This window comes from Dysidea avara, chromosome 6 (assembly GCF_963678975.1).
Source record: "Dysidea avara chromosome 6, odDysAvar1.4, whole genome shotgun sequence".
NCBI classification, from domain to species: domain Eukaryota; kingdom Metazoa; phylum Porifera; class Demospongiae; order Dictyoceratida; family Dysideidae; genus Dysidea; species Dysidea avara.
Genome location: NC_089277.1, coordinates 6257531 through 6506949, shown reverse-complemented (window position 1 = coordinate 6506949; position 249419 = coordinate 6257531). Strand labels below are relative to the sequence as shown.

General features: G+C 38.0%; 8 protein-coding genes across 12 annotated transcripts; 5 read left to right on the top strand and 3 right to left on the bottom strand.

Moving 5' to 3' along the window:
* Positions 1-12525: 12525 nt before the first annotated feature.
* LOC136258141 (TNF receptor-associated factor 5-like) lies at positions 12526-36699 on the bottom strand. Of its 3 annotated transcripts, XM_066051452.1 has the most exons (4): positions 36568-36699; positions 32937-33041; positions 22356-22470; positions 12526-14505 (listed from the first exon to the last, which is right to left on the bottom strand). In XM_066051452.1, the coding sequence occupies exon 4, from the start codon at positions 14492-14494 to the stop codon at positions 12674-12676; it is 1821 nt and encodes a 606-aa protein (XP_065907524.1). In that variant the 5' UTR covers positions 14495-14505; positions 22356-22470; positions 32937-33041; positions 36568-36699; the 3' UTR covers positions 12526-12673. The 3 variants fall into 3 exon arrangements, with proteins under 3 accessions (XP_065907524.1, XP_065907523.1, XP_065907521.1); XM_066051451.1 differs by lacking the exon at positions 22356-22470; XM_066051449.1 differs by lacking the exons at positions 22356-22470; positions 32937-33041; positions 36568-36699 and adding an exon at positions 17872-18015.
* Positions 36700-36978: 279 nt separating this feature from the next.
* Positions 36979-41261, bottom strand: LOC136257235 (actin-binding protein WASF2-like). Of its 2 annotated transcripts, XM_066050310.1 has the most exons (4): positions 39137-41261; positions 38701-38736; positions 38407-38645; positions 36979-37192 (listed from the first exon to the last, which is right to left on the bottom strand). In XM_066050310.1, exons 1-4 carry the CDS (start codon positions 39144-39146, stop codon positions 37148-37150), a joined length of 330 nt encoding a protein of 109 aa, XP_065906382.1. In that variant the 5' UTR covers positions 39147-41261; the 3' UTR covers positions 36979-37147. The 2 variants fall into 2 exon arrangements, with proteins under 2 accessions (XP_065906382.1, XP_065906383.1); XM_066050311.1 differs by lacking the exon at positions 38701-38736.
* Positions 41262-41375: 114 nt separating this feature from the next.
* Positions 41376-49449, bottom strand: LOC136257233 (abl interactor 2-like). The gene is made up of 8 exons (XM_066050308.1): positions 49110-49449; positions 48323-48559; positions 46198-46696; positions 45697-46143; positions 44147-44353; positions 43717-43761; positions 43422-43661; positions 41376-41630 (listed from the first exon to the last, which is right to left on the bottom strand). The coding sequence occupies exons 1-8, from the start codon at positions 49398-49400 to the stop codon at positions 41464-41466; spliced, it is 2133 nt and encodes a 710-aa protein (XP_065906380.1). The 5' UTR covers positions 49401-49449; the 3' UTR covers positions 41376-41463.
* A 7-nt stretch (positions 49450-49456) lies between these two features.
* On the top strand, positions 49457-67389 carry LOC136257234 (cytochrome b-245 heavy chain-like). The gene is made up of 17 exons (XM_066050309.1): positions 49457-49653; positions 49799-49894; positions 50812-50922; positions 54804-54888; positions 55491-55627; positions 56095-56122; positions 58737-58809; positions 58868-58948; positions 60427-60577; positions 62449-62676; positions 62880-62934; positions 62994-63094; positions 63977-64059; positions 64420-64540; positions 64827-64898; positions 65097-65221; positions 67093-67389. The coding sequence occupies exons 1-17, from the start codon at positions 49588-49590 to the stop codon at positions 67220-67222; spliced, it is 1743 nt and encodes a 580-aa protein (XP_065906381.1). The 5' UTR covers positions 49457-49587; the 3' UTR covers positions 67223-67389.
* A 4249-nt stretch (positions 67390-71638) lies between these two features.
* Positions 71639-77277, top strand: LOC136258619 (GPN-loop GTPase 2-like). Its single transcript, XM_066051959.1, has 5 exons — positions 71639-72091; positions 74480-74639; positions 74927-75087; positions 75840-75922; positions 77112-77277. Exons 1-5 carry the CDS (start codon positions 71684-71686, stop codon positions 77128-77130), a joined length of 831 nt encoding a protein of 276 aa, XP_065908031.1. The 5' UTR covers positions 71639-71683; the 3' UTR covers positions 77131-77277.
* Positions 77278-78618: 1341 nt separating this feature from the next.
* LOC136259047 (transient receptor potential cation channel subfamily A member 1 homolog) lies at positions 78619-115377 on the top strand. The gene is made up of 20 exons (XM_066052457.1): positions 78619-78768; positions 87901-88016; positions 89028-89223; positions 89482-90283; positions 93232-93415; positions 94451-94561; positions 95645-95742; positions 97930-98076; positions 101489-101600; positions 102891-103027; positions 104095-104201; positions 104673-105028; positions 109396-109570; positions 109626-109844; positions 110546-110569; positions 110760-111181; positions 112308-112484; positions 112647-112715; positions 112765-112950; positions 115143-115377. Exons 2-20 carry the CDS (start codon positions 87915-87917, stop codon positions 115275-115277), a joined length of 3759 nt encoding a protein of 1252 aa, XP_065908529.1. The 5' UTR covers positions 78619-78768; positions 87901-87914; the 3' UTR covers positions 115278-115377.
* A 6720-nt stretch (positions 115378-122097) lies between these two features.
* On the top strand, positions 122098-150487 carry LOC136259046 (transient receptor potential cation channel subfamily A member 1 homolog). The gene is made up of 20 exons (XM_066052456.1): positions 122098-122234; positions 125423-125540; positions 127387-127582; positions 128148-128949; positions 129421-129604; positions 131804-131914; positions 132655-132752; positions 133452-133598; positions 134633-134744; positions 135575-135711; positions 139140-139246; positions 139946-140316; positions 144435-144609; positions 144666-144875; positions 145922-145945; positions 147307-147728; positions 148137-148313; positions 148779-148847; positions 148901-149086; positions 150214-150487. The coding sequence occupies exons 2-20, from the start codon at positions 125433-125435 to the stop codon at positions 150355-150357; spliced, it is 3780 nt and encodes a 1259-aa protein (XP_065908528.1). The 5' UTR covers positions 122098-122234; positions 125423-125432; the 3' UTR covers positions 150358-150487.
* Positions 150488-155725: 5238 nt separating this feature from the next.
* On the top strand, positions 155726-206994 carry LOC136259045 (transient receptor potential cation channel subfamily A member 1 homolog). 2 transcript variants are annotated; one of them, XM_066052455.1, is made up of 20 exons: positions 155726-155935; positions 163485-163617; positions 167341-167536; positions 178602-179412; positions 179598-179781; positions 187490-187600; positions 190089-190186; positions 191405-191551; positions 192255-192366; positions 196791-196927; positions 198645-198751; positions 199849-200219; positions 200852-201026; positions 201078-201290; positions 202952-202975; positions 203265-203686; positions 204340-204516; positions 204754-204822; positions 204876-205061; positions 206709-206994. In XM_066052455.1, the coding sequence occupies exons 2-20, from the start codon at positions 163495-163497 to the stop codon at positions 206850-206852; spliced, it is 3807 nt and encodes a 1268-aa protein (XP_065908527.1). In that variant the 5' UTR covers positions 155726-155935; positions 163485-163494; the 3' UTR covers positions 206853-206994. The 2 variants fall into 2 exon arrangements, with proteins under 2 accessions (XP_065908527.1, XP_065908526.1); XM_066052454.1 differs by having other exon boundaries at positions 155726-155940.
* Positions 206995-249419: the final 42425 nt, after the last annotated feature.

Here is a 249419-nt window from a genome sequence, read left to right as displayed (position 1 = left end):
TAGCTGGTACCCTCCAGAGCTGTCCAGCACTTGACAGCCAGTGCTGGGGCAAGGGCAGTCCATCTAGCCCGGGGAAAAATAATAAAACAATAGAATGAAGTGATCGAGACCGGAAATGCTACAAGGACGGATATAGGGGGGTGCATGGGGACTTAACTGATGGGGAGCTGAAGCAACCCCCACTCCTCCAAAATTTTACTATATATGGGCTAGCAAGAAACTACAGTACAGCTACTAAAGCATGCATACATACATGGGCAATGAAAATTATAGAAAGAGTGAGAAGAGCCATCTGCACAAAAACAGCCAAACTGTGAAAAAGGTGTGGTCTTAAAAAGCCGGGGTGACATGCATTATAAATTCATTAGCATTGATTTCACAACTTTTAAAACAGATCATGGAACCCAGCTCCTCAGGCACTTGCCTAGACTGCAAGCTGTCTGTAGATCAAGTCACCACCTCGTCTGGGCTGGGATTTTTTTAGCATAGTTTTCAGTTCAGATTTCTGACTCCCTGTGCTACAGGCTAATTTGTTGCCTCCCTGCAGGTCCCTAGAGGGATAGTTGAACAACGATAAATGATGAATACATAATTCAAGTAATAGTCATAGGGAAACATAAACATTTGTATGTGTTTTAGCATCTATTTTCAAAAATTTTCAGGGGGAGGGGGCATGCCCCCCAGACTCCCCTTGTGAAGGTGTGCAACCTTCACATGAGAGATTAGTACCTTGAGTTAGCCCCCCCCCCCCCCCCCCCCCCCTCTATTTTTAAAATACTAATAATCCGCCCCTGTATAAAGGTTCAGTCATAGGGATGGATCCAGGAGAGGGGTACAAACAGGCTAAATTGTAGGTGAATTGACTGAGTTCCAGTGGGAAGCTATCATTCACTACTCAGATGAGATCATATACGTGATAAGTAGTAAAACAATAAAAGGCAAAGCAAAGCCAAGGGCAGCTGTATGAAACACAGCTATTGCCACCCAGCAAACCAGCACTGGGATGCCTGTGCACTATTCAGGCATTTGAGTTTTGTGCAGGCAAATCCTCCTGGGGCAGGGCTAGTGACCTGAAAAAGGACTGCCCAGGTCTTATGAAGAGAGGTTGTGGAACCTGAAATGAGACAAGGACAGTTGGGCATTTGCTTCCCTTGATGTTGCAGCTGGGTGGGCTGCTTCCCCACGTGACAGCAGGCCACCAGGTCCCCAATAATACAGCCGGGTTGCTAGACTGAGTAAAGTTTCTTGCTCAAGGAAACCAACAACAACACCACATTGGCTTAACCAATTAAGTATCAAACCTGGATCCTTTCAACAACTACCCAGTCCGATGCTCTAGCCACTTGGCTATGTTGCAGATACATAAAGCATTATACACTATACAGCTGATATGCTGGTATGTCCTATCATCACCCAAAATACACCCTATATGGGGATTTTTTGAAGGGGGGTTCTAAGAGCAGTATAGAGTCACCAGAAGCAGGGATCTGCACCCCCAGGCCCCTGAGAGACTTTCAATATTTTAATGAATCAAAACTCAGCAAATTGCTATATTTTATGCAGAAAAGTACATTAATTATAAAGCATATAAGTGCCCCTGGGATGAAGCTAGTACTATAGCTACCTAGTAGAAACAGACAATATAACACATAGAGACACATATAGTAATCTGTAAGTGATAGTTATCTCACTGGTATAGGAACCATGAATCCACTGATACAAATTTAATAACTTACAATCAAAACATCAAGACACACGGTAGTGTGTCGTGCGGCCCAAGAAGCCGGCGCGCAACCCCGTGAGTATATTGACAGGAAGAAAGAAAACGCAATTTTCGCACCTCCGTAGCTCTGTGCTGCCTTGATGAAACAAGACAAATTTGCTGTGTACATTCCCTCCAACTTCAGTACTCCACATGCCAAATTTGAGCGAAATCGCTTCAGGAATTCCTGAGATATGCGACTTCAAAAATTGGCTTAGTTTCTTCGTTTTTTTTCTTCTTATTTTTCTTCCTCTTTTCGCACACTTACAAAAACTGCTATAAAACACGAACGCGTTATCCGATTGCCTTGAAATTTGGCACACAGAAGGGGGGTATAAAGGCGCATCTCGGTACCAACTTTGGCTGGAATACCATAAACAGGAAAAGAGTTATGAGCGATTATGCACGAAAAATAACACCAATATGTTGTCACGCCTACAGGGTAAACCGCGTATGGGAAGAAGCTGAAAATCGGTGGGTGAATAGGTTAACTATTGAACCTCAAACCTTTTGTGGTTTGAAAGAAATCGAGCTAAAAACTAGGAAGATACAGCGAAAAAATCAACAGTGTGTAACAATTATGCAATCGAGATTAGCTATTTTTTTATATTTTATTATTATTATTATTATTATTATTATTATGCTTGCCACGCCTACCAGATAAACCACTTGGGGTAATGCTTTGAAAATCGCTGTACAGATGGAGTTATCATCTTAGAAAGGCTCTTCAATGGTGTAGAAGAATCAGACTTAAAGCCACGGAGTTATAACACGAAATCCAACTTGGTGTAGCAAGTGCGAGATCGAGATACTCTAATAGAGCAGTCATCCTAATAGAGCAGTCACCCTGAACAGAATTCAAGAGATCAGTTAGAAATAAGTAACCTGTATAGAGATCAGCTACAAACAAATCACCCTGTAGAGAGTTCAGCTACAAACAATTCACCCTGTTCAGACATCAGTTAGAAGAAGTTTTCTTGTAGAGAGTTCAGTTACAAACAAATCACCCTGTTGAAAGATCAGCTAGAAGATGTCACCTTGTAGATAGTTCAGTTACAAAGAAACCACCATGTAGAGAATTCAGCTACAAACTAGTGACCCTGTAGAGACATCAGCTAGAAGAAGTTACCTTGTAGAGAGTTCAGCTACAAAGAAACCATTCTGTAAAGAGCTCAGCTGCAAACAAATCACCTATACAGAATTCAGCTACAAACAAATCACCCTGTAGAGAGATCAGCTAGAAGAAGTTACCTTGTAGATAGTTCAGCTACAAACAATTCACCCTGTACAGAGCTCAGTTAAAAGAGGTTTCCTTGTAGAAAGTTCAGCTACAAACAAATCACCCTGTAGAGAGATAAGTAAGAAGAAGTTACCTTGTAGATCGTTCAGCTACAAACAATTCACCCTGTAAAGAGATCAGCTAGAAGAAGTTACCTTGTAGAGAATTCAGCTACAAAGAAACCATCATGTAGAGAATTCAGCCACAAACAAATCATGTATAGAGAGTTCAGCTACAAACAAATCTCCCTGTAGAGAGATCAGCTAGAAAAGGTTTCCTTGTAGAGAGTTCTGCTACAAACAAATCACCCTGTAGAAAGATCAGCTAGAAGAAATCACCTTGTAGAGAGTTCAGCTTCAAAGAAACAATCATGTGAGAGTTCAGGTACAAACAAATTGTCCTGTAGAGAGATCAGCTAGAAGAAGCTACCTTGTAGAGAGTTCAGCTACAAAGAAACCATCATGTAGATAGTTCAGGTACAAACAAATCACCCTGTAGAAAGATCAGCTATAGAAGAAATCACCTTGTAGAGAGTTCAGCTACAAAGAAACCATCATGTAGAGAGTTCAGCTACAAACAAATCGGCCTGTAGAGAGATCAGCTAGAAGAAATTACCTTGTAGAGAGTTCAGCTACAAAGAAACCATCATGTAGAGAGTTCAGCTGCAAACAAATCACCTGTAGAGAGTTAAGCTACAAATAAATCTCCCTGTAGAGAGATCAGCTAGAAGAAGTCACCTTGCAGGGAGTTCAGTTACAAAGAAATAAACCATGTAGAGAGTTCAGCTGCAAACAAATCACCTGTAGAGAGTTCAGCTAGAAACAAGTCACCCTGTAGAGAGATCAGCTAGAAACAAGTCACCTTGTAGAGAGTTCAGCTAGAAGAAGTCACATTGTAGAGCTACAAAGAAACTACCATGTAGAGTTCAGCTGCAAACCATGTAGAGTTAGCTGATCTCTCTACATGTAGAATCTCCCTGTAGAGAGATCAGCTAGAAGAAATTACCTTGTAGATAGTTCAGCTACAAACAAATCACCCTGTAGAAAGATCAGTTAGAAGAAGTTACCTTGTAGAAAGTTCAGCTACAAAGAAACTATTTTGTAAAGAGCTCAACTGCAAACAAATCACCTGTACAGAATTCAACTACGAACAAATCACCCTGTAGAGAGATCAGCTATAAGAAGTTACCTTGTAGATAGTTCAGCTACAAACAAATCTCCCTGTAGAGAGATCAGCTAGAAGAAATTACCTTGTAGAGAGTTCAGCTACAAAGAAACCACCATGTAGATAGTTCAGCTACAAACAAATCACCCTGTAGAGAGAGCAATTAGAAGAAGTTACCTTGTAGAGTGTTCAGTTACAAAGAAACCACCATGGAGATTTCTGTAATCAATATATGTGACCGGATTTGCGAAAAGGGATCTTCCACACACATCCAATTCCGTAAACGTTGGAGACCATAACTCAGTGTTCAAGTAACATATTAACCTGAAAATGTCACCATGTATTCAGCTATAGTGGTGCTCACCACTGCCCAAATATCAAGGCAATAGCTCTTTCCAATCTGAAGTTATCAATTGTCAAAATTGGAAAATTGGATGTGTGTGGAAGACCCCTTTTCGCAAATCCGGTCACATATGTATTATACAGTATATATAATTTGTACATTTACTGATAAAATATTTAAAGTACATCTACTTCATCTTTTCTTCTTCCTGTAGTAAAGAAAAAAAACATAGGTTAAAAAAGTCCCAAAGCTGGCCATAGACCGGCTTTGGGGTATACAAATACAAAAATAAATGAAATCTAATCCAAAACAGCCAAGCTGTAAAAAAAGTGTGCGGCCCTCAGAAAGGCTATGGTGAAAAAAGATGTGAAATCCAAGGTGGCAGCCAAGAAATGGCTGTGATGGTAGGTTAATGGTAAAAATTTTAATAACGACTATTCAGGTGAATTTTTGTGCCAAGACCAAGGTAAAAATTTTAATAACAACAATTCAGGTGAATTTTTGTGCCAAGACCAAGCGGCACCAAATTCACCTGAATTGTTGTTATTAAAATTTTTACCATTAACCTACCATCACAGCCATTTCTTGGCCGCCACCTTGGTTTTCACATCTTTTTTCACCATAGCCTTTCTGAGGGCCGCACACTTTTTTTACAGCTTGGCTGTTTTGGATTAGATTATAATTAACTACAAAATATGCATAGCATATATAGATTCATTTTGCACAATAAATTATTGGAGTTCTATATCTTTATACACTGTACACCAAAGCTATAGCAGTATAAGGTCATGCTCAGTGTTGCATTTAATGTTAGAATCAAGGGCGGATTTAGGGGGGTGCTTGGGGTGCTGAAACACCCCCCTCCACAATTTTACCAAGTGCAAGCTAGGAAGCTTCTAGAAGTTGCAATATAGCATCTTATGGGCAATGAAAAGATGGAAAGAGAAAGGAGAATAGCTAATCTTTACTTAGAATTACTAAGAGGGGTTCAAATTATACTTTTGGTGTGGGACTTAACCTGAAAGCTGCTAAAAATCGAAATACTCTAATAGAACAGTCAACTACTCTAATAGAACATCCATCACAATGTTTTTTTCAAGAAGTTGCCAGTGTGTTTTCTTGACCTGTGCACTGCTACATTGCTCCAAACTTCCTGTCATATGCACTTTCTGAGAACAACTTCTGTCAGATAGTTTAATATTATAGTGGGTATTTTCAGTTGTTGCTACATTGATGCTTGGGTTGACATGCTTAAGTAAAACAGTTAATTTCTTAGCATGTATACAGTTAACAAGGCTGTAGTATCTGAGAACTGTTTGTTTTTGCTTTATCAGTACCAAAGTTCCATGCTGCATTTATCTGAATTTAGCATCAATTAAAGCTAATAAAATTTAATGTCATACAGGGTTTGCACTCCCAAACCCCTTGAAGCTCAACTTTATTAGCTCAAGTGATACCACAGTATTTACGCTGTCACGTTATAAGGGGTTAGTTGTGGCCAAAAACTAGTTGTATATAGTAAGTGACTTTCGACTCTGGTTGTAAAAAATTAATATGGTGGGGCCATATAGTTGAAAAAGTCAGACTGAAATAGTATCAGAACAGTCTGTGGCTATATATACTATAAAGTTGAAGTTATTTTTGTGTGGATTTTAATTCTCTACAGTGACCTTAAGATCCAATCCTGTGTATGTCTTTGACAATCCACTATTATGTATTGCCTTATAATCCAATAGCATTTAAAAGTGTAGTTCTGTTTTCTAAAATTGCTTACAACTGAACTCATCCATCTTGTACCCCCACAATCTTTCAGTACAATAGGGTATTTGGTTAAAAATAGCTTCCAGATTCAATCTTGTGATAGCTATATTCCAAAACTTTCCAGAGGAAGCATCACCCCAGCTGGAAAATTCTACGTATGCGTACTCTACATACTGCATGGTGTGTGTATACTTGCCCTCTCTTCATTGTTACTGTTTGGACGTTATAGTTTGAGCCATGAGACTGTAAAGCACACTAGCTATACCTTAAGCCAAGTGATCATGATACACTAAATTTAGTGATCTTGTATATTGATGAATTTACCATATAAATTTTATTAATTTGTGAATTGATGTAATCAACTTAGCAAAAAACCAAACTCTAAAATTGCTAAATTTAATGTACCACTAAATTAAGGTATTTCAAACACAAAATTAATGGCAAGTATTGATCATGTATAGCTGCATCCTTCTCCTTCCTGTTCTTTATGTAAAGAATATATTTTTAGTTACTTACTGGCTGTGCCCTTATATGACAGCTAGTATTACAACTGTTCTGGAATAATGGTGTCATTTCATCATTCTTACACTAATGCTTTACAAGCATTGTGAATCGCTTAAACAAAGTGACATTATTTTTCAGTCAAAAATATTGCCAAATTTTAATACTGAAAATAGGCTTAATTTGCAAAATTTTTCTGTGGGGCATGAGCATGCTCCGCATGCTGAGTGTGCTTCGCACACTATAGCTAGTTGTATTTACCAGTTCTCACTTTTCTTAGGCAGCCAACCATTATGTTAGCACCCCCCCCACCCCCCTCCCCCCTTCTGAAATCCTAAATCGGCCCCTGAGAATGTCTGATAAACTTCACTAATTCCTTAATATATGGATATGGATGTTCACATACATAGAATATACGTGACTGTTCCATTGGAGTAGCTATATACCTGACTGCTCTATCAGAGTATATCGATCTTTTTAACAAGTTTTGAAGAGGGCTCATATTACCTCTGTAAATCCTTCCCTGAGCTAGAAATGAATGCAAGCTTTATCAAATGTTGTGCTGTGCCATGCATACACTATATTACTCACTCATTTTGTCCTGCCACACTAAATGATATGTTACTTGTTAGGGTCCTGCATGCTGTAAACTCAGAAGTCTAAATTTTAGAGGGGGGGTTCCGGAACCCCTCGGAACCCCCCTCCCTACGCCCCTGCTATACATGCCTATCATATGGTATGCACATACAACTATAAGGCCACTCCAAATAAATTTCCTGTTTCCCTCCTGACCGGGAATATTTGCATGCGGGCGGGCGGGCGGGCGGTCCATTTCCATTATTAATTTTCATTATGAGATTGGCAAGTTTTCAAGCCATTCTTTGCCTGGCACAGCTATAAAAAGCTGCACAAAACCATGTTCCTTCCTTTTCAGGCTGCAAAAAATAACACACGACGACTTGATAGCACTGCTGACCCATGAGCAGACACTGTTTCAAGATGGCTTTTACTAAGCCTGTCGGTATGCAAGAATAACCGGGAAATAATGGAAGAATACGGAATAATGAAATATTTAGAGCTGACAGTAACCAGATGCGGGCGGTGGACGGGAAACAGGAAATTTATTTGGAGTGGCCTAAGATGCAAGATGTATAATTAGCTATAGCTCTATTAGCTCTTCAAACTGTTCAAAATTCCTTTTTTGTCACTGCTAGCTGTCATGTATGTGAGTGTGTGGTGTTGTATTTTGTCTCTTTGTATGTTTATGTATCACTCTAAAAAGGAGAAAGGGCATTGTGGCTCTGACTGTTATGATATTCATAGAATACAATATGACTATATATATATATAAAATATAATATATATTCATACTATTCTTGATTATGCATGTTCTACTAGAGATTAGTAGAGAAGGTAACATCAAGACAATCTAATAGAGCAGTCACCTAGTCTAATACAACAGTCAAGGACTTCTTGACAATCTTGAGCATAATATTTTTCAGTAGAAACTGCACACTAGGTAAATGACTTATGCTAACATATCTTTTGCTGGCTCAACCTCCCAAAAGAGCACAGTTACATTTGTGCAAAGTAGGCACATTAAGATTTGCAGTTCAGCAATCACATGAAGAAACAGGACAACTCTCTGTAGTATTGTTGGAGATAGGACCAGTGTCCAGTGTCAAGTAAAGCTGAACTCAGCCATGTTATGATAGGTGATATTAATTTCTGGCAGACCTTGTGGTTTTGGGTTTGGATGAAGATATTTAGACCACCATGAATGTGATATGGAATTTACAGGATCATGTTGTTAATGGACACAGCTTAAAGTTAGGGACCCGCCGATTACGCTCATTATTTTACCTATTAGGCCAATGAAACTTGATTACCAGTTTCTCGCTCAGATTTTTGAAAATTTGATGCAGGCGGGCGGTTATTATTCATTATTCATTATTTTTCCAAAAGCACAACACACATCCAAACATGAAGATTTCTGTCAAAAAAACAGTGAGATCTACACTGATTATTCTTGCATTAAATAGCTAAAGTACGTTACTAATCTATAACAAGTGATTTTTCCATTAGAGTATAGCTGATTGCTCTATTAGAGTAAAAGTGACTGTTCTATTAGAGTATTTCGATCTGAAATACCAATAATGAAATTCCATGCGGGTGTATCAAAAGCATGCGGGCGATGACGCGAAACTGCTAATCAAGTTTCATTGGCCTTATGCTATGCTGCACTGCTCAAAATTTTGCCTATTATGCTTAAATTAATGCTCAATATTTACCTATTATGCTCAGATTATGCTCGATATTTTATATCTCAGTTCCCATGTTTTTCTAAATTTGCAATGTATGGGAAAACAGTAAGTTACTGAAGCACAGACTTATCCTTGTTTGTCAAAATGCATGTCACAGAAAAGATCGATATACTCTAATAGAACAGTCAGCTATCTGATTATTCTCTGACTGTTCTATTAGAGTATATCGATTTTTTTCGGTGATATGTGACGTATTTAGATAACCAAATATTCTACCTATTATGCTAGCATTATGCTCAATGCTTTCAAGCACCTATTATGCTCATTATTATGCCAGCATAATCGGCGAGTCCCTATACTTAAAGTTTAACTATACCATTATTAATTGATCAGATGAAAAGCTAGCTGTGATGTATTATTATATTAGTATTATGTGTATAAATTCAAAATCAAAGTAACTTATAGTAATTCTCTCAAGTCACTAGCTAAAATAAAAATAAATTTAGTTAAACATCAACAAAATTCAATTTCAAGGATGACTCCAGGAATTTTGGTGACAGCTAGGTTTCCAAATTTTCTTTTGCATGTACACTTAAAACTAGGGGGTCTGGGGGCATGCCCCCCCCCCCCCCTCCCCCCCAGAAAATATTTGAAATTATGTATTCTGAACTGAATCTGGTAACACTTATGTTAGGAATTGATTGACATAGGCTGGCACAGTATCAATATCAAGCTAAAGAGTTAAGAGGTGATGCTATGTGAAGTTTAAAGCATACAACAGACATGAATGTCATTCTGGGGGTCTATGGGCATGCCCCAAAATTTTTTTTCAGGTCTTTTATATTATGAGATGTGATTTTATACTGTTTTACTATGTTTGGTACAAGTGAAATAAGTACCTTTAATAATACAAAATTTAACTTCTCTATTGCGGTAGTTGACTGCTCTATTAGAGTATTTTGATCTGCCTTTGCTACCTTTGTAAATCAATTAATGCAAAAATATGCCTATACTTTATAAACCTAAAAAAAACCTGGATCTGCCTCTGAAACACCATACTGTGTTCCTATATGTTCTACCAAGATGCAACTCATTTATTCCCACACTTACTTTTACCTGAGTTGCATATAGCCATTCCCTTTACTAAGTGTGGTAAATGGCACAACAAAGCAACAGCTTCACAAGATTTTAAGAACATATTATTATTATTATTTACCTATACTGTACAACTTCAGAATGAAGAAAAATGTACAGACAAATCACAAAAAAAAAAAATTCAATACAATAAGTAAATTATAATTTAATTATAGATTTAAATACTTCAAGTGAATTAGAGTCTTTAGCTAGGTTAGGTAAATCATTCCAAAGTGAAATTGTTGCTGGAAAAAATGAGGACTGATATGAGGTCTTTGATGCTTGCAATGATAGTATGATAATTTATGGATGATTATGATAATTTAAGGATGATAATTTCTTGTACTGGAATATGTTGCAAAGTTAGTATACAAATCAAATGGGATATCAATTTCATTGTGGATAATTTGTACATCATGGATAATCTTAATTTTAATCGTCTGCTTTCAAGTGATTCCCAGTCCAGCTGGTTAGTTACGCTAACAGTAGGGTCACGTGTGTATGTATTGGTCACAAACCGGGCTGCTCTTCGTTGTATCTGCTCTAACCGGGATATTAAGGTAGACTACTAGGGTGCCCACACTGTTGCAGCATATTCGAGTTGGGAACGAATAAATACTGTGTATGCTAATTTCTTAGCATGGATTGAGGCACATGAGATATTACGTTTGAGAAATCCCAATGTTTTGTTGGCTTTAGCTGTTATGTAGTTGACATGCATGTTCCATTTTAGGTCTGATTGGATGATGACACCTAAGTACTTGCAACTGTCAACTTGGGACAAGGGAGAGTTATCCATGTAATAGGTTCTTGAGATAGTATAAAGCTTACTTAGGGTTACACTCATGCTGTGACATTTATCTACGTTGAGTTTCATTTGCCATATCGAGGCCCATTCCATAAAGGAGTTAATGTCGCTTTGGAGTAAAATAGCATCTTCTGTATATTTAATTTGTCTGTATAATATGCAGTCATCAGCAAATAGTCTTATTGTGGAGTGTTTGATGACTTCTGGTAGATCATTTATGTATATATTGAAAACAGTATGGGACCTAGGACTGTGCCTTGTGGAACTCCGGCACATATAGATACTGACTCTAGATTTTATCTAGTTAAAGTACATGTGGTTGAAAATTTTATTCCATTTGTAGCTAGCTACTGGTCAATTTGCAGCATAGCTACATACAGACAATTATACTTTATGTATATATATGCACTATACACATCAGTGGGTTAAGTGACTAGGTACTATACTGGCATCCTGTTAGGCCTGAGTCAAATATGCTCAATACTTTCAGGAATTTCCCAAACTTTTCACCAATTATGCTCTTCAGGTGTGTTCCCCTTATGCTCCTAAATATATAATCAGTGAATGCTCTGTTAGAGTATTTCATTACAAAGTGACTGTTCTATTAGAGAGTAATGGACTATATGTACAATACATTTGAGTGCTCTATTGTAGTTTTCAGTTTCCACTGACTGCTCTATCAGGGAGGATCAATCTATTTTCATGGAATTAAGCTCCATAGTTTGAAATATCCACCTAATATGCTAGCATTATGCTAGAATAGCACTTCAGTTTATTATGCTTTTTATTATGCTGTCATATTTGACACAGGCCTACATCCTGTACTGTTGTGTCTGTGTAGTTACTTGACAGATAGTCCATTGGAGATTTGATTGTTAATATAGTAAAATGCTAAATTGGTAAACATTTATTTGAAATGCACAGAATATCACATTTGGAAGGGAAAGCGCATTTGTCATTTGGAGCACCAAGCAGCAGTCCGGGTAAGTCATACTGTGCATGTGGAACACTATTATAAATCAATAGCTACATGGCATGCAGCCTCTATGATCAATTGCAGTAGTTGTAAATGCACTGTTTTTTGTTTTACATTCATACACTGAATCTATGTTGCAACTGCTTTTAAAGAGTTTTCAATATATTTTTACGAATCACTTCTGGTAAAATATCTTATTCAAACTGCAGTTACAGTAGAGCATCGCCTTTGGATTTAAAAGGAGCAAGAACTCTCCAATACATTCTGTATCTCCCATGATGAAAGAAGTGACCTATGCACTTTTGACTGTTAATCCCATGCAATAGTAAACTATGAATATTTATCGGCCGCCAACACAATTAGTTGATCACTCTTCACAAAGGGTCTGGAGTCCCACTAAAAACACTATTTGATAAGCTGGCTAATTACATCGATTACAAATGCAGTTTATACACATAAACTTTAGGTGATTTTCTGCTCCTCCTCCCCTGTTCTGAAGAATTGAAGAATATCGTTAAATATTGGCATATTGATTACAGAAATAGGCAAATAATCAGTATCGGTAAATGTGAAAAAATGCATATCGGTGCAACTCTAAATTTATGTATAGCCATACTATGTGAGTTAGCTATGTGTATGCAGAATTAATAAAGTTTCACATACAGCAGTCAAATATGTTTACTACTCTAGTTTGATACTTACTTTAAAAAAAATACTGTCATCTTTGATGTACTGACAAGTGCTGGTGATGTTGTGGAGGTCTTTGTGGGCAATAAATTGTTTATTATGCCATAATAATCTTCTTGTTGTATTTACATTGCTTGTTTTTACATAATGCTCACTGTTACTGATTTGATTCAACAACTTTATCTCACAATGTCCCTTCAGAGACTGATCATTGTGCAAGTTACCTTTATGGAACACAAAAACTGACAGATAAGTACCTTTCGTAGAACCATAACCAGCAGCAACTACATTCAATTGTATTTTGTATCCCTTGTGATGAGTGTAGAATGGGTCACTGAACCAGTCAACTTCATCTCTCTTCTTCTTGGTATACTCTGACATCTTCACAATCACTGGAACAACTTGATCACCAGATGATAACTTTGAGGCATTAGATATAATTTCTGCATTCCATGTAATCCGATTAATTATTTGCTGTGCCTTCTGTTCCAGTTTAGTTTCCAATTTAGCAATCTTTTTTTGGAATGTAGTTTCCAATTCAGCAATCTTTTTTTGGAATGTAGTATCCAGTTTAGTTTCCAATTCAGCAATCTTTTTTTGGAATGTAGTTTCCAATTCAGCAATCTTTTTTTGGAATGTAGTATCCAGTTTAGTTTCCAATTTAGCAATCTTTTTTTGGAATGTAGTTTCCAATTCAGCAATCTTTTTTTGGAATGTAGTATCCAGTTTAGTTTCCAATTTAGCAATCTTTTTTTGGAATGTAGTTTCCAATTCAGCAATCTTTTTTTGGAATGCAGTATCCAGTTTAGCTAGTGTCTCAGCGTTGACAGCAGACAGTGAGTGAATAAAGAAAGCTAACAATATCACTAAAATGGATAGAGCGCATAAACCATAAAACCAAGCTGCATTTAGTTCTTGTTTAATTTTCTGAAAAACTATTATTTTAGTTTCTTTCTGGGTATTTATTACTCTACTCAGGTCTTTAGTTAATTGTTGTTTGTTTACTGTAAGTTCGTCATTTGTCTGTGAAATTTTACTATTAAGGTCTTTCATTGCTTCAACGAGAATACTAGCCAAATCCTTGTGAGTACTAGGCAGCTGGCCTATTGTAAAAGACAAGTGTTGTTCTATCTTTTCCTTGTTATGTTTCTTCTGATCCTTACGAGGCATCCTCTCCTCACAACCCACCATGTGATACCTGCATTGGATTAGCTCCAGTGGGCACATCTTCATGTGTTCTTCTACATCATCTCTTGGGACACTACCAACCTCACACTTGTTGGGACAGGCTGTGGGGAACTTGGGACACTGTTCCTTGTGTTCACCCTTAACAAACTGACATTCTCCTGTTATGTGGCAATACTGACAGTCAACCTTACGACGTGGACACTTGGCCTCAACATGACTGGTCAGAAGTTGTCGTTGTAAAGTTTGTCCACAATTATTGGAGCATATAACCTCTTCAAGTTGACAACCGGTACTCTTTGTCAAGTGGTCAACGATGTTATTCACTTCACCCTGCCACTCACATCCTTTCTTCTTGTTAGCACAGAACACATGGAGACTTCTGATGGTTCGGTTAGCTTGTTTATTAGGCATTGTGACAAACTGTTTATTACGACAAATTGGACAAGCATCAGCAATGGTAGTAACTTTCTTGGCACCTTCAAGACAAGACTTACAAAATGTGTGACCACAACATCCACTAAGATGAGGTTCTCTACTGGGATATTGACAGATTTTACACACCAGTGTGTCTGATGGAGGATCAACAAAGTGATATTCATATCCACCTTTGTCATTGGGTATTGCCATTTTGTTGTGGACTACATGAGAGAAATATTGTAATTAGGCAGTAGGTATTATTATATAATAGAGATCATAAAGATTTAGACTTTTCTGGGTAAAAATTTACCCAAAAACCAGCCTCATTTCTCTTTCATAACAACTTGGTTAGGCACAGCCAAGCCCATAAATATCTTCAGAACAACCCCAAAACCTTTCCAACAAGTTTCCATTTAGTTTTATTTTCATAAGTCGACTTGGTTAATGTTACGCGTTTGATTTCTTCACTGTTCAACATCTCTTCGCATACATGCATGTCTTTTTGCCAACTGCAGCAACTGCAATGCATGCATCGTGGACTTCCTTTGTCCTTCTTTGTGTCCCATTTCTTCCTTCGTTACTGCGTAGGTGTTGATTTGCAGTAACATGGCTTCAGTGCAGCTGGCTGTCACGAAGTGTCCGTAATTTTCGTGGTGATTGCATAGGCCCTCTCATACTGTTCTGTGTTTTAACACCATATAACAGACAGAAAATAGCTTAATATGAAGACTATTGCATCGGAGTGATATGTGGGGCACATGTTTAATTGTGCAATTTCCATGGTGGCGATTGATTGCAGAGGCGTTTCTTACATCACAGCTGTACAATGGATTGAACAAGGCTGGAAACAAAGCAAAATGGCAACAACACTAACCAGTAATTGATAGTAGGGACATGCGTAATGTCTGATTTTTCTTTTGATACAGTATGCATTGGTTAACCATGCAGTCATAAATTATTTTACCAAAAAGTTAACAAACAAAAGTGCAAGGAATACATTTGAGTAGGAATTACAGAAACAAAAAGCAAGGAAACAAGAGAAACCATCTACACCTTTCAGTCATATATACCTATATACTCAAAAATCAAAATTAGAACCATATTGTATTTACAAATATTTTTGAATACAGAGAAATACTTAAATATTGGGACTCTCATACACCATGTTGGGTTTTTGTGCGGGTGTTGGCTACCCCTTGATCGTCACATGGAACAAAAATCTCCCTTACTCCATTCAACACCAAATAGCTACAGCATTAAAAACAAACAAAAAAACACTGGATATTGTCCAGTACATTTTTATGACTAACCACAGTATCCAATAGTTGCATAACAGTAATTATTGAAACACTCCACTTTAATATGCTAACTGGACTTATTGGACATGTGGTCACAAGCCCTCTTACGTCCCATTAGCTAGTTGGGCTTTTCCGTCTCGGTGCTTTTTGCTCTTAGGCCATTCATATTTTCTGGTTATTCTTGCATTCTGCACAAGCTCAGTAAAGGCATCTTGTAACAGTCAGTCAGTCATGCTATCAAGTCAGCCGGCACAAAATCACGTTTGTGCTATTTTGCAACTCAAAAAGGATGGTATACAGCCTTTTATTGAATTGCTTCCAATCTTATAGGAGTAATGACGGCTCGAGGACCACCAGCCTGCATCATGCAAATTTTCCTGAGTCCAAGACGAGCCTTTCATCAGTTTGGAGTGGCCAATGGCAGATCCAGGATGGGGCATTTGGGAAAAATGCCCCCCCAACCCCCTTCTCCTTGTGGAGGAGCCAGCCATACTTCTGATTAAAATACTAAACGTTATGTCAGGCCAAAATCAGCTTAGCTATAAAGCTCGTGAAAACATGCACATTTTACCAGCACTTATTCACCTGAAACCAAAGCAAACCAATGTTAAACTAGCTGTGAAATTGTTACCCAGCACTTTCGTGCATACTAAGCGCCTTTTAAAATAATTATTGTGTTCATGTTGTTTAAGACCTTTCAACAGCCTTTAAGACTTCACAACCATCTGAAAGGCCAAAATGGCAGAAATCGATAGTGAGACACTACTAAGAGGTGATTATTTGCTGCTTCAAATCTGCAGTAACTAACAAGATAATCTGGATCTCCCCATTGGTGTAGCTACCATTGAGGCAACCGAGGCAGCTGCCTCGGTAAAAAAAAAATGCTTAACTGAACAGGCTGAGCAGGGCCGAGTTTTGGCACCTTGAATTTTCTACTCAAACATTACTAGACAGCATTACTGTACCACACTCAACAGTATCTATGGCTGTAGTACTATGCAGGGCCAGAACCCATGGTGACAGTCCGGCATTGGATGTATCACTTTTCAGCTACTTGAATTTGTAAAAAGATTGAGATACTCCAATAGAGCAGTCACATAGTAATATACTCTAATAGAACATTCAGTACAGATTATAGCCACTGTTCTCATTACACTGCTTGGTCTAAATCATTTACAATTTTATGTTAATCAACTGATATCGATCATGCATATCATGTATTAGCAGTTACAATAAAAAAAACAACCTCCACATGCCATTTCAAAGCATATTATTTTCAAAATTTTCCTCAAGGGAGCATGCCCCTAGACTCCCTAGCTTGACATGCTTAGAACATGCAGTTGAACATTACATCAAAGAGATAATCTGTGACTTAAAACCTCACATCAAATCAATGCTGAAAAAAGTAGTGTGCATGACTATGACCTCCGTTGCAGTCCATGATGGCCTGATCACTCAAAATATCTCTGTGGTAGTCTAATTCAGTTTTTATGTTGAGTGCAATTACACTAGTCTAATAATTGAAGCATGGTATGCATATACTGTAGCATTAACTAAGCTGGAGCATTACTTATGACATGTAGAAAATGCTTAGTGTCTTCTGAAACAATTTCTTCCATCCAACCAGAGAGTCAACCTGCAAATGCTCTATCACCCATGCTTGAAAGTATGTGTGAATCAGTTGAGTCAGAAACTGACCCTCTCAATTATTTCAATGTATAGCTAAACTTTGTCTCGGAAAATTTTTTTTCCTGGCTACGCCACTGTCTCCCCAACTACCTACAACTTAGCCTGTTTGTGCCTCTCCCCTTGCCAGCTACTGGATCCGCCCCTGGTGGCCTTGTGAGTATTGTAAGCTCCATATATCCCGTTAAGCGGTGGACTTGACATTTAATAGGCACAATATACAGAGTTTGATTTACCTTCTACTGAGTGTTTCCTGATTTTCTTGGGTGTCTTTCTTAGATGCCATCACGCAAGGGGTATTCAACAACTAGTGAATGAGTTCAGTAGGAATAACGTGCCTATGCTGATTCAACAATATAAAAGGCGGGGGGAAGATCCTAGTCTCGTGCCCAGCCGGGCTCGCGCTAATGCGCAAACACCGTCTGGTGGTTGGGTTGCACCAGACGGTGTTTGCGCATTAGCGCGAGCCCGGCTGGGCACGAGACTAATTAGATCCTACGTACGCCCCTTACAATCACGTGATATATTCGTGACATTCAAGCAAGTGTTCAAGTACATGCATGAAGATCTGTGTAGCGTGGTTATGACAGTATTGGCACGTACCTGGTCACAGCATCAAAATGTAGTCGGCTCGTTGGTGGAACGACCAAGTTCTACTCGACGATGGCGGAGGAGCGATTGCTTCGAGCGTTCTCGATACACGTGTTATACCTACAATCACAAACTTCAACATACACGTGATACAATTGCCTAATGACTCCAACTATTTAGTACAACAGTATATGTGACCCAGTCTGACAAAACCGGGCTTATCGCCTATTTAAAAGTATCGAGAAATGCCGGTTTTAAGTATTTAGTATGTTGTAGCTCGCCAATGGTTGAAGCTATATGTAAGGTAAATGCGGGTATTTCCGGACAGCGCACAGTTCCGGACACTTCGTGTATAGTACCCAAGAATGAATCAACTAGAACATACTTTTCGATTTTTATAATCCCTATAAGAATAGCTATTCACAGCAGAAATTTCAAGGCAATCCGTTGTTTCGTTCCTCGGCTAGCTTGAAAAAGGTACCAAAGTGTCCGGAATTGTACGCTGTCCGGAAATACCCGCATTTACCTTACCAAATTTTCACATGTTTTACACCTTACCTTCCAGAGCATCCACTGTGCAAGTAACCAACAACTAGGTTTCCCGCCATTTTAGATAGTTTTTAAACCGAGGTAGGGATGAATTAGGCCAAGTATTGAGCCATCGAGGTCTCATAACTGGCTAAAATGAAAGGAAATTCACAGCAGTCAGAGACAGTTATTCAACACCACAGAGCTGTACAGCCACATACAGTCATTCCCAGGCTGACCAGAGCTCCATTAAGGCCCCACACTACACGTACGGATCACCACTGGGCTCGGGAAAAGCAGCCAGCAAAACCAGACCACTCAAGTCTAGCTGATTTTAAATGTGGAATTAGATAGTTTATTCATGTGGCTGTGTGTCCTGGGTGAAAAATCAAATCTGCTGACATGGGCGATAAGACCGGTTTTCTCAGACTGGGTCACATATTACCTAAACCTATAGTTCGTTCTCTGCGACAATCTGTTCGAAGTAATTTCTCTATAAGATCAATAAATGCTTGGAATAATCTACCTAATGAAGTAGTGTCAACTAACTCTGTAAAGAACTGCAACAGGACTCGCAGGACTCACAGGTTTATGCCTTTTACTAATGTTCTATACCATGGCCATATGCGTATTTTTATACGGGTTTTGTTACTTTCACATCGTTTGATGCCCTACGTAAAATTACGAATCAACACTGCGCTATAGGCGCTTTGATCAGAAAGACACGCCTTTTCAAACCTCGATACCTACTGATATAGAATCTACTGGGGAGAGGTGACTGACAGCAGCCAGTATCCTGTGATGGCGTGCTACTAAGGGGTTGCCAGAATAACAGCTAGATAAGTTATGTACGCATCACATCACCACCAACTGTTACCGTATCGCTTATGCCTGGTTGTAATGTTTTATGCTACAATGCTATGAACAGAACTCTTAACACAGACATGGTGATAATTTCCTTCACATTTCAACCTGCCTTGGTCACTTATAGTAGAGGGCAAAGGCTTAGATTGTCCCATGCAGTTGCAGTGGTGTTGATAGTTTTACAGTGGTGTTGGTAGTTGAACTAGAACTACAGAACCCCCCTACTTTCCCCTTAGAATTGCCTGTGAGCATAACTACGTAGCTAATGGATAATACTGTAGCCTCCTTCCCAAGGGTCTGAAACTCATGATCACAATCTCATACAACTTGCTATAAAATCTAGCAATTCGAAACAATATTAACTGTAAATTTACAACAGGAAAGTTTGACGAAAGTAAAATTTGATGAATTGGTTAAATTTTAATTAGTCCAATAAGCACCTCAAAAGTCAGTGTTTAGATCTACAATTTTTTTGCTTTTCGTCAAATTTTAATTCGTCAAAGCTGATTAATACAATGTAAATTCATCAAATTTTCCTTTTGTCAGTACTTCTTGTTGTATCATCTGTGCAGCACTGTCTGCCTTTCATTTGTGACAGTTAGCTATAGTATGTGGGTCATGCCATTCTATGTTATATATTATTACTGAAGCTCAAAGCAGCCAATGAAATCAATTTATTGTCATGCACATGCTGTATAGAGGTTTAGTAGCTGTATTGCATGATTAAACACCTTAAATTAATTTTTAATATTATTTTCATTGAATTAGTTAATACAGAAATATTGGCATTGAATGACATTTGCAATCTTTGTTGATTGTACAATCTCGTGCAAGATTTTGTACCCTGGCTCCTTCCCCATGTTGTGCATACAAATAACCTTTGTTATTCTATATAATTAGGCACGGTACTTCGTAACATAAACGCAATGGACTGCTTATGTTGAGACTGGTGGGATGCAGAGAATTGGGGGATTCACCCATTCACCATAGGGACCTGCAATATATTAGTACAGACTGTCCCAATACTCAGTGAGATCAAGGAAACCCAAGGGGTTATCATTTCTGCCATTTGATATCCAGCCTGTGCAAATTCAACTCTTGCTTGTAATTAGGTATAACTGAATCAGTCCAGTCTAACAATTAAATTTCAAGTGCATTCACTGCAAATGGTGTTACACTTCACACAATCAGTAGAGCCTGAGTTAAGACAAACCAAGTAAATCGCCTCAGTTGGTAGGCATCAAATCCATCCTCCATAAGCAGTAGCAAACAAATCAAGGTACAGCAACATGTGTGTGTCTTCAAAATACCAACTACTGTTACAGTATGTAATAAATTGAATTTTTTTACAAGAATTTTGTCCTGTACGTTGTCATTGTAAGGCACACCAACAGAATGTGGACCACATCAGCATGTCCAAGTGTGAAGTAATTTATTTAGCTGGTCTGTACTATATTGAACAGCAACAATTCAGCATATGCACTATTCTCCTTCCCCACATCAGGACCCTTTCCCCCTTCACTAAAGGCTTGAAACATGCTATTACTATGTGAAGTTGCTCCTGCACAGCTGTAACTACTGTATCTATTAGACTGAAATGTTGTTTTAAAATCCACTGCTTTCATATCATGCACAACACGTTTTGCACTGCTAGGGACATTAAGTATAGGCTTCAATTGAAGTGGTCCAATTCATGTGTGGTAACCCAGGGGTTTAAACCAAAGGTAAAGTACAGTTGTGATTCGGTGTACAGTGAATATGTATGGGGTTTGTTGGAGAGTCAACTATGGAAGATTGTGAATAATACTTAATGGTGAAATCGTACTTAGAACAAGTAATGTCCCCTCTGTTGCAGAAGTGACAAGTTCCTGGTGATAACAATCTGACTGAGTGTACAAATGATAATTCTGAAGTTGTAGATAATGACACTCTTGAACTGGACTAAACTTACATAAACATTATTGTTAGTGTCTCTGATGCATCAATAATAATTATTACTGGCTGTCCAGTATAATAAATAAATAAAGACATAATGGTTTGGCTCCAAATTCAGAAAAGGAGACCAGATGGTGTGTTTCCTAATACACATAAAACAGTGAAATTGTCGGACAACATAGGACATTTGAAATAAAAGCTTCAGGGTGTTTTAGCAGGTCAAGCATTACTACAAATAAGCCACATTCCATTCATAAATTGTGACCGGATTTGTGAAAAGGGGTCTTCCACACACACATCCAATTTACCAACTTTGGCAATCTGTAACTTCAGATTGGAAAATGCTAATGACTTGACATTTGGTCAGCAGTCAGTACCATCTTTAACTTAATGGATGGAGAAAATTTCAGGCTTATATATTACTTGAACACTAAGTTATGGTCTTCCAAGTTCATAGAATTGGATGTGTGTGGAAGACCCCTTTTCGCAAATTCGGTCACAATTATTAGGGCTATCATCTGAATGTAATAGAGGTAACATACGTACATGATATACTTTCAGTACTTGTTACACATTCATGTGGTCTTGTCCTACTCCCCTGGCTTTTATATAGGTAGCATGTATTAAGAAATTTCTACGGACTGCTGGAAGCACAGGACTGGTGTGTATTGGTAAATGGACATAATAAACTTGATTAGTTTCAACACTTACAGTAACAATGAAGGTGTACGGATTTATACCTAGCTGGCTCACATGGCCCAGACAGCAGCTTTCTTGGTTTACTACAGCTATTTATACTAACTTTTAAAATTGCTGAATGGCCACATTGGATGTGGCCACATTGGATGTGGCCAGGGATGAAAATCTAACAATAAACCTTAAACAGCAGACAAAATTTCAGGAAGATGCATTCAAGTCAGGTAAAATGCTGTAAGCTAAAGGCTAAGGTAAATTTTGTCTTTGACGCAGATCATCCAATAGTGAGTGCCTGTGTGACACCCCAGTGAAACATGGGTCCCTATTAAAAGATGGTCACCAGTAGGTTGAAATATCCCTGAAGCGAATTATCACCATGCTTGTGCTAAGAATTCTGTTCATAGCATTTTTAAAACAGTACACTCAGGGATAATGGAAGGTAACAGTGGTGATGATACATGATGCATACATACTTCTGTTATCCTGGTACACCAACTAGTCACACAACATCTTCAGTCATCACAAGACTGGCTGCTGTCACCTATCCCCAGTATTGAGTTTGATGTTTCTCAGTGCTTATCGAAGCGCCTATAATGTAGCATAATTGTATGTAGGGGGAATCAAGTGAAACAATGTGAAAGTAACAAAAACTGTTTCAGAAATTATAAGATTTTATGTGAATTTCATACCCTTGGGAAGGGGGCTATGGTATTATCCATTAGCTACGTAGTTATTTTATTCTTCTAGTTGAAAATACTTTCAACTACCAACACCACTGCAAAACTATCAACACCACTGCAACTGCATGGGACAATCAAAGCCTCTGCCCTCTACTATAAGTGACCAAGGCAGGCTGAAATATATCTGGACTGAAGGAAATTATCACCATGTCTGTGTTAAGAGTTCTGTTCATAGCATTGTAGCATAAAACATTTAATACAACCGTAGGCATAAGGTAACAGTGGTGATCTCAGTCTCAGTGTTGGGCAAGTTACTTTGTAAAAGTAACTAGTTACATATTACATATTACTTGCAACTGAACTATTTAGTTACAGTTACATATTACCCATAAAATAAAGTAACTGTAATAATATTACATATTATATTATTTTGTGTCCACAGCCTTAAGCTGTCACGTGTGAAACTATAACTTATCACGTGACATGATTGCGTTGTTGGACAATATGCAAATCTTGGTTATAAGTAAGAAGCTGGTGAATAAGCTTCATTCAGTAGGCCTCGTTACTTCGTTGTGGCTAGGCGTTACTCAGAGGATAACTAACGAGATTAGTAACTTCGTTACTTGTAGTAATAATATTACATAATATTAGACTCGCTACAGTAACTATATTACTTAGGTAACGCGTTACACTTGTAAGTAAAGTAACTTGCATTATATTACCTGTTTTTATAGCATATTTCGTTATATTACTTTGTTACCACAAAAGTAATAATATTACATAACGCGTTACTCCCAACACTGCTCAGTCTTGGTAGTGATGTGATACATACCTCGTACATACCTCTGTAGCATACATAACTTACCTCTGTTATTCTGGCAGACCCTTAGTCACAGAACACTGGTTGCTGTCACCTCTCCCCAGTAGATTCTATGTCGAGTTTGATTATGGTTTAATCATAGATAATAGACACCCCTACCATATTATCTATGGTTTAATAAAGCGTGTCTCAGTGCTTAATAATTATTTTATCAAAGCGCCTATAGCACAGTGTTGTTATGTAATTTTACGTAGAGGGTATCAAACGATGTGAAAGTAACGAAACTCATTTTTATACAGGTTTCGTTACTTTCACATCTTTTGATGCCCCCTACATAAAATTACGTAACAACACGGCACTATAGGCACTTTGATAAAATAATTATTAAGCACTGAGAAATGCTCGAGGGAAATGCTTTATCAAAACCATAAAATTAATAAACTCGATAGAATCATAGTCTCAGGGGAGAGGTGACAGCAGCCAGTGTCCTGTGATGACGTGCGACCAAGGGGTCTGCCAGGATAACTGAGGTAAGTTATGTATGCGTATGTATCAGTTTCACTCAGTATTTACAAATGAAAATCTCACTGACATCCCAACTACAGAATCTTCATATCCATCTATGCCTGAAATATCATTTTCTACTGAAGGCATTTTTAAATTACTTTGCAAACTAGACATAAATAAATCACCTGGCCCAGATGAAATTCCATCAGTGGTACTTAAACAGTGTTCTGCAGAAATCGCACCAATACTCCAAGTCATCTTTACCCAATCTATGTCAACCGGGACCGTTCCTGGTGATTGGCTTACTGCAAATGTTACACCAGTTTTTAAAAAGAATGACAGAAGCAATCCTTCTAATTACCGACCTATCTCCGTCACTTCAATTGTTTGTAAAGTTATGGAACATGTTATTTACCACTCAGTCATGGAACATCTTCAACAGCATCAAATATTAAATCAATATCAGTATGGTTTTAGGCAGGGTTACTCCTGTGAGGCCCAATTAGCATCAGTAGTAGAAGACATTTCACACAATTTAGACCAACAGAAACAGATAGATCTTATATTCCTTGACTTTTGTAAAGCATTCGATACAGTTCTCCATTGCCGTTTACTACTCAAACTGTCATCTTATGGCATTCAGAATAAGACACATTCTTGGATCAAGTTTTTGGTTAACACAGAGAATACAAAGAGTTGTTGTAAATAGATCATGTTCTACATGGTTATCAGTAAAATCAGGAGTACCTCAAGGGACAGTCTTGGGACCACTTTTATTTCTTGTATATATTAACAATATTGTAAAAGGTTTATCTTCAAGTTTAAGACTGTTTGCTGATGATTGTCTATTGTATCGTGTGATCTCATGTGAAGAGGACATTGCTGAACTCCAACGTGATCCTAATACCATGTTCAAATGGTCACAATTGTGGCAAATGAAATTTAATGTTTCAAAATGTGTTACCTTGAAGTGTTACAGGATACGGAATCCAACACTATCAGACTATTTTATCAACACCCAAAAACTACAAAGTGTCGAGCAGCATCCATATCTGGGTATAGTATTTGACCAAACAATGCCTTTTATTCCACATATTAACAGCATCACATCCAAAGCAACCAGAACTTTGAATTTTGTTAAACGGAACTTGTGTAATTGCTCCCAGCAAACTAAATCTAGAGCCTGCACTAGCCTCGTCAGACCAACACTTGAATATGCTAGTTCTGTGTGGGATCCCCACCATAACAATTATATTGCCTCTATAGAAAAAATTCAAAGGAGAGCTCTTAGATGGATATTTAATGACTATAATTTCAGTCACAATGTTACCACCATGCTACATAGTCTCAATTGGCCTACATTGCAACATCCGTCGTAAAAGGATGCGTCTTGCCTTGCTGTACAAATCTATTAATGGTCTTTTAGCTCTAAAAATTCCTAATTATTTTACTGCGATTTCCACAAACACAAGAATTCATCATCATCAATCCTACCATTTTACACATATCAGAACAGATGCCTACATGAACAGTTTCTTCCCTAGAACAATAAGAGAATGGAATGATCTCCCTCAACATGTTATTGATTCTCACTCACTAGATTTATTTCAGGAACAATTAGATGCTTATCTTAATACTGCTTTATTGTAATTGTTGATTTTTTGTAATTGTTTGGGACAGTCCTTGTCCCCTGGGCACAATCAGCTGGTGCTGTCTGCCCAGTATAATAATAATAATAGGATCACATCACCACTGTTAATACTGTACCTTATCCCTGGGTGTAATGTTTTATGCTATATGAACAGAATTCTTAGCACAGGAATGGTGATAATTTCCTTCAGTCCAGATATATTTTAACCTGCCTTGGTCACTGGGCCAACTTGTAGTAGAGGGCACAGGCTTAGATTGTCCCATGCAGTTGCAGTGGTGTTGATAGTTTTGTAGTGATGTAGTCTCATCCCCTAGACCCTTCCTCAAGCATGTTTATCAATTTTGGATTATAAGCACACATCGGAAAGGGTTTGGTGAACATCCCCATCCAATATTGTCCAGCCAATCCCCAGAATCTTGGAAAGTACGTAAATTGGTGCTGAATGGCTACACAAGAGGTGAAGATTACGCCATTGTGTCACAAAGCCACAAACCTCTGCAAAGACCTTGGAGTGAACTGAGAAACGGTACTCTCTGTCAAGCCACCACCTCTATGATGCTTACAAAGACTCCCTGTCACTTCCCAAGTAATGGTGAACTTTAGCAGTGAGGTTTGTTTCCCCGGAATTATCGTGACAACTTCCATACAAGCACTTCTTGATACAAAGCCGGTATGGTTTGTATTTAGAATGGCTATACTACATAGCTACAGCTCTACAAATACTGGCTCTAGTGTTGAGGAGTGCTAGTCGTATAGCTTGTCATGAATATGATAATTCACCGAATCAGCAAACCATTTTGCTATAGCTGGCCTATAGTAAACTTACAAGACAGAAAGTACCGTTTCTCAGTAAGGTCTTTGCAGATGCTTGTGGCTTCATGATACAATAGCATAATCTTCACCTCTTTCATGGTCATTCAGCACCAATTAACGCTCCCAAGATTCTGGGGATTGGCTGGACAAGACTGGATGGGGATGTTCACAAGACCCTTTCCGATGCACGCTTATAATCTAAATTCAATAAGCGTGCTTGAAGAAAGGTCAGGGGGACAAGACTAATGGTGTTGGTAGTTGGAAGTATTTTAAACTAGAACTACAAAATAGCATAACTACTGTATTTATAATACCGTACATCCCAAGGGTCTGAAACTCACAATCTTGTATGTACAGCGTGCTATAAAATCTTACAATTTCTGAAATGGGTTTTGTTACTTTCACATTGTTTGATGCCCCCTACGTAAAATTACATAACAATGCTATAATTATATAGGCGCTTTGATAAATTAATTATTGAGCACTGAGACACATCAAACTCAATACTAGGGAGAGATGACAGCAATCAGTCCTGTGATGACTGAAGATGATCTGTGCTCACCTCCCCCGACTAAGGGGTCTGCCAAGATAACGGAGGTATGTATGCATATGTATTACTGCTCTTACCTTCCTTTATGCTTGAGTCAGAGGAGGTTGGAAGCATGCACGTGAGCCCAATGGTTTGTATTGAAAAGCATACTGGGCCTCCTTGTGCTGAAATACCTCCCGATTGATGAAATATGACGAGTACATGGTATTAGCACAATAAAGTCTCGTTAAGTCCCACCAGAATAGGTTAGTTTTTAAAACTTGAGCTACGTATTAATCATGCGAGATCTCACGCCAGGCCGCGGATGCAGTGAATGTCTTTATTGATGAGCTAGAAAGATAGAGAGAGGAATCCCACTCAAGAAAACAGCATGAATAAACACTCAAGAAGTCATCCTATGCAGCATACTTCACTAAGACTGTAGTGGTGTATGCCCTACGAAACTAGAAAAATGAAGAAAGCTTCCTGACAAATAATATCCACAATGGGCCACCACCAAGAAGGTTAGAAATGAGTATCACTGCCTCCTTCAATGCTATACCCCACCTTACAATCTCAAGAATGTACTTAACAAGAGTGTCAAAGACAAAATTTACATTAGCCTTTCACTTATAGCATTTGACCTGTGACTTGAATGCATCTTCCTGAAATTTTCTCTGCTGTTTCAAGCTTAACTGTTAGTTTCTCATCCCCAGCCATGTCCAATGTGGCCATTCAGCAACTTTTAAAAAGTTAGTAAATAGCTTTAGTAAACCAAGAAAGGTGCTATCTGGGTCATGTGAGTGATCTATAGTAGCTGTTCAGCTAGCATAGTAAGAATATGCCCACCTTCACTGTTACTTTGAGTTAGTGCTGAAATGATTATTCGGTTATTTGGCTATTCAGTCAGCATGACACTATTCGATTCGTTAACACACCATTTGAATAATTGTTAGTACTTTGTACACTGTATTCAAATGGAAATGCCAGTCTTTAAACTTAAGATTATGAATGAATTGATGTATCGATTTTATAAAATTCTATTTGAAAACATGATAGAAATAGTTCTTAGGCTTTACTTTGCTTCCTAACATAAGGTTTCAGTACTTATTCTAAAGAAAAATTGATATTCCGTCATTTTGTTCAAAACTATTTGAATAGTAAAAATTACTATTCGTTTCAGTACTTTGTGGCTATTTACCAGTACATTCCAACAGTCTATAGAAATTTCTCAATGCATGCTACCTATACAGCCAGGGGGATAGGACAAGACCATGTGAATGTGTAATAATGTTGCACAAGTACTGAAAGTATTTCACATGAGCTGAAGATATATTACTCTGTACAAAAAGTAGAGGAAGGGGCTTGATACATATGTGACCCACTGAGTGAAAACCCGACTAGTTTGCATTTTATCAAGCTTCTTTTTACAACTTTTTTGTTATCTACAGGGAAAACCCAATGGGCTGTCAAAGTTTCAGCTTTATCTGGTGAATAGTTGTGGAGTTATAGCGATAGACAGGAGAAAGTGCAATACAATTGATTTGTACAGTGACTATACGGGAAAAAATTACAGGCGCTTGTTTAATCGATCATAACTCATGAAGAAAACAAGCTATAAGGATGGGACTTGGCTCATGTTTTCACAGTGGATCTTGGCATTTAGCAAGCTGCAGTTTTCATTAGCTTTACATACACCTGTGCATTTGAGACAATGTAAACAAATGCCCATAACTCATGCTTGCTTAATGACACTGAAATGAAACAAAGATATTCTTACTCACCATTAACAGACAAATATGTTAGTCACTTAGTTATCTTGATTCGAGCCTTGTTTCACTGTTTACTGAAGCAATTAAAACACGCATAATTTTTTTGTAGTACACGTTTTTTACTCAATATATTTCAATGGGTTTTTCCTCAAAAATTGAATTATGCAAACTAGTCAGGTTTTCCCTCAGTGGGTCACATATTTTATTTCTATTTAGTTTGTAGTTTGCAGTGGTATGATTCATAATTGGAAAAATGCTGCCGTTATGGTAAGGACTAAAAAGGGAGCTTTTGGCTAGTTGTAAATGACTTTTGGCTAGTTGTAAATGGTGATTGGGCTAGTTCTAAAATTTGCCATGTTCACCACATAAAGATATAAACTCAAAGTTCTATATACTTACGTGTTGTACCTCTTAATAACTCTTTAATTTATACTTTACTGCAGAGATTTGACTAAAAGTCCTAAAGATCCATCTTGAGATAGCCATTTTCAACCCTATTTCATGGTATTAAAAATTGCCTTGCAATCCAACTAGTTTTAATTTCTTTCTTATGGTCCACTACAGAAATAGAATTTTCTTAAAATCAATGCTTTCAGTGTGCACATAGTTCTTATTTTTAAATTTGTTGCTTCAGCTTGCTAATTTCTTCCAGATCCCAATCATTTCTAGATTCAATCTTAGTACACTTACACGACAAAATTTTCCCTGGGGAGTATGCCCCAGACTCCAGTATTTAGTCAGAAATCCCTCAGCCGCTGCGTTATGGAGTTATTAGACTTACAGTGGTGACAATGTGTGGCAGTCACAACTTTCAATGATTACAATACAATAGTTGTTATTACTGTCAATAGGTAGTATGACTACAGTTTAATAAAAATGTTGCTAGCATTTCGTAGTGCACATGATCTTGTCCTACCCCCCTGACCTACAGCTGTGAAAGGTACATCACTGAAAGTACAGTGAAATGGTTTATAGAGTTTTGAAGCATTTTATAAAGTTTTTCAATCTCATAAGTTTTAATAATATTTATTAAAAGGTAACTATGAGTTTTAACACTTCTTCCCTTCTTGACTTTTGATCCATTATAGTGATATTTTGTAGTCATGACTGTTGACTGTGAGTTTGACCAATCACAGATTGAGAGATTGACATACAGCGAGCTCGAGTGTAGTGTGATATCACTACCAAAGGTACAGCAAAACTTGTTAGAAGAGTTAGTAGTAAAGGCCACACTAACAGTACATTGGTTGCACTTAAACATTTGTTGGCTCCAAAGTATATACCAAACCTACCACAGCCTTGTACATATCACACACTGTATATACGCATGTTACACACATCAGTAATGTCATCAGCAATGACTATATCTAGTAATGACTAAGCTTTTCTGTAGCTGTACTCTTTCATTTTTTGTGATTGACTGTAGTGACTTTTCCATGTAGGATTCTGGTTATACAAATGTCATGTTGCGAAGTTTGTTTGACATACTCTGTAAATGAAATACATTAGACTAGTACGTAAGTATTTTGTTTGTTCTTACTAATGCAGATAGCGATGATGTAATCGTCTAATTGTGGGTCAGTCTGACCACTCACAGAGCAGGTGAAGTTGGCCAGTACCTCCTTATATAGCACATAGAACACTACCATCAAGGGAACTGCAGTGTACAATGTGGTGCTAGACTGTACTACTTCACTCAATAACTTTTTGTTCCAAGCATTTTGGTGTATATTATGTTGTATCTGATCATACTATTGTCTTTAAATATCACATCTTTTCATTTACAAATAACTACCCTTTGTTATCACATTTTTACAGTAGATACAATATTTTTGTAACTTCCGTCTGTAACAGAACATGTATGTTACCTCTATTACATTCAGATGAATGGAATGTGGCTTATTTGTAGTAATGCTTTCAAACGTCCAATGTACAGTTATTATTATGTTCCAACAATTTCACTGTTTTATGTGCTACTAGGAAACACACCATCTGGTCTCCTTTTCTGAATTTGGAGCCAAACCACATGTCATTTTTTTTAAATTCACTATACTGGACAGCCAGTAATTACTGATGCACCCAGTCGGGGAGGTGGGGTTAGACACTAACAAGAATGTTTATGTAAGTTTAATTTAGTCCAGTTCAAGAGTGTCATTATCTACAACTTCAGAATTATCATTTGTACGCACAGTCAGATTATAACCAAGAACTCGTTACTTCTCTGACACAGGCAGTATTATTTCTTCTAAAGTACAATTTCACCATTAAGTATTATTCACAATCTTTCCGTAGTTGACCCATACGTATTTACTGTACACAGAATCACAACTGTACTTTACCTTTGTATTAAACCCCTGGGTTATATTACCACACATGAATGTGGACCACTGCAGTGTGAAACATGCTAAACTGTCCATGATATGAACAAAGACCAAGCAGTGGATTTTTAAAACATTTCAGTCTAATAGATACAGTAGTTACAGCTGTATAGAAACAACTTTGTATAGTAATAGCATGTTACAAGCCTTTAGTGAAGGGGGAAAGGGTAGTAATGTGGAGAAGGAGATTAGTACATGTGCTGAATTGTCGCAGTTCAATATAGTACGCACTGGCTAAATAAATTACTCCACACTTGGACACTTTGACATAGTCCACATTCCATGGGTATGTCCTACGATGACAATGCACAAGGAAAGTTCTTGCTACAGATAAAAATTTTCAATCTACTACATACTGTAACAGTAGTTGGTATTTTGAAGGCACACACATGATGCTGTAACTTGTAAGCTTGAGATGTTCTGATAGAACAGTCAAATACTCTAATAGAGCAGTCACTGTAAAATTGGAAGCACAGTCAAAATAGAGCCATAATTGTCAGGATTTAATTAAATTCCATCAACTAATAACCCTGTGCCATACCAAACCAGATATCCTAGCTATACGTCACTGCCAGCTGGAAAGATCATGTATGACCACAACTAGTTCAGTGAGGAATGCATGTAGTGACAACATAGCCATGGGCCCGTGGAAAATTTAAGTGTATATAGCTACAAGCAGCAATGAACTCGAGCATCTCATCCAGACATGGAGACTGGCCACTGGGAGTATGGCATTATATGTGACCTGATCTTGGAAAACCTACCTTTTCGGCAAATTATACGGAATAATACAGGTTATCATGTATGCACAACATGGGGAAGGAGCCAGAGTACAAAATTCTGAAAAACCTTGCACAAGACCGTACAATCTGTGAAGATTGCAAAATTAATGTAATTCAATGCCAATAGTTCTGTATTAAATAATTCAATGAAATATTAAAATTTAAATTTAAGATGTTTAATCATGTAATATAGCTACTCAACCCATACAGCACTGTGCATGACAATAAATTGATTTCAGTCGCTGCTTTGAACTTCAGTAACAGTGGAGTCATAGAATGGCACGACCTACGCACTATAGCTGTCACAAATGAAAGGCAGACAGTACTGCACAGATGATTAGGTATGAGATATTTTACAAAAGTTTACGGATATTACTGTACAACAAAATTTGATCAATTCACAATTATCCTTTGGCGAATTAAAATTTGATGAACAGTAAGAAATCACAGATCAGGTGCTTATTGGATGAATTAAAATTTAACCATTCATCAAATCTTTCTTTCATCAAAATTTCCTGTCATACAGTGAACTACAGAATAGCATAACTACGTAGCTAATAGATAATACCGTAGCCTCCTATAAAATCTTAACTGTAAATAAGGCCAGGCAAACTTGATTAATTGTTTCTCATCCCTTCCCGCATCCCTTTTTACCCCACTGCCTCTAATCTCATTATTGCTGTTATCAATTATGTGCACACATATTTTGCTAAGAGGGCTAGCTATTATTTTACAGCACAGCAAATATCACTTGCACCTCAGAAACGGTGGTAAAATGTAAGTAGTAGTTCTTAAAAGGTTTTGAGCTAACCTTTATAGTAACAGACAGCTTGATTTGGAGTATGTTCTATAATGAATAATGAAAAATGACCTCCCACCTTCATAGAAATCCAAATTTTTGTGGATGAGAAACAAGTAATCAAGTTTGCATGGCCTAATTTGGTCCAGTGACCAAGGCAGGTTAAAATATATCTGGACTGAAGGAAATTATCATCATGCCTGTGTTAAGAATTCTGTTCATGTAGCATAAAACATTACACCCAGGGATAAGCATGGATAAGGTACACGGCCAATGTATTAACAGTGGTGATGTGATACATACTATACGCATACATAACTTACCTCAGTTATCTTGGCAGACCCCTTGGTCGCACGTCATCACAGGACACTAGCTGCTGTCACCTCTCCCCAGTAGACTAGGTGTCCTACAGACCTTCAGCACTTGTGCTGTAAAGCATTAATAAAAATAAATAAATAAAACTATGATTCTATCGAGTTAATATGGTTTTGATAAAGCGGTTCTCAGTACTCAATAATTATTTTATCAAAGCGCCAGTGTTGTTACGTAATTTTACGTAGGGGGAATCAAACAATGTGAAAGTAATGAAACCCATTTCAAATCAAGTACAGATTTGCGAAGGTGTCGCACCCCTCGATATTGATAGGTGCATAGAGTAAATTATCTATTCTCGGACACCATGTATACTCGGACACTCGTTCTCGTAAACTGCAGAACGGAATCCTACGAAAATTGGTGTGGGAATACCTTGCATGTAACCTAACTATACCTCCAAGTTTGAACCAAAATTCTTGTTTGATTGTTGTGCTAGACTACATCAAAGTCGTTGATCGAAATCATGTATTCTTGGACAAAATTCAAGTATTGTCGGACACCGGTCAGTAAGTCCTACATCAAATACTTTAAAGAGTTACCACCAACACCATCTGTTAGGGCTATTCATTAGCTATCAGCAGAGCCTTAGTTTGTTTCTTTCTATCTTATTTGCAGGAAGCTGTGTTCGGAAATGTGCGAGCATGTCACCACCTCTATTCTCGGACACGAGCTATCAGCTGGTTCTCGTACACGGTTATACCAAATCGTACAACAATTATTGTGGACATACTGTACACATAGCGTATCTGAACCTCCAAGTTTGAGCTGAAAAGCTTTTATGGTTAGCTAACTAGAGCGGATTAAAGTTTCCACGAGAAAATTAGTATTCTCATTTTTATCGGATAATAGCCAATGCTTTCTACACCAAATAATTTAGCCACTTCCTACCACCACCATCTGGTAGAGCTGTTCATTGGCTATCAGCAGAGCCATAGTTTATTTCTTTCCATCACCTTTATGGATAGTTACGATCGGAAATATGCGAGTATGTAATTACCTCTACTCTCGGACACATTGTTTCTGTGCTGACTGATTGAATCTTAGCTCCAGCTATTTCTGGTGAAAAATTTTTACTTTTCATTGACTTAAACTACTTTAAATAGCATATAATGCCAGTGAACTACCTTTTTGTACCACCAGAAATAGCTGGAGCCAAGATTCAATCATACAGCACAGAAGCAATGTGTCTGAGAATAGAGGTAATTACATACTCGCATATTTCTGATCATAACTATTCATAAAGGTGATGGAAAGAAATAAACTATGGCTCTGCTGATAGCCAATGAACAGCTCTATCAGATGGTGGTGGTAGGAAGTGGCTAAATTACTTGGTGTAGGAAGCATTGGCTATTATCCGAGAAAAATGAAAATACTAATTTTCTCATGGAAACTTCAATACGCTCTAGTTAGCTAACCATAAAAGCTTTTCAGCTCAAACTTGGAGGTTCAGATACGCTATGTGTAAAGTATGTCCACAATAATTTTTGTACGATTTGGTATAACCGTGTACGAGAACCAGCTGATAGCTCGTGTCCGAGAATAGAGGTGGTGACATGCTCGCACATTTCTGATCACAGCTTCCTGCAAATGAGATAGAAAGAAATAAACTATGGTTCTGCTGATAGCTAATGAACAGCCCTAACAGATGGTGTTGGTGGTAAGTCTTTAAAAGTATTTGACGTAGGATTACTGACCGGTGTCCGACAATACTTGAATTTTGTCCAAGGAAAAGAGACGTGAATACCAACAACGGGTTCATGAAGTAGAGAATGCCTCATTTACTCCCTTAATTTTTATTACTACTGGTGGAATGGGTGATGCTGCTACTCAGTTTTATAAGAGATTGGCCAACCTTTTGAGTGCAAAGCACAGTCTTTCTGATGGAACAGTGATGGGATGGCTGAGATGTAAATTAAGCTTCTCTTTGTTGAGGTCTGCCATTATGTGCATTCACGGTGCCGGGTCCAGTTTGCGCTGTCCCATTGCTGAGGCACTGATTGCTGTGCAGGTCACTATTTAAGATAACTTGTTTTTGTTTATTATGTACTGTTTTGTCTTATGTCATTAGGCCACACCAAGTCAAACCTTAGTTTCTGGTCACCCGCCCGCATGGTAAACCTGAAACCCTAGTTTATGAGGACTATTATTAATATTACAGGTGCGTAAGTGCACGTGACCCAGCAAGACACTTCAAAAGATCGATATACTCTAATAGAGCAGTCAGGGATTCCAATAGAGCAGTCACACTACTCTTAACTCTAATATTAGGTATATATGCCACACTAATAAAATGTTTCTAACTATATAGCTAGTTTTGTCCTTGATTATATAGCTGTTCAGATTATAACTGTTACTAATGCTTATGTAACCAAAGTAATTTCAGTAGCATTAACTACTAGTCCATGCAGATGGACCATAGCTTTAACTTTATAATCCAAATGTAGTCCTCTAATGATTATATAGTCTAATTCCTTATCACTGAACACTACAGGGGTATGGAAAGCCGGCAACATTCGGTGAGCTTAAACTTAAACTTTTCCATAACTAAAACTAGATTGGCAAGTAGAAACCCTTATAGTTTAAACGTTCCCAGATGATCACTAAAAAACACTCGTCTGGAGCACTCAATGACTCAAAACTTTGACAGTTACTTTTCTCAAGGTTACTGAATAGAAGGCTGGAAACACATAGCTAGTGGGCTAAGACTTCACATTTGAATGAAGAATTTCTGATGTGAAAATAGAAGTTAAATTTCATTTTGGATCATGATAATTTGAACAACTTAGCTATAAGTCATAGTAATACTTTCCTGACATAGCTAATGAGACATTTATTTCACTTGGAAAGCATAAGTAGCTACATGAGCAAAACATTTCCTATAGTATATTCTAAATAAATAAATAAATATACTTAAATGCTATACATCAGTGTATAGCTAGGCATGATCCATCAACAACTTTCCTAGTGCATTTTTTGCCGAAGCACTACTACTTGTGTTGTTGGTTAAGTTTGACTAAAAACAAAATCAACATGAATTTGCTAAATTGAGCAAATAATAATACCATACAGTATATTGTCACAGTAGAGTCTATAGTCCTGAAGTCCTGATCATCCGCCCGCCCGCATCCATTTGTAGGCTTGGGAGTGACCAGAAACTAAGGTATGACTTGGAGTGGCCTTAATTAGAGTTTAATTTTTTTTTTTATTGTCAGAGAATATAATTATGATTTCGAGCAACGACTTTGATGTGGTCTAGCGCAACAATAAAACAAGAGTTTTGGCTCAAACTTGGAGGTATATATAGTTAGGCTATACGCAAGGTATGCCCACACCAATTTAAGATTCCGTCCAGCAGTTAACGAGAACGAGTGTCCGAGTATGCATGGTGTCCGAGCCGGAATAGATAATTTACTCTAATCCGCGCTTAGACATTTTCATTTATAGCAAACGGGTCAAGTACTAGTTACTGATGGTTTATACCAGCTGTTATGTAACTACAATAATGGCTAGTTATTTATGTCAGTACTACTTTACCATTTATGGCAAGATTTATGGTTTTATAGCTCGATCAGGTCTAACCTTCAACCTCGTTTTAAACAAATCAATCCCGGCTTGGTCCTTTCTTCTCGCCTCACCCGCTTTTTGCCAAGACTAGAAATAAAGTAGTCTCGGAATCAAGTTAATTTGGGCACACGTGACCCGTGTCTCGTCTTGGTGCACGAGACCCCACTTAGCTGTTGCCTGTTAAGCTAATTAAGTAAACTTTCAAGTGTGAGTGTGTGGAGCCACTGCATCTCTGGAGACAAAGAAAGGGCCTGATCTGCCTAGATGCCTCAAATTCCACTGAGTAAGTCTATGACTGGCAACCATGGAATTCCAGCAAACCCCAGCATCTTACACAACACTGTAGAAAAAAGATTGAGTTGGCTTGTAACAAAACCTGTATACTCAACTCGACCTGCATTATTTATTTATTTTAATTAGAAAGGGTTGTTTAAGTTACAAGTTTTTATTACAACATACACAAACGATGTGTGTTACTGCTTTATAACGTCCACATAACTCTCAGGGAACAGTCCTCTTGTTCCATCCATTATCCCTTCATGCCATCCTTCTTCATTTTTCTTTATCACATATATGATATCCCCCTCCTTGAATGTTAGCTCATCTTCCTTATCCTTGGTATAGTCAAATGCAGCAATAACTAGAGAAATACGAATTACACACTCACTCAAATATTATTACATACATATGTGTTACCTAGATAATTCACAAGGAACAACGGGTTGAGAAAGACAATAAACCAACTTAGAAACTGGGTCTATACCCAGAGTAGGTTTAATGCACTCTAAGTGCACCTTATTTCACAGGACTGCAACACAGTACTAACTTTAGAGCTACGGCAAAGTTAATTAAATAAGTGGAGTCAATGATCACCTGCGTTGTGGATGAAATACACTGGACGTGTGAAGCATATGCCAAACTAACAGATCAGGGGCATGTACGATTCTGACATGCAGGTTGCAGTATGGCAACAATGAAATCCTTCGCTGACTGCTATAAAGTATCTTGATATTGTGCAATAACTCAAGTACGTAGCCACATTATACTGTAACTTGTCTTCAATAAACTGTAGTTCATGCTAGCAGTACTCAAGTAGTGTCAAACTTCTTTCATTTGGTGACATTGAGTTTCATAGGCCAGGAAGTGTTAGTCCAATCAGAATTTGCATGATCATTTAAATACAGTAAAAAGCTATTCAATTCAATAATACCTACAAAGTAAGACTTGTCATATGCACTGTAGCAGAAATAATCTTTCCTTATCAAATAATCAACTTCATGTCTCAGCCAACCGTATGCCAGGGATGGCTCAGAATGATACAGCTCTTGGGGTATCCAAACCATAGGCGTAGCAAGATATTTTTTAGATAGGGGGGCTCTAGTTTGGTATTGAAGAGCAAAAAAAAGATCAACATCTGCTAAGAATGGCTGCCATCCACTGATTTTATCACTGCTAAAGCACTTAAAATCCTTATTCACAACTTCATAGTTTGCTATACTGCTTCTCTAAGTACTGTGACTGCTCTATTAGAGTATTGTGATTTTTTTACATTTACAATCAGAAAATTGCAAGGGGGCTCCAGCCCCCCTTGCCTCCCCCCCAGGTTGCCATGCCAATGCAAACATACAAGCTGCCTGACATGCAACATTTGGCATACTTTCAAGAGGAATTTTGTAAGTTGATGTTTCATTAGCCTCTACCTGTAATTGATTATTTAGTAGAAATCAATTAATTAATTGATATATCCCTCTTGCTATACAGTATGACACAGGAGAACAACTTTCAAGTCTTTTTTATAGTTTCATAAATATTACCACATGCACATACATATGATTGTTCCCAAATAATGCTCACCCTTTCCAAGTATTCTTTTGGTGCCCAGTCGGGTTCAGTGGGTTGGGGTGGTGGGGGAGGGGGTGGTGGGAGTGAGTCTGATGGAGAACGACCAGTAGAAACTTTAGTCTTCTTCAGTTGTGTTTGTTTGAGAATATCATTAGGATTGAATGCCGACATGGCAGGCTGCTTTGGTGAAGCAACTTTGTTCGCTTTAGGTGTCGGTGAAGTGAGTGGTGCTGGGGGCCCCTTGTTGGGGTCTAAATGAAGTAGTAACACATGAGCAGTGACAATAAAGTATGTTGCCATGCCTACCGGTCCATCCCATTGGTGGTGGGGAATGGTGGTGGACTGGTTGTTATAGAAACAAAACAGAATAAGCAATGGAATTAACCAAGATATATACTGTGTGAACTACTCTAATAGAGCATACAGATGGTGAACACTCCATACATCGCATTGTCATAGCTAGCTTTTAAAATCGTTTTTATTTACCTAGTATTTGTCCAATTTTCTTACTACAGTTGAAAATACAACACCCAAAGTTTCGTCAAGTGTCTAAAGTGTTGTGATTTCAGAGGTCTAACAGTGTGTATACAAATATAAACGGGACACATCTCTAATACAACATTTCAACATGGGTGGGTCCTAGGGTGTCCATAATAGAAAGGGTTACCTACGGACTTAAACAGTTCAGCATAGATTTATTCACAAACTATAGAGTAGCTATTATCACAATGACAAAACTTACACTCTCCCATAGCAGATTATGGTGGTGGTGGAGGCGGTACCCCAGGTGGTCTGACGGGTGGTTGGGTATCTACCATACCAGGAGGGAGTGCAGGGGGAGCCATAGGTGGGGACACCTTTGGTTTAGCCATTGTGGGAGGAGGAGGAGGTCTTTAACTGTTTAACTGGCGGTGAGGCCACTTTGTCGAGCTTGCAGAACCTGAAGGAATAGGATGTGGCACAAGGTGTCATTACTACTACAATGTCATTGCATGCATTTATGTCAGTACTACTTTACCATTTATGGCAAGATTTATGGTTTATGTCTATTTACCTTTCAATCAAATCAATCCGGCAGGCTTGGTCCTTTCTTTTTGCCTCATCCGCTTTTTTGCGGATAGCCTAACTTCACTTCTGATTTATACCAATAGTGACAAGAAAGTAGTTGCGAGATCAAGCTAGTTCTGGGTAGCACTAATTTCACAATGCTTGATGCCTTCTGTGACTTTGCCTTGGACTTTGCGGGACTACTGATTGTGAGAAATCATTCCTAGATAGTAATGCGCCCTCTACTATCTATGAAACCTATCAGTTGTGGTACAGTGAAACCTCAGTAATAGGGCCACCTTGGGACCAAAAAAATTGGCCTTAATAACGAGGTGGCCTTATGGCCACTATATGGAGGTGGCTGCTAAGTGAGGTAATATGTGACTGGGGCACAAACTACACCCCATCACTCTACAGGTCATATCTCAGTACTGGAATAGTATATTTGCATTCTGTAACTTGTACCATGATGCCAATTAAATGCTTACTAAGAGCTGAAAATTGTAATGCCATAACATAATGGTACAAAAAGTTATGAGTGATGAAAGTGTGAAAAAGTAGGAAAAAATCATGTGCCCACATGTCCTATTATCGCAGGCCCGGTCACACATATATATACATGCAGGGGCGCACGCGGGAATCTGAAGTAGCAGTGACTGCTGTATTAAAGTGTTTTGCAACTCAATGGTTAAAAAAATTACAAGCATTTAACTGAACTAACAAATGTACAATTATATAATGGGTCAAATTTCTGATGGCGGATTATGCAGATCATCGTGGAGGTATCAGTGGCTTAAGCTGAAGTGACTGCTCTATTAGACTATAATTATAGTCACAATCAGCTAGCAAATGAATGACATCAAGACTTATATTCAGACTGACATGTATACCACTGTATTAAAATTATAATGATGTTAAACTTGTAATAATACTCCGATCATACTGTGATAGAGCAGTCACTTCAACTTAAGCCACTATACCACAGAACCACCTAGGATGATATGCATTATCTGCCATCAGAAATTTGAGTTTACAAACACAGATGATCATACAAGGGTTGCAAAGAATATAACTATAATTCAAGTTCTTGTATAAAATCATCGACATCATCAGTGATTGAGGTAGATCATTCCATAACTTTACTGCTAAAGGTAAGACATAATGTAAATATGTTTTAGTTCAAATTGGTGGATTGATAGCATGATGACGAGAGTGACTGCAAGTACATGAGGTTAAGGGAGCTAGAGTATTGATGAGACTTCAACAAGACCGTGAATCAATTTAAAGAGCATAAGTATTTCTTCTTTTGTTTTAAAGTTGACCAGGTTAGATGATCCAGCATGCTGGTTACACTAACACATAGAGACTAGTAATTCGTCAAGAATGAAATTGGCTGGTCTTTATATAATGTTTGATGTTGTACCAAGACATTATACAATTGCCATTCTAATTAGTACAGTTTTGCTTATTTTATGATTTTTTAGCAATCAAGTTGCAAAACACTCTAATACAGCAGTCACTGAGAAAATCTGTGCTTTGCTATGCCTTCAATTACAAATGAAGTGTTCTGCAGCAAAGGAATTCCATTTCCACCCATTTCTCAGTTCCTGGTTTTAGCACTACCCAGTGTAAACCGCTAGCTCTGGGCACACGCGACCCAGGCGCTTTGGTTCTTATTGTACGAGACCATGCTTGACTACTGTACCAGTTCCTTTCCACTTAGCTGTTGGGCTAAGTAAACATCCTTCAAGTGTGAGCATGTAGAGCCACTGCATCTTTGGAGACAAAGAAAGGTCCTGATCTGCCTAGACACCTAAAATTCCACTAAACCAAGTCTATAACTGGCAACCAGCAAACCCATCTACACAACACTAGAAAACTAGACTAAAGAAATAATGAGCAACTACTATGAACCGAGTTGACTTGTGACAAAGTTTGTTATTTTAATTAGAAAGGGTTGTTTAAAACACTGTAATTTACAGTTACACAATTATCTTTATTACAACAGACACAAATGGTAAGTTACTGCTTTATAGCTTCCACATAATTCCCAGGGAACAATCCTCTTGTTCCATCCATTATTCCTTCATACCATCCATCATCATTTTTCTTTATCACATAAATGATAGCTCCCTCCTTGAATGTTAGCTCATCGTGCTTATCCTTGGTATAGTCAAATGCAGCAATAACTAGAAAAATACAAATTAAACACTCAAATATTATTACGTACACATGTGTTACCTAGGTAATTCACCAGGGACATTGGGGTTGAAAAAAAAGACACTCGTGTTTTTCTAAGCTAGATCTACACCCAGAGTGAGTTTAATGAACTTTTAAGTGCACCTAACTACATTTATTTCACAGGACTACAACATAATGCCAACTTTACAGCCACAGCAAGGTTTAATAAGTGGAGCCAATTATCACCTGTGCTATGGATGAAATACACTGGATGTGTGAAGCATATGCCAAACTAACAGGGTTTTGGGGCATGCATCATCCCAATTAAACAGCCCCCCCCCCCCCCCCCCCCAAGGGAAATTTTTTGCCATCGAAATTCATATTTGAAAGCAATTCTGACTAACATTAGCAATGCAAGTGGCTAGCTGAAATCTTCGGCTGACTGCTCTATTAGAGTAACTCAACACTGCAAAAATTCAAGTACATAACTGAAAGCGATGTGGCCAATATCAGACCAGGCAGACTACTTGCTTTGGATATAAATGATGGGTTCAATGAGGTGCAAGTACAGTCAGATATTTAAATACAGTAAAAAGTGATTCAATGGTGCCTCTAAAAAGTAAAACTTGTTAGATGCATTGTTACAGACACAAATCTTTGCTTATCAAGCTCTAGCAAACAGTGAAACTTCACATCTTAACCAATCATATCCCAGGGATGAAAACTACCAAAACAAAAAAGCTGTCTGACTCTGACCATGTAACATTTGGTATACTTTCAAAAGGAAATTTTGTAAGTTGATGTTTCGTTAGTATAATTTATTATTCAGAAATATTCGAACATTTGAAGTAGGGTTGAGCGATACTGCCATTTTAGTATCACGATCGATACTAAAGCCACTATTCACGATACTGAATAGTTCACGATACTTACAAATAAGTCAATCATAGCTGGTGCTACATAGCATATTGCTCAGCATTCCTGCAGGAAGTCCTTATAGGTGATAGCAAACTAGCCACTATCATCCTTGTTTACAGTAACAGTTATTGTAACACATGCTTTGAGGTTGTTATGGTGTTCATACCTCTCTGCAGGGGAAACCAGATGGGTGGACTTTATCATTTACAAGGATTCTTAGTCTAGTACTGCATAACAAATGGATTTTTAATGACAGTAATGTACAGGCATGGTATCACGATAGTTAATAACAAAATATTGCGATATATCACTAAAACGGTAGTATCGCTCAGCCCTAATTTGAAGCTTCAGTGTTAGCTATATAAGTTACAGGTTTTCTTGCATGGACACATCCTTATCCTTCTAATCCTGTTTAATAAGTTTGCAAGCATTAAATGCATAGCAGCAGTTCTGAATGATGCAATCAATTAATTGCAAATGGGCGTGTCCACTATACTGCAATCATGCACAGGCAAACACCAAACTAATGACTACAAGAATGTTTTCCATGCATTATCTACCACCTTGTAAGGTGTTTTTAGGGTACAACTACAGTAGCAAGCTAAACTGCAATGGTTTAGAGTGGGTATGGCACACGAAGAGACGAACATCGATCATGCAAGACGAATAAGCAGCTGCAATAAAGAAAACAACATTAATTTATCCGTAATTCTTTCATAGGTTATGAGTGCGTTATGAAGCTTTGTCCCAGTCCTGATATATATATATATATATATATATATATAACACAGAAGAACATCTTTTTATAGTTTCATAAATATCCAGAATAGATACCACATGCACACGTATGTACATACATTTGTTTCCCAAATAATGCTCACCTTTTTCCAAGTATTCTTTTGGTGCCCAGTCGGGTTCAGTGGGTTGGGGTGGTGGGGGAGGGGGTGGTGGGAGTGAGTCTGATGGAGAACGACCAGTAGAAACTTTAGTCTTCTTCAGTTGTGTTTGTTTGAGAATATCACTAGGATTGAATGCCGGCATGGCGGGCTGCTTTGGTGAAGCAATTTTGTTTGCTTTAGGTGTTGGTGAAGTGAGTGGTGCTGGGGGCTTCTTGTTGGGGTCTAAATGAAGTAGTAAAACATGAGTACTGGTAATAAAGTTTGTTGCCATGCCTACCGGTCCATCCCATTGGTGGTGGGGGAGGGGGTGGTGGACTGGTTGCTATAGAAACAAAAACAGTTGATACACAAGAGTCATAGAATTAATCAAGCCATATCCTGTACGAACTACTCTAATAGAACATACAGGTGGCTTCTAAGTGTACATTGCATTGCCACTACAAGCCTTTATATCATTTTTCTGTACCTAGCATTTGCCCAATTTTCTTGTTACAGTTGAGAATACAACACCCAAAGTTTCATCAAGTGTCTAAGGTATCCTGATTTCAGAGGTCTAAATGTGTGTATACCAATATAAACAGGACACATCTCAAATAAAATACTTCAACGTGGGTCCCAGGGTGTCCATAATAGAAAGGGTTACACTACGGACTTAAACTGTTCAGCACAGATTTATTCACAAACTATAGAGTAGTATTAAAACTTACACTCTCCCATGGCAGATTGTGGTGGTGGGGGCGGTACCCCAGGTGGTCCGACGGGTGGTCGGGTATCTACCACAACGGGGGGGGGTGCAGGGGGAGCCATTGGTGGAGGTGAAGGCACCTTTGGTTTAGCCATTGTGGGAGGAGGAGGCCTTTGTGTCTTGAACTGTTTAACTGGTGGTGAGGCCACTTTGTTGAGCTTGGGAGAACCTGAGGAAGTGGCACACAGTGAACTCTCAGTTGATTACCACAATACCACCTCATTATAGGGACCATGTAAAGTAGATACCCTCATTTGTTAACAGACGTTACCCAGTTTTGGTGGCTGTTGGTCATTTGACACATTAATTTGACAATGGAAATCATTTTTTGTTTTAATAGATACTTTGCATCAATTAATTTTTCCATTTTTGGCATCAGAATAACATGGGTAGCTTGAGGTTACTTTTATTATTAGCGCTTTACAGTGACCAGCACTGAAGGTCTGACAGCAACATGTGCTGCAGCCTTAGGATTACCTAACCTAATTTCAAGGACTTAGACCTAGTGACTTCACTTACTGCTGATAAGGTGTAACAGAAAAGGGGCCAAAGTAAGGAAAAAAATCCCTCCAACCCCAGGATTCGAACTGCAGGTCACCCAATGTCTAATCGGGGCCACACTCAGTCTTCCTCCAGGAGGGATGGATTTTCTTCCTTAAACCTAAAGTATTTATTATTAGCGTTTTACAGTGACTAGCACTGAAGGTCTGACAACAACTGCACAAGATACAACAGCTGCTACAACACTTTGTTCAAGGTCTTATTCCATTATTTACTCTTGATATTATAGTAGTAATTCTATCACTACCACTTGGTTGGTACATTCCCTTCTCTATTACATAGTGGGTATCATTACTTGTAAGCCAGACAACCAATTGTCAGGCAGTATGCAATTAACCACCTCTTGGTACAAGATTAGCCTACACAGCAAATTTAATTACCAACTTCTGACGGTTCAGTTGCTTTGAGGAAACCCCCATATTGTGTCATAACCCATCAGACGTCTTTCTAAAAGATACCTTGCTGCTGTAAGCAAAAAGAAAAGAGACACAACGGAGGACACAGGCAAGGTCACGCAAGTCCATAATGTTTGCATTGTATCTATAGTGGTGACATCAAACTGCAAGTCAACGATCTCATACAACAATTTACAGTCAACCCAGTCAGTAGAAAATTCTGTTACATGCAGTAGTAGATTCATAAGTTTGGGATAGGTTGTATCCAGCTAATACTTCCAAGGTGCCATGAAAGCAATGCAATATAGCACTCTGGCCAGTAACACATCAAATCCTGCAACTCAGTGCTTATGTACATGTAGGTGAGAAAAAAAGCAAGCCCCAAAGTCAGCCATCGGTCTGCTTTAAGGCTTATGTGCTGCAAATAAAACCTAGACCTGATATAAAAAGGAAAGACAGTCTTAACATCAATAATAAACCTGTCATAAGTACAGTATCTAAGTCATCGCATATCATATTAAAAAGGGCCAGGTTAAGTACTGTACAAGTAGCTTACCAGTAGCTACAGGAGAAGAGTCCTCATCCACACTCATCATTGTACTAGCACCAGGATTACCAGTACGCCTTAGTTTAATGGCTGACAGGTTAATAGGACCAGGCATTGAAGGACCAGGTGCTGGTTGCTGTTGTTTCTGCTGTGGAGGCTTCGCTGGAGCTGGCTCAGTAGTTTCCTTCTTGACAACAAATCCCATTGGAGGGGGTGGGGGAGGTGGGGGAGGGGCCGCTCCACCTGCAGGAGGTGGTGGTGGAGGTGGAGCCCCACCTGCAGCAGGTGGAGGAGGAGGGGGGATTCCACTGCTTACAGGAGGAGGTGGTGGAGGGGGAAGTCCTGGGCCTGGTGGAGGAGGGGGTGGGGCTGGTCCACCTACTGCAGGAGGTGGAGGAGGCGGAACAGCAGCTACTGCAGGTGGTGGTGGTGGAGGAGGGGGAAGTCCCTCTTGACCTGACAAAAAAAAAAAGATTAAATTCATTTCAAAAAATACAAACACGTACATACCTGGAGGTAGATGCCCAGAGGGCATTCGTCCCATGGGGGGTGTCATTTGTGGTTGTGATACTATTTTAGGCTGAGATGGTGGTGTCATGTAGCCCAGCATTGGTGGCATGCCCATTGGCTGTTGTTGAGGCACAGGGGGAGGGGGTGGCGGTGCCATAGTGCTTGAGGGTGGTGGTGGGGGTGGTGGTATATTAGCTGATGGAGGAGGAGGAGGAGGTGGGGGAATCCCAGAACTTGGAGCAACAGGTGGACGCGGTGATCCACTTCCTGGCGGTGTCCCATAGTCACCCATTGAAGGAATGGTCGGCTGAGAAACTTTACGAGGCATATTCCCTGAACCATGAACTTCTGGAGCAACAGGTGCCACTGGAGCAATTGGTGCCATGGGTGCTTTTGGAGTGGTATGTGCTGTGGGAGGTGCTTGAGGTACATTAATGGCAGTTGGCTGAGGAGCTGTCTTCACTGTTGTATTACTGAAAGCCGTTGGTGACTGTGGTACCTACAAGAATGAAACAACCCTCACAATTATATCACATTTAAGCAGTTTCTCACACTACTTAAAGTTGCTTCATGCAGTGCAGGAGATAAGGCCTACCCTATCATGACAATATAAAAATACAAGACACAATGCAATTAATTTTGTCAACTTGATGTCAAAAAAAAAAACACGTAACAGCAAGTACAGGAGACTTAAGAGGGTATGTTACTTGCAAACCAGAACTGCACTATATAGTTAATTGATTGCAGCACAAGAAGGATATAAAAATCAAGAGCAAATAAATGTACTCGTAATAGTATTCAAAGTATTGTTAACCATAGATAATATACGTAAACAATTACATGGATTGGAAATGCGCATTAAAATATTTCGTCTATCCTCGTTACAGTGCGCTAGTTGTCAAAATGTTGGCAGGCTGTTCAGTAGTGTAGACATTTCTTTTACTTTGTCAGTGTATTGCGTTATGTACTGAACAAGAACACAGGTGTGCGGTGATGTTGGAGGGAATACCATTGGTGACGGCAGGTGAGCATTAGCGAATATTTCAGCAGCATAGCTTTTAGCCAATTTTTCATGGCTTCATTTGCACTACCCATTAAATGCTTGGCACGTTACAATAAAGCTTAAACTACAGTTTTACTTTGCGTGGGAAAAATAATTACAAAACTTAGAGCCTATTTTGGCTTAGTTTTATCGAAGTAGTGGAACTATACAGTAAAGCAACAATACCTAAGTAGCCTAATAACATTCTACCTGTTACCAGTGGTGCAGGCAACAGATTAGAAACGATGTTGAGGTTACAGTTTCTTCAGCGAAATTACAAAATTGTCCATATTCCTCTTAAACAATGCGAATTTTGTATCCCTACTGTTTGCTAGGGGTGAGCGTGTCTAACCAGTCCAACCTCCAGTTAGTGTAGGTGGTAATTAATCCAACTGTAAACAACAGACATCGTGTGGTAGCATACAAGAATGCGAAACGCTCCAGCTGTACTAACTATAATTTTTCGCATAAGGAAAATAGGGCACAGTTATTGTATTTATTTGTATGCGCTTTCCAATCCATGTTCACGTATGATATCTATGGTGTCACTGAGTGCACTCACATATGTCACTCAAGGTTACTTGGGTTTTGTAACACAGTACCAAACAAGGAATTTTAAGTTTGATTAGGGAACAAAAGAAATAAAAAAGTAGTGAAACAAGGAAATTCACCTACACCTGAAGATATACTAGTGGACATTTAATCCCTACTTCAGTCTACAAAAGAAACAACCAAACATACATACAAAAACCTAATGCGATTGAAATCTTGCAAGGAAGCGTTTTGCACGCTACCCTTACTACCTACAAAGTAATAACATATCAGCCTCTTATGGTATAGTTCTACACATTTGGCATACATTAGAACAGCAACCATAGCACTTCTAACAACACAGATTCAAATACACATTCCTTATATTGACATCTATTAAAGGAAAAGTACTCACAAAGATCCCTTTATATTAACAAGTAACAAGTTCACCCATGCTGAAACTTCACAATACTTACAATATAATAGGCAAAGGTTACAAAATATAGAAATACAACAAAATATAGAAATACAACAAGATATAGAAATACATACTTCCACAGGAGCAGCTTGTGTCTTAATGCCTCTGCCAACATCTTTCATGGGGTCTGCAACCTTGACACCATGCCCGACATGATCCAAGGCACTGAAATCAAATGCGATCCGTGCAGCACGTTGTGCTCTCTCCTTTTGTGCTGGAGCAGTGACTTTAGTACTCCTAGTAACATTCTTACTAGCTGCCAGGGACCCAACCTCCCTCCTGGCAACTTTTTCTTTGTGAATATCTACCGTCTGTGGGCAAGAAATACAAGATTTAAGTAATTTACTTTACTAGTTACCATAAACATTCCTTTATGCTATGTACCTATTTATGAATGATATGGTAAGTCCACTACTAAGAAAATTTTAAGGGACAAAACTTACAAAACTGTATAAAAACAATTATCATGGTTATTGATTCACAAGTCATTTTAATAGCTATATGTATAAACCAATTATAGTTTCATGATGCTATCACCATTTGCAAAAGTTTCGTGCCTACAAAATTCAGCGTATGAGCAAGGGAATAATGGGTGGGGGATCAATGCTATAATGTAAGAAAGAGGGTCACTAACATCAAAGAACATTGGGCCTTACTGCACTATTTCTGAACTCGATGTGTGTGTGGGAGGGGTCGATGGAATTTTATGCATGAAATGACTCCCAGGTAATCTGTATTTTTGAACATCAAATCCCCAATCCTTATATGGTAGTGGGATTACCATTGTTAACATATACATCAAACCCTATCTAATGGAATGGTTTACATGTATGCTAATAAATTCGTACATTATCAAGTTACCTGAGCGATGTTATGAATGTCCGCTGACATCTCGTTCATTTGATTAGCTTGTTGGTCCAATAATTGTAGCATACTAGACGCTAGCGAGTTGATCTGATAAGCTACGCTAGCGAGAGACTGTGCCGCGTATTGCTTCGTTTCATTCAGCGCTCTCGTACGCTCCTTCGTGTTCACATAATTGCTCTCACAGTATGCCGCCAAGTCGTGCAAATTCTTGTGGCTGTCCTGGAGTGCCCGCCTTCCCTGTGGGATCTGACTTTGTAACAAGTCTTGAACCAACTGGTCCGCCATTGTCACACTGCTCCGTGTTTGTACGGAATCGTCTTGTTATGCAAGTTCTCAGTTTATTCCCGTATACTTCAACGTTTTCTGTGGGCGTGGGTTGATCAGCTTACATAATTTGCTTGTACTCTGCGATCTTTTATTCATCAAGTGTATTTGAGCTGAGAGGTCGCGTAAGCTTGTAAGACGCTGCACAATGATTAGCGAATGGATTACAAATAGGATCAGTCTAACGAACAACGTTCCGATATGGATCGTCATTGTGAGTGTTACAAAGAGTGACGCACAATAAGTTTAATAAAATCCGACATATTGTTTTTTTTCTTCTTTTTATTAAAGTATGTGTGTGTATGCCAGTAGCGATCAGCAGGTAGAAGTTTAGTTTAATGGTTGATCTCCCTGTACAGGGTGTTTGGATGTGTGTGAACATTGGACTTTTCATTGGCTTCTTCGTCCAATTTCAAACTTTTGATCAGTACTTCTACATGAGGCAACGAACTAAGGTGTGTCTGTGTGTGTTTGTCTGTATTGAGTGTGTGTATACATATCTGTGGCTGTAGCAGTGTGCATGTGTCAATAGAATAGAGTGTCTGCAAGTGACAGTTAGTTCACACGTCGTACGGGAATCACGTTAGCACAAGATCTGCCGACTACAGTCAAAGTGTAGACTGGCTAAAATTTTGAGACTTGACAGTGGTCGCAGATCTACCTACAGGGAATGCCTGTGTGTACTATATGTGTAGCTACGTATATGCCCACCAACAAAAGACAAGTCTTTTCTTGTGGGGAGTGGGCTATTAACAGGTTGCCATGTAATCGCCTGGGTCATTTCCATGTAACCAAGATCACTTATCACCAAAAGGCATGACCAAAAGGAAACCCACCATAGTACACCATGATAGGAAGACGTGTACTGTTTGTTTATTTACATAGTAACATGGCTTCTTGGATTTAATAGTTATTAACCAGAAATCCCATCTATCAAGTGATTTACTTTATTTGTACACAGAACATGATGGTGAAGTGAACTAGTTCCCATTGAGCCTATTCATCTAGTACACATTGGAATTCTTACAAATCTGACCACGAAGGGATATAGTTAGATTCATGCACATTACTGTTTGAGTGTACAGGGTTCACTGTTATTCAAGACAATAGTTGGTGGAGGAGTGCAGCCTCTCATATGTATGTACTTGTTGTATAGGGATGGCTTAATCCTACATGTCTAATTGTTGTGTGGGAAGATATATGTAGTGCATGTCTGTGTGTGTATGTGTGTGTTGTGTGTATGTCCATTTACTTCATGACACATACATTGTGAGGTTGTGCACAGTGCTTGTATCAGTTATATACACATACATGCCTTATTCCCTTATTATAAACATGCTCCATGTATACACATCCTGTATTCCCACTGTAGGCATCCTTAGCATTTGCTAGAGGTCCAGCTCCTGTTATCAACTTCAACATGGCGCTCATCTTGCTGCCCGTATGTCGTAACCTGGTCTCCCTTGTGAGAGGATCATGTCGAGTGAGTATCTGTTGCAAGTCACCATTTCTGTGTTCAAACAGAACTTTTGACTCTAGTCAGAATGACCTAACAAGGTTTTTACGCTATTTAGAGACCTGAGGGTGATGTGGGCTACCCACGTATTAATTACCAATACAGCCCATTAATTGATTGTGGGCAGCTGTAGTTTAGTAAGTCTCCCTCAGTGAAGTAGGTGAAAAAAGAGCAAAAGAAAGCTGTGGCTGCTAGTATCAAGGACCATCTCTTTAAGTTGATAGTGTCAGTGTCACACTGTGACATTAGTACAACAGCACCAATGATGTTTGTCTTATCCAAAAAGACAGCTAACAGTGAGTAAGGCTATTTCTCTGAGCGAAGCAGTTAAAAAAAGCGAAATATGATGTGGCTGAGAATATTGAGATTATCCTTAGATTGGTATTTTCAGTGTTAGCACCACATGACATCACTGGCACCTGTCTTGTCCAGAAAATAAGTTATCAGTGAAGTCTTTTAGGTTTTGGCCTTAACAACCATGAGCTAGACCACAGGTGATTAAATACTGTAGTTAGTAACCCTGGCACAAGTTTCTGGCTTTTCAGAGATGCCACTATGTATCCAAAAGTCACTATAGTTTATTTGCATCCACTTTTTAAAGCTGATATGTAAAGGTGGCTTATCTGTGCAGCTTACTACTAGTGTACAGTAGTGTGTCTCCATCGTAAAACAACACACTGAATTGTCAATAGCTAGTTAACTGTCCCATTGGTAGTAGTGAACCTAATAGTCCCAGGCACCTCACTGATCAAGACACCTCAGTGTGGTAGTAACTGTATATTAGAAGGTTTGGACTTTATCATAAAAATATATTGGCCAGAAACCAGCCTTACAATACCTTCATAGTAGCTTGGTTACAAGCACAGAAGTGCCTTCAGTACAACCTACGTAAAACACTTCAAAATTTAAATATTAGAACTGCCTGACTGACTGACTAACTAACTATAAACTTATATATTTATTGATGCTATAACTCAATAACAGCTAAGGCTTCCCTAAATTTGTAATGGAAATTATCCATATTTTCTATAGTGGCTAGATTGATTGCAGAAGCACTTCTCTTGTAATACTGTGTAATGGGCTGAGCAAAGCTTAAGCAAAATGTACTTCATTTTTGTGCCGGTAGTTGATAGCTGGGCAGGGATTTTTCTAGGGGGGGCATTTTGCCCCCCCCCCCCCCCCCCTGAACTCTGCCCCAACCAGCCCAATGATGAAACAATGATAAATTGATTTGAAATCATAAAATTTAGTCGATGGCTAGCTAGAATAAAACAAATTTAGCCTAATTTAAGTTCTGCCCCCCTCAATTTCTGAAAAACTCGGATTGCCCCCCTGAATTTATTTTCTAGAAAAATCCCTGGCTGGGACACACCTTCACACAATAACATTAAATCCAGCACCATTCTTTTTATTGATATGGTATGTGTGGATTCACCAGTCATAGTGATGTTACAAAAAAAGTTAACAGACAAGTATTTTAAGTTCTATTAGGGATCACAGACAAAAGTATTAAACAAGGGAGGTTGCCCACTCCTGTAGATATACTATGAATTGAATGTCCACTAGTATATCTGTAGGTATAGGCGACCTCCCTTGTTTCACCCCTTTTTTTCTATGAACCGTAATCAAACTTAAAATTCCTTAGGTTTATATGGCTCCGTGAATGTGTATTTCCTAAACTGGTAGCTTCAGAATATCCCACATTTTTACTGTCTAGTTTTATGGCTGTAGGAAGTAAACCTAGATTGTTGCATGGACTCGAGTACTGCAATTATATATTGTAGTTATGTATGTACATATATGGCCTATGTACGTAGTTATCATTTCTTTCATTTTTTTATAATGCCACTAGTGCCCTGGATTCAGTTCAAGACTACAATATCTGTCTGTCCACTTCTTTTTTAAATGCACGGCTGTTGATTAGCCCTGTAATCTATGTATTTAGCTGTGATACAGTGCAGTATCTTCTTTTGGTTTAGTACGTACATATGTATGATAGTGTGGGAAGGTTTACAAAAACATAGAGAGCTTTTTCTATATTGGTTCATTGTGAGTAAATCCCGTGTCTATAAAACCTTTGGTCCTGAATGGTAGACAAGGGGATTTCTTTAGGTGATGCATATTTTCAGTACTCTTTCTACCATTGTAATGACTGTTATTTTAAAATCATTATTTTGAATACACGAGTTGCATTTGAATTACAACCTGTGCCCTTAAATACCGAAAAAATAAACAACTATTGCAAACCACACAATCAGCATATGTTAAGGTGCAATTATGAGATATGTGATGTGCTTGATCTTGTGAACAACAATAATCCACACACCCATGGCTTCAGCTCCATTTTTCCCAGTTCATTTTTGCTGCTAATACACTTCAAAGTTGAGGGTGAATGATCCTGTGGTTATCTCTAGCAAAGCAGTTGCCGTCTACAATGATTCACTTTGGCTTAGAGTCTAATCGCTTATAATGAAAACTCTGATGTCAATTACGTATGTGTAGGTGTTCAAGGGACTTTTTAGACATGTTTCACGATCATTGTTATAATTGAACATAATACATTAGTATACTGCAAACCATGATGGATACAAAAGTCACTTAATGTCCTATGTGTCTTTCTGTTACATTTCAATTTCTCTCCAGTAGCATACAGGTATGTACAGTACTAGTGATAATACCCATATTGTGTTGTTGAGCATGCAGGCACAAGAAAAATAAGAACTCTCTGCACAACCTGAACAAACAGTAGGTTGTGTACTGGTCCTGCTCAAAATGTTGCACACACTTTCCATGCCTGTTATCTGTTGTTTTTTTTGTTAAGGCTTTGTAGCACAAGTGCTGAAGGTCTGTAGGACACCTGGTCCTACAGTCTGTTTATAGATGTTATATGTTATAGTTGAAGCACTACTGTTTGTGTGTACGGAAAATACAGCATGCGGGGACGTGTTGAGAGGTTAATACAGCACTCGGCTTTGCCCCGTGCTGTATTTACCTCGAGACACCCCCAAGTGCTGTATTTTTCATACACACAAGCATAGGCGATGCTTTAAGTGTTATACTTCCTGGTCATCTGGCTCGGAGCAATTTTCTGTAATACTCAAATCGCTGCAACTTTGGTGATCAGGATATCAGTAAGTTTTTGTATAATCTATTTCTAGTCGTAGAACGAAATAATAGGATCAGTTTAGCTAGTTTTAACAATTTACAATGTCACACATGTGATCAATAAGTACAAAAATGAAACTTCAATGTAATTGGGGTGAGCCTCACACTAGCAGAAAGCTTCATACGTTGGCCATGTTATTATAAGATAAATTACTATGGAATAGGAAACCTTACATGTGAACAATCACAATCATAGATTACGACACTGCCTTATTTGGGTAGTGTTAAAGCTCTGCCACAAAAACAACAGCTATGGTTTACTGACTATCCATATATGGTTGGTACGATGGTTTATTTAACAAAGATAGCAGTTCACTGATACTCCATATAAGGTTTCCCAAAGCCTACAAAACCGAAATCAGCAACAGTCATCCTTTAGTCAATGAAAATAATATTGCAATAATTATTTGCAGCTGCTCAATTGCTTTGAGGTTAATTGAACTAATCATGCTGAGAAAACATGTCCCAAGTTACTGTAACACATGTACTTTGAAACATGGATATTTAGAGTTGCACACATTGTGCAATATTTCAAGCAGGGGTGCATCATGTAAATCTGTAGCATTTTGATATGATTGTGCATATACATACTGTAAGTTACTACTGAGGCTGGTAACTAGTTTGTAGGTGTGCTTGTTTGTTAACTCGTGTGTGTTGAGTGTTTATATTCTCTTCCTTTATAGTGCACACCACGTAGTATTCGTCGTCTCCTTGACAAGAACATCACATTTCACAAGTACATTGCCTGGATGATGATTATAGCAAGCAGTGAGTGTATATAGGGGTGGGAAGGTGGGAAACAGTGTGTATACATATGTACAGATGTATATATTGTATAGTGAAACATCATTACACTACATAATTCACTGTTATGTACTTGTATATGTGTGTACTGTACATAAAATAGCCTGTAGTAATGATGAGGTCATGAAGTACATACGCCTTAGCTATGTTTGGGACCTACTTGACATAATCACTATAATGAGGTACATCTTAGCTATGTTTGAGACATATACCTACATAAGCTAGACACTCAGTTAAGTTCCCAAAGTACAGTAGAACCTGTCTTAACAGCCACCTGTATAGAAAGGCCATCTCTTTAAAAAGACCACCTGTAAAGTCCGGCTATTTTTATATACTGATTTATAGTATGTACCTGTTTAAAGCATTCACCTGCATATTACAGCTGAGAAGAGAAATCTTGCCTGAAGGTAACTGGCTTAGACAAGTCCCTTAGTACATACACCCTGTAAACTGACATGGACACCTTGATAATCAGAACACTACAATGTCCATATTGCCAATTTCTACATTTCACTAATACAGGCACATATTATGCATATCTGATGTGTACGTATGTTCTCTTCCAGCTGTCCACACAGTTGCTCACTGGTACAACTATGAGAGGTTTGTAGCCTTCTCTCCACCTGCTCCTTTCTCTGATTTTGGAGTTGATGATGATGCCTTCATCCCTCAAGAATCAACAGTCGTTGTATCTGGAAATACTGTAAGTATCATCACTATATCATATGAGGAGAGTGAAGTATTGCATGAAGGTCATGTAGGGATGGTAAAAGTGACAATGATTACTGTAATTATTTTGCCTTGCTTGCAAAAGGTACAGAAATTTCCTGAATTGGCCCCATTACACCTTTGGATATCTGATCATTGTGTAGGTTGTAGACTTTTCTGATCCTATTCTGGGATGGTATTTTTTTTTAAATGTAAACAATTTTACAATATTCTTGCCGTGATGGATGCATTACCCACATATACATAATACATTCACATTACACAAGAGTTAATAACATACATATTTTAGGGATAGTATCCAATACCTGCATAGCCCAAACCAAAACACCGTTCATAACACACATGTACGTAATTTTGCTAATTCAACCTATAATGATAGGGGGTGTGTACATGTATGGTGGTTGTAGCTTTTAACACATATCTGTTTATTTGTATACTTAGGATACCATTAACGTCTGCTTCACAACATGTAAGTGTGTGTGTGTGTGTGTGTGTATGCGTGTGCGTGCATGCGTGCGTGCGTGGGTGTGTGTGTGAAGCAGCACAATAGTCGTGAGGTTCCAGGTTTGTTGCTACTGATGTGTTTCCTTGAGCAAGAAACGTTACTTGCATTGCTCCAGTCTACCCAGCTGTTAAATGGAGACCTGTACCCAACTCAGTTAACAATTTATAGTGGTTAAGGACTTGAGGTTCCGTAACCTCTGTCTGTGAGATCCACCTGTGGGCTATTAGTCCTGCCGTAGGAGGATTTTCCTGCACTGACTCTAGTACTTGAGTATTACCCAAGTACAGTATCCCATATCTTGTTCACTGGGACAGAAATAGCTCTGTTTTTCCAGCTGCTTTGAGGCTTTGCTTTGCATGCATGCATGCATCCACGTGTGTATGTTTGTGCCAGGTGTTACGAACTTTGTAGAATGCTACTGCTCAAACGTAACATTGCACTGCTCGATTGCGAGTGATTAAAAAGCTTGCTAATTAAAAGGTGTGGCACCCGTTTCCTTCACGAGTATTCATCCCGTTTCGTATGGGATGAATGCTCATGAAGGAAACGGGTACCACGCCCTTTAATTAACGAGTTTTTTAATTACTCACAATCAAGCAGTGCGATTTTACGTTTGAGCAGTACCGTTTTTGAAAAGGGGACCAAAGATTCTGCCATGAAGTAATGAAAACATTTTACTTGTATACATGCAGTACCTATGAAGTATTTACATACATACATGCAGTAAGCAATTTTACTGCAAAAGATATTGACTTAAGAAGATGTATGCAGTGTAACCCCATCAGTGAGACCACCATGAAATTTGGACACTTACCTGTACGTACAGTTCTCCATTAAGTATGTATGTTATCATTATGTGCTTACCAGTAGCCCCACAGTACAATATACCATAGTATGATGAGCATAGGATTTTAATTTCACCAAAAATTATGTATACTGTACTTTGCCTATGGTCTCATGTGACCTTAGTGAGTACTTATATAATGTTTACCGATTCACCAAATATGATGCCCACCTTTATGAGATAATATTATTATTCTGTGAAATGTGGAGAGTACTGCATGGGTGGGAATGTCATAATCCAATGGGAAAGCTAATGGCCCAACTAATGCATTAGTTGATCCCACCAACAAATTGAGTTTTTATATAGTTTCTGTGGTTACTCTTGAAAGAGAGGTTTGTATATATTATGATAGTACTGTATAGTAAGGTGTAGGCGTGGCCCATGAAAAACATCACCCAAAAAAACCAGCCTCACTTTTCCCTGACGATGATGAAGCAGTATTGGTTCTAAGCTCAAATGAGCCTTCAGATCGACTCAAAACGTTTTCAACAAGTTGCTATGAAATTTTAATAAACAGAATTTTCTACTGAATGACTGACTGATGCCTTCAGACAAGTGTAACTTGATAACAGCTAGAACTACGGACTTGATTTTTTCTCTGTTCAACGTTCTTTAACCAGACATGTGCCTTTGGCTTACCGCAGTATGTACAATGCATTCTTCATGGACTTATCAGTGTCCTCATTTGTGTCCCATTCATCTTTGCTGACAGTGAAAAGTGTCGATTTGGCGGTGCATGTAATGGCTACCCTTCAGCTTTGTAATGGAATCATCTGTATTTTTCATAGTGGCTACTTTGATTGCAGAGGTGCTTTTCAAACAGTTCTAGATTCATAATGCTGTGTAACAGGTTGAACAGACAACAAAGCATAATGGATACTTCACTTTTCAGACAGTAATTGATAGCTGGAGACCGCAATGATATTTCTTTCATTTGATGCGATATGCAAGGGTTCACCAGTCATAATAATTTTATTTTACAAAAAAGTTAACAAACAAGTACACAAAAAAATGGGGTTTTCAACTAGAGTAGGGACCATGGCACATCGATAAAATGTACTGAAACAAGCTGGAGTAGTGCACAAAATTAAAATATTAAGAAGTGTTATATCCCTACTGTGCAATTCCATTATGGTACTTTTGAGCACAGTAGGAATATAACACTTCTTATTGTTTTACTGTGATTTAATATCGTGCACTACTCCAACTTGTTTCAGTACTTTTTATCAATGTGCTATGGTCCCTACTCTAGTTGAAAATTCCAAAAAAATTGTGTACTTGGTTTTTACATACAATTGTATACAAACTTTGATTAACAGGTTGCATTTCCTCTTCACAAGCAGTCTTCTCTTCATTTTTGCTTGCATTGTATACAAATATGTGCTGTTACATACATGGTGAACCACAATGTCAATGTGGGGACAGGCTTCTTTTTCTTCAAACTCTGTATGTTCTTCTTGTTCTGAATATTAGTTTTCAAATGATGTTATAGGCCCAGCTACATGTGTGACACTACTACATATACGCAGTTTACACTGGAAACAGATATTGTAGGCACTTCTACGTAATGGTCCAGACAGTTAAAGGTCCCAAAGTATCTCCTAACTGACCTGGAAAGTCATGACACCTTAACACAATTGGTTGATCCTCGAGTGTCTACACTGTAAACACATTATGTTACAAGCTGGTCATTGTATATAGTGTGATTATGTCATCAACTATTACATCACACAGGGGCAGGAGTGACTGGCCACATCATGGTTCTTGTGTTGTTTTTAATGGTAACCTCATCACTGGAGTTTGTTAGGTGAGCCACGTACGTAGTTGTTGTGGAGTGTGTTTATCTGTGTCTTGGTTGTTGTTAGGCGGAGCTTTTTTGAAGTTTTCTGGTACACTCACCATTTGTTCATTATTTTCATGGTAGCTCTGGCATTCCATCAATATCAGTAAGTGTGTTAGTTGTGTTGTGCATGTGTGTGTTGGGTTATGTTGTGTTGTGTGTAGTACCAGAAACCTTTCCAGGTTCAATGTTATGCCTATAACTAGTTACTGTTGTTGTTTCCTTGATCAAGAAACTTTACTCACATTACACCAGTCTACCCAACTGTATAGTGGGGAATAGAGGTGGGCGATAGTGAAATTATCTCAAGATGATCAATACTAATGGAACTATGGTGGTAGCGATATGTATCACAATATAACTTAGTTGCATTGTAAAGTGGGCAGTGTGTATTGTTTACAACCCTTTATTCCTCCTTTCTTGTGAAGAAACTAATTTATGGTGGTACAAATTTTGTAGTATATTACTTGTATTACATCCATCACGATTGTGTAAAAGCTAACTATCACGATACGATTTGACAAAAAAATATCATAATACTCGATATTTTTCAACTAATGCCCAGCACTAATGGGGACCTGGTGACGTAGTGTAAACTAGAGAAGTAATCCACCCAGCTGTGAATTGTTTCCCACTCTAGCCATACAAATTTTGGCATATGGGTGGGTGGGAATTCAAAACTCCATTATGAATATTACTCTTTCACACAGCAGGTGAAGGCCCAAGTGCACCTTCACTGGTACAGCCTCCCACTAGTCCTGTTCCAGAGTCAGAAGATTTGCCTGCTCTAACACCTGAGTATAATAGTACACAGGTGTCCCAGTGCTGGGTTAATTAATATGATAGCCAAAGGCTTTGCTTTGTATAGTGTGTGTGTGTGTTGTGTACATGTGTGTGTGTGTGTGTTGTGTACATGTGTGTGTGTGTGTGTTGTGTACATGTGTGTGTGTGTGTGTTGTGTACATGTGTGTGTGTGTGTGTGTGTGTGTTGTGTACATGTGTGTGTGTGTGTGTGTGTGTTGTGTACATGTGTGTGTGTGTGTGTTGTGTACATGTGTGTGTTGTGTACATGTGTGTGTTGTGTACATGTGTGTGTTGTGTACATGTGTGTGTTGTGTACATGTGTGTGTGGTGTGTGTGTGTGTGTGTGTGTGTGTGTGTGTGTGTGTGTGTGTGTGTGTGTGTGTGTGTGTGTGTGTGTGTGTGTGTGTGTGTGTGTGTGTGTATGCAACATGCATGTATGTGTGTATCAGAAGTAACATAACTAGGGCTAAGAATGATGATGATAACTTGATGATACAATTTGCATAGCATACAAATCACACTTAGCATCCGAGACGTGTTTTATCTATGGGGTCTGGGGACATGCTCCCACCAGAACTTTGGCAAATTTTACAGAATCTTATTTGAAAATGCAGACTACATGACTGCTCTATTAGAGTAGCTGACTGCTCTAAAGAGTGGAGAGGCTCTAGCCCCCATATCCCCCTATTACTACAGTTATACCTATGGTGTGTAATTTATAAGTCTGTGTAGTGTTTGCTAGTAGTACCATAGAATTAACTTGTCACCTATTATTTACAGACGCCTGTTACCGGTTCAAATGAACTTGGATGAACATCCACCAGAATTTTGTTTTGACAATTACGAAAGGTTGTTTCAAACTTTTAACCAATCAGTTGCTGATGCTCGATGCCCTGTTGGCTCTGATGCCTTTTCTGGAGCTCCACCTTCAGTAAGTGTTGTGTGATGGTGTTGAGTGTATGTGAAGGAGTAGGGAGTCCATGGTCTGGATAAACTGAAAATTAGTAGAACAATTATAATGAACTAGATTGCAAAGATGCAGCTGTACTGTACATACAGTATGTTTGTACGTACTTGTATACACAAATAATTTGTGTCTTCGAAATAATTTTAGAGTATGCGTGGTCTGATCTACAGAGGGTACAAAGCAATCCCAGATGCTTACACACTTTCAGATTCATTTTTGTACATTTCCTTTCCTTCGAAAGCCACTTGACTGAAGTTTAGCCTTAGAAACTGAGAACTTTAGAAACTATGCACCAAGGTACAAAATGGAAGCATCAGATGTACTATACAGTGGAACTTCCTTATCTGGGCACCCTCCATTGTCTGGACAGCCCAAATTGGTCATGTTGCTTGTAGTTTATTGACCATAATAAAGGTTTGGTTTAGATCAAAGCACAAGGAGGGAGCCTAAAGGTTGCTGTTTACCTCATTGGTGGCTTGTTTATTCTACTAATAATAACTACCACTTGGTTGTTAGGAGATAATGCGATTCTACAGCCTTGGGGAGTGACCATGAATGCTCTGTAGTGACTTCCCCCTCTGCCCACTACACTGCATAGCAGCAATAACAACATTGCTTGTATTTAAGTTAGCATGTTATTCTTAGTTACGGACATTTCTGAGATATGGACAGTTGTGTGCACCAGACTGCCCAGATAAGAGAGGTTCCAGAAAAGTAGACTACAGACACTTAATTGATGACTTACATATGGTACTGTTTAAAGTTTGGACTGGGCTCACTTGCACACTGTTAGCTAGGACTGAAATGATCATGGTTTTTTAGTATTCGAGTACTCTGTAGAGTTAACGATTGAGTACTAGCTGTTTGTAGTCATACCCATTTGACATGTTTTTAAACAGTTTACAGCTTTTTCAAGTAACAACAATGATACACACACTGTATTAAAGTACTGATGTTAGTGTTCCTGAGAAGAAATTATGCCAATCAAACTCTATAACCTTTGTTGTGTCACTCCTTGATAGTAAATGCATCATGTGAGCTGGGTCATGTGATCTTAATGAGCACTTGAGTACCAAAATCCTTAATGAGTACTCGAGTATTAGCAGTATGTGTGTCAACCCTACTGTTAGCAGTGGTGGCAGCCTACACTACCAGTAGTGTACATATCTAAGGAAAATTGTTTCAAGGTGTTACTTGGAGACACAATAAGTTACAACCATACATATATAGCTTGTCAGAACAACACTGGTGTTGGAAATGTGCTAGACAACTTTAACATGCAAATGGCACCAACGTGCAAATGCAAATGGCACCAACGTGCAAATGCAAATGGCACCAACGTGCAAATGCAAATGGCACCAACGTGCAAATGCAAATGGCACCATAACGTGGTGGAAAACTAACTTCATTGTTACAGGTGATATAATAGACACGAATATTACCTCAGATAGTTTAGTCATAGAGAATCCATATACCCTAACAACTGGAACCTTTTGGGTATGAGGACTTTAGGCTAAGCACACTGTATTATAAAATGTACCCAAACTCACGTGAGCACTATAAGGCAGTTGCGACAGTTAGATGGTTAAGTTTGCAGAAGTTTTGACACAAACATAACTGGATTTGACACAGGTCACAACATACATACAGTCGTACATACCTACGTAACATTCATATGTACGTACATACATACATGCATACATACATACATACATACATACATGCATACATACATACATACATACATACATACATACATACATACATACATGCATACATGCATACATACATACATACAATATTTTCAGTTTTTTATACTCATTATTGTACTGTAGTCATGGAAATGGATGATTGGACCATTTTGTATTTATGTATTTGAGAGGATCCTTCGATTTGTTCGTAGCTTGTTCTACCCAATCATCATCAAGGTTGTTGAACACCCTAGCAACGTCATGGAGATACAGTTCCGGAAGAAGGGATTTCATGCTGAAGTGGGACAATATGTCTTCCTCAACTGTCCAAAGGTTGCCTTCTTTGAGTGGCATCCCATGACTCTGACTTCTGTGAGTTCTAATTAATGCTTACCAGTGTTTATACGTAGGTGCATGTAGAGTACTACGTATAGTTTCACAGACGTATGTAAATACTTTGGGACCTAGAATTTTAGTTACTATTATTTTGTACATTATGAGTATTCATAGATCTTTATACCTAATATGTATTTGAACTATACTAGTTGAGACTAGACAATTATTGTTTTTTGCAGGCTCCTGAGGAGGACTATTTTAGTGTTCACATTCGTATTGTTGGGGACTGGACTTGTAAGTCGTACCATTCTGACTTGTAGCCACATGTGACTTGTATTGTGTCAACCACACAGCCCAGTTGTCTAAAGTTCTTGGTATTGGCAGAGGAGACACCACTCAGGCTTGGCAGCTTCCTTCCATCGCTGTAGATGGACCTTTTGGTACTGCTAGTGAGGTAAGATGGACATGTGCTCTATGGATGAAGGGATGGGGTGGAAGAGACACAGAGACAGGGAAGGGTATAATGAAAAGTTTACCTTGAAAATTTGTGACTTAATTATAGAAAACTGTTGATGTATCCACACATTTTTCAAAGTTCATTATTTTTTGTTCTTTGTTGTCTACAAGGACAGAGGAATGGACTGGCTACGTTTCAGCTTCATAGTATGGGGAATACAGCACTAGACAGCTGTGAGCAAATAAATTGATATATACACATAAGCCATCAAGGAAATAGTCTACAGGCACTTACATAAACCATCATTATAGCATGCAGAGTTGAATCTTGGCTCATTGTGTTCACTATGAATTTGTGAATTTGCCAAGGTATAGTTTTTTCCCAGGGTATGCTTCTGTGTTACATTCTTTTATCATCACAACGTAAACAAACGTCTGTACATAACTCAGAAATCCCCCCATGTATGGAGGTGAAACAAGCCTTTCTGAACTCCTTATGATCAGGCAAACACAATGATATCTCCATTGGAGTGTTAATTCACTGGCCAGTGAAGTGATAAAAACTTGCATTAATTTTTTTCTTGAACTTACGGTTTTTGCCCATTGTTACATTTTATTACAAACCTAGTATTGTGTGTAGATGGATGGTTTTCGAAAATTTATTCACATTTGTTATGAGTTTTGATCCTACACATGTTGCCTCAGAATGAGCTACTGTTTCATTGAACACGTAGACAGCTTCAAACACAATGTTTTCTTGTACTACTGAAGTGCTTTTCGTACAAATTTATTCAATACACTCCAGCTTATAAAATGTGTTGTCTGTTTGTGATGTATATATTGTATAGATAGTAACTGTAAATTGTGTCACTTCTTGTAGGATGTGTTTGAATATGAAGCTGGTGTGCTGGTTGGTGCTGGTATTGGGGTGACGCCATTTGCCTCCATCCTGAAGTCTGTGTGGTGAGTCTGCCTACAGTACCATGGTTGTCTGTAATGTTTTGTAAGTTAATTCCATAGTATAGTAAAGGTATATCACAGTAAAATTATGTCCCTACATAATAAATATGGTCTATGGCCCCTTATCCAACACTGCAGTTCAGATAATCCGTAGTTCATGTTAAGCAATGGCATTGAGTACTGTTATTCTAATAGAACGTGCAAACGTTGGAGTGTGCAAAAATGCAGCTGTACTCTCATATAAGAATTAACCATCACTTTCAAATCAGATAGGAATTAGCAAAATCTTAAGTAGCTACAAAATCTACTGTAGTATTTCATGAAAATGACACAGTAATTATAATTCCCAATTCTCTCCACCAGGTACAAGCTGTCCAATGAGGCCTCCACTGTGAAGATGAAGAGGCTCTACTTCTTCTGGGTGTGTCCTGATACTCATGCCTTCGAGTGGTTTGCTGATCTACTGCACACCATAGAGGAGCAGGTACTATGTGTACTACTATAGTCAATTTTTTTGCTCGTACAGTATGCTGTATCTATTTGTATTTAAATGCAGTACATTTTGCAGGTTTTGTAGATTAAATGAACACTGCCATTACTGAATTGTGACAAAAATATTGTTGTTGCAACTTGTAATTTGTATATATCAATTGTTCTATTCACGTTTGCTCACTAAATACTCTAATATAACAGTCATTAATGTATAGAATTGGTGTGAAATTATGTTGTGACTACTTTATCATTTTATTGTTGTTTATATGTTACTATAGCTACAAGGTAGTGGTATCAATGATTTTCTGGAGTACCACATCTACCTGACACGAGGATGGAACCCCAGTGATGTAAGGGATAGCTATAGTGGTTATTACTAATAATAGTAACGGGTATAAATATATCACCTGGTTTTAATGGGATGTTTATTGCCAGTGATGTAAATGCTATTTATAGTATGTACTAATTATAGTAGCGGTTTAATACTAACACTCTTTACTATGATGTTGACCTAAATGTATGATAAATGATGTGTTCTTTCTGTACAGGCAAGAAATATCATGTTACACGAAGATGAAGCAGGTGATGCAATCACTGGTCTACAGCAGAAGACGCACTATGGCCGACCACAGTGGGACCAGATATTTGAATCCATCTCTTCCGCCCATCCCAAGTATGTTACTTATAACTCTTTATGAAGGTCTTTCTTATAAAGAGTAAGGAAAAATTAGAAATTTTGTATTTGAGTAGAGGTTATAGAAATAAAAAGCAAGTAAACATCTACACTTGCAGCTATACTATAGTCAGTATGCGTTCACCTGAGCCCCGCCAAATATAGTAATATCAAAGAGGTGAACATGTGTTCACTCCCAATGGTTTTGTACTGGAAGAAGCATGTTCAAATGAATGGGATATTTTTGAAGACTCATAACTCACTTGTTCTTGTCCATATCAAAGCACTTTTTTGACAATTTCCTCTGCATTTAAAGGGCTTCACAGTGCTACGAATGTGTGGGCAGCTGGCCCACGTAACAAGAGTTATTAACAAGAACCGAGGGCTCAGGTGAATGCGAACAGGCTATAGTGGACATTATATTCCTACTTCAGTCATATACAGAGTATAGCCATGACTGAAGTAGGGATAAAATGTCCACTAGCATAGCTACAGGTGTTGATGGGCTCCCGTGTGTTTAATAGATATTTTTATTTCTATGATTCTTACTTAACTGCAAACTTTCTAATATTTCTTATATTTTTTGTTTTCTTTGTAACATTTATGACTGGTGAACCAACACATACTACATCAAGAAAAGGATGACATAACGCTTGTCCTGACTATCAATTGTGACCGGATCTGTGAAAATCTGACATAATGAAGCATTTTTCAAATTCTTTATTATTGAATACCGTATAAGGGGAAGTTTCGATGGGTGAAAGTTTCGCTGTAGAGGACAAACAAGCTTATTCACGGTTAAACTTTCGCGGTAGAGAGCAAACAAGTGGTTAAACTTTTATGGTGGTGGCACCCGCTCAAATGCTTAGCTGTGCACGTAAACAATGCACATAATATTATCTTGATAAGTGGGCATGCCTCACAATGATTATGATGCAAACATACACTGGCACCTGATAATCAATTAAATTGGGCGTGGCTCTACATTGGCCATGCACATGGCTGCGTGCATTCCTTCACAGATTGCTGCAACACACCTTGCTAAGTGGGTGTGGCTCCACTTATGACTAACTACAGACAATGATGCACAATCCAAATGTAGCTCATGAAAGAAGATAGGATTTCCACATTGTTGAGCAAAGTAGCATTTGCGAGGAAACTTTTGTGGTTTTTGACGAAACTGCGAAATCCATGAAAGTTTAGCCCATCGAAAGTTTGACCCATCAAAACTTTCCCCCTATACGGTATTTATAATCTACTTAGCCAAGTGTATGCTCTGGCCGAGTTTTAGCCTTGTATGCCAACAACTTTTGGAGTATTGCAAACAGAGAACAGTACAAGAAGCACCTCTGCAATCACGGCAGAAATTACGGTCGTTACAGCTAGCTGCACTGAAGGCACTTGTACTGAAGCCACCACATTTTACTGTGAATCAACACCTACACCAAGTAGTGACACAAAGGAAGACAAAGGTAAGTGTATGATTGTTCATTGTAGCTGCTGCAGTTGGCGAAAAGGCGTGAAGGCAACATCAACAGTGAAGAAATCAAGCCTTATCCTATGCTTGGCTGAAGGCATCAGTTACTCAGTGTAAAATTTCATAGAAACTTGTTTGAAGAATATGTGGTTGCTATTTATGGGTTTGTAACCAAGCGGTCATGAAGGAAAAAGTGAGGCTGGTTTTTGTGTGGCAAGAAATCCCAGACCTCCATGATCTCTATTATACAGTACTACAGTTTTCAATTATAATGGAACTCAGTTATCTAAAATGTCACTTTTTAAAAGTGAACACCAGTTGTGTTATATATTTCTGTATCAATTCCATGTGTAATTAGAGATATATTATATTTAATGCATTTTCTTTTATTTAGCACCAATGTTGGTGTGTTTTTCTGTGGTCCTGCTGTCCTATCACGAGAGCTCCATCGCAATTGCAACAGGCACAGCAGTCACACTGATCCATCAAAAGCACGATTCTTTTACAACAAGGAGAATTTCTAGAACTATTACTATTCAATTTGACACAATAAATATTTATATTTTGTTATTGCTCTATAGCTAGTTAGTGTTATTACTTCTTGTTATTGTAACAAGGCTAACTGTTTAGACATTTGTAAAGTGTTGATATTACAGGCCGTACAGTATTAAAATGTTGTTAGATTAATATACATATGCATGTAATTGTGTAGAAACCTATTGTCAAGGTCTCTGCAAAGTTGGGATCTTTTTAGAAGTGATACTTACATCCATGTAACAGCATTATGCTAACGGAGAACACACTAGCGTCACCATCCCTAGTTTTATAAGCTAAGCAATGATGCATCCACAGCTAGCTAGTAGCTGGGTAATCATTTGCTGTTGGACAAAGACTTAACTACCTCTATTAATACCACCTCAATATAGTGGCCATTTATACGAAGTCCTAAACATTGCCAAGATGATATTCATCACCTCATTCTTATTGACAAATTGTGGTCCCATATGTGGCCCTAGGCCCATTGAGGCTTTGCTATATAGTAGTGAACATAATTATTCAAAATAATTATATTTACACTCAGCCATTTGAGTAGAATTCAGTGCACCTATATGATAAGTAATTATGTGTGTAACCATAATAATTATATGCATGCAGGTTCTGTAATATATAGTCAGTTACTTCTTGCTAAGAACTGGATAACACACACAAGTGAATTTTTTTTGTGGTGCCAGGATACATTTTTGATTGGTTTTTAGTTACGTAGACTCCTGTATCCCACATGCTGCATGATCTTCCATACAGGAGTTTAGAACATATACCTACAAAGTACAAAAGACTGGAAATAATGAACGACTACAAAGCACTAAAACATAGTGTGGAAGTTGATAGGTGACACCTGGGAGTGTTGGCAAAAGTTGGTGGACAGGAATTATAATCGGTATTGCCATTACCAGTTTTAATCATAAAGTTTCCATGCACTTCCATTTGAAAAATCCGATTACTAAACTTGATTGGGCCATTTTAACTATCTCATTGTCCTTCTCCATCTATTGCAGGATGCAAGAGAAGAGTTGTGCACGAGATTGTACAGAACTGATAGACTTTCACGACTCAGTATATCTGTCAAGATAGCATATTCACACCAGTTTAGTAAGCTTCAAATGTTCATGTGATCAACTGACCACACAAATTTTCAAAAGCCTCTATGTACAAGTTTGATGCCAAATTCTTATAAACTTGCATGTTATTGAAGAAAAGGTAAAGATCATGATATGCAGCTTATAAAGGTGTCCCTTACAGTACATATAGGGAGATTAAATGTAGTAGAGTATCCTATGCATGTATAGGGTCCTATACTGGGCTGAGAATTTCTGCTTAACGAAACCATTTTAATACGCTTATAGTTGATTTCTTCCCACACATAGCTAGCGCAATTAGTTACTAAACATCCTTACTTAGAAGCTTGATTGGAAAGTACTATGTCCTTTAGAAGTCACTTAGAAAACTTTACCAATAAAGCAACAAGAATGTTAAAATTTCTCCACAGAAACTTATATAGATGCAGTCAAGAAATCAAATGCATAGCATATACCCACCTTGTGAGACCTATACTGGAGTATGCATCATGTGTGTGGGACCCTTATCTTGTCAAGGATATTAATACTTCGAAAATGGTGCAAAGAAGAGCAGCATGATGGGTCACATCGAATTATGACTGGTTGGAATAAGCTTTTCATCTACTTTAGAAAATCTTCAATGGCAATCATTTTCACAGAGAAGGCAGACATCAAGGCTTAAATTATTTTATAAAGCAGTTCATCATACATCAGGATTAAAAATTCCAGATTACTATAATCAAGAAACTTCAGTGCAATCAACCAGATTTTATCACCTCTTACATTTCTCAACACCATTTATAAATACTAATTCAGCTATTCCCTAGAACAATTGAAGATTGGAACCACCTACCCCACCATTTAATTCAGTTGACTTGTTTCTAGTTAATGTAATTACATGTATGTAAGTAGTTAGTTAATTATAACTATATGTGTATTTGATTTTACTTGGCCCCTGGATGCATCAGTAATTACTGTAAATGAAAATAAAATAGCTATGATATTATAGGTACATCTTGTGTACCAAATAATTATCCATCCTGTAATTTTTGTTATACCACCACTCTGGAAACCTTATCCTAACTTGCATCACTCCATCACATCATTATACTTTGCAATAAACAATGCTACAGCTATAGTTTCCAATAGTAATTACACCTTTAGTTAATTGCCACAAATGTTAGCAAATATTATAGATATCATCTTTGCAGATTTTTGTAAGCAAAATTTATGGGTTATTGTCCAAGAAATACATATTAGCATCAAACGTATAGCTACTGTACAAATATATTATAGTAGCTATGCTCACAAAGCACTTGTGAAAAGGTTACAGTAATGACATATATTATGCACTTCCATGGAGCACTTCCATGCAGTCCTAGGAGCAATTGAGTTGATCTTTTTTCTCCTCAAATGTCTCACGGACTTCTTTAATGTACAAACCAAATACAAGAATTACAGCAGGACTCAACTTAGTTTTTGGAAAAATGATATAATCCATGAGGTCTAGGTAGCTAATACTTGTCCAGAGATGATCACAAGTGGTAAGGTGATGACCAGCTTCTAATTTCTGTGTTCTGTCTGATATTGTGATGTTTCCTCTTCAAAGCCTTATGGTATAGTCAGCACTGCCCAAAACATTTTATAGCATGTGGCATCATCATTATTCTGTGTTTGAAAGGAGAAGTTATTGCTATTTTAAATCCTGTCTGCTGTGATCATCACAAGTGACAAGATAGTGAGGGCTTGAAGCTTGACTCAATGGATTGATTCATTCCCTCCTAACTGATAACCAATCATGACCGCAGCAACAATCAGTGTGCCAGGTAGTATATCAGTAGATTGATATGGAACAATTTAATACAAAAAAGTGACAGACTACTTTATTAGCGTGTTTGAAAATCCTTCTGTCATATAACAGAGATAGCTATGCTGAGAGATAATTGGTCTTAGTTGTTGATCAGTTGCCTATCTAACCAATGAAATCCCTACAAGTGCAAATTATATTCATATGGCAATATGTGACAGTAAGCCTTTTCTATGTCAATTAATTTTCTTTAACATGATTCATTATTGAAAGGAATTCATTAGCTCATACAGTGCACATAATAATTGTCTTCAAGGCAAACCCCTCAAGTTTTCTTCAAGTGATCACTGTTCACTGTAAAAATATTAAATCTAAACCTGGCCGACTGCTTTATTAGAGAACTTCAAAATAATTGTTATCATATATCAGAAACAATAATGAATAGTACTTAAAATCTGTATTGCCTTCTTTAGTGGTCAGCTACTTACTTATTCAGGTAATGAAATCTTTACAACTGTTAAGTACATTCATTCCACTCAATGAGACAGGTATGACATATTTGGTTTCTTAAATGTTGTTCATTATTAAAGCAAATTCATTGGTCCATATGATGTAACAGCACTTTACTAAGTGTCTATACACAAAAATATTCTAAAGGTATTATCAAGAGTTAATAATAATAGTACCACTATTATTAACTCTTGGTATTATGTATATCAATAAAATCCATGAAGACTGTATTTACATACTCTTACAGAACATTCACTGATGTCGCAAAATTGTTTCCATATGTGGTAACAAATACATTGTGAGGCTAATATCAAGTTGGCCCAGAGTATCAATCAGCTTGAACACCAGGGATGGGTAGGGAGCGTATCCTGGAAGGACAGGGATTTGATAGCATATTTCTTGAAGCCGGAGTAAGCCATTCCATAGTAGCAGCTAGCTAGCTGACAGCAGCTAGCAGCAGCAGCTAGTAGTAGCGGCAGCAGCTAGTAGAGTAGTAGCAGCAGCTAGTATATATCAGTAGCAGCAGCTAGTATATATCAGCAGCAGCAGCAGCAGCAGCAGCAGCAGCAGCAGCAGCAGCAGCAGCAGCAGCAGCAGCAGCAAGTATATATCAGCAGCAGCAGCAGCAGCAGCAGCAGCAGCAGCAGCAGCAGCAGCAGCAGCAGCAGCAGCAGCAGCAGCAGCAGCAGCAGCAGCAGCAGCAGCAGCAGCAGCAGCAGCAGCAGCAGCAGCAGCAGCAGCAGCAGCAGCAGCAGCAGCAGCAGCAGCAGCAGCAGCAGCAGCAGCAGCAGCAGCAGCAGCAGCAGCAGCAGCAGCAGCAGCAGCAGCAGCAGCAGCAGCAGCAGCAGCAGCAGCAGCAGCAGCAGCAGCAGCAGCAGCAGCAGCAGCAACTAACCATAGATAAATATACCTACTTATAAACCATAATTTAGCGGATTTAGATTTTTAATGGGTCCTAGTTTTTGCGAAGGGGCGGACGGCGCCAGACATCGAAACGAAATGTTAAACCCACAATCGAAATATCGTGAGTATACTGAGGACCAGGTAAGCAAATGGCAGGAGAGGCAAAGCATCGTTATGGTCAGTTAGTAATTGGACCTCCTGGCTCAGGCAAGTCCACGTATTGCGCTGGAGTGAAGCAATTCCTAACTGGACTAGGTAGAAAAGTTGCTGTGGTGAATTTAGACCCTGCAAACCACGTACTCCCTTACCCGTGTGACGTTGACATGTCAGAACTAATCACCCTGAACGATGCTATGACATCACTAGGACTGGGACCCAATGGCGGACTAGTGTATTGTATGGACTTTCTGCACACCAACTGTGAATGGCTGCAGCATAAACTGGAGCCCCTAGAGGGCAGTTACCTGATATTTGATTGTCCTGGACAAGTGGAACTGTACACACACAATAACAGTGTTAGGAGTATTGCTGGGAATCTGAAGGAGTGGAAAATTAATGTGAGCATATAGTAATTGATGAAATATCCTGTAATTGATGAATTACTTAAGAACATAGCAAAAAGTTTTCCGTTTCAATAGAACAAAAAACAGTGTGTGTGTGTGTGTGTTTGTCTTGCCAGAGCTCCAGCTGCTTCTTGGTACCCTTGCATCTAGGCCCCTTAATTCCTATACATTTGTCTTAAACCATATAATATATACAGTGGAACCTGTTAATCAGAACACTTGAAAATGAAGACACATGGATAATCTCGACACTTGGTAATGGTCCTGAAAGGTCCCTTAGCATCTTAATTAACCTGTAAAATCAGGACACCTTGATAATCAGGACACTATGGTCGGTCCCAAGGTGTCCTTTATACACAGGTTTCACTGTAAGTTAATCGGTGAAAAAAGTTATGTATTTATTACCACCAAGGCACCATAGATCATTACCTTGCCAACTGGCTTTTTCACAAAAAACCAACTAGTAACTTGGAGTGGTTTGTACAAGATGTACCTATATAGCAACTCACCTGTTATTTTATCCTAGCCTGTGAATCAAAATTTAGAGCCACCGACATATTTTGGATAACTCTGAAAAGTTCACAACTCAATACAGTAGTAGAATAACGTGTCCTTAATAGATAACCAGTTTTGCAGCTGTAACAATTGAATGTTTCTTCGCAAAACTATATGTACAGCAGTTTAAACATGGTGGTGTAATTAGCATAATGTTTAAGAAAAACCCGTAGATCCCAGCTGAGATTGAGTTGTGTTGCAAACAATTGTTATTTGGCTATTATTATGCACTTTGCATATTTAAAAGACCATTTGTAATAGTAATACATATGCATCTTTAAGAGATGTAACGCTTTCACACCTCAGATCAAAGGAGCCGCCCTGGCTACATATGAAATGTAGCCCAGACTACAAGTGGGCTGTGATTATATAGATGTAGATGCTGAAATCGATTGTGGGGATCGATTAATACTCACATGATTAGGATGCACGACTTGGATTTCACCATGAAAACTACTCAGATGGAGAGCGTTTTGTTATCCTTGCTATCCTGCGAGTTGAAAAATGTTGGGCTAAAGATATGTCCATTCATCGTAACCATAACTCACTAGTTGCTGACCCATAATTGAAAATTTTAGGTATATATATATAATACATTCAGTGGCTGCACTCGTATTGGTTTGGGTGATTGATCGTCCTGTATAGGCTATCAGCCTAATAAGTGTTACATATTAGCTGTAATATTGGGCATTCGGGATTTGCCTGATCCCTTTGCCCTCGGGTAGTCAGGCATATAATATACATATCAAGCAAAGCCCTCATGCCCATGTTACAACTATTACAACTATTACTTAGAAAATGGTATGCATAATATGCTTTGATCTTTAGAGGATAATGAGGTCGTTAAAATCCACTAAGAGACCTGCTAGCAGGTTCTTAAAATGCCTGCTAGCAGGAAAGACCTCAACCATCATAAATCTCACTTTTGGTCATTGATTTGCAATGCTTCCTCCATACACATTCAGGCTGATAGCCTGCAATGAGCGACCAGTCACCCAGGCCAACATGAGGTTAACCACTCTATTCATTTTATAGCCATGCCTAAAAGAATTTGATTATGGGAGGTACAGTATAATGGTGTACATCTGTTTATTACGATGAATGGAGAAGTCCAGAAATATGGAAAATTCTGTTTAGTATCCATCTGTTCTTGTGTGTTTTAAGGCTGTTTTCGTCATCTATTACACTATGGATGGACTTTACTAATACCTAAATGGGTAAGCTTCCATGTAGAAACATTATTTTTTGCTACGTGTAAAGTGGGTGTGGTCCATATTCGAAATGTTCCTGTCCTTCGTGCTACTGTGGTGCCACTGAAGGCACTATTTGTGAAAACTCGTTTCCATCGTGTAAATCCACAGAAGCTACTTCTTAGACACGCATGTTCTTTACACTACTGTAATGCCATAGGCATTGGCTACTGCTAACCCTGCTCAACATTATCGATCACTGCCATTTCCCAGTTGTCAAATGTAACTTGTGAAATGAAGTAGTGCGAGCTTCAATTTTTCAACACTTTGACAATACCACATTTAGTCTTCCGTGATTATTTTAACATTGTGTGACAATTTCAGTATGACATAATTACCCAATTCCACAATAACTCCACCATATAAAACGCATACATTTTCTAAGTCGGTTAGAGACCACGCCCTCGGATCTTCATGCTAGATCTCTAACATACACTTAAGCCTTTGTGTTCCTTGAACATACACTGTTGAAATTTTTAGTAAACTCTAACTAAAAACTTTTCAACTACACAAAGTACAATTATAGTGTGAGTGTTATTTTGGTAGAGTTAACTATCTGTACTCTCCATACCTGTAGGTCAGTATAGTGAACTTAGTGGATTGTGTTCACTGTACCAACCCATCCACCTTCATATCCACCTTGATGATGTCACTATCTACCATGGTACACCTAGAACTACCTCATGTTAATGTACTATCCAAGATTGACCTGTTACCAACCTATGGGAGTAACCTACGTGAGTGTGACTGAAGTGTGTTTGAATACTAGTCAGAGTGTTTAATATTCAGGGTAGTTGGGGTGCTTAAGTATAGTCAGGTTAACTGCTTTACCATTAAACAGACACATACTGTTACTAAAATTAATCATTTTACAGCAGATAAGAAAGTCTGCTGAATTCTGTTTTAGCTGCTTTTACAAAAATTTGGGGATGAAATGTGACATACAGAGTTATATAACCAAAAACTGTAGGTCATTTCTAAAGAATGTACATAGTATGCATGTTACTTGTTGCTATGGTTACAGAATTTGATTTACGTTACTACACTGAAGTACATGACCTGTCCTACCTGTTGGATCATGTGACCGATGATCCATTTCTAGCACAGTACAAGAAACTGACAAAGGCATTAATTGGAGTAGTAGAAGATTACAGTCTGGTGAACTATAAGACTCTGAATGTTGAGGTGTGTCTTCTTGGTTGTCATAGCTACTGAGTATTTTGTATGCTCAAATAGTGTCCCAGGTGCTTAAGCTTCCATGTGGCCTATTTCAAGTGACCCGGCTAAAATATCATTATTTAAGGTACACCCAAATGACTTTTAACTGATTACCTTTTCAATATATGATATAACAGGTAAACACCCCTCCTGTGACGATTTCCATTCTAAATGTAGTTATGAAGTAACAGTATGACTTTCAACAATACAGTCTTGTGCATAACCGTTTCAAGGGTATTACTAAAGCGCAGGTGTCCACAAATACATACAATATGTGTCTCTGCACATATATCTACTGTTTATTTTCACACGTTGCTGATGCACAAAAACATGGCTAATGTAAGGTCCAAAGCCCCAAACTGATAGCTGATCTCCAGTACAGTGTATACCTCTACCACATACGGCTGGATGCAAGTAAACACTTGTCTACATCTGTAAAAGGCAAGAGAGATTCTATGAATGTGGGGATGGATCTGCTTGGTTGATATGTTCTTCTTGGTACCGTACAAGATCTTGCAAAGTTACAGCCTTTCAAATTATAGGCAAGAACTTCTATTATGCAAATCATAGTGCAATAAATGCAGTAATTGAATTTGTTGGATAGTTGATTCAGAAGCCCATCCGTTTATTTAGTAGAGTTATGCCTTATATTGCCTTCATTAATATAGTGCAACTCTATTTAAACAGTCGCCTGATATAATGTGGTATTCATTATACAGGACAAGTACAGTATGATGGAACTGCAGCAAGAAATAGACAAGGCTAATGGATATTATTACTCTGAGGTCAACACCGCTTCTCTGTATCCTTATATGTTGTGTATAGTGTACATTTGTAGTGTGCGTGCGTGCATGCGTGCATGCGTATGTGTGTAGGGTGCATGTGTGTGTGCGTGCGTGCGTATGTGTGTAGGGTGCATGTGTGTGTGTACGTGCGTGTGTGTGTAACAGGCAGTGTGTGTAAGGCAGCCTAGTCAAATGGATACAGCATTGGCCTGGTAATTGAAAGGTTCCAGGTTCAGTGCATGGTTATGCCAATTTGGTGTTGTTGTTTCCTTGAAAAAGAACTTTACTCACATTGCTCCAGTCTACTCAGCTGTATATTGGGGACCTAGTGGCCTGGTGTCATCCAGATTCTATTGTAGTCACAACATGCATATGTGACCAGATTTGCAAAAAGGTACCTTTTTCACACACAAAATTTCACCCATTTTTTAACCTTTGAAGCTTCATAACTATGCCATATAATTGCTTGAAAATTTCCATGAGTACAGCTAAAGTATCTGGCTGCATTGTGAAACTAAAAGCAAGTTAAGTAGTATAAGGAGTCAAGTGTTACATCGTTTTTTTTTGCTGGCATGTAAGATGCGTGGAAAGGATACCTTTTCACAAATCCAGTCACATATGTGCTACACACACACAAAACAAAGGAAAGTTGTATGATACACAGCTATTGCTGCCCACTGAACCAGTACTGGGACGCCTATGCACCACTCAGGTGCTTGAGCCTTGTGCAGGCAAATCCTCCTGGGGCAGGGCTAGTATCCTGCAGGAGGATCATTCAGATATCACAGAGAAGTTGCAGAACCCAAAGTTCCATGATGACCACAACACTGCTAAATGAGACAGGACAGTTGGGCATTTGCTTCCCCAGTAAACGCCAGGTACCCATTGATGTTAAAGCTGGGTGGGCTGCTTCCCCATTAATATACAATCCCAAAAATTAGGCATAATCAAACACTTGATTAAGATGTTCCGTTACATTAGTACATAAATAAGTTTTTTTGTTGTTTTTTTTTAAATCAGGACATCTACACATGTGTGACATGGTTTCCACTCAGTGTGATACATGATGTTTGTAACTTGTATAAATGGCTACTTTACTTTGTTATGCAATATATGCCCATTAAACAGTGCTATATCATTTAATGTTTAGAGCTGTGTATGTCTCTTACCAGTACAACTGTGCTAACTTCTTAACAACCATACCAGTACTGACAGCACAAGATAATGATACAAGGAACAACAGCTACCTGGCTACCATACAGTTGTGCTGCCACTGTTACTAACTGCTCATATGGACACTTGTACAATGATAACATGGTGTACAATTGTTGATGGCCATTGTGAAAAAACAAAGAAAAATACTGAAATGCAATATGTCAGTGTGTGGATGTTTTGTGTGTGGGGTGGGTGTGAGCAAGGTTGATAAAACTCCAACTGCTCACACATGCTAACTTCACCTTTAGTTTTAGAACACGATATATCATGAGTGTAGATAACAATAGTATAGACTACTCCAAGAAGGTAAATCATTCAATGACACACACCTACTCAAACTCTGCTGCTGGTCAAACAGAAGGATGATGATTTTAAATTTAGCTATACTAAATGTGAACTGAATAAACAAGAGAGATGTTTGAAATAACAGAGAATTCTCCATTATTTTAATAGTCATGGTAATATCTACTGTTGGTAATAATACATGTTTATTACGTCCATGGCATTTACATGCATGTTAGCTATAGATAATTCTGTTTACAAAACTAGATCATTTTATATTTACATGCTCTGTATTATGCTCCACAAAGTGTTACACGTCAGAGTTATACATATATACTTCATTGAATTGTTGTTTCCACACTGTATAATAAAACCACAATGGAAATAATTGTAAATGCTTACAAGATACATCATCATACAGTGCAGCGACGGAGGAAGTAGTTGATATGAGGGGGGGCTCCGCTGAGCTGACCCGACCCAGACTTATTTCTATAGTTTGGTAAGGTGAGACCAAAAAAAAAAAAAAAAAAAAAAAAAAAAAAAAAAAAAAGGTCACAACCAACTCACAAGAACTTTCCACCTCACCAGCTACCATTTCTAGCTGATAAACTACATAAAAATCCTTACATAGCTCGCTACACACTGACTACTTTATTAGAGTGACTGCTCTATTAGAGTATCTCGATCTTTATCACGGTTTTCAGCCCCACTCCAAGAAAGATAATTTCGTGTGATATCATTCTGAGGGGGGGCTAAGCCCCCCCTCAGCAGACCTAGGGGGGCTTTAGCCCCCTAGCCCCCCCCTTTCCGCCGCCTATGATACAGTGCATGTATAGCTACTTATTACAATGCATACATGCACGTAACATTTTGCAATAGGGGTCAAATTAAGTCAGAAGCCTTGTATGCTGGTGTTTCCAAATCCCAACAAGTGTGTTAGCATAACTGACACCGGCTACTAGTAAACCTGATGTGTCAAGTTGTATGTACAAAATTATCGAAAGTAAAAATCAAGTGCTAGCTATTGTATGTGGTTGGTGCACTTGGTAACACTTGCATCATTCTGTGAGAGTGCTGCAATCAGCAAAATTGTAGCCTACTTTCATTAACTGTTACAATCCAACCACAACCAACGATACGTTGTAGTCTCCGGGCGTGAGAGACTACCATTGTATGGGCGTGTATAGTCTGGCGCGCGGCGCCAAACTAGGGCGTGTACTAGTTGTTTACACTAGAATTGTATTAGTACTGCGCGTTTGTTATTACGCCCATTGATTACGATCACTACATAACTACTCCCCTCTGTGCTGTGGTTGGTGCAAAGGTGTCGGTCTAACCAGTCTTCTCTGCTGCACACTTCGCGCAGGTGAGAAGCCATTTAAGTTATTAAATTAGCTACTGCATAGGTGTGTTTCCGGCTGGGCACTCTTTAGATTATAATATTAATTTTGTTACTGTGCGCATGGTGACAGCACAGCTGGTATATGTCCAGAAAAATAGCAGAATCAATTATAGTGTATGTGTTAATTGTTACTATTTTGATTTTTGAGCACTGAAGCGTTTGAAAAAAACTGAGTAAATGTCCAAACTAAGTAGCTAGCTAGCTACAGGTATGCATTTCCCTCGTGAATAGCCAGGTCAATCAATCATCAGGTAGGTGTCCAGGGGAAGAGCAACATCCGTGCAAGCTGACCACTTGGTAGGGTTTCCAACTCAAAATAGGAAGGTGCTTCCTTTTGTTGTTTCTGGTGATTTTCACACAGACTGACCTTTAAGATAAAGCAAACAAGTGCTAATTTATTATTGGATTGCTTGTAGCATTGGGTATCAGCATAAGTTTAACACACAAAAACATACAAAAAGTGGTCACGTGACCAAAAATATTGTAATAGTTAAATTGGGCAGTTTATTAGAAAATCACTATATTTTAGAGTGACTGAAGTCACAATTAGTGTATTTTCTTGCCTTATAATGAAGACTTCTACATCTTGTAGTGCTATAGCACATCCTTTATAGCTGTAATGGGATTGTTGGCCACGTGACCACTTTTGGGTATGTATACAGTTAAAACTGCATTGATATTGAAAGTAATAAACAGTTTAATAATATATTAGCACTTGTTTGTTTTATCTTAAGGTCAGCCTGCATGAAAATCATCAGAAACAATGAAAAAGGCTGAGGCATCATCTTATTTTGCAGTGGAAATCCTATATGAAGGAATTTTTGGTCACGTGACCACTTTTTGGATATTTACATATGTTAACATTGTGCTGATAGCGACTGCTGCAAACATTCCAATAACAAATTAGCACTTGTTTGCTTTATCTTAAAGGTAAATCTGTGTGACAATCTCCAGAAACAAGAAAATGAAGCATCTTCCTATTTTGAGTGGAAACCCTACACTTGGCTATAGTATTAATTTCATGTTTTAGATCAGAATCTGAATTCTCTATTAGAGTATTTCTATATCGATAATCACTTTCAGAGGTCTTTAGCCCATCCAGCCTTCTTTTCCACTGGACGGATCTATTTTGCTTTTTTTTCCACCTATTTTTCTTTGCAGCAATTCCTCTATTTGCTTTATATTTTGCTCAGCATTAATTGACCTGCATATCTACAATTTCACCTTAAAGTGACTGTTCTACTAAAGTATCTTGATCTTGATCTTGATCTTTACTTGCATATATAACAGGAAGGTATAGCTATATTTGTTAACATTGTGCGATTGTTGTATTAGAGTATCACAATTGTGAACAATTAGCAACTGTATATTGATATTTTATCCGTTTATGTTCCTGTAACATGTTCGGTTAATAAGCACACCAACAAGCTTATGATTGATTACAGATCACGAGACAACTGCATGTGTATACATCTAATTAGTTTCTATAAGTCACATCTAACCTTCTACAAAAAAATGAGAAAAAGCCTAGATGTGAACACGTGCACACACACACACACACACACACACACACACACACACACACACACACACACACACACATATACAAAAACAATACCTACAAAAGGGGGAAAAAAACTACATCTAAAACAAATTGTTGGTGTGCAAAAGTAACACTAGCTACCATGGTATATAACTGGTAACCAAGCACAAAAAAAATAGATAATGATACATAGTCCCCCATCCATGCTGGTTTCTTTGTCACTCTTCCTGACTAGCTCCAGGAAGTTCTAAGCGTTCTTCTGTTAGTTCATCACTGAGTACTTCTGTGGGTACTTGTGTTTTGAACTCCGATGGCTGGTGTTCATCGGTGTAAATGAGTTGCTTGTGATTTTGTCTGTATTCTTTCCCACCCACCATGATTATGTAACTTCTTGACCCAGCCAACCTGTTACATACACCACAACTCCAATTTTTATCTCCAGGCATGCGCATTTGTATAGAGTCTCCATGCAGGTTGGATTTCCAGAAGTTCTTTGACGTGTTGATTATAGTAATACTGCTCCTTCTGCTTTTGTGCCTTCAGAGCTAGGGAATCCTTCTGTGTATTGAATCAAGCATGTAAGAGAGACTCGGTGACTGGTAATTGTGTTCTGTATCACCGTCCCAAAAGCATTGTGCTGGGCTTGTTTCAAAACCCTCCGATGGTGTGTTACGCCAATCCAGCAGAGCTAAATACTCTGATTTCCCTGACATCTTGCTTTTAGCAAACAGTTTCTTGATGGTCATTCTCTGCTTTACCATTTGACTGCAGGTGGTAAGGCAAAGATGTAACATGATCAGATACCCATTCTTTTGAGAAGTTGGCAAACTTTGATGATGAGAATTGCGGACTGTTATCTGTTTTCAGTTAGTTAGGTACTCCGTATCTTGAAAACATGACTTTAAGGACTTTACTCACACTATTGACTGTGGTGATTTTTCCACCTCAGCAAAGTTGTTGTAATAGTCACACACCACTGATAAAGTGTGACCATTCAACTCACACAAATCTGCCCCAACTTTGGACCACGGGTGGTTGCATGAGTGGTTCTCTTCCGGGTGAGCTTCTGTGTCTTAAGAAAATATCACATTTTGAAATTTAGTCTTTGAGTTCAGTGGCCATTCGAGGCCAGTACATGGTCTCCCGAGCTCTTCTGATGCATCCCTCTATACTAATATGTGCTGCATGTATGGTGGTCATCATTTCTTTGCGCATATGTACTGGAACCACTAGGCACTGACTCTTAACACCAGCTGACCTTGTGCTATCAGCTCATCTCGAAAATCAAAATAAGCTCAGATGCACTCAGGCGTATCCGATTTGCTGTCTGGCCACCCATTTTGTATGGTAGTGCACAATACTGTTGGCACTGGATCATCTGCTGAAACTTGCTGGATCTTACGGATTCTGTCCTGACTGATTGCCAGTGATCTACAATGGTCCACTTCTTTGAGGTGGTGGAGAAAATCACAGATATTTACTTCTGATTGATGTACTCGACTAAGCATGTCTGCCAGATATATTTGAGTTCCTGTTTTGTACTTTACTATTAAGTTGTATTTCTTTAGTTTTAACAGCATTCGTTGTAACCTCTATCCAGTGGTTTCAGCATAATGGACTCCAGAGGTTTGTGGTCAGTTTCCGCATGTACCCCTTTCCTACCGCATATATATGGTTCAAAATGGTCGCACCCAAATACGATGGCCAGCAACTCCTTCTCAATTTGTGTATAATGCCTTTCTGCAGATGAGTACACGAAGCATAGGCAACCGGCTGTCCTCCATGCATCATTGCTGCGCCCAAACCTGACTGAGAAGCATCACATTGAAGAACTATTGCTTCACCTACATCATAATAGCACAAGACAGGTGTACTAGATACGGCTCTTTTAAGGGTTTCAAATGCTTGTTGTTGTGGCTGATCTCAAATCCATACTACATCTCCCTCTGAGTCAGTACTCATAGTAGCTGTGTAATGTCTGAGGCAAATACTTACTGAGGTATTGCACCATTCCAAGTAGTCTCTGTACGCCAGGTACATCAGTGGGAGCAGGCATCTCCTTGATTGCCTTTACTTTTGCTGGATCTACACACAGGCCTTCATTGGTGGCAATATGGCCAATAAATGGGACTTCTTTCTTCCACAGTTGTTGTTTATTTGGATTTAGTCTGACTCCCTTCATCTAACAACATTCTAGTAGTCCTCTTAATTTTCGGTCAATGATCACAGATGGCATCCTCTGTAGTCTCACCCACCCCACAGCTACAAAATCATCAGCGATTACCTCAACAGCCTGTCACCCTTCGATTAGTTGGTGCATCCACCTTTGAAAGATTTCTGGTGCTGAGCAAATCCCGAAAGGCATGCGTTTCCACCTGTATCTACCAAATGGTGTATGGAATGTGGTCAAGAATGATGATGCCTCATCTAGTGCAATGTACTAAATCCACTGCGTACATCAAGAATACTAAATACTTTCACCCCATGAAGGCGAGTGGCTACATCATTGGTAATGGATAACGTTCTTACTGTATAGCTCGGTTAAAAGGTCTTTAGGACCCAAACAGATCCGTAGTGTATCATCTTTCTTTGGCATGACCACCATAGAGTTGATCCAAGGGATTGGTTTAGTGACAGGCTATATGATCTCTTATTCAACCAGGGTATCAAGTGTTTCCTTCAATTTATCTCTGATAGCCACTGGTTGGGTACCTCTTAACAAGTTGTTCCTTGGATAGACCATGTGATGAGTCTAGTGTGTATACTTGAGCAGAGCCAGTGGCAGCCTTGTGTATCTCGTCATTATCCAAATAGGACACAATGTTAAGATCCAGGCAAGTCTTTCTACCAAGTAGTGGATGAATATTTGTACTGTCTACTAGTTTGCAGTCTAATCAAAATGTGCGGTGTTTGCAGAACACTTTTAGGCTTGTTCTCCCCACAACTGGTAGTGTTGTACCACCATATGCAGTAATAGCTGATTGAATTTTAGTTATACATTCCAAGTTGAAATCTGTAGTGGCCTTCTTGTACAGTGAGAGTGATGCGACATCACATTGAGTACCTGTGTCTACTTGAAAGCACAAGTATTTCCCAGACTCTAATCTGACGGTTACCATCTGTGAGTCATCTAATTGTATCGCTGACACCTCTTCTGTGGAAAAGGCTTCATCCATTTCACTGTCCACAACCTTAACATCTTTAGTGGGTGCTTTGAAAGTGGTACTGTGACACTTAGCTGCAAAATGGTTAGGCTTGTGGCATTTAATTTGTTGCACACTTTACCAAAAGCTGAGCATGTAACTCTTTTGATATTTGCGGCCACAGTTCCAGCATTCTCTTACTGGCTTAATGTCACCAGCTTCTGTCTTTGACTGTACACGCGATGCTTGTTTTTCTGTCGCAACAGCACTCACATTTCTATCAGAGCAATCACCCACAACTCTCATTTGTATTGTATTGTATTGTATTAATGCTTTACAGTGACCAGCACTGAAGGTCTGCAGCAACATGTGCTGCAGCCTTAGGATTACCTAACCTAATTTCAAGGACTTAGACTTAGTGACTTATAGCTGAAAAGGTGTAACAGAAAAGGGGCCAAAGTAAGGAAAAAAAATCCCTCCAACCCCAGGAATCGAACTGCAGGTCACCCAATGTCTAGATTTGCTGCTGCATGCTCTCTGCAGCACAGCATATCTCGTCTATCTTTTTGAGGGTTAGTTCAGATTCCCACAGTAGCTGCTCGCATACCTTGTTGTCTTTGATTCCAAAAACTAATTGATCATGTAATATTTCATCAGGGGTAATTGAGTGAAATTCACAACCCTCTGAGAGTTTGTGCAGTGCAGTTCGGTACTGCTCATAAGATTCACCCTCTTCCTGTTGCCGCTGATAACAATATCGTTCAAGGGGTACATTTTCCCACGGATTACAATATTTTTCAAACTTACTCAGAACTGGGGAAATTTTTGCTTCATCTCTCTAATTTGTTCAGCCAGTGAATGTTGAAAGCACCTCTCTTGCCTCTTCACCTATCACTGTTATTAATGTAGCAACTTGGACAGTTTGAGATGTCTTAGGTGGTGGTAGAGGATATCCTGCCTCCATCTTGTTTCAGTAAGTCCTTGTGATTTTTTCTAATGAATTTCCAGATGGTAGCAGTTACAATTCCCAAGATAGGTTCCACTATAGATAGAGAAATGACACACAATTGTACTCACTAACAACAATCTACTTTCCTGACAGGGTACCATTAATCCGGTACCAAGGTGTATTCATCTGGGAAGTTAGTTCCATGCTAAACTTCCGCACTGGATACTGCCGTCTTGGACTATATCCTTGTCGTGTCGTATTCTTGGCACTCGCACTGAGTATCTAGCTTACTTCTGACATCATGTAACATGTTCGGTTAACAAGCACACCAACAAGCTTATGATTGATTACAGATCACGAGACAACTGCACGTGTATTTATCTACTTAGTCTCTATACGTCACAGTTCCCTAGTGTTCATTTCCAGAATTTTGCTCACCCATCTATTATGCTGAAATTTTGCTAGCAGGATTGACTTGTCCCTTCCAAAAGTTTGTCGTGACTTAAGCTTAGTACGTAAATTGGTTAATCGAAGAAATTAACCAAATTTTATTTACCCTTTAGCTAGTTACTTCAATATCAGGTGAATCTATTATTTGCTAAACTTTATCTGCCAGCTTGCATCACATGCTGATTTGCCGAACTTACATCACACAAAACTTTGATCGTTTCACGGTATGACACCAAAGCCATCATCAATTATTGTTATGTTAAGTATTGTAAATTTGTTGAGAATACATACATCATAGTTGGTTATATCTAGGATAAATGTTGGTAAGTTGTTACATTCATTGAAAAAAATGATTGCAAGTTTGATGTGGTTGTGAGTGACATTATAAATTCATTCTCTATTATTGCACCTAATGCAACTCTAGTTAAAGCCTGTTAATTTTTATGGTGCATTTGCAGTACAAATTTTTTTGCAATATGTTTTACTATGGAGTTGTGGGTCAAAATTCATTACATGTGTGCAATGAAAAGATTGATTTGGTGCCAAAAAATACTAGGTGTATACTGCTAAATGTACCGTGCAGCTAATTTCGGATTCTTCAAATAACAAGCAGCAAGTTCTTTCCATAGGTTGCCAATCCTGTTAAACAAGTATAGTATACAGGTATACCATTTGGTTATTGGCCCCAAAATATATGGATCCAAGTTTGGTCTTCAGGCATTAATTTTGAGCAAGTGTACGTGAGCATATTGACATGAGATCACTGTTTTGATACATCCGAAAGTAGCAACACATCACCCCAACCTACATAATCCCTGTCCTTATTGTTTCTCTTTAATAGTAGTGCCATTATCACTTTGAAGAATTATCTACAATGGTTGTCATCGACCTTCCGAAACTGTGCGATGACATCATTTATACTTGTTATAGTGCGCAAGGGACCTGTATCCTCTCTGTTTCCATTTACTTAAGGGTGTGACCACTACAGGATAAGTGCAGGAGTTACTACAACACTTGATTGAAGAGTTACAGACCACTGAGAATGTAATACCATGAGTGTTTATAAATCAAAACCTTCATATGGTAGTTTTGGTGGTTTTAAATTTTGAAAGCTAATAGGCTTCTATTCTTTTATTATAGTACTTGACTGTTTTATTAGAGTATCACAAGTGCAGAGAAATAAGGGAGGGGGGGCAGAGGGGGCAACTGCCCCCCCCCCCCCCCCCCTCCCACTTTCAACAGTGGAGGGGCAGTGCTCCCTCACTTTTTCCAATGCCCAGTTGCTAAAGTAAAGCAACTATTGTAGTCATTAGCCAACTTACTTTGCCTTAATTTACTGGAATTTGTGCTAAAGGTTATGCAAGAATGGAGTACTGTATGAATCAGTGCTGGGAGTGCACAAGATTGATATGCTCTAATAGAGTAGCCACCTAACTACTCTAATAGAATATTCAGCGGAATCATAAGTTGATCCTGCTATACAATTAATTCAATATGTCTTCATTAACACATATATCTACACATAATCAAGAGCATGAGTCGATCTGAAATGCCTTCGTACTGGTGTATCTAAGTGTCTAGTATCTTAATGATAGTCATTGCCATATTATAGGAATATCCTATCCAAGTACACATGTACCACTGAAAATGCTCACAGATTCAATCTTGAAGCATTCAAATCTCAAATTTTCCAGTGGAAGCATGCCCTCATACCTCCCTAGTATTGACATGATTTGCAAGCTAGTGTGCTTTGCACACTAAGATACAGTTAATGATTTTAAAACACTTTGTAACTTACAGCCAACCCACATGACTTGTCCCCCACTTTTGAGTACTGTTCTCCGCCCCTGGAGTATCACACAAGCTCCTTTGACAGGTCACTGGTGTTCTTTGGCAAGGATCAGGTCCAACACTACATACATTACTGGGACAATGCGGAAATAACTTCATTTCATAATTCCAGAGGTCCACTGTACATGTACAGCGTACCTTATTTTAAAATTGCAATTACATAATTTTTTTGCATTTTCAAATAATCAATTATAAGTCATTTCAGAGCTTTCGTTGTGATTTTCTCAAATTTAATACAGAAGTGCTGGGGTCTGAACCCAAGAATAATATCACAGCATGCGTAGTTACACTACTGATTGAGTGACAGATATGTAAAAATTGCTATATTTCTTTTTGTATAATACAAATTTGTATGTCACTTGGTCAGGGGCATAGCTAGAAATTTTAAATAGATGAGGCAGATCTTCGCAATACCTATGAATGATGCATACACTCTAGTGTGTAAGTGCACTTAGCATGCGTAGCATAGCTAGGGAGTCTGGAGGCATGCCCCCAAGGAAAATTTTTGAAAATTAAGAGTAACAAAATTGAATCTGCAGTTGGTGGTAATTTTAGTCCTACTACTATGGTATTTGCAAAGAATGCACATTATGGTATTTTATACATGTAGTTCAAACCTTGTCTTGAGAAATATAAGCATGCACTGGTATAATATAGCATGCAAAGCATGTCAATCCAGGAAGTCTAGGGTATTCTCCCCTGGGAAAGTTAAGATTAGCAATTTAAGTGGTTTATCAAAACTATTTTATTAAAAATTTGCTTGACTGTTGTATTAGGGTGAGTGCTCTATTAGAATATATCAATCTTGCCTGACCAGTTTCTGAAAACCTTAGTAACCCCCTGGAGCTGGACGTTTGCTATACAATAAGTATTGTCAATGCATCTAAAAGATCCAATGTAGCTCTCAGTTCAGTCGCCTATGTTTATTTGCCTCACCTGCCTACATTGTAGTTATGCCTCTGTTGGTACGTCATGATTCTGTTGGGTACATACCACTGCACTGTTGTGAATATTGTCTGTGTATAAGTAGGTGTCCATATTAATCAATGATAAGGTGTCTATGAACTGAAAATTAAACTTACAGAATAATATCCAGTGTCCATTTTTAAGAGTGTGCTGTTTGAGGACTCAGTTAGCTTAGTGTGTTTCACATATTACAGGTATATAACTGAATATGGATTCCCAACCACTGTGGATAGGATCTTTTGAGAAGCCTCAAGAGCCAATTTGTTTGGCTACAATGAAGGCTGATAAGCCAAAGATCTCACTACAACAGGTGAGCAATAATACTATATAGGAGTTTATATTATGAGGAATGTGGTCCTCTGGTATAGTTGTATACCTAGTTAAGAGGACAAAGTAAGTTTGAGTACAATAAACATTGAGAATGTGCAAGAACAATCTATTGTTGGACCTCCTGTGTCTCATTTCAGGGTCAAACTTAATCAGCTATGACAAAAACCAGCTACTATAGAAATTAAAGTCAACAATTCATTGGTCTTGAGCCTACATTATATTATGCTTTAGAGCAATGCTAAAAAATCAATCCTATTTAAATTATGCTTTCAAGATGCTTAATAGTTGACTGTTATTATATTAGAGTGTTTCAGTTCTTCCTGACTTACCTATTAGAGCATCCCAATTTTATTATTTAAAGTCTAGCCAGTAAACAGTAAATAATGTGCAAGTTTTCTTTTATAATTGTTTCTATCATGCTGACACAATGCTTGGTGCTTTTGCTAGCCTATTATGCTCAAGATTATGATGGCATAATTGGTGTGAGCTTTGGAGCTCATAATGTTTTCAACTCTTGCAAAGATGTCTGGCTAGCATTCGCACTTCCTTATATAGGTGGCTGATCACTTGTGTACATTTTGGAAGTTGGCTGGTGACTTTAATGATTTCCTTATAGGGCCAGTATGATTTTGTTGGTGTAGTAGCAAAGTATCAAACCCTGCATGCCCTTCATGTTACAGGAATGGAGTCCGACTGTATTTAGATGGTAGGCCTGCAATGGTTTTAATTGCCGTTGTACTTTGGTGCAAAACAAGGTGGCAAAAGTATTGAAGCATAATTGTCAGCAACAACATGTACGTAGGTGTGACTTTTGTTTGTTGGACATTGATGTCCACAACTAAATAATTTTATTTTATATAGTCTTCTTCTTACAAGCTTTGTTAAGTAGTTGTAGTACTATATTCACATGCTAAATATCACAATTTGTGTGTGTCATAATGTGGCGTGAATACTACATAGTTATGTATGTATGTATGCATGTACTCCCAAGGCTGCTAGAGATGGCAAGTATGAGGTGGTGAAGGAATGGCTGGAATGGCATGAAAATCATCCTATAATAGACAGAAAAGGAAGGAAGATAAACAACCCAATCAGCGAGAAGGATCCTGATGGGCTTACTGCACTTCACTACGCTGCTCGGTTCAACAGGTTTAAGATCCTGCAGTACCTGGTATCTGATAAACCAGGTGTGTGTATAGGGTGTGTGTTGTGTGTACGTGTGTGTGCATGTACATGTGCGTGTACTGTGTGTGATGTGTGTACTCTGTGTCACTGTGTGTGCATTGTTTGTGTGTTATATGCTCATGTTTGTGGGTGTAGCAATGAATGTGTCATACACAAAATTGATATATACATGCCATATTGTCATTGTAATGTAGTAGGAAGTATATGTGTGTGCATATCATGAAATTTTGTATAGTTGTCTCAATTTGTCTTTCCAACAGATGTCAATGTAAAGACAGAGTTAGGTTTCACTCCACTGCATTATGCGGCCAAGTATCTACCTCGTATTATTGATGAAAATGAAGAAACTGAATTAGAAGCTACTGGTGCCGTAGTTGAAGTCACTAGCAAGTCATCAAGTGCTCAATCCATTGCCCTTCTGCTACTGTGCAATGCTAAACCGAATATTAAAGATGAAGATGGGTTGACCCCACTTGCCATAGCTTGCCAACGTGGTAACTACTTTGCTGTTGACCGGTTGCTACGTGCTGATGACATAGAGATTAATATACGTGATAACCATAATTCCACTCCTCTGCATGAAGCGTGTGAGTATGGCTCAGAAAAAATTGTCAAACTACTACTCAATAAAGGAGCATTGCTTCTTGAAGCAGATAGAGATGGAGTTACGCCACTTCATGTAGCATGTCGTGAGGGACATGTAGACATTGTTAAGCTGTTGTTCCGTTTTGGTCAGGATAAGAAAAAAGGCTTAGTTCAAGCTAAGGATATGCATGGCAGCACCGCGTTACATTTTGCTGTTGAAAGTGGTGTTACAGAAATTGTAGAAATTCTTATATTAAATGAATCTGATCCAATTGCTCAAAAGGAGAATGAAGTTACTCCCTTGCACATTGCTGCTCGTAATGGCCATATTGAAATTGCAAAGAACTTGCTGCAGTTTAAGGGACCGTCTCAAGAAGGATTTGATATTATTCATATAATTGAGAGGGAGCAGAATACGCCGCTACACTTTGCTGCTCGCTTTAATCAGTGTGAAATGATTGAGTACCTTGTGGATGAGTAAGTGACTACTAAGATGGCCACCCACACACACACACACACATGCACACGCACACGCACACAGAGTTGGGGTCGCTACTCTAAAAATGTAACTCGTTACATACTACTAGTTACTTCTATACAATGTAACGCGTTACAGTTACATATTACTCCCAGAAAATTAGTACGTACATATTACACGTTACTTTGAGGGCTGTAACAAGTAATATTATTACATATTACATTTGTTCATTACAAGCTATAAATTAAGCCCAACCTTCTAAATACATGCTCCCAGCCTACAATTACAAGTGACACGAGTGAGGCACGCATTTCTCTGGTGTATTTCAGCCTCAAAAACATACTTTGTTGTAGTATCTTGGTCTCAAGGGCACTCCCCATACACTATCATTCTTTGTTCTTACCTGTACAGCTGCATTCAGTGCTGCCAGGACCCAAAATGCAGCCAATCACGTACTGGATACAACGCGCATTCAAATGAAGTAACGTGTTATAATTTCTGGATGTAATATCCGTTACTTATTACTCATTACTTCATCATGTAATGCGTTATATTACTTCGTTACAACATAAGTAATATTATTACATAACGTGTTACAAATGTAACTCGTTACTCCCAACTCTGCACACACATGCACATAACGTAACGTATTGTAACGAATAACCATTGCTCCTAGCAGCTTAAATATGTATGTGTAAAATCAATCTCTAAAGATCATGATATGGTAACATTATGTTCATGTTTTTCCCGTCAATTATCTATCATAAGAGTTGTCTTCTCTTGGCCTCCCCGATCTCTTATAAATAATGTATGGAAAACTGCAAACTTTTTTTTAAACTTTGAGGGGCTGGTTTATACATTCACACCTCCAAATACAAGTTGGTAGGAACAGTGGATTCATGTTTTAGCTATAATCCATCTATTAAGCATTGCTTTGAGTACTGTGTATATGAAAAAAGCGCAATGCTATATAAAGAGTGGGTGAGAGACAAACATATAGCACAAGGTAAAGCCGACTGTCATAAATATGTCTCTTTTGCCAGGTACTGTATAAGTTACACTCGCACACCCTGTTACACACTCATAATTGAGATATTTGTGCATTATAATTAAATAAAATTATTGCTTTGTATGAGGAAAGTGCGAGCTTCTTTTAACTCTAATAAACAGCTTGCACAAAATATTTTTGAAATTTATGGAGTAGTTTTGAAGCCCATCTTCTTATGCCAATTCTCAGTCAAAGAGCACCTTCTGCTTACAAATCATAATTATCACTTTTCCCATTAATTGTTCAATATTATTGACAAGTTCAAGTTTTCTTCACATGACATTCTATCACTACTCAATATAGATTTAATTGCAGTCATGTAAGGTTGCAAATTATATTAATACCAATCACTTTTAATAATGCATCCCTGGCCAACATTAAACTTGACCAGGGGTGCATGATTAAAATTGATTAACATCATTGCAGCCATTTCTTGGCTGTCACCTTTGACTTTACAACTTTTTCACGCAGGCTTCACCCTTTTTACAACTTAGCTGTTTTTGCATGGACTTCACTTCTTTTTCTATTCCAAAGCCAGCTATAAACTGGCATTGAGACCTCCAATTTCCTCTTATCTACAGGCATATGCATAATGCTATTTGATTATGAACCGAGACAGAACTTTACTTCTTATTGTATATTAAATATCCCAAACCCAGCCACAATCTGGTTTTGGAGCTTAATTTCTTATCTACAGACACAATGATTATTATTATTCTGGAAGACAGAAGTACAATAGTGTTGACTTTATTTGACCAGGTGTATTTATTTTTGTAATACCCTAATAGAGTGCACATTTTTGAGGATTTGTAATAGAACACACATAGAATTTTGTAGAATAATCTAGATTTCCAGTGGTATAGAACTATGAAATTATGAACTTTTGTGTAAATGTAGACTAGAATTTTCATTTTTCAAGGAAGAAATTAAGTGAGTGAGAATAACGATTAAGTGGTTAAAGGGTTGGAAGTTAGGTATGAAGGCTCTTAGTTCAAGTTTTTGACAGCATTTATTGTCAACAGTTTTTGCTCTGACTGTTCTATTAGAGTATTTTGACTTCTGTGGTTTTACATTATGTTAGTTTTTCCTAGCAACTCTTTGGCTCTGTGTGTGGTTCTTTTATACCACAAAACGTTTGAGCTATGATGGTTAACCTATACACAGACTGGTTTTCAAGCTATTCCCTAGGTAGTCTACCCTGCAGGAGTGAAAAATATCAGTACGCAAATAATCGTCCATACCTCTATGAATATTATTTTATTACGTTTGCACCAGACTAAGTATGTCAATTCAACTCAGTACATACTTATGTATGCTAAATTTCACAGCAATCAAGTTGCACATTTGTGTTTTATACTGGTTATAGTAAAGCGTGCAAAAAGCTCCTAGAAAAAAAAAACAAAGAAAAAAATGAAGGAACTAAGCCTAACTTTGAATGCTTGTATTTCAAAACTATATACAGTGATTTTGCTAAAATGTGGAATGTGAGGTGCCAAAGGTAGCTATAATGGAAATATTATGTGCTTCTGAGAAAGGACCATGGATTTATGCATGCGTGAAAACATACGTTTTCTTTATTCTTGTCATACAGTGAAACCTGTGTATTAAGGACACTGACTAAAAGCATCCTGATTGTCCTAATTTTTCAAGTCAGTTTACATATTAATAGATATACTTTGGGACCTCAACTAAGTGTCAAATTACGCAGGTGTCCTCATTTTCAAGTGACCTGATTAGCAGGTTTTGCTGTATACCCCATGGTGTGGCACAATGGCTTTCTGTGGCTGCATGACACACTACCATGTCCACTCTTTCTTTAAACTTTGATGATTGATTCTTTGATTAATTTATTTGTGTTTGAAATTTAAAGAGTAAAATTTTATCCTTCTTGTCTCACAGAGGAGCCAACAAAGAGGCACTGGATGAGAAGTCATTCACTCCATTATTGACAGCAGTGGCGTGGGCCAAGAGCGAAGCAGTAGAGTGTCTGTTGAGGTTGGGAGCTGAAGTTGATGCCACAGACAAGGATGGATCAAGCAGTGTCTTCTGGGCTACCAAGTTAGACTGTGTGGAAATCCTGAAGGTGATTACACTGCCAAATTCCCAGCATAAGATTAAAACAAGAGTTCATAATATTGTAGTGGGGAGAGTGTCTAATGCTCTACAAAACCCACCATGCACACTTCGTATCACCAATAAAATATCGTATACTCTCAGATCCAATCAACATGTGATCACAATTAACAGGACTGTTGATCAGCCTTTACGTATCAAGGACTTTGCCGACAGCTGTTGATATTACTCTTGTATATCAATAAAGTATCTCTTGTGATTCTTCTGTTTGTCATAATTGCAGGTTTGGGAGGATAGCACGGCGGTAGCGGTGGTGCCCTACAGTATTACGTGAACTCTTGATTAAAACATTGCACTACTGCAAAAATTAATATACAAAATGAATAATTAAATTAAGCAAATTAATATGCTGTAAATAATACTTGAACTTTTTATATCTACTGAGTAAAAACTGTGAGAACGTGCACATAATTATATAATGTGACAGAAAATGTAAATATATTTTGTTGCATCTGCACGGTTTCAAGTGGTTACATACATGCGTATTGAAAATCGTTTGTGGTACACAGATCAATTTTGCACACACTGGTTGGCAGCAGCCACTGTGATTGAGTACAATTTAAAATTATTTTGTAGAAGTTTGTTGTCGATACATTTATATCCGACATCTTTGTGCTTATATGTAAGGCCACTGTTATTCACCTTTCTGGGGTATTAGGTAGACCAATACACAAATATATAGTAGATCTAGTATTAGCATATTGGTGTAATACACACGATACTGAGATTCAAGTATATATACGTATACTTGTATATCTGTAATAAATTTACATAGCACATGTCTTGAAACCATAATGTTGTGTTCTGGTGTACATTGACTATGTTTCAAACCTTCACTTTACAAAATTTGATGCAGCAAATATGCTTAAGGTCTGAATAAGATGTCCAGAAAAGATTTTATAAGATTTCATTTTATAAATGTCATAAAAGCATGCTAGTATTCAATATATTTGTATGTTTGTATTAGAATTTTGTTCTCTTACAGGCATTCATCAACCATAGCAATGAGGGGAGGGAATTGTGTCAAGGAACTGACTCATTCAACAATCATCTTCTCCACATTGCTTGTAAGCATGGCAACCAGTCCACCCTCAAGGTACTTGATGCCTCTGTTTGTAAGCCTACAAAATTAATATTATTGCTAGGAAAGTTTGCAATAATTTGTTACCTTAATTTGAAAGTATTAGCAAATGTTAATGATGATCTAAGAACTAATGTTCACCTCATGCTGTATTAGCCTCTTAACATACCCCTTGTGCTCCGTTTTCCATACACAAGCATAGGCAGTGCTTTAAGTGATACTTATATTGTACCTCCTGGTTGTCTTCCTTGAAGTATTTTTCTTGAGTACTCAAACTGCTTCAAGTTTTGGTGATCATATAGTCTATGTCTTTATTTAATCTCACAAATCACAAACTCTCACAAATCACAAACTCTCACTAATGTGAGAATAGTATCATTCCTCTCACATTCAAAGTGATCTTCTACTTGTATGGAATTCAGTATAACAGACAGGTAATAAGCAAAGTCGACCTGACACAGGACATTTGTCAGGCAAATATCACGTGTGGCCATCCATGTATGCATGGCATTAGCAAAAAATTGGACAACAATGATTATGCCATTTAAAGTATTTTCTTGTTGTGGTTTTTTTATGCTGGTTTAATGTTAGGACTATTCCTAAAGGTGATTATCATCACATATGATGTTTCTAGGATAGTTTTAATGGCAGTGTTTTGGTGGGTGCCATTCATTTTAGAGGAACACCCTAGTAACAGGGACTAATGCAAATAAGGAAATCAGCATTTTTATGCCATATTGGTATTTCATGCTCGTGGTATTAACTATTATCATGGTACACTTTGCTGAATGCATCAAGTGGTTAATCAATAAATATAAAACATTGAATTCTTTAGAAACTCACTGAATGCTGAAGCTACTGGTATGGCATGTATATATGTAAATGTCTGAGATAGGAATACAATACTTGTACAGGAATTTTAGGAAAAATACATACACCTTAGTAGACTACCAGGAAGTATAAAACACAGAATATATGTAGCATGGTGGAAATTTGTAGTGCTATAGCTAACAGATTTGTATGGGAAACAAATCTAGAGTTTGTGTAGCTCTTCATTGCACTTTCAAATTTATGTATACTTGTTTGCTGCTCCTCTAGTACCTACTGTCATTAGACGATCCCAAGTTGAAGACGGCTTGTAGGAATGAACTTAGCCAAACACCTCTACACTTGACTGCTCAGCATGGACATGTACAGTGAGTGAATCAACTGTAATATTATGATTTCGTAGAATAGTTTGTATGACAACATACATATTATACTCTTACATTAAACACATAGGACTGGCTACACACACGTACCCACGCATGCATACACACACGCACACATAAATAACACACACACACACCCCTTCCTTCTTTCCTTCTGTTTTGCTGCTGGTAAAACGGTCACGCAACCCCAAGCTAAGGGGAAAGCTTAGAACAAGATTCTAGGTATCTGGTCTACGGTTGTGCACTGAAAAACCACCAATGCTATAAAACTATTTGTCACAAATAGGACAGTGAACAGCTCCCTTTTGTTGAGAAACTGGCTTCAACCTCTTAGCAACACGTTTGCGTCTTTTCTTATCACTTTCTCTGTTAAATGTTCTTTGGCACTCTTCACACACTATTCTCACATTATTATTTGCTGCAACAGAAACTTTGCCATTATCATAATATTATAATCTTAACTTGTTTGCACAGATCGCTTTCCACGTTTCTCTTGATGTTGTCGCTTCCTTGTACCATTCATTGTCATCAATTTCAATAACTTTAAGGTCTTCCCTTATCACATCTCTCCGTCATATTCTGGGTCCTGATCTTGGTCTAGGCTGACATAACCATCCAAATAGTATAGTCTTTGGCATGCGATGTTCTGGCATTTGTGCTAAATGTCCTAACCATTGTAATCTCCTTCTTGAAACCACTACTGATGTAGTTTCACCATCTCCCAATTTCCATCGAAGGTGTTGTTGTAGCATGATGTGGTTAGTCCATTGCTCCTGTCTGGTAACTCCTAAAATTATTCTAATGCATTTATGATGGAAACTGTCAATCTTTCTTTTATGTCTTCTAAGTAATGTCCAGCATACTGATCCATACAGCATAGTACACATGCTTGATAGACTTTGCTTTTAGTAGTCAATGTTAGATTCCTATCCAATACTGCTCTTCTTACGGCACCAAAAGCACGAGATGCTTTGGCTATCATAGTATCAATCTCTGTGTCAACTGTACCTGAGGAGGAGATTATTGATCCTAAGTATGGGAAATCTTCTACTGACTCTACACTGCCACCACTAACTAGTATTGGATTCTTATCACCATCACATACCTCCCTTCCTGCTACCATGTGCTTAACTTTTGGAATACTTACAGTGAGACCAAAGTCACTACTAGTAGACTGATATTCCAAAGCAGTTCTCTCTGCACCTGCCCTTGAAGAGGAAACCCCATCATCAGTAAATCAACAATTTGTTATATTCATTTCATCAGCATTCTTTGTGTATCTTCTAAAAAGTTTTCTATCCATCTTGAACTTCACAGTGACTCCTACTCCACTGACCCCATCTAGCCTAGTTTTCCAGCATTCAATCAAAAGGGTGGTATATAAATTGAACAACACAGATGCCATACAGCAGCCTTGCCTCAAGCTATTCTCAACACTAATTTCTTCTAAAAGTTCACCATCTAATCTAACATTTGCCTTCATGTCACTATGAAAAGATTGTATAAGCTGTATAGTTACATCAGGCATACATATGTACCAAGCTTCTTCAATGCCATTCACAATGCACTTCGGGGGACTGAATCGTAGGGCTTCTTAAGGTCAATAAATGTGACAAAAGACTTTGTTCTATGCTCCCATGATTTCTCCACCAACTGATGAACAACAAAAATCATATCTGTACAACCCCTAGACTTTCTAAATCCACATTGACTTTCAGATAGTACCTTCTCTGCCAATTCTTGCAATCTCTCTTGAAGTATTCTGGCCGCAACCTTACCCACAACATCAAGTAGTGCAATTCCCCTTGAAATGTCACAACATCATAGATCTCCCTTTTTTGGAATGGGAACAAGTACAGCATCTGTCCAGTCCTTTGGGACCTTGCCCTCTTCCCACACTGCATGTACGTATCATAACCAACAATGTTCTTCACTATCACAGCAAGCTGTTATAACCATTTCAGGCAAAATCCCAGACTTCCCAGCTGCTTTACCTAACTTCATCTTACACACGCATTCACGCACGCACGCACGCACGCACGCACGCACGCACGCACACACAAACACATACAGAGATAAACACACTACAAACCTGCATGTACTCTATACATGCACATAGACACAATACACAAGCACGATCAGTTCAATAATTCACAATACTATCACACTCAGGTGTTTGAAGAAGTTGATATCTGTTAACAAGGAACTAATCCCTCTGGTAGATGATGAGGGTAACTCTGCCCTTCATTTGGCCTGTATCAAAGGTTATTTCAATGTAGCCAAAGTGTTGATTGAACAGGGAGCAGCTGTGGATATGAGGTGAGTGTTTTGTGTGTATGTGTCTGTCTGTTGTGTAGTGGACCACAGTAATGTGGCTAATAGTACACCTACTCTGTGGTGGAGACCAGGCAGAGCCAAGATCCCTTGTCCTGCAAACTTAACACTTTCATTGGTGTCGCAGGACAACGCAACGCTTTCCAAGAAAACCAAGTTATAAACCAATGTATTCTCAGAAGGTTTAACAGCATCTCCCAACTCTATGGCATAACAAACTACTCTAAAAATCAGGTGCTCATGCAGTAATTCATTACTAAAAGGAGTAATCAACTATTTAATTACTTATTTACCAATACAATTAGCTAATTATAATACCTATGTACCTGCAACTTTACTTTTCAGTTATTTCAATTGAATGTGCTTCATAATTCACTAATTATTTTGCACTATCAAACAGTACAGTAGTACTCTTTAAGTAGGGATCCATCCAAAATTGATGCGCTGCCAACTTTAAAATCATCCTACATCTCACGTGACGATACTCACCTTTACGGAATAATATTAGTCCATTTAATATTAAATACAGCATTAAAAAACAAGAAAACACTCATAGGTGGCTGGATATAGAATTTTTTTTAAATCACCGAAACTCAAATTTTCGTCTGACTGCCAGCCTGCCTTTCTGACCACAGTCACAAGACTGGAGGCCAAACAAAGCAACACACGGCCACCATTTTAAGTCACAGTAACAAACTCACCAGTGGGATGTGCCTTTTGGGGTTCTGATGAGTGTGTGCCCTCTGTGCCTTGTCCTTCCTTTTATCTTCAATCAGGCTGTTTCATCCTTCTTCATGCAATGAAACCATATTGAGGTGTTAATTTTCCCTATCAACACTTTCCTTGAGCGGCATATTTAGATGCCGCAATGCAAAACGTTTATGCTTGGTAGATACCAGTAACTTCATGATAGGTTCTGTCAATACCATGCCTATTAGCGTAATCTTGCCAGGTTGATTAATAACAATCGAGCACCGCCTGAGACCACACCTCTTAACAATCTATTTACTTGATCATGATGACACACCCTGTTATTTTTGGTATAGCTGTATTCATAATGCTAGCACAATGAAAATATGCCACACCCCCTGGTAGGTGAAAGGCTGACTCGAGATACTCTAATACAGTAGTCACTCTAATAGAACAGTCACACATGTATACTAAACAAAAAACCAAACAAACTAGTATATTAAAAATTATTTTAAAATGAAATCCAAGTGATAAAAAGTAGTACAACATGATGGTATTACAGCATAGCTTGGTTGGAAAGTCCCTACTTCAGCATTGAACAAAATCATTGTTATAACATGCCAATGTAGGGATTTTCCCACCTGTAATACCGTCATTCATCTCTTTGTTTCACCACTTTTTATTGCTTGGATTCCTACTTCATTTTAAAATTTATTTTTAACATACTATACATATTATGGTATGCACTGTTTTGTTTGTTTTAATTTGCTTCACCAATTAGGCACTGGAGGGCGAACATGGGAGGCAGAGCCTGTATGAGGAAGTGTAACTCAAACAAACCACTAAATTATGCACAGAGGTGTCTTCTCCACTGTTTTTTATAGTCTGTTTATCATGTTGCCTCACACAAAATTCTTATGAGAAAGTCTCTAGGCTGCCCTTCGTTTTTGTACACATAAGTATGATACATGCCCCCTTCGTGCCCCATTTCAACTTGAAGGGATACACTATTTCTGGTAGCCTATGAGGCCTGCAACACTGTTTTTCATCTGTTAAACGTCTAAAGGGAAGATCATTTACAAATTCTGCAAAGAGTTGCCACAGCCATATTTCATACTGCCGAGAAGAAACCACATCATAGCAAAGTTTACCTGTGAAGAAGTTAAATACAGACTTCATTAATTAGCTTTCAATTCATACATGCTGGCTGCTAGAGTAGGGAAAATAGTACCCAATAAAAGGTGCTGAAACAAGCTGGATTGGAATAGTACATAATTATACTGTAAGAAGCAAATATCTCTACTATGCTGTGGAGATTATAATTACTGAATGTACATTAGGGATATGTACTTCTTATTGTTTCACAGTAATTGGACATTACACACTATATACTCCTATCCAGCTTGTTTCAGTGGGTATTATTCTCCCTACTCTAGCTCAAAATTCCTAACTTTCTACTTGTTGATAAACTGTTTTTGTAAATTCATAATCACTTTAGAGCTATATGATATATGCTAATACCCTAGAATACCACATTTATGCAACTAATAAACGGTTTGCATTGGTCACAGCAAAAATGCACCTAGAAATGCAAGCAGTCAGCAAAATTTTACCAGTTAGCTAACGTTTAACAGCACATACAAATTGCTAAACTATTTTCATGACTTACACTTGAACTAGGTCAACACGTCCTAGTTGACAGCACAGTACTATGTGTACTCCAATATGTTGGTTCAATAATATTGCGTGGAAGCCCTACCATGCTGACTGATGGGTGTCGTATATAAGAAGGATAAAAGGTAGGACAATAGATCAAGCATTGTATGTTTGTCAATATGCCAAAGGTTTCTGTTGCCCATGGATTTTTTCTCCTTTCTGCGCCTTTTCAATATAACATCTTTAAACAGGCTGTAAGACCAGGTGTCCTTCAGACCTTCAGCACTTGTGCTGTATAAACCCTTAATAGATAAAAAAATAAGTAAGAATTAGGCTTGTAGCTGCAGCCAGTTTTTTTGCTATGCTTGACTTAACACGTCTATTAACCAGGCAGGCAGGGCACTAAGTAGAAAATTCTGCCAATTTTTTTTGAAAGTTCTGTGACTGCATGATGGAAATGTTTTGGATTGAACTATGTATTGGGCTTGATTTTACCCAGCCAATACATTGCGAGGGGAAATTGATGTGGGTTTTTTTGGGTGATATTTTATCATGGGTCACACCCAAACCTTGCTTGTCCCTAATATACAGATATGTAAACCTCTGTCTAACTAATATTAAGATCCTGATTGTCACTGTACAAGATAAATAATTGCCATGTGACAAACTTGAAGTGATGAACAGTAATCAAATTGAAACCAACCTCACAGCATGTTTTAATTAAATGTATGGATGGGCACACTTATAACGCTTACCAATCATAAGGATTGGCATACTGTAACTTTGTATATATATTTGCTACCTTTCATTTGATAAAATGCTTCAATTGCTGATAAGGCAAAAATTTCTTCAAAACTGTGATTACACACTTTATCTTCATACAGATGGAAACTTTGACAGGGATATATAAGCTTTGACAAAGAGCCAGCAAAATTTGTGGCAATTCTCCAAACTCTCTCCCCCATTCCCTCTATATGGTACTGTACTTTTCCCAATCATCACTTTAGCTACATTCATCATAATTATGTTACTCACATGTTCACATTATTAGGAATGACAAGCAGTGGACTCCAATGGACTGTGCTGCCCATAATGGTCATGAGAATCTGATCAAGTTACTGATTGACTGTGATGCACCTATTGATCCTAAGGATCGATCATTGGCAAGTGTCTCTGTATTAGGGGTGGTATGCATTGTAACATGTCCTGTTTTGCAGAACAGTTGCTTTTGTAAAACAGCCAGCTATAATGGGGAGATTTGTGCATTAAATTGACTACCTGACTAACATAATCATATATATATTTTGTTCATATTAAACAAATAACAGAAGGCAATAACGTAATTCTGTTTTGTATTTTTACTACTTACTGACACATGTCTATGAGAGTTTACATACTAACAGCTGTGTATGTATTTTAGTTGCCTGCATCTTCTCCGTATCGCCTGTGCTTGCAGTATATGCACACACTATATGCACATACAGTACTGCTCAAACGCAACATCGTCTTGCGAGAGTGCGAGCAATTAAAAACTCGCTAATTAAAGTGTGTGGCACCTGTTTTTCTCTTGATTATTCATCCCATTTTGTTTGGGATGAACACTCGTGAGTAAAATGAGTGCCACGCCCCTTAATTAGCAAGTTTTTAATCGCTTGCACTCTCACGAGACGACGTTGCGTTTGAGCGGTACTGTATACACACACAATATACGTACAATGGTAACACATCCTAATTATGTATCCAGGAGACATATACAGTATGTACAAGAAATGCATACATTTGTGACTGGATCTGTGAAAACTAAACATAATTGCACAAGCCTAAATTTTACAGTATAAAGCATTGATAAAACACTTGTGTATTAAAAAATTCCGTGATTTTTTGAACACTTTGTTCTTAGTGAAGTGTTCAAAAAATCACGGAAATGGATATAATGATAAAAGCCTGGATATCATCTTATTCACCTACTCAGGAGCAGTTCAAAACTCTTTGTTTCGGTGTAATGGACAAAAGGATATGTAAGTTACGGGCATTTGTTTATGTCTGTTAGAATGCAATCAATCTTTCTTCACTGAATTCACCTTTGTTTGTAGTGAACAAAGGTGATACAAGAGAAAATGTACCCAGCAATTGATTTCCCTATTCACAACAAACATGATGGAGCACATTTAAATTCTGTATGTCACTGCATTCGTAAGTTACTACCATTTCAGTAAGTTCCTTTAATTTATTTTCCTTATGATTGCTGTACAAATCGATTTTCTGTTGTTGCTATTTTGTAACTCCAAAATTATATGAGGCTGATACTTTGCCAAAGCATACACTTGTCTAAGTAGATTATAAATATTTAATATTCAAAATTCAAAAAATACACAATTAAGTTGAGTTTTCACAGATCCGGTCACATTTGCACATGAAAATTAAACATCATATCTGTCTTTTGTGTTGTGTAGGAGACCCCCCTCACACTGGCCTGCCGAGAAGGTCACTTCAGTTGTGTCAAGGTGCTAATTGAAGCTGGAGCAGATGTTAAGCAGAGAGCACAAAATGGCTACAACTGTCTGGACCTTGCTGTTGACAATGGCCATGAGTGAGTTAAATGAATTAATGCTTATGTGGTCAATGATCTAATTGAATTGCTGTGGGCTACTATGATCCAAACACTGTGTACTCTTAATCAGGGGTGTAGCCAGAAAATTTTGGAAGGGGGTTCGAATTTGGAAGTGTAATATCTTGAAATTCCCAGGGTATTCCCCTACAGCCAGTTTCTAGACGAAAACTATGCATACACAAAATCTGCCTTTAGGCAGTAACATATTAGCTCTGTGTGTGTACGCGCGCGCGTGTGTGTGCGTGCGTGTGTGTGTGTGTGTGTGTGCATCTATCTAGTAGTTGAAACCTACACTGCTGCTTATGAACACTACTGTATTATTAATGAAACTAGCTAATCTTCACTTCCAGATAGCATACTGATTCCCAACTTTAATCTTCTAGCACATCGCCCTTCTCCGGGATCCACTCCTGAGCTTTTGTTGGCAAAGCGTTATTCTGAGTACAAACTTTAACATCACTCTTGGCTCTTCTCTCAACAATGGCTTGTACCCCAATACATTTGAGATTCCACCAGGTATCACGTGCACAATTGCTCATGTGATACACTCTATAGAATCGCTTCATTTCATCGCTAACGATTCACCTTTAGTACTATTTGATTCTTAGGGGGGCCGCAACAGTGTGCGTATACCTACTGGAGAGTTCCAAGGCTGAAAGTTTAATGCGACTTTTAATTAAATACTGAAAAAGGGGTTTGCCTGAACCATTTGAAACCCCCCCCTGCCTATGCCCCTATGCACGAGTTAACAGCAGAAAGTTTGACAAAAGTGACACTATGCTTGCCCTAAAACAGTGGAATGCACCTCTGTGAAGAAGATTAATATTACTCTATAAAGCCAGCACCTTAAATCCAGTGTTGTTACTGTACAAACTGAATTTACTACTGATCAAACTGTCTAGTGCCATATCTCCATTAAAGGCTGAAACTTTGGCTGCCCACTGATTTGTTACAATAGATAACATAGAAGCAATAAAATGGAATTTGAGAATCTGCAAAAACGGCTGGTTATTGCTCAGCCACTCACATATTCTGTTCTGTTACAGGGAGATTGCCAAGTACCTGGTGGATTGCAAACAATGGCGTAACACTCTGAGAAACTGTGTTGATAACTGCACCACACCAATGAGGAGGCTGATTGAGAAAATGCCTGGTATGTATGTTATAAATGGTTAACCAGAGTACTTGGTCAACAGGTGTATGTTCTATTAGAGTAGGTATTAATTTTATCGGAGTAATTACAGTTAATGCTGTAGATTGAATAAAAATTGCAGTTGTGTATAATTATAGTGGTCACATAATGGCAGCTTTATACATGCTGTAAATAATTATATGGTGATTGGGAATGTTTAAAACCAAGTAGCGTTAGCTTGCTTAAAATACATAGAGAGAGTTAAGTGTTGAAAGAATACCACTAGAGATAATTGCAACAAAAATTGCCACCTTCAGAAAGTTGCTGCTTTAGCATAGTATAGTTTAAAGCTCTCTGTATCCACAGTGTGTTTTGTGAAGTGCCATACCTTGAATATGAATACAGTGTTGCACGGTAAAAGAGAAATTATAATGCACATGTATTTCAAGAAGTGTTATTATTGAACGTATATCATGTTGTGACCCACTGTAGACATTGCTGTACACGTATTCAACAAGTGTACTACAAACAATGTTGGTACTATGAAAACTTTGTCCCATGGCCGAGAGGAAGCTATCACCAAGGACAGTCCACACTTTGAGATCACTTTTGACTATGAGTTCCTTGAAGATTTTCAAGATCAGAGTGTCCAGCGTCTTCAGATACAACACTTTGATAGGAAGGCACATGATTTGTACTCAGAGAGTGGCTATTCTGCTTCAGGTGATGCTGCTGAGAGTACTGATGGAGTGGATCAGTCAACAGCTACTATTCAAGTACCTACTATTTGGGAGAATGACCGGGGACCTGTTGGGTTTAAGAAGAGTAACCATCCCCTGAACATTATGGTGAGTTGTGCCTGGCCCTGAAGTACAATTCAGAAGTATATTATGTGCTCACATTATACACAACAATACCTGCATAGATACAAATTAGGGGAACTTTCTGTACCTTATATAAATCAACAATCAAAAATGGATTGTTAGTACAAGCAACTGATAATCAACCTCCTTAAGTCCTAACTCACTGAAGGGAAACTTCCAGCTCACCATCTCCTCCGGCTATCTTTCAGCTATTCCATATAGTTGTGGTCCCATTTTTGTTGACCAATTTACTTTAATGCTCTGCACAGAAGACTGAGACCATGCAAAATAGGAATTATACTTGTTATCAACCACACGCATACTTTCCATGCGCAGGCCCGTACCCAGGGGGGGTTCGACGTTTTAAACTGGAAAATTTTTTTTTACTGTAAAACGAACTTTTCAACTGTAATCTGGGTTCTAGCATTCATTACATGCCTTCCATGGCTTCTACCAGCTGAACCGCATGTGGCTTCCAGGGTATTAACCAAAGAGCTTCGAGGTTATCTGTGTACATAGAAACCACTTTAATGATGCATTAATACAAACAGTGGCTTTCTCCCTATCGCTAAGGCTTCTATTGTTCTACTTATAGTATCTTAATAAGGCCATCCATCGAGCTATTCATCACCATAGTTACTATTATTTCGATTAATTCCAATCATAATTTGTTGAAATATTTTCGAATAAGAGCCCGGAATAGCAATGATGAACACCAGACTGGATGGACACTGCGACTGATAGACTGTTAACTATAACAACAAGTAAGCCTGACTTGTTACATTCAATGATATGAATTCTAAAGTGTCAAGTGTGTTAGTCTGTCAGTTGTTTTAATATTAACCTTATTATGGTTATCATCCATGTTTGGACAATGGTGAAATGTAAGGTTAGCTTATAGCTGAAATGAATGACCCTGAGCAGTCTTAGAAATGATGGAGTGTACATGCACTACAACCATATTGTAATCTCTTGTTTGCATTAGTGTGTGATGGGCCCATGTTGAGAGGTCTTTGTGTCACCACAATGATGTTTATTTAATCAGTGCATGCATTTCTGCATTTAAGCAATTTGAGGCTATTCTCAGGACATTGAATATTAAACCTTTCTCAGCATCTGGGATTGCCTACTGCTTCAATTTAGAACCCCCCTTTTGAAATTCCTGCGTATGGGCCTGATGCGCATGTAGCCATGAATTATCAACCATTTACTAACATCACTATCGTAGATGATTATAAGAAATATACACACAACAATGCTGGAAATTAAAATTACATACAAGTAACAGTGTAAATTGTGAAGTTCTAAGTTCGAGGTTCTACCCGAACTCTGGGATACTTAGACTTCATCTCATTAAGTGAGCTGATCCTAACAAAGCTTCTTTCAATAATCTTGTGCACACCAGGTAGCATCTCTAAGTTCTTGGATAAATTAGGGTTAAATGATCCTAATGCACCAATGACTATAGGAAAAAATTGATACATCCAAGATTCCAAATCTACTGCAGTTCCAAGCTCAAGTCAACATACTTCAAGATCTTCTCTCACTCTTTATCTACAATATTTAAATCAGCTGGAATAGCAACATCAATAAGTATGGCAGAGCACTCTACACTATCATGAACTACAATATCAGGTCTGTGAGCTAAGATAATTTGATCAGTTCTGATATCAACATTCCACGAAATCTTTACATGGTTGGAGGTCACTACTGGTTGGGGGTTGTAGAGCCATGGTTTTTCACGAGTAGGTACCCCATAAAACTTGCGCATTTGCCTGTGGATCAATGTAGCCACGTAACACAGAATTGTGGTGTTTCAATTATTCAGTGGGAGCTAAAAATGGACATGAACTCAAGATGTGATATATAGTCTCGTCAGAGGAATGGCATAAGCAGCACAAAGGATCATCACAGCAATGTAATACATTAGCATTACAAGCATTTGTATGTAAGGCCTGGTCCTGAGCAGCTGTAATTAAAACTTCTGTTTCAAGTTTCAAATAGGACCATCGAAGCCACTTATAAGTACACTCAATCTTTGTTTAACGCTCCATAGCAGTAGGAAATTATTATTATTATTATTATTACTAGGACCGGGTCACACATAACCAAGTAAATTTGTTAACGTGTAAAACAACACAGCACACACACTACAGTACACTACACACACTAAACACAGTACACACACACACTACACTACACTACACACACTAAACACAGTACACACACACACTAAACACAGCACACACACTACAGTACACTACACACACTAAACACAGTACACACACTACAGTACACTACACACACTAAACACAGTACACACACACACTACACTACACTACACACACTAAATACAGTACACACACTACACACACACACTAAACACAGCACACACACTACAGTACACTACACACACTAAACACAGTACACACACACACTACACTACACTACACACACTAAATACAGTACACACACTACACACACACACTAAACACAGCACACACTACAGTACACTACACACACTAAACACAGTACACACACACTACACAGTAACACACTTTATTCAGACTAGTACTTCGACAGAAATTTATTCCAACCATGGCATTCCATGCGGTAAACAAACTAGTTAGGACTAACCTTCAAACACCTGTAAGTGAAAGTAATGCAGTTCAAGGCAGGAAGACAACGTTCTCAGTTTTAACTAAATAAACAAAAATATTTTAATGGCGCGCGTACGGCTGGTTGCTATGTATTCAGACAGGTTTTACGTGTTTGGCGACCTGTTTAACGCGCAGTGTGTACAGCTTGTTTTGCGGGTTGAACGTGGATTTTGAGTGAATTGCGCTGGAAAGTGGTTGTTAAGGAGTTCAATGTTTGTTAGAAGAAAGGCACTATTTAGAAAAGTGTCCTGCTTAACAAAGGCACCGAAGAAAAAACGCTCACTTCAATTTGACGTTCGGGTTTCGTCTAACTCAATTCCGGTGAGTGTTCTTGTGTGCACTACGCAGTTTCGTCTGGACATTAATTAATTAATTATTTAATTATTTATGACGTCACGTTCTTATTATTATTATTACTTGGTTATGTAATTAGAGCTTTAGCACTGAAGGTCTGACAGCAACTTGTGCTGCAGCCTTTGGATTGCCTAACCTAATAAACAGAAATGGAGACTTTAAGACTGTTTAACCTAGCTAGCCAATAATGAGGTGAAACAGAAAATAGGCCAAAAAATTCCTCCAACTCTGCAAAATCTAGGCAGGAGCCACACTCAGTCTCCTCCAGGAGGGATGGATTTCTTCCTAGTATTTATTACTATTAAAGCTTATCCTGCACTGAAAGTCTGTTGTCCTGTAGCCTTTGAGTTACCTAACCTAATAATAGAAATGGATGTTTTAAGATTACAAATAATAAGGTGAAACAGAAAATGGGCCAAAGAAAAGAAAAATGTAATTCATGGAAATTAATATTTAGATCATTTGCATGATTGGAATCAGAAATACAACCAGTTGAATAACACATCAAATGCATCTTTATCTATGCAACAACAACTAAAACTACTAGCCTTTAAACAGGTCTTTGCCTGTGAAGACTAAATAGAACAACCTGGCTGTTCATTACATGAAGGAACAAGGGCACATTTGGTAGCATTGTGTAGTAAATGGTCCAGCTTATCAGTCAAACGTTTTTCAGACTTATTGCAAATTAAGGATCTTTAAAACTTAAGGCAATATGTTTCCATTGTACATCAAACTGGTTGGCCTTGGCTGTGATTTATCATGTTCTTCTCCATTAAAATATGTGACTCACCTTCAACAGAAACACTTAGCCAAGCATAGGCATGCATTATGGGGGCTAGAATTCCCCACTTCTATGTTAAAGGGGCTTAGCCACTTTTAAGGATTGATATACTCTAATAGAGCTGTCTTGTATAAGTTAAAGCATTTAGAATTACATTTAGTATGAAATTCAATCTCAGAAAGCTAATTTTCAAAATTTTCTTTAGGGAATGCCTCCAGACCTCCTAGAAAGCATGTTTTCCACATACTGAGTGAGCTTTACACATTGTATGAATTGTATCAATCAGTCACTACCCTTCACTTTAAATTTTGTTGCTACACTCTTGTGGCCAAGTATGTATGTTGTAAACACCTTTGGATAGAAATCATTAGAATAGTCCAACCAATAAGTATGCATATTTACAAAGGAATTCATTTTTACAAGTATGTACCGATCAATTATTGGTCACTTATGCTAATTGTGAATGCATTTTACAACTAATGATGTGAATAAAAATCCTTTCTTGTCCATCTGACAGTCTTATGCACTCAAGAGTTGTTTGTTTCCCTCTACAGGTGGAAAAGGAACGTATCACCTTATTAAGTCATCCCTTGGTTACTAGTCTATTGAGGACCAAATGGCAACGTTATGGTCGCTGGCTGTACTGGCTCAACCTATCCACCTTCTTTGTGTTTCTCACTTTCCTAACACTATATGCCATATTGCTACCTCCTCCCAATACTAACCAGTGTAAGATATAGTTTGTAACTTATGATTGTGGGTTTGAATTTTCCTATCTCACCAGGTACTGGAGAAGCAGAGACATGTGATGGTCCCATTATTAGTGGTTCTATTGTGAATGGCAATCTAACTGTTGGGGTAATACAGAATGGTAACATAAGGATTAACGGCAGTCTGGTGGTAGATGGTAGCATAGTCAATGATACTGTTGTGGTTGATGCTAATATGACATTTATTGGAGCTGTGATGAATGGTGCTACCAGAATGGAAATAGAGTGTGATTGTTAGTATAAGTGTGTGGTGTCATTAATTTTGTCACTAAATTGTGCGTGCGTGCATGAGTGTGTGTGTGTGTGTGTGTGTGTGTGTGTGTGTGTGTGTGTGTGTGTGTGTGTGTGTGTGTGTGTGTGTGTACATGGTGTATGTGCATATGCATGGTAGGAGTGATTCATTGCTACTTCAAGTTTCACAACCTTCATCTGTGAGACTTAGTTACTAGTTCTACTATTTTCTGGACAGCAATGTCATTTGACATGACATGACTATTGGTGTTTTGCTTTTGCAATTGCTTTGTGTTTGTAGATAGAAAGACACCTGATGGTACCATAATACCATTCTAAGGGTGAATGCATCAAGTAGAAATAACACTCCTCAAAATCCATTTTTAATTTACACTTTCCATAATTGGTGTGGATAGACAGTGTAGAAGACTTGTTTACTTAATTTAATAAGGTGTACAGGACAACAGCCATAAATGACTACAGTGAAGATCAAATGCTTATCAAAATACTCATTTAGATGTGTAATTATGAATAAGGTAATAGCATACAAAATCACCAGATTTGAACTTTTTAGTCTAAAAAATAAAAACCTGTCTATAAGGTCCCTGATGCATTCACACTTAGAATAATAATATTATGCATGTATTAAATAAGTTGTTTGTGGTACTTACTTATATTGTACTTTTGTTTTACACGTTCGTAGGTGATGAAAAACGCTGCAGTGATGGTGAGTATACAGATACACATGTATGTGATAATAACAATATCGGAGCATTGAAAGGGCCTTCCAAAACTCATAACATTGAACAGGGTACCTACATCACATTCCATTATAAAGTTATTAGCAAAGTTTTGTTGTCCAATAACTTTATGCTGCTTTACATGTTTAAAAACTAATTGTTGTTTTGTTTGTATAGACTTTTCTAATGCAAGGAGGTCCTTCCTAAGATTTGCAGCAGGAGTTGTTCTTCTATTTTCTGTGATAAGATTACTCATTGAATGCCTACAATTTGTGTCAGATCGAGTTGGTTACATCACTGACTGGGAGAATTGGGTTGAAGTGTGCTTGTTCATATCATCAATCCTGTTTGCCTCTGGTGGTTTCGTCCAGTGTTGTGTATGTGTTGAGAATTGGCAGTGGCAATTGGGGGCAGCAGCCATATTCCTTGCTTGGCTTGACCTTGTGTTGTTCATGAAGAAGTTGCCATTGTTTGGTGTCTATGTGGTGATGTTCATCCAGATTGTGTACACTTTCCTTCGCTTCATGTTCCTAGCCTTGTTGTTCATTATTGCCTTTGGACTAGCCTTTTATATGTTGTTTGTTCAAGTTGATGAACCAGTGAGTTTCTTTATATGTGACATGCAATGCACACACCATGGACTTACCTTTGTCTTCTTAATGTCCCATTTCTATTCACTGCACATCTCAAGATTTTGATCATCAGTAGCTTGCTATGTGTTGAACATCATTCATAATTTTTCACTATACTTCCACAGTCAAAGTAAACTGACAGATTGGTTTTAAGCTAGCTTAACATATCATTCCTGTGTATAGGGCTATGTAACACGGGCAAAACATAATCAAAAACTATGCATGAAATGGCTATTTTGCTTATTAATGATCCATATAGGGGACAGTATATATCAACCTCCTACATTTGGCTCCATTTTTTCCTTTGTTGCAGTGTTACTGAAGTTCAACACAAAATTATGTTACCATAAATAAACAAGTAATATACAAAATAGTGAGGATTATCATCACCTAGCTACTAACTCACAGTAGCTAATTGAATTTGCACTTCAGGTGACGATCCCTTTTGTTTTATTGTCCCTACTAGCTAGTAAATTTCCTAAAATTACTACTATACACTTGTAATATGGGAAAGAGAGTATAATTGACACCATGTAGTCCTGTAAATCAGCATAACGTATAGTATTTATTTGTTGCATCCATCATTTATGTTAGCCGAACATTGATAGATGTTTGAAGACTTTTATCCTACTGAATCAACAAAAAGCTGAGATTGAGCAAGGATAAATGCATGCCCTTCTGTATGGGAAGATCTTCATGGTTAATAGAGGCAAAATTAATTTTGCAAAAAGGCTAAGAATTTGCCTCTTGGATTCCTGTTACATACAGGTCTATATGACTTTAGACACTCTCCTCTCTCATCATATTATATAACTGATACTAGTTGGGATCTTAGTAAAAATAATAAAATGTACTGAAACAAGAAGATTGTCATGTGATGTGCAATTTAATCCCTGCTTTAGCCATGCAGGTTTATTGCAGTGTTCCAAAAGTTAAAATAATTTAGTTTCAGTGCTATTTGTTATAAAATCACTAGCTAGTATATATACCAGGTTAAAAATCCTACTTTTGTACAGTTGTACAAACATTTGGTAGCAGATATAACTTCTGGCTGGACATCAATGTGTATTCATTAATTCCATGTGCTACACAGACTCGAGATCCATTCAAAAATCCTGCCAGATCAATGTTGAAGACGATGGTCATGACAGCAGGAGAATATGAATTTGACAAGATATTTTTTGCCACTCAACTTGACTTCATTACCATCTCCTACATCCTCTGGATAGTGTTTGTCATCCTCATGCCTATACTGCTGACCAACCTACTGGTGAGGGGGTGGGGCTGTGGTCATACACCCTTACAGGGATTTTCAATAGAGAATTTTCCAAGTACTTTTTGAATGCTTAGAAGAAAAAATTTAGCTGATTCAATAAAAAATTAATACTTTATTGTAATAGAATGTGTATGGTGCTTAACAATTACTTAACAGGTTGGTTTGGCTGTTGATGATATAAAACAAGTACAAGAAGATGCTGAACTGAAGAGGCTGGCATTACAGGTTCTACACACAACTACACTGTCACTATATCAATGCAGTACTCATCTAGGTAGAACTTGCCCTGAGTGCTGAGAAGTTTATTTCACGCTGGATTGGACGTCGTTATGTGGTTAGGAAGTTTGGCAAAGTGTATCCTAATAGACAGAACTCACTCTGGGAATACCTGCAGACATTTTGGGGAGTAGAACGTTTTGATGCTCCCACTAGAATAGCTAGAGCCATTCAGCCACAGCAGGTAAATTTAGATACTTTTATAAAAAGTATATAAGTATAAGGAATTTTACAAGTACAAGAAGATGACTATACACCTGAAGTGAAAATTTAATTCGCACCTTACCCATGCTCTAAAAGTAGTGATTAAAATTTACACTTCAGATGATTACTCTTCTGTACTTTTTATTGGAATGATCTCTACTAGCTTTTAAAGTTCCTTGGTTGTTAACATTTCGTAACGTAATTAATCCTTAGCTTGTGGACAGAGGTACGTATGAAGCTATAATTGGACAACAAAACTTACACCTCAATAACCACATGTCAGTAGCATTTTAACTTACTATCCATGTTCTACCTTACATATGGAGAACAACAGGTAATGCTCGCTAGAAACAATCTGCTTATGTTTGTTCACTATTGTAAACGTGGTGCAAAAATTACAAGATTTCTGGTATTTCTTACTCATGTGGTCAACAACACGCAACACACAAAGCTATTGATGTGTTACAGTAAGTGAGTTGATCAGTCAGTCAGTCAGTCAGAGAATTCTGTTAAATAAACTCTGTAGAAATTTGTCAGAAGCACTTTGGGTTGCTCTGAAGGCACTTGATTGTCCTTAATCAATTCTGCCAAATTGTCTTGAAGGAGAGGTATTATATATTTTGTGGTGGAAAATGTGAACCTTCAGGATCCCTACTATACAAAAGAGTTGAAAGTAGATGTCAAATTGAGAAGAAATCTATCAGTTTTTCCATCTATTCATTCCGCCAAATATTGGTAGTATTTCTAACAAGTATGAATGATTGATGAAAATGACTAACTAGTATTTAATCCAAACAAGTAGTCATTAGGCTCAGGCCTGTTATGCTCAAAATTTTACCTATAATGCTTTTTAGCAGTGCTCATAAATCAAGCCCATTACGAAGGGAAGCCATCACATGCTACCACCAAATTGACACCTTTCGCTGTAAGCAAAGATGAATGGGACACAAAAGAGGGCACTGGTAAGTCCATGAAGAATGCACTGTATGTACTGCGGTATGCAAAAAGGCATGTGTCCAGCTGAATCGATGTCAAACAGTGAAAGAATCGATCCCTTAGCTTTAGCTGTTTACGCTTGTCTGAAGCCATCAGTTACTCAGTCAGTCAGTCAGTCACTAGAAAATTCCATTTAATAGTTATTAAATTCCATGGCAACTTGTTGAAAGCCTTTCGGGTCGATCTGAAGGCTTTTTTGGGCTTAGTTTTGTCTAACCAATACTGCCTCATTGTCATCAGGGAAAAATGAGGGTGGTTTTTTTGGGTGATGTTTATTCATGTGTCAAGCCCACATCTTTGTGGTCCCTACTATACAGTACTATCATACTGTGTGATACTCCACCTGTTATATACAGGGTTACAAATGATGAACAGCATGAGAAATGCCTCTGCAATTGATCCAGTCCTTATGAAAATAAGTGACTGAACGTGTGCCCAGACTATCAATTACTGAAATACAAAATGGCCATTTCACTTCAGTTTCAGCTATATTCCACCTGTGATACAGAGTTACAAGTGAAGAACAGTACGAGAAGTGCCTCTGCAATCAATCCAGTCACATTGTGGAAAATAAAGTATTGAAGCCATGTCACATGATATCACCAATCAACACATATGTGGTAGTGGAGAAAGAAATGGAACACAAAGTAGGACAAAGGTACGTAAATCCGTGATGCATTATTATAGCTTGGTACATCTCAGGCGGAAGCAACATTGAACAGTGAAGAAATCAAACCTATAGCTTTATTCATAGTTAGCTGGAGGCATTCAGCCAGTTAATCAATTAGCAGAAAATTCAGTTAACTTTTTTCAAAATTTTATAGAAACTTGTTGGAATGGTTTGAGAGACATTTATGGACTTTTTTTATGCCTAACCAATACTGTGAAGTTGTTCTGAAGGAAAAGTGAGGCTGCATGAGCAAGAAAGCCCAAATCTCAATGATCTCTACTATTATACAGTATTGCCATGCTGTATGACCATACTTCAAATTCTAAAAATGTTGTTACAGTTTTAACTACAGACACCCGCTGTGTATTGCACCTCTTATGTGTAGTACATGTGTGTATGTAGTACATGTGTGTGTGTGTGTGTAGTGCGCGTAGTGTGTGTGCGTGTGTGTGTGTATAAAATATAAACCAGTCACATAAGTATATAATTATTACTCATTTACACAGGAAACTGAGGGGATACTATTGCGCAAGCTGACAGAGGAGATGAACCATCTAAAATCCACTGTTAACGATATGTCACTACTGATGCAAAAGATTGCTGAGAATCAGAACATTGACCTCAAGGACACTAGAAACTAAACACCACTACCACGTGCACACACATGCACTCTTTGTGTTTACTGATTATCAGTTTTGTATTTGTCTAAATGGCTTTCTGGAAATGTTACCAGCACCTATACCATGCAGTGACTAAATATTATATAGCTAAAAGTGCAAGGAGTCTAGGGGCATGCTTCTCTAGGAAATGTAGAGATATTTATATAAAAAGCAGGTAAAAACGTGAAATATTAAGCCTCTAGTACGAAGGCTATTTAGAACAGCAAACAGCTGTAAATGTGTATATCTTTCAACTATCAAGGATGGTCAGTGCCTATCAATGAAACTATAAAAATTACTTACATAATAACTATTATGCAGATTTTGCAAAAAATAAAAATAAATAAGCAAATAAATCAAAAACATTAGATCCATCATAAACACTACAGAGAAGCTGTACTGTATGCTATGTGTGTAGCTTCAATAACATTAAGGCAGTTCTTAAGGGAAATGAGAAGTTTAATGATAATGATTATAATCACATTCCTCCAGAAGTTTTGCCAACTCTACACTAGCTTATCTATGCTGCTTTCAATTATCAGTGGTACAACAAATCACTTAATATGTGGTAAGGAAATAAATGACACAGGCATACAGGATTGTGGAACTAATAGTTAAGTTTAAGTGGCCTATTATATACAACTTTGTATCTACTTCTATGACTAGTAATCTAGTTTTGCCTCAGGGTAGGAAAAAAATTGTTCCAAGATGGAGTAAGACTGGAGTAAATACAGAGTTAGTATCAGACAGTATAAGTTAGTATCAGTACATGAGTTTTGCTGTGAAATTTACACACTTTTATTGCGTGTTTGAGTATTCATGGATGAAAAGGTAACAAATTATTGTGGTCCAAGATAACAGCTTTATTGTTTCGAATGTATTACACTTAATGCTCATGCATTGATAATAGCCAATACAGATTCTGTTAAGGATTGTTATACATGTAGTTGCACCCTGTGTGGATTCTAGGCTGACTGCAACAGCAGAGCAGCTCACCAACTGTTATCAACTTTCAAATTGGTAGATGTACTGAACTGTTTTGAGGGTTGCACCACTTGTTAATTCAACCAAACTGAGATTCAAGCAGAAATAGTTAAGTTACTATACATGATATATTAAGCTACAATTTCTAATGATCTCAAGTCTTCAGTAGTCAGTACAGCAGAAAAAAGTCAAAAATGACTGCAGAAGAACTCAGAATGAGTAATTTATGTTTTTAAAAAAGCACTCTTCAACATGGTGAAGATACCACAGTTACCACACAGTAATGGGAGAGGTGACATTAACTAGAGTTAAGTGTATAATTAATAATTACTTCCTGCCCGCATCACATTTTGTTCTATTGGGTGATGGGTAGAGTTGGGCAATAAATCAATATTTCAATATGATTAAGGTATTAATATACACCAAATGGCATTTTTGTTATTGTGATAATTGAAGTATGGCAATATATTGCAAATACCGAGAGTAATTGTAGGATACCATTGGCATAAACATTACATGTGAGCCATTCCAAAGCATTACTGTGACATTAACAACCCTGTAAGTGATGCTGAGACAGTGAAGAGAATATTAGGATAATGAGTGTGCACGCAGGAATTAAGATTTACACTGACTGGATACTTTCAGTACACAACAATATACAGTGTTGTTGATGAGCCTATAACAAATTGCCTATGACTTAGAGATAACTTATCAAGCACAATCTTCTAACACAACTCAGACCTATACGTATGTAGCAATGTGCTGGGTATCAGACGGTGGCACATTTTAACTTGCCTCAAATACCAAGTTTAAACAATGATAGCTCTTTTTGTCCCACATGAATGACATGCATGATCCTCTACTGTGCTACTTCCAAAAAGCTTTATTACTTATTATTAAACTTATTTTATCTGACAGAATTTAGAGAACTATATACATAGACTGGAGAGTCAATGGTCATGTAATTACCCAAGGGCCAAAATGACTGTTCTATTGGAGCATTTTGTTGTATGCTTTATTAGAGTAAAGGGTCTCTGTATTTAATGAATGGCTGTTTAATTTGTTACGTAATTATGCTATATATAGATGTATTATAGATATTATGCTGTATAGATGGTGTACTACAGGTGGCTCACAGGGGCACCCAACACTTCAACTGTCACATAATTTCTTGTTCACACTTTTAGAGTCCTGGATGATGAGTGATTCAAAGTGCCGTGAACAATGGTTAAAGGTTTGAAGGTATGTAGGTGAACAATAATGACTGAGGAGAATTTTAAATAGATAAAGAACAGTACTTCAATGTGTCCCACAAGAGCTATACCCACTGTCTCATAATAGCAGCACTTTCTGTCGTCATCCTTTGTAACAGTTCAGGGTTGTCTTCTTACTTGTAAAATTCTGCAAATGAAGTTAATATCAGAGAGTTCACTGCATAAATCTTTCAACCTAATAAGAATCTCTTGGCTACAAAGCATGAGGTAGATACAGTAGCTACTATAATTGTGACCGAACTTTGGAAAATCAACCATGTGGGTGTAATTTGACATCTAAAATATTTAATGATCAAATAGCACAATTAACTGGGTAAATGTACTTGTTAATGATTGTAGGCCATTCTCAATGCCTTAAATTACAAGAAAAATTTTGAAATATATTTTTAAACTGTACCCTCCTCTTAATTGTAACTCTCTAAACATGGAAATTCTAATTACTTCATGCACGTTCATATTGGTGAGCAGTCACGATAATAGGAGTGCAACAATCTTGAAAACTGAATTACGCGTGCTCATTTGAAATACAAATAGAGCATGCATGGTTAACTGAATCTTGTATAGTACAAGTGGCAGTGAAAAATGCATGAGGACACTGATGATCATGTAACCTAATAATTGTGGCAATTTATTTTGATTTCTGTGACTGGCTTTGTGCGGTCTGCAGGACTCAGACCATTCTACAAAACATGATCATCTTACTTGTGTTAAAGATGCATCTGTGAGATATCTGGCTGCCATATATGCATACTTATTAACTTGCAGTAATAGAAAGATATATTTAAGGCTGCAGATGCTTGCATTACTAGCTATATGCACATATAAAAGCTATAAGTTTTCTGCTTGTGTGAAAACTCTGGAAATCTGTAAATTGGATGGCTGCAAGATTGAGGCTCTGCCCAAGTCATGCAACTTTTCAAACATGTCTTTAAACAGGCTAGCTATAGGACCAGGTGTCCAACAAAGCCTCAATAAATACGTTGCTTATATATAGTCGTTAAATTTATAGGTTAGTTACAATTAAGAAGCTCACGAACAAAGAATGATTGTACATTCAAAGTAGGATCACTTAAATTTTAACATCATAAGGAATTGTTTTCTTCTGTATTTGATGTAGCAAATTACATTGAATTATTTTGATGTCAGTGTCTTATACTGCAAGTGTCCAATAATTTGTTGATTGAGTGTGTTTTTATATTCTGAAAAACTTGATACAATAAAACAATTTAAAAAATTCACCAACAAGTAGAGCAGTAGTGACTGCATGCAGCTGTATCCCAATGCTAAAGTTTCAACATTTTCAAGAGGTGATTTACTTTCACAAAGGATTAAAATTAATAAGTGAGTCTCATAACCCACGTAATGGTCTCATTGGGTCATTGACCATGCCACATACTACTGCGTAGCTACTTTTCTGCACACAAGATATCAGGATAGGTACACTAGCTAGTGTTTAGAGGTCTGAAACTACTTGGAATAGGATGGATTTCAATTTATAGGATCAAATGATTCTGAAGTGGATTAAAATTGCTGTTATTGCTCTAGACCATTTATATACATAGTTATTCAAGTTAGTTACTGTAACTGCCACCAGTTGGTGCAGAGAGTTGAGGCATAACAATAAGTCTAGCTATATTATTATTATTGTGACAAGTACTATAGAGGGGTAATGGTTAATGACCATGGTCCGCCTGCCACACTTGATATCTAGATGAAAACAGAAAATCACCAAATAGCTCAGTAGTGGTCGTAGTGCTTGCACACAGATCTTGCAATTATTTCTGAATCTCGTACATTTCTATCTAATCGCACATATATATATATATATATAGTATCTAACAGCATACAAACACTTTCAGGCTAGAACAAGGGTAGTTATACCATGCTATAATGTCGGAAATCTGAAATGCTGGTTAGCTATTAACTTTATCTTTTACTGAATTGTATGCTTGCGGCTGAAGGATTTAGTTGGTGATCTCCATCATTTATCTTTCGAGTTCACCTTGGTGGAGAGTCTCTTACTCACGAACAAAATTGGACTCAATCCATTGGGATGGGTCACAGTGTATGGCTATGCATACATATAATACCGGCTGTGTGAGACCAGTCACATCTCAAGACTATATAGCAAACACAGAAACATGAGCCATGAGCTAAGGCCATTCCAAATTTCTGGTCCTTGTTGAATTAAAAACTGGATGAGAGCAGGAGGGTTTGGCCATCATTTACATGCAGGTTAACATGATTAAATTTCCTTTACTTTTAGCTAATAGAAAATTTGCAACAATGAAACACTGAGCAGGTAATAAAAACTGCTAGCATTAAGTACATAGCTGTAGCTACAAAACAGCAACAAATACCATAAAACATTCACGTAGGTCTATACTGCATTATATGTACAGTAGATAGCTAGCATATGAACAAAATTAATTTGCTACAAAAACACACATTATTTTGTTTAATCACGGAATTCACAAACTAACTTGCACAACTACATAGTGCTTTTGTTTAATTGTAACATTAATGTAGTGAAGGTTATAATGGGTTCAGAGTGTTCCGTTCCAAACATCCGCCATTCAATTTGCCATAGAAAAAGTAAGTGATTTCCAACCTTAAAATCACATGCTTAAAAATTTCTGATTTCCTTCTGCTATAGCTCATTTTAATTGCTATTCACTACTCTTTCCAAATCGGAATCTGAGGTATCTATCACGTGTCATGGGTTATTTAGCCTATTATTACATACCCTTGAAACGCCCAATACAAAATGTATGGGAAAATTTGTTACACCAGGTTGGTTAGGCCATTTCAATGTGACAAAATTTCCATGAATTGGACTTATTCTGGCATCATTGTACTCGCAGAGTCATACCACATCTGGAAAATTAATAATAGACATGAGGTAGGTGGAACACAATACTATAATGAATTTATTTTTAGGCTGTGCCTAGTCACGGCAATCACGTGAATAAAAAAAACTTAGACAAACAACCTAAGAAAATGAAAAACAAATTTGGACAAAGCGAGGCTCGAACCTGAGACCTCCCACACTCTAGCCCAGCACTCTACCACTGTATCACTGTGGTTCCAGCTACCCTATTTCCTTAGTTTGTACCTTATATAATTATGTCATTCACAAAGAAGCCTATATAAATAACACTAGTAAAGAAGAAACCAAACCTGAACCCTGACCCTAACCTAACTCTAAAGTACATGACGTGTCCCCTAAAGTTGAATTCTCGGGGCATACTACTACTAAAGTTGAATGCTCGGGGAATTCTACTAGGCACGTGCCCTAAAGTTGAATACTCGAGGGGTCAGCAACCAACCAATTAGCACCAAAAATTGCCTACAGATATTAGCAGATTTCTCAAGATTTTGGAAAATTGTTGCAGAGATTTCCAAGGATTTTTGGAAAGGTTTCAAAAAAAACCACACGTAATTTCCGGAAATGTCCTATAGATTCCTGAGAATCTGAAATTAAAGATTTCAAAATATTTTAGTAAGGATTTTCAGAATTGACCGACAAGATTTTAAGCTGGTTGCTGACCCCTCGCGAATACTTGGGGAATACCGTATAGAGGGAAACTTTGGTGGGGGAAAACTTTGGCGATTCGCTACAAATTCGCCAAAGTTTAACCCACCAATTACTTGTAGCGCCTGAGATTAGCATCTTCATACATAGTAGTCTCATGCCCAGACCACTTTTTTTTGTGTGGGGGTGGGAAAAAAGGCCCCACCCCCACACAAAAGAAGAAAAAAGCGGTCTGGGCACGAGACTATCTTCATAGCTACAGATTGAGCTTGAATTCGCCAAATGCGATTTAGCTTGCTATTCGCCAAAATTTCCCTCGGTACTAGACTCGTGCCAACCCTAGCTCGCCTCAAACTCAACAAAAGCTTACCTTCATACAACTAGTGTGTGAATTCTGGTTGACTGCGCCATGACTTTAGCAGCAAAATGTCCAGTCACGGTGCCGTGACTCTAGGCACAGCATTATTTTTGGACATGCCTGCTCTAGCTGGCATTTTTGCCATGAACAAAAGTATAGCAATATCCACAAACTTCGTGATTAGGCTGGCAATCCAACTTTGAGTATGGGAGACAAATCACACTGTACGTATATTGCATGCAATCTTCTCAGTCTTCCGGTACTCAGAGCATAGCTCAGAGCATAGCTCAGAGCAAGCTTTCTTGTGCATAACATTAGCCCAACTTCAATCATCATTGCTGCAACCATAGGTCGTATCTATGCGGCTGCAACATCTTGTACAGACTTCTTAATTCCTGGACACTGTGGACATTTGTCCGAGAAATCAACATGAACAAAATCTAAAAATATTAGTAGATTATACCATAGATAATATATATTATCTATGATTATCCAGTAATTCACAATGCATGCATGCAACTTCTTCGAGGCACTTAACAGAACCCACTTAACACTCACCATTAAATAGAATATTCAGGCATAATACCAAATAGTGGCATAAATCAGAAAGCCAAAAACTGATGAGTGATGACCAGAAACAGGATTACCGCGCGCTCGAGAGCAGATTGAGAGCAGTAGATGCGCGCAATCTAGAGCAGTAGGTGCGCGTTTATTAGGAAAGCCTTCTTTTACAGCCGCGCCGTTACTCCTGCGAGTCATTTTCTTAGCCCGGTCTCAGATTCGCTAAGGTAAGTAGCACGTGTTGTACTGTATTGATCAGTATGGGTGATAAATTGTAAATGTATGGTCGATTAAATCACATCCTACTCGTACATACATCACATTCCCAGCGATAGCCTCCTGGTTTGTTGCGTTCTGCACAATAAATTGGGAAGACAAAAGCGCAAGCAAGAAGTAGAACTATGCGAGGAGCACAAAGCAGTGGTAGGATTGGTATTATAACATTTGGACCCTTACTTGGGTATACAAACTATTCAATCTCTACTTCAAGAAGAATGTTCATGCAATGGTCAGGAGAGTCTTGATTGTTGGCAACTATCATTCTATTTTTGTGTTTTTTTTTCTTTCCACACCCACTTGTGGGATATTTTCTTGCCCGATCTGTGGCTGTGTGTGACTGAGAACTCACTTATTATTGTACTATATTTTATGATGCATTGCTTCTCTGTGTTGTTTCTTTGGGCAAAAAGAATATCTTTTCTCCCATTGCTTCAGCTTCTCCAGTTGTAATTTTATTGACCTTAAAATGCATGTACATTGGTGGTTCATTAACTATTGCAAAATATATTACCTGCACAACAGCCATGGGGATAAAGAAAATATTAAACTAAGAATGGATATAGCAGAGAAGGTTGGACAAGCCCCTATGACATATTGCTACATGTAATTGCACAAACATGGCGTTTGAAGTCAGCATCATCAGTGGGAAGTACTTTTATCACCTATACGAGGGTATGTACAATCTATCAAAGAAAGCTACACAAGGTGTAGGGTGGCTGAAAAAAAGGCTCTGGGATCTATAATTTATTAATATCAATTCGTGCACATTAGAATACTTTTTGTTAATACTGAGATGCTGGGATTTAATGGGTTGAACTTTTCTTTGAGATCACATGAGATGTTTGATGATGTGTGACTCTCTGTGAATACAGTAAAAAGCTAAGTGGAATTTTTAAATTCTAAATAAGGTTAATTCCAAAAATAGTAACTGTAATTGCTACACAGTCACATTACAAAAATGTTCAGACACATATAATTAATAAACCATGTGGAAGAAGGTCTGTATGTGAGAAATGGGAAACAATGAATCTGCTTGGAGTGGGATATTTAATATTATTACGGGATTAAAAGTGAAGGCTGGGATGAGAAACAAGTCATAAAGTTTGTTTGGCCAAATTATCCATAGCAAACTTCTGCTTTTATAGATGTGCTAAAAATCTAGTACTATAGCCAGCGTTATGGCTAATAAAAACTTAGCTACTCTTTATGTGTATTCGTACTTGGTAATACAAGGTATCTGGTGATCTATTGTATTTCATGTGTAACACCTTTAAATCCCTCCCAGTTCTGAGAAACCCCTTGTTTGGGAGGTGTATTTTGTCCAAGGGTCTACAATATGGTCTTTGCTTGTACAATAATTGGTAATTCTCAAAAATTAATGATTATCAGAAATACGTAATCTGAGTGAAATGAATGATCCTTGAATTGGAAATAAACTGCAAAAAGAATCTTTAATCCACAAAAAAATACATACCTTGGAAATTTGTACGTACAGTATATGTGACTGTCTCTAGAGATGTACCGGTGATCGGATCGGCTGCCGATATGGCTATTTCTACTATATCGGTAATCAGCACAAATGCTCTGAGAACCGATATCGCTACCGATAGTTTGCATGGCAAATATGAGTACCAGCAAAGCAATGAAAAGCCTTTTGCTCACTACAAGCGAATAGAAAGTCTCTCTGCATAAAAACGATAAGTTACGAGAAGCCATATGACTGTATGTGTAAGTACTGCTACTGTATTTGTGTTAGGATATTCTTACCCAGATCTTCTGAAAACGGTAGCTGTTACACTTTTAGAATAAAGAACTGCACCACAGGAAAGCTGAACTGATAATCTGTGTATAGTAGCCATCTTGAAAACTAATCAAAACACGGAGTAATCTGGACAAGGAAGCATGTATAAAATATTTATGGTGCCTAATTGTCTGGGTTGTGTATTAGAGGCAACACCATCATAGGTAACCAGGTATTGCTGTGCCTTATAGTTACATCACTTCTGTTTTCTCCAAAAAAAATCATTAGAATAATATGCATCATGCAGTAGCTACCTATTTGATTTAGAATATACAATAATCGGATCGGTATAATTGGTATCGGCTCTTTTAGGTACAGATTAATTATCGGTACAACTGAAAAATCCTTATTGGTACACCTCTAACTGTCTCTGGGAAAACTGGTCTTATCGCCCATTTAAAAGTATCGAGAAATGCCGGTTTTATATATTCAGAGTGTTGTAGCTTGCCAATGGTGGTAGCTACACGTACCAAATTTTCACACATTTTACAACAATTTATTACCTTCCAGATTATTCACTGAAGTAGTCAACAGCTAAGTTTCCCGCCATTTTAGATAGTTTGTTTAACCAAGGTTGGCTGTATCAGGTGAGCTCTAAAAGGGATGGAAGGCGGGAAAGATGCTGTTTAAAAATTGAAGAGGAATGTTTTGAGATGAATTAGGCCAAGTTATGGGCCAAGTTATGGGCCATTCATGGCTCAAAACTGGCTAAAATAAAAGGAAATTTTCAGCACAGGTCATTGTTTAATACCATGGACCACACAGAGCCATCTCCTGGTTGGCCAGGGTTCCATCAAGATCCCAGACCACTTGTACGGCTCGCCACTATGCTTGAAAAAAGCAGCTAGCAAAAGCAGACCACTTTACTCTGGTCGACTGTGAAAGTGAAATTTGATACACTGTGAAGCTTTATGTGTGTGTGAAAAAAAAATCTAATTTCCTGTCTTGGGTGATAAGACTGGTCTTCGCAGATACAGTCACATATGGTACCTGAAAATGTGGACACCGTGTTAATTTGTAGTCCCATTTATAATATATTGCACATTTAGGCCATTGAAATAAAATGTGTCTGACAAAATCAATCCATAATTTCAAAGTTTTAAATTCAAGAACTTTTTCTGTGGACATGATCATATACAGGAGACATCTAGGATCTATTTCTGCTGTGGAAACTTCCTGAGGGTAGGGCATCTCCTTAAAATATGTTTGCACTTATGTTATTATTATTATTAACACTTTACAGTGACGAGCACTGAAGGTCTGACAGCAACTTGTGCTGCAGCCTTAGGATTACCTAGCCTAATTGTATTGGACTTAGTGTGTTTTGTATTACAGGTAGTTCAAGATGTCTGCTCAACCACTGAGACCAGGATCTCCTGCAGAGCCAGTTGAACTAGTTCCCATCAGGGGTGAAGAACCAGGACAAAATAAACCTAAGATTTCTCTGCAACAGGTGGGCAATATTTGGAGTTTATGTCTTAATGTACATGTGGCAACATACATGACATTTAATTAAGTTATGTGTTGATGGTTTAGTGGTGGACACATGCCAACCCTGTGAAGTTTTAAGGTTTGTATGAAGTGCCAGCCACTTGTATAGCAGTAGTAAAATGCACCTGGTAAACACGAGTAGCTTTTACTTGTGGTATACATCCACCTTAAATTTAAACTTACTATGAAGATTATGTATATGTTTGTCTTGCAAATGTTACTATATCTGCATGCATTATTACAAAAAAAGGAAACAAAGTTACAATACTTAATAGCATGCTGTGTGTTAATTTATAAAGAGTTGATTAATTCAAGGAATAGTATTTACTGGGGGCCTGGTTTTTAGAGGTAGCACAGCATAAACTTGTTCTGTTGCTTCCTATTGAACTCTTTGTAGACAACCATAAAAGTCTCAAAGTGTTTCATTTTTATTTAATTGGTATCGTGAATAGAAACAATTTAACACTACACATTCCCATAGCTACTGTACCATGCATGCACAGTGACATACAGTGGAACCCCATTTATCCGGATTCTTGGTTAACCGAACTACGGAAATGACTACTTTGAGTAGAGTCGTAACTTCTATTAGTTGAATATAATACCGATATTTTTACCAATGTTCTTTATGCTATTTTAAGGCTGTTTATACACAGTTTCAGAGAAATGAACTTTTCAGACTTATGGACCACCCCTGGGTTTGGATAACTGAGGTTCCACTGTAGTCTAGTTGCTTGCATACATACAGTAGTCCAAAGTGCACTAAATATGAAATAAGGCTTTTTTTCTAGAGTTTAAACTCTTATAATGTTAGAGCTATGAATTTAAACTTCAGTTTCTTTTTGCATAACTGTCCTCTAATATTTTCACTGGAAACTGTTTAGAGTATCCATTAATGTGTAGGATTCAGCCATAACTATATTTGGTGCATATTACTTTGGTGGCTACTACTATTAATCAGTTAGTGTAATCTAACAAACTATACTACAAATTTTAAGATGCACATACATGCAGAAATTTCATGACGTATGATTTGTTCAATAGCTTGTTACGATGTTCTGTCCAGTTTCATAGCTTTACTTCATTGTTGAGAATTACATCATTTAAATCAAAGAGTACATCTCGTACTCTAAAAGCTAGATATTATGTTGCTTGGATAAGGTGTTTGATAACTGTCAGTTGCCTGGTGTCAGAGCGTGGCGCTTGGCCAGAATCTGGGTGGCCTGTAGATCAAGTCACGATGGGGTTGGTCTGGGTGGCCTGCGGATCAAGTCACGATGGGGTTGGCTTTTTTTCAGCCCTTCTAGATATTTGTCCCGTTTCAGTTTAGGATATTTAGCTCAAAGATTTTCGCTTAGGCGGCTATGGGTAAACACCTTGAACAGGCTCTGCCTTCTGTGTACACCTTCCAGTACCTAACAGTAGATAATAACAACAACATTTCCTACGTAGGTGGCCTCCCCAAAGTTGGCTCCGAGCGTGGTGTTTGGCTGAAATCTGACCTGCGGATCAAGTCACGATGGGGTTGGCTTTTTTTCAGTCCTTCTAGGTATTTGTCCCATTTCACTTTAGGATATTTAGCTCAAAGATTTTCACTTAGGCTCCTAGGCTATGGGTAAACACCTCATACAGGCTCTGCCTTCTGTGTACACCCTCCAGTGCCTAACTGGTAAAGTAGATAATAATAATAACTACTCTAATGTAGTTTAATTTCTGTAATAACTACATGTTTGTATTTTAAAATCTGTGGATGAGAATTAAGCAACTAAATAAGTTTTAGTTGTGTACTCATGTTCTGCATACTGTAGGCTGCTAGAGATGACAAGTACGATGTAGTGAAGGAATGGATGGAATGGTACGAACGCCATCCAATAATGGACAGAAGAGGAAGGAAGAAAGCTAACCCGGTTGATGAGAAGGATCCTGATGGGCTTACTGCACTTCACTATGCTGCCCGGTTCAACAGGTTTAAGATCCTGCAGTACCTTTTGACTGAGAGCCCAGGTGTGTGTGTGTGTGTGTGTGTGTGTGTGTGTGTGTGTGTGTGTGTGTGTGTGTGTGTGTGTGTGTGTGTGTGTGCACATGCATGCATGTGTGTCTGTCTGTCTGCACGTGCATGTGTGTGTGTGTGCGTGGCTGGCCCTGACTATGTGGTGGAGACCAGGTAGGGTCAGGGTGCTCGCCTTGCAAGCCAACAACAGGGTTTACACCATCCACATAGTCCATCTGGGATGGACAGCATGAACTAAGAAGAGACTCAAGCGATTTATAATTTATGCCAAATGAATGGATGGACTCCTTGGGACTCCATTCATTAAATAATTAGGCAGGTGGGATGGGGACCAGATCACAGAAGAACCTGGGACAGCAGTCAAGAAGAGAGAAAGTGTGTGTGTTCAGATTTGGTTCTAGCAATACATGTGCTGTATCACTCACGTAGTGCATGTTTGTACGTACAACATTACATTATGTTAATGATTTGGGACCACAGTATGTGTATGTGTTTGCATATCCATTAGTAAGTGAATCAATTGCTTTGTGTTATCATGCACAATTTTGACCTCCACAGATGTCAATGTAAAGACAGAGTTAGGCTTCACTCCACTGCACTACTCAGCCAAGTATCTACCTCGTATTACTGATGAAAATGAAGATACTGAGTCAGAAGTTACTACTGTTGTTGTTGAGGTCACCCGCAAGTCATCAAGTGCTCGATCTATTGCCCTCCTGCTGCAGTGCAATGCCAATCCAAATATTCAGGACACAGATGGGTTGACTCCTCTTGCCATAGCTTGCCAACGTGGTAACTACTTTGCTGTTGACCGGTTACTACGAGCTGATGGGATAGATATTGCCGTTTGTGATAACCAAGGCTCTACGCCATTACATGAGGCATGTGAGTATGGCTCAGAGAAAATTGTTGAACTGTTGCTCAAGAAAGGGGCACAGATTCTGGAAGCAGATAGAGATGGAGTTATACCACTTCATGTAGCATGTCGTGAGGGACATGTAGCCATTGTCAAACTGTTGTTCCTTCATGGCTACCATATGAAAGAAGGCTTAGTTAAAGCTGAGGATATACATGGCAGTTCTGCACTACATTTTGCTGTTGAAAGTGGCGTTAAAGATATTGTTGAGGTCCTTCTGTTAAATGGTTCTGATCCCATTGCTCAAAAGAAAAATGAGGTTACACCCTTGCACATTGCTGCTCGTAATGGCCATATCGAGATTGCTAAGTACTTGCTGCAGTATAAGGGACAGTCTAAAGAAGGATTTGATATAATTGAGATGATTGAGAGGGAGCAGAATACACCATTGCATTTTGCTGCGCACTTTAACCAATGTGAAATGATTGAGTACCTGGTGTCTGAGTAAGTGAATAAGATATCCACCTACACTGCACATATACACAATACACATTAGTGCTGAAACAAATAGCTATTTTTACTATTCGAATAGTTGTGAACAAAACGACCGAATATTCAATTATTTTGTATCTATTGAATAAGTACTGAACCTTTTGTTAGGGAGCAAGGTAAAGCCTAAGAGCTATTTCTATTTTTTCTAAAATAGAATTTTACGGCATAGATAAATCAGTTCATTCACAATCTTAAGTTTCAAGGCTGGCTTTTCCATCTGAATACAGTGTACAAAGTGCTAACTATTATTTGAATAGTGCGTTAACGAATCGAATAGTGTCATGCCAACCGAATAGTCAAATAACTGAATAATCGTTTCAGCACTAATACCCATACACTATACGCATACCACACACCATATGTGAACACACATTTATTCTCTACTTTAATAGAGGTTTAAAGTTAATTCTTCATGTCCCACAGAGGAGCCAACATAGAGGCCCTTGATGAGAAGTCATTCACTCCACTATTGACAGCAGTGGCGTGGGGCAAGAAGGAAGCAGTAGAGTGTCTGTTGAGGTTGGGAACTGAAGTTGATGCCACGGACAAGGACGGATCAAGTAGCGTCTTCTGGGCTACCAAGCTGAACTGTGTGGAAATCCTGAAGGTGATCATACATACAGCACATTTCTCTTAATTTTTCAGCCTAGAATCATATCACTGTGTTGCTCAGGTTTTTCTTCTGGGTGAGAACAAAGTGGACACCTCCCTGAGCATTCCCTCCCCTTTTTACCTTTTCCCCTACTGTTTAGTAGCCTCAGTCATGTGTGAAAGAGTATAACACTAAGGAAATTCATGATTCCCGTTATGGGAAATGTTGCAATTCCCATTATTGAAGGACACTTCCCATTGTGGGAAATCATAAATTTCTATTGTTTTTTTTTAATTGGGATTAACAGCTAGCTCTGGGCTTTCTATTTACAGTTATACGTACATGTAGGTTGGCTGTTTTTGTTGGGACACACATGCTGTACACATGATGGAAATGTCCCCGTAGAAAAGGTAACTACAATTATAACCTTTCATAATTGAAAGGGAATCATGAATTGTGACCGGATCTGTGAAAACCCGACATAATGGTGCAAGTCTATGTAAATTTTCAGTATAGGATATTGATTGCAATGGGTAAAATATTTGCCTAATAGTGAAATTTTTTAATGCTTTGTTCTTTGTGAAGAAAGGGTGTATTGATAAAAACCTGGATATCATCTTATTCAAGGGTAGTTTGAAAATCTTTGTTACATAGCAGTAGACTAAAGGATGCGTAAGTTATGGGAATTTGGTTATGTCATGTTGAAGCAATCATACGTGATCGATCTTTCTTCACTGATTTTGTCTCTGTGTGTATTGAAGAAATCTAATAGAAGGGAAACCTTACCCATTAATGGACTCCCCTTTTCATGGCGAACATGATGATGCAGGTTGCAGCTCTGTACTGCATTGCGTTTGTAAGCTGCAGCCATTTTTGCAAGTGCCTGTACAATGCTTGCAGTACAAATCGATCTTCTTACTTTGTAGGGCCGTAACTCCAAAAGTTGTTGGCAATTAAGGCTGACACTTGGCCAGAATGTGCACTTGGTTAAGTAGATTATTAATAAAGAATTTAAAAATTGCACCATTATGTCGGGTTTTCATAGATCTGGTCACAATTTTTCCTGTGAATTAACTTTGTTTGCATACATATTAGTGATGGGTGATATTGATATTTTGCTGTACGATTATTATCATGAACAAATATCACGATTGTCACGATTGCTTCCCACTAATGAAAACACTAAACGCATCATGAATTGTCCATTAAATGGTAAAATTACATTGAAAATGTACAAATATTTCTCTGACTATCATGATTATTACATGATTATTGCCGATTACTACTATCACTAGTCAATGATAAGTACATGATGTCGATTATTGCCGATTATCACAATATTTGAATAATTTCCCATCCCTAATACATATAAGTTGCGATTTTGGTTTTAAACAGCAGCACATTCTGCTCTAAGAGATCACACATTCAAACGAAATTTTGCTTACGAAGATATCATGCTTGTCTCTGAGCAATATTATAGTCATTTCACAGCTAAAGATTACATAAGTTGATGTAGTTTATTTTTTTGATGGACCATACTAGTGAGAGTATTGCATGTATACAAGTGTGATCTTCACTATTGTAGAAACCTGAGAAAAATAGAACAAAAGTTACCTTGGGTTTTTCCCTCGGTCATTCTGATGGTAGCGTTGATACTTGGATATGTGCTATAAATGCTTTAGATTATGTTTTGTGCAGCTCTGGTCCCTGCCAGTAATGTCTGCTTACTGATCGAAATAACTAACTGCTAAGCTTCGTAGATGAGTACGATTATTTTTTATAAATGTAGAGGTGTGAAAGTGGCTTGTATGCAGTATCATCTTGAAACTATTACAGCTCATTTTAGAAAGAATTTTGGTCTCGTATCTTTCCACATGTAATGAAGAGGGTGCATTGACTGTAGACTGTAGCCTGTTTGGGAAGGATGGGGTGACATGCTCTCCAGTAAAGTATAGCCATTATGAGATTGAAACTTGCGGCACTGTTACCAGTTCTGGGGCTTGTGTTATACTGGAAATCTGCTTTACTATTTATATGTATTATGAGAGGAACACAATATGAGTGGGGCCTTAGCATCTCAAAATTCGTGGCAGATCTTCATACACTGGCTGCCATTGATAGCTTCCTTGTCTATTTCACTTTTTTGCTCACATGCATGCTCTAATGTCCCATGTCTGTATGTTATTGTTTTGTACTTGTGACTTCACCTTACAGGCGTTCATCAACCATGGCAACGAAGGGAGGGAATTGTGTCAAGGAACTGACTCATTCAACAATTATCTTCTCCATATTGCTTGTAAGCATGGCAACCAGGCCACCCTCAAGGTAATGACACTTATTTTATGGACAGTTTTAAGAATAGTAATTTTTTTGTGTGGTTTGAGAACTCATAATGAAGAACTAATGCATATAGTACACTGTTTGGGTATTTGGATTGTTTTAAAGGAAAAAAACAACATCTATGTCTCATGAAGTGTATATTGATGTATGGAATATTGTTTTTTATAGAGGCTAATCTGAAATCATTTGTGTATGTACTGTAGTTTATATACATGTGAGTTTGTCCATGCCCAAGTGAATAAGAAATAAGAAAGCTAGAAAATAGCATGCTAGTGGCAAGAGTTCATAATAGTATTATGAACCCTTGCTAGTTGTAGAATGCTCGGGCATGAGTTCATGCTTCAGTTCATGCTCAGCTTCGCTACAGATATGGCACACAAGTGTTTGATTGTACAGTTCATATTGTAAGAGACTGCACTACAGAATATATGTACAACTGTTTAGTACATTACTATGTGCACAGTGACAAAATACTGTGAGTTGAAAAGGGAGATGGTAACTTTGAAAACTAGTAGCAGCCTAAGGGTTGCTTGTACCTGTAGCTAGTATAATTTGTGTTGATACAATTGATATTGTGCGGTGTAAAATGATCCTGAAGATAGTTTTCTTTGTGAACAATGCACCTTAACGGTGAAGCACCTTCACACCTTAACAGCTGTAATATACATGCACATTTTTACATGTATTTATATTTAGTTTTTCACTTTGTTTTGTTGCTCCTCTAGTACCTACTGTCATTAGACAATCCCAAGTTGAAGACGGCTTGTAGGAATGAAGTTAGCCAAACACCTCTACACTTGACTGCTCAGCATGGACATGTACAGTGAGTAAATTGACTGTGTGATATGGTAGAATCAAGAGTTCATAGTACATGTAAACACATACTTTACACAGACAATGTTCACAGACACACATGGTATACACTATGCACACACCACACACACCACTATGCATCCTGCACACACCACACACACACACACACACACACACACACACACACACACACACACACACACACACACACACACACACACACACACACACACACACACACACACACACACACACACCACACACACACACACTACACACACACTACACACACACACACAAGGCTTTGAAGTTTCGGTGGCTTTCTTGCAAGAATCTTCAAAGGGTAAAATTTGACCTTCATTCCAGCCCTAGCTCACACACACACCTACACACTACACATGCATTCTTGCACGCATGCATGCTCACACAGACAAACAGAGGCTTGCAAAACCTCCATATGGGCACCAGGTCGGTGTGTCCCAAGTGATACAATCAGGCGGCATCCTGGGCTTGGCACATAGTAACCCAACCTTGTGATTGTTGTCAGCTTAGCTAGCTAAAAGCTGTTTCATGGGCTACCTCATGAAGGTGCTGACCAACATGGTGTTAAAAACACCAACACACACACTACACTACACGTGCTACAATACATGCATGTGTACCATGCACACAGGCGGTTCAATGATTCATAATTACTAATATTTCACAGGTGTATGAAGGAAATGATATTTGTTAACAAAGAACTGATCCCTCTGGTAGATGATGAGGGTAACACTGCCCTCCATTTGGCCTGTATTGAAGGTTATATCAATGTGGCCAAAGTGTTGATTGAGGAGGGAGCAGCTGTGGATGTGAGGTACTGTGTGTGTGTCTGTATGTGCATGTGTGCATACACATATATGAGTGCGTGTGTATGTGTGTAGTGGTATGAGGTACAGTAGTCAAGAGGAGTCATATGCAGTAATGTGCCAGGGGGTGTGGTGCAAGGATAAACGAATTCATTTTTCTTTTGTAGAATTTAGTAATCTAGTTGGGTTGATGCAGTTAGGGGTTCAGTTCTTATCAGTGTGTGAAGTGTACTAATACTTATCATGGAAAATTTTGGAAACAGCAATGGCAATTGTGGGATTTTAACGATTATCACAAGATTGAATTGAATGTGGAAGTGATTTTTAGCCAAATGGTGGACTGTTGAGAAAATAGTTATCACGAGATTGGATTTTGAGGCAGTTTTAGTCACACAACTGACTGTAAAACAAGGAAATTGTAGTACTACTTTAAGACTATAAATCCTTGATTTCAACAGAGGGCAAGCAGTTTCAGGGGGAGTGGGGGGGGGGGGGGGGGGGGGGGGTCTCTCTTAAAATAAACCCTACCCATAGCCGCAACATTTATTTTGCCAAAACAAGAATTCATACATATTTTAACCCTTAAACCTGCAGCCGTTTTAAAAAACGCAAGCACTACAAGCATCCTTTTACTCGCTGTTAAAATTTGATATTTGATTCAAACTGTCCTGTCCTTTGTCACATCCTTCCAACCCAGAACTTCATGCTGCACATACCTTGAAAGTACAAAAGAAGTATCTCTTTGTCTTCCTTCTCACATAATGATGGATAAAAGGCCATATCTTGGCCATACTTTGTGCTATCAACTTTCATGAGTTCTCCATATATTAGTTAGAAAGCTTACTCCTTGCCAGTAAGAGATTGTACGAATGGCTTCACAAGGTACTGTATGCTTGTATGAAATCATGTATGTAAAAATTAGCAAAAAGTATTGTGCGTTTTTAAATGAAATCCAGTTTTCTGGACTATGTGGGTTTAAGGGTTAAGCAAAACATCAAACATGTATACAGTATAATCTCGCCAATTTTTATTCTTATATCAGGAATGACAAGCAGTGGACTCCGATGGACTGTGCTGCCCATAATGGCCATGAGAAGCTGATCAAGTTACTGATTGACTGGGAAGCACCTATTGATGCTAAGGATAGATCATTGGCAAGTGTCTCTGTATTAGGGCTGTACTGATACCGATATTACGAGTATCAGTATCAGCCAATTGCATGTACCTAATACAGATATTTCACTCGAGTAGTACTATGAAGGTATGTAGTACTCTTTACACCATTGCAAGTGACTTCGTAGCCAAATGGTGTACTCTGTAACTACGTAATATGACTCAAATCAGGCAGGTGTTTGTTTCCGTTTGTTTTTATTCTGTGGTTGCACTGACAACTTAAAAACTGAAAAGTTTACTTTATGAACAGTCATAGGTAGCTACAAATATAAGGATTATAATTGTTGGAAAGCATTGTGGATAGAGGAAGTTTACACAGTCAACCAAAATGACATACACTGTAGCTCAACATTGGTTGTGAAATATCAGCTGTGCGTTTATTAGAAATCTGTATCGGAATTGGACAATGAGTATTGAATATCTGTATCAGATGCAATATGTGGTATTGGTACAGCCTTACTCTGAGTTATTACCTACACACATTGCATGTGCTGTAGTGGAACCTTCTTTTAGTGACCACCTTTGCAGAAAGACCACTTCCCTAAACCCGTCAAACTTTAACTGTTTATACGTGTAAAGTATGCAGCAGAAACTTTGTTAACCAAAATGCAAAAACTTTTGGTCCCAACACATTTGGCTAAGCCACTTCATGCATGTGTGAATGTATCTACACTAGCTACAAAACTACTTATCTACACTGTAGCATACACAATTACACACCCTTAATATATAGTGTATACAGTGAGACTGTTTCTGTCCTCAAAGTGTGCGTCTGCACGAGTGTATCACATCTTTTATTTGTGTTGTTTAGGAGACTCCCCTTACGCTGGCTTGTCGAGAAGGTCACCTCAATTGTGTCAGGGTGCTGGTTGAAGGTGGAGCGGACGTCAGGCAGAAGTCACAGAATGGCTTCAACTGTCTGGACCTTGCTGTTGAGAACGGCCATGAGTATGTTGAATTGAATAATGTGTACAGCTGTATTGTTGAGGAACACCAGTTACACTTCTAAATATGTAAGGACCATACCATATTTTCTTGGTTAAATGCTGTAGCATTTATTTTAAACAATTGATGTGGTGACCATTCAAATTCAACCAGTACTACTTGATGCTTGAAAACAATATCCTTTATTTTCAAAATTGATTGTGGCACCACTAAAGTGCAACTACATTGAAGGTGTGGTACTTAATATGGTGTGTACAGTAGACCCTCAGTTATCCGACCCTCATTTATCGACCATCATTTATCCGTACCCTTGTTTATCTGAAATTGAAAATGACTGTTCTGTTAGAGTGTTTAAAGTACAAGTGTATGTTCTATTAGAGTATTTGAACAGGGCTCTGTATATAAATGTATGAGCTTCAGTAATCTGAACAATTCACACTTTTATCATTGCCTGAGAACGAAGGGGTTTGGATAACTGAGGGTTCACTCTAAAAGAACACTTAAAGATTGGGAGGATAACATTACGGTGTGGTGTGTGCTTGATTGCTCGATACATTTGAACCTGTACTTACAATATCTAATTCTCTAACTATATTTAAATTTGCCATTTGGATGATTAATATGGCCAACCACCTGTCTAGTGCTATACCATTTGTCCCCTTTTTAGCCAAAAGTTGGATCAAGTTAAGCCACATGGGCACTTGCATAATCCATACATTTAGTTAGGGTCTAAAGTATCCCTTAGTATGTACATAAGCTGATCTGTTCAGGACACCTTACTATTGGTTGGTGGTATCTATTTTACACTGGAACCTGTTAATGTGGACACTGAGGGTACCTACTGTACATGTGCGTAATTCAGACATTTGTGACCAGATTTGCGAAAATGAGTCTTCCACACACATCCAATTACAAACTTTCACAATCCATAACTTCAGATTAGATGAAGCTAATGACTTGAAATGTGGTCAGCAGTGAGTACCAACACAGCTTAATTGATGGAGAAAATTTTAGGTTTATATTTGTTCTAAACACTAAGCTATGGTTTTCCAAGTTTGTAGAATTGGATGTGTGTCGAAGACCCATTTTTGCAAATCTGGTCACATTTATAAACCAGTACTGAAAATCAGAGCAGTTTTATGATTAGGTAGTTCCTAGTTGTATTGCTAGGAAATATATTTAACTAAGGCTTCTGTTTTGTAATAATACATTATGCATAGTTATTGTAATTTAGGATTTCATGATTTTTGGTGAATTATTTTGTAATTTTCTAATTACGTTGCTATGCATTGCTAAGGAAGTGCATTTCAAACAAACTGCTTTCAACAACTTATTATGCACAGAAGCATCTTCTCAACTGTTTTATAGTTTGTCTTTAGTGCTATTTACCACAAATTTTCTCTACAAAACCTCAAGGCTACCCTTCATTTTCGTTCACGTACGTAGGGACACATCTCTTTTCAAGTTGAAGAGATACGCATTTCCTAGTAGCCTAAGAGGCCTGCTATGGCGTTTTTTGGTAGTTGAATACATGAAGAACCCAATGGGAAGGTAGTTCATGAAGTTTGTGGAGAGTCGCTACACCCGTATTTCAAACCAGCAAAAAGAAACTGCCTCATTGCAAACTTTGCCTATGCTCAAGTTTAATATGGGCTTCATTTAGTGTTTTAATTTCATAGCTTGACTGCTTTTTACCACCAAAAGGATTTGCTCACATGGGTGCGTACGGACAAACATAGACAGACAGACAGATAGATAGATAGATAGATAGATAGATAGATAGATAGATAGATAGATAGATAGATAGATAGATAGATAGATAGATAGATAGATAGATAGATAGGTACACGGACACATGTTTTTGTGAAAATAATTTCAGTAAACCAGGCATGTGCCCACGGTCGGGCTTTGGCTGGCTGTGGACACGCACCTGGTTTAACAGGAAGGGAACCAGAAATGCAATTAACTTTTCATGGGTACTACTGCAATTTCATAATGCAGGGGAACAATTATTGAGGATATGCGTATGTACCTATTTATTGCAGGATCAATCACCACCTAACCTTCCAACTACAGTGGTCCCTCCATTATCCGGCCATCGATTATTTAAATGTTCTGTTATCCAAACTGTGGACGTGACTGTTCTATTAGAGTATTTTGCCTAAAGTGTATGTTCTATTAGAGTATTTTAACTGAGCCCTGTGTATAAATGTATGGATTTTATTTATCTGAACTTTTTCCCTTTATCTGAACACACTTAGGGCCCAATGAGTTCAGATAATCGAGGGACCACTGTACCTGGTTCTACTCATAAGTCCCTAGTTGGATCACTATGATAATCTGTATACAGTCTTTAGTAGTGGTCATTCTTTGTTTGGTAGAGCTGGGTGATATACTGGTATGTATTGTAGGAGAAGGTATTCGCTCGTGCACCACAACACAGGGCCTTTCGGGTTTATAAATTCCGTAGAACCCTGAGTTTTGATGTCTAGCTAATTTAGACCGCAGCTTGTTCATGTACCTTTGCTTCTGCTTGTTGTACCTTCCCAGCTACTTGTAACACGAGAAACGTAGCGTTCGTGAGTAGAACAATCCCCCTGTAACTTGTAACGGCACTTACTATCCAGTTAAACGTTCATGCATTGCCAATGTTACAGGAACGTAATTGCCGTGTGTTTTGTATCACCTCAGAGATAGGGATCTATAGAGACATGAAAAAGGGATCTACAGGATTTAGATACCTATAAGTAACCAATGAATTCTGAGTATTTCACCTTGCTGTAATCTAATGATACTGTTACCGTATTGGATGAGTTTAGAAAATACTGCCATACCACAGATGATAGCTGATTAATAACATCATCCTGTTATCTCTTAACAATGTGAAAGAGAACTTCTGATTGCATTAAAGTCATTTTAGCATGTTTCATTAATTGTCTAATAGTGTTTGGCGATATACCAGTAATACCATTTATCGTGATAAATTAGCATAACTGGTTATCATACTGTGATAGCCTTTGATAACTGGTATATCGAAATACCGGTATATTGATGAATACCAGTATAGGAGTGCTTTTAATCCAGCCTTTGGTGTTTATTTGTTGATGGTTTAGCAGACACGCCCTAAACAAACTCTTGAGGTTGTCACATTACAACACATGCCTACTTGCAGTACTGAACTATGTTTTTGGTTTTTGGGATGCATACCACTTCATACTGGGCCCAAGAAATGATGCAATAGTTACAATAACAAGCTAACTATATATCGATATTCCGCGATATTTTCCTGTTACTAATACCATGTATTCAAATTTCAATATCGCCGAGCACTATTGTCTATCACACTTTCCACAACAGAGTTCACTTTATTCATTAAATTTTTAAAAATACAACTGTGGTGGCCCAGCTCTATTCTTTGTTTATACATGTAGGGAGATTGCCAAGTACCTGATTGATTGTAAACAATGGCGTAACACTCTGAGGAACTGTATTGATAACTCCAACACACCAATGAGGAGGCTGATCAGGAAGATGCCTGGTAAGTACTACAGAATATAATAACGGCACTTGTAACCATCTGTACGAAAACTGATGTTACAGCATTTCCAATTTCATCCACCATACATTTTTGAAATTCATTACCATAACAGTTACACACATATGGTACATACAACACAGTGCTTGAAATAATGGTCAGACATCTGACATTTTCCGACCAAAATTGGTGTTTGTCCAAACATGTTCTAGTTTGGTCAGACATTATGTCCAACCAAAATCGGTATAAACTTTACTCAGACAAATGCATGTCAGACTTAATATAATAATTTTTCATGGCAAAAGTATTCAATGTCTGAACAAGTTTTATAAATGTCTGATCAAAATAGTTTAGTTTAGGTGCTATGTCCTAGCATTTTTGTCTGCTTATTTCAAGCACTGTAACACATACAGTACATATAGTACTGCTCTTGCCTGATGTACTGTATTGTTAAGCTTTTGTTCCAAAGTATCTGTTATACAAAGTATGCTCCAATGTTGTTTTTAGGGCTACTGATGTTAAGTGTAGTGAGAGTATTTAAAATAACAGAGCATTGTATCCTAAAATTATCTGAACAAGTTTTACTTGTCATATTTGACTACAATAATGCCGTGCCACTATTCTTCACAGTGAAAATATTAATAAAATAGCTGGTTTCTTGTGTCAATGAGCTGTTACTGTTTTACATTTATTTCACTGTAGACATGGCTGTGCGTGTGTTCAACAAGTGCACTTCAAACAACGTCGGTCTTACAGTGGTGACACCCCATGATGGAGAGATGACTGTCACTCAAGATAGTCCACACTTTGAGGTCACCTTTGACTGTGAATTCCTTGAAGACTTTCAAGAAAAGAAAACACAAAGTATCCGGATACGACGAGAAGATGGAAAGACATACGACTTTCGCTCAGAGAGTGGCTATTCTGCTTCAGAGGACGGTGCTGATAGCACTGATGGCATAGGCCGCTTACAGGCAGCTGCATTTCGTCAAGTGCTTGGCAGTCATGACACTTGGGAGAATGACTGGGGACCTGAAGGGTTTAAGAAGAGCAACCATCCCCTGAACATTATGGTGAGTTGAGTACTGTGGAATCTTTATAGGCCAACTACAATCCCAAGTCTTAAACATACATACAGAGTATTTAAACTCAAGTATGCACCCTTGTAGGCTTGGGGTCAAATACACGAGTATTTGTATTTAGCTGTATTTAAATACTATTTTTGAGTATTTGTAATTGAAGTTTTGAAACAATTTGTATTTGTACTTAAATACTTTGTGTAAAAACTTAAAATACTTTCTGCAAATACTTCAAATACTTTGCTTGGAAGAGAAGCTGTATGACCTAATCTGTAAATTTTATTTGGTTGGAAGATGATCTCTGGCTTATTGACACCTTAATTTGTAAATATATATATCAAATACTTATCATTTTCTTTCAATTTCTTTGAATAGGAAGAGTTATGAAGAACTTACTTTTCTTTGAAGTTGAATAGTGTATAAGTACAAGCATTCAAACCCTGTAACATAGTTCCATAATGTTATCTAAGAAGAGCAAGAAGTCTACTCTAATTGTTTTCTGGCATTGTGATGTTACAGTTGTTTTTACCATACACTTGAAATTTTATTAGAACAACATTAAAACAGAGGTTTATACTATTGGGTGGTTGTGTAACGTGTAGTTCAGATCAAAGTACAGAAGTATTTTAAAAGTATTTGTATTTGAAATACATCCTAGATATAAGTATTTGTATTTTGTATTCCATACTTTCAGAGTATTAATTTGTATTTGTATTTAAATACTTTTCAAAGTATTTGACCCCAAGCCTGCACCCTTGTATGTATGGAGGAGTTTCATGTCCGTATTGGAGTGTCTGTGTCGTTGGTATGTAGTATAGCGGCACAACCAAAAAATTGCACTTTTTCATAAAGCCATGAAACTTTATGCACAAATAGTACTCCTCAATACATGTATTTTCAGATATAGTGCCATCGCTGATTTGACCTTTGGTGACCTTTACTGCCATTTTTGTACAGAGAATTGATCATTTTTGTCTTTAACTCCCTGAGGCAGTAATTAACTTGTTAAAACATGGTACCAAACAAAAGATCTTGCTGATAGAAACAACTTGGTTTTAATTTGAAGTCAATAAGTGATCTTATTCTTAAGTTATAAATATTTTTATTAGCTGCGAAATTTGATGAATTTATGCATAATTATCTGCCCACAGGTAATTCACACCTCGAGGGCAGGTAATTTATCAAACGGTATGGTTGTACCGTTTAAGTAGGGATCGTGGTGAATGTTTCGCGCGCTACCCAAAATTCCGCCTTTAAAAATCATCCTACAGGCATTGTATGTGGTGAAAACCAACTTTTACAGAATAGTACTAGTCCATATAATACATAAGACAGCAATAAATACAACAAAACACTTATAGGTGGCCGGATATAAATTTAAAAAATTGCCCAAAATTTCAATTTTAGCCTCGCTGCCTTACTGCCTCACTGACCACAGTCGCAAGTCTAGAGCCCAAACGAAGCAGTGCACGGTCACCATTTTACGCCACAACAACAAACTCACCGGTGGATGTGTCTTTTGGGGTTCCGACAAGTGTACACCCTGTGCGCATTGTATTTCCTTTTATCTTCAATCAGTCTTCTTCAAGCATCGAAACCATACCGAGGCATTAATTTTCCATATCAACACTTTTCTGTAGACACCACAAATTATTTCAGAAAGTGCTTATGCTGCTGAAAGCAATGCTTATAATTTCAAGTGTTGCACATGAAACATTGATGCTGCTGAGTTGTCACTTCAACTTTTGGACTGCAATTGACGAAGAGACTTAAGACGGACTGATACTCGACTGATACTCGACCGCTTGTTCCTCTGAACACACTAACTCAGCCACTCAGTGCCAGACAGCGAGATCAGCAGCGAGTGATTTATGTGATTGGATAGTACTCAAGTGGAAATTGTATTACTTCATCCTGTTAGTTGAGACTAAGCTCCAGACTACTGAAACAATTTTTTAAATACTAGTTTGTTTAGTTTTTTGTTGTAGCACAGCTAGCTAGTTACAGGTTATTAAAGTACGTACTGTGCTAAGCCCGTAGTAGCATGCATATAGCTTACCTTTGATAGTAGTAGCAGTGGCGCTCAGATCTATGACCCGTGTCTCAGTACGATGGTCATCGTTCTATTCACCCAGGCCGGAAGTTGTTCGAACGAACAGGCCCTTTATTTAAAAATGAAGTAGGGATCTATGCAATAAAAAGTAGTGAAACAAGAGATGAATGATGGTATTACAGCATAGCTCGATGGGAAAGTCCCTACTTTGGCACATTAGCTATAATTTTGCTCAATGCCAAAGTAGGGACTTCCATCGAGCTATGCTGTAATACCATCATTCATCCCTTGTTTCACTACTTTTTATTACATAGATCCCTACTTCATTTTTAAATTGACAATTTTTTTAAAAATACTATCAAATTTTGCAGCTAGTAAAAATGATCATAACTTTGTACTGAAATCACCTATTGACTTCAAATAAAACCAATTTTTTTCTGTCAGCAAGATCTTTGTTTGGTACCATGTTAATTACTGCCTCAGGGAGTTAAAGACCAAAATGATCAATTTTCTGTACAAAAATGGCCATAAAGGTCACCAAGGGTCAACTCAGTGATGGCACTATATCTAAAATTACATGACTGTCATGAGGAGTAGTATTTATGTGGAAAGTTTCATGGTTTTATGAAAAAGTGCACAATATTGCCAATTTTGGGGGCTATGCCACTATATTAATGGAGGTATTTGTGTCCTTAATTTGGAGGTCGTATCCTTAATATGGAGATGTTTGTGTCCTTAATACGGAGGTGTATGTGTCCTTAATATGGAAGTGTTTGTGTCCTCAATATGGAGGTGTTTGTGTCCTTAATATGGGGGTCGTATCCTTAATATGGACATGTTTGTGTCCTTAATACGGAGGTCGTATTCTTAATATGGACATGTTTGTGTCCTTAATATGGAGGTCATATCCTTAATATGGAGGTGTATGTGTCCTTAATATGGAGGTGTTTGTGTCCTTAATATGGAGGTCATATCCTTAATACGGAGGTGTATGCATCCTTAATATGGAAGTGTTTGTGTCCTTAATATGGAGGTGTTTGTGTCCTTAATATGGAGATGTTTGTGTCCTTAATATGGAGGTCATATCCTTAATATGGAGGTGTATGTGTCCTTAATATGGAGGTGTTTGTGTCCTTAATATGGAGGTCGTATCCTTAATACGGAGGTGTATGCATCCTAAATATGGAAGTGTTTGTGTCCTTAATATGGAGGTGTTTGTGTCCTTAATATGGAGATGTTTGTGTGCTTAATATGGAGGTGTTTGTGTCCTTAATATGGAGGTGTTTGTGTCCTTAATATGGAGGTGTTTGTGTGTGTATGTGACTCTGACAGTCTCAGCAAAAACCCGACTTGTTTGCACAACTTAATTTTGAATTTTTTTCTCAGCGTTATCTACAGTGTCCAAGGACTGGATCACCAAAGTTTCAGCCTTTTGTAGTGGGTGGTTTTGAAATTATAGCGCTAGACAGTAGGAAGAGCAAAAAAAATTGGTTGATTTGTACAGCAACTATACTGAAAATAAACTACAGGTGCTTACGTTTGCAGCCATACCTTCCGTTTGCGTTTGTCCACAATGTTGGAATTTAGCTTAAAATGTTTACCATAGATTAGCAACCAAGGTATACTGTTAACCCTGTGTCACTTTCACATTTGGGTACAAAGGCGGTTTAGTTGAAGAAGTGACGATGATCTTGTTTATGTTTACTGCATTGTAAGCAAATGCACGTGACATGCACACTGTTGGGGCTACAGAAATGAAACAAAGATTTTCGAACTCTCCGTATGTGTAGGTGAATAGGATAGTGAGTAGTTTTAATCGATTTGGAGTTTTCCTTCTCTGAGTAATGGCCCGATAACAACTAGCATATTTTTTTCTGTAGCATGCGTAATTTTATTTTTCTCAAAGCACTTGCTTGTGCGAACAAGTCGGGTTTGTGCTGAGACAGTCACATATAGAGGTGTTTGTGATCTCAGTAAGAAAATTGGAAAAAAATTGAAAAAGCCAGTCCTTAAGCTTGAATCTATTAAGAAGAAGCTGGAAACATTGTTAACTTTACAGGTGGAGAGTGAACGTATCACCCTACTGAGCCATCCCTTGGTTACCAGTCTGCTGAGGACAAAATGGCAGCGTTATGGTCGCTGGCTCTACTGGCTTAATCTCTCCACCTTCTTTGCCTTTCTCACCTTCCTAACACTGTACGCCATACTGCTACCCCCTCCCAACACTGGCCAGTGTAAGTCCTATGGCATTGCTTGTAATTGTGTGTTTGAATTTTTACTATCTCATCAGGTAATGGAAATGCTGAGACATGTGATGGTCCCATAATTAATGCCACTATAGTCAATGGCGGTGAACCTGTTGGTATAATACGGAATTTTAGCATAATCATTAACGGCAGTCTGGTAAACGGCATAGTCAATGGCAGTGATGTGTTTGATGATATGATGTTTATTGGAACTGTGCTAGATAATGCCACCAGAGCACAAGTGTCGTGTGATTGTTAGTACACATTGTAGTACTTGGCTGTGTGGTGTTTACCTATTGTATGTATGTAAAGTGTGGGATTTGTTGTTCCATATAGGCCGGGGTAACACATAAATAAATGAGATTTGCACCATTAAGCTGTAGAGTAGTAATTAAATAGGGTTCAATGTTGATCTGGGAGACATGGTACAGCCTCCCGTAAGTTAGTAATACTGCCCCAGATGGATTTTTCCTGTATGACTTGTAGGGTACACGGGATGTCATGTGCACGTATATACTGTATGTAGTGGTAATGGCTTTTTTGCTTTTTGTGTGCATTTCATTGGATTTCATCCTCGTTATAGTGACCCTATCAAGTAGGTCCCAAACATAGCAAAAGTATACAGTACCGCTCAAATGTAATGTCGTCTTGCGAGCAATTTAAAAACTCACTAATTAAAGGGTGTGGCACCTGATTTGCTTGCAAGTATTCATCCTAAATGAACACTTGCGAGTGAAACGGTTGCCACGCACTTTAGTTATCACGCCACTTTAATTAGCAAGTTTTTAGTTGCTCACACTCTTCGCTAGATGACGTTAAATTTGAGCAGTACCATACTTCATAACCTCATTAATAAGACCACCTCATTATAGTGACCATGTCAAGTAGGTCCCAAACATAGCTAAGGTGTACTTCACGACCTCATTATGACCGTCACATATGTGGCTCTACTGATGAGGTTTCACTGTAAATCAACCCCCTAATGAAATAAGAGAGGAGTTGTGATATTTTAGTGCCAGTTGAATGCTTGTGCTGTGTGGCTCCTCAGGCACTTGCCTAGACTGCAAACTCTATAAACCAAGTCACCACCTGGTCTGGAATTTTTTTTTCCCTTTGGCTCAGTTTCAATGTCAAGTTTCTGATTCCCTGCTTCACAGGTGTTCTGTAGCACTTCAGCTGGTCCCTAGTGGGATACTGGTAAGAGAAATCCTTACCATACATTGTTACTAAGAGTACTGGGCCCATTGTCCATAATGTTAGTGATATTGTACTAGTATAACATTTACTTGTTGTCTTACAGGTGATGAATCACGTTGCAGTGATGGTAAGTATCATATTTGTAGTATACAGTTTTTGATAAAGGTGCACAGATATAGCTATCAGTCAGACATGGGGCCAAGTACATGAGTACTTGTACGTAAGTACAAGTTTAAAGTACTTGTACTTTACTTAAATACTTGCTGCCCTGAAATATTTTTTGAAGTTTTATCTGAAAGGCTAAATGCAACTACCTGTAATGAGGGGTTTGGTGAATTGGTGGTAAGAAATTATCATTTATTTAGTGCATGCATACTTCTACGTCAGACACCACTCATTGTGAAGAACACAACTCAACTATGGTAACTGATCGAAAATACTTTAATTGATGACTACTTGAAAACCCCATGCGTACCGAAAAAAACCAACTCTGTAAACCTTTTAGAAAGATAATCGCAAAACATATCCTTCCCTTTTCATTGTGGCAAAAGATGTTCAGTTTATGTACGTATTAAGCAGTTATTTAGCATTGCAGGAAAGAATTTAAACCTGAGCATAGTAGACTTGTATTGACTTAAAAACTGAATGAACATTATGCAGTGTAATATGGTTGCCATATCTACAGCCTGTATATACCTTGAATGTTTGTACCTCAAGCTTAAGTTATTATGCGTGGCTGCAAAAATTTTGCTATAGGAAAATGTAGTGTACTTGTACTTTACCTAAGTACTTCCTGTATGTACTTGTACTTCACAAACTCAAAAGTACTTGTACTTTACTTAAGTACTTTAAAATGTACTTGGCCCCATGTCTGCTATCGGTATCAGTACCGATATTGCGATATGGGCAAACAGTTGAGTTTATAGCAGATATTTCACATTAGTACTATAACTGCTCACTGTTACATATGCTTGATCTGTGGGTAGAGCATAAAGTTGAAGTTGCAAACTTATAAACAGTGGCCAATGGTTCGATTCTCAGTTAAGCTGCTTTTTTTCTTTGCTCAGACCTTTCATTGCACATTTTTCATTCTTTTTACAGAAACGTTTTCTTTTTTTTGCCATAGTTTTACATTTATTGTAGTGTCCATACTATCGGTATTGGAATTGGTTATTTGAAGCTAATACGTATATTGGTTATAGTATATTGATATAATCCCATATCAGTGCTCCTCTAGTTTTTGACAAAGAATTTAACAGTTTACATTCACAATTTCCTTAACTGTTATAATTGAAAAAAGAAAAACAAAGATGTTGAAGAGCTGACTAAATGTACTTTAGAGAAAAAAATTTTGTTCTGTATTAATTTATGGTCTCATAAAATGATCCAGCTATCAAAGTACTCATCACAGAAAGTTTTCCTGTAGTTAGCTGCAATTGTGCAAGGCTTTTCATTGGTATCATTTTGTGTATTTTATATTTGATGCAGATTATTCTAATGAAAGGAGAGACTTCCTAAGATTTGCAGCAGCAGTTGTTCTGTTATTCTCTGTTATACGTTTGCTCATCGAATCCTTACAACTCATATCAGACCCAGTTGGTTACATCACTGACTGGGAAAACTGGATTGAAGTGTGCTTGTTCATATCATCAATCCTGTTTGCCTCTGGTGGTTTCATCCAGTGTTGTGTATGTGTCAAGAATTGGCAGTGGCAATTGGGGGCAGCAGCCATATTCCTTGCTTGGCTTGATCTTGTGTTGTTCATGAAGAAGTTACCACTATTTGGTGTCTATGTGGTGATGTTCATTCAGATTGTGTACACCTTCATTCGCTTCATGTTCCTAGCCTTGCTGTTCATTGTTGCCTTTGGATTAGCCTTTTACATGTTGTTTGTTCAAATCAATGAACCTGTGAGTTATTTTGTGTGTGCATGCGTTCGTGTGTTTACAAGTGTTACATAAATATTTTTACTTGTGCTGTTGGACCTGTGTATGTACGTATAGTCAGTCAAAACAACTGAAAACACTTATCGTGAACAGAGGCATAGCAACAAAATTTAAAGTGGAGGGGCTAAGTAACAGCGTGGGGCTCTAGCTTCTGTAGCCCCCCCTGAGGTTTTATCACTAAACATTAACCTCCAAATGTTGGTACTGTATAATGTTCTTGAGCAGTTGAAAGGAGTAAAATTATAGATCTATCTTCTAATCAATAAAATGTGGAAGCCTTTTTGTACAGGTCTATGAAATGTATTTGTATATTTTTGCTGCACAATCTGTTGATAGTTAAATGTGTTCATTTGTTTTTCATTCACTGTTAAGGATCGAGATCCATTCAGAAATCCTGGCCGGTCGATGTTGAAGACGATGGTCATGACAACAGGAGAATTTGAATTTGATACGATATTTTTTGCCACCGGACTTGACTTTGCTGCTGTTTCCTACATTCTCTGGATAGTGTTTGTCATCCTCATGCCTATACTACTGACCAACCTGCTGGTAAGGGGGTGGGGCTGTGATATGCAACTAAATCTGTTAGCAAGAAGTACAAGAAAATTGTTATAACAGATTTTTTATTGCAGCTATTAAGCTTCTTAAATTTCTTATAAAAAATAATTTTTTTACTAACTTCTATTGCAACTACTGTACTTTTGTGCCTATTTTTTTGTTGATTCATCAGTATGTTGCAAGTCAATTATAGACCCTTTGCAGGTGAGCTGCTGCCATAGCAACGTACGCCATCTTAGAGTATAACCTGGTCAACCTTTGCTGAAGAAGCAGCTTTACTTCCTAGGTATTGTTTTACGGGTTAAACTACGCTCTCTCCTACGCTATCAGGTTTGCACAATGGGTTGTACTCCAAGATGGTGGATGTTGCTATGGTAGCAGTTCACCTGCAATAGATCTATAACTAAATACAATGATATTGTTGACTCATTTCAAAGTTACGTGTGCTGTTAACAGGTTGGTTTGGCTGTTGATGATATCAAACAAGTACAAGAAGATGCTGAACTGAAGAGGCTGGCCCTACAGGTTCTACACATAGCTATGCTGTTACTATATCATTGTATATTGTTGATCAATAGGTGGAGCTTGCACTGAGTGCTGAGAAGTTTATCTCACGATGGGTTGGACGTCGTTATGTACTCAGCAAGTTCTGCAAGGTCTCACCCAACAGACAGAACTCTGCCTGGGAGTATCTGCAGTCATTTTGGGGTGTGGAACGTTTTGATGCTCCAACACGAATAGCCAGAGCCATCCAGCCACCACAGGTACTGTATTTGAGATATATACCCATCATACAGCGTAGTAGCACTGAGTAGTAGGGAGGTGAAGGTATGTACTTTTCCTGGCAAAGATACAGTATTAAATATACCTCACAAAACTGTCATGGCAACTTACACAGCACTTGAAAAAATGAGAAGTCTGATAGCACATCAATGGCTTCGTGTATTAATAATGTTGTAATACTCACCACACAACTAACTATCTCAATAGCTGGATTGTTTGCTGGTATGCCTCCTGCACTGATTTCCATGTGTAGGCTTGTGTAACAAGCGGAATATAAGCAAAATGGGTACTTTTCCTCTTTAGTATGGGGATGAGCATTGTTTTCAAATTTTAGGACTCTAAAAAGCTTTATTGGTTGTACTTAAATGCATACACCGTAAGTATGTATGTGTGTCATGTATACACACTCTTAGTGCAGTATGTGACCTAATTTTTAAAAAACCATCGATATCTGCACATTTTTCAAAATTCATTTTATTGGTTCTTTGTTGACTATAGGGACAGAAGAATGGACTGGCTAAGCTTTAGCTTCATAAGTAAAGCAGTGTGGGAAATTCAGCACTATAGACAGTCGGAAAGCAAATAAATCGATATGTGCAGAAGCCATTCAGAAAATAATCTACATACAGGCACTTGCATAAACCATCATTACTTACTGATACAACAGCGTATGGCATTGAATCTTGGTTCATTGTATTTGCAATGGATTTGTGAATCCACCAAGATATAGGTTTTGTCTGAGGTATGCTTCTGTGTCCAAGAAGAAAGGCGAGTTCACTGAAGAAAGATTGTTGCTAAATTCACCACAACATAAACAAATGTCTGTAACTCACAAATCCTTCTGTGTATGGAGATGAAACAAGGATTTTTGAACTCCTTATAAACAGGCGAACACGACGATACCCAGGGTTTATCCATTGTACTGTTAAATTCACCGACCAGTGAAACGATAAAAACTTGTGTAAAATTTTTTTCTGGAACTTGTGTCCCATTGTTTTTATTTCAAAAGTACTATTGTGCATATAGATCGACGGTTTTCCCATAGTCGGTCACATATAAGTGTATGTTGAGAATGTTTTTGTTAATCCAATAACATGTATTCATTCAGGAGACCGAGGAGATCTTGTTACAGCAAAATCGCAAGCTAACAGAGGAAGTGAACCATCTTAAAACCACCGTCAATGAGATGTCATTGTTAATACACAAAATGGCTGAGAATCAGAACATTGACCTCAAGGACACTAGAAGTTAAACTTTACGTTACATACATGGCACACAACAGTAGAACACATGTTTATGAATTTATTATTTTCTATAGTTAACGATTTCTATTCAACTAGCTGCATTAAATGTTTTTTTTTGTATCTCATATCTCAAGTTGATACTATGTTTATTGTCAGGGGCAACTTGTGGAAGAGAGGGGTTTTTGGAATACTGAAGCACCCCCTCAGTTTTTTTACCATGTACTATATATATAGTATAATTTATTATGCAGTATAAAGTAGGCCCTAGCCTATTTTACCTGCTATGCTGCAGTGCTAAAATTCTACCTATTCTGCTCACATAATTTTTGCACATTTTCTATAATGGAACAATGCTTGTGAGCTTACAAATGGGAGAGATAATTATGTTATCTGTGGAAAACAGTTCATCTAAAGCTTTGCAAAGTACTGTTGTAATAGAATCGTTATGTCAATCCATTACTGGGTACGATTACACTGGAGCATGTCATTCTTTTTCTATGAAGTGTTGTCATTGACCAGGACTTAAAGTATGACAGAATTATAGCTATAAATATGCTACAGTACCTATTAATTGCTTTAGGCACATAATATTTATTACATGTTCAAAGCTATGCCAGGAAATAGGCTACATGGTGTCCAATATAAAGTAACTAAAGTACGAATATACAGCTGGGAGCATGTCATGTACACTACACTAATAGAACAGTGAAGTGCATGTGTTTGTACATGTATTTAAGGTATTATTTGTTAGTTTGGATTCTGCTTTCCTAGATTAGGGTTGCAATATAATTTTCTTTTTAGTTTTATTGTCATGATCAGTGTTGTAATGCATTACATAATAATTATCACTTTTGTGGTAACGAAGTAATATAATGAAATATGCTGTAAAAACATGTAATATAACTCAAGTTATTTACTTGCAAATGTAACGCGTTACCTAAGTAATAAAGTTACTGTAACGAGTCTAATATTATGTAATAATTATTATTATTACTTTAAGTAACAAAGTTACTAATCTCATTAGTAATCCACTGAGTAACGCCTATAGAGCTACCCACTACGAAGTAACAAAGCGAAGCTTATTCACCAAGCTTATAACCAAGATTTGCACATTGTCCACCAATGCAATCATGTCACATGATAAAGTGGTAGTTTCATTCACATGTGACAGCTTAAGGCTGTGGACACAATGTAATATTATTGTAGGCCATACCTATTTGATCATATGTTGTGCCAGCAAAATTATTTTAAATTTGGGTAGGTAGGTCGGTTTGAAACTGAAAATGATAAAAATTTTAAACAGAAACATACAAAATGCAAACAATTATGTAGTTATAATAGTACAATAATTATTTTACATACATAGTTAAAATCATATCCTGGTTGGCAAGGCTCTAATATATTAAAAGGTAGAATTAGCTTATTATAATATTATACTAACCATGTGAGCAATCAAAAACTGGTCAGTCTGTGAAATCTCCACTTCAAATAATTATAGCATCAGATTTAAAAATAAATCTCCAAAAGAGCTTTCCCATCGTATCAGTACAATTTTAGAGTGCCGGACGATCTTCATTGGTCCGTTTTTGACTATAACACAATGAGTGTTGTCTTTAATTAAGAACATGTGATTCGTACACGTGATTTTCAAAATTATTACATTTGAAGAAAAATGCAGTTGGTTGGGCCTGTGCAACATAAGATCAAATAGGTACAGTATTTTGCATGTCGGTTGTCAGTTGTACAAAAATTGTCCATTTGGTTCCACTTGCGGTACTTAGAGATAATAAGTCACTCTCTAGGGTTCTTATGGATACAAATACATGAAAATAGTAAGAAGAAAATATCCTGACAGCCTGGCAGACTCCTTTAAGCATTCGAGCGTTAATCGGATGGCTGCAGGTTCGAGGCTGCCCAGGTCCAGTCCTACTTTTCAAACATACTTAGTGCAGTTAATATAAACATCTTAGGCCTTTATAAGGCCTTCTGGTATACAGGCTCTGCCTTTACCAAATACTTTAATCATAGCCATAATAATAAATTCTGAATAGGACTCACGTGAAAAGCAACCAATGATAGGCGGCCAGACATTTTCAAATTTTTTCGAAGTATCTGATTGGCTGTTTTTCACGTGATATTGCCAGCAAAATAAATTATAACTGACAACCGTCTTGCAATCTACTGTATGGCCATAGTTACTTTATTATACTGGTAGTATGTAACTGTAACTAAATGGTTCAGCTGTAAATAATATGTAACGAGTTACATTTTAAAAGTAACTAATCAAACCAATGGTCCTTCACCATTTTCACAACGAATCACGTGCGCAATTGATCACATGATGTAATACTTGATTCATCGATGATTTCGCATTTAATTAATACAGGGGCAGATCTAGGATTTATAAAAGGGGGGGGGAGGGGTAACTCAAGGTACCAATCTCTTGGTGGAGGTAAAACATGCTGAAACTAGGGGGGTCTGGGGCATACCCCCAGGAAAATTTTGAAATATAGATGCTAAAATACTGCAATTTGGAGACATTTCCACATAAAATGCATATTTCTACCTGTAGATATTTTATATACTGCCTTTAGATATATGTGACTCTATTTTGGAAAACCATACATTTGGGAACATTGGCCAATTTCCTTTTTTATAGCTACAATGAAGCACTGAGTGGTTATCTACCTTATGTGAAAATTTTGTGATGATACGTTGAAGCATTCCAAAGATATGGCCAATTTACTGTCTTATACATTACAAACTAACTTTTCATTATCAGTTTATAGAACTGCATAGTGATCAGATGTGACAAATTGATGACAAATCACTCCAAGATCACCATTCTTAAAATCTAAAATAATATTAATGAAAAGAGATCCTTGAGAGTTTAATCATGTGTTCTTTGTGCTTTTTCTCAATTAAATCATTTGTATTATTGTCTAAAGACAAGAAAATGTTTGGTTTTGGGAATAAACAAATCACCCAATTTGTAAGTTAATTGTTGTCCCACGCATTGTGGAACTACTACATGGTCTGATATAATTCAGTATATCTCCTAGATAAAAGAAGCTATGGGTGTGAAATTTCACAGCAAGAAGGCTTAATAGTTGCTTTATCAGAATATGCAAAAAAAGTTAATTTTAAAAAAATCACTGAAATTTTCAATTGAGGATTCCCACAAATTTTGCATGTGCCCAAATGTATGGTTTTCCAAAATAAGGTCACATAATAATATGGCTCTCTGAAGCATTTGCTAATGGAAAGGTTTGGGCCGGTAGGTTCAGACAACCAAGCACATGATGCACCCTTTCACAATTGCATGCATGATAATGTTGAAACTGGAAAATTTTGAAATTTGAATGATACGAGATTGAATCTGAGAGCATTTTCAATGGAAATTGTGTACCTGAATTAAGCACACCGGTACCGGTAATAACTACACAAGTAGCACATGTTGCTGTCAGACCTTCAGTGCTGGACACCGTAAAGAACTAATAAGAATAAGAATAAGATGAACAAGCCTTTTAAACAGACCAATGCACTTCATTGTATATATAGGCACAGGAAGATTTGGAAAAATTCCATAACAGAACCAACTATTATGCTTACACTGAATGTTGTATTAGAGTAGTTAGGTGACTGTTCTATTAGAGTATCTCGATCTTGTACACCTCCAATGCTGATCCAGGTCCTTGTTGCATAACCTTTAGCATAAATCCACTAATAATGCCTTGGAAAGATGTTTATAAGGTGGTTTTATGAATATTTGTATTATTAGGGATCATATAATTATGCTAAGACAAATTTCAATGCAATCCTCAGCATATATGTGACCGGATTTCATATAACAAGGCTTCCACACACACAAAATCAAACTTACGATTTTACCAGAAATGGATTGCTGGTCTAATACACTATCATATTTCACACTGTACTTCCTTCAGCACTGGTAAGTCTGGTTTCTGTAGCAGCTTTCTTCCGACCCTGTCAAAGCCACGAGTGTGAGATTGGCACCATTAAATGGCCATGGCTTTGTGATAATGGTGTGTAGTGAGCTGGGACTCCACAGAGAGCTCGCCAATAGTGTTCTCAGTCAATTTGGAGTAATTTGAGGGCCATGGAGAGCCCAAACTTGGCCTCTGGATTCCAATCGTCTTCTTACTTCATTTTATACCCGTATATTAATACCACCGTCCACCCCCACCCTCCCACCCTATTACTACCACCGTCCACCCCCACCCTCCCACCCTATTACTACCACCGTCCACCCCCACCCTCCCACCCTATTACTGCCACCGTCCACCCCCACCCTCCCACCCTATTACTACCACCGTCCGCCCCCACCCTCCCACCCTATTACTACCACCGTCCGCCCCCACCCTCCCACCCTATTACTACCACCGTCCGCCCCCACCCTCCCACCCTATTACTACCATCGTCCGCCCCCACCCTCCCACCCTATTACTACCACCGTCCACCCCCACCCTCCCACCCTATTACTACCACCGTCCACCCCCACCCTCCCACCCTATTACTACCACCGTCCACCCCCACCCTCCCACCCTATTACTACCACCTGTGATATTATTACCCGCTCGAAAAAAGCTGCCCAAATCAGGGCAAATTTTGGGTATCAGAAATGTATACACCCACTCAGTGATAGCTAGTGAACAGATGAACAATTGGTGCAAATTTTGTTTGCACAGCTGTAGGCACTGGGAAGTTATTACACAATGATTCCTTAAAATCGCCATATCTCCTAACAAAGCTTTGTGTGTCGAAGCCTTGTTTTGTCAAATTCAGTCACATATATTGATCAAGTAGAGCCTAAAAGTGAAGAAGGGGGTGGGGTGGGGCTTCAGTCCCCAAAGCCCACCCCCTAGATCCGCCCCTGTAATAATGTGATATTATTATTATTATTAGCACTTTACAGTGACCAGCACTGAAGGTCTGACAGCAACATGTGCTGCAGCCTTAGGATTACCTAACCACCTAACCTAATTCAGGACTTACTAGACCCTCAAAATGTAATACAGAGCCGCGTCAGCGTGTAAGTAGCTACCGGAGAACTCAGGGCTGAAGATTTGGTGTGATTTTCAATTTAAAAAAAATCTACTTCTGAAAGGGGGGTTCGTCCTAACCATCCGAACCCCCTCCCCCCCGGCTACGCCCTTGAATATTTAGGTAACTAGTCTACTTATATGCATGTAATTACATTAACTACAAATAAATCAACTGACTCTAACTCAATTAAGTGGTTCCAATCTTCGTTGGTCAGTCATTCCTCAGGAGAGGTCATTCCTTTTCGCCGGTTCCGGCATTCCTGATTCTGGATTTCCGGTTCCGGCTATTATTGCTACACCAGCAGTAGACTTACTACTGTAGTTGCTAATACGGTACACTGCGCTGTTGTGAATTATAGCCTCGGATTTAGCAAGTACTTGATTGTGTAGTGTCATCAGTGAAACCAGAGCATCGAACAGAGCGGCTATCCGCTTACAGTTGTCCAATCGGATTCGTCACAATAGCGAGGCCGTCAAGAGAAGCCTGAAGGGCCAAGATCGATTCAGAAGGCTACTAGATGTGAGGTACTTAATTAAAGCAATTAAGAGTTCAACGCTTAATAATATAAGTTATTATCAGTATTCTTATGAACTCTTGTCTATATAGCTACTACCTGAGTCTGGCGAATCCAGCTACATAGAAATTTTCAAAGGAGTCACGGTTAGGTTTCAGGTTTTTACAACAGCGATCAGTGTAGTTGTATGGACATATAAGTGGAAGTCACTCAACAAATTTAAAGGTCTAACTGGGGGGGGAGGTCTAGGGCATACCCCCACAGGAAAATTTACCCCTCTGAGAATGAATACTGAACAGTTTTGATTGAAACGCTGCATGTATGTTGCAAGAAAAACATTAGCTAATTTGTGCAGGGGTATAATGCACCTATCAATGTATTGCCCCACTACCCCCCCCCCCCCTCGGGCATATATGGGGCTATAGTGGGGATTTGACACAGCCGAATTCGAATGTCAAATGCCCCATAGTAGGGTAAACCTATCGTGTCAAATCCCCACTGTTGGCCCCAGTTGCAACACGGGGATTTACTCGGGATTTGACATAGCAAAGGAAGTTACAACAAAAAAATATTTGGGTGCTTACTGAACGATTGTCAAATGCTCCATAGTGGGGCAGCAGTTTCGTGTCAATTCCCCCTGTAAAGCCCCACTTACGCCCGAGGGGGGGGGGGGGGGGGTGGTGGGGCAATGCATTGATAGGTGCATAGCTAATAGCCAGTATTCTTCAAGGCCGAGGAGGGTTTCCAAAAGCAACCTATGCTATTATTTTCACGGATGAATAAATCTATTATTCTGTATAACACCCTGAGACACAGCTACGGTATAATAATATGTGACCCAGTCTGGGAAAACCGGTCTTATTGCCCATGTCAGCAGATTTGATTTTTCACCCAGAACACAGCTACATGAATAAATCACCTAATTTCACAATCAAAACCAGCTAGTCTGATTTTGCTGGCTGCTTTTCCCAAGCCAAGTGGCGATCCATATGTGCAGTGTGGGGCCCTAATGGAGCTCTGGTCAACCTGGGGATGGCTGTATGTGGCTGTACAGCTACGCGGTGTTGAATAAATACCTCTGCTGTGAATTTCCTTTCAGTTTAGCCAATTTTGAGACCTGAATGGCCCATAACTTGGCCTAACTCATCCCTATGCCCTCTTTTTCAATTTTTTGAACAGCCTCTTGCCCTCCTTCCAGGCCCCCGCCTCCCTCCCCTTATGGAGCTCACCTGATACAGTCAACCATGGTTCAAAAACTATCTAAAATGGTGGGAAACTTAGTTGTTGGTTAGGATGCTCTGGAAGGTAAGAAAATTGGTGTAAAACGTGTGAAAATTTGGTACACATAACTTCAACCATTGGTGAGCTACTACACACTAAATACTTTAAACTGGAGTTTCTCAATGCTTCTGAATAGGTGATAAGACTGGTTTTCCCAGACTGGGTCACATATTATGTAGTAGGCCTGAGCCTGTTATGCTTTTGGAATTGCCTATTATGCTTTTGAGCAATCTCCAAATTTATCCCTGTCATGCTCCAACTATGTCCAGTTGTGTCCCATCATGCTCAAAATATGTTCATATAAAATTGTGTCCTATTAGAGTATCTATCTATTGCATCTGTGAATGTTCTATTCACCATGCAGTGACTGTTCTATTAGAGTATATCGATCTTTCATTAGTCTTTTCTTCACAAATAGCTGTAAATCTTTGTTTGCACACTATCCCATTCTGCATCATGCAAATATTTAGAATTTCAGCTTCTCTGATAACCAATGCATAAAAATCATGCCTATTATGCTGGCATTGTGCTCTATACTTTGGCTACCTATTATGCCCCAAATTATGCCAGCATAACCGGTGCAGGCCTAATATGTAGCTAGTAGGGCTGCACATACATAAATTCACTGACAAAAGTGAAAATTAATTTGTTACGTTATGCTGAGTTTCTAGCTAACTGTAATGAACATAGAGGATGCGTCTTCAGTGTACACCCAAATGCATGATAGTAATAAAGGAGGTCTTATCCATATCCATGCATGATCCAGACTGTTAAAGCCATATCCCACACGTATAATGCTATAATGTCATACATATAGTCTATAGAATTATTCCTTCCTGAATAAAAACCCTGAAACTTAACATCATGTAGGCTATCGCTATACTTCTATTAGCCTATAGGTGACTGCTTTATTAGAATATTTCGGATCTTGAAGCTCTACATAAAAGTGGAGAGGCAGTAGTAGTCCAGGTAGCTCACCACCTATACTTCTGGTGATTAGGTGCATTAAGTCACACAACTTAAAAATTAACAGCGATAGTCTCATGCCGCATGGCTGCTGCCCCTATAGAGGAGGGTATTGAATTAAGATTAGCTATGTCACTATACATAAATAATATGACGAATGTATTATAGCTCAGCATTTAATTGCTACTAGTGTGAACTATACATATACAGTCAATCCGCAAACAGATTTTGGGTTTGCCCATTTATCAGTGAAGGGTTATAGTCCGTGTGTATTTTTAGGAGGGGGCAAGATCATTGCAATCCGTCACTGTAAGCTCAAAGGGATTATTCATACTGTCCCATAATGTGCTATATTTCTATTAGAGTGTGTGTATGGTATGAGTGCTTTAAATAATGTTGTAGGCTCTAAGTATGCTGCTCAAGAAAAATGTTAATACTTAAAAATAACAACTAGATATGGTTTGTTGCATGAAGAAGACAATGACCAGCCTGATTGAAGATAAAAGGAAAGACAAAGTTCAGAGGGCACACACTCGTTGCCTCCAGCCTTACGACTGTGGTCAGGCAAACAGATGAAAATTCAAGTTTCTTAATATCCATCCACCTGTAAGTGTTTTCTTGTTTTTAATGGTGTATAAATTATGTGACTGGATTTTTGAAAATTGTGCATTAGAAGTTTCAAGACAAATGGTTTTAAAGAATTCAAATCAGCATAACTTGCAAGCACACATATGAAGTTTACACGAGATGCATCAATCCATTACCTTTCAGACCACTTCCAGCACCTGTAGCTGTTTGTAGAGTTTCCCACCAAATAAGAGAAAATCTGACTTCAAATAGAGGCAGACCATGATTGAAGTCCAGACACGGGACTGCAGGGCTGTGCTGGCTTCTTAGTGGCTTATATGCAACAGAATAATTGTTTGGCCAGCATTATCAGGCCATCCACCAGTAAACCACTGATTCTTGCCAAGCCATGCATTTCACAAGGCCTGAAACCACCATTCAAGTTCTCCACACCACCCAGAAAAGACGTCTGTTAAAACCAGCTTTGAGTAGTTTGAGTAGTACTGAGGGTCAGTATAATAGTGTAGCTATCCACTGGAGGTGTTAGTTTGACGTTGCCTTATATTCGATTTGGATCGGTTTTGTAAAATCACATAATTAAATGTTGATGGATATTCCGTAAAGGTGACTTTCGTCACGTAAGATACTTCTAGGATAATTTTTAAAGGCAGAATTTTAGGTGGCACATATCATTTTTTTAGGGCAATCCCTACTACTGTTTGATTAGTGGGATATGCCAGTGTCTCTGTTGGTTGTGTCACGTTCACACAAAGAGTGCTTTATTTCTTTGCTACTTTAAAACATACTGTAGATACCTGTAACTTCACGATAGGTTTGAGACCATGCCCATTAATGATCTTGGTCGATTAATAACATCAAGCATGGAGACCACATCTCTTAGCAATCTCTTTGCTCAAACACAATGATCACATCCCTTATTGGTTAAGAGGCCGACTGAATACAGCAGTAACTCTAATAGAACAGTCAGATGTGTGTAAAGCTGTATGCTATAACAAAAAACTAAACAGGCTAGTATATTTGAAAAAAAAAAATTAAACATAAAGTAGGGATCCAAGCGATAAAAAGAAATGAAACAATATATGAATGATGGTATTACAGCATAGATCAGTGGGAAATCCCTACTTTGGTATTGAGCTATGCTATAATACGTACCATCATTCATTTCTTGCTTCACTAGATTTTATCACTTGGATCCCTATTTTATTTTTAAATTAATAATTTACAAAGCTGTCAACAACATTACCATAGAAATTAACAATTAATAGCTTTGCACAAAAGTTTTGCAATTCCACTATATTCAATAATCATATGACTCAGTCTTAAATTGTTTAGTAAAAGTCCAGCAAATTCTTGTAGTGGCTGCTTGATACTGATGCCTTTTACTTTGCTGCATTAATGGCCACACCTCAGACCACACTTGTGAACAATGGTACAAACTGTACATTATTCAATACACTGTAGCTAGCCTTCCTCAGTTCTCTTCATCATCCTGTACCACTACTAAGTGAATTCTGAATCTGACAGATATCAAATTGTGTAATAACTCAGCATTGGTTGCTACAAATTAATCATAAGTAGGTACTAACTTTTTCACTATCATTGTGCATTCCAGATTGTATTAATTGTTTACTTTCTTCTCGATTACAACACTGGATTCATACATTAAAGCATATGTGCTATCACTTGCTATATTAGGCCACTATTTAATGATTTTCTGTTTTTCATCAGCATCCGCACTGCTGCATGTATTTCCCTATTATTAAAGATTTAACAATTATTTAGTCTGATTATCCAAATATTGAGGATTTGCAATTCGTTTTCAAGATTGTTGCACTCATACAGTAGCTAGCTAGCTACCTAGTCAAGAGAATATGAAAGATTGGTGCAGTGAAGTTTACTAGTTAGAAGCTGATTCTCGAGTGAAGCTGATCATGTGACAAAGGACGACTAAATGTAGCTACATCTAAAGAGGGTAGTTGGTTGCCAAACTATAGCTATGTTGAGTTAGTTAAGTTAGCAAATTGCCTGTTTTGCAGAGAGTATCAGTCCCTGGAGAGTATTGGGCATGAAATTAAGTCTAGCTAGCTATATTGTGGCAAATACTTGGAATAGTCATAGGATAGGAGCTGGTGATAGGAAGAATCTATGTGAAAATGTCACCCATAAAATTAGTATGAAATTTCTTTATCCCAAAATATACAATAGCAAATACTTATTTTTCTAGGTGACTATAACCTTGTTTAGCTGGTGGTAGAGTACTTGAGCCATAAGCTATTGGACATTCCTGTCCATCTTCCATAACGTGGGACAAACAGCTCCTAAGCCCGTAGGCAAAGCATCGCAAGCAAGAAGTAATTGCTTGGAGGAATCACAATGTACTAGCTTGAAGGGCCTGTTTAGCTGCCTTATCTTGTGTGGTTTTCCAACACCAATGTGAACCTCTCTTTAGCAGAGGAGCTAAGCAGATTGACAAATTGGGAACTATAGTAGTTAATTGTGCCAAGGAATTTTCTTAACCCATTGGAGCAGGTGCATCTTGAATAGCTTTCACCTTCTCCTATGTTGGATGGAAACCAGACTTGGCAGTCAATGATGTCTCAATCTTTGAAAGCAGGAACACACAATTAGATTTGTTCAGCCTAAAGCCTAAATTTGCAGCACTTTGTCAAGACATTCTAAGTGTTCCTCCATACTGCTTCTCTGTTTGAGAAGATTATCAAGGTGTACTGAGACACTTTACAACAAAATCTCCATACAAAACTGATACACCAAATGGGAATCTATTGTATTTAACCAGCCCCTGGTATGTGTTCACTGTGACATATTGTTTGGAGGGCTCATCTAACAGTGATTAAAGGTAAGCTTGGGAAATATCTAACTTACAGAAGTATTTGCCTCCTGCTAAAACAAAAAATAAATCCTCTACTTTGGGTAGTGGGTATGAATCTACCTTGATTGCTTGATTTACACTTTTACAAGAGTGACCACAGATACAGAATATGACCATTTGCCTTTATCACTGGCACTATGGGTGCAGCCCAGTCTGAGTGATTATAACTGGAAAAATAATCCCAGCAGCTTCTAAGGATTCCAGCTTAGCGTGGGTGGGACAAGTTGGTCAACTTGTAATTTGACTTTCACATGTGTTAGCATACCAAGCGCTTCCTTAAATAGTAAGGCATGTTTGTCTAGCACTTTATCTAATTGCTTGGTGCCAATATGGTAAGAATGTCTAATCAGTTAATATTTAGTTTACTTAACCAATCTATACCCACATACAAGTTTGGTTCCTTCCCTTCCACAACATGAACTGTCAAGTGTATACATTTCTCACCATACTTCACTTCACAGTGGTGCTCCCCAACATCTTCACAGCTTCACCAGTCTAGGTTCACAAATTTACCACAGGTTGCTCAAGGGCAGTTTTCCCTTTCTGTGTGATGAGGTCATGAGAAGCCTTATGGATCAAGGTCAGTGATGCTCCTGTGTCAAATTCCATGGTGACAGGAACATTACTAAGCCCAAGCTGTACCAGTATTGGGTCATGGCCTCATGGGTTTGACGTTGCAGAGTAAATAATCCATATGAAGAGTCCAGTATGTCTGGGAGGTCTGGGATTTCCTCCAAGTTCTCTTTCCACTGTGGTGAGACTTTTGGACTTACACACCTGTGCAATGTGTCTAGTCTTGTGGCATCGGTGGCATTCTGTAGTCTGAAACTTACACAGGGATGCTAAGTGCAAATCTTCACAATGGTATCAAGTTTTGGTCTGGGGCCCATCAGGTAGCTTGGCCTGTGAGTGAGTTGTCTTTCTTGATCTTTACCTAAAATTGGCACCCTTTGTGTAATTTACAATTGGCTCTATTTGGTGAGTGGCAGTAGCACTGATGTCCTTGCTGCCTTTGGCTGCAGCTTCCAAAGATACCATAAGTTTTTGGGACTTCTTGTATGTGCAATCCATTTCAGCATGGAGTCGGAGTTAAATCTCTTTATGATTTACATCACAAACAAAGAAATCTCGTAGCATAGTAGATAAGGATGCTTCAAAGTCTCAGTGCTCAACTAGCATGTGTATCACAGTTATGTATGTAGCGATCGATGGTCTCTCCCATCACCTGGACGCAATTGTAGAACTGCTAAAGGTTTTGGGTTGAAGTGAGCTGTTAGGTTAGCAATTCCAGTTCCATATATTATAGGTTCACAGTTTGATATCAGTACTGTGACCTTCTTGGCCTCATCCTCATCAGTAATGCTGTTTGCCACTAGATAATACAGATACACAACATAGGTGCTTACTCTTCTTTCTCTGGGGTTGAAAGATGAAACAGAGCCTTGAATAGCCGTTCTTCCAGCTTATCGTGTTGCCAATATGTTGTGTATAGCTATCTGATAAGCTATAGTAGCTATTGCTTGCATGTGAACAATGACAGTCAGCACAGAATAACATAGACAACTGAACACAATGACAAACACACAGTATATAATATAGATACAGGTACCATTAATGATGTCATAAAACATTACACACAGTTATAGCTATATTAGCCAGTCTATCACAATAATAATTTACACAGACCACTGAGAACAATCAGAACACTTGTCAACTGCTTCAGTTTCCATATTAGGGAGGCATCTAGGGCCTAAAATATGTATACACTTATGTATTAGGGGAAGAATGTGTGTCATTTGAGGACTTAGCTAGTGTATTTTATATTGCAGGTAATTCAAGATGACTGCTCAACCGGGATCATTTGCAGAAGCAAGTGAGCTACAGCATGTAGCTTCCATCAGGAATGATAAACCAGGACCAGAACCACAGATCGTAGTTAAGCCTAAGATTTCTCTGCAACAGGTGGGCAATATTTGGAGTCTATATTGTATGCATGCCTATTTGCCACTGCAGAGGACGGTGGAAGTAGTTCACACTGTTAAAATGAATTATGCATGCAAAACCCTGATGAACTACACGGTAGTAAATGGTGCGGATGATGTAACAAACTGCAGGGGCATACACATGATTTTTAAAAGGGGTTTCTCATTGCAGCCAAGGGAAACCCCTTGGCTGCAATGAGAAACCTATTAGAGTAGTTGAGATTGCCTGACTGCTTTATTAGAGTATATTGATATTTTTCACCAAATTTGTTGTTAAAATGGTACTAGTACTGCAGTAGTGCACTAAATTGATAATGCTATTTAGTATCATTGCTTAACTAAGATAAAAGGAAAAAAAGTGTCCTGTTCCATGATGAATCCAAAATTCTGGAAACCTAAAGTACCATTTTCTCCATGTTTCAAGCACTGTGTTCCAAAGGGGTTTCCTGAAACCCTTAGAACCCCCTCCCTGGAACTGTGGCATTGTTGTCTAGCTAGTGCATAATTACAAAACTACCGTAGAGTCGGGTTGTTAAGCACATGTATCTATTAAGCGCATATTATGTGTTAAGCGCATGCACATTTCTTGTAATTAACCATGGATGATAAGCACACATGGCAAAATGCGATGATAAAGCTACACACAGCAAGAAATAGCAAGAAAAGCTGAAAGCACTGAAAAACTAATGTCTCCTCAAGCGCTTACATCTCCCTTGAGGTCTCTTTGCTATGTATACAGCAAATCAGCCATCTGGATAGTGATAATCTTGTTCATCACGAAGGATTTCACACCCAGAAATGGAGTCAAATATCCTTACATACTGGCATGGTGACCAGCACAAACTATTAACCGCTCTATTACAACATAGTGATTCCATGTTACACTCACCATAATTATTTATTAGGTGTATGCTCCTAACAGAGTATGATTTTCACAAAACGTTTCTCTGAAAATTATAAGCGCATGCACTTAACAACCTGACTTTACGGTGTGTGGTTCATGTGACATTGCTAACAAAACTATACATTTAAGATAATAATTTCAAGTAGCACCTAAAACACTTCTGCCCTCCTCTGCCTACATGCATATTTGTGTACTATGCCTATTTGTGTACTATGCCTATTTGTGTACTATGCCTATTTGTGTACTATGCCTATTTGTGTACTATGCCTATTTGTGTACTATGCCTATTTGTGTACTATGCCTATTTGTGTACTATGCCTATTTGTGTACTATGCCTATTTGTGTACTATGCCTATTTGTGTACTATGCCTATTTGTGTACTATGCCTATTTGTGTACTATGCCTATTTGTGTACTATGCCTATTTGTGTACTATGCCTATTTGTGTACTATGCCTATTTGTGTACTATGCCTATTTGTGTACTATGCATATTTGTGTACTATGCCTATTTGTGTACTATGCCTATTTGTGTACTATGCCTATTTGTGTACTATGCCTATTTTTGCTTCCTATAGTTTTCTTGAGCTCTTTATAGACAGCCATAAAAGTCTCAGACTATTTCATTTTTCTTTAATTAGAAATAATTTAGTCTGTCAAACATGCATTCCTACCACACCATGCATGCACACTGACATGTGCACACTGACATGTGCACACTGAATACTGTGTGTAACTATACACAGTCCTGAGTGCATACCCAATCTAAAAATGAAAAATCCAAGTAAAGCTTGCTCTACAGTTTAACTCTTATAACATTGTAACCTAGAGCTGTGAAACTTACTGTAGCTGGTTAACCAAAAATAGCCGACCAGTTAATTTTAGTTACCAGATATTTAGTATAACTGTCCTCTAACATTTTCACTCTAAAATGTTTAGAGTATTCATTGATGTGTAGGATTCAGCTATAAGTATATACAGTATACAGTATTTTACCAGGTGCCTATTTGTAGTATTAGTATAATCTGACAAACTGTACTACATATTAAAATGCACTTATTGTACACACATATATAATGAAGGTTTCATTCAATTCAGTTAAGCACTTTAGCAGTAGTTATGATTTGATAAGAGGCTGGTTATGATATTTTGTCCAGATTTGTTGCTTTAGTGCAACCTGAGCCTCACTAGTCCAGGTTTAATTACTTGTTTGTCATCTCTACTAACATCATTTTTATCCCTGCCATCCCAGACATGCAAAAAAACTCGACTAGTTTGCAATTTCCCCAAACTTCATGTTACAACTTCTTTGATGTCTGGAGGGAAAAACCAATGGGCTGTTAAAGTTGCAGTCTTATCTGGTGAATACTTTTGGAGTTATAGTAATAAATAGCAAGAAGAGCAAAGCAAGCACATTGCTTATACAAAAATAAATTACAGGTGCCTCCATAATTATGTCATGAGTGCAACAGGCTATGGAGTTGAAACTTGCATCATTGTATTCACCATAAACTGGGGTGTTCATCAAGGTACAGTTTTTGGCCTATATCCACCATGCTATTAAGCAAGAAGGTAGTTTAAGCTTAGAAACGATGATGATAAAGTTATGCATTACCACAATGTAAACAAAACACACAACACACACGTTTTTTCTTTCTTGTACAAGATATTCTTACTCTTCATGAAGAGACAAATGGAATGGTGTATTAGACTACAACAAGTTTGATACTGAAATTTGATTGGCTGAAAACGTGGTCTCTAAATCTCGTAGAGCCACGGTCATGTCCAATAGAGACCACGCTCTGAGGCGATACGAAACACGATAATTACGCGCCTGTAACATTGGCAACGCATGGGCGTTTAAATGGCTAGTAACAGCCGTACTGAATTAGAGGGAGGTGTAATGGGCTTGTTTGTACTAATCAACACTACATTACTTGCTTACAAGCAGCTGTCGGGGCACAACAACAGCAACAATGAGTTGTAGTCCAGTCGCTGAGTCCAGTACTTCGATACATAGCACGCGCCTGTAACATTGGCAACGCATGGGCGTTTAAACGGGTAGCAACAGCCACGCTGAGGTCCCGCCATGTAGGGAGGTGTAGAGGGCTTGTTTCTAGTAATTAGCCATACATTTCCCATTTACAAGCAGCTGTCAACTCAAGGTACAATAACGAGTTGTAGTCTAAATAAGTTAGACGTCAAGAACCACTGAGTTCTACGGGATTTAGAAAACCCTCAGGCCCTTAGTAGCGCCCTCGCTGTGCTCGGGCGCTACAGCCCAGGGCCTTCGAGTTTTCTAAATCCCGTAGAACCCTGGTTCTTGACGTCTAACTATAATTTAGATATTTCAATTCGAGTATTCTTTTATTGTTTACTGAAGCAGTTAAATAATGCGTGTAAAATTATTTTAGAGGAACGCATTTTTTTCACCCTATGTATTTCAATTGCATTATCACAAAAACAGAAATATATTAGCAAACTAATCATTTCTGATCAGCAGGTCACTTACGTATATTTAACACATTTAAGTGTTGAAAACTACATCAAGAATACATCTCCTCTGACTCCATAAGCTAGTAAAATCCAAGTGTTAAATTTTCATACGCTGTTATAGTGACAGATTGTCTGATATCACTACTGTAATGATATCACTACTGTAATGATATCACTACTGTAATGTAGTACTATTTTTTTCTTCACGTTTTCATTTCTAAATTTGTGGATGACAATTAAACCACTATTACAAGACTTACCATTGCCCCACCATATTTGGTTTACTTGTGCTCATGTTCTACGTAGGCTGCCAGAGATGATAAAATGGAGGTGGTGAAAGAATGGATGAAATGGTACAAAAAACATCCAATAATGGACAGAAGAGGAAGGAACAAAACTAACCCGATCGATCAGAAGGATCCTGATGGGCTTACTGCACTTCACTATGCTGCCCGGTTCAACAGGTTTAAAATTCTAGAGTACCTGTTGGATAAGGAACCAGGTGTGTGTATATATACATATCATACAATATGATAGTACTGTATAGTAGGGACATCGAAGGTGTGGGGGCGATCCGTGATATAACATGACCCAAAAATCTGCCATGATTTTTCCTCACAATGACATGACAGTATTGGTTGGGTAAACCAAGCCCAAAAGTGTCTTCAGATCGACCCGAAACGTTTCTGTCAAGTTGCTACAGAATTTTTTTTAAAAATTTATTCAACAGAATTTTCTACTGCCTGCCTGCCTGCCTGCCTGCCTGCCTGCCTGCCTGCCTGCCTGCCTGCCTGCCTGCCTGCCTGCCTGCCTGCCTGCCTGCCTGCCTGCCTGCCTGCCTGCCTGCCTGCCTGCCTGCCTGCCTGCCTGCCTGCCTGCCTGCCTGCCTGCCTGCCTGCCTGCCTGCCTGCCTGCCTGCCTGCCTGCCTGCCTGCCTGCCTGCCTGCCTGCCTGCCTGCCTGCCTGCCTGCCTGCCTGCCTGCCTGCCTGCCTGCCTGCCTGCCTGCATGCCTGCCTGCCTGCCTGCCTGCCTGACGCCTTCAGTCAAGCGTAGCAGAAAACTGGCTACAGCCCTAATTCTTTTGCAGAAACATGCTTAAGAAAAATCCTTTGGTATATTGATGAACATACATGTACAATGCTTGCGTTATTGTCTTACCTTTTATCCTTCTTTTATTTAGTAACAATGTTAAACCGAGTCGGGTCATCCAGGTCCCGCTTTACAGATTATTCGGGTCTGGCCCCACATGCTAAATTAAATGTAGTTGTTTCTACATGTCATAGTGCAACTATGCTTCTTTTGTGAGCCACACCCACTTATGTAAATTACCGTCTGTAGACATATGGTAGTCACACCCATTCATTAGTCTGTAGGTATGCATGAATCCACGTCCGTTATTGTCTACAGGCTTATGTAGAGCCACGCCCACTTATGTAAATTACTGTCTGTAGACATATGGTAGCCACACACATTCATCAGTCTGTAGGTATGCACGAATCCATGTCCATTATTGTCTGCAGGCTTGTGTAGAGCCACGCGCTCCCACTGATCAGTTGTTATTGTATGAGTCATATTTTAGTATAATAGTGCTGTGATTAACTGTTTTAAAATATTGTGACTTGGTTTGTGAAAAGCAAGCCATTTAGTGGTCATGAGCGTGCAAAAACTTCACAAACAAGTATAAGAAAAAATTAGGAATTTAAATTAGAGTAGAGACAGTGTAGTGCTGCAATAAAAAGTACTGAAACAAGCTGGATCGGAGTAGTACGTAATCTCCAAATACTGTAAAACAATAATAAGTGAATATCCCTACTGTGCATTGAGTGTAGCACAGTAGGGATGTTGTAATGAATGATTATGTAATCAAGACACACGGTAGTGTGTCGTGCGGCCCAAGAAGCCGGCGCGCCACACCGTGAGTATATTGACAGGAAGAACGAAAACGTCATTTTCACACCTTTGTATCTCGGTGATCACGTATCTGATTGGAACCAAATTTGCTACACAGTTGCCTGCCAGCCAAGGGAGTCTACATTCCAAATTTGAAGGAAATCGCTCCGGCCATTTCCGAGATACGAGCTGCCAAAGTTTCGTTTTTTTTTCTTCGTTTTTTTTTTCTTCTTCGTCTTTTCGCACACTTGCAAAAATTGCTATAACAAGCAAACACGTACTCCGATCGCCTTGAAATTTGGCACACAGAAAGGGAGTCCAAAGGCGAATCCTAGCACCACATTTGGTACAAATCCGATGAATGGTTCAGGAGTTATGACCGATTATTCGCGTAAAACAAGATCGATTTGTTGTCACGCCTACAGGGTAAACCGCTTCATGGAATGAGTTGAAAATTGCTATGTAGATGGAGTAACCATCGTAGGAGTGCCTTTTGGTGGTTTGAAAGGAATCGAGATAAAGACCACGGAGATATGACACAAAACCCAACCTGTGTCACAATTACGCGATCGATTTTTATGAATAAAAAAGTATTAGTTTTCACGCGTACTAGGCAAACCGCTTAGAGCAATGAGCTGAAAATCGGTGTATAGCTGGAATAATCTTCATAGAAAGTCCTTGCAGTAGTACAGAAGAATCGGATTACAAACCACTGAGTTATGATTCGAAAGCCAACTTCGTGTAGCAAATGCGAGATCGAGATACTCTAATAGAACAGTCACCCTAATAGAGCATTCGGCTAATTTATTTACTCCATTATAGAATTTTATTACATCACAAGTTATTCTGTAGGGAGTTCAGCTGCAAACAGTTAATCTTATAGACAGTTCAGCAAGAAGACAGTCACCATGTGGAGAGTTAAGCAAATATACCACTATAGAGATTCAGAACATTACAAGTCACACTGAAGAAAGTTCAGCTATAAACAAGTCATGCACTGTGTAGAAAATTCAGCTACAATTAAGTCACTCTCTAGAGAATTCAGTTACACAGAATTCAGCTACACACAAGTCACTGTGGAGAGAGTTCAGCTACAAACAAATTACCCTTTAGAGTGATCAGCTACAAACAAAACACTTTGCAGGGTGTTCAACTGCAACAAATCAATTACCTTTAGAGCGATCAGCAATGAACAAATCAACACAAATCTACCTGTAGAGAGATCAGCTAGAAACAAATCACCCTGAAGAGAGTTCAGCTACAAAAAATCACCCTGTAGAGACATCAGCTAGAAACTAGACACAATGTAAGGAGTTCAGCTACAAGCAATCACCCTGTAGAGAGTTCAGCTAAAACAAATCAACTTGCAGAGAGATCAGCTACAAACAAATCACCTTATAGAGAGTTCAGCTACAAACAGATTACCTGTAGAGAGGTCGGCTACAAACAAATCAACCTGCAGAGAGATCAGCTATATACGCACAAATCAACTTGTAGAGAGATCAGCTACAAACAAATCACCCTGTAGAGAGATCAGCTAGAAACTACACACAATGTAAGGAGTTCAGCTACAAGCAAATCACCCTGTAGAGAGATCAGCTACAAACTAGACACAAAGTAAGGAGTTCAGCTACAAGCAAATTACCCTGTAGAGAATTTATCTACAAACAAATCAACCTGTAGAGCAATGAGCTAGAAACAAATCACCCTGAAGAGAGGTCAGCTACAAAAAATCACCCTGTAGAGAGATCAGCTAGAAACAAATCACCCTGAAGAGAGGTCAGCTACAAAAAAATCACCCTGTAGAGAGATCAGCTACAAACAAATTGCCCTGTAGAGAGATCGGCTACAAACAAATCAACCTGCAGAGAGATCAGCTACACACAAATCAACTTGTAGAGAGTTCAGCTACAAACAAATTACCCTGTAGAGAGATCGGCTACAAACAAATCAGCCTGTAGAGAGTTCAGCTAAAACAAATCAACCTGCAGAGAGATCAGCTACAAATAAATCACTTTATAGACAGTTCAGCTACAAACAAATTACCTTGTAGAGAGATCGGCTGCAAATTAATCAACCTGCAGAGAGATCAGCTACACACAAATTAACTTGTAGAGAGATCAGCTACAAACAAATCACCCTGTAGAGAGATCAGCTAGAAACTAGATACAATGCAAGGAGTTCAGCTACAAGCAAAATCACCCTTTAGTGAGTTCAGCTACAAACAAATCAACCTGCAGTGAGATCACCCACAAAAACGCACTTGTACAGAGTTCAGTTACAAACAAATCACCCTGTAGAGAGATCAGGTAGAAGAATTCACCTTGTAGAGAGTTCATTTACAAAGAAACCATCATATAGAGAGTTCAGCTACAAAGAAACCACCATGTAGAGAGTTCAGCTGCAAACAAATCGAATTGTAGAGAGCTTAGCTACCAACAAATCACCATGTAGAGAGTTCAGCTAGAAACAAGTTATCCTGTAAAGAGATAAGCTAGAAGAGGTTACCTTGTAGAGTGTTCAGTTATCAACAAACCATCATGTAGAAAGTTCAGCTGCAAACGAATCACCCTGCAGAGAGGTCAGCTACGAGAAGATCACCCTATAGAGTTCAGCTAGAAGAAGTCACCTTGTAGAGAATTCAGCTGCAAAGAAACCACCATGTAGATAGTTCAGTTGTAAACAAATCATCCTGTAGAGAGTTCGGCTATGAACAGATCACCCGGTAGAGTTCAGCTAGAAAGAAGTCATCCTGTAGAGAGACCAGCTAGAGCAAGTCACTTTGTATGTAGAAAGTTCAGCTACAAAAAAAAATCACCCTGTAGAGAGTTCAGCTACAAACAAATCTCCCTGTAGAAAGGTCAGCTAGAAGAAGTCACCTTGTAGAGAGTTCAGCTACAAAGAACCATCATGTAGAGAGTTCAGCTGCAAACAAATCACCTGTATAGAGTTCAGCTACAAACAAATCTCCCTGTAGAGAGATCAGCTAGAAGAAGTTACCTTGTAGAGAGTTTAGCTACAAAGAAACCATTATGTAAAGAGTTCAGCTGCAAACAAATCACCTGTATAGAGTTCAGCTACAAACAAATCTCTCTGTAGAGAGATCAGCTAGAAGAAGTTACCTTGTAGAGAGTTCAGCTACAAAGAAACCATCATGTAAAGAGTTCAGCTGCAAACAAATCACCTGTATAGAGTTCAGCTACAAACAAATCTCCCTGTAGAGAGATCAGCTAGAAGAAGTTACCTTGTAGAGAGTTCAGCTACAAAGAAACCATCATGTAGAGAGTTAAGGTGCAAACAAATCACCTGTAGAGAGAGAGTTCAGCTACAAACAAATCTCTCTGTAGAGAGATCAGCTAGAAGAAGTTACCTTGTAGAGAGTTCAGCTACAAAGAAACCAACATGTAGAGAGTTCAGCTGCAAACAAATCACCTGTATAGAGTTCAGCTACAAACAAATCACCCTGTAGAGAGATCAGCTAGAAGAAGTTTCCTTGTAGAGAGTTCAGCTACAAACAAATCACCCTGTAGAAAGATCAGCTAGAAGAAGTTACCTTGTGGAGAGTTCAGCTACAAAGAAACCATCATGTAGAGAGTTCAGCTGCAAACAAATCACCTGTAGAGAGTTCAGCTACAAACAAATCTCTCTGTAGAGAGATCAACTAGAAGAAGTTACCTTGTGGAGAGTTCAGCTACAAAGAAGCCATCATGTAAAGAGTTCAGCTGCAAACAAATCATCTGTAGAGAGTTCAGCTACAAACAAATCTCCCTGTAGAAAGGTCCGCAAGAAGAAGTCACCTTGTAGAGAGTTCAGCTACAAAGAACCATCATGTAAAGAGTTCAGCTGCAAACAAATCACCTGTATAGAGTTCAGCTACAAACAAATCTCTCTGTAGAGAGATCAGCTAGAAGAAGTTACCTTGTAGAGAGTTCAGCTACAAAGAAACCATCATGTAAAGAGTTCAGCTGCAAACAAATCACCTGTATAGAGTTCAGCTACAAACAAATCTCCCTGTAGAGAGATCAGCTAGAAGAAGTTACCTTGTGGAGAGTTCAGCTACAAAGAAACCATCATGTAGAGAGTTAAGGTGCAAACAAATCACCTGTAGAAAGTTCAGCTACAAACAAATCTCTCTGTAGAGAGATCAGCTAGAAGAAGTTACCTTGTAGAGAGTTCAGCTACAAAGAAACCATCATGTAAAGAGTTCAGCTGCAAACAAATCACCTGTATAGAGTTCAGCTACAAACAAATCTCCCTGTAGAGAGATCAGCTAGAAGAAGTTACCTTGTGGAGAGTTCAGCTACAAAGAAACCATCATGTAGAGAGTTAAGGTGCAAACAAATCACCTGTAGAAAGTTCAGCTACAAACAAATCTCTCTGTAGAGAGATCAGCTAGAAGAAGTTACCTTGTAGAGAGTTCAGCTACAAAGAAACCATCATGTAGAGAGTTCAGCTGCAAACAAATCACCTGTATAGAGTTCAGCTACAAACAAATTTCCCTGTAGAGAGATCAGCTAGAAGAAGTTTCCTTGTAGAGAGTTCAGCTACAAACAAATTACCCTGTAGAAAGATCAGCTAGAAGAAGTTTCCTTGTGGAGAGTTCAGCTACAAAGAAACCATCATGTAAAGAGTTCAGCTGCAAACAAATCACCTGTATAGAGTTCAGCTACAAACAAATCTCCCTGTAGAGAGATCAGCTAGAAGAAGTTACCTTGTGGAGAGTTCAGCTACAAAGAAACCATCATGTAGAGAGTTAAGGTGCAAACAAATCACCTGTAGAGAGTTCAGCTACAAACAAATCTCTCTTTAGAGAGATCAGCTAGAAGAAGTTACCTTGTAGAGAGTTCAGCTACAAAGAAACCAACATGTAGAGAGTTCAGCTGCAAACAAATCACCTGTATAGAGTTCAGCTACAAATAAATCTCCCTGTAGAGAGATCAGCTAGAAGAAGTTTCCTTGTAGAGAGTTCAGCTACAAACAAATCACCCTGTAGAAAGATCAGCTAGAAGAAGTTACCTTGTGGAGAGTTCAGCTACAAAGAAACCATCATGTAGAGAGTTCAGCTGCAAACAAATCACCTGTAGAGAGTTCAGCTACAAACAAATCTCTCTGTAGAGAGATCAACTAGAAGAAGTTACCTTGTGGAGAGTTCAGCTACAAAGAAGCCATCATGTAAAGAGTTCAGCTGCAAACAAATCATTTGTAGAGAGTTCAGCTACAAACAAATCTCCCTGTAGAAAGGTCAGCAAGAAGAAGTCACCTTGTAGAGAGTTCAGCTACAAAGAACCATCATGTAGAGAGTTCAGCTGCAAACAAATCACCTGTATAGAGTTCAGCTACAAACAAATCTCCCTGTAGAGAGATCAGCTAGAAGAAGTTACCTTGTGGAGAGTTCAGCTACAAGAAACCATCATGTAGAGAGTTCAGCTGCAAACAAATCACCTGTAGAGGGTTCAGCTACAAACAAATCTCCCTGTAGAAAGATCAGCTAGAAGAAGTTACTTTGTGGAGAGTTCAGCTACAAAGAAACCATCATGTAGAAAGTTCAGCTGCAAACAAATCACCTGTATAGAGTTCAGCTACAAACAAATCTCCCTGTAGAGAGATCAGCTAGAAGAAGTTTCCTTGTAGATAGTTCAGCTACAACAAATCACCCTGTAGAAAGATCAGCTAGAAGAAGTTACCTTGTGGAGAGTTCAGCTACAAAGAAACCATCATGTAGAGAGTTCAGCTGCAAACAAATCACCTGTAGAGAGTTCAGCTACAAACAAATCTCCCTGTAGAGAGATCAGCTAGAAGAAATTACCTTGTAGAGAGTTCAGTTACAAAGAAACCACCATGTAGAGAGTTCAGCTGCAAAGAAATCACCCTGTAAAAAATTCAGCCACAAACAAATTGCCCTGTAGAAAGATCAGTTAGAAGAAGTTACCTTGTAGAGAGTTCAGCTACAAAGAAACCATTCTGTAAAGAGCTCAGCTGCAAACAAATCACCTGCACAGAATTCAGCTACCAACAAACCACCCTGTAGAGAGATCAACTAGAAGAAGTTACTTGTGTATTGTTCAGCTACAAACAATTCACCCAATAGAGAGAGCAGCAAGAAGAAGTCACTTTGTAGAGTGTTCAGTCACAAATAAACCACCATGGAGAGTTCTGTAATAAATATATATAATTTGTACATTTACTGATAAAATCAGAAATATTTAAAGTACATCTGCTTCATCTTTTCTTCTTCCTGTGGAAAAGAAAAAAAGACAGATTAAAAAAGTCCCAAAGCCGGCCTATGGCCGGATAGGCCGGCTTTGGGGTATACAAATACAAAAAGAAGTGAAATCTAATCCAAAACAGCCAGCTGTAAAAAAAGTGTGCGGCCCTCAAAAAGGCTATGGTGAAAAAACATGTGAAATCCAAGGTGGCGGCCAAGAAATGGCTGTGATGGTAGGTTAATGGTAAAAATTTTAATAACGGCAATTTAGATGAATTTTTTGCCAAGACCAAGCGGCACAAAAATTCACCTGAATTGTTGTTATTAAAATTTTTACCATTAACCTACCATCACAGCCATTTCTTGGCCGCCACCTTGGATTTCACATCTTTTTTCACCATAGCCTTTTTGAGGGCCACACACTTTTTTTACAGCTGGCTGTTTTGGATTAGATATATATATATATATAAACCATGGCTATGAGGTGTATTGCACTTATATACACCCCAACTCCGAAGTCATCAGAAGTTTACTGTTGATAAATGCCTTGGCTTCGCCACGGCGTTTATCAACAGCAAACTTCTGATGACTGGGGTGTATATAAGTGCAATACACTGAAGTGAGCCATGGTTCATATGATATATACCGTGTTTCTAAATTAATCCACACTACATTACTTATTAACAACCCATATGCACACAACTCAACTTAAAGTATATACTTACACTTAATTTGCCATAGTTTGGCATGGTAGACACACTGGTAGCATTCCTCTCACAATTCAGCTTGCTCATAATGAAGAATCGAATTGATTGTGGGACTTAGTAAACATATCTCTGTATATCCCCAGGACTTGTCTGTTCATATCAACAAATGTAGGAGCAACATTACTTGCTGCCACCCATCATCAAAGTCGCGAGGTATGCTTATAAAATGAATCTAGTGGTTGGACTCTTACTGGCTGGGGTGATTGATCGCCTAGCGCAATGAAGGCTATTAGCCTGAGTCATCTGGGTGATTAGTCATGCTAGCGTGGGCATCGTTCGTCCACCCACGTTGGGCTATCAGCCCATAATCGTGACACAGTAATGTGTCACGTGACTTCATATACTCACCTGTGGGTTTGGGGTGTATGTGCCCTGTATGCAACCAGCAGCGCCTTTGAAGTTTCACATGATCATGGTATATATAATATATGTATGTATGTAATAGTTATACCACGGCTGTGAGGGATTTTGCTGATATACACACCTGAACCCCAAGGGCCGCAGGCCTGAGGGTAAGGGTGTATATATCAGCAAAATCCTGACACAGTCGTGGTATAAGTGACACTAGTATTTTTTTTTAAAATGTTAATTTAAAAATGAAGTAAGGATCTATGCAATAAAAAGTAGTGAAACAAGAGATGAATGATGGTATTGCAGCATAGCTTGGTGGGAAGTCCCTACTTCAGCATTTAACAAAATAATTGTTATAGCTAATGCACCAAAGTAGGGACTTTCCAACCGAGCTATGCTGTACCATCATTCATCTCTTGTTTCACTAATTTGTGTTGCATAGATCCCTACTTCATTTTTAAATTAACATTTAAAAAAAATACTAGTTTAGTTTTTGTTGTAGCACAGCTAGCTACAGTGTAACTTGTGACTGTTTTATTAGAATATCACACATGACTGTTGTATTAGAGTATCGCTAGTCAGCCAGGGGGTGTGCAGCTAGCTAGACCAATAAGGGGTGGAGTCATCTTGTTTACTGTTAAGTAAATTAATAACTAGATTGTTAAGAGGTGTACATGGTCTTCGTACTCTATCGTTATTTGTCCACTTAGATCTTTATTATTTGATGGGTGTGCCTGGTTGCAAACCTATCGTGAAAGGGATCCCAATCGTGAAGTTGCAGATATCTAGCTAGTATACCTCTTATAGTAGTGCCAGGACTGAAGTGCTTCTGAAATCCAGCTCTGAAATAATTCTGTGGTGTCTAAATATGCTGCTGAAAGAACGTGTTGATACGGAAAATTAACACCTCGATATGGTTTCGTTGGATGAAGAAGAAGACAAGCAGCCTGATTGAGGATAAAAGAAAAGACTAGGCGCAGAAGGCCTACACTCCTCAGAACCCCAAAAGGCACATCCCACTGGTCAATTTGTTATTGTGGTGTAAAATGGTGGCCATGCACTGCTTCCTTTGGCCTCAAGGCTTGCGAATGTGGTCAGGTAGTGAGGCAGACTAAATTTCGAGTTTTGGTAATTGTTTTTAAAATCTTTATCCGGTCACTGGTAAGTGTTTTCAATGCTGTATTTCATGTAATATTATTCTGCAAAGGTGATTTTTGTTGCATAACATTTCTCTAGGATGATTATTTAAAGGCGGCAATATTGGCAGCGCATCACTTTTGGGTGATCCTTACTTAAACAGTACTACTGTACAGCTTGATATATCACTCAGTGCACACTCTCACCTGATAGGTGAAAGAATTACAGAATACTCACCCCATTTTAGTATACACTAGCATCTGATGATCAATCGTGGTTTCAATAGCATGGGCAAATAACTCTCAGAACGTTATTCCTACGTCATTATGTTTCAACACATGCCAGGAGCTTTCGATTGTGGGGTGGTTTTGAGAGTGTAAAGGATCTAATACTACATAAACCTTCGCTATTGTGGTAGTAAATTAAGTTAAGTACTTAGGACTATAAGCGACTCACCTAGTTGTCATACTCTCGTTTCATGGCCTGCTCAATGACTGACACACACCCCGCCGCGCACACAGTGGGTACAAATACGCATCCGTGCATCACCCAAGCAATCATTTTATAGATCATTAGATCTCTAAAACGATTGCTTGGGCGATGCACAGAGAGTGACTGTTGTATTAGAGATCACAATCTTTAATACAACAGTCACTCTAATATAACAGTCATGTGTGATATTCTATAGCTGTGCTACAATGAAAATTAATATTTTTTTAAAAATTGTTAATTTAAAATGTGAAGTAGGGATCTATGAAAGTAGTGAAACAAGAGATGAATGATGGTATTACAGTATAGCTCAGTGGGAAATTTGGCACATTAGCCATAACAGTTATTTTGTTTGATGCCAAAGTAAGCACTTTTCACCAAGCTATGTTGTAATACCATCATTCATCTCTTGTTTCACTACTTTTTATTGCATAGATCCCTGCTTCATTTTTAAATTAACTTTAAAAAACAGTAGTTAGAGTAGTGACTGTTCTATTAGGGTAGTTGACTACTATTGATATTTTTACAATCATTCTTTATGCTATTACTTTAAGGGTTTTTATACACTGTTTCAGAGATATTAACTTTTCAGACTTATGGACCACCCTTGGATAACTGAGGTTCCACTGCAATAATTTTTAAAATATACTTTTATACTTGTGTATTTGCATATCCATTAGTAAATGAATCAAATGTTTCATGTTGTCATCAATTTCCTCCTCCACAGATGTCAATGTAAAGACAGAGTTAGGCTTCACTCCACTGCACTACTCAGCCAAGTATCTACCTCGTATTTGTGATGAAAATGAAGATACTGAGTCAGAAGCTACTACTATTGTTGTTGAGGTCACCCGCAAGTCATCAAGTGCTCGATCCACTGAACTCCTGCTGAAGTACAATGCTAATCCAAATATTCAGGATGTAGATGGATTGACTCCTCTTGCTATAGCCTGCCAACGTGGTAACTACTTCGCTGTAGTCCAGTTGCTACGTGCTAATGAGATAGATATTGGCATCTGTGATAACCAGGGCTCAACGCCATTACATGAGGCATGTGAGTGCAGCTATGAGAACGCTGAGAAGATAGTACAACTGCTACTCAAGAAAGGGGCACAGATTCTGGAAGCAGATAGAGATGGAGTTACACCACTTCATGTGGCATGTCGTGAGGGATATGTAGCCATTGTCAAGCTGTTGCTCATTCATGGGTATGATATGAAAGAAGACTTACTTAATGCTGAGGATATACATGGCAGCACTGCATTACATTTTGCCATTGAAAGTGGCGTTAAAAGTATTGTTGAGATCCTTTTAAAAAATAATTCTGATCCCATTGCGCAAAAGAAAAATGATGTCACTCCCTTGCATATTGCTGCTCGTAATGGCCATATTGAGATTGCTAAGTATTTGCTACAGTATAAGGGACAGTCCAAAAGGGGATTTGATATAATTGAAGTGATTGATAGGGAGCAGAATACACCATTACACTTTGCTGCTCACTTTAACCAGTGTGAAATGATTGACTATCTTGTGTCTGAGTAAGTGACTAAGATAACTACCATATACACAACACACAAATACATACACTACACACAAATACATACACTACACACAAATACATACACTACACACAAATACATACACTACACACAACACATCATACATGAACACACAGTCATGTTCTGTTTTAAAGGAGGATAAGTTAGTTCTTTATGTCTCACAGAGGAGCCAACATAGAGGCCTGTGATGAGAAGTCATTCACTCCACTATTGACAGCAGTGGCATGGACCAAAAAAGAAGCAGTAGAGTGTCTGTTGAGGTTGGGAGCTGAAGTTGATGCCACGGACAAGGACGGATCAAGCAGTGTCTTCTGGGCTACCAAGCTGAACTGTGTGGAAATTCTAAAGGTGATCCTAGATTGTGTTGCTTAGGCTTTTTTCTCGGGAAAGACAAAGTGGATACCTCACTGAGTATTCCCTCTCCTTTTTGCCTTTTACCCTACTGTTAAGCCTCAGTCATGTGTGAAGGAGTGAAAGTTTTCATGATTCCTGTTATGGGAATTACAGTGGGAATGTTGTAATTTCCATTATTGATTCTGGAAAGTAGAACATTTCCCATTATGGGAAATCAAATTTCTATCATATGTCGTATGAAGGGAACAAGACACACAGTAGTGTGTCGTGCAGCCAAGAAAGCCAGTGCCCCACACCATGAGTATATTGACAGGAAGAAAAAAACAGCTTTGTCATGTGTGCATAGCTCCATGGCCCCTTCTCCAAAGCACACCATTTTTGCATTATAGCTGTCTTCCAGGTATGGTAGGTCACACAGCTAATTTGATTAAATTTGCAACAGCCATTTGCGAGATATGGGTGTTTACAGTTTCAATTTAATTTCTTCATTTTTTCTTACGTATGTAGTGATGGGGCTATGGGATGGGGGCTTTGATTACTATAAAATTTAAATGTGTAATTCAATTGCTTTTATCTTTGGCACAAATGAAGAGTGTATAAAGGTGAATATTCACATACCAAGTTTTCTGTGAATCTGAAGAATATCCAAGGAGTCATGATCGTTTATTCACATAAGAAAGGTCAAATGTTTGCCACGGCTACAGGGTAAATTGAGTATAGGAATAACTTGAAAATTGGTGTGTACATAGGATGATCATCGTAGCAGTGCCTTTTGATGGTTTAAAAGGCAATAGAGTTAGAGTTACAAAGTTATAAAGCAAAAACTAAACAAGTGTAAAATTGTGGGATTGAGATATTCTAATAGAACAGTCACCGTGGGCTTAAAAAGTGCACAAAATTTGTTGAAAAAAGCTTACCAGAGTTTGAACCAGGGACCTCATACCTAACACCCACATCATTAACCACTGAACCACTGCTATTCTTGGCTGATCACCTCACTTAATTTCTGCTTTATAATGAAAATTCTAGTTTAAATTTGTTTACCAATTCAACTTTTCTGAGCTTTATCGATACTGATCCAATCTAGGAAATTTATTACCGATCTACCAATATTGTACTGATCTGAGATCACTGATCTTGTACAGGTAGTTCTTATAGGATTTTATAATCTCAGACTAAGGTAATTGGTTAATTGTTAGCTGAATGATGATTACAGCATTGTTACTAGAGTCAATACCAATGGTGGTGTGGCCTCAATTACACCACCCAGACAATCAGCAGTGATAGTACCCACAAATATTTTAATCCATGCTCCTACCAAGACTTGCCTGGAATGGTTTGTAGGCTGTTGTAGCAGAGATTCTAGTAGTTTAGTCTATTTGATATGGTATAGCACTATTCATTGTTTTCTGCCAAGGACCTCCTGGTAAGTTCAAGGGTAAGTTACAGAAATTAAAACAGCTAACTCGCATAGCTATTTATATGGCTTCTTCTTTAGTTTCAATGGGCACCAGGCAAAGAAATGGCACTATACTTTATCATATTTCATAAATGGAGTAGAGAAATAATAGAAGAAGTCTAGTATATATGTTTGAAGAAATGTGAGCTTCAACAGAAAACTGGTATATACCGATTATTTTTGCTCGAACTGTCAAGATTGGCACCGATCTGATACTAGATTGGTAGATTGGTACATCTCTAAAGTAAACGTTTGTAATTTCATAGATCTACCAATAGAAGTACTAGATTCAGGGCTCCTGGTAATTTTTTTGAGTGTACTGTCAAACTGCCAGTACAACACAGATTTTGTCCTACCAAAACATGAAAATGTACTGGTACCCAGTTTTGAGCTTTCAGTACTAAAGATGTCGTCATGCCAAAAGTAATGTAACTATGTCATAAAATAATGTTTCTAGTCAAGGTCATCATGCAATATATAGGTTGGATTTTAAAGCACAATGTTTCTTGGATACTTTCACTAAAACAATCAAAACACTCTAATAGAGCAGTCACCTGCATTAAAAGATCAGTCAAGAATATTTTGTTAACTATCCCACCAGAGACCCACATTGATGGCCTTTGTATAGCTGTCATAAATTAGGTATATAGACTAGTAGCTAAGTCATCAACATTGAAAGTTAGCTACTTCCTTGAAACCATATAATTTAAATCATTATAGTGTTTACAAATTAACTAACAGTTCCTGCATATAGATGCGGGAAGCTGTACCTACAACCTCATGCGGAAAAAGTCACATGATGGGTATGTGGTAACTTCAGGATGTGTAATTGCATGGTTCCAACGAGGAGACTGAGGACAATATAAGCAGTCATGCATGTGGACTCCTCTTGGAGCCACTTCAGCTTGACAAGTATACCAGTGCTGCATACATACTCCCATCATTTGACTTCTTACTATACTGAATTCACAAAGTACTCTAGTTAACTGACGGTGCCTATTATAGGCTCATGTACCTACTGCTTCCAGATATTGTTTAATAGTTGAATATTTTAATGTTTATGCTTTCAAAGGAGAGTAGCTAACTGTCAATGTTGATGACTTAGCTAATCTATATACCTAATCTATGACAGCTATAGCCCATCAATTCACAGGCCATCAATATGGGTCTCTGGTGGGATAGTCAACAAAACATTCTTGACTGTTCTATTAGAATATTTAAATGCAGGTGACTGCTCTATTAAAACGTTTCGATCGTTTCAGCGAAAGTATCTAAACAATGTTGCAAAAAAACATCGTGCTGTAAAATCCAACCTGTCCAACTTGTAAATTGCATGATTACCTCTATCAGGCATTTTCCGTGGGTAGTTTCCGTTCCCGTCCTGTTCCCATTTTCCTCGAATTCTACTTACCCCTCAAGCAGTAATGTAGCATTCTGATTTATTCTGTTATTATCTATTCTGATCTAAAAAATTGTATGTATGTTCTATTAGAAGTCAACAAAAAAATGTGCACTCTGATAGAGTATTACTACAATATTACTAAATTATAGTACATCATGCAATACAATACATTTATCATCATTGTGTCTGTATAAAAAAGAAGAAATGTGAATAAAAACAAATCCAAAAGTCAGTCATGGCTATATAGGATGGTTTGGGGTCTTATAAAGAAGTGAAATCCACACAAAAACAGCCAAGCTGTGAAAAAACGGTGCAGACTTAAAAGGCCTGGGTGATAAAGGTTGTGAAATCAAAGGTGGCAACAAAGGCAGGGCTGCAATGATGTTAATACAAATAAATTGTAATAATGGCCATAGCATTGTTAGCATTAACATCATTGTAGCTATTTCTTAGCCACCATAGTTAAAAAAAGAATGATTAAGGTTTTACACTAGCACAGGTGCTGAAGGTCTGTAGGACACCTGGTCCTACAGCCTGTTTAAAGTTGTTACATAAAGTGTGTTTGAAAAGGTGGAGAAAGGAGAAAAAATCCATGACTGGACCTGGGCAGCCTCGAACCTGCAGCATACCGTAGAGTTTGGTTGTTAAGCGCATGCGCCTTAATAAATAAACCTCGTCGTCATTCACTCTCTTGGGGTGGTGTGAATAGTAGTCATTACATGTACCAATATTTTGAGTCCAGTTTTTGTGTACTGAATCCTTCGTGTGACACATAATACAGAAGACTGCTTCGCTTGGTAAACATACATGTAATAAAGGCATGTATTTTGGCTTTGTACTTCATGAAATTTCACGCTATACACTATTAACAAACCTCTAACATTTCTTCTCTTGTTAGCTTCGTCTCAGGTTGGAGCTTTGTGTTCATCCACATGTGCTTATCAACCATGACTTTCATAGTGGAACTCAGTGGTTTTTAATCTGATTCCTTGTAAACCACTAAAAAGCCATTCTAAAATAATTAACCTACCTACCTATTTCCATTAACTAGTCCTGGTAAGCATGGCAAGTAAGTTTTTTTATTAACAGAACTCGATCATGCACTTCTTACACATGGTTGGCATTTTTGTTATAACTCTATGAATTTTAAAACAATTCTATCAAACCAAAAGAGGTTTGTACTACAATGGTTCCTCCATGTACAGGTTGATTTTCAAGTCATTTCTTCAAGTGGTTTACCCTGTGACCATTACAAAAAAATTGCAATTACAATTTTCAAAAGTTGTGCATAACTCCCTTGTTGTTTATCTGATATGTACAAAATTTAGATTTTAAATGCACTGTGTTAAGTTCTTATGGCCCAACAAAAAAATGAATTAAGATTGCACAAGTTATAACGATTTTTCTCTAAGTGGAGCAAAAAAAAGATGAAGAAAAATACGAAGAAACTAAGATGAACTTTGAAGGTATATATCTCAATGATGGCTGTGTGGATACAGCTCAAATTTGAAACAGGAGGTGCCCCACCCCAAGGGAGTTTCCACAGTAAATAAAAAATGGTTAATTCAGGCACTATCAAGCTACAGATGTGTGAAAATGATGTTTTCTTGGTTCCTGTAAAATGCACATTTCACTTGCACTGGTTGTACTTGGCTGCATGACAATACCGTGTGTCTTGATAACTAGCTACTGGCTGCTTAAGTTTTTTTTTGTCAATTTACGTAAATGCACTGTACAAGTACCTTATTAACCCTTGGGGCACCGTAGTTGTCTTGTGTGGCTGTGCTAATTTGTTGTTACCACTTTAACTGCTGCATACTTCATTCATAGGTTGAAAACAAGGTGCCATTAAGCTTCTCTTGATGAGCTTAACAAATGAAATGTGTGGATTGTTCCGCAAGCGCTTTATAATGTGGCAATATTTGCTGTTCATCTTGGACTTCCTCACTTCTTGATGAACTCTCAATGTACAAAAGTGATAGCAATAAATTCTTTTCAACCATAGTAGTGTATTTACATATAGCGATATTCCACTGATTCAGGTGAAAGATTGACAAACTCAACCAAACCAGGGACGCGATTTCAAAATCTTTGACATTTCAAGATATTTTTATTAACTAGTCCAGATTTACCAGCAATCTACAATATTTCAGGCCAGGATTCTTGCAGGTCCCTCAGATTTAGACTAGACTCTTTAAATTAACGAGCCTTCACAGATCACGTGGTCAGTAACCCTATTATGGTAAAAATAGAATACACTACTGAGGATTTCCAAATCTTTGCAGCACGCCTATTAAGCGCAAAGCAAAAACATGATCCTCTTTGTCACTTCCTGCCATTTATCAACGTGACTGGTGAACAGTACAACCGGCGTGATTCAACCAAGTTATTTCATATATGACCCAGTCAGGGAAAACCAGTCTTATCGTCCATGTCAGCAGATTTGATTTTTCACCCAGAACACAAAGCTACATGAATAAACTATCTAATTTCACAATCAAAATCAGCCAGACTTGAGTGGTCTGGTTTTGCTGGCTGCTTTTTCCAAGTCCAGTGGTGTTCTGTACATGCGGTGTGGGGCCTTAATGGAGCTCTGGTCGGCCTGGGAATGGCTGTATATGGCTGTACAGTTCCGTGGTTGAATAAATACATCTGCTGTGAATTTCCTTTTATTTTAGCCAGTTTTGAGACCTGAATGGCCCATAACTTGGCCTAGTTCATCCTTTTCAATTCTTTGAGCAGCCTCTTGCCCTCCATCCAGGCCCTCGCCTCCCTCCCCTTTTGGAGTTTGCCTGATACAGTCAACCTCGGTTCAAAAACTATCTAAAATGGCAGGAAACTTAGTTGTTGGCTACTTACACAGTGGATACTCTGGAAGGTAAGGAATTGGTGTAAAACGTGTGAAAATTTGGTACACATAGCTTCACTGAACTATTAGTGGGCTACAACACACTAAATACTTAAAACCAGCATTTCTCGGTATTTTTAAATAGGCGATATGACTGGTTTTCCCAGACTGGGTCACATATTAGCTTTTAAACTCGTGCATCAGTGTTTCAGTCAGCCATATATGTCTCATCACATATGGGAAGCACTATTACCTGGATTAGACTGAATTCTAGGACTTTGGATTCTGGACTGGACTAGAATTCTATTTCAATGTGTACTGCACTCTCCCACATTCATCATACCACACTAGTGAAACACTGTAATTGAACAATCAGAACTTTGCCAGTATTCAGAGTTTTGCCGGTACATAAGCTAGTGAGTAGAGACAATATAGACTACCACCATGAGTAGTCTACTATTCACAACTTGCATTAAGCATGTTGTTATGTTAGCATTGTGAAACATTAGTGTGGACGGATACACAGTAATCTCCTCTACTCTTTGTGATTGTTTTATTAGAATAATTTATTGCTTGCAGCTATGTGGCTGACTCAAGTCTCACACAACCAGATCTTTTTCTTCCTTTTGTCATTGCTTTTCTTTGCAACTTAATGACAACACAAGAAAATGATGTGTTACCCCACTGAGACCCCTCCGCCAATGCTGTAAACAACAACTACTCAATCATGGATCTTTCTCCTTTCTCCAACTTTTCAAACATCTTTTAAACAGGCTGTAGGGCCAGGTGTCTTACACACCATCAGCACTTGTGCTATAAACCCTTAACAATGAATAAGAACAGTGGAGATTACTGTACTCGTAGAAATCACCCATACTGCATGCCTTAAAATGTTTCACTACGCTAACATATAGCTACAAGTCATAGATAATACTCATGGTGGTATTCTATATATTCTCTCTACTCAATATGTACTATCAAAGTTCTGATCATTCAATTAGAGTGTTTCACTGGCATGGTATGATGAATGTGGGAGAGTGCAGTACATATCGAAATAGGATTCCAGCCCAGAATCCAGAGTCCAGCCCAGTCCAAAATTCAGTCCAGGTAGTGCTTTACATTACATGTTACAGATACGTATTTGAAATTTCACATGATGGAAGTGCATGGGAATGCATTACACTTAGGTATTGCAAAGATTTAGTATAAAAGGCTAATGCCTAACGGGACTACGGTCCATGTGTTGTCCAAGGTGATGTCACACAGAGACTAAGTAAGTTACGATGCTATTCACTGCTGCTTGTTTTGTGCAAATTGGAACCAAATCTACTGTAAGTTGTTCATTAAGCACAAATTGCATTTTTATGCCTGATTTGTGACGTGATAATCATGGCCCTGCTATGGAAAATGGGACAAAGTAGCAAAGCTGATCCATGCGTTGTCACCTGGCACTACAGATCTGGAGATAGTACATCCATATGATTCAATTCCCCCGAGGGTTTTGTACAATAGTGCTTCATTATCTTTGTACTATCCACGTATTCTATGGTCTACTCCATGTTCCAAATGCAGGGCCTTATACAGCTTAGAAAATGGTATACATAAAGTCCTTAGATAATGAGAGGTCTTTACAAACCTCTGCAAAAGTTCTTTAAAATGTTTAGAGACCGGCTAGTAGATAGTTATCTGCACATCTCCAGTTGAGGGAATAAAAACACAGCCACCTCACTAATTTGCCACTACAACTATTGAAACATCTGACTTGTGGAAACAATGCTATAAAGTATTGAAGAGAAATAAAATATAAGTGAGGTCTTGGCATCTCAAACTCTAAAATTTTGAGGGGGAGGGGGCTGACCTTCATATATACTCTAACTGGCATTGATAGCATTTACTGCTTCCTTATCTGTTTTACTTTTTGCTGTAATCTTCTCATACTCTAATGTCCCATGTCTGTATGTTATTGTTTTGTACTTGTGACTTCACCTTACAGGCATTCATCAACCATGGCAACGAAGGGAGGGAATTGTGTCAAGGAACTGACTCATTCAACAATTATCTTCTCCATATTGCTTGTAAGCATGGCAACCAGTCCACCCTCAAGGTAATGACACTCTGTCATAATATTATATTAATAAGGACAGAGTTTTAAGAATTGAACACTCAAATATTATAATATTTTTTGTGGTTTGAGGACACAAAATGTAAGAACTAATACATACAGTATGCTGTATGTATTTGAATTATTTTAAAGCAATGTCTATAAATAAATAATAATTATACAATTATACAACCAAGTACTAAGAATAATACGAAATGCGGTTAAAATTACATCATAAATAATAATAATGAATGAAATAAATAAATAAATAATTAATGTTTGGGAAAACCACAAGGCCTATGAACTTGCACTAACCGGGGTTCAACTCGCCGGTGAAAAAAGGCACAAACATATAATAATTATGCCTGTTCGTGCTGATGACTTGAACGAAGGTGTAATTCTATATAACGCCCAGTACCACACCCTTGCTTAATTACAGATTGTGTGAAGGAGAAGATTAGTGAATGTCCGTGGAGTGACTGCAGGAGAGCCAGAGGCCACTTTACACGTAAACAAGAAGATTACAAGTAAGTTTTTTATGTTTGTAACGTCTCAAGTAGCTGCCAGTGGATTCATTCACATAACTGAAATATGCCTTGAGTCTGCTCACTGTCAAAAGCAACAAAAGCCTGAATAATTGCAGCTGCTTGCACAGTCGGACCATTTGAATATCGCTAATTATTACAGTACTGTGGAAGTTAGCGTCTTGGGTCACTACCTTCCTGATTCAGTCAATGCACTTAAAGATGTAGTTTTTTTTATGAATCAAGATTTATTGTTTTCAAAAGCCAGTGTTAGAACTGTTTTGAATAAAATGGCTGGGGCATTAATTTCTGCATCTCAGAGGATCTTTTTTGGGAGGAACTGTAAAGAATGGACTGTCGACCCAGACTGATTGAACTAGATTTTGTAGTTACCTTATAGGGCTTTTTCTTGTTGTATGTATGTATGCATGTAGTTACACTTTTTCTTTCCTTGCCATGCCCACAACTGACTACTGTGTAGATCAGATCTGGTTTAGTCCGAGGATTCACATACTTGTCTCTTTTTTGTTGTACACATTCATCATAATCATGATGGTCTTCTCTCTAATTAAACAATACAAGAAAACATTAAAACACATGCCACGCTCTTTATAATACAGTTACATATAAAATACAAGTAAACAATCTTGCCTTGTGCAGCTGGCATGGCGAACTTCCTTTGTGTTGGCGTCAGGCAATTCAATACGTGCTTAATCTTTTTTGCCTTCACCAGTGGCTTAGCTACTAGGTTCTGGCTGGCTTGGCTGTCTTCCTTTATCTGATTCATCTGGCTTGCATACTCCTACAGTACTGATTGTGTAGCTATCTCCTGCAAGTTGTGTATGCATAATTATAGTGTGTCACCCATCACTCTGCCACCAATGATGAACCTTATTTAGCTCTGGTTGATGTTGATATACAGTGCTGTATATTGGCTAATAATTTTTATCTGGTGATGTTGCCTATAATGTATTGCTACATACAATACTGCAATAATGTATAGTTCTCTCCTGTATGTTTTGTATACATATACTGTGTACACATCACTGTGCCATTACCACACCAATGATGTACTGGCACTTTGCTACTGGTGGCCTTTAGTTACGATGCCACTATTGTGTTATATCTGTCACTACTGTGACATATTGAGTTGATTTGGGGATCGTGCCTTCACCACCTAATAGTCTCACCAGGGGGCTGTCACGTTGGGGTATGTACTTGGTTGTATGTGACGCAGTCCTAGATAAATAAATAAAATATGTATGTATATATGTATGTATGTATGTATGTATGTATGTATGTATGTATGTATGTATGTATGTATGTATGTATGTATGTATGTATGTATGTATGTATGTATGTATGTATGTATGTATGTATGTATGTATGTATGTATGTATGTATGTATGTGTGTATGTATGTATGTGTCATGGAGATTTCTATCGATGTGATCTATACTGGGTATTGATATATGGAATATTGTTTTCTTATAACCAGGTGGTAAGGGTTGACCTGAAATTATTTTCACTATTATGCATAGCTATGACCAAATAAGAAAGCTCTTTCATTGGCACATAGAGTGCTCAGACACAGGTTCATGCTTCAGTTTATGCTCAGTTTCATCATATTTCAGTTCAGATATGGCATACAAGTGTTTGAGCGTACACAGCTTATATGATGAGACGTTGCACTACAAAATTTTTGTACAGTCATTTAGTACATTACTACGTATGTATGTGCACAATGATAGAGTTGAAAAGGGAGGTGGTAAAAACTAGTAGCAGCCTTGAAGCTAGCATGATATGTGTTGGTAAAAGACACCAAATGATACTGTGTGTTGTAAAATGATCCTGAAGATCTTTTCTTCATGTACAATACACCTTAACAGTGAAGCCTAGACTGTAATACACATACATACCTATACATTTGTATATTTATTTATAACTTTGTTTGCTGTTCCTCTACAGTATCTACTGTCATTGGACAATCCCAAGTTGAAGACAGCTTGTAGGAATGGAGTTAGCAAAACACCTCTACACTTGACTGCTCAGTATGGACATGTACAGTGAGTTAACTGACTGTGTGATATTGTAGAGTAGTCTGAATTACTTATTACTGTATGTAAGACTACACACACTGCACAGACAGTTCACACTATACACCTGCTATACAGTATGTATCCTGCACACACACACACACACACACACACACACACACACACACACACACACACACACACACACACACACACACACACACACACACACACACACACACACACACACACACACACACACACACACACACACACACACACACACACACACTACATAGGCTTGTGCCAATTATGCCAGCATAATTTGAGGCATAATATAATATATGTAGCCAAAGGCATAATTTTTGTGCATTGGTTATCAGAGAAGCTGAATTCCACCTATTTTGCATGATGCAGGATGGGATAGTGTGTAAACATGATAAAAAAAATAAGATTTACAGCTACGTTGTGAAGAAAATATTACTGAGTTAAAGATCAATATACTCTAATAGAACAGTCGCCGCATGTTGAAATATCCTACTAGAACATTCACAGATGCTTTAGATACTCTAATAGAGCAGTCAAGACCAATTTTATATGAGCATATTTGGAGCATAATGGGACATAACTGGGCATAATTGGAGCATAATAGGGGAAATTTTGAGCATTGCTCAAAAGCATAATAGGCAATTTCAAAAGCATAATAGGCTCAGGCCTAACACTACACTACACTACACTACACTACACTACGCTACACTACACTACACTACACCACACTACACTACACTACACTACACTACACTACTTACACTACACTACACTACACTACACTACACTACACTACACTACACTACACTACACTACACTACACTACACTATACTACACTACACTACACTACACTACACTACACTACACTATACTACTTACACTACACTACACTACACTACACTACACTACACTACACTACACTACACTACACTACACTACACTACACTACACTACACTACACTACACTACACTACACTACACAACTTACACTACACTACACTACACCACACTACACTACACTACACTACATTACACTACACTACACTACACAACTTACACGACACTACACACTACACTACACAACACTACACTACACTACACAACACACATGTGCAGATCAATACACTACATACACATACATGTATACCATGCACACAAGCAAAATAGTTCAGTGATTCACAAATTCTAATATTTCACAGGTGTATGAAAGAAATGATATTTGTTAACAAAGAACTGATCCCTCTGGTAGATGATGAGGGTAACTCTGCCCTCCATTTAGCCTGTATTGAGGGTTATGTCAATGTGGCCAAAGTGTTGATTGAACAGGGAGCAGCTGTGGACGTGAGGTACTGTGTGTGAGTCTGTATGTGCATGTAGTGTGTGTACACGTGCATGCATGAGTATACATGTATGTGTGAGTGTGTTTTGTTTGTGTGCACGTAGTGTGTATGTTGTATGCATGTGCATAGGGTGTGGTGTGTGTGTGTGCATTGTATATAGTTACGTACATAAGATAAAGTAAAGTGCCAGTGGGGGAGGGGGGGGGGGGGGGCTAAGGGGTAGCAAGGATAAAATCCAGTTTGGTTGATGTGGTTAGGAGCAACGCCTATTAATTAGTTAATGTGATCTTGATTGATTAATAACGATTGAGTACCAAGACCACATCCCTTAACAATCTTTCACAATGACGCACCCCATTATTATTATTGGCCTACGCAACTTTATTCATAATGCTAGCACAACAAAAATGTGAAATAGTGGCACACCCTCTGGCTGACTTGAGATACTCTAATACAGCAGTCACTCTAATAGAACAGTCACATGTGTATTGCTGTATGCTATAACAAAAACCAAACAAACTAGTATATTAATTTAAAAATCAAGTAGGGATCCAAGCGATAAAAAGTAGTGAAACCAGAAATGAATGATGGTATTACAGCATAGCTCGGTGGGAAAATCCCTACTTTGGATCCCTACTTGATTTTTAAATTAGTAATTAATATACTATATAATTTTGCCAATATTTATTCCTATATTGTACTTTATTAGGAATGACAAGCAGTGGACTCCAATGGACTGTGCTGCCCACAATGGTCATGAGAAGCTGATCAAGTTACTGATTGATTGTGATGCACCCATTGATGCTAAGGATCGATCATTGGCAAGTTTCTCTGTATTAGGGCTGTACTGATATCAATATTGGTTTTATTATGAGTATCGGAATCGATTGTCCATAATACAAATATTTCAATTGTAAGTACTATGAAGGTAGCACTAAACACTATTTCAAGTGACATATGTAGTAGCCAAGTTGTGCACTCCGTAAGTAACATGGGTTGGCATGTGATCAAACCCCAAATCGGGCAAGGTTATTTTGAAGGTTTTTCTGTACCACTGTTTTAGTGGTATGAACTCAAAACCTCTGTATAGATCACTACGTATGACTGATCAGGAAGTGTTTTTATATCGTGTGTCAAGCAGGCAAGTACAGCTAGTGTGGGCACATGACAGATAAGTGTGTATTGTATATAGGAGCCAAGAAAACATGCATTGTTTTCATGCATCCGTAGCTCGATAGTGTCTGACTGGAATTTAACTGTTTTTGCTGTGGAAACTTCCTTGTGGTGGGGTACCTCCTGTTACAAATTGAGCTGAATCCATCCAACCATCATTGAGTTATATTCTTTCAAAGTTCGTTTTACGTAGTTTCTTCATATTTTTCTTCATCTTCTGCTGCTGCTTCTTCTTCTTTTCACTTCACTTAGAAAAATTGCTACTCACACATGCTTTAGTCAATTTTCTTCAAATTAGAGGGCAGTAAGAACATAATGCAGCACATTTACAGTTCAAATTGCATACACATTGGATAAATAACTAGGGAGATATGCACATTTAAAAAAAAATGCAATAGCAATTTTTTGTCATGGCCACAGGATAAACTGCTTGATAACTTGAAAATCATTCTATACATGGATTAACCATCATAGTGCAAATCTTTTGTGGTTTGAAAGAAATCACACCAACAGTCATGGAGTTATAGCAAAACGCCAACCATATGTAACAAGTGTACGATCGAGTTTTGACAATCAAAAAAGTATTACTTGCCATGCCTACCAGGCGACTAGTTAACGGAATCATCTGAAAATAGTATTTTAGAACAGCCTTTCAGAGAAATCAGATTAAAAACCATTGAGTTACACTATGAAAGTCAGCTAGGTGTAACAAGTTGAAATACTCTAATGGTGCAGTCACCCTATTAGAACGTTCAGCTACATAATAAGTCACTCCATTAGAACATTCAGCTACAATCAAGTCACCATGTAGAGAGTTCAACTACGAACAAATCACCCTGTAGAGAGTTCAGCTACGATCAATTCACCATGCAGAGACTTCAGCTCCAAACAGATCACCGTGTATAGACTTCAGTAGTGTTTTTCTAGTACAGGTATATTATTCTAGTACAGTTCTAGTTCTAGTTCAGTTGTCAGAAATATTTTAAGTTAGTATTAGTTCTAGTATTCATTGTTTAAAACAACTTTAGTTAGTATTAGTTCTAGTATTCCTTGTTAGAAACAATAATAGTTTGTATTAGTTTTAGTATCCATGGCTGAAACAATTTTAGTTAGTACTATAGTACCTAAAATTTAGTAAGTATTAGTTATAGTACAGTACTGATGCTATCATACTTTATCATACTTATTCGTTGCTTTTACAAAAACTTGATCACTAACTATATGTGTATTAGAATTGTCATCCTATACCATTTTGAGAAGTAGACCCTAATAAAAGATTTTTAAAAAACCAAAAAAAAACATCCTACATGTACCTAAACAGTATACTTCTTGTTTCTATGTAAGACTTCTCTAAGTTTTGTCTGTTATGTGGCTTTGTTTCCCCATTGTCACCTCTCCACCAGAAGAAAATATTCTTTTCAATGGAGCAGTGGTTGCTAAATGTTACAAGCCACTTGAAAAAGTTGCCTTTGTTGTTATAAAGGTTGTAATTGTCATCAATATGTACTACAAAGTGAGGCTTTAATGTGCCAGGTAGTCAGTTCATTAATCAGATTCCTGCTAAGTCTCAAACAACAGTTGCAGTATAGTAGTTGCAGTACTAAAAGTTCTAGTATTTCTACTACAAATCTATTAATTTTAGTTTAGTTCTTGTTCAAAAACTTAAAAACAACACTTTTCTAGTATAGTTCCAGTTTTTAAAATAGATTATAATGGAATTATAGTTTAGTTCTAGTTTCTAGAACTAAAGAGAAAAGGCTATACTAAAACTACTTTTAGTTCTAGTTCTAGTATACTAGAAAAACACTAGACTTCAGGTACCCTAGAGAATTCGGCAAACAAGTCACCCTAGAGAGATCAGCTACAATCATTTCACTATGTAGCTCAGCTCCAAACAAATCACCAATAGAGAGATCAGCTACAATTAAACCACCATGTAGAGAGTTCAGCTAACAACAAGTCACCCAATAGAGGGTTCAACTACAACCTGTAGAGAGTTTAGCTACAGAAGAGTTGGCCTGTACAGTTCAGCTATGTTAAAAGTCATCCTGTAGAGAAATCAGCTACAATCCAGTCACCCTGTAGAGAGTTTAGCTACAAAAAAATCACCCTGTGGACAGTTCTTCAGTTACAAACAAGTCACCCTGTAGAATGCACAAACACGTCACCTTGTAGAGAGTTGAGCTACAAGCAAGTCACCCTGTACAGAGTTCAGCTACAAATAACTCACCTACAGATCTCAGTTACAAAAAGTCATCCGGCAGAGTGTTCAGCTACAAACAAATCACCCTGTGAACAGTTCAGCAACAACAAGCCACCTTGTAGAGATTTCAGCTACAAACAAACCACCTGGTAGAGAATTCAGCCACAGACAAGTCACCCTGTAGAGAGTTCATCTACAAACAAATCACCCTGTGGAGAGTTCAGCTACAAACAAGACAAGTGGTAGAGATCAGCTGCAAACAAATAACCCTGGAGAGAGCTCAGGTCTAAATAAATCCTGTTGTGTAGAGTTCGTAGTCACCCTATAGAGAATTCAGCTACAAAGAAATTACGTTGTAGAGAGTTCAACGACAACAAGTTAGAGATTTCTGCTACAAGCCAGCCAAGTTGTGAGCCAACCTGTAGGAGAGAGGAAATGTGATAATTTTCAAAGAGTATTAATTTTTGTTAAAAAATCATCATTATAGAATAAAATCCACAGCAATGAGCTCTTGATGTCTTCCTCCTTTCTGCAGTAAAGAAAAAAAACTCCAAAGCTGGCCACAGACTTGCTTTGGAGTGTACAAATACAAAAAGAAGTTATACTATACCAAAACAGCCAAGCTGTGAAAAAACAGTGAGGCCCTCCCCAAAAAAGTCATGGTGAAAAAAGATGTGAAGCCAAAGGTGGTGGCCAAGAAATGGCTGTGATGGTGAGATAATGGCAAAAATTTAATAACGACAATTCAGGTGAATCTGGTGCTGAATTTGGAGAAGCAACACAAATTCACCTGAATTGTCATTATTAACTATTAACCTATATCACCACAGTAATTTCTTGGCCACCATCTTTGAATTCACATTTTTTTCACCCTGGCTTTTTTGGGGGATGCACCCTTTTTTCACAGCTTGGCTGTTTTGGTATAGATTTAATTTGTCGCAGCATTAAAAAATAATATGTGTATTGATACCAGTGTGTATTGATACCAGTGTGTATTGATACCAGTGTGTATTGATACCAGTGTGTATTGATACCAGTGTGTATTGATACCAGTGTGTATTGATACCAGTGTGTATTGATACCAGTGTGTATTGATACCAGTGTGTATTGATACCAGTGTGTATTGATACCAGTGTGTATTGATACCAGTGTGTATTGATACCAGTTTCTTCACGTATGTGTAGTGAACAGCCAATAAAATTTGAAAGTATGTTTGAATTCCACGAAGAGTAAATTAAATATCATTTACACTTGATAGAACCAATAGTAATCAAGCAACCTCATAGAACCAATAGTAATCAAGCAACCTCATAGAACCAATAGTAATCAAGCAACCTCATAATCTCTGTAAAGGATTAATTGTATTGTTGGAAAACATGTGTATAGTGGAAGTTAACATAGCCATAATGATCATGTTACGTATATACTCTATTATCAAGTATGGTATCGGTACAGCCTTAATTGTTCTTTATTATTATTTTATACACACTGTATGTATGTACTGTAGTGGGATTTAACTAGTAGTGGGATCTACTGTAGTGGGATCTACGTAATGTAGCTTGTTTATACAGTATATGAGAGGCCAGTATGGCATTGACCCATTTACCGCTACCATTTGAAGGACCAACAGTGATTGTGTTGGTTGTGTATATTTGGTGGCTTAATGGTTGACCGTAGTGCTTTTGCTTCTATATAATGCTGTACTGAGCACTAGTGTTGCCTTACCCCCACTCACCTGCATTACTTACAAAACTACTCACGTCGCTAGCACACACACACACATCCCTCATACTTGTGTAGAGAAACTGTTTTTGTCCTCAAAGCATGCATCTGTATAGGTGCATCACATCTTTTATTTGTGTTGCATAGGAAACTCCCCTAACACTGGCCTGCAGAGAAGGTCACCTCAATTGTGTTAGGGTGCTGGTTGAAGGTGGAGCAGACGTCAGACAGAGATCACAGAATGGCTTTAACTGTCTTGACCTTGCTGTTGAGCATGGCCATAGGTGAGTTGAAATGAATAATGTGATGCATATGAGGAACACCATTTACACATCTAAATCTGTGAAGACCATGATGTTTGTACTTTATTTTCTTGGTCAAGTGCCACGGCATTTATTACCTTAGTTTCAAAAACTCAATGTGGTGACCATCCAAACTCATCACTCAAAAATAAAATCGATTGTGGTACCACTCAAGCATGGCTACTATTCAAAATGTGGCATTTAACCAAGGAAATATGGTATGTACACTCTATTGGACCACTTAATAACTACTCAAAAGATTGGCGATTACATTACGGTGTGATGTGTGCTTGAATGCTAACCTGTACTTATCAGTGACCTACATACGTATACCACTGCTATACCTTCAAAGGAACTGCTTAGGGTTTAGCTCACATATTGCCTGGGCAATATCTAGATATTACCCGGGAAATATCATGGGAACGCGGTTTGCTCATGGCTTTGATGCCCAACCAGTTCAAAGATATGAAACACTTTGACTCATTTTATTGAGTGACATGAAGCATTTTATTGTGGGTTTTAGTTTACACATTAGGCAAGGCTCAGTGTAGTTGTTAAGTTTTAGATTATTTGACAGTAACTAAACTATATTCTAAGACTAATAATCTGTAAAACGATTGCTTTGGTGATGCATGGATGCATATTTCTACCCACTGCATGTGGGATGTATCAGCCATTGAGCAGTCCACGAAACAAGAAAAATATGACAACTAGGTGAGTAGATTATAGTCCTAAGTACTTAACTTAATGTATTAGCTTACTTACTGCCACAATAGCAAAGGTTTAATGTAGTATTAGAAACCATAGATCCTTTGCACCCCAAAAACCAATCCCACAGTTGAAAGTTCCTAGCGTATGTTGAAACATAATGACGTAGGAATAATGTTCTGAGAAATATTTGCCCTGAAACCACAATCGATCATCAGATGCTAGTGTATAAAACAAATGGGATGAGCGCTCTGTAGTTTTTTCACCTACGTATCAGGTGAGTGTGCCCCGACTCATATATATACGTATATCACTTATACCACGACTGTGTCAGAATTTTGCTGATATACACACCCTTACCCCTCAGGCCTGCGGCCCTCGGGGCTCGAGTGTATATATTAGCAAAATCCCTCGCAGCCATGGTATAATTATTGCATATTGAAAGAAAATTTAAATATTTCAATTCGCTATTTGGATGATTAATATGGAAAACCACCTGTCTATTGCAACCACTTGCCAAGTATTTTTAGCCAATGTTGCTTAAACCTTGTGGACAATTATGCTAAAGTATCCCTTAATATGTACAAACTGACCAGGACACCTTGATAATCAGGATACCATTGGTTGGTCCCGAGGTGTCCATGTTACACTGGGACCTGTTAATGCAGACACTTGAGGACACCTACTTAAATATATTCAAGACATTTAGTTAGGACCCCAAAATATCCGAGTACTAAACTAACATTGAAAATCATAGTATGCCTAGAGCAGTCCATATTATACAGGTTTAACAATACTACTGTAATTTCACAATGCAGGGCACAAGGCAATATAATGAAGATGTACCTCTGTATATGTTGTAGGTTATATATTACAGGACTAAGTCCTCCCTGGCTTTGTTTAGTCCTACCCACAGGTCCCTAGTTGGATCACTGATAGTTTTGTGGACATTCATTAATAGTGGTCACTGTTTGTTTGTTTGTTTGTGTAGGGAGATTACCAAGTATCTGGTGGAGTGCAAACAATGGCGTAACACTCTAAGGAACTGTGTTGATAACTTCAACACACCAATGAGGAGGCTGATTAGAAAGATGCCTGGTATGTACTGTGGAACACTTTTAGTTTTTATAATAGCTAGTGCGATAAAAATTTATTAAATGAAGTAGGGTTCTAGTAGTGAAACAAGAGATAGTGGAATCTACCAGGGAGAATCCCTACTTGGCATTGTAGCAATCTGCCTAAATTACGTAGTTGCATGTTTCACCATTTTTCAATGTCAAAGTAGGGATTTTCTCACATTGCTACAATACCAAGTAGGGATTTTCCCTCATAGCTACCATCATCTCTTGTTTCAATACCTTTAATCGCTGGAACCCTAGTTTGATCATTTTAAATCAATTATTTTTTTATTGCAAACTTCTTTGTTAAAGCATAAGTAGCTATATAATAAACATGTGACCATTACAAACATTAGGTATTATATTCTGGACCCTCTGAATAATGGACACTGTGCATTTAACCTCTCTGTAAAGAACAGTTTCTGAGGTCCCTATGACTTCTGTATTTCATTGTTATTTTTGAAAAAGGAATAAAGTATCAATCTTAGTTTGTGTTAGCAATGACCACACCCACTGTGATGTGTGACATTTACAGACAGCCAGTTGGCAAGGCAACGGTAGACAACACAGCTCCCCAGCTCATCATATTTTTATTAGTCTGTGGCACTATCTTTTACTTGAAGAACCTTGTTGCTACTATGTACGCATATAAATGCTACTAATTGAGGTTGACAACTACTTATGGACTTGCATAGAAGTGAATTTGTCTCACTTTCAACTGCAAACCAACACCCAACTCCCTGAGAAATGCTGTTCTGTTCAATCTCAAGCATTGCAGGAATCATTTCCTTTGTTTTTACTTCAAAGTTTGATGCAAAAGAATATGTTTTGAATTTTATTGTCCATTCAAATTGCAATGATTGTACAGCAACCCTAGATTTTAATTTACATTCAAAAAATAACTATTGTACATTTTGTGCTCCCTCCTTCCTTCCTGCCATGTCTCAACTCTAGAATCTCCACTGTACTATGTATATGTAAATACAGAATACAGTGTATTGTAAATTAAAAAATTATATTTAAGCATTATTGTATGTCAATGAACTGTTACTGTTCTCATTGTTTAATTCACTGTAGACATTGCTGTGTGTGTGTTCAACAAGTGTACTTCAGACAACACTGGTGAAATAGTGATGTCACCCCATGGTGGAGAGGTCACTGTCACTCAAGATAGTCCACACTTTGAGGTCACCTTTGACTGTGAATTCCTCGAAGACTTTCAAGAAAAGCAAACACAAAGTATCCTGATACGACAAGAAGATGGAAAGATATATGACTTTCGCTCAAAGAGTGGCTATTCTGGTATAGAGGACAGTACTGATAGCACTGATGGCATAGGCCAGTTACCGGCAGCTGCGTTTCATCAAGTGCTTGGAAGTCACGATACTTGGGAGAATGACTGGGGACCTGTTGGGTTTAAGAAGAGCAACCATCCCCTGAACATTATGGTGAGTTGTATACAGCAGAAATTGAGGCCAACTGCACTTGAAAGTAACAACAAGCCTTAAGCATACACAAGTAAACTCAAGTATGCACCCTTGTATGGAGGAGTTTCATGTTCATGTTGGGGTGTCCGTGTCCTTAATTATGGAAGTATCTGTGCCCTTGATTTGAAGGTATCTGTGTTCTTAATATGGAGGTGTTTGTCTTCTTCATATGGAGGTGTCTGTATTTTTAATATGGAGGTGCTTGTGGTCTTGTTTGTGTCCTTAATTTGGAGGTGTTTGTGTCCTTAATATGGAGGTACTGTACAGCGTAAAAAATTGACGGGGAAAATTTTTGATGAATTTGACGAAATGCTTGTCATTCATCAAAGTTTTCCTCAGCAAAGTTCACGTGACTTAGAATATTCTGGTGCAGGACATTCATCAATATTTTCCTCGTCAATATTCAAGAGATAGAGAATTTGTCAAAATTCCCTCCGTCGAATTATTACGCTGTACAGTATTTTTGTCCTTAATATGGAGATATTTCTGTGCTTAATATGGAGGTGTTTGTGGCCTCAGTAAGAAAATTGGAAAAACTAGTCTTTAAGTTTGAATCTATTAAAAAGAAGCTGGATATACTGTTACCTTTACAGGTGGAGAGTGAACAAATCATCCTACTAAGTCATCCTTTGGTCACCAGTCTGCTGAAGACAAAATGGCAGCGTTATGGTCGCTGGCTGTACTGGCTCAATCTCTCCACCTTTTTTGCCTTTCTCATCTTCCTAACACTGTATGCTGTACTGTTACCCCATCCCAACACTGGCCAGTGTAAGTCATAATTATGGCGATTGCGTGTTTGAATTTTTACTATCTCTTCAGGTAATGGAAATGCTGAGACATGTGATGGTCCCATAATTAATGCCACTATAGTCAATGGCAGTGAACCTGTTGGTATGATACGGAATAGTAGCATAATCATTAACAGCAGTCTGGTAAACGGCACAGTCAATGGCAGTGATGTATTTGATAATAATATGATGTTGATTGGAACTGTGATAGATGATGTCACTAGAGCGCGAGTATCATGTGATTGTTAGTACACATTGTAGTACTTGGTTGTATGGTATATATGTGACTAGATTTTGGATAAATGATCCAAATCGCACATTAGAAGTTCCGAGAGATAAACGGTTTTAAAGAATTCAAGTCAGCATAACTTGCCAAGGATAGCAAACACGCGTATGAAATTTACACAAATGATGCACCAATCTATTACCTATCAGACCACTTCCAGTACTTGTAGCTGCTTGCCTAGTTTCCTGCCAAATAAGATAGAAAATCTGAGCAGTTGGACTAGCAAAGTAGTATCACGAGTGCTCACAAGGGGTGGAGGGTGGGGGGTGGCAGGGAGGGCAAGAGATAGACTTCAAAATGTAGGTAGACCATGATTGGAATCCAGACATGAGATGACAGGTCTGTGCTGGCTCCTTAGTGGCTGATATGTAGCAAAATCAACAGAAAAAAATGTCTGGCTGACATTATCAGGCCATCCACCAGTATACCACTAATTCTTGCCAAGCCAGACCCTTCACAAGGCCAGATACTGCCATTCGAGATCTCTACACCACCCAAAAAAGATGTCTGTTAAAACCAGCCTCGAGTAGTTTGAGTAGTACTGAGGGTCAAAACTACTAGTACGATAGTGTAGCTATCCACTGGTGGTGTTAGTTTGATTTTGCCTGATGTATGATTTGGATCGGTTTTGTACAATCTGGTCACATATAGTGCTGCATTGTACTGTATGGAAAGTGTGGGCCATATAGGCATAATAAGACTTACACCATAGGGTAGTGAATAAGTGAACTTTGATCTGTGAGACACAATACAGCCTTTCGTAAATTTCTAATGCTGCCCCAGGTGAAATTTTCTGACTTGTAGAGATACATAGATTTCCTTAGGATGGTATCTGTACATACGTATATATATATATATATAAAACATGCAGTAGGACATTGATTATCCGAATCTCAATTATCTGAACAGAATAAGTGACTTTTCTATTAGAGTATTTCGTCATTAGGTGAATGTTCTATTGAGTAGTTGAACAGAACTCTATATAAATGAATGGGCTTCAGTTATCTGAACAAATTCAGTTATATGAACACATGGATAATGGAGGTCCTATTTGATGGCTTTATTTTTGCTTTTGTGTGTGTGTATTCACTGGTGGTTTCTGCATTATTCAGAGGCTTACAGTGCATATATGACTGGTTGTGAATTTGTAATTAATATAGTAAAACCTTACTTAGTGGCCACCTCTTTAATAAGGTCACCTCAATATAGTGGCCATGTCAAGTAGGTCCCAAACATAGTTAAAATGTACTTCATGACCTCATTATGACTTTCCTGTGGCCCTACTGATGAGGCTTCACTGTAAACCAAACCATAATGAAATAAGAGAAGAGTTATGCTGTTTAAGTGCTGGTTGAATTCCTGGATCCCGTAATGTGTGGCTCCTCAAGCACTTGCAAACTGTCTCTGGATCAAGTCACCACCTGGTCTGTTTTTTTTTCTCCATTCGGCTCAGTTTCAGTGTCTAATTTCTGATTCCCTGCTTCACAGGTGTTGTATAGCACTTCAGTTTGGGATACTGGAAGGGAAATCCTTACCATGCATTGTTACTAAGAGTACTGGGCCCATTGTTCATAATGTTAGCAATAGTGCTGGTGTAACATTTACTTGTTATCTTGCAGGTGATGAATCACGTTGCAATGATGGTGAGTGTCATGCGTGCTGTTTGTGCAGTGTATAAAGTCAAAGATTACATTTGCACATAAGAAATAATTATACATTGAAAACAAACACAAAGGGCTGACTAAATGTTAAAAAGCTTCTTACAGAATGTGTTCTGTGTTATATAAAAATATGTGAGACTGTCTCATAAAAATTTTAAAGATCCAGCTATCACACTACACATCTTCACCTCATCACAGAAAGGTTTCCTGTAGTAATTGAATATATAGTAGTCTGTAACGCTTTTTATTGGCATTATTTATTTTTACGCAGACTTTTCTAATGAAAGGAGAGACTTCCTAAGATTTGCAGCAGCAGTTGTTCTGCTATTCTCTGCAATACGTTTGCTCATTGAATCCTTACAGCTCATATCAGACCCAGTTGGTTACATCACTGACTGGGAGAACTGGATTGAAGTGTGCTTATTTATTTCATCAATCCTATTTGCTTCTGGTGGTTTCATCCAGTGTTGTGTATGTGTCAAGAATTGGCAGTGGCAATTGGGGGCAGCAGCAATTTTCCTTGCTTGGTTTGATCTTGTGTTGTTCATGAAGAAGTTACCATTGTTTGGTGTCTATGTGGTGATGTTCATTAAGATTGTGTACACTTTCCTTCGCTTCATGTTCCTAGCCTTGTTGTTCATTGTAGCATTTGGACTAGCCTTTTATATGTTGTTTGTTCAAGTTGATGAACCTGTGAGTTGTGTGTGTGTGTTACGGGGCAGGGCTAGTTATCCACAGGAGGACTGTCCAGGTCTCATGGAGAAAAGTCACGGAACCCAAGATTCCACAACAATGCCAACACCACTAAGTGAGACAAGGGAAGTTGGGCATTTGCTTCCCCAGTAAACACCAGGACAGTCCTCATGCGGGCTACTAGCCCTGCCCCAGGAGGATTTGCCTGCACAAGGCTCAAGCACCTGAGTGGTGCACAAGCATAGTGTTGGTTCACTGGGTAGCAATAACACAGCTGCCGTAGGCTTTGCTTTTGCTTTGTGTGTGTGTGTGTGTGTGTGTGTGTGTGTGTGTGTGTGTGTGTGTGCGCTACATAAATCTTTTTACTTGTGCTGTTGATAAGCCAATGGGCTTGTGTATGTATGTATAGTCAGTCAAAACAACTAAAATCACTTATCAATAAACATTAACCTCTAAATTTTGGTGCAATATTCTGTTCTTGAGCAGTTGAAAGAAGTAAATAAAAATTATGTAGGTAGATCTATTTTCTAATCAATAAAATGTGGATGTCTTGCCATATGGGTATATGAAATGTATTTGTATTACAGTATAATAATATTATGCTATACAATCTGTTGACAGTTGTATAAGTGTGTTCATCTGTTTTTATTCAGGATCGAGATCCATTCAGAAATCCTGGCCGGTCAATGTTGAAGACGATGGTCATGACAACAGGAGAATTTGGATTTGATACGATATTTTTTGCCACTGGACTTGACTTTGCTACTGTCTCCTACATCCTCTGGATAGTGTTTGTCATCCTCATGCCTATACTACTGACCAACCTGCTGGTGAGGGGGTGGGGCTGTGATGTGCAACTAAATCTGTTAGCAAGAAGTACAACAAGAAAATAATAATAATATATATTAAAAATTTTAATTGCAGCTATTAAGCTTCTTAAAGATTTTATTATTTTACCATATATGTGCCTGATATTGTTGATTCATTAGTATGCTGCAAGTTGAATATACACTATATATGTACATGATATTGTTAACTAATTTTAAAGTTACATGTGCTGTTAACAGGTTGGTTTGGCTGTTGATGATATCAAACAAGTACAAGAAGACGCTGAACTGAAGAGGCTTGCCCTACAGGTTCTACCCATAGCTACACTGTTACTGTATCACTGTATATTATTGATCATTAGGTGGAGTTTGCCCTGAATGCTGAGAAGTTTGTTTCACGATGGGTTGGACATCGTTACGTACTCAGCAAGTTCTGCAAGGCATCCCCTAATAGACAGAACTCAGCCTGGGAGTATCTGCAATCATTTTGGGGAGTGGAACGTTTTGATGCTCCAACAAGAATAGCCAGAGCCATCCAGCCACCGCGGGTACTATATTTGAGATATACGCATACTGATCATACAGTGTAGTGGTACTGTCAAAGATATTAAACAAAACCTTACAAAACTATTGTGGCTTACAATGGTGGTTATGTACAATCAATTAGTACATAAAAATGACTGCTTTCTGACCAAAACTGGTGTTCATGTGAACGTGTTTCAGTTCGGTCAGACAGTACATTCAACCCTTTTGCACTCACTTTTTGTAGAAACTCAGGCAAAATGTTTGTCTTCAATTTTTGCGATTTTAAGTGTTTCCATATAGAAAAACACAACTACTTAAAGTGCTATGAAAATCATTACAAATATGGAATGCTTGTAAGTTGTAATGATTGCCATTAAAGGAAGTCAACGTTAGAAGACTCTGAATGATGTTTACAAGTGTGCCTGACTAAATTTAGTTTTGTTTAGGCACTATGACTGAGCACTTCATTGCATTATTTGCCTTTTAGTAAAATGCATCCAGTGTACATCCAGTTATCATATCATCATGTGTTGATGACCCCTTCTATTGTTGATGATCACTTCTATTGTTGATGATCACTTCTATTGTTGATGACCCCTTCTATTGTTGATGATCACTTCTATTGTTGATGTTGATTGTGGCTTTCTTCGTCAACTGCATGATGACCCTATGCAGTACTTGGATAAGCAAACAAACTCCATATCCAGCTTTTACAAACTTAGTTTCCTTTGAAAACCACTGAAAGTATTAACCTTTGTCCTTATTTTTTTGCAACCCCAACTCTGGTGGTGAGTATTATAGTGTGAAACTATTGATGTACTACCAGTGAAGGGACACTTCTGCAAAAAGAAATAGAGTACATTACTCTAAAAATGTATCTCATTACATATTACTTGTTATTTCTATTAGTCCAGTCATTTTACTACTTTCCCTTTAACTAATTGCAACAAAAACAGTTTTAACTGTTTCTGGTACAGAAAAATGTGCTCTGCAACATATCAAAAGTCTCGGTGAATCTCATGTGCTTTTCATGACCTTTTATAGCCATTTTTAACTACTAGCCTACAACTACAAGTGACACAAGCAAAACACGGGTTTCTCTGGTGTAGTTCAGTCATAAAAACATACTTTGTTGTAGTGTCTTGGCCACAAAGGCACTCCCCATATTGCAATTCTGTCTCCAGTGTTGTCTGGGCCCAAAATGCAGCCAATCACGAGGCTGACTACATTGTGCCTTAAAAAGAAGTAACGCATTACATTTGTTACAATTTCCGGATGTAATATCCATTATACATTACTCACTACTTCATCATGTGACACGTTATATTACTCGTTATTGCAAAAGTAATGATATTGTGTAATGCGTTACCCCCAACTCTGCTCACCACACCTCACTGTAAAAATATGTGGATTGATTACAGGTGTGCTTCATGCACTGATTTTCCATATGTAGGGTCATGTAACAGACAAAATATAGGCAAAATGGGCACTTTCCTCTTTAGCAATTAGTATGGGGTGGGCATTTGTTCAATTTTTAGGATTCTAAAAAGCTTTATTGATTGCATAATTTCGTACACTGTATGTATATTATGTGTCATGTATACCACCCCTTAATGTTCCTATACAATTATGTGTGTGTAGAGAATGTTTTCATACATGTCTTCATCCAGGAAACTAAGGAGGTCCTGTTACAGCAAAATCGCAAGCTAACAGAGGAATTGAACCATCTTAAAACCACCGTCAATGAAATGTCACTATTGTTGCACAAAATGGCTGAGAATCAGAACATTGACCTCAAGGACACTAGAAATTAAACTCTATACACTACACATGATGTGTTACACTCACAAACATGTTTATGGATTTATTTTTATTGAACTAGCAATTTTTGTATTTTAAGTTGATACTTGCATCACTGACAAATTAATATATTATAATTATTTTGTGCTATCAGGATGACTGACTTGTGGAAGGAGGGGGTTTTGGAAGTACTGACTCAATTTTAAGCACCCCTAGTTTTTACTATGTATTATGGAGTATAGAAGCCACAAGAGTAATTGTGACCAATTTTTGGAAAATCACCCTTATGGTCACACTAGGATTTTGAAACTAACATGGTGCTAGAAAACACTTCAAATATTTCATTTCTAAAATTTTTCTTGTAAAGTTATTTATAGTTTATTGGTTAATTCTGCCCTAAATGGGTAGGACCATAGGAACGTAACTTATAATGTTGTGTTTCAGAACTAACATTTAATGTGTCAAATGTGCAGTAGGTACACAATTGTTTACAGCAGGCACCATGCAGCCTATTATAAAATTTAATTCTGCTCAATTATTACAATTACTGGTATGTAATTCTTAATGGAACAATGCTTGTGAGCTTACAACGTGATTGTGTTTTCTGTGGAAAGTAGTTCATTTGAGAGTTTTACACTATTTTAATTGCTTACTTCTAAATTCACCTTTTAAACCAATTACTTTTGTTGTTCCCCCAGTGAACCTATCACTGAGTAATATCCACCCCAAATGTACCTTTGCTGTAAAAAAGGCATGTCCAAGAACTACATGTACCTGTAACCCAGTGTATAAACAGCTCATGATCAATTGTACATATATGGAGAGAAGTAAAAATAACTTAGCTGATCTCTGGGCGGACAAGAGTACAAGTATAAGTTTTAATCCATGCAAGAACACCTTGTAATTGGCTGTAAAACAGGTGCACCCATGAAAGTAATTATAAAGTAACTGGCAAGTGAAACAGTTGATATTTGAAATGGCCAAGAATGAATGTTGATATATATATTCACTTTTGCTGCATCCTAAATTAATTATTTTCTAATTGGCAGATAATTTGGCCACCTTTTTTTTGCTCTTTACATTAAAAGGTGGCCAAATTACCAGCCAATTAGAGCTGAACGATAAAGGTTCACCGTTAAATTTTTGTTAATTGCAATATTTGTATATCGACATTAATTCTTTTGCTGCTTCAGATACCAGCTGCCAGTTACTTTCATAGGTACACCTGTTTTATAGCCAATTGCATGGATTAATACTTTGGTAATTGTAGTTAGATGTATTGTTGGCCACTCCATATCAACCCTTTAAGTTACCAGTTATTTTTACTTTCATGAGATGAGGTCTTGGTCTTTCTCTACAACTGATTGAGCTATTTTTTTTTTTTGTTTTTTTTTTGTTTTTATTTATTTATTTTTATACATTGGGTACATAGTTTTCAGGGGTGATTTAGGATTTTTCCAAAGGGGGGACTGAGCCGGATGGGGACATGCCGTAAGGCCCGTAATTAGCTTATATTCTTAGCTATGCAAAACTTGTACAAAAATTTCTTACATGAAAATTTTTTGTATGAAAATAAAGCGAATTACGATGAAGCATCTAGTGTCTACAGTCAAGTTATGGCATTATAGTGTTTGAAGCACACTAGCATGCCAACCTAGGGGGTCTGGGGTATGCCCCCAGAAAAAAAGTCTGAAAATTAGGCTCTCTGATTGAATTTGAGAGCGTTTTTCAGACAATGTCATTTTACTTTTATAAGACTGATTCTCATGCCAGCATCATGATCTTTTCACCTGTAGGCTAAGCATTACACATTACAGTATTAATAAATGAATCAGCTCCTCTCTAATTTAATCTGTCTCAGAGGTGGAAACAGGTATATCTTAAGTAGCAGTGGTTAAAAGTGAACACCTGATCCATGGAATGGACTACTGTTGCATGGAATGGACTACTGTTGCATGGAATGGACTACTCATGTAGCTACTAGTAGCTGCAGTATGCTTTGTGTTTCTCTGTATTTTTCCTAGCTTGTTTAAAGTAATTGTGAGCTTCAGAAATAGCTGCATATTAGGACAGTTACTTTTGCTGGACAATCAACACTAACCTATTTACATCTGCAAAGCCATCGTGGGGAAGGTACCTGGTACAGATTTTAACATTAGTAGACTACAGTGGCTCAATAAATTATGCTATAGTTACTTTATCAGACTGTTGACTACTAAGACTACAGTGATGGCTGAGTTGGTATGATGTAATCAGTGGCAGCTGTGGCCAAACAACATTTAATTTACTCATATATTTATACAGCAAGAGAATCTGCTCTCCCCAATCATCTACAGCTCAACCTGTTTGTGCCTCTCCCCTTGCCAGCTACTGGATCCGCCCCTGCATGTAGATTTAATCATGATTATACTCAATTCATAATTAATTCATAGATAACAGCACCAAATGACAATGTCAAGCAGTGCTTTTATAGCCATTTTGTAGTAGAGTTTGAATGTTTTGGCTGCCTTTAGTAACTATAAATGCAACCACCTAGAGTATATTAATGTCAGGACACCATGGAAGGGCATACACTTTTAAGACTCTAGTTGGATTTCTGAGAAAATGCTTAAAATTAGACCTCCTAGGTTTGAATTTGGAAGCATTTTTGATAGCTATAACTAACAAAATTAATGCTTTGCAAAGCATATCAGTTAGATAAACCTGTTTGATGGTAAAGTGTACTAAACAAAATAAGGTATATAGCGTTGTTATAATTTATAAAAATCGTCAGTTAATGACATCAAAATTGTGACTGTTCTATTAGAGTAGTGACTGCTCTATTAGAGTATCTCTATCTTTAGCACAAAAATTCAAACTTAATAATTTAGTCTTATTTTCTTTACAGTGCACAGTTTATAACAGTAAAGTGGATTTATAACTGTTGTCTACTATTTGCCTGTTGACTTTCTGTTCTTCTAAACACAGTGTGAATGAATGATTCCTGTTTCTTGTGCCATTAGTCCTGTAAGTCCAAGGGGGGCAGAAGAAAGGGTAGGGTAGACTGGTGTGGCTGTGCCCAACTGTTTGTGTGAATTTAGGAGTCTGGCGAACATAACATACACGACTTGTGTTGTAGAAGCTTTTCAACATCATGTACTAATTGAAAGAAACCTTCAGTATAACCAATAGCATTTGCAATATGAATGTGTACATGACAATTGAAGAGAAGGATTCTTCAGCCAGTCATTTTTCCAACTGACTGCAAAAGTCATGTGCCAGCTGTAAACAATGAAAGTTTGGTGTGATTCAAGTGTGCATGGTGAATCAGCATCCGAAGTACATGTAGGTTGGCAGATGGAAGTTTTGGCAAATTATAATCATTGAGCCACTATAAAATAGCTAATTGGTGAATAAAGTTTGGTGAATTCGAATCGAATTTCCTTCAATTATCCAAACTTCAGTCACACAAACTTACTTCATTTACAGTATGCTACTGTATGTTCTGATGTTCACATGATGTTGCCAGATTAGTGCAGCAAAATCTACCATCCTTAGTATTCCTTACCATGCAGTGTAGAATATCCTTAGGATAATCCTTACCCACATGTCAGTAGAACAAACCCATAACAAATAAACCATCATTAAATGTGGACAGATTTCTACAGGTATCTCAGCATACCTCTAGATTCAGAAATTCAATGTCAATTACCTCAAATGAACATGCAAACACACCACGTGCAGGCCAATCCAAGCATAGGTGGTGGAAGGGGGAGCTAGGGGGCTGAAGCCCTCCTATCATGGCAAAATTATCCTTCAGTCTTGGAGTGGGGCTGAAAACCGTGATAAAGATCGATATATTCTAATAGAATGCTCAAATGATTTTCCTAAATGGTTTACCCCAAGCTTAAAGCATAAAATCAAATGTCTTCGTTTACTTAGAAAGCGGTACTCAAAATCTCCCACACCTCATATCAAAGATCGATTGCAGGCTGCTGAGTTTGAAGCTGCAGAGGAAGCCTCAGCTGCTCAATCTGCATATGAATCTAAGCTTATTAATGACTTCGCTACTACCAATCAACCCAAGATATTTAGCTACATCAGAAGTTTGACTAAATCTGATCCTATCCCACACACTGTGTATTATAATGATAACAGCACAACCAATGATAAACAAAAGGCATATCATTGTTTAATAATTACTTTTATTCCGTGTTCACTACTACTAATATTAACCAACCCCCTCCTAGTGAGCCTCTAGACTCTAGACATTTAGTTTCAATTGATATTTCTGAAGAAGATACTTTTAACGCTCTTAACTCGTTGGACCCACATAAGGCAGTTACATGGTATCGATGGAATTGGGTCAAAAATTCTGAAAAATTGTGCTTCATTTCTCTATAGACCACTACACTATTTGTTCAACCTTTCACTTCGCAAACATGTTATTCCACTAGAATGGTGCACTCACACTGTAATTCCCATATTTAAGTCTGGTGACAGAGGATCAGTTACAAATTACCATCCTATATCATTGTTATGTAACACCTCAAAAGTACTTGAAAAATTGATATATGATAAAATTATTGGCCATCTCAACAAATTTAATTTATTACAATTTGGATTCCTCAAAATAGATCTGTAATTCAACAATTGCTTATCCTTTTCAACCAAATAATAAATACTAACCATCAAACTGACATTATCTATTTGGACTTTCGTAAAGCATTTGACAGTGTGCCTCATAATCAACTATTGCTAAAACTAAATAGACTTGGTGTATCTGGCAACCTATGGCTATGGTTTAAATTCTATCTCCTACACCGTCAACAGTGCGTAAAGATAAATAATCAATTTTCTGATTTCCTACCAGTCTTATCAGGGATTCCCCAGGGGCCAGGGCAGCATCTTGGGCCCTCTACTGTTTCTTGTCTACATTAACGATCTACCAGACCATGTATTGACTTCAATATTATTACTATTTGCAGATGACACAAAATGCTTTAAGACTATAACTGATACAAATGACAGTCTAGATCTGCAAAAATATGTAGATAATCTAGATGGATGGAATATCAACTCTGATCTACTGTTTAGTCTTTCCAAAATTTTATTCATGTCCTTTAAAGCTCACCTGCAAACATCCTACTCTATAGGCAACAATGTTATATCCAAAGTGACTGCTCATAGAGATCTAGGTATCATTATCTCATCAGATTTAGACTGGGGACCCCATCACCAACACATAATATCAAAGGTTTATCGGATGTTAGGCTTATTACGACGTCCTTTTTCAACTAACATAACTGCTATATCCAAGAAACATCTATTATATCGCTAGTCAGATCCCAATTAATGTTTTGTTCAACATATGGAAATCATATTTATTAAAAGATATCAGACAACTAGAACAGCTTCAGCATCGCGCAACGAAGTACATATTGAATGACTATACCAACAACTATAAATCTCGATTACTTGAGCTCAAAATTTTGCCTTTGATGTATGTTTTTGACAACTGTGACATAATGTTTTTTATCAAAAGCCTTAAAGCCCCTACAAATGCATTTAATATCACTGACTATATTAAATTCACTTCAGGAAACACACGATCAAGATCTAGCTATGATTGCAACACATAAGAAATACTAAATTAATAATGTTTCCAGCAGCAACTTCTATTTCAACAGACTCCCTTGTATATGGAATGTTTTACCAATAATAAATTACAATCTTAGCCTACCTACTATCAAGTACATTCAAACTTACAAACTTTCTATGGAATCATTAAATTTTGATCCTGACAACGTATGCATTTTTTCTTTTGTTTGTCCCTAGCCTGTTGTAATTGTATCAAGTCCCCCAAACCTCCCAACTTTGATCACCTGTATATAACCCTTGCTTTAAATGCCGGAGTTTTTATATAATATAAGTAATTATAACTAATCTTAATAACTACTTACTCCTGGCCACTGGCACTGGATGCAAGTGGACCTTCAGTATACACTAGATTTTAAGGACTACTAATGTTTATACTGCACGTATCTTGTTGTATGCTGTAAAGCAAATAATAAAAATAAATAAATACCCTAATAGAGCAGTCAAGACTTTCATAAAAACGTGTTTCTAAAAATAGCTTTAAATGAACGATGAAAAAAGTTGCCTATAGCGGGAATTGAACCAGGTACCTCTCACTTTAGGAGATGGTGTCTTATCACTGTATCAAGTATTTCCAGGTGGTTACAGGCTGTTTTGTACTGCTTATAGTCTAAATGCTATATGTTCATTAACCCTATAGTCAACTGCTAAGTCCAATCCAAATAAATTTTCTGTTTCCTGTCCTGGACTCAGGAATATTTGCATACAGGCAGGAGGTCCATTTCCATTATTTCATTATAAGAATTAGATTTTTTTTTTCTTCTTCAGTAACTAGTGCCATACTTGATAGATTTAATAGAACACGTTTTAACAACACATAAAAACAAAATAACAATTGCTCTAATCAATAAGAATACGGCTCTCCACTAAGCGCAGCTCAGTGGAGACAGCGGGGAGCTCTGTTGACTGCAGCTTTCTGCACCCACGAATGGCCAGTACAGCGGAACGTAATAGGCAAAATGATAAAGCACAGTGCATCCAGGAGAGAATTAGATTGGCAGCTTTCAACCCATTATTTGCCTGGCATAACGATTAAAAGCTGCATAAATGCATGCTTACGCTTGTTTCTTCCCAGTCACGTTGGTAATGCAGTCATGATGCAGTCACGTTGGTAAAGGTGGGAAGTGACGTAAAGGATCACGTTTTTTTGCTTTGCGCTGTACAGGCATGTTGGAAATCATCAGTAGTAGGTATATGGTCTTAGCGCATAGATATAGCTATTGTTGGCGAACTGATTGCTGGATAATTGTTTTTTTTGTACGAGGCATTTGTGTAGTCTGGCTCCGCCCGCCCCTTCGCAAAAAGTACTTTTTGCGAAGGGGCGGGCGGCGCCAGACTAGCATTTGTGATGATGCCCGTCTCACATGTTACTTCCAGACATAGTATGGATCCCAAACGACGAGCTCTCCTCTCCGTACTTAGTAAGAACTGATACATGTAAACTGTGGCATGTTGTATAAGTGAGGTTATATTGTCTTGGTACCACGTGTTGTGTAGCACGTGTAATTAAAGTGAGGGTATTCCTCCGGGTATTCAGTTCCCTGCTGTAATATCGTAGTCTCGCGTAGCCAGGCCCTTTTCTTTCTTTTGTGTGGGGACGGGGAAAGAAAAGGGCCTGGTGAACATAGTATAGCATCATCGTTGGGCTATCCCGAGATTGTGGGGATTCTACTGCGCAGCTTCGGAACGTGTGGTGTGTCAAAAACGGGTTTTTTTCCTCTAAACTTCTGTAAAAATCGAGAAAAATCTTAAGATTTAGCACTTTACTAGGCAACATTAGTACCCAACTTGTGGTGGAAGAAGAGCTCAATCTTCCTTGGATTTGCTGCCGTACGCTACCATTAATTCTCATTGGTTTGTCGTGCAACAGTGCCATTGATTTTCACTACTTCCCTTACAATGTATGCACTACCATCCACCAATATACGTTATGTCTAATAACTAAAACAAAATACACAACAATCAAAATTTTGCTGGTGATGGCAGCGGATAACTTGCTAAGTTTGAATCTGCGCATGTGTAATTAGTTTGAATGAACTATGGCTTCTAAAGCTACTTGGGGAATTGAGGAAATGAAGGTATTGTTATGCCACAGTAGCTATTATAATGAATAATAATGTTAATAGACGGCTGTTGATTTAGTAAAGAAGAAGGAAATTACATTGAGAGAAGCAGGAAAGTTGTATGGAATACCAAAGAGTACAGTATCCGATCATGTTACTGGGAAGAGCTCAAAAGCTTATGCTGGAACCCCAAGAAGTTTGAGTGACGAAGATGAAGTAGAGATCGTAATTACTTGCCAAGTATTAGCAGAGATGGGCTTTCCTTTGAATATATATTATGTTGGTACTGTAATAAAAGATTACTTAGAACAACAAGGCAAGTAAAATCCATTTGGTGATACAGGAATGCCAGGCCATGATTGGTGGTCCAGATTTCTCAGCCGTCATTCCAGCCTAGTGCAAAGGAGACCACAGCACCTTTCAAAGAAGCGTGCCCAAGCAAATGATCCAATTGTATTGGACGAGTGGTTTGAGTGGGTAAGAAAGCTGTTTGCATCATCAAAACTTGATAAGTTTGAAAGTGAGACAATTGCAGAGAGGCTGTGGAATTGTGACGAAACAGGGTTCTGCACAGCAGTAGCATCTAAACAAGTCCTGGCAAAGAAAGGATCAAAAGCTGTGTATGAAGTAGGAGGAGGTTCTGGGCGTGAGTATATTACTGTTTTAGGTAAGCGCAATTTATATACTAAACCTATATATAGTTTACATAATTTTCAGGTTGTGGATCAGCATCTGACAGAAGGTTGCCACCATTCACTGTGTATAAAGCAAAACACATGCATGATACATGGAAGCAAGGAGGTCCTCCTGGTGCAGCATACAGTGTATCTTGGTGTTAACTTCCTTAGCTGTTTTACCAAAATTTTTTTGAAGGAAGTTGAGCTACTTTTGCGAAATGGTCCAGTTATTCTCTTTGTTGATGGGCATCACTCCCATATAAATCTAGAACTGATTAATGTGGCAAGAGAATATAAGGTACATATCATGTGTCTTCCAACCAAACTTGACGCACATTTTGCAACCGATGGATGTTGGGGTATTTTGTCCACTGAAGCAGTGTTATTACAACATTTCGAAGGAGTACAAAATGCAGACTATGGCTGAGAATGTGACAAAAAACATTTTCCCATCACTGATCAAAGAATTGTGGGACAACTCTTTCAAGGAAAGCCACTTTATTTCAGGATTTAGAGTTGCTGGACTACATCCATTAAATTGAAGTGCTATCAAAGATTCAAAACTTGTAACAGGTGTTCCAATTCAACAACCTGCAAAGGAGCCGAGAACAGCCACAACCATAGTGCAGGCCTCATCTCCCATTGTCTTGTGAGGTAGTTGCAAGAGTTGTGGGGCTGAGTTAACACCCATGCGTGCCCATCTTACATAGCACTTCACAAAAATTTTACAGAAAAAACACCATTAAAAGTCATCTAAACGTAAAAAGAGAGTGAAGCAAACCTGCTGTGGAGAGGCTCTGACAAGTGATGAGATCGTGGCTAGGTTGGAAGGAGAATGTGCAACAACACCACCTGATAAAGAGCCAGCATGTGATGATCATGATGAAGGTGAGCATTCAATAGTTAATAGTCACACAGACTAATTTATGTGGATGTACATGTACTTAGCTAGCATAGTTCTGTAGTCAGGCAGGCCACTTCAATTAAATCTTTTCTTCCTCTGGCCAATATCAGCCAAGTACAAGGTTGGTAAAATTTAAATAAAAATCATATTACTTTTTGGTGGCTGTGAATAGTGATTTTGTGAGTCAAATGGTATCTAAGCTACATTATGATTGCTGTGCCACTTGTCAGTAGGCTGCCATATGGTGAAATATTTACTTTGTGATGAGCTTAAAAGGTAACTTCGTGGCGTTATCTGTACAATCATGTGTGAACGTAAATATTTTTGTACAGAAAAATACATGGTTAGTTGGGCCCAAGAAAAAAAAGATTTAGTTGAAATAGCCTCAACTAAATACAATCAGATGCATGCACAGCAATGAATACACAGCACATGGACAGCTTTACAGCTGTATATTGCCACTAGCTTTGTACGCAGATGACAAGCTAGCCAAGTATATACCCTTGTGTAGATGAAGATTCCAATTGTCAAGAGTGTGGAAAATCCTACAACGATGATGACGAAGAGGCACAGAAAAAGTGGATAGGATGCGATAAATGCTCCACTACACGTGTGCAGGATTTCGTAGAAAACCGTCCAAGAAATCGACGTTTGAGTGTTGGATTTGCAAGCTACAGGGACAAAAGAAACAACTATAATCCATTTATAACATCAATATACAGTTTTTATACGTTACATTACTTTATGACGATGAATCGGTGATTTCCAATGTGTTATATGCAGTGTCCGGAATTAAGCGCATGCTTGTTTATTGCACGCCTCTAAATTTTGAGGCACTGCTCCTCTTTTGATCGACCGATTAACTTGAAAATTCTGGTGGGGCACTACGAAGGGTTGGAGTGTAACATCATATGGTTAGTTGCTTAGAAAAGCTAGACGGTGAAGTTTGAAAGAGTGTCCGGAATTATCCGCATTTACCTTACAAATGACGTGATCTGCTGCATTTGCGTCCTGTTACCATAGATATTTCAATAGTAGCTATGGTAACAGGATGCAAATGACAAAATATTAACAAATCACGTCATTCGTACCAATCAACAATCTGGAAACTGCGCAGTAGAATCCCCACAATCTCAGGATAGCCCAACGACGAAGCTATACTATGTTCACCAGACCCTTTTCTTTCCCGCCCCCATACAAACGAAAGAAAAGGGTCTGGCTAGCGAGACTAGTAATATCGCGTTTGCAACCAGCTAGTTAGCACTAATCAAGTTATTATTTTCAAAACCCTTTTTTGTGTGGTTTATTTCCAGTATACAACTTTCGTTAGGGGGCATCTCTAAACTGATTTTGGTACGCTTAACGTCATAATAACGCTAACTTCAGACTTATGATCTAGGGTTGGCAATGAAAAAATCGACCCTCTTTGGATTATAACTCAGGGGATGGAGCCTACCAATGGTCTAGTTTTAAATGGTGGATATGGAACTGATTACATCATCCCATTTGCTACATGGTAGACCAATTGTTTCTCTACCCCACTATGATGTCCAGGACGATGAGCTGACTGATCCAACATTTGGAGAGACTGTGGACATCAACAGAAGTGCTAAGGTTCATGCACATTTACTTGCACACTTCTGGAACAGATGGAAATTGGAATACTTAACTGCCTTACACGAATTCCATAAAACAACTGGTTCCAATACACAGGCAGTAAAGGTGGGTGACATTGTTCTCATTCATGACGATACTCCCAGAGTGCAATGGAAGTTAGCTGTGATTGAATAGGTCAACAAGGGAGCTGACGGACTCATTTGCTCAGCAAATGTTAGAACCTCATCAGGGAGAACTAATCGGCCAATAGCAAGATTGTATCCATTGGAAGTCAGAGCCACAGAAATACCCACAACAATGAAGATATCTGGATCATGTGATAACCTGAATGAGCAGTCAGCAATGCCAGCCCCACAACCTCAAGGGAGACCAGTTCGGCAAGCTGCCCTGCAGGGACACCAGAAAGTACAACAATGGACTCACTCCTTGCTCGGCCCCCCAGAGGATGTCAAGTATTGATTGACAGTCATTTATGTAGTATATAGTATTGTAATTTAGTCTTTCATCACTTATTGCTGTAGATCATATGCACATGCTTGTTTCTAATACTTTAAGACTATAGTGAGAACACGTGCTGCAGCTTTCCTTTCACTCTCGTCAAATACATCCGCTATACTTCACATTGCTAGTGACCACATTCCTTCCGTTTGGGATGTAGCCGTGTCGTAAATTTTGATGGATTTCGGCTCATTTTCATAAAAATGGTCACTAACATCTAGAATGTTGTCCATTGCTATTTTAGGTTATTGGGTGAGGTGCTCTATAAAATACAATTGTGTAAAAGGTGATTCGTTGTACTTCAATTTTCACTAAAACGACGCTTGACAGGTCTGCATTGAAAAATAAACCAACTGAAACTCACTTAACGAAGTCCAAGGTTGGTGTACTAACTCCCAGGCACCTATTTGGACCTTATTAAGTGGAACTTTACAGTGTTTACGTGCCAACGCAAACTGATTCCCTCTCTCACGCTATGATTTAGAAACTCGCAGCATCTGTTTCACCAATAATACGCATCTGTTTTCTATAGCATAGTGACCACCATGTAATGCACCATTCATGGAAACATTGAAGCGCTCTAAACAGCTTCGCTGATGCTGCTGCCCATTTTTATTTAAAAGCTGAAAAATCTCGAAAAATTAATATGCGCGCTACAGACACATCAAGGGGAATCACCGTATTATTACCCTATGGTTTTGATGTAGACTTGGGTAGGATTGATCATCCAGAGTTGGAGGAGAAACTATAGAGGTTGATTTTTTCATTGCCAACCCTACCTTATCGTCACACAATGTAAACAATTCATTGGCAATAGAAGCACAACATTATACATTATATTCTTCACCTGAAAACATAGTCTACAAACAGTATTGCTGCTTAATTACATCACTTTCTCTGTTCCTAGCTGTTTACACTATAACTGCTTTATAATGTCACGGGCTGGAACCCCCCTCCAACGTCATTATGATGTTAAGCGTACCAAAATCAGTTTGGAGATGCCCCTTTACAGTAAACTACTGTGTGATGTATGAAAAAATGTGATGTATGGGTTGAAATTTAATGAATGTATGGGTGCCTATCAAGATTCATTACTAGTGACATGATGAGTTTAGGTGAGTTACAGACAAGCTGAATTTGACAACGTTCGTTCCTATAAAATCCTCACGTGTAGTGGTTGTGTCATTTATTGTCTGCAGCACGCGTTTCTGCTTTACTGGCCACGCATACCACACTAGCAGTGAAGCAAATCCATGTTGACGGTTTTGAGATCAAGATTACCGACAACAAAGGGGAGGTTTCGTTGTTTTGTTTTTTGCATGCAGTTAGATGCAACCGTAGGTGTATTCCTTGCATTCTTTTGTGCATTCCGAACATTGATTGCCCTGCTATGGCTTTCATATTCTCTCAATCGCCTCAAGATTCACGTCATTGATTTCACCATACATCATTACCCTATAGTTGTAATTTCAGTACCAAACAAAGTTTCAGTCGTCCATACAAAACCCATATTGTTGTTTTTTGCAATACTCGCTTGGCATGTAGGGCAATGTGTCTTTAAACTGTTCTAAAAGTTTCGTTGAGATTGTTACATATGTTTCGAGAATGGCTAGTTTGAAATTTGAATTTAGTCGCCCCCATGTAATTTACTCTCTAAGGGCATAGCTTAAGAATTTAAAGAATGATGCAGAGCACAACTGCGGTCACCAGTTATTGGGCTGTGAATAGTAAGTGTAGTTAATCAGTATAGCCATAAAGAAATGTGCCAAAAACTATGCCATCATTCGAGAATGGCTAGTTTGAATTTAGTCGCCCCCACGTAATTTACTCTTAGGGCGCAGCTTAAAGAATTTAAAGAATGACACAGAGCACAACTGCGGTCACCAGTTGTTGAAACAAGCTGTGAGTATGTGTATTTAATTAGTGGGGAAAACCACTAGAATTGCCACCATGCATTTTATAGCACCTCTACACAAAATTATATGGATACACATGTAGTTACAACATACAGAGGACACATGAATACCCAACAGTTTTCACACAATAATAAAAGTAAGAATTGTACAATATAATGACTGTGATGTCTCCACTTCTCCAGTGGCCCACCATGGTAGCAGGCCTCACACGATGGCATATTCATCCAAACACAGATGAGTAAGTGCACTGACAACAAGTTGGTATAACTCCATTTGTAGAATCCAGATGAGTGGATGTGGCTCCAGTATATCTAAACAGTTAACACACGTTCTTGTTATAAATATGTACTAGAGTTGCAGCAGTATAGAATTTAAGTACAATGATACATAGTTTCCACTATCAAACGACACTAAGTGGAGGATATTGTTGCATCTCTAGTATGTACACTCCATCAGTACAATCAAGGAAACCTGTCTTAATGGCCACCAGTACAGAAAGGCAACCTCTCTCGAAAAGCCAATTCCAAAGTGAGAATTTATACACTGCTACCTGCTTATTGAGCGAAGGTGGCAATAGACAAGTTCCACTGTAATTAATTCACATGATCAGATCCTGTACCTTCTGTCAGTGGATGAGATCCACTTGACCAGGACAAAATGTGACCCAAATGTCCTGGATGATGCAGACTCAACCCACTTACGACCCAGTGGCACAATGGAACTGAGTATTTATAGAGAAGAATTTATTTCATTACAACATGTGCATAAAAGAAATGCTATGTACCATTTTAGCATTCCAAATCACCACATTATGCATGGACCAGTCAACAATACTGCATAGTGCCCATCAGTAAACCTGAAGAAAGGAAAAGTTACAAAAAGTAAAAATGCAAGTATGTATGGTTAACAATGGTGAACAATATACACTGAAACCTTACTCAGATCACTTTATTATTATTATTAGCACTTTACGGTGACCAGCACTGAAGGTCTGACAGCAACATGTGCTGCAGCCTTAGGATTACCTAACCTAATTTCAGGGACTTAGACCTAATGACTTACTGACTGACTGAAAAGGTGTAACAGAAAAGGGGCCAAAGTAAGGAAAAAAATCCCTCCAACCCCAGGATTCGAACTGCAGGTCATCCAATGTCTAGTCGAGGCCACACTCAGTCTTCCTCCAGGAGGGATGGATTTTCTTCCTTAAGCCTAAAGTATTTATTATTAGCACTCTACAGTGACCAGCACTGAAGGTCTGACAGCAACATGTGCTGCAGCCTTAGGATTACCTAACCTAATTTCAGGGACTTAGACCTAATGACTTACTGACTGACTGAAATTTATGGCCAACTTTGTGGCAGATTGCTCTGTATGCAAAATGACACATTCAGGTTTTGATAATGTAACGCATTGTGACATAAATACTCATGATGTGTCACCGCTAGGCAATATACTGATATGGCTACCATATATACCTGAGTAAATCAGATAAGTAGGTGCAGTAAGATGGTTACTTTTTGGCAAAAATTTCTTGGTTTAATAAGCATGTACCTGCTGTAGCAAGGCACCGATTTAACCATATAGATGTCTCACAGGAGTTGGCCTTCTTAGAGAGGCAGCCTTCTGTACAAGTGGCCACCAAGAAAGGTCCACTGTGGATGAAAGCCAGGCATTAGATATTTGGCATTACATGTGTTGAAAGCATTCTAGGGCTTCTGGTAGTCTGAAATGTCACCACAGTTTACTCAGGCAGTGTTGTGGTCACCACTAAACTACTGGAATGCTGTATTATTGTATTATAAAAGACTGAAACTTTGACAGTTTGCTCTTTTTTGACAGTTGCTATAGATAACAGAGAAGCAATAAAGGAATTCGAGGAATGTGCAAAATCAACCGCAGGTCACATAACTCACATTTAATGTCAAGAAAAATCATGACAATATCTCATCTTTTCATATAGGTATAGGTACATAACTAATCTCAAAATGATGCTACTAAGAGATGATTGTTTGCTGCTTCAAAACTACAGTGAGAATCTGCTCTCCCTAACCACCAATAATTTAGCCTGTTTATGCTCCTCGGCTTCTGGTCCTGTAACTTGTGGTGTGCATGATCTACACTTAACTATTAGTGATACTTAGCAATAGAACACAGTTTTAAACATAAACCAGTTGTAATTTGTGACCCGCTGAGTGAAAACCCGACTTGGATCTGTGATCTTCTCTGCATTTAACCTCTACTTAATCATTGACTTCTCGCCATCAAGGGGGTTTTTATTAAATGCTATCCCACTAGGGACTTGTTCAATCACAATTCTTATGTCACAATGGACTATTGCTATAATTGTTCAAGATAATGAAAATTTTAGTAGTTTAAATTCTATTCACTCAAAACCAAACTACCAGCTGAAAATTTTTATCTTTGATTTGCAAATTTTTTATCTCACACATAACTCATTATGGCAATTGACACAACCGCCAGCTAACTGGGCTGAGTTGGTATCTGATATGCTCTTTCACCAATTAATTTAAGCTAGCCAGGACTATTATATTGCTGCACCACTCAACAATAAACACTTCAGCTACACTTGTCTAAATAATATGAAGCAGTACAATGGCTGGAGCGATTGACATTGATATACACCATGCACTCGTACATGGGAAACATGCTAATAATGAATAAACTAGCTCAGTAACAATAAATTAACTAACTGACAAGACAGTAATTAGTGAGTAGCATTGTTCCTAGTATGCAGCACTCAGCAGTAGCCAATATTAGCCTTGACTTCTTGTTCCTTCCGTGTTACAAATGGTATAAATCAGTTATAACACACCCATTTGGTTTGTATCTGTAGCCTGAGGGTGACAAATCAGATACAAACCTTATAACTATAACTTGTTTAAATCACTGATAGTGACAACTTCACAATAGTTTCATGTTTTGTAATCATGCTCAGAATTTTGTACAGTACCTACGTGTATCATGTGAAATGTTGTTTATATTAGGTTGTCACTGGTATTTATGTCAGTCTGTTGTCATGTTCCTTAAATGTAGGCATCTTGATATTCAGGACACTTACATGTACAATAACAATTTAGGTCTGACCACTTTAGTAAGGACTTGCCATAGTTATAAAGTGTCCTTAATAGAGAGGTTTAACTATACTCCAGTTGGTATTACTTTATTGTCCAACCTTTCACCATGTATGTGTTCACTATCATGTTGTAATAATAAGGATCTTCCCATGGTCTAATATTACCCAACATTGTGTGAATCTTTGTTATCACCTTTGTAATTATCCACTTCACAGTTTAACCCATTAATGGCCACTGCCACCATGTGGCATCATAATAACTCAGTCATAGAATAATTTTAGCCTCACTATAACTTGTAAAATGTGTTTCATAGCAGATGCTCTAGTACTGAAATGGACACACCCATAGAGGTCCCATTTCTGGGATAACCGGATCCTTCCTGGACTAGTGCATGTTTGTTATGTAATAATGTAAAGTGTAGCCTTTTATAATAGGTGAGTTAAATTGTTCTTCAAATTGAAAACTAGTAGCTGATAACAAAGAAAGTGTTATAAAATCGACAGTCGGCTGCTTTATCCCAGATGTGGCATGGTAGACACAAGTGCAGATACACATATGCAACAGCAGAAATGGGACACATCACGAAGAAACTAGTTGTGGAATGGATCACACTGTAAGTATACTATATAAAATACTTTTTTGGAGTGTAATACACCTTTATCATCCAGCCTTGATTTCCCCAGACGACAATGAGGCAGTATTGGTTAGGTAGAACTAAACCCAAACAAGCTTTCAGAAATGTTTTCGACAAGTTGCTACGGAATTTTAAAAATAATTTATTAATGGAATTTTCTACTGACTGATTGCCTGATTGATGCCTTCAGACAAGCGTAACTCAATAACGGCTAAAGCTACGGGCTTGATGTTTTCACTGTTTAACTTCGCTTCGGCCCAAGAGGTGCCTTTTGGCATACCACAGTATGTACAATGCATTCTTCATGGGCTTACCAGTGCCCTCCTCTGTGTCCCATTCATCTTTGCTGACAGCGAAAAGTGTTGATTTGGTGATAGCACAGTGGCTTCCCTTCGTAACGGAAACCGTCCATATTTTTTGTAGTGGCTGTTTTGATTGCAGGGTGCTTTTTGAACAGTTCTCGATTTGTACTGCTGTGTAATGGGTTGAACACAGCCGACAACGAAGCATAATGGATACTTCACTTTTCAGACAATAATTGATATAACTGGGACGCATGGCACAATTTCTTTCGGTATGCATGGATTGCAGAGGTGCTATTCGAACAGTTCTTGATTTACTGTGATTTAATATCGTGCACTACTCCAGCTTGTTTCAGTACTTTTTATCGATGTGCTATGGTCCCTGCTCTAGTTGAAAATTCCAATTTTTTCTGTGTACTTTAAATAGTTAGTTGGGATTCCGTTGTTTGTTCGGACTGTTTTTTACCAATATTTAGATTTTGTTGTTTGATAGCTCTTACTGTTATATAAACAAAAACAACACAGTCAAACTCCTTAATTTATAGATACATGGTTACTAAGTAGTTCTGTTTATTGGACGGTTAGTAAGATAGATTTGGCAATTCAGCCAGTGGTCCCAGAGAATTTGGCCATGAATGGGTTAATTAAACTGTTTAACAGTATGTTGACAAGTTTTCATTGGTAGTCATGTCACCTTGTTGGCCATAACTTTGTTGATCACTGATGACAGTCACTTTTTGTATTCTCTACATATTTGGTTAATAACAGATCATATAACTTGAATGGCTTCATGAAGTTTGTATTATTCTTCAAGGTCCTACACATAATTATGTGGAAAACCTTTCCAAAAATTGTGGGTCTCAAATGGACCATGCCCAACTTCTCTTCTTTGTCCAGGTTTGCTGATCTCTTATATAACATCACATATGAGAATTGATTGTGGGTTTTAGTTTATTCTACACTATTCACATTTTCCAGTTCACTACACATTACTACTAACTCTACCACATCACTATAACTACTAACTGTTGTTATCAATAAAATATACTCCACTTCAATTAGACTTATAATTATATTCATACTGTTCTTGATAATGTTCTACTGTGGTTGGTATGCGTTCACCTGAGCCCCGCCAAATATAGTAATGTCAAAGAAGTGAACATGTGTTCACTCCCAATGGTTTTGTACTGGAACAAGCATGTTTTCATGTTGTAAACAATTTTGCGGGCCTGAATTGTCCATACTAAATGTATGGAATATTTTAAAGCCTCGTAACTCACTTGTTCTTGTCTATATCAAAGCGCTTTGTTGATAAACAGGTCGAGTATTTGAATGGTTTCACAGCGCTACTAATTGTTTGAGCAGCTAACCCTTGTAATAAGAATTATTAACATGAAATGAGGGTTCAGGTGAAGGTGAACAGACAGTACAGTCACTCTAACACTGTATAGTAGTGGTATAATACTTGAGCAAAATCCAAATGGCGAAAATATTTTTATGCTTTGTCACATGTCACTCACTACACATTGCATAAGATAAAGACTGCTGGAAATATAGTTTAGCAGAAAATATAATTTAATGAAAATATACTTTGGCGTAAAAATGTTTGGTAATTAAACAACAATCTGCTAAGTTTGCCAATGTTTAGTACCACCAAAGATTTCTAATATAGGGTAGAGTATTTAAATAATGCAATCATGGTTGCAATTGTTTCCAAATGTAACAGAAGCAACTATAAACTTGACATGACACAGTATTCCTTGACTGTTCTATTAGAGTAGTGACTGCTCTATTAGAGTATCTTGATGTTACCTTCTGTAGTAGAACATAATCAAGAACAGTATGAATATATAATAGTCCTAATTGATGTGGAGTGTATTTTATTGATAACAACAACAAGAGTTAGTGATGTGGTAGAGTTAGTAGTTTGTATCTGGTTTGTATCTGCGGCCTGAGGGTGGAGTTGTTTACAAATCAGATACAAACTTCATGGATGTGTTACAGCTATAACTTGTTTACATCACTGATAGTGACAACTTCACAATAGTTTTAGTACAGGTCTCAATATGGGCTTGATCATGTTTTGTAATCATGCTCAGAGGTTTGTACAATACCTACGTGTATCATGTGAAATGTTGTTTATATTAGGTTGTCACTGGTATTTATGTCAGTCTGTTGTCGCGTTCCTTAAATGTAGACATCTTGATATTCACAGGACACTTACATATACAATAATATTTAAGTATTACGACTTAATTAAAAAGTTGCCGTATTATTGACCTACTCATCGTTCCAACCACCATATGACAGAATCAACTGTAGGATCACTTTTTAAGCACTTTGTAGCTTCTATCAAATGTTTTAGTAGCCCTTGCGCTTATCCTGTAACGGTCACTCCCCAGAGGCGTAGCTACACCCGGGCCTGCCCGGGCACAGGTCCGGGTAATCACTGCTGGTGCCCAGGCTGCGAGCATAGTAAACTGTGGTGCCCGCTATAGCGCCCCTAATGAAACAAACTAAAATGCACACTTGTTCTTTTTGCGCATCTGTGACATTTTTGAGCAGTTGCTATCATCAAAGATCGCCTATTCGAGTTCTACATAATGCACATACCACGTGATCACATTTTGCAATTTGAGTGGTCGCGGATTGAGCACACGCGATTTTGGTGAGCTTTCTTACTTGAAAACAGTACTGGATGCAATGGTAGACTGATGAAAAACTGACAAAAGTCGCGGCTATTGTCGTCTTGCAGGTAATGATGGGAAGAACTGTCGTCATGTCATTGTCAAGGATTTCGGAAGCAAGACTAAAATCTTGACTAAAATATTAAGTGTTGGATATATGATGTATGCCTAAAGAAAAGTTGTATACAAGTACGGAAGAGGTTGTTACTTGGGCTGGAGCATTAAGTCAGTTGCTTCTATAATATTCATGCAGTAATATTAATAGCTTAGCTGCATAAACAGCAGTGTGGTAGAAAGCTAGGTACACGTATGCACTTTAAAACAATTTTTCAAAAGCAAATGTGTAATAAAGAGTCCACAGAGATGGGCTCGCATTTTTACTAAGTAGCTTGCATGGGTACTGCTGTGCCTAGACTGGTGCCCGGGCAACCCTGAGGCTAGCTATGCCCCTGTCACTCCCTTAAGTTAACAGGAACGGGGATAACCGATCTCCTGCATACAATTGCAGGTATGATGACAGCATCGCACATTTATTGATGGTAAATTATAAGCATTGTAGATGATTCTTTGAAGTAATATTGGCACTACTAATGCGTTTGCTTGTTCAACAATTTGGTCCTACAAATGTCTCCTGCACGACTCAACTTAAACTTTGCCAATCCATTGCTTTGTCCCTATACGTAGGTAGCGAAAGAACCAATAAAATAAATTTTCAAAAATAATGGCATTAAACAAACCACTTAAACCATTTCATAGTGTACTAGAGTAGATGTTTGACTCTCAGCTTAAACTAACCTTGAAAGGCCAAACTTCAAAACTATTGTACAAATGCTGTTATTCCCATTAAGTGATGCATTTAATTTTGTGTCTGTTCTATAATTTTACATTTGAAATATAGTAATAGGATACACCACTCTGCCAGCAATAAATAAAACCTGTTTGTTATTTGTTTGTCTTATAGGCTAGTTTGCAGCTCTGACTTCACAATAGTTTTGTGCATTCAGGGCTTAATATGAGCTTGATCATGCTTTGCTCAGAGGTTTATAAAATACGTATGTATATCATGTGATATATTGTTTGTTAGATTATCACTGGTAAACATGTCAGTCTGATTCCCACTTCACTCTCTGTTTTCATCACATTCCTTAAATGTAGACATCTTGATATTCAGTATGCTTACATAACAATTTAAGTGTGACCTCTTTATTAAGGACTTGCCATAGTTTTATTAAAGTGTCCTTAATAGAGAGGTTTAACTGTACTCCCAGTTGTTATTACTTTATTGTCCAACCTTTCATCATGTATGTGTTGACTATCATGTTGTAATAATAAGGATCTTCCCATGGTCTAATATTACCCAACATTGTGTGAATGTTATCACGTTTGTAATTATCCACAGGGCTACCCAGAGGGTTCAGGTAATGGGAGGGGTCAACTGGGGAATTTTTTCTGGGCCCCAGCTGAAAGGGGCCCCAGGGGACCCCACCAAGGGCCCCTGGCCATGCAGCTTCAAAACTGAAATATGAATCAGCTGAATACTACAAACATTATAATGTACATGCCTTAGTGTCCACCAATGTTTTCAACATTCAAAATATCCTGACCGCCTTGCAGACTTCTGTAAGTGTTTGAGTGTTAATCGGATGGCTGCAGGTTCGAGGCTGCCCAGGTCCAGTCATGGATTTTTTCTTCTTTCTCCTACTTTTCAAACATACTTAATGAAGTTAATATAAACATCTTTAGTGGGACCATGTGTCCCACAGGCCTTTGTAAGGCCTTCTGGTATACAGGCTCTGCCTTTACCAAGTACTTTAATCATAATAGTAGCACTTGATCTTGGTGCCTAGTAGCTGGCATCATATGCAGGAGCCATGATTTATAATCACAAGATCAACTCTGTGCCTATGAATACAATTTTAATTAGGCACTTATATTGCATCATGTCTATCAACTGAAGCCTACAATGTGATAGATATTATAAAGCTTACTTTCATCTCTCAGGGAAGGATTTACAGAGGCAGCATGAGCTCAAGCATGATCCCTCTTGAAACTTGTTAAAAAAAATGATATGCTCTTATAGAGCAGTCACTAATAGAACATGCATGTAAATATCCTTATGTTAAGGAACTTCATTAGTGGTTTCTAACATCATATGCATGACTTATGCTGCTATAGCTTTGGTGTGCAGTGTTTAAAGATATAGAACTCCAGTATTTTATCACTTGGGCATGCAAAATGAATCCATATAATTTTAAAATATTTTGATTGTAAGTCATTCCATTTGTATCAGTGGATTCATGGTTCCTATACCAATGGGATCTATGTGTTATGCTGTCTGTTTCCACTAGTAGTACTAGCTTCATCCCAGGAGCACTTATAATAATTATTATGCAATTAAATCAATGTACTATTTTTTGCATAAAATGTAGCAATTTGCTGAGTTTTGATTCAATAAAATATTAAAAGTCTCTCAGCGGCATAATTTTATGAATCTTCTTGAATATAAACAAATTGAATCCCTGAAATACCCCTAAAATGTATTCTCATTGTGTTGTTTTTTCAAAAAATTGTGACCAGATCTGTGAAAACCCAACACTATCGCACAAGGCTAGATTTACAGTATAAAGCATGGGTAAAATGCTTGCACATTATTGAAGTAATTCCATATGTTTTTTAGAATGCCTCTTTCTAGTGAAGGAAGGGACTAACAATAAAAACCTGTTATTTGCCTGCTCAAGAGAAGTACGAAAATCTTTGTTTCGTTGCAGTAGACCTAAGAATATGCAAGTTATGAGGATTTGTTTATGCCACATCGAAGCAATCATATACGATCAATTTCTCTTCACGAATTTTGCCTGTGTATGCAGTGAAGAAAGGTGAGTAAAGGACAACATTACCCAGTAATGGATTCCCCTGTTGATGGTGAACGTGATGGTGAAACTTTCAGCTCCATACCTCAATTTGTTGGTAAGTTACAACTGTTTTTATATGTGCTTGTAATTTATTTTCCGTACTACTTGCTGTACAAATTGGATTTTTTGTTGTTGCTACTTTGTTGGGCTGTAACTCTCACAGTTGTTAGCATATGAGGCTGAAACTTTTCCTGAGGGTACACTTGGCTAAGTAGATAAATTGTTAATAAACAGGAATTCAAAAAAATGCACAATTGTTGGGTTTTCACAGATCCGGTCACAATTTCTCAGGGGAATGCCCCTAGATAGAGCATGCTTCGTATTCTGAGTGTGTATGGAATGTTCTTGGGCATGACCAATCATGTGCATAAAAATTAAAACATAGGGGTCAACGTTGAAACCGGGTCGGGTCATCCGGGTCATCCGGGTCACATTTTCTCTGGGTCATCCGGGTCTAACCCGGATTTGATCACGTGAGAAACAAAAATTGTTCGTTTGATGACGTGGAAACTTCTAAACGTTATCGCGTGGCTCTTTTGTGAGCCACGCCCACTTATCGCATTACCAACATACGCGAGGGTAGCTATTGTCAGTAGGTGAAGACCTTTTTTTTTTTTTGGTCTTCAACCTACAGATAGGCTGAAGTTGCAATATTTACTCAACACGAATCGAACGCTCAAAATGTAGACTCGTTCGCTCGCTCGAGACTAGCCGAAACACGTCTCGGCTTTAATTAATCCGGGTCACATCCGGGTCAAATCCGGGTCAGTGGGTCATCCGGGTCAGCAGTAGTGACCCGGTTTCAACGTTGATAGGGGTCCTACTTTAACTCTTTACCCTGGGCCCCTTATATTGTCTGGTTATCCACTTCACAGTTTAAACTATTTATCAAGTGATGGTAGACAAGAAGGTTCACTCACAGGTTAGTAGCTGCCAAGTTTTCATTGGTAGTCATGTCACCTTGTAGGCCATAACTTTGGTGATCACTGATGACAGTCACTTTTTGTATTCCATACACATTTGGTTAATAACAGATCATATAACTTGAATGGCTTCATGAAGTTTGTATTATCCTTCAAGGTCCTACACATAATTATGTGGAAAGACCTTTCCAAAAATTGTGAGTTTTCAAATTTTATGTGTATTCAAAGTATTTGTCAATGTTTGCTGATCTCTTATATATCCTCACATATGAGAAATGATTGTGGGTTTTAGTTTATTCCATGTTTTTCCTTTTATCCAGTTCAGTACACATTACTACTAACTCTACCACATCACTATAAGCTACTAACTGTTTTTGTTATCAATAAAATACACTCCACATCAGTTAGGACTATATATTCATACTGTTCTTGATTATGTACTACTACAGAAGGTAACAGCATCAAGACACTCTAATAGAGCAGTCACTTACTCTAATAGAACAGTCAAGGAATACTTATACGCACAATTTATGGAGCATAATATTTTAGTAGAGATTGTTTGATAAATGACTCACCACTAACAATAGTTTAACAACAGGACTGAAGAACAGTTCTCTGTAGTGTCATGTCAAGTTTATAGTTGCTTCTGTTGCATTTGGAAACAATTGCAACCATGATTGCATTATTTAAATACTCTACCCTATATTAGAAATCTTTGGTGGCACTAAACAATGGCAAACTTGGCAGATTGTTGTTTAATTGTTACGCCAAAGTATATTACCATTAAATTATATTTCTGCTAAAGTATATTTCCAGCAGTCTTTATCTTATGCAATGTGTAGTGACATGTGACAAGGCATAAAAATATTTTCGCCAATTGGATTTTGCCAAAGTATTATACCACTATTATATAGTATTAGAGTGACTGTACTATTAGAGTATCTTGATCACACATTTGTAATTGGATCTGCGAAAACCTGACATAATGGCGCAAACCTAAATTTCAGTATGAGCCATTGATTGCAATGGGTAAAATATTTGCATAACTGAAAAAAATTTGTAAAAAGTTAAAATGCTTTGTTCTTGTGAAGAAAGGGTCTAATGATAACAACTTGGATATCATCTTATTTACCTACGCAAGGGGAGTTGAAAAATCTTTGTTTCATTGCAGTAGACTAAAGGATACGTGAGTTATGGACGTTTGTTTACATCATGTTGAAGCAATCGTACACAAGCAATATTTCTTTCCTGATTTTGTCTCTGTACGTAGTGAAGAAAGGTGAGAGAAGGAAAATCTTACCCAGTAATGGATTTTCTTAATGGCAAACACAATGGTGCAAGTTGTAACTCTGTAGTGTATTGTCAGCCGTTTTATAAGTTCCTGTAATTTATTTTCCCAATACTTGCTGTACATTTCTACTTTATAGGGCTGTAACTCCCAAAGCTGTTGGCATACAAGGCTAAAACTTGGCCAGAGTACACACTTGGCTAAGTAGATTATTAATTAAGAAAATGTGCCATTATGTTGGATTTTCGCAGATCCAGTCACATTTATTATACATGTGTAAAAGTCCTTCTGTAATGATTTATCAACCTTCATACCAGTTTTCAGCTCATCCTCTTTAAGTGTACATCATATATCGTAGATGAGTAGTCCATAATTATTTTGTTCTTTCAGTATGTGGGAGAAAATTAATGTTATAAACGCACTATTTGCACTACTAGAACAAATTCAAAACTGTCGTACTAATACTGTTATTGTATTCAGGGGAACTATTGCAATTAATTTTGTGTCTGTTTTGCAGTTTTACATTACATACAGTGGGTAATTGTTGTAAAGTCCAAATATCTTCTAAGCAGCCAAAATGCCTTCAGCTTAAATTTATGCGATTGCCAAATCAAGACACAAATGATTTTTCCCTTCTTTGGATATGATGCAAGGGTTTAGACAAAATCCTGTTTACTGAAGACTAAAAGATTTTCAGTCTACCAGCAGAAATTTTGTGACTTAATCTTTGATTTTGATCTCACCCACTATATGGTGTGTGATGGGTACCAGGCCAGACTGTTCTTCTTGTATCAAATAGAACTCTTGTGTTTGTTATATGGGACAAGTTATTCTTATTTACATCACTGATAGTGACAACTTTACAATAGTTTTAGTACAGGTCTTAATATGGGCTTGATCATGTTTTGTAATCATGCTCAGAGGTTTGTACAATGCCTACGTGTATCATGTGAAATGTTGTTTATATTAGGTTGTCACTGGTGTTTATGTCAGTCTGTTGTCATGTTCCTTAAATGTAGACATCTTGATATTCAGGACACTTACATAACAATTTAAGTCTGACCTCTTTATAAAGGACTTGCCATAGTTTTATTAAAGTGTCCTTAATAGAGAGGTTTAACTGTACTCCCAGTTGTTATTACTTTATTGTCCAACCTTTCACCATGTATGTGTTCACTATCATGTTGTAATAATAAGGATCTTCCCATGGTCTAATATTACCCAGCATTGTGTGAGTGTTATCACCTTTGTAATTATGCACTTCACAGTTTAACCCATTAATGGCCACTGTTGCCATATGACATAATCATAACTCAATCATAGAATAAACTTTAGCCTCGCTATAACTTGTAAAATGTGTTTCATAGCAGATGCTCTAGTACTGAAATGGACACACCCATAGAGATCCCGTTTTTGGGATAACTGGATCCTTCCTTGACTAGTGCGTGTTTGTTATGCAATAGCGTAAAGTGTAGCCTTTTATAATAGGTGAATTAAATTGTTCTTTGAATTGAAAACTAGTAGCTGACAACAAAGAAAGTGTTATACGTCAATGGAGACAGGTAAGGTCGACAGTTATCCCAGACATGGCAAGTGCAGATACACATGCGCAACAGCAGAAATGGGATAAATCACGAAGAAACCGGTTGTGGAATGTATCGCACTGTAAGTAAACTGTATAAAATAGTTCTTTGGAGTGTAATACACCTTTATAAATAGTTAGTTGGGATTCCGTTGTTTGTTTGGGCTGGTTTTTACCAAAGTTTAGACTTTGTTGTTTGATAGCTCATTGTGGTTACTGTTACAATAACAAAAACAACACAGTCAAACTCCTTAGTTTATAGCGAGTATATAGATACATGGTTACTAAGTAGTTCTGTGTATTGGATGGTTAGTATGATAGATTTGACAATTCGGCCAGTAGTCCCAGAGAATATGGCCATGAATGGGTTAAGGTGACGCTGAACCGATTAAGTCCAGCCACACAAAACAATTTGTTTCAACCCACGCGCTTAATGAGCTATTCTAGGGTGACTTCGCTAGTGTACAACTTAATCTACGCCTTAAAAGCTGTTGTGATAGCCTGTGATGCTTTAGTTTAGCATACAAAGTTTCATGAAATAACACGCCTTCATTTTTTGCCTATAAAACTCGGAAGTCTTAACCCGATTTTTGAAATAACTTGGCTAATAAACAACCTAGCGCTAAGCCACTTCAGTTCCAACCATTTCTCACCTTGTAGAACAATTCTACGCTTTCCTTTTCACTGATAACAACATGGAAAGTAGTGAAAACGCACACCTGTGGGCTACAATATTGGTTAACAACTCCATCAAGCCCGAATCGCGAAAATTTGAAGCGTACTATTGTAGAGTATCACTTACCCAATGCCTATACCAAATTTTGATTGTCTGTGGTGCATAATTTTGAAGTTATTTAGTGAGAAAGGAGATGGTGTGGCTAATCAGGGCGCGTTCCGTATAACAGTAATCATGCGATGGCAGCTGGTGCCGTTCGTCAGTGAATTAACCAGAGTTGTGACAAGCTAATAATTTTAAAGCATGAATAACGTTAGTTGTATCAACAAAAGTAGCTGGGTGGTCTGACAGAGCTTGTTCTGTTAGTCAACTGAGATGCTTCGCTGTGGTCTATGAATTTCTGCGTTTGTTCACGCATTACCACAAACATGCTGTACAATTAACTTTGTGCGGCTGCTCTTAATCGGTTCAGCGCCACCTTAATTAAACTGTTTAACAGTATGTTGCCAAGTTTTCATTGGTAGTCATGTTACCTTGTAGGCCATAACTTTAGTGATCACTGATGACAGTCACTTTTTGTATTCCCTACACGTTTGGTTAATAACAGACCATATAACTTGAATGGCTTCATGAACTTTGTATTATCCTTCAAGGTCCTACACATAATTATGTGGAAAGACCTTTCCAAAAATTGTGGGTCTCAAGTAGACCATCCAGAATTTTTTCTTCTTTGTCAAGGTTTGCTGATCTCTTATATAACATCACATATGAGATTTGATTGTGGGTTTTAGTTTATTCTACACTATTCACATTTTCCAGTTCACTACACATTACTACTAACTCTACATCACTATAAACTACTAACTTTTGTTAACAATAAAATATAATACTCCACTTCAATTAGACTTATATATTCATACTGTTCTTGATAATGTTCTATTGTAGTTGGTACGTGTTCACCTGAGCCCCACCAAATATAGTAATGTCAAAGAGGCGAACATGTGTTCACTCCCAATGGTTTTGTACTGGAACAAGCATGTTTCATGTTGTAAACAATTTTGCGGGCCTAAATTGTCCATACTAAATGTATGGAATATTTTAAAGCCTCGTAACTCACTTGTTCTTGTCTATATCAAAGTGCTTTTTTGATAAACAGGTCGAGTATTTGAATGGTTTCACAGCGCTACTAATTGTTTGAGCAGCTAATCCTTGTAACAAGAATTATTAACATGAAATGAGGGTTCAGGTGAAGGTGAACAGACAGTACAGTCACTCTAACACTGTATAGTAGTGGTATAATACTTGAGCAAAATCCAAATGGCGAAAATATTTTTATGCTTTGTCACATGTCACTACACACTGCATAAGATAAAGACTGCTGGAAATATAGTTTAGCAGAAAATATAATTTAATGAAAATATACTTTGGCGTAAAAATATTTAGCAATTAAACAACAATTTGCCAAGTGTGCCATTGTTTAGTACCACCAAAGATTTCTAATATAGGGTAGAGTATTTAAATAATACAATCATGGTTGCAAATGTTTCCAAATGTAACAGAAGCAACTATAAAGTTGACATGACACAGTATTCTTTGACTGTTCTATTAGAGTAGTGACTGCTCTATTAGAGTATCTTGATGCTACCGTCTGTAGTAGAATATAATCAAGAACAGTATGAATATATATAGTCCTAATTGATGTGGAATGTATTTTATTGATAACAACAACAGTTAGTAGCTTATAGTTATGTGGTAGAGATAGTAGTTTGTATCTGGTTTGTACCTGCAGCCTGAGGGTGGAGTTGGGTTTGTATCTGCGGCCTGAGGGTGGAGTTGGTTTGTATCTGCGGCCTGAGGGTGGAGTTGTTTACAAATCATATACAAACTTCATGGATGTGTTACAGCTATTGCTTGTTTACATCACTGATAGTGACAACTTCACAATAGTTTTAGTACAGGTCTTAATATAGGCTTGATCATGTTTTGTAATCATGCTCAGAGATTTGTACAATACCCTACGCGTATCATGTGAAATGTTGTTTATATTAGGTTGTCACTGGTATTTATGTCAGTCTGTTGTCACGTTCCTTAAATGTAGACATCTTGATATTCACAGGACACTTACATATACAATAATATTTAAGTATTACGACTTAATTAAAAAGTTGCCATATTATTAACCCACTCATCGTTCCAACCACCATATGACAGAATCAACTGTAGGATCACTTTCTAAGCACTTTGTAGCTTCTATCAAACGTTTTAGTAGCCCTTGCGCTTATCCTGTAACGGTCACTCCCCAGAGGCGTAGCTACACCCGGGCCTGCCCAGACACAGGTCCGGGTAATCACTGCTGGTGCCCGGGCTGCGAGCATAGTAAACTGCAGCGCCCGCTATAGCGCCCCTAATGAAACGAACTAAATACACACTTGCTCTTTTTGCGTATCTGTGACACTTGAGCAGTTGCTATCATCAAAGATCACCTATTCGAGTTCTACATAATGCACACACCACGTGATCACCTTTTGAACACCGAGGTGAAGCCGAGTGCTTTATTAGCATCGAGGCCAAGCGCCGAGTACTTTATTTTTCATATAGCACTCACGGCTATGCTTTAACATATACATAGTGTACTAGAGTAGATGTTTGACTCTCAGCTTAAACTAACCTTGAAAGGTCAAACTTGAAAACTATTGTACAAATGCTGTTATTCCCATTAAATGATGCATTTAATTTTGTGTCTGTTCTGCAATTTTACATGTAAAATATAGTAATGGGATACACCACTCTGCCAGCAATAAATAAAACCTGTGTGTAATTTGTTTGTCTTATAGGCTAGTTTGCAGCTCTGACTTCACAATAGTTTTGTGCATTCAGGGCTTAATATGGGCTTGATCATGCTTTGCTCAGAGGTTTATAAAATACGTATGTATATCATGTGATATATTGTTTGTTAGATTATCACTGGTAAACATGTCAGTCTGATTCCCACTTCACTCTCTGTTTTCATCACATTCCTTAAATGTAGACATCTTGATATTCAGGATGCTTACATAACAATTTAAGTGTGACCACTTTATTAAGGACTTGCCATAGTTTTATTAAAGTGTCCTTAATAGAGAGGTTTAACTGTACTCCCAGTTGTTATTACTTTATTGTCCAACCTTTCATCATGTATGTGTTCACTATCATGTTATAATAATAAGTATCTTCCCATGGTCTAATATTACCCAACATTGTGTGAATGTTATCACCTTTGTAATTATCCACAGGGCTGCCCAGAGGGTTCGGGTAATGGGGGGGAGGGGGGGGCGCAACTGGGGAATATTTTTCTGGGCCCCAAGGGGCCCCACCAAGGGCCCCCGGCTATGCAGCTTCAAAACTGAAATATGAATCAGCTGAATACTACAAACTTTATAATGTACATGCCTTAGTGTCCACCAATGTTTTCAACATTCAAAATATCCTGACCGCCTGGCAGACTTCTATAAGTGTTTGAGTGTTAATCGGATGGCTGCAGGTTCGAGGCTGCCCAGGTCCAGTCATGGATTTTTTCTTCTTTCTCCTACTTTTCAAACATACTTAATGAAGTTAATATAAACATCTTTAGTGGGATCATGTGTCCCACAGGCCTTTGTAAGGCCTTCTGGTATACAGGCTCTGCCTTTACCAAGTACTTTAATCATAATAGTAGCACTTGATCTTGGTGCCTAGTAGCTGGCATCATATGCAGGAGCCATGATTCATAATCACAAGATCAACTCTGTGTCTATGAATACAATTTTAATTAGGCGCTTATATTGCATCATGCCTATCAACTGAAGCCTACAATGTGATAGATATTATAAAGCTTACTTTCATTTCTCAGGGAAGGATTTACAGAGGCAGCATGAGCTCAAGCATGATCCCTCTTGAAAACTCGTTAAAAAATTGATATGCTCTTATAGAGCAGTCACTAATAGAACATGCATGTAAATATCCTTATGTTAAGGAACTTCATTAGTGGTTTCTAACATCATATGCATGACTTATGCTGCTATAGCTTTGGTGTGCAGTGTTTAAAGATATAGAACTCCAGTATTTTATCACTTGGGCATGCAAAATGAATCCATATAATTATAATGTTTTGATTGTAAGTCATTCCATTTGTATCAGTGGATTCATGGTTCCTATACCAATGGGATCTATGTGTTATGCTGTCTGTTTCCACTAGGTAGTACTAGCTTCATCCCAGGAGCACTTATAATAATTATTATGCAATTATAATCAATGTACTATTTTTTGCATAAAATATAACAATTTGCTGAGTTTTGATTCAGTAAAATATTAAAAGTCTCTCAGCGGCATAATTTTATGAATCTTCTTGAATATAAACAAATTGAGTCCCTGAAATACCCCTAAAATTTATTCTCATCGTGTTATTTTTTCAAAAAATTGTGACCGGATCTGTGAAAACCCAACACTATCGCACAAGGTAGTATAAAGCATTGAATATAATGGGTAAAATGCTTGCACATTATTGAAGTAATTCCATATGTTTTTTAGAATGCCTCTTTTCTAGTGACAGAAGGGACTAACAATAAAAACCTGGATATCATTTTATTTACCTGCTCACGAGAAGTACGAAAATCTTTGTTTCGTTGCAGTAGACCTAAGGATACGAAAGTTATGAGCATTTGTTTATGCCACATCGAAGCAATCGTATGCGATCAATTTCTCTTCATGAATTTTGCCTGTGTATGCAGTGAAGAATAGTGAGTAAAGGACAACATTACCCAGTAATGGATTCCCCTGTTGATGGTGAACGTGATGGTGAAACTTTCAGCCCCATACCTCAATCTGTTGGTAAGTTACAACTGTTTTTATAAGCGCTTGTAATTTATTTTTCCTACTACTTACTGTACAAATTGGATTTTTTGTTGTTGCTACTTTGTTGGGCTGTAACTCTGAAAGTTGTTAGCATATGAGGCTGAAACTTTGCCTGAGGGTACACTTGGCTAAGTAGATAAATTGTTAATAAACAGGAATTCAAAAAATGCACAATTGTGTTGGGTTTTCGCAGATCTGGTCACAATTTCTCAGGGGAATGCCCCTAGAAAGAGCATGCTTCGTATTCTGAGTGTGTATGGAATGTTCTTGGGCATGACCAATTACGTATGTGCATAAAAATTAAAACATAGGGGTCCCACTTTAACTCTTTACCCTGGGCCCCTTATATTCTCTGGGTGGACCTGGTTATCCACTTCACAGTTTAAACTATTTATCAAGTGATGGTAGACAAGAAGGTTCACTCACAGTTGGTAGCTGTCAAGTTGTCATTGGTAGTCATGTCACCTTGTAGGCCATAATTTTGGTGATCACTGATGACAGTCACTTTTTGTATTCCCTACACATTTGGTTAATAACAGATCATATAACTTGAATGGCTTCATGAAGTTTGTATTATCCTTCAAGGTCCTACACATAATTATGTGGAAAGACCTTTCCAAAAATTGTGGGTCTCAAGTTGACCAGTGACCTATTCAATCTTTGTCAAGGTTTGCTGATCTCTTATATAGCATTACATATAATAATCGATTGTGGGTTTTAGTTTATTCCACACTATTCACATTATCCAGTTCAGTACACATTACTACTAACTCTACCACAGCACTAGTAGAACATAAATCAAGAACAGTATGAATATATAATCCTAATTAATGTGGAGTGTGTACTGTTCTTGATAATGTTCTACTGTGGTTGGCATGCATTCACCTGAGCCCCAGCCAAATATAGTAATATCAAAGAGGTGAACATGTGTTCACTCCCAATGGTTTTGTACTGGAACAAGCATGTTTTCATGTTGTAAACAATTTTGCCAGCCTGAATCATCCATACTAAATGTATGGGATATTTTAAAGCTTCATAACTCACTTGTTCTTGTCCATATCAAAGCACTTTTTTGATAAACAGGTCTAGTATTTGAAAGGTTTCACAGCGCTACTAATGTTTGAACAGCTGGCCCTTGTAACAAGAATTATTAACATGAAATGAGGGCTCAGGTGAAGGTGAACAGACTATACAGAAGGTAACATCATGACACTCTAATAGAGCAGTCACTTACTGTAATACAACAGTCAAGGAATACTCATAGTCTCCAGAATCTATTTCTTGTGTAATAATTTGAAGTACAGTAGGTAAATGTCTTAAGCCTAACCACTAACACATCTTTCAACAGGACTGAGTTGTAGTATTGTTGGAGATAGCACCAGTGTCCAGTGCCAAGTAAGATTGTACTCAGCAATAGGTAATATTAACTTCTTGTGAATGACCCAGCCACTTGGATTTGGAGAATATGGAGATATTTAGACCACCATGAGTGTGATATGGAATTTACAGGATCATGTTGTTAATGGACACAGCTTGAAGTTTAACTCTACCATTGATCAGATGATGTGTGGTATGTTAATGTATTGATGTATATTAGTATTATGGTTTTGTACTGGAACAAGCATGTTTTCATGTTGTAAACAATTTTGCGGGCCTGAATTGTCCATACTAAATGTATGGAATATTTTAAAGCCTCGTAACTCACTTGTTCTTGTCTATATCAAAGCGCTTTTTTGATAATAGGTCCAATATTTGAATGGCTTCACAGCGCTACTAATTGTTTGAGCAGCTAACCCTTGTAACAAGAATTATTAACATGAAATGAGGGTTCAGGTGAAGGTGAACAGATAGTACAGTCACTCTAACACTGTATAGTAGTGGTATAATACTTGAGCAAAATCCAAATGGCGAAAATATTTTTATGCTTTGTCACATGTCACTCACTACACATTGCATAAGATAAAGACTGCTGGAAATATAGTTTAGCAGAAAATATAATTTAATGAAAATATACTTTGGCGTAAAAATGTTTGGCAATTAAACAACAATCTGCCAAGTTTGCCAATGTTTAGTACCACCAAAGATTTTATAATATAGGGTAGAGTATTTAAATAATATAATCATGGTTGCAATTGTTTCCAAATGTAATAGAAGCAACTATAAACTTGACATGACACAGTATTCCTTGACTGTTCTATTAGAGTAGTGACTGCTCTATTAGAGTATCTTGATGTTACCTTCTGTAGTAGGACATAATCAAGAACAGTATGAATATATATAGTCCTAATTGATGTGGAGTGTATTTTATTGATAACAACAACAGTTAGTAGCTTATAGTGATGTGGTAGAGTTAGTAGTTTGTATCTGGTTTGTATCTGCGGCCTGAGGGTGGAGTTGTTTACAAATCAGACACAAACTTCATGGATGTGTAACAGCTATAACTTGTTTACATCACTGATAGTGACAACTTCACAATAGTTTTAGTACAGGTCTCAATATGGGCTTGATCATGTTTTGTAATCATGCTCAGAGGTTTGTACAATACCTACATGTATCATGTGAAATGTTGTTTATATTAGGTTGTCACTGGTATTTATGTCAGTCTGTTGTCACGTTCCTTAAATGTAGACATCTTGATATTCACAGGACACTTACATATACAATAATATTTAAGTATTACGACTTAATTAAAAATTTGCCGTATTATTAACCCACTCATCGTTCCAACCACCATATGACAGAATCAACTGTAGGATCACTTTCTAAGCACTTTGTAGCTTCTATCAAATGTTTTAGTAGCCCTTGCTCTTATCCTGTAACGGTCACTCCCCAGAGGCGTAGCTACACCCGGGCCTGCCTGGGCACGGGCCCGGGTAATCACTGCTGGTGCCCGGGCTGCTAGCATAGTAAACTGCAGCGCCCGCTATAGCGCCCCTAATGAAACGAACTAAAATACAGACTTACTCTTTTCGCGTATCTGTGACACTTGAGCAGTTGCTATCATCAAAGATCACCTATTCGAGTTCTACATAATGCGCACACCACGTGATCACATTTTGAAATTTGAGTGGTCGCGGATTGAGCACATGCGATTTTGGTGAGCTTTCTTACTTGAAAACAGTACTGGATGCAATGGTAGACTGATGAAAAAACTGACAAAAGTCGCGGCTATTGTCGTCTTGCAGGTAATGATGGGAAGAGCTGTGGTCGTGTCATTGTCAAGGATTTCGGAAGCAAGACTAAAATCTTGACTAAAATATTAAGTGTTGGATATATGAAGTACACCTAAAGAAAAGTTGTATACAAGTACAGAATAGGTTGTTACTGGGGCTGGAGCATTAAGTCAGTTGCTTCTATAATATCCATGCAGTAATATTAATAGCTTAGCTGCATAAACAGTAGTGTGGTAGAAAGCTAGGTACACGTATGCACTTTAAAACAATTTTTCAAAAGCAAATGTGTAATAAAGAGTCCACAGAGATGGGCTCACATTTTTACTAAGTAGCTTGCATGGGGACTGCTGTGCCTAGACTAGTGCCCGGGCAACCCTGAGGCTAGCTACGCCCCTGTCACTCCCTTAAGTTAACAGGAACGGGGATAACCGATCTCCTGTGCACAATTGCAGGTAAGATGACAGCATCGCACATTTTTTGATGGTAAATTATAAGCATTGTAGACGATTCTTTGAAGTAATATTGGCACTACTGATGTGTTTGCTTGTTCAACAATCTGGTCCTACAAATGTCTCCTGCACGACTCAACTTAAACTTTGCCAATCCATTGCTTTGTCCCTATACATAGATAGCGAAAGAACCAATAAAATAAATTTTCAAAAATAATTGCATTAAACAAACCACTTAAACCATTTCAAAGTGTACTAGAGTAGATGTTTGACTCTCAGTTTAAAATAACCTTGAAAGGCCAAACTTCAAAACTGTTGTACAAATGCTGTTATTCCCATTAAGTGATGCATTTAATTTTGTGTCTGTTCTGCAATTTTACATGTAAAATATAGTAATGGGATACACCACTCTGCCAGCAATAAATAAAACCTGTGTGTAATTTGTTTGTCTTATAGGCTAGTTTGCAGCTCTGACTTCACAATAGTTTTGTGCATTCAGGGCTTAATATGGGCTTGATCATGCTTTGCTCAGAGGTTTATAAAATACGTATGTATATCATGTGATATATTGTTTGTTAGATTATCACTGGTAAACATGTCAGTCTGATTCCCACTTCACTCTCTGTTTTCATCACATTCCTTAAATGTAGACATCTTGATATTCAGGATACTTACATAACAATTTAAGTGTGACCTCTTTATTAAGGACTTGCCATAGTTTTATTAAAGTGTCCTTAATAGAGAGGTTTAACTATATTCCCAGTTGGTATTACTTTATTGTCCAACCTATCACCATGTATGTGTTGACTATCATGTTGTAATAATAAGGATCTTCCCATGGTCTATTATTACCCAACATTGTGTGAATGTTATCACCTTTGTAATTATCCACAGGGCTGCCCAGAGGGTTCAGGTAATGGGGGGGGGGGGGGGGGGGGACAACTGGGGAATTTTTTTCTGGGCCCCACCAAGGGCCCTTGGCCATGCAGCTTCAAAACTGAAATATGAATCAGCTGAATACTACAAACATTATAATGTACATGCCTTAGTGTCCACCAATGTTTTCAACATTCAAAATATCCTGACCGCCTGGCAGACTTCTGTAAATGTTCGAGTGTTAATCGGATGGCTGCAGGTTCGAGGCTGCCCAAGTCCAGTCATGGATTTTGTCTTCTTTCTCCTACTTTTCAAACATACTTAGTGAAGTTAACCCTTAAACACGCATGAAACTTTTAAGGAATTAGTCCTGAATGCGCACAGAACATTTATGGAATGCATGTTTACACAAAACAAACTTATATGTCAGCCTTTCCTAAATCTATTAGCCTAAAACCATCTATCAATAGAAAGCTTATTCATTGGTCTACTTGGGGAAGGCTAAATAACCACTGTAACAACAATGGCTTACTTGTTATAAAGCGAAGAAGATCGATGTCTCGCTTTATCGCAACGCCACATTCTTCGTTTCAATCGTAGTTTCGATTGTGGGTTTAGTCACGTGAACTATATATGGCCTGATTCGCCAATGAATGGCCATTCGAATAGTACTTGTTTGAAGCAAATCAGACGAACAGTCAAGGACTTATGGATCATTTTCTAAAGGTATGTAATATATTTTTTGTGGTTAGTTGTTGAAAATTATTTTCACGGCGATTTTTGGTCTTATGCTTTGGTTGTACGGTAAACCCTTAGGTATCATTTTAATGCTTATTACATCACGAGTAGAATGGCACAAGTTACAAAGCCATATGGTAAATGCTTCAAAAGTTACAGCGCTTTGTTTACAACCATGCGTAAAAGCCTATATATAGGCTTATGCGTTTTCAAGACCATGCGTAATCTGCCTATGTATAGGCTTATACACGTTTAAGGGTAAATATAAACATCTTTAGTGGGACCATGTGTCCCACAGGCCTTTGTAAGGCCTTCTGGTATACAGGCTCTGCCTTTACCAAGTACTTTAATCATAATAGTAGCACTTGATCTTGGTGCCTAGTAGCTGGCATGATATGCAGGAGCCATGATTCATAATCACAAGATCAACTCTGTGCCTATGAATACAATTTTAATTAGACGCTTATATTGCATCATGCCTATCAACTGAAGCCTACAATGTGATAGATATTATAAAGCTTACTTTCATCTCTCAGGGAAGGATTTACAGAGGTAGCATGAGCTCAAACATGATCCCTCTTGAAACTTCTTAAAAAAATTGATATGCTCTTATAGAGCAGTCACTAATAGAACATGCATGTAAATATCCTTATGTTAAGGAACTTCATTAGTGGTTTCTAACATCATATGCATGACTTATGCTGCTATAGCTTTGGTGTGCAGTGTTTAAAGATATGGAACTCCAGTATTTTATCACTTGGGCATGCAAAATGAATCCATATAGTTATAATGTTTTGATTGTAAGTCATTCCATTTGTATCAGTGGATTCATGGTTCCTATACCAGTGGGATCTATGTGTTATGCTGTCTGTTTCCACTAGGTAGTACTAGCTTCATCCCAGGAGCACTTATAATAATTATTATGCAATTATAATCAATGTACTATTTTTTGCATAAAATATAGCAATTTGCTGAGTTTTGATTCAATAAAATATTAGAAGTCTCTCAGCGGCATAATTTTATGAATCTTCTTGAATATAAACAAATTGAGTCCCTGAAATACCCCTAAAATTTATTCTCATCGTGTTGTTTTTTCAAAAAATTGTGACCAGATCTGTGAAAACCCAACACTATCGCACAAGGCAGTATAAAGCATTGAATATAATGGGTAAAATGCTTGCACATTATTGAAGTAATTCCATATGTTTTTTAGACTGCCTCTTTCTAGTGAAGGAAGGGACTAACAATAAAAACCTGTTATTTGCCTGCTCAAGAGAAGTACGAAAATCTTTGTTTCGTTGCAGTAGACCTAAGAATATGCAAGTTATGAGCATTTGTTTATGCCACATCGAAGCAATCGTATACGATCAATTTCTCTTCACGAATTTTGCCTGTGTATGCAGTGAAGAAAGGTGAGTAAAGGACAACATTACCCAGTAATGGATTCCCCTGTTGATGGTGAACGTGATGGTGAAACTTTCAGCTCCATACCTCAATTTGTTGGTAAGTTACAACTGTTTTTATATGTGCTTGTAATTTATTTTCCCTACTACTTGCTGTACAAATTGGATTTTTTGTTGTTGCTACTTTGTTGGGCTGTAACTCTCACAGTTGTTAGCATATGAGGCTGAAACTTTGCCTGAGGGTACACTTGGCTAAGTAGATAAATTGTTAATAAACAGGAATTCAAAAAAATGCACAATTGTTGGGTTTTCACAGATCCGGTCACAATTTCTCAGGGGAATTCCCCTAGATAGAGCATGCTTCGTATTCTGAGTGTGTATGGAATGTTCTTGGGCATGACCAATCATGTGCATAAAAATTAAAACATAGGGGTCAGCGTTGAAACCGGGTCGGGTCATCCGGGTCATCCAGGTCACATTTTGTCCGGGTCATCCGGGTCTGACCCGGTTTACAATTTATCCAGGTCTGACCCGGATTGGATCACGTGAGAAACGAAAATTGTTCGTTTGATGACGTGGAAACTTCTAAACGCTATCGCGTAGCTCTTTCGTGAGCCACGCCCACTTATCGCATTGCCAACATACGCGAGGGTAGCTATTGTCAGTAGGTGAAGACCTCTTTTTTTTTTTTTTTTGGTCTTCAACCTACAGATAGGCTGAAGTTGCAATATTTACTCAACACGAATCGAACGCTCAAAATGTAGACTCGTTCGCTCGCTCGAGACTAGCCGAAACACGTCTCGGCTTTAATTAATCCGGGTCACATCCGGGTCAAATCCGGGTCTGACCCGGATTGCTATCCGGGTCAGTGGGTCATCCGGGTCAGCAGTAGTGACCCAGTTTCAACGTTGATAGGGGTCCTACTTTAACTCTTTACCCTGGGCCCCTTATATTCTCTGGTTATCCACTTCACAGTTTAAACTATTTATCAAGTGATGGTAGACAAGAAGGTTCACTCACAGGTTAGTAGCTGCCAAGTTTTCATTGGTAGTCATGTCACCTTGTAGGCCATAACTTTGGTGATCACTGATGGCAGTCACTTTTTGTATTCCCTACACATTTGGTTAATAACAGATCATATAACTTGAATGGCTTCATGAACTTTGTATTATCCTTCAAGGTCCTACGCATAATTATGTGGAAAGACCTTTCCAAAAATTGTGAGTTTTCAAATTTTATGTGTATTCAAAGTATTTGTCAATGTTTGCTGATCTCTTATATATCCTCACATATGAGAAATGATTGTGGGTTTTAGTTTATTCCATGTTTTTCCTTTTATCCAGTTCAGTACACATTACTACTAACTCTACCACATCACTATAAGCTACTAACTGTTTTTGTTATCAATAAAATACACTCCACATCAGTTAGGACTATATATTCATACTGTTCTTGATTATGTACTACTACAGAAGGTAACAGCATCAAGACACTCTAATAGAGCAGTCACTTACTCTAATAGAACAGTCAAGGAATACTTATACGCACAATTTATGGAGCATAATATTTTAGTAGAAATTGTTTGATAAATGACTCACCACTAACAATAGTTTAACAACAGGGCTGAAGAACAGCTCTCTGTAGTGTCATGTCAAGTTTATAGTTGCTTATGTTACATTTGAAAACAATTGCAACCATGATTATATTATTTAAATACTCTACCCTATATTAAAAATCTTTGGTGATACTAAACATCGGCAAACTTGGCAGATTGTTGTTTAATTGTTACACCAAGCATATTACCATTAAATTATATTTCTGCTAAAGTATATTTCCAGCAGTCTTTATCTATATGCAATGTGTAGTGAGTGACATGTGACAAAGCATAAAAAATATTTTCGCCAATTGGATTTTGCCAAAGTATTATACCACTATTATATAGTATTAGAGTGACTGTACTATTAGAGTATCTTGATCACACATTTGTAATTGGATCTGCGAAAACCTGACATAATGGTGCAAACCTAAATTTCAGTATGAGCCATTGATTGCAATGGGTAAAATATTTGCATAACTGAAAAAAATTTGTAAAAATTTAAAACGCTTTGTTCTTGTGAAGAAAGGGTCTAATGATAACAACTTGGATATCATCTTATTTACATACTCAAGGGGAGTTCAAAACTCTTTGTTTCATTGTAGTAGACTAAAGGATACGTGAGTTATGGACGTTTGTTTACATCATGTTGAAGCGATCGTACACAAGCAATATTTCTTCCCTGATTTTGTCTCTGTATGTAGTGAAGAAAGGTGAGAGAAGGAAAATCTTACCCAGTAATGGACTTTCTTAATGGCAAACACAATGGTGCAAGTTGCAACTCTGTAGTGCATTGTGTCAGCCGTTTTTGTAAGTTCCTGTAATTTATTTTCCCAATACTTGCTGTACATTTCTACTTTATAGGGCTGTAACTCCAAAAGCTGTTGGCATACAAGGCTAAAACTTGGCCAGAGTACACACTTGGCTAAGTAGATTATTAATTAAGAAAATGTGCCATTATGTTGGATTTTCGCAGATCCAGTCACATTTATTATACATGTGTAAAAGCCCTTCTGTAATGATTTATCAACCTTCATACCAGTTTTCAGCTCATCCTCTTTAAGTGTACATCATATATTGTAGATGAGTAGTCCATAATTATTTCGTTCTTTCAGTATGTGGGAGAAAATTAATGTTATAAACGCACTATTTGCACTACTAGAACAAATTCAAAACTGTCGTACAAATACTGTTATTTATTTGGATTGTATTCAGGGGAACTACTGCAATTAATTTTGTGTCTGTTTTGCAGTTTTACATTACATACAGTGGGTAATTGTTGTGAAGTCCAAATATCTTCTAAGCAGCTAAAATGCCTTCAGCCTAAATTTATGCGATTGCTAAATCAAGACACAAACGATTTTCCCTTCTTTGGATATGATGCTAAATTAAGTTGGTTTAGACAAAATCCTGTTTACTGATGGGCATGAAGGCTAAAAGATTTTCAGCCTACAAGCAGAAATTTTGTGACTTAATCTTTGATTTTGATCTCACCCACTATATGGTGTGTGATGGGTACCAGGCCAGACTGTTCTGCCTGTATCAAATAGAACTCTTGTTTTTGTTATATGAGGCAAGTTATTCTTATTTACATCACTGATAGTGACAACTTTACAATAGTTTTAGTACAGGTCTTAATATGGGCTTGATTATGTTTTGTAATCACACTCAGAGGTTTGTACAATACGGTGAATACCTATGTGAAATGTTGTTTATATTAGGTTGTCATTGGTGTTTATGTTAGTCTGTTGTCATGTTCCTTAAATATAGATATCTTGATATTCAGGACACTTACATGTACAATAGCAATTTAAGTCTGATCACTTTATTAAGGACTTGCCATAGTTTTAAAGTGTCCTTAATAGAGAGGTTTAACTATACTCCCAGTTGGTATTACTTTATTGTCCAACCTTTCACTGTGTATGTGTTCACTATCATGTTATAATAATAAGGATCTTCCCATGGTCTAATATTACCCAACATTGTGTGAATCTTTGTTATCACCTTTGTAATTATCTACTTCACAGTTTAACCCATTAACGGCCACCGCCGCTATATGGTGACATTG

Bases quoted from the DNA above. Each gene is read 5' to 3' on its own strand.
- LOC136257235 (XM_066050310.1), bottom strand. The intron at 38,646-38,700 runs GTAGGCATGGCA...TACTTCATTTAG, and splicing joins ACCACCAATGGGATGGACCG to ACCCCAACAAGGGGCCCCCA. The intron at 37,193-38,406 runs GTGAGCATTATT...GTATTTCTCTAG, and splicing joins CAAAAGAATACTTGGAAAGG to TTATTGCTGCATTTGACTAT.
- LOC136258141 (XM_066051452.1), bottom strand. From the start codon at position 14,494: ATGGCAATACCCAATGACAAAGGTGGATATGAATATCACTTTGTTGAT.
- LOC136257234 (XM_066050309.1), top strand. From the start codon at position 49,588: ATGATTAGCGAATGGATTACAAATAGGATCAGTCTAACGAACAACGTT. The intron at 56,123-58,736 runs GTAAGTGTGTGT...TACATCACACAG, and splicing joins TAACGTCTGCTTCACAACAT to GGGCAGGAGTGACTGGCCAC. The intron at 64,899-65,096 runs GTAAGGGATAGC...CTTTCTGTACAG, and splicing joins GAGGATGGAACCCCAGTGAT to GCAAGAAATATCATGTTACA.
- LOC136259045 (XM_066052455.1), top strand. From the start codon at position 163,495: ATGACTGCTCAACCGGGATCATTTGCAGAAGCAAGTGAGCTACAGCAT. The intron at 187,601-190,088 runs GTAATGACACTC...GTTCCTCTACAG, and splicing joins GCAACCAGTCCACCCTCAAG to TATCTACTGTCATTGGACAA. The intron at 204,823-204,875 runs GTTCTACCCATA...ATTGATCATTAG, and splicing joins TGAAGAGGCTTGCCCTACAG to GTGGAGTTTGCCCTGAATGC.
- LOC136258619 (XM_066051959.1), top strand. From the start codon at position 71,684: ATGGCAGGAGAGGCAAAGCATCGTTATGGTCAGTTAGTAATTGGACCT. The intron at 72,092-74,479 runs GTGAGCATATAG...CCATACCTGTAG, and splicing joins TGAAGGAGTGGAAAATTAAT to GTCAGTATAGTGAACTTAGT. The intron at 74,640-74,926 runs GTGAGTGTGACT...CTATGGTTACAG, and splicing joins AACCTATGGGAGTAACCTAC to AATTTGATTTACGTTACTAC.
- LOC136259046 (XM_066052456.1), top strand. From the start codon at position 125,433: ATGTCTGCTCAACCACTGAGACCAGGATCTCCTGCAGAGCCAGTTGAA. The intron at 133,599-134,632 runs GTACTGTGTGTG...TTCTTATATCAG, and splicing joins GGAGCAGCTGTGGATGTGAG to GAATGACAAGCAGTGGACTC. The intron at 147,729-148,136 runs GTGAGTTATTTT...TTCACTGTTAAG, and splicing joins TTGTTCAAATCAATGAACCT to GATCGAGATCCATTCAGAAA.
- LOC136257233 (XM_066050308.1), bottom strand. From the start codon at position 49,400: ATGGCGGACCAGTTGGTTCAAGACTTGTTACAAAGTCAGATCCCACAG. The intron at 48,560-49,109 runs GTAACTTGATAA...TCTTGCCCACAG, and splicing joins ACATTCATAACATCGCTCAG to ACGGTAGATATTCACAAAGA. The intron at 46,697-48,322 runs GTATGTATTTCT...TCATTCTTGTAG, and splicing joins CACAAGCTGCTCCTGTGGAA to GTACCACAGTCACCAACGGC.
- LOC136259047 (XM_066052457.1), top strand. From the start codon at position 87,915: ATGGATTCCCAACCACTGTGGATAGGATCTTTTGAGAAGCCTCAAGAG. The intron at 88,017-89,027 runs GTGAGCAATAAT...TGTACTCCCAAG, and splicing joins CAAAGATCTCACTACAACAG to GCTGCTAGAGATGGCAAGTA. The intron at 93,416-94,450 runs GTGATTACACTG...GTTCTCTTACAG, and splicing joins ACTGTGTGGAAATCCTGAAG to GCATTCATCAACCATAGCAA.